Source organism: Neovison vison, chromosome 1 (assembly GCF_020171115.1).
Source record: "Neovison vison isolate M4711 chromosome 1, ASM_NN_V1, whole genome shotgun sequence".
NCBI classification, from domain to species: Eukaryota; Metazoa; Chordata; class Mammalia; order Carnivora; family Mustelidae; genus Neogale; species Neogale vison.
In genome coordinates this window covers 228,940,869-229,229,226 of record NC_058091.1, presented here as the reverse complement: position 1 = coordinate 229,229,226, position 288,358 = coordinate 228,940,869, and positions in this window count along the sequence as shown.

The following is a 288,358-nucleotide window of genomic DNA, read 5'->3' as shown; positions in this document are numbered from 1 at the left end:
AAGTTGGGTATTCATCCTTTCTGATGGAGGCATAATACTCCATAGTGTATATGGACCATATCTTCTTTATCCATTCATCTGTTGAAGATCATCTTGGCTCTTTCCACAGTTTGGTGACTGTGGCCATTGCTGCTATGAACATTGGGGTAGAGATGGCCCTTCTGTTCACTACATCTGTATCTTTGCGGTAAATACCCAGTAGTACAATTGCAGGGTCATAGGATAGCTCTATTTTTAATTTCTTAAGGAATCACCACACTGTTTTCCAAAGTGGCTGCAGCAAATTGCAACTGATTTCTATGCATTGATTTTATACCCTGCCACTTTCCTGAATTCCTGTATGAGTTCTAGCAGCTTTGGAGTGGAGTCTTTTGGGTTTTCCATATAAAGTATGATAGCATCTGCAAAGAGTGAGAGTTTGACTTCTTGCCAATTAGAACACCTTTTTTTTTTCCAATTTATTTATTTTCAGAAAAACAGTATTCATTATTTTTTCACCACACCCAGTGCTCCATGCAAGCCGTGCCCTCTATAATACCCACCACCTGGTACCCCAACCTCCCACCCCTCCGCCACTTCAAACTAGAATACCTTTTATTTCTTTTTGTTGTCTGATTGCTGAGGCTAGGACTTCTAATACTATGTTGAATAGCAGTGATGATAGTGGACAGTCCTGCCATGTTTCTGACCTTAGCAGAAAAGCTCTCAGTTTTTCCCCATTGAGAATGATATTCGCTGTGGGTTTTTCATAGATGGCTTTGATGATATTGAGGTATGTACCCTCTGTCTCTACACTGAAGAGTTTTGAACAAGAAAGAATGCTGTACTTTGTCAAATGCTTTTTCTGCATCTATTGAGATGATCATATGGGTCTTGTTCTTTCTTTTATTAATGTTTTGTAGCACATGGATTGATTTGAAGATGTTGAACCAACCTTGCAGCCCAGGAATAAATCCCACTTGGTCTTGGTGAATAATCCTTTTAATGTCCTGTTGGATCCTATTGGCTAGTATTTTGGTGAGAATTTTTGTATCTGTGTTCTTCAGGAATATTGGTCTGTAATTCTCCTTTTTGATGGGGTCTTTGTCTGGTTTTGGGATTAAGGTAATGCTGGCCTCATAAAATGCGTTTGGAAGTGTTCCTTCCCTTTCTATTTTTTGAAACAGTTTCAGGAGGATAGGTATTAATTCTTCCTTAAATGTTTGGTAGCATTCCCCTGGGAAGGTGTCAGGCCCTGGGCTCTTGTTTTTGGGGAGCTTTTTGGTGACTGCTTCAATCTCCTTACTGGTTATGTGTCTGTTCAGATTTTCTGTCTTCCTGGTTCAGTCATGGTAGTTTGTATGTCTTTAGGAATGCATCCACTTCTCCCAGATTGTCAAATTTGCTGGTGTAGAGTTGCTCATAATATGTTCTTACATTTGTTTGTATTTCTTTGGTGTTGGTTGTGATCTCTCCTCTTTCATTCATGATTTTATTTATTTGAGTCCTTTCTTTTTTCTTTTGGATAAGTCGGGCCAGGCGTCTATCAATCTTATTAATTCTTTAAAGAACGAGCTCCTAGTTTTGTTGATCTCTTCTACTGTTCTTTTAGTTTCTATTTCATTGGTTTATGGTCAGATCTTTGTGATTTCTCTTCTCCTTCTGGTTTTAGGCTTTCTTTGTTGTTCTTTCTCCAGCTCCTTTAGGGGCAGGGTTAAGCTGTGTACTTGAGACCGTTCTTGTTTCTTGAGAAAGGCTTGTGTCACTATATACTTTGCTCTCAGGACTGCCTTAGCTGCATCCCAAAGATTATGAACAGTTGTGTTTTCATTTTCATTTGTTTCCATGAATTTTTTCAATCCTTCTTTAATTTCCTGGTTGACCCATTCATTCTTTTCTAGGATGCTCTTTAGCCTCCACGTATTTGTGTTTTTTCCAACTTTCCTCTTGTGGTTGAGTTCTAGCTTCAGAGTATTGTGATCTGAAAATACACAAGGAATGATCCCAGGCTCTTGATACTAGTCAAGACCTGATTTGTGACCCAGGATGTGATCTATTCTGGAGAATGTTCTATGTGCACTAGAGAAGAATGTATATTCTGTTGCTTTGAAATGGAATGTTCTGTCATTTAATGCCTTTATTTTCAGGTTGTTCTTTTGCTTAAATGATCTGTCCATTTCAGTGAGGGTAGTGTTAAAGTCACCTACTGTTATTGTATTATTGTTCATGTGTTTCTTTGATTTTATTATTAATTGGTTTATATAATTGACTGTTCCCATGTTAGGGACATTGATATTTAAAATTGTTAGATCTCGGGACGCCTGGGTGGCTCAGTTGGTTAAGCAGCTGCCTTCGGCTCAGGTCATGATCCCAGGGTCCTGGGATCGAGTCCCACATCGGGCTCCTTGCTCGGCGGGGAGCCTGCTTCTCCCTCTGCCTCTGCCTGTCTCTCTGTCTGCCTGTGCTCGCTCACTCTCTATCCCTCTGTCCCTGACAAATAAATAAAAATTAAAAAATAAAATAAAATAAAATAAAATTGTTAGATCTCTTGTGGGACAGATCCTTTAAGTATGATATAGCGTCCTTCCTTATATCTTATTATAGTCTTTGGCTTAATATCTAATTTGTCTAATATAAGGATTGCCATCCCAGCTTTCTTTTCATTTCCATTAGCATGATAAATGGTTTTGCACCCCTCACTTTAAATCTGGAGGTGTCTTTGGGTCTAAAATGAGTTTCTGGTAGATAGCATATCGATGGGTCTTGTTTTTTTAATCCATTCTGATACCCTGTGTCATTTGATTGGGGAATTTAGCCCCTTTACAGTCAGGGTAACTGCTGAAAGATATGAATTTAGTGCCATTGTATTGCCTGTAAGGTGACTGAAGTTTTCCAGTTTTCATTGATTGGTGAACTTGGTCTTGGCTGAATGTTCTTGCTGGTCTTCTGGGAGAGGGGCCTGTTGCCATGATTTCCAAATGTCTTTGCCTGAGGCAGAATTGCACCACCCTTGCCAGGGACCAGGCTAAGTAATCTGCTTGGGTTCACTCTCAGGAGCTTTTGTTCCCTGAATGCTTTCTGTAATGCTTTGGAGGAGAGGAATGAAGATGGTGGCCTCCCAACCTCTGGCCCAGAGGAGCTGAGAGCTCGGGGCCCTACTCCTCGGTGCACCCTCAGAGATAAGTAGTCAATCCCTCCCACCTCCCTGGCCTCTGGCCGCACTCCGAGCTCACCCAACCTCTCACCAAGCGTTTCCATCTCTGGTGCATGGCCCCATTTGGAGTCCCCAAACCCAGCAGATTCCTGGTTTGGGCTCCCACACCTCCCAGAGGAGGAAAGAGGGGGTCTCCCTGGATCTGCCATTTGTGGGGTCCCAGCTGGAAGAGCAGTGGTTCGACTGTGCCTTGGATCAAGGTTTAAGGTCACCCCGAGGTGAGAGTCCCCTCCTCAGCTCTGTCTGTAGCCAGCTTCCCAGCTCCGATACCTGGGAGCTCTGCTACACTCAGACACACCCAGTCTTTCTTTGACCCCATGGGACCTGAGACTACACTTTCCCAGTGAGGGTTCTACCCCCCACGTAGCCTCTGGAATGACATCCCTCAGTGGAGCAGACTTCTAAAAGTTCCAATTTTATGCTGCACTGCTCTACTGCTTGCCGGGAGCCAGGGCCTCCCACGACGTTCTATCTTCCCATGTATTGGGTCAGATTCATTTATCTGTATGTCCTACCTTCCAGAAAGTGGTGCTTTTCTATTCCTAGAATTGCTGCTCTTTTTCTCTTCAATCTCCTATTGAGTTTGTAGGTGTTCAGAACGGTTTGATAACTATCTAGCTGAACTCCTGGGAATGATTATTTTTAGGTCTCTACTCCTCAGCCATCTTGTTCAAAGCTTGCAACATTATCTTTTTTAAATGACTTTTTCCTTCTGGTCTGGTGGTGGAGGTGGGTGGTGAGGGAAAGGAAGGAGGGAGATGATAGATACACTGGGGATAACCCAGTCAGTTAGATGTTGATATGACCAAAGGAGGAAAAAAGGAAAAAATGATCAAGTTGTTATAGGGAAAGTCTAGAGGAAAGGATCAGTAAGACTCTTCCACTCATCTCTGCCTTTACCCCCAACCCCACAAGGAAGGATGAGAACTGAGACAGTAGTTGATGGCTTCTCCTTCCGGTTGTCAGCTAAGTCTTTTGGACTGGTGCTTTTCCAGATGGTAGAAAGTGACATTTTCTTCTTGTTAATAATCTTAGTTGCAAGATCAAATTTTTACTGTGTTAAAAATCAAAGCACACATAGCTGTATATATCCTCTAAAAAGTCCCTAAATGACAACTTTGGGCTTTAATAAACATTTATTTTTCCAGCCATTGCTTAATCAAAACAATGACACCTTGAATGTGGCTCATTTGGGTGCTAATTTCTAGCCTTCTATCAATAGTGAAGCTAGGAGTAGTTAATTATATCAACAGAATCTTCTTTCAATGGCCAGAAATCAACTAATATGACTTGGTCCCAGCTATATTAATGGAAAAATCTGAGGCAGAATCTTCTTGCTTTTGTTACTGTTTTTTAAAATTCAGTGTAGCTTAATTATGTTCAACAAAATAAAAACATTTTTTGATACTTGAATCCTGTTGATATAGCCTAACAAATTAAGGCGACGAGTTAATAATGTTGATAGTTGCTTATCTACTTGCAAATAGACTCCTATTTTCCCAGTATTTCTACTTCTGTGTGGTATGCTGTTAGCTCCTTTTCAACTTAGTTGGTCCAAAGTAAGCAAATTGAATGTGACCACCACTGCAGGTGACCACATTAAAAACCCGAGAGACACCTTTGGTTCTTTCTTTGTTTTATCCCTCACATCCAATTAATCACCAACTCTAATGATGCCAATTAGTTTTCACTGTAGTTTTATTCTGTGCTTGAAACAGGACATCTTAAGATTTATTGATTTTTTTTTTCAAACATTTCTTTCTGAGGGTAATGCTATTTTCTTGATTTTTAATTTTTACCCCCCTCTATGTATTTGAACAACCATTCTATTTTTAATCATGCAGTTTCTCAAAGTTGAGGCATGAACATGTTTGGCACATTAGAGAAGTTATAAGCCAGCCAAAATCTCAACATTGGCAGTTGACAAGCTCAGGGAGAAAGCCAAGTTTTTGATAATGTGAGGCATTGTAGACTGTGGTAAGAATCATATTCTGTTTTTGTTTTCCCTAAGAATGATGGGAAAGTATAAGAGTTTAATTTGGAACATATAAGTGAAATGGCCAGAATTGAATTTTCAAGGATCACTTGGTGTGTGAAGAATAAACCACGAGGGCAAGAGGATGGAAGATGGGGAAGATCAAATGGTTCCATGCCAAGGGATAGATGACAGGGACAGAGCCTATGTTGGTGATGGTGAGATTTGATACCATTTGTGAAGTGCTTGACACTCCTTGAAGCACATCTAACTTTACATTCAGATGCTGCCATGTCAGATGATGCCTGTAACTGGGTCAGGTTAGCCATGCAGAGGGGAAGCTGGAGCAGAACACTAGACTGTCACTTAGGATACCTAGGTTCTGGTATGCCCTCTTTCCAGTTATGAGCTGTGGGCCAAGAGCAAATCCTTCTACCTCTCAAGGCCTCTTTTTCCTTACAAGTAAAATGAGGGAGCTGGTGGGGTGCCTGGGTGGCTCAGTGGGCTATAGCCTCTGCCTCTGGCTCAGATCATAATCCCAGGATCCTGAGATTGAGCTCCTGTATCAGGCTCTCTGTTAAACTTGGAGCCTGCTTCCTCCCCACCCCAACATCCGCCACTCTCTCTGCCTGCCTCTCTGCCTACTTATGATCTCTGTCAAATAAATAAATAAAATCTTTGGGAAAAAAAAAGAGGGAACTGGGAAAGACTTTACTTAAGCACATTTGTACTTAGTCAAGAAGCAGGTGTTTTGCATTTTAAAAGAGAAGCTTGGAGAAAAAAGTTCACTTAATGATACACAATAGAGAGATGCATTTGAGAAGGAACCACTTCGGTGCCCTGAACTATATGGGGAGAGCCCCTTCTCCTCTGCTCATTGGATCAAATTTGTGATGCACCAGAAATCTGCACCCTAGCTTCCCTTCCCTCTCTTCTTCTCTATGTTAGCCAGCCCTCCAACCTCTTCATCTTGTGGGTATGTAGATCACATCTAAAGAACTAAGCATTGGAAGTTTGGCTGCAGTAGAAACACCATTGTGAGTACTGGCAACTGGAAAAGGATTTTTGTGCTTGACAGGACACATGAATGCTTCCCAGATTACTTTTCTGGGCTTGCATATAATTACCATAATAAGGAAAGAAACATGAGATAATTACCCCATTCTTCTTGCTGTGCCATGGAGCAGGAAATTAACAAAATCCAGAAACTTAGTTTATAAGTTACATTGAATCAGTGTAATTTTTTTTTCCTGGGGCTTTAAGGAGACCTAACTTGATGGTTTAGTTATTAATTTCTATTAAACTAAAAGGAAAATAAATGTGTTGCCTATGGTAAGACCATAGGAGGCTGGGCTTTTTAAGTGAGCTATTGTTTCCTGACTTCCCTTCCTCCCCTTCTTGAGCTGCTGGCATTCATCTCTCCTTCCTCACTTTCCTTCCTAGGAAAGGAAAAGCCCAGTGTGAAGGGAACTCATTTGATTCTCCACCTTCTGTGTGCTGGTTCCTGTGTTAGATGCTTTAAGCCCGTGAGCTCACTTGACTCTGATAACTTTCTGAGGTCTTATTCCCATTGTACAGATGAGGAACAGAGAGAGAGGCACCTTAGCTCTACCTTCTTGGAGGCTGTGTTGCTAAAGGCAGTTGAACTTCATCTCATTTTGACCTATCATCTACTTCACAACTAATTCAAGGATGTTTCTTTCAGGAACGTTGGACCTGTCCTCTCTGAGGCGTTTACCACATCCCACTGAAAGTGCTAAAAACCCCTTTGTTTATTCATCTGTGCATCTATTCCTCCCTTCATTCAGTGAGTACTTGCTAGCACCATAATGCTGGATTTCCTCTCTCCTATGATTACAGATGTCTTTGTTGAACTTTTTTGTTATTCCACTACAATCTCAAGGAAAGAATATTAACTTTCCCAACTCTTCTTGTCAAAATGTAGTTGAATAATTCTGCAAATGGGAGAAAGGCATAAATGCATTTGTTTTTAAAAAGGGAAACAGGTTAACTTATGGAAGGATAATGTATGGCTTCTCCACTAAAAAAAAAAAAAAAAAAAAAAGAGGGCATCTTTGAATATAAACCACTGGCTTCGCCCTCCTTAAGTCTTCAGTAAAATATGTTTTTTTAAGATTGGTGACTTAAGAATAATGAACATTTTCGTGGAATTGTAAAAAATACCATACTGCATATTCCAAAATAGACCAAATGGCTACTTGGATGAGTGATCTTAAAAACAATACATAATGCATGAATACTAGTAGAATATATCTTGGGCATTTCAATTTATTCTTGTCAAGCTGGGAACAGTGATAGAATTGTTCTCTGTTATGTCACCAAGAGTTTGCTGGCTTCCTGAGCTTTAGATTGTAGGAATCAAGCCCACTGTAGTGAATGTTGTCTTGAGTACATTCTGCTGCTTAGGGTGCTTGAGTACATTCTGTTTGGGGTGCAGTAACTGTTCAAAAAATCTTGGTGAACTGCTGTGTCCATTGAAATTCATAGTGTACTTCACTCCAGGAAAATAAGTGTGAGCCAGAAGAATGTAAATGATGGCCTTTGAAGGTGCTCACTTGGGGAAGTGGGCGTGGTGGTGTGGGCTGCCAACTGCAGATAGGAAATGGAGGTGTGGACTGTTGGGTCCATGATCCCAAAATCATTTAGCATGATAATAGTGCAGAATAACCAAATGTTCCCACTGGGCACTGCATTTTGACCTTGGGGTCCACACTGGGACATTTCTTTATTTAAAGCAGATATGTATTAGCTGTTTTCATTGAACCAAAAAGCAAAACCAAGCATGATCAGAATATTTTAGGAGTGTTCCAAGATGAGTTGACTTTGGATGAGGCAAGAGGTGACAGTTCAAGGCATGACTTGGTTCGCTCTGAATCATTTTCTTCATAAGGAGAGAGAGAGGGAGACCAATGAGACCGAAGCAAAAAAAAAAAAAAGCATTTCTGTTCCTGAAAGAGGAGTTACATTCCATCCTTCAGGTGGAAGGTACACCAAGACCTACATGAAAGTTCTTAAGACCTTTCCCCAAAATTGAGATTGTTCTTTAGTACACTAAAAAAAGCAGGCCCATCAAAGCAAGAAGCCAACTTCCTTGTTCCCATGTACAAATACAGTTGCTTCAAGGACTTGATTTCTCACAAAGTTGTGCTAATGGGGAATGGCAGTCACTATTCTCACAGGCATCTTTTTGAGAGTTTTTATTTTAAGACACCTTGGTTGTAAAACTTTATTATCTTGTAGCTGTTACTGGGGAATAATGCATTCTTTGGATTGTAAAATCTAACTTGGTGTTTCCTAAGCTTTTTATGCTGTTTACGTGACTTCCAAGGTTGGGAATTCAATTGTCCTTTCATTTTTGACTGGCTAAAGAAACTCTTTCCTAGCTTATCCATTAGTAAAAGGGAGATGTCTTGTGGTGAGAAAATACTAAAGAAAGGGATCACAGGAAACTGGGTTGGCCTTTGGGTTTGTTTTCCCAGAAAACTGAACTGTATTTGGCAAATCTAAACCCTCTTGACTTAAATCTCTCTCCCATAACCAACGAGAGGCAGCACAGCCCAGTGGTTACATGCATGGAGCTTTGAGCCAGACTGCTGGGCTTTTAATCCTAGCTCCACTGTCAGTTGGCTCTGTCACCTTGGACATATTATTGAACCTCTCTGTGCTTCAATTCATTCATCTGTTGGAAAAAAAGAGAGAGAGAGAGAGAGAGAGGGGTTAATAATAACTTGATATGATTGTTGTTAATATAAGTTGATGTATATGAAGCACATGGAGTAGCACCTGGCACTGAGTGCGGGCTCCTACATGTAGGAGTAGGATGTCGTCATCGCCTCCTGATCTCTATTTGTGTCCAGTCCTCTCTCCCAGCCATCTACCAGCTGTGTCATTAACACCACTCCTCACGTGGCTTGACTCTGCTATATCTTTATTATTACCCTCTGTCTTCCTTACAGCTTCACTCTGAGTTCACATCCACTTAGGTTTTTTTTATGTATAAATATAAAGTTTATTTAGCATAGTGTTTAGAAAAATAAGTTCACATCATTTCAGAAAATAAATAAAACACTTAATTGTCCAGGCATAAACCCCTATTACAGTACAACATACATACTTTAGATCTCTTTGGTTGGGTAATTAAGCACAGAAATGTTCTGGGACATGCTCTGTGTGCCATCACCTAACAGTGCAGTAGAGACTCTGTTACCCCACCCCGTGATATACATTCTGAATAGATTTTCTCTTTGTGTAAGGCACAGTAAAACCATATTGAGTATATAACCGGTCTCCTCTAAACATACAGCACATGCAACAAAAGAACAAAAATTGAGAACCCTGAAAGCCAAAAGAGTCACATGCTACATAATTTTGATTAATAAAAAACACATCCACTTAGTTTTAAGAGATGAATGTCATTTGTCTGTCCATTCCATTCTTCATACTTCTCATGAGCCTCTAATTTGTAAGCAGTAAGTTAATTTAAAAGATTATTAGGAAATAGGAGAATGTGTATACCTAATGTAAATCCATTGGTGTCTCAGGTGGAAAAGACTCAAAGATAAAGTAATGGGCTTAAGAAATTAGTAAAGTGATAGATTTCATGTTTGCCTTCGGTTTTCCAGTCCTAGAGATGATCCCTCCTTGGTCAGAATCAGGAACAAAGAGTACCCCTCTGGGTTTGGTTTTTTGTTTTGTTTTGTTTTTGAGTTTTATGTTTTGTTTTGTTTTGTTTTGAATTTTTGTGGTGGTTGTTCTGTTAGAGTTTTTCTATCCATTTTAAATATTGAATGCACTGAGGAGAAGTAGCCTTTAGACTTTTTGCAAGGTTAAGGCTGATTTATTTCTGAACTGGTTTGGGAAGTCCTTTTCTAAAACAGCTCTGAGGTCTATTTGAGTTTTCAGACTTTCTCTTAGAAAGATGCCACTGTGCAATAAAATCACAGGGTTCATTGAAACCTGTCCATGTTAAAAATTAATAAATATTGCAGTGTAACTGTTGGGCTGGAAAATAAGACCTCTTGAGGTCTTTAACTGCAAGACTGGGAGGACACATTGGGCCAACTCTGAATATCTACTTGAGGCTTTGAGTTTGCATTTCAAATTAAGCTAACAGCTTTGGAGATCTGGTTTGTTTTTATTCTTGGTAAAGTATTCTAGCCTTATTCAAAGGGAAAAAAAGAAGAGTTAATGTCTTCCATAAAAGCCAAAGCTTCTGGAACTTCTAATAGCGCATATTAAACATCACAAAAACAAAATGTAAATGAATAAGAAACAGATGTATTTCCCTGCTCTTGAAATGTCTGTGAATTTTAAAATTAGAGAAGTTGGAAGAAAAAAGATCTGGTGAGAGATAATAAATTGATTATGACTGTACTACATTGTCTTATAATCAAAACATTCTTCTCTAGTTGAACATAAAGGATCAATGTCTAATGAATTCTGAAGTTTGAGTTTGTTCCAGGATCCCTAATTTTAAAACACCATTATAAAACAAAACAAAACACTTCTGTGATGTTTTCTAAGACAATATATATTCCTAGAGCAATTAACTTCTTTTTTGTTCTAGTTGAAAATACATTCAACATTGACTACACAGTCTCCTTTACTACACCTAAGTGTTGATATACCTAAACTATACAAGGACAAAAGCTACATGGGACTAGGCATGCATAATTTTCTGCGATTGGATCCATAAGATAAGAAGAGGGTACCATACTTAAATAGGCGGAAGAAGCAGGGAAAAATGAATTTATAATGCTGTGAATATTTTATGGAAAACTGAGCTCGGAATCTAGTCAATTTTCCAGCATCGTAGATGAAAAGAGGCAACACTTGGCGACCGTCCCATTGCTAATTGAGAAATTGGGGACAAGAAGAGTTGATCTAGATGTCGGGTCCACCGCGCTTGCTCAAATCCAGACGAAAATAGAAAACAGAAACTCCGCTATTTGCAGTTTCTGTGCTCTTGTTCTGGATGAGATGAACTGCTACTTTGTCACAAACATGGGCGTCAACTGCAAATAGCAAGTCAGAGTGTGGACCCCCTGGTGGTATAAGAACCAAGGGTGGTTAGCTGGATCAGGAAGGAATTTGTTTCTCATTGGACTCTTCAGTCTGGTTTCCTGGTCTTTTGCCTCAGGTAACCTCTCAAAGTTCCCTGAAATTCAGGCTTGGTGGGACTGACACATGCGCAGAGGAACACACGCTATCTGAATCCCTCGTGACAAAAGTAGAACATGACCGAATATGCCATCCCCAAAAAGGCCACTTTGACATATGAATTATTTGGTGCTGTAGGCACTTGAAAAACAGCAAATGCAGGCACAAGCTTTTTCTCAACTCTGTCAACTGCCTGAAGACAGATCCTCCAAAAAGAAATCATCCCTCAGAGTTTCATCAACAAGGGAAGAGAAACTCTAGTCACAGGAGAGAAGTCAAGTCCACATCACATCAAGGCAGACTATCATACCTACGATCTGTTCTTCTAAGGAGCCATTCATCTTTCCTATAAATCATTTACTGTCCTCTAAGAAGCCCCTAAGCTCCGCACCCCTCCCTATTCCCTATTAAGATGATACTTAGGTCTGAATTCTAAGGCACCTCAGGGATCCTTCATTCTCACTCAGCACCCCCACCCCGCCCCGTATATCCATGAGAAACTTTTTCTCCATCCATGAGAAACTCTTTCTCCATCTGTGAGAAAATCTTTCAGATTAATGAAATTCTCTTTCATTAATCTGTCTTAATTACAGGGGTCTCAGCTATGAATTCAGAGGACTAGAGGGAAAATTATTCAAATGTGCAAGTAATCATGCCTCAAGGAGGACCCCAGGGCTTCACCCTACATTACTGAGGACCACACTAGAGAATAATTCTTAATGCTCCCCAGTGATCATACTGGTTACAGTATCCATTCAAAAGCATTTTCCTTTGTTCTGCCCTTCCCTCCACTTCGCTTTCTTTGGATAAATACTTGGCCTGCTACTGAAAAAGTTAAATGCAGGTATTTTAATTCCTAATCTAGTTATCACACTTGATCAAATGCTCCCTACTTAGTGTGTCTGTCACTTAAAGTCTCTTTGCCATCTCTGCCACACCTAACCAAGTTTTAACTTTCTCATCTTTTCATAGGTAGGGGTTACATGGGCTTTAGAATCACATTATTTAGTAATATTTGGCATGTATAATTTTATATTGGTCAAGTTATAGGGGAGAGGAATGGAGTTTTCTGTCGTGTTGACATGTGTGATTCCTCTTATTATTTTTTATTTATTTTTTTATTTTGGTGTGTTAGATGGGGCACGTATACTCACTAGGTAGGAATTGTGAATGGTCACAGAGCCCTCCAAGCATTCCCAGTCCAGTTAGATTCTCAAGAATTTCTCCCTTACCCTTTGCTTTGTGTGTGTATGTGTGGCGGGGCGGGGTGGGGGAGGTTCAGGATTCTCAATTCCTGCTTGTTAATCAATGTTTGTATGTACAGCAGAGTTTTTGAGGGTGTTTTTTTAATTATAATATTCACCTGGTGGCAAGATTACAACAGGATCTATCAAAGCCTTAGCATCCAGACACCGGAGCCTTCTAATGTCTGCCCAAAGGAACTAGCTTGTCTTAGGTCTGTTGGCAACGTATTATCGTCCCTCTCTGCCACCACCTTAATTAATAGTTTAATTGTCCAACACATATATGTAAATAGTCAAGTTTTTTATTTTTTTAATATTTTATTTATTTGACAGAGAGAGGGAGAATACAAGTAGGCAGAGTAGCTGGCAGAGGGAGAGAGAGAAGCAGCCTCCCCACTGATCAGGGACCCTGATGTGGGGCTTGATCCAGGGCCCTGGTAACACAACCTGAGCCAAAGGCAGAGGCTTAACTGACTGAGCTACCCAGGTGCCCTGATAGGTCTTTGAAAAAATGTGAAGAAACCCATGAGACACTCTAAAAAAATAATAATTACAGGTATACATGGAGATACTAAATTTCCTTAATAAAAGTAAGAATGTTTTGAGAGACATGGGTACCATTGTCATTACCTCCAGCAACACAGGAACCCAGAAGAAGAAATGATGACATGGGATGAGGGTGGAGAGTTGTATGGTATGAACTTGAGCTAGAAATTCTCATTCTGCCCTTTTATTCCATTCCCTTGAGGGTCAGTTATACTCCCAGTCAAAGCTCCGGATGGTATTTGGTTTCTGGGGAAAGTCTGAAAGATGTACTTGGCATTTGCAGAGCACAAACAGCATATCAGCCTCTGCTGGGCAGATCCAGAGATCCATAAGCATGTGAGAAATATGAATGCATTTCTGTAGAGGGTACAACTGTGGGCCTGGAAAGTGTCCAGTGTCAACAATAAGAAAGCAAAAGAAAGTGGTTAAAGAAGGATGAGTCTGGCTTGATCTTCACCCATGTTTTTCAAATAGATCCCTTTAACGTTCCAGAAAGTTCTAGTCTGTAATTCCTTATCTGTGGATCATTCCTTTTTTGGGAGCTGAAGTGGTATATAATAATTCTTTTCTAGGAAATCCCCCAGAGATGTCCTGAGTATACTTTTTAATTCTCTTAAAGAAATGTCTGTACAAATAGAAGTGGTCTCTTGGTTTACTTTCTGGAAGGATCAGCTGTTGTAGGATAAAAACATATTTTTACATTGATTTATTCACTCAATAACCAAACTGATGGCTTAGTATAGGAAAGGCCGTGAAGAATACAACATAGCCCCACTGTACGGGGGCTTGAAGTTTGGTGAAATAGAAGCCTATCACCTCTTCTCCCAGAAACTTTGAAATTGGTTGCTTATTCCACCAAGATAGCTCATATGAAACCCAGTAGCCCAATCATCTCATAACCATTATTAATAAATTGTTACAAGCCACCATAATATATACCTCTTTTTTCCTTAAGGTTTTATTTATTTACTTTAGAGACAGAGTGTGTGAGTGGGGGAGAGAGAGAATTTTCAAGGAGACACCCTGTTGAGTGTGGAGCCCAATGCAGGGTTTGATCTCATGACCTGAGTTCATGACTTGAGACAAAACCAGGAGTGGGGCACTCAACTGACTGTACCACCCAGGTGCTGTAACCATAAAACATACTTCTACTTAGAGTGTTTTGTGTGATATCTGAAACATCCATTTCTTTAGAAAGTTCTAAGAGTTTTGACAATGTAAGAAGTGTTTGTAAATTAAACTTCAACTTTGAGACTTAAGTAACCCTGAACGGAATGTATAAATAATGTAGGAATGCATAGAGATACCTGTTCCTTTGAAACATATGTGAAAGGATTGACTACCGTCTACATAAACACAAATCTCTCCCATTCTGAGCAGGCTGACACTTTTTCACTAACCACTGTTTGGGCAGGAGGCTGACATGGAAGAAAGTCCTCCCATTCCTTTGGAAACCAGACACTTTTCATCTGCTGGCTGATGAGTAGATGAAGTAAGAATGAGAGAAACACACACATATATATACACACTTGCACTCAGAGAATAATGAAAATTGTAAGGTAACATAGTAAAGTTGACTGGGTATAAAAAAAAAGGGGAGGGGTTAATGTAAAAGTCAAAAGCCTCTCTTACTGTAATTTTCCAGGTAAATAAAGTCAATATTCAGAGTTAACAAAAAGTTAGTGAATGTTTTTCTCAGTTTAAAGATTTATTTATTGAGCACCTGGGTGGCTCAGTCAGTTAGGTGTCTGCCTTCAGCTCAGGTTGGGATCCCAGGGTCCTGGCATTGAGGCCCACATCGGGCTCCCTGCTCAGAGGGAAGTATGCTTTTCCCTCTGCCCCTTCCCCCACTTGTGGGCTGTCTCTCCCTCTCTCTCTCTCTCTCTCTAATATAAATAAATAAAATATATTTTGAAAAAATAAAGATTAATTTTACATTTATATATTTTTAAAGATTTCTTATAAATACCAAAAGGATAACATGTCAAGGTCACATTTTCAATATAATAAAGTTATTAATAAGCTTGATGACCTTTACAGGGTCACTTATAAAACCTTTGGCTTGTGTTTGGGACTTCATCTTCCAGCACAATGGAGTAACCCTCCTTTTGCCTTTATGTACTGTTAAAATCTTTGAACATTCAAAAAACAAACTGGTGATATTGTACTGTATTTTACAAGGCTGAACACTGGACAAACTTTGTAAAGCATATATAGGATCTCTCTGAGTGATTTCTTACAAGTGTTTGTGAATCCACAGTTTCCTTTAAATAAAAAACTTAACTAAGAAACATGGAACTTGCAGGTCTACAGACAGAAACAGTATAGGGTGTTTCCTTTATGAATTTGGATCTATAAAAATTTGCTTAAAATATAACTATTGATAAATGCACAATCCCTATATTTGACACTCTATAATTATTAGTCTTTAATTTGCAAATACCAATCACAGGAACTAGTCATTCCATACCAAAGCTGATTAGGAAGGATTTTACCCTTCTTCCCACACTAACCTGAAAATTTCCTTTTCTTGTGGGAAATTAATGGCTCCAAGATCACTGACAGTGAGTGAGGCTTAGTCCTCAAGGCCTCTTCTTACACTTTGCAATGTTGCCTTTCTGTTCATGAAAAGGATGCCCTCTCCAGACAGAAAAATTGCCATAAAGTATCTTTCTGTGAAAACCACTTTGACAAAAGCTTTGCTTCCTTCAGAATGAATGCGGTCCTGAGCCAAGACACTAGGTTTGGCAAGCAGAGCCGAGGCCAGTTTTCAGCCCCCATTTCTCTCCCTTGGCTTTTGTCCTCATGTGGGTTAGTCTGCACAATCCTGTGAAGCAACACTTGGTCCTTCCTGCAGACCCAGGGCCACATTTTTCTGCTATTGGCAGAGGGAAGAACACTCGGGCCCTCAAAGGGAAACACGGATCTTAGGACCTCTTTACTGTAGTGGTGTTTCACATCTGGTGTCAACCTTCTCCATTTTGGGGGTTTCTACAATCGAAGTTCAGAAAGGAGTGAGAGAGGGAAACTAGTATGTACTGAGCACCTTCTATCTATGTACCTGTAACTTTTCACAGTGTTTTAGGATCCTTCCTTAGCAGACAAGACCACTGAGGCTCAGAGAAGGGAAAGTGATTTGTTAAGACTACCCAGTAAGGAGAAACGGTTGGATTAAAGTCTAGGACCACCTGAGTCCAAATAAAAAAAAAATGGCTTCACTGTGTCAATAGAGGTCCATCCTGGATTCTTGGTCAGCTACAATGAGAGAAACTCAGCCAGTTAGGCAGTTATCCACCTTGACCTTGATGGGGTGAGTGCCAAAGAGTTTAAGAATACAATTATCAACTGGAAGGCCCTCCTGAGGAGGAAACTTGGACTTGGCAAGAGAGGGGTTCTTTGGAGTCCTTACTCTACATGGCTATATGGACTTAAACTGAGGCCAACACATTCTGAGAACTTGAAAACAAAACAGAGCAAAAACCTGAAAGTTCAAAGTCCCAAAAATAACCAAAAAACCAAAAAAAGCAGTTAGGCTTTTTTCCAAGGAAATTTTGGTTTAGCAATTGAATAAATTGTGTTTCTAAATGTAAACATTTTAAAATACAGTAGATGAAACCCCTTTAGGAATTCAAAAAACTATATAGCTGATGGACAAGAAATTGATTTGTAATTGAGACACTTTTATCCAAATAAAACTTCTGAGTTAGAGGCAAAAATGAGGCACAATAAAAACAAAGCATCTCAGCCTCTACAGCCCTTCAAAATGGCCTGAGTTCTAAACAAAATCTCCCCTGTACCTTATTTATAACCACAACTCAACCAGTGTGTTAGTAATTTTTTTAAAATTTAGAATACCAGTGTTTTTTTAATCTACATTTAAAGAGCATTAATTTCCCTCATTCACACTTAGTTACATCATGAGTTAAAGGAGGTTTGGTGGACTACTTGGGACTCCAGCCAGCATTTGTGAGATTGTTTCTAAGATTACATACATTCTCAGTTCCCAATACCCTACTTACAATAAAACACTGCACACAATAAGTATTGTCAAGTCAACTATTCAATGAACAATAGGAGAAAATACTAATTCAGTCTGTTCTTCACGTCTTGTTTTTCCTTTCCCAAATTATAATTTCTCTCTTGTCAACTTGATCTATACTCCTTTGGCTGAGCTTTGTGTTCTAGTGCATAGAAAAACGATAAACTAGGAATATGCAAACTTTGGTTCAAATGGTGGGTCAAAACTTTTAGTGGCAAATGTGCCTTTTACTCAGTTGAATTTGGGAAGGTTTTTTGCCTTCAGTGAAGTAGTCTGTCTGCACATATATTTGCAGAAACATACCCATAGCCTGTAGGAGCTAATCCATGTTTTGGAGTGACTCACTCCTCTGTGATGAACCATTAGAGACATTTTCAAAATTTGCATTTGGATAACTGCTTGGAATGAGTTGAAAGGTATGGGTTAACTGAAAATTTTAGCTGTCACTCACTTGATGACAGAGCTCGGCACACTCTGACATGTAAGTCTTTTTCTCTGAGTCTACTTTGACAGGCAGGCACATCCAACCCCTGGAACAGGAACAGCTCCCACCTCAGAATCAGCCCAGGAGCAGGCATCGAAATGCAATTTCTAATGTGAAATCAACCCACAAGTGGGTGACGTTGCTTTTGTTGATAATTTATGTTCAAGAGCCAATGGAGTCAGACTGTGAAAGCTGTGAAGAAAAGGTATTATTATAGATAAAAAGTAAAGGAACAATAGAATTTACGCTGGCCAAAATAGAGCTTAAACATTTAAGAAACGCACGTGTAGGACACACTATCATTACAGTAATGACTCAGTACATCACATATGAATAGCACTTTACAGTTTGTAATGTCTTTCAAACATAGGTAGGGAATCTCATCACAAACCTAGAACAACTCCATTAGGTATACTTACCAGTAATGAAATTTGTACAAAGGATTTTTATGGCTGGTTAAAGCGTTTGTATGACTGATAAAATTTTTCAGTGTTATCTTAAAGTGGAGCTCTTTTCCTCTCATAGAAAGACTGTATCATAATCCCCAAATAGTACTGGTCCAAAGTAAAAACTTAAAAGCATTCTTGAAAGAAAACTCATCGTGTCCGGTGACTTGACGCAAATTAAAGTACAAATCTAAGACCTGAGTTCCCAGTTCAAAACCCATAACTCTAAACTAGATAGCCTTGCAGAAGTCACTAACTTGTCATTGCCTCAATTTTTTCATCTATAAAATGATAATTATGAAAACAAATCCCATATAGCTGTACAAGATACTGGTTACTCCGGTTTTGTTCAAAAGATATGTCTGGAATACCTACCATGTTCCAGGCACTATTTTATGCACTGAAGATTCTGTAATACAAAATGCCAAAGACCCTGCCCTGTGGCTTAAATTCTGGAGAAAGAGAATCAATTAATAGATGACTATGTTTGTAAGTGGTGTTAAAGAAATACGGAGAAAAGTAAAGTAGGGAAAGAAGGCAAGAGGCAGTGTGGAATAGGTGTATATAAATAATAGGGTGGTCAGGAAGCCTTCACTGATGAAGCCATATGTTAGCTGAATCCTGATGATATGGAAGCAAGCCAAGTGTCAGTTTAGGGCATAGCATACCATATAGAGGAAATGACAAGTGTAAAGGCCCTGAGGCCAGTGTGGTGAAAATGAGCAAGGGAGACAATAGTAGGAGATAGTGGTAGTACAGAATGTTAAGGTCTTTCTTACAGACCACTCTAAAGGTTTTGAACTTCATTCTGAGTGAGTAGAGAAGCCATTAGAAAGTTTTAAATAGAAGAGTTATAGTTCAGTGTTTTAAAGATTATTCTAGCTCACTGCTATGCTTTCATGTCAGTTACCTATGCAACTTGAGATTCTCTATTAGTCATACTAAAAGTAAAAATTGTAGATGAACTTTATTATTATATTTTAGACCAATATATCAAAATATTATATTTTCAATGTGTAAAAAACATAAACTATCACTGATGGCATAATTTACATGTTTTTTCATACTAAGTCTTGGAAATTTGTCCTGTGTTTTACACTCAAAGCATGTCTCAGTTAAGGCTGCACATATTTCAAGTAGTCAGTGCCATATGTGGGTAATGGCTCCCTTGCTGGGTACCACAGCTCTAGTTGCTGTTTTCAGAATTTATAGTGGCCCCGTACCCTGCTGGTGGGAACATAAAATGGTATATCAACTTGGAAAATTGTTTGACAGATCCTTAAAAAAAGTTAAATTTAGAGTTAACATAGGACTCAGAAATTCTCCTAGGAATATACCCAAAAGAAGTGAAAATGTATTTCTTGCAAAAAATTCATTGCGAACATAAACATCAGCACTGGTCACTATGGTGAAATGACAGAAACAACCCAAAAGCCCATCAGCCAATGAACAGATAAACAGAAGGCGGTATATCTATACAATGAAATGTTAGAAGAAGGAATGAACTAGTGATTTTTGATACAATGTGAAAAATGTTGAAACTATTAAAAGTAAAAAACCAGACACAAAAGGCAAATATAATATGAATGCATTCATATAAAATCAACAGAGTAGGCAAAATGATAGAGAAAGAAAGTGGATTCTGGATGGCTGGGGCCAGGGATTGGGGGTGTATGAGCAGTGACTTGTAGTGGGCGGGGGTTTCTTACTAGAATGATGAACATGTTCTGGAACTGGATCATGTTGATGGTCACAGAACTTTATGAGTATGCTTAAAACCACTGAACTGTACACTTTAGAAGGGTGAATATAGAATATAAATTCTAAATTGAAAAAAGAAGATTTAAAGTCTGTGGGCATTGCTGGGGGGCATGGATGAAGCAAGAAGGTCAGTTAGGAAGTTATTGCAATAGCGCTGGAAAGAAATAAAAATGATCTGGACTAAAGTAGTAGCAACAGAGCAGGTTGTGAGACACAGCAGGTTTCCAGGCATAGTTTGAAAAGTAGAGCCACATACGTTGCCGGTGGCTTTTTGTCTGGGTGTCTGGAAAGATGGAATTTCATTGCCAATGTGGAGTATGATGTGGAGGAAAAAATTAGTGATAATTACAAACAAAACTTCGGCTTTGGATACAAGGTTGAAGTGCCCATTAGGCATCTACACAGAGATGTCCAGGAAGTAGGTGGATATGCAAATGTGGAATGAGGGTAAATTCAAGCTGGAAAAAGAAATGTGGGCATCCACACTATATAGGTGGTATTTAAAGCCATGAGATTAGATGGAATCACTGAGGAGGTGATTTTAGATACCGCAAAGAAGAGCTGTAAAGCCTGTGTCCTGTTTTACTCCCACGTTTGGGGTCAGGGAAATACGCAGTTAGCAAAAGTGACAAAGAAGTAGTGCCAGTTTGATGGAAGAATCAAGAGTGAATGATGTTCTGGAAAACTACATGAAAGAAGGGTTAAGTGGTGCCTGGGTGGCTCAGTGGGTTAAACCTCTGTCTTCGGCTCAGGTCATGGTCTCAGGATCCTGGGATCAAGTCCCACATTGGGCTCTCTGCTCAGCGGGGAGCCTCTGCCCCCCCACCCCCACCTCTGCCTGCCTCTCTGACTACTTGTGATCTCTCTCTCTGTGTCAAATAAATAAAATCTTTTAAAAAAAAAAAAGTGTTAAAAGGGTCTAGTGATCCATAACCTCAAATGCTGCTGATAGGCCAGGTAGCATGAGAAGAACAATTATTGGATCCAGTAGTACAGAGGTCATTCATGACCTCGTCATTCATGACCTCGCCGCTGTCAGCCTGAAAGGAGTCTATATTGGGTCAGAAAAGAAGGGAAACATTATTATAAATGGGAGCAGAAAAATAGGCCCATAGACTAAAGGGAGATAGGATCACTTTTACTTTTAAGGTAAAAGTAATAACCATCAGGGCACCTGGGTGGCTCACTCATTACGAGGCTGCCTTTAGCTTGGGTCATGATCCTGGGGTCCAGAGATCAGGCCCCGCATTGGGCTCCTTGCTTGGCAGAGAAGCCTGTTTCTCCCTCTGCCACTGCCCCTCCTCTTGCTGTGTCTCTCTCTGTCCAATAAATAAAATCTTTTTAAAAATAAAATAAAAAATTAAAAGTAATAAGCATCTATTCATATGCTACTGTAGATAATCCAGTAAAGAGAAAAGAGTTAAGATTCAAGAGAGGGAAAATTGTTGCAGTGCCATTTAAACAATGAGTGTAAAAATACTTTAAAGGCTTAGAAAAGTAAGTAAAAGCAAATGTATGTTATGGCCTTCTGAAGGCTTTCTTCTTGATTCTGTTTTAGAGGAGTGAGTGGTAGAGTTAGCCACCTCACTTAGGTCACTCATTTACCTTTTCTCCCCCGTTCCAGGCTCCAAAATATGCTCAAAATGGGACACAGTTTGACCCACTGAGAAAGCAAGATGGCAGCCCTTACATGAGGTTGAGACAAGAAACAAAGTGGTGGTAGAGGCCCTAGACAGAAAAGAGAAGCAATGCAGAATGTCTCAAGTATGCTGCTTGTCAGTATAGAGATCAGAAGACATTGTGTCAGTGAGCTCAGCCACAGTCATGGCACAGCTAAGGTCTAATGAGACGTTTTTCTAAAAACTGAAGTATGAGGCTATCCCTGAGGATACTAGAAACTGCTCATCAGACATTTCCTTAATGATTGCAAAATGGCAAGCCCTTTCCAAGACTCACAATAAATCAGTGGTTTAAGTCAGGAAATAGTTGTAAATTCTCCTGGGTCATCTATTGCCATTTTTTCTCCCTTTACCCATGAAGCTGGATCGAGCCTGTCTTTGATTTCAGCTGAAGGAATTACATTGCTGAACTCAAATAACAGCCAGCTAGTTCCCACAAAAGCCCTGGAAATGGTCAAGGTTCTTCTCAGACTTTACAGGGATGGATTCCAGTGTGTCTGCCACATTCCCCAAAGGACTTGAATCCTGTAAGCTCAATAGTAACCTTCTGTAATGAAACACAATTGAGGTGCTCTGAAAGGAAAGTCTTCCTGACCTGATTTCTGTCTCTTATGATCCATATTACCCTTAGAGCGGATACTTTGAGGGAGAGGGGTCATTGATCCTTGCTTAGCAAACTATCCTAGATAGCATTTTTCTTAATATTCCTTAGTATAGTTGCAACAAGGTTGAATGTTCAAACCAGACTCTACTAATAGCAGGATATAACCAAAAGGAAATAGACTTAAATAAAACAAAGAGAAGTAACCCAGGCACTCTGAATTAAAAGACTAGTTTTTTGAATTTTCAACTTCAGGTCTGTGGAGTGATTAGTGCCTCCCTGCCTAACCTCCAGGCTGCTCACAAGTTTAAAAAAAAAAAAAAAAGATGTCTTTAATATCTTGTTCTTTGAAACACATATAAGAATTTTGAAGTCTATTCCTATGGATTTTACTGATTGGATTCTACCTATGTCACCACTAGCATTGGGTTATGCTAATTTTGTCTACATCTGGGGAAAGAAAGGACTTTGTAAAAGAAGAAGATAAACCCGGAAGTATCTATCCCAAATTCTTATGCCAGCTCTGTAAAATGAAGACTTTATTCTCCATTTACTGCCTGCTACCCAGTCCCTAAAATAAACAAAATAATAAAATTAGAATAAGTGAGACAAAGAAAGGTCTCAGTGACTGAACACTGTCTAGTTTATCTACTCCTTGACTGGCTTGTGGATTCTTCTTTATCCATCAGCCATGGCCTGGTAAGTATCTCATTCTAGATATTCTGAAAAGGAGTAGGTCTTCCCATATGCCCTGCTGAGTGATTTCTTTTCTTCCCCTGAGCAGCTGAATGGGAGTTTTAGTTCATGGCCATAAAGGTTAATAGGGAATTTAGCTTGAAAATGGGTCTATAGCTTGGGTCTTCACACACTAGGAAAGAATAATGACACTATTATGCAGCACTAAGTTGATTTTTCTCTGACCCTGGAAAAAGTTTTAAGACTTTCTTGAGTATACATTATCATGCCATGAAGACTTGGGCACTGCAAGTTGTTGGGAAACAGATGAAAACAGTGGCCTGGTAGTGTTCTTTGTGTTCCAGAAGATGTAGCAGTACCTGGAAGGGACTCATTATATCCAGAAGACATGGTGCTATTAGGATCAGTTAGGTAGAGCAGAAGAAAAGCATGGTTCTTTCTACACACAGTAGTACCCACAGACTGATTGGTCTTATTCATTAGCCCATGTGGAACATCCCTGGAACTCCCAGAACCAATCTGAGGAGACATTTGTAGGAAGCTAGCATTTAAATACCATGTGAAGAGAGAAACCAGAAAAATACAAGTCATGCTCAGAAATACCTTTGTCTACAATGGATTTGAGGAAGCAGAGGGACCCATTAGGAGGTTGATGTAGTAATGAACATGAAAGAGATGCCAGCCTCAATTAGGGCAATGACAAAGGGGTTGAGCTAATAGGATATTTTAAGTGCTACTCTTGAATTAGAATAGACAAAAGTTGGTGATTGATTCGGTGTGGGGTGTAACTGATCAGATATGCTGAAGGAGAAGGCCACCTCCAGGATGATTCCCACGGTCCCAGCTGGGATGTCATAGAGGCAAAGTGCCTTCCTCCCCTGTTGAGCCCCTTGTCAGCCATGTGCATTCTCACCGGACTGGGAAACAGCAGTCTCTGTATCCTTAAACTCCTAGAGGTGGTGCAGCTTTTCTTCCACAAGAAGATGAGCTCTGCCGTAAGGATGACATGGATTTTGTTTCTAGGGCAGAATGTAAGAAGTTTCCAGAGCCAGCTTTATGGCTAGTTTAACCTGAACTTCATGTATCCATTCCTTTTCATGGCTTTTGTCTTTTCTCTCAAACATCAGCAACTAGATCCCTGACTTAAACTAAATTCCATAATACCTGGTGAATCAGGGCCAAGTAATCCTCTGTGCCTATTCTGGAGTCCTGCTCTGGTTCCCTAACTCTAATCTCCCTAAGTCCACCATCTGCATTCCTGGATGTTTATCTATTTTCTACTAATAGAGTCCCCACCTTGATCATCCACTCTGCTTCTGGGAGGCCTCCTGTAGCTTATTGTTGACTCTTGCTGTTGGTAATCAGCTGTATAATAGTGTTTAATTTTGTCATCGTCTCCTGATGACATGCCATCTGCCTTTCTCTTTTCAAGCCAGTGACTCAGTATTGGTGTGTCTTCAAGTATCTTCCCACCAGAAGGCTTTCTGATGTCTGAGTGGGTCTTTTATCCCCCAATTTGATGTGATTAACCATCACTGATGCCTCAGGAGGTCCTCAGGAACTTCCTCAAAAAAATTTGCCATCCAAGCTTCTTCAATTTCAATTTGAGACATGCCTTCCTTAATTGGTATTTTCAGGGACTGAGATTTCTTTAAAAAAATATATAGGCTAAACTGAATAAATAAACCCGAGATTTTGAAATTATATTACATATTGATCCAGGAAAAATCATCCACTTTTATTTGTGTCAAGATTTAGTAAACTAGAGGTGCCTGGGTGGCTCAGTGAGTTGAGCCTCTGCCTTCAGCTCCAGTCATGATCTCAGGGTCCTGGGATAGAGCCCTGGGGCGGGGCGGGCTCTCTGCTCAGTAGGGAGCCTGCTTCCCCCTCTCCCTCTGCCTGCCTCTCTGCCTGCCTCTCTGCCTACTGGTGATCTCTCTCTCTCTCTCTCTCTCTGTCAAATACCAAAAAAAAAAAAAAAATCTTAAAAAAAAAAAGATTTAGTAGGGGTACCTGGGTGGCTCAGTGGGTTAAGCCTCTGCCTTCGGCTCGGGTCATGATCTCAGGGTCCTGGGATCGAGCCCCACATTGGGCTCCCCGCTCAGTGGAGAGCCCGCTATCCCCCCCACCCTCTGCTTGCCTCTCTGCCTATTTGTGATCCCTCTCTCTGTCAAATAAATAAATATATAAAAAAAAAAGATTTAGTAAACTACTTTTAAGACATCTGGGAAAAAAATTATTTAAGTCTCAAAATGTTACAAACTTTGATTAGATGTCATCTCTCAACCCTTGAAGGAACTGAATTTAAATACATTAGAATTACAACAGAGGTTCTGAACTTTGGCTGCAAGGTGGAGTTTTCTGGGGAGCTTTTAAAAATAATACTGATGCCTGGCGTCTACTATCAAAGATTCTAATTAATTATTCCAAGGTACCTCCCAGATATTGCTTTTTTTTTTTTTTTTTTTTTAGTTTTTAAAGATTTTTATTTATTTATTCGACAGACAGAGGTCACAAGTAGGCAGATCACGAGAGGCAGGCAGAGAGAGAGAGGAGGAAGCAGGCCCCCTGCTGAGCAAAAAGCCTGATGCAAGGCTTGATCTCAGGACCCTGAGACCATGACCTGAGCCAAAGCCAGAGGCTTAACCCACTAAGCCCCCCAGGCACCCTATGTTCAGCATAACAATTTTTAAAAGCTCCCAGAAGATTCTAGTTTGTAGCCAAATTTAGGGATCACTGACTCAGATTAATGACATTTAATGCTGATGTTGAAACACCAATTAATTAATACAATTAAGTATTAATTGTATATGTGAGTTTGAAAAATACAGAAAAACAGAAGAAATTTTCGTATACCACTCAGATATCACCACTTTTAGTCTTCTTGGTTTATGTCTTACACAGACACACAGACACACACACACAGGCACAAAATATATGCATATATGGTATTAGTTGTTTGTAATCTCAAACAATATTAAATTACATAAAAGTAATAAAGAGGGAGGTCACCTAGTTGTTGAGCAGGGGGATTTCGAGGAAAAATTTTAATGAAAATTAAAACCTACGATGTAAAAGAATTTTATGTGCTTATTTGATTATTTCTCCCACCTTTTGCATGAAGTGCAATGTCTGTTTACTAAAGAGACCCTGGCTTCAAAGTGGCTGCAACACTTCTGCATGGTGGTGGGTCTGTCATCCAGACAGACAGTCACTTCCCACACACCTCACTTCCGCAGGTCAGTGTAGGAAGGAAGTACATGGATGGGATCATCCTGGTGTGTCGCTTAATGGTCTACTTTTGAAGGTCCAAAATGTGATTGCTACGTACTCAGTGCTGATCAGATTCAGAGGGACCCCCCTGTGCTAACCATATTCACAAGACAGCAGTGTGTAAAAATGTCCATGCATTATTTAAAAACTGAAATAGACCAGGGTGTTTGTGTTGGCTTTTCTCCCTTGTAGAGAGTCAGAACACATTGCCAAATTATGATCAGAAGTTTGCTTCATAAACTCAATAACTGAGTGGTGACTGTCCTTGAACCCCAGAGAACCTGACGCACCCATCTCCGCGGTGGGGAAACAACTGCCACAAAGTCAGCGTCGCCCGTGTCGCACGTCCACAGTCTCTCTCTCAACACCGGGCGGTCACAGATTCCTGGGATTTTATTTTCCCCTCGTGTGGGCTCCACGCACAGCCCGTGCCGTAGACCCTCCCACTTTTCTTCTCAGTTATGTTAATGTCATTGTTTAGGCTGTGCTTCCTTTCCCTTCTGTCAGCTCCGGGGTTAGATTTCTGGGAGCTCCCTCCTCCGGCTTTGTCTAACAGGACATCCCGTTCCTTGATCTGGTGTTGCTCACATCGCGTCACGTGCACTAGCAGCAGCGCCACAGTTACTTGCGGGGCTTGTTAAAACCTGGACATTGGGGAGGGTATGTGCTTTGGGGAGTGCTGTGAAGTGTGTAAACCTGGCGATTCACAGACCTGTACCCCTGGGGATAAAAATATATGTGTATAAAAAATTAAAAAAATTAATTAAAAAACAAAAACAAAAACAAAAACTATAGAATCAGGGGGCCCACTCCAGAAATGAGAAGACAGAATCTCCGCTTTGGAGCCTGAGCACCTCCATTTTAAGGAAATAGAGTTGATATGCTTGTAAATCCTAAGGTGACTTCTGTGGAGGGCTCATCTCAACAGTCATGTGTTAGCTCTATTGATTTCGTTCTGTAGAATTCCTCTTATTTTCAAAAGTTGGGGTCATTTCTAAAGTGTCATTAAATACTGAGTATAGTTAGAATTTAGCTCTGGTTAAAAATGATAAGAATTTTATTGATTTATTTACTTAAGATTTTATTTATTTGACAGAGAACACAAATAAGGGTGGGGTGGAACAGCAGAGGGAGAGGCAGGCCTCCCACTGAGCAGGGAGCCCAAGGCAGGGCTCAATCCCAGGACCCTGAGATCATGATCTGAGCTAAAGGCAGACACCTAACTGACTGAGCCACCCAGGACCCCAAAATGTTAGGAATTATAAAATGTGGCAACTGGTAAGTGAAGCAATGGATAAAATTAATCCTTATTGATGTAATTTCAAAAAATCATGTTATAACAAAATCAAATAGAATATTATAATCCTTTATTGAGTTTTGAAAATAAAGGCCCAAAAGAAATATAAAAATGGGACGCCTGGGTGGCGCAGTTGGTTGGACGACTGCCTTCGGCTCAGGGCGTGATCCTGGAGTCCCGGGATCGAGTCCCACATCAGGCTCCCAGCTCCATGGGGAGTCTGCTTCGCTCTCTGACCTTCTCCTCGCTCATGCTCTGTCTCACTGTCTCTCTCTCTCTCAAATAAATTAAAAAAAAAAAAAAAAAATCTTTAAAAAAAAAAAAAAAAAAAGAAATATAAAAATGAGTTTTGGGTTCTATCTTTAACACCTAAAATAGAAGATTAAAAAAAAAATCATCTAGAAGTTTGAGTGGGCTTAACATCTGGCTTATGTTATAGCGTGGTCAATTTGATTATCTCTGATATTTAATAGGGCTGCAAAAACACAAAGGATAGAAAAATTATCATCTCTGAGGCCCCACAAAAATGAGGAGAGAGACCACTTTATCGCAGGAAAGGGAATTAAGTAAGGGAAGAAAGAGACCGACTCCCTCATGGTTTGTCTTGGGTCATCTAGATGGCCTGAGACAAATGGTAAAATGACTCAGTGACTTTTCTAAGTCAAAGGCTTTAATTGATTTCTCCCTAAAATCCTGTCATGGAAGATGATAGTGGGACTGCAAGATGACCGTCTTGAGAAACCAGCAAATAGTGTGGATAAGAAAGAGTTGCACTTTTCATTAACCTGAGGCTGGAATTACCTGAAAGTTGTCTGCACACAGGCTCATGCGGATAGCTCTTTTCCATTCCCCTGGAGAGCAGTCCAGAAAGAAGGCTTTACGTTACAGCAGGGCCTTGCTCTGTCCCAGCCAGAAAGGGTATTGAGAGGTTGTTAATAAGGAAAATTTCTCTGTGTCTTTCTAGAGATCTTTAGAAATAGATCTGAAACCACATAAGAATGAACAAGTTACAGTTGACTTCCATGTGGGCCTCTCCTTCTGCCTCAGTCCCAGGTAACAGAGGTGGCAAATGTCCTAAATCTCCTGGATTCCAGTTGCTTTTTTCTTTCTTCTTTTCAATCTTCCAGACTGCTATGACATTCCTCTTGGAGCATGTCACTGTACTGCCACCAAAACCAGTCCACACCCAGTGTGGTTCTACCAATTATGATCAGTTAGTTATTTTATCATAAATTAGCAGAGAGTAATAGACCCAAGTCTACTGGAAAGTAGGAAATTTTAATTTTTTTATTCTTTCTTTTTCCTCCTAATTCTAATTATAGTGAATTGAAAGTAAAACAGCAAGTTCAGGTTCAGGGCTTGAATTCTAACATTTCAAGTATTTAGAGGGCTCTGAATTATTGTAATAAGCTAAAATGTGGTAAACTCTGGTGAGAAATAGATCAAGATGGTTAAGATTTTTTTTCTTTTCTTCTTTTTTTTTTTAGTAAAACATAGCAGAATGAAGGCTGAGTGACTCCCTGTGTTTGTTCTTGTCTATCAATTTCTCAATCTTATATTACAACATAAATTATTTGGATTTCAGAGTGTCTGAGCAGATACTCAAGGATACTCATAGGGAATATTTCTGCTACAGTCCCATGAACAAATAGGGACAGGGATGGGGGAACTTTTTGTGGTAAGACAGGATGTTGAGGTGTAGACTAATTTCTTAACCTCCACACGGGCAAAAGCATCTTCGGTCTTGGTTATGGCTCCTCTTTCCAGATGGACAAATGAGCCACCAATCTGTCAGTTGGGTGCTGCTCTGTTGCCCTCTCTGCTTTCTGTCCAGGTGACTGCAAGTGTTCAAGTGGGAGATGGCTCCATCAGTATTCTGAAATGCAAAGTGAAACCTCCTGAAGTTTACCAAAGAGTTTTGACATTGTCACTGTCACTGCTACATGAGAGCCTCTCCAGAATTTTTAAATAAATTCTACCTATTTTGTATCATTTTAAAACTGAGCGTTGTTAATTCCTTGATTTATAGGAATATATTAGGCTGCACCAGACCTAAAACCAGGTGCCTGAGTACTCAAATAGAACAGTCAGTTGTACTCTATTTAAAATAAAATTCAGTATGCCAGGTGACATTAGCCCTCTTCATCCAAATGTATCTCGAACTTTCCTGGCTTACATAAGTGCCTCCAGATGAAAAACCCCAAGGCTGTTCCAAATTTCAGGATGTGTTTATGACTAAGGAACGCTACCAAAAGCCAAATGGTAGCACAGTTCTTTTTTTTTTTTTAAGATTTTATTTATGTGACAGACAGAGATCACAAGTACACAGAGAGAGAGGAGGAAGCAGGCTTCCCGCTGAGCAGAGAGCCGGATGAGGGGCTCCATCCCAGGACCCCGGGACCACGACCTGAGCCGAAGGCAAAGGCTTTAATCCACTGAGCCACCCAGGTGCCCGGTAGCCCAGTTCTTACAGATGATATAAAGTTGGGAGCTCTTTAGCTTAGCTTTGGAAGTATACACCAAGCCCAAAGGAAGTTTGGGTTGACTATGTTAAAAACAAACAAAAACCTTAGCAATTTTGTGTTGGGACAAGAAGCTCTTTCTTTGGTCCATTTTTATTCCTGACCTGTAAATTTAATCCAATAATAGTTTCATTTAGTCAGACAATCAGTTGATAGTTATTTAAATGGATTGGCAGGTGGTTTTGAGGTCTTCAGCATATTATCTGAGGGTATTTACCCTGCATGTGTGTATGTTTGAGTCTATGCGCTATACCGATGAATGTGGCCCAGAGGAGAAACACAGCGTTAACTCTAAGAGAAAGAATATGGCTTTGTGTAAATATAGGTAGGCCCAGTGCAAATACAGCAGGTCAAATAATCCTATATGACCTAACTGTTCTATTTTTTTTTTCAAGTTTAAAAGTCAGTAGAATTGTTTTCAAATGAAAGGACTGATTTTTATTTAAATAACCAGATAGATATTTTCATTTCCTTCCCATATTCCTAAGAGCATCTGTTTGTAACCGTATTAAAAGCATTTCTTTGAATTACATCATGTTCTCAAATGTTTCTTAGGTTGGGCAGGTGAGAATATATTCAACTGTATCTGTGACTAAGACACAGTCACAACCTTACCTTCATCAGAAACCATGTTAAAAAAAAAAATCGTCAACATTTAGTACCATCAAGGACATTACTGTGCTTATTTGGTGGTTTGACTTTAAATACAATTCAAAGTAGTGCATCGTGGATATCTCTGTAAAGAGGGAGGGAATTGCAGTCAGAGACAGGGACAGAGGGAAGCCGTAATGATGGTCATGTTTTATTCCTTATCTAAACATAGGATACACAGTAGTTCATTATATTACCTGACATTACATTGTATATCTAGCATGGTTAATGATAATTGTTTCGGTGCTTCAGTGCCTGCTAAGAGACCTCATGCCCTTATGTATATTGAGAAACAAGCCCAAGAGAAACTGTATTTGAGCTCATTTTAAAAGTGATTATTTATCAAATCCTGTTTCCCCCACCTATCTGCTCTTTCTCAAAGGGAGACCTATCCAGAAGTTTGCAGGTTGCTCTAAATTGCTGAGCCCTGGAGAAAAGGAGTGAAGTAATTCATTTTCCATGGAAATAAATGAAAATTCTAGAAGTATTTATTTTTTAAAAATTGTGGCTATACAAATTGTAGCAGGTCATTCAGAATAAGAAAATCCATTGAAAAAAATGTTTGCATGTGACCGTGAAGACAGCTAGACTCTGACTTGCTGCTACATACTACCTCTATCTACACGGCAACATAATGTAATCATGTTAACAGATGAGCAAAGTCCTAATGCTCTTCTTGTTTTCCTCCATGGTACTTCCGGAGACCTCCTCATCCAACTGCCAGGCATTAAACACTTTCTTACACCTTCGCTCCATTTCTACCAATTCTATTCCTCTTAGTGATTAATGACTGGTCCCCACTACATTTCGTGCATTCACTCTCCCTGAAATCTGTTAGGATTAAGCCTGAGGAATGTCAAGAAAGTAAGAGGAAAAAGTAGTCAGATAATACTTCTTATTTGCATTCCTTTCCAACAGATGAGAGTTTACAAATTTATCTCGTTCCAGATACCAGTTTGCTATTTCTGTAGGAATCCTGGGAGCAAGATGGTATTGACTTAGAGGTTGGTCCTATCATTTCAGGAGTATCCACCACTTCTGAAAAAGGCCCTACGAACAATGATCAAGGTCACCCTTTACAGCCTAGCTGTGCTTTTGTTTGAGAAGAGATAGCCCTTCAATGCTGAGAAACCCAGCTTCCAGGAACTCCAGACCTCAGCTCAGCCACTGTCTTTCACGTAGCCCTGCAGAGAACAATTGTGTGAAGCACAGTGACCTCAGAAGCCCAAAGCCTTGCAGGCTATTTATGAATGCAGTGTGCTCAGAAAATGGGCTCAGGATGAGGAAACCCTATCAGAGCCCAATTTAGCTCCCACTCTGCCTCTGTGACCATCTTAGGAGAAAACAAGTATAAATATAGCAATAACCAGTTCAAAGGTAGAAGGCCAGTTGCATGTTGTGTTTCTGAGAGCAAAAATGAGATCGCTAGAGATGTTTTAGCTAGAGAAGTGGATTTCTGGGGGGATTTGTGGGTGAAGTAGAAAAATCAACATTTGTTGTTGTTGTTGTTTCATTTGTTTGTTTTTAATGGCTCTTGTATGCCCAAGGTGAAATTTTGGCCAATGAATTCTCAGCGTATGGAAGAAAACATCTCATGTTCAAAACAAGAGTAAATAGCATTGTTCATCTTCAGAATATGATGGCTTCATTGTTCTTTCCAGAGCATTCTAAATAGATAAAATAATCTCTTTTTTGGCAGTTCATCCATTTTGGGTTAATGCAACTCCACATCTTATTTGTGGGAATTAAGCCTGGCCTGAACATGCCCGCAGTAGACTTCAGTATAATTTACGTGATGTGACATATCCATGTGAGTAATAATGATGGAAGGTGATCCCTTCCCCTTTCAGGTGTCAGTCACCTAATGAAAAGTGAACAAGGAACCCTCCTACAAAACAGCTGCTAATGCAGCATGGTCCAAGACCCCAGCCTCACTGGTTTGAAACTTTCTGCAGTGATTTTTCTTTCTTCATGGACTATATATTTCTCTTTTTAAAATATTCTATGCTGCTTAAGATCCTGTGTCCTTTTGGGGTGCCAGGGTGCTGCAGTTGATTGGGTGACTGGCTCTTGGTTTCACTGGGGTCATGATCTCAGGGCCTCATGAGATCAAGCCCTGTGTTGGGCTCCACGCTCAGCCTAGGGTCTGCCTGGGATTTTCTCTCTCACTCTCTTTCTGCCCCTTACCCTCACACATAGATGTATGCATACTCTCTCGCTTGCTCTCTAATCTTTGTGTGTGTGTGTGTGTGTGTGTGTGTGTGTATAGAAAGAGAGAGAGTTCTTTTCATGAAACATTACATGCTTAGGTTGAGGCAGATACTGATTTAATGAAAGTTCCAGAAATACATGTATTATGCTCAATGACTGGCCCTTCGCAGGGAAGACAGTGGTGTTGAGTAGAGCTGGAAGGTTATGTTAACAGCCAGGATGAAGGTGGGGAGGTTGCTGGGAATGTAAAAAGCTACAAATGTGTCGAAAAGCAACATGACGCAGGGGGCCCAGAGAAGTCCAGTGTCAATACTTCTTCAGGAGCTTTTCCTAAAAAAATAATCAATAACTCCCCCCTCAAGCTAAATATAAAATTGTTCATTGCAATATAATCTGTAATAACCTATACTGAAATCCCCAAAGAATAGAAAACAAAAAACAAAATCCCTATGATATATTGGGTATCTCAGTCTGGCCATTGGTATAATGATTCAAATGCTTTGAATTTTAAAGAAAAATTGTATATATTATATAATCAGTTTGAAGCTCACTATACTATATATATGTATATATAATATAGTCAGTTTGAAACAGGGTGTCAAGTCCTAGCTTGTTGAAAGGTATTTGCCAAGATAGTACAAATAATTTTGTTGTGACTTTGTAGAAATTTTTTCTTTGAACTTTTCTATATCAAAACAAAACTTGACCCCATCTTTATATCCTCTGAAAGGATATGGGGTAAACTTTACAGATTTTTTCTGTTGAAAAAAAATACATTTTTCATGTGTACTAGTTAGAGAATCAGTTTCTTATCATTTGTAACTAAGAACTGGTGACCCTTTCTCTCTAGAGTCCCAGGTGCATACAAGGAAAGTAAATGACAGAACATAGTTTCTCCTGTCTCTACTGCAGATAAAGAGTCCATGCCCAAGACTGTGGGGAGTGCTGTCTGTGAAATAATAGAATTCTTAATAAAACAATGGCCTCTTAAAAACAAAGCTTTGTAAATGGTGTGGAGGAAATGACATCATTTTTAGACCTCATGAGAGTCTTAATGTTTCATAGATCCTAAGAACACAAGTCATCCAGCTTGACAGAATGTGTCCATTCATAAAGGAATCTTCAGAATAAGGTAGAATTAGGTTTTTAAAGTCAGAGAGGAAGACAAAAAAAAATCTTTAAATCTTTTTATTCTGCATAATTATTTTGATGGTATTAAAAGTGAGTAATGACAATGGCCCACTGCCTATCTGAGAATCTGTGACTTTAAAGAACTAGAAATGCACGAGTTTTTAATTTTTTTTAAGTCAAGGAGAGAATTCAGAACTGTTAAACAGAAAATAGAAAGCAATTTTACAAAATTATTTTTTACCTAAGGGAATGATTTTAAGTTATACTCAAGATTCTAACTGACGGATTGACAGATGTGTCTGAACTTCACAAAGGAGCATGAATTCAAGGGGAAAATGGTGTTTTGGGAAGGAAAGAGCTTTATTTAAAAGGCACTGAAATAGATGTGCAAAAAACTGTCTGCTTTGGGGGAATAGGAAAGGACAAATTATCTAACTAGGGCTAAGGATGCCCTGACTGAGGACTGTAGATATGAAACCTACGTGTACAGACAGAGAAGTGCAAACACGGGGGTTGACGGATGTGTATGTCAGGACAGTCTTTACCCACAAACTGAAGAAGTCTAACTGGTCACCTTCTAGGGTCTGATACGTAAGAATAGTGTTCTGTTCTGCAGCAGTCTCAGTGAAAACTCAGGAATTTTGATACCGCAGCTCGTGTCTGCAAACAAAAATAGAACGTCAGACTGACCAGTCTAAGTTCCAACAAGAGTTGCATTATAGGGGCGCCTGGATGGCTCAGTGGGTTAAGTCTCTGCCTTCAGCTCGGGTCATGATCCCAGGGTCTTGGGATCGAGCCCCACATCGGGTTCTCTGCCCAGCAGGGAGCCTGCTTCCTCCTCTCTCTATCTGTCTGCCTCTCTGCCTACTTCTGCCTACTTGTGATTTCTCTCTCTGTCAAATGAATAAATAAATAATCTTAAAAAAAAAAAAAAAAAAAGAGTTGCATTATAGAGTCCCCAAATCCAGCAGCTTAATTAGGAGCTCGGTCTTGACAGCAATGTCAGGATATGTCAATATTGGATGAATCTGGTATGTGATATCAGAGCAGAGCTCAGAAATTCTAATACATCAAACTTGATCACCAGACCCTGTGACTCTGAAGGCAGTTGTGACATAAAGCTTATTTCAAAGCAACAAATAGGGTTGTAGACTGAAGTATAATCAAGACCCTACATAAATCTTTCATCATTGTTTATGTTCAGCTGCCTGAAACATTTCAAAAAGAGAGCTTTGTTTATTTCCTTGATTTCAGATTACAGTTCAGATGGTTTAGAGTAGATGTATTATGGACACATCGGTCCATGTACATAGACAGACGGTCATGGTTAAAGAGGTATAGCTTCGTTCATCTTTGGCTTCCTCTTACTACTCTTAGCACAATGACTTGCTCACAATAAATATTTATAAAATAAAATACAAATGCTTCCCTTACATATTACTCCATTAACATCATTAAAAATGTTCTTCCTTTTACTGTGGGAGAGCTTTCTATATCTTTCCAGTTACAGTTTTGCATAGCACATAGTGGAAAGCAGTGAACTGAGATGCAGGTATAGCTAGGTTCTGCTTCTGCTTTTCATTAGCCAGGCAATCTCCAGGGAGGTCAAGCCAATTTTAGAGACTCCCCTTCCTCCACTGGAAGACAGGGAAGGAAAACTTACCTGGCTCATTTCATAAGACGGTGGTGAGGACTGACTGAGATATGTGAATGCTTGGTATAAAATGTACCACTCATACCAGGGTGCATTTCCAGATACCAGTTTGCTATTTATGTAGGAATCCTGAGAGCAAGAGGTATTGGCTGACGTAATTGTTAAATTTCCATGCTGTCTATCCTTACTACTTTCTTTTGCATTTATATCTTCAAGACGTTTTCCTTTTTCAGTCAGAGATAAACACTAGGATTTGTTAGGGCAAAGACTATTCAACAGGGCTTTCACAGAATGAATATTACAGCTTATGGAAGCCATTATTCATTATATTGAAAGGTTTAATTTTGAAGAGAAACTCATGTTTTGCCAACCAAGGAAACATGCAGTCTATTATGTGCAAACAATATAAAAATTATTGTTTGCAAGTCTTTTTGTATCTAATTCTAGGATTGCCAAGGAACTGGAAAGAAGAAAACGAGATCTATGTAAGAGCTCCAAGCTTATGCTTTACCTCAACCCACCCACTCTGCAAGAACCGAAGTTTGAAGTTGGTTTCTAAATTAAGAACACAGTTTCCTAGAGGTTCTATATTTGGGAGAAGGAGATTTCCCTTGTCTAGAAATACACCCTTTCCGGTGTGGTCTGCAGAGAGCCAGATGGGAGTTTTCCTAAAACCAAGTAAACAACCTCAACTCCTTTGCTGTTATCTTAAATTTGAATTGAGATCACTAGCTTTGGGAAAATATTTGGTAATTTGACATAAGTGGGAATTCTTCTAGTGCTGTGCTTGGAGTAGAAGGACCTGCCTCTTTTCCGCTTTCATCGCCTTGTTGTTTCTTTCATGATGGCACATACTGTGTTACCAATGGTGTTTTTTCTTCCGGAGGGAAAGTCACTGAGAAGAGAGACTTGATGTTTCATCTTGAGGTCTCTTGAGCTTAGCTTGGGAGTTTGACATGACGTATCTCTCCAGTGAGAAACTGTTAATGGGGTGAATAAATAATTTGGATAAGTGTATGTATATTTTTGAGTTTATATTCAAAGATGGCATGAAATGAAATCATCAGTAGATTGAAACACACATTTATCCAAGGTATTGAATAACTGCAGTCCAGTGGTGGCAATGTGGTACAGTGTTAAAGAGCACAGACTCGGAATAAAGTAGATAGAAATGGGTTCAAAACCACCTGTTGCCCCCTCCCCTAGCTGTGTGACTTAGGCAAGTTATTAACCTTGCCATAATGATAACAGTAAGTACATCTCTTGGATCCTCATTGCCCTTATCTGTAAATTATGGGATGGGGATAAGGATCAAAGGAAGTAAAGCATGCAAAATATCTAGCAGTAGTCTAGAAATGAAGAAGTCCTCAATAAATGGTAGTTCTCATCACTAAGTGGTAGTTTGGGTAGAGAAATAAAGAATGGTTTAATTATTAAAAAAGACTTTATCATTAGAAAAACTCTACTTTTTTTCTTTAAGGTAACATCTTTATACAACTTTTTGTTCAATCTTATTAATGTTGTTTTCTTTCTGGAAAACTGTTCCATTTCCAATTTTCCCTAAAGCATGAATTCTTTTTTTTCTCTCTCTCTTTATGATAAATGCAATAGGGGAAGCTGATAGGCATAGATCACTCTAACTTCCTTTGGAAATTACTTCATTGATTTCTGAAATGATAAAGGACCTGTAATGTACCTATAAATACACTCATTAAGTCACAAAATGCTCATGGCAGCACAGGAAATCTCAACATACTGTCCAGGCATCTTCCTCCTCCAAACACACATTTTCCCAAGGGTGCCCAGCCCCGATCCATTATCATAAGTACTGCTGCAGCTAGAGTCATGAATCAGAGAACAACTTTCCAGTTCCTCATCCTCTTGGAGTTCCTTTGGTGGGCAGGTTTTCAGGCTGATGTGATAGCTCAGAACCAAGGAATTTACATAGAAGGTGGTTGATTTCTGCCACTAGGCTTTTCTGTTACAGAGTTTGGACACTGAAAGAAGTATCCCTTGAGGGGTGCCTGGGGGACTCAGTGGGTTAAAGTATCTGCCTTCAGCTCAGGTCATGATCCCAGGGTCCTGGGATCCAGCCTGGCATCAGGCTCTCTGCTCAGCAGGGAGTGTGCTTCCGCCCCTCTCTCTCTGCCTGCCTCTCTGTCTACTTGTGATCTCTGTCTGTCAAATAAATAAATAAAATCTTAAAAACAAACGAACAAACAAAAAACCCCAGAAGTATCCCTTGAACAACAGAGGGTTCTGGTGAGAGGGTGGTACAGCTCCAGACACTTCCTTTGAAGGCATCTCCCTGTGGCTTTTGTATTGTGCTATTATTGGGGGTCTGCCCCTAATGTCTTCCCACTCAAAGAAAACAATGAGGATATTGGAATGCCTGTGGTGGCTTTTCTGTATGTAAGTAGCTCCTGGATGTCTGCCCAACAGCACAGGTTAAGTTTTTGCCATCCCTATCTTGAGTGTGGGCAATCTTCAGATCATTTTACCAAAAATCTGGTGGATAGACCCTTTGTGAATCATGCCCAGCAGTGAAAACTCAGGGTGAATTAAGTTTTGAATTGAGGGGTGGAATAAGGGGCGTCATAGCAAAATTATTTTTTTAGCCATTTCATATTGTCCTTATTTCCCTCTTACTCCATACTGAGTCTATTTCCCTTTTGAGTTTTATTACTCTTCCTAAGACTGTTTTCCTTTGTTTTCCCCCACATCAGCCAGGATCTCCAGTCTCACAGTTAAGGTGTTTAAATCATATATTTCAGTGTTATCTGGAAGAACACACAAACCCAGGAGCTTACCAGCATCAGAGTAGGCACTAGCCTCCATAGCTTAAAAAATCAAACAAACCAACAACAACAACAATAAAAATCCCTATTAATGCCCTCCTGTTCCTTGTGGAAACTTCGAGCACACCTCACTAATGAAAGGTTAGTTGGCAGCTACAGCTCACTGCTTTAACAAAAATGGTTTTCACGAGAAAACACAGTTCATGTGCCAAAGGGAAGTCATTCGATCCAAGTACAGAATAATCTTCTGATACTTCATATTTATTTTTTATGTGGCCTGTTTGAACTTTTAATCATTTCCACTGAAGCAGAATTACTACCCACCATCATTCTCCGTTTTGCACTTTGGAATGTTACCAGCACTCAAGAATTACCCGAGGGGTACATATTAAATTCCTGTTCTCACTTTCTTAATGGGTCCCATCATCTTGCCATTGTTCTTGGCTTTTTGAAAGGAAAAGAGGCAAGGTGGGCTTGAACCTGTTCAGACCAGCAGCTTACAGTGAGGAAAGAGAAAATCTCCTGAGTAGGGTTTATTCAAGTGCCTTTAATGGCATATTAATTATATATGACCCTGAAGGCAGCTTTAGTGTCACTTTCTTTAGATAAATGATCAAGTATTTAACTCTGGGGTTTATGTTGTTTCTCTTGGAGAGAATCCACCAGGTGTCTGAAATGACTGTAAGGGTATTCCTCTTGAACCTATGCTCAACGGAGCCAGAATCTGTCATTGACAGAAACTTAGAAGGAAGGGTTTTCATCTCCATTGCTGTTTTTCTCCCTGAAGTTCTGTGTTCTTCTTTTTGATGCCTAGATCTTCCTCATGCATTAGGATTAGTCTAAAGCTCTTCCATTAATTACTGTGAAATTTCCTTTATGGTAGACCATACACACACACACACACACACACACACACATACACTTTTTAAAAAGAAAAATTTGGTGAAGATTTAACCTACTTTTTCCTAAAGCATGAAAATTGATCTCTCCTAGTTCTGCATTCTCCTGTTAGGAAGCTTGCATAGGTCTCAGTAGCTTCCTATATCTTCCCTGCTGCAATTTAACTGAGGCTAGAGTTTATAGGGAAACTGCTTAATTGTTGAGTATTCTTTGTGAGCTCTTTATAATGAGGGACAATATACACTTACATATTTCAAAAGGGAGCTATTGAAGAAAGTAGTAATTCTCTTGAAAACTGAACAACTAAATATTTTATATTGGCAAATTTTAGACAGAAAGTTTCTAAGGTAGATTGTGTACTTCTTAAGCTATGCATATTTCATCTTATTATTGACTTAAGCAATCATCATAGATGTTGATTATATTCCTATGACATAGACATAAGACGTATGGCCTTGGGAGTTAATGAGCTGTTTATGGCTATTTGCTCTTATATCACTGGTCCCATACTGCTAGACTTTTCCAGTGTTTTGTCTGTCTTTTGTAAACTTTCGTCGTTGCTTTTAGTGGTTGCTTTCATCTCTTGATGTGTTCTGGGTATCCCTAACGGCCCCCAACTAATAAAATACATGAATTCTAGTCATGGAGGTGGAGACCCATGTTTTCACTATTCTCTCCCTCAAACACTGGATTTAGTTGAGTTCCTGTCCCACATACAGCTATGATTTCTGTTACTCTGACATTGAAAGAAATCTTTCAGATGAAGAGGTCAAATGGTGGGACATGAATATTTGTATATTATGTGACTTTAAATGAGTACAGTGCAGAAATAAAATGCAGAAAAGCAAACAATGGGTATTTCCTGTAATAATAAATTCATATGGGCAAGGATTGAAATTTTATCTTTTTCTTAATTTTTAAAAAAATTTTTAAGTAGGTGAGGAGCCCAGTGCTGGGCTTGAGCTGACGACCTTGAAATCAATACCTGAGCTGGTATCAAGAGTTGGAGGCCTAACCGACTGAGCCATCTAGGCACCTCTGAAATTTTATCTCTTTAAAAACTTATATGAGAACTAAGGTCAGGGTTCTTTTATTAAAAAAGGAGTTTCCTGGGATTGCCTGGTTGGCTCAGTTGGTTAAGCATCTGCCTTCAGCTCAGGTCATGATTCCAGGGTTCTGGGAATGGGTCCCACATCAGGCTACCTGCTCAGTGAGGAGCCTGCTTCTCCCTCTGCCTGCTGCTCCTCCCTGCTTATGCACACACACACACACACACACTCTCTCTCTCTCTCTCTCTCTGTCCCTCTCTCTCTAATAAATAAGTAAAAAATAAAATCTTTTAAGAAGTGGAGATTCCTGGACACACTCGAAGCCTTCTAGGTCAGAATTTCCAGAGGTAGAGTTCTGGATTTTTAAACAAGGTGATTCTGAGGCACACACACACACACACACACACACACACACACACACATGAGATTTGGGACTGTAATGTGCAAAATGTTGAGTATGGGTTATCATAGTAATAAAGTGTTGTTGAAGACTAGCAATGCTGGTTATCAGAAAATTTCAAACGATAAACAGAATTTCTTGATAGTTCTTTCATCATCCTGAATCTCACATTCAGCAGAGTTCTGTAAGACAGAAAATTTATCTCAGGGTTGAAAAATTGTTTAGTCACATGTTTTTACTCTCAAGATACTAAACAGGCTATAGAGTATCTATGAAATTCTTAAAAGTAGAAGCAAGAAATTTTTTTGTATATTTTTTTTCAGAAAGAGAATTGATAACAGAATTTTTGTCCCCCTTTTCGAGGTAAAGAGATGCTCAGAGAGGTAAAGGAACTCACCCTTAGTAGTTAAGAAATAAATCATTCTTGCCCTGAATACTTAAGGAATTTCTTAGATGGATAGAACTAGAATCCCAAAGATAGGTATGTCTGATTCCAAACACATGCTGTTTTTCACTCAAGCTCGGGGTGTCTTAAATTACTTTAAATTCTTCCTTTTGTTATTCTTGGAGGACTGGCTTGATTCGACCACAAAGCCATCCTTCCCACGGTCTGGATCATTCTTACCAGCTTTGTTCACCACCTAACTGGTCAACCTTATCTTAATAGTCTAATCACAATGTCATCAAGTGCTTTTCTTGCCCAAGTTCTCTACTCTATTTGATCTCATTTTGTTTCCAGTTGTTCCTCATTAAGTTTCTCGGAGACAGTTTCTGTGAGATGATCAGATAATAACCACAGCCCACTTCTCCATTGCCCCCATCTTCTTTCTTTTCAGCTTGCTTGGAATAGCACTGAAGCAGTTAGGAAATTTAAACTGCCATCTCAGGAAAGTCTAGGAAGAGGAAGCAGGATTTCTTGTCTATGCATTGTTTGTCTCACTGAAGTGCCTACTCATTTAAGAGACAACCAGTCTTCTTGGTTGAGTCATTATTTTTTTTAATAATTGTTTTTTATTCATCTAAGTTGGACACTTTTTAACAAGTGGGCTTCCTTCCCACACATGGCCTGGTAATATTCTTAATGTACAGCAGGTGTTGGAACTCTCAGAATCCTGCATGAAGTCCAAGAACAGCCAGGGACAGAGAGGAAAAATGAGAGATATTGCTAGGAGATGGTTTGGTGACAGGGAAGAGATAAACATCTGAAAATTTTGTGAGACTATCATTGCTCCTGCTTTTGTTCAGTGCAATAAACACGTTTGTTGCTATTGTTGTTGTTAAAGATTTATTTATTTATTTGTCAGACAGAGATCACAAGTAGGCAGAGAAGCAGGCAGAAAGAGAGGAGGAAGCGGGCTCCCTGCTGATCAGACAGCCCAAAGTGGGGCTCTATCCCAGGACCCTGAGATCATGATCTGAGCTGAAGGCTGGGGCTTTAACCCACTGAGTCACCCCAGGCACCCCAGTAAGTACTTTTTTTAGGTATCTGCTGCGGGCTGTGTGCATGGCTAGGAGGTAGAGACACAGAGGTGATGAAGAAAAAGTATGTGTCCTCACAAAGCTCAGCATCGAATTAAAGAGACAGGCAGATAGACAAGGAGAAGGCCACAGTTTGTCTATGCATTAGGGAAACTCTCAGGGATGAAGAGTAGAAACAGCTGGTATAATGGAGAATAAAGGAAGCAACTGCTCCTTTGGGCTGACATTGGGTTTTCTTCTCACTCATCACCACCCTGTGCTATATCAGTTTGACAGTGTGCTCAAGGGAAAAAGAAATGCACATGGGATGGTTAAATTTCCAAAGGGCTTGAGGCCTTTAACCATCTAGAGTTGCTCCTCTAAAGATGCTGAGAGGGCATCAATCTGTCATTGCAAGCTGCTGGAGACCTTCTGTCCAGCCCAGAGGAATTAGCAGTTAGTCTCTTCCAAGTCTTATGATCTGAAACTCTGCCCCTGGTTGAAATGAGAACTGACTCCGGAGAGTAATACTCCTGGGAATATACATACACAATAAAAAGAAAGAGAATAGATGAGTAAGTCTGTGGCCAGACTGAAGTTTTGCCCTGAAATATGCTTTTGGATTAGCTGGACTTTGCTGTTCAGATTTTCTTCCTAGAAATACTTTAGAATCATTGCTTCAAAGGTTTTATATTCATACTTGACCAAAATTATTTATTAAGCTAATGAATATTAAACAATTTAAATGTAGTTGGGCACAGAAACAGAATCAGTCTTGTACCGATTAGTTAATATCACACTAAAAATGTAAGGATATGAAATAAAATACAATTTTTTGAATAATGCCTTTGTAAAACCTACTACAAAAAATGTCGCTCAACTTGAAACTCTCCTTTTTTAGAAGATCTCAATACAAAACAGAACATTTAAAACCTACAAATGTATATTTTATGTTATAAATATCAGCCTTTTATTTTGAAATCATATGTAAAACAGCTACCAGGTAATGGGTTCAATTCTGGGTGCTAGACTATAGATGCAAATAGCACAGGCTGCCTTCCTTCTAACAGCTCATTGGTAATAGGGTGGGCAGACCTACAAACACCCACTCACAAAGTTATATAATCATTGCTACACAAGTGGAATGTATGGATTATCTAGGAGTTCAAAATGGGAAATGACTACTCAACAGAAGGAGGTATGGGCGGAGATGGCAGTGGGCTAGCACCTTGAATGGTAAGTAGAATGCAGTTTGATATAATCAGGTTCACATTATCTATCAAGCAAAAGAGAATAAAAAATGTTATAATTTTAATTATTTAAAAATAACTTTTGGTATAGTGATTAGTAGTATGCTGTACTTTATCAGTTTAGAATACATAATAAAGAGACTTTTATTTTATTTTAAAATTTTTTTTCAGTGTTCCAAGATTCATTATTTATGCACCACACCCAGTGCTCCATGCAATATATGCCCTCCTTAATACCTACCACCAGGCTCACCCAACCTCCCACCTACCTCCCCACCAAAACCCTTAGTTTGTTTCTCAGAGTCCACAGTCTCTCATGGTTTGTCTCCCACTCTGACTTACCCCAACTCACTTCTCCTCTCCATCTCCCCATGTCCTCCATGTTATTTCTTATGCTCCATAAAAAAGCCAAACCATATGATAATTGAATCTCTGCTTGACTTATTTCACTCAGCATAATCTCTTCCAGTCCTGTCCATGTTGACACAAAAGTTGGGTATTCATCCTTTCTGATGGAGGCATAATACTCCATTCTATATATGGACTATATCTTCTTTATCCACTCATCTGTTGAAGGGCATCTTGACTCTTTCCACTGTTTAGCAACTGTGGCCATTGGTGCTATGAACATTGGGGTACAGATAGCACTTCTTTTCACTACCTCTGTATCTTTGGGGTAAATACCCAGTAGTGCAATTGCAGGGTCATAGGGAAGCTCTATTTTTAATTTCTTAAGGAATCTCCGCACTGTTTTCCAAAGTGGCTGCACCAACTTGCATTCCCACCAACATGTAAGAGGGTTCCCCTTTCTCCACATCCTCTCCAACACTTATTGTTTACTATCTTGTTAATTTGGCCATTCTAACTGGTGTAAGGTGGTATCTCAACGTGGTTTTGATTTGAATCTCCCTGATGGCTAATGATGAGGAACATTTTTCCATGTGTCTGTTAGGCATTTGTATGTCTTCTTTGGAGAAGTGTATGTTCATGTCTTCTGCCCATTTTTTGATATGATTATCTGTTTTGTGTGTGTTGAGTTTGAGGAGTTCTTTACAAATCTCGGATATCAGCCCTTTGTCTGTACTGTCATTTGCAAATATCTTCTCCCATTCCATGGGTTGCCTCTTTGTTTTGTTGACTGTTTCCTATGCTGTGCAGAAGCTTTTGTTCTTGATGAAATCCCAATAGTTCATTTTTGCTTTTGTTTCCTTTTCCTTTGGAGACATGTATTGAAAGAAGTTGCTATGGTCAATGTCAAAGAGGTTACTGCCTATGTTCTTCTCAAGGATTTTGATAGATTTCTGCCTCTGTTGAGATCTTTTATCCATTTCAAGTTTATCATCCTAAAACAACAGAATACTCATTCTTCTCAAGCACACATGGAACTTTCTCTAGAATAGACCACATACTGGGTCACAAATCATGGCTCTGCTGATACCAAAAGACTGAGATTATTCCCTGCATATTCTCAGGCCAAAGTGTTTTGAAACTGGAACTCAACCACAGGGAAAAGTTTGGAAGCAATTCAAACACTTGGACGCTAAAGACCCTGCTTAAGAATGTTTAGATCAACCAGGAAATCAAAGAAGAGCTTAAACAATTCATGGAAACCAATGAGAATGAAGACAGATTGGTCCAAAACCTATGGGATATGGCAAAGGCAGTCCTAAGAGAAAAATACATAGCCATCCGAGCCTCATTCAAAAAAATTGAAAAATTCAGAATACACCAGGTCTCTTTACATCTTAAAGAACTGGAAAATCAACAACAAATTAAGCCAACCCCATGTACAAGAAGGGAAATAATCAAGATTAGAGCAGAGATCAATGAGAGATAAGCTAGAGATACAGTAGAACATGTCAATGAAACTAGAAGCTGTTTTTCTGAAAGAATCAATGAGATTGATAAGCCACTGGCTAAACTAATCCAACAGAAAAGAGAGAGGGCCTAAATTAATGAAATTTTGAATGAAAAGGGAGAGATCATGACTAACACCAAGGAAATAGAAACAATCATCAGAAATTATTATTAACAGTTATATGCCAATAAGTTAAGCAACCTAGAAGAAATGGATCATTCCTGGAAACCTATAAACTTCCAAAACTGAATCAAGAAGAAACTGACAATCTTAATATACCAATATCTAGTAACAAGATTGAAGAAGTGATCAAAAGCTTCCCAAAAAACAAGAGCCCAGGACCTGACAGATTTCCTGAAGAATTTTACAAAACATTCAAAGAAGAAATAATACCTATTCTACTAAAGCTGTTTCAAAAAATAGAAACAGAAGGAAAACCTCTAGACTTTTTCTATGAAGCCAGCATTACCCAAACCAGCATCAGGGTAATGCTGGCATGGTACAGGCAAAGACCCTATCAAAAAGGAGAATTTCAGACAAATATCTCTGATGAATATGGATGCCAAGATTCTCAACAAGATCCTAACTAATAGGATCCAATGGTACATTAAAAAGATTATCCACCATGACTAGGTGGGATTTATCCCTGGGATGCAAGGGTGGTTCAACATTCGCAAATCGATCAATGTGATAGAACAAATCAATAAGAGAGAAGAACCACATGGTCCTCCTGATTGATGCAGAAAAAGCATTTGACAAGATACCGCATCCATTCCTGATTAAAACACTTCAAAGTATAAGGATAGAGGGAACATTCCTCAACTTCATAAAATCTATCTATGAAAAACCCACAGTGAATATCATTCCCAATGGGGAAAAGCTGACAGCCTTCCCTTTGAGATCAGGAACATGACAAGGATATCGACTCTCGCCACTGCTGTTCAACATAGTACTAGAAGTCCTAGCAACAGCAATCAGACAACACAAAGAAATAAAATGTATTCAAATTGGCAAAGAAGAAGTCAAACTCTCTCTCTTCACAGACGACATAATACTTGATATGGAAAACCCAAAAGACTCCACCCCCAAACTACTTGAACTCATACAGCAATTCAGTAATGTGGCAGGTTACAAAATCAATGTACAGAAATCAGTTGCTTTCTTATACACTAACACTGAAAATACAGAAAGGGAAATTAGAGAATCGATTCCATTTACTATAGCACCAAGAACTATAAGGTACCTGGGAATAAACCTAACCAAAGAGGTAAAAGATCTGTTCTCAAAGAACTAAAGAACACTCATGAAAGAAACTGAAGAAGATACAAAAAGATGGAAAAGCATTCCATGTTCATGGATCAGAAGAAAAAACATTGTTAAAAATGTCTATTCTGCCTAGAACAATTTATACTTTCAATGCCATCCCAATCAAAATTCCTCTGGCATTTTTCAAAGAGCTGGAACAAACAATCCTAAAACTTGTATGGAACCAGAAGAGACCCCAAATTGCTAAGGAAATGTTGAAAAAGCAAAACAAAGCTGGAGGCATCACATTGCCTGATTTCAAGCTTTACTACAAAGCTGTGATCACCAAGACAGCATGGTACTGGCACAAAAACAGACACATAGACCAGTGGAACAGAGTAGAGAGCCCAGATATGGACCTGCAACTCTATGGTCAACCACAGACAAACCATAGACAACCTGAAAAAGCAGGAAAAAATATCCAGTGAAAAAAAGACAGTCTCTTCAATAAATGGTGCTGGGAAAATTAGACAGCTATGTATAGAATGAAATTCAACCATTCTCTTATACCATACACAAGGAGACATTTATTTTAATTATGATTCTGATTCTCCTCCTTTCCCAGGAGGGAAGTTTACGCATGTAAACTCAACTGGAATTTATTGGGCTCTTTCTCACTCCAGGCCAGACACTGGTCAGACACTAGGGATAGAGATAATGCCCTGCTTTTACAGAGTTTGCATACTAGTTGGGAGAAGCAGTGAATAACCTGACAAACCAGCAGGCTGACCAATAAACAAACATCAAATAAATAACAAGAAATGTTTAAGAGTTATGCTGGAATTAAATTTGAGTGATGTGATGAGCAATGACAGGAGGGTCAGGCAGGGCTTTCTGAGAGTAGGGTACTGGAGCTGAGGTCTGAATGACCACTTTCAGAAGGAAAGCCCTCTTGGCTGGAATACGTGAGTGAGGATGAAAGAGACAGGAAGCAGGGACAGTCCTGAAGAGCCTGGTGGCCATTTGGATTTTAGTGTCATTGTGATGGAAAATTGTTAGTATCTTGTAGGTAGGGGAGTGATATAATCTGATCAATAATTTTAAGAGATTCAATCGTATGAAGAACAGATCCAGCTTCAAGACTGGAAGCAGAGTGAATAGCTAGGAGCTTTGATTGTAGTCTAGATGACACTCAAAGAGGACTTGAAAAGTGTTCACCCATGGGTATATATTTGTGAGGTGGCACTGATTAGATCTGGATAAGGTGTGGAAGGGGAATTGGAAATGACTTCTAGGTGGTCCCACCGATACCATATTGCTGTTAAGGTTCTGAAACATTGAGGTCTCAGAGATTTCCAGGTTACCCTATCTGGTCAGGCCAGTGTTATTTCCTGGATGTTTCCTTTCTTGATATCAATTTGCTCCAAGCAAAGATACTATCTTCATCTACAACAATCCAAATGCCCAGCTAAACCACAGGATGCTGTTGAAGACATTGAAAATCCCGAGTTTCAATGTGGTTAACATCTTATCAGACTCAGAGTTTCTGTCTGAAGACCAGATCCTGGGATTAGCCTTCTCTCCTAGACCAAATGGAAATCTTTGTTCTCCGAATTAAGAGTCCAGAGACCCTGCATTACCCCTTCTTGTAGATGGGTAAATGACATTTCATCTCCCCTTGACTCTGGATGATTAACAGGGACAAATTCTTTTCTTGCATGAGAATCTTCTGTGTGTCCATCTACAACATACAGTTAGAATTTCTCCCCCAAGAAATAGTTAAAATGGTAGATCCAAAGCCTTCATGTTTTATCCAAAAAAACTTTTTATAAAGTAGTTAGAGCCCAATTTACATACATATTTGTGGGCAAGTACTATTCAATAATAAATTACATTCTAATTTTCGTTATAAAACCCAATATTTAACACTATTGTGCAGCATATGGGTATCAGCTTATGGCCACTTCGTTAAATTCTCAAGAGTAATGGGTAAGAATTTGCTTTCTTTTACACTTTTTATAACTAAAGCTTTTATTTAATGGTGTTCTCGATTTGATTTGGAACAAAGAGATTCTTCTCTAAAAGTAACAGTTTCTCAATCTTCAGAAGCCAATTCTAACAAGATCTTTATTTGGCAATTTTCCACAAATGAAACAACAAATCAATTTAAAATTACTTTCCTTTGATTGCTCTTCCATTTATAATTGCTATACCACCATCAGAAGAGGAAGACAGTATGTTATCTGAGGGGCTGAGTTTTTAGTGATAAGTGGGGATTATATCTTTCAGATGTGATCCAGAGAAGTGGTTTTATTGAAGATTGGAGGGGATGGGTGATTGCCAGGGAACTAGTGGGTTAAAACCACCTGAGGATATTTTTCTAGTATTTTTCTGGCTCTCTATCTTGCTTGAGAACCACTCATTTATAGTCCAAAATATAATATAAAAGGCACGAGCACTTTTAATTGTGCAAAACCAGCTTTATAAATTCTGATTATGAAATTTCTGATCGTGAAAGAATGAGTCATGGAACCGAGGCACCAATTGGTGTACATGTGACACAATTTCAGAATAACTTACTTTGATAGTGACTTGTATGTGGGCCTTGACTACATTATAAATGGAGTTTCTTAGAAATATAAGTCATCTTTGCACACTTTATGTCTTTTGAATATTGGAGACAACTAAATTATTATTTTTTTTTAAGATTTATTTACTTACTTTAGAAAGAGGGAGGGAGCTCTCCTACACATATGGTGTGGGAGTGGAGGGGGGAATGGGCAGAGGGAAAGTCAATCAGACTCCATGCTGAGCATGGAGTCCAGCGATGGATTCCATCTCACAACCCTGAGATCATGTCCTGAGCCAAAACCAAGAGTAGGATGCTTAAGCAACTGAGCTACCCAGTAGTCCCTAAAATATTCTTAATAATTTCAAACAATGTGCTTCTTTGAAAAATAAGGAATATCCACATACCAGATTTAAAATAAAAGATTCTTGGTTCTTTAATCTTTCATTTTCCTTGGATGTTGGCTGTCACCTACCTTAAAATGGGATCTCAAAAAAAAGGAAAAAAGGAATTCCTCCAGGGAGAGTATTAATGTTGCTGAGGAGAGACAGATGACTCTCAGGTGTGGTATTTCAAACCCACTGGAACATGTTCTGTCTTCTCCTCCCTCCTTCTTTTTCCATTATATTCGGCCTGTCCTCCTTTGTCTCTTCCACTTTCTCACACACAATTACCTTGCACAAACTGAAAAGTTAAAAAATATCACTGGGGTTTGAGGACTTGATACTGAAATAATGCAAATGATCACAGCAAATTCTCTGTGCCATGAGAAAGACCTTTAGAGAGAATAACTTTGTGAAAAATAGAAAGAGAAAATACACTTGAAAAGAACATACCTTTGTTTACTATCATGACTAAAGTACATTGGGTCTTTCATTTTGTAAAATAGTTTTCAAAGGAATTTCATAATTGTATTCATTCAGTAGACAACATTCTTCACACGGACATTCCATTTATCTCTTAGCCCGAGTATGTTTCCATCAAAGGCTCCATGAGCTGCCTTACCACTTACTCTAACTCTATCTAATTTCAGAACTTCATTTCATTTGTAGGGATGCAGATAAGGTAGCCTATGGAGTGTTTCTGGATTTCTCTATCAATCAGTTTTACTTTTTTCTTTCAGTTCCTGATTCTTAGGCACGATTAACACCCTCTGGCTCATTCTTCTACCAGTAGTTGAAGCAAGATGTTGCTTCTCATCTGAGAGGCCACTTGTCCAGGAAGCTAACCTGTTGACTCTTACTTACAGTGATACTTTTTCCAGATTCTGGCTTTTACTCCTGGCCGCCTTAACTCTCTAACCTTGCCTTTTTGTTTCTAGTATATGTGCTCCAATATTCTTGGCATCCTCCCCATTGCAACACCAGGTCCTTAGTTAAACATTTGATTCCTAGCAGAAAATTACTTACTTCCCTTAAAGCTCTGCATTCTGTTTGTACAAGAAAACCTTGATAGAATTGTTTCTCTAGCTACAGAGGTTGGTTTGATTTTCACTGTGGCTCCCAGCTTCCCTAGCAGTTCTTGCTTTGTCTAAATCACATATAAAGGCTCCCAAGGTAGGGACTCTACCCATATTTTTTGAAAAGAAGTTTTGAAAACCTCCCTCATCTTTCAGTGCAGAATACTACATTCTGTGCAGCATACTACATCATTTTGCTCCTTATTTAGAACAGAGATAAAAGATTTCTTCAAACATAATTTGTTCTCTTAAAGTTCTTTTCCTCTGTTCATTTTTGATGGTACATGTTTATTTATAATTCAAAAATGAGAGGAGAGTACATAATACTCTGGGGAAAGTTTAAAACCCCACTGTGTGTTCCCAAGTGCTTTCTAAGCTTTCTCTGTTATTAGTAATACCTCAGGTCTCTAAATTGATGTTACGGACGCCGTATTTCTGTCAGAGCAAACTTACCTGGGGGAAAATCCTTAACATATGACTTCATGGGTCTAACAAAGTGAAGAGCCAGGTGAAAAGCCAAATGAATCACAACATAACACATACCTGTGGTACTGTGTCAACAAAATGTGGTCCATCTGGCTTCTGCTTACACACTCTTTCTCTGGTGCAAATGGACATGATGATGCCATTCTAGGTGCAAGGGCATGTAGTTGTATGATAAAGAACATTTGTGAATCTTTTAATCTCATTAGAGAACAACTCCACATAGCCTCTCCAACATCTGGATTAAAAACAGAAGTTCTGGACTGTTTTTCATTGCCAAGGGAAGATTCTGGGGTCATTCCACTTAAATCATAGAGGTATCTTGAGGTTTGGGATAAAGAGGTGACGAGTCAAACTTCTTCCTAGTTTGCTGAAGTTCTTAATACAGAAAGTGCAGTGATGCCAGTCCATGGGCTCAATATACTGAAGGGATCTGAAGAACTTTAGAATAAGCAGATTATTCTCTAATATTTCATTGCCTTCCTTTTCTCAGGCAAAATAAGATAATGAATGCAAACAAAAGTTTTGTTCATCATTAGGGCCCACATCTTTGTAGAAATTCTATGGTATGCTGGTCCTAAAGGTTTGGGATTCTAAAGGCATTTGGATAACTCTAAAGTTTGGCAGTCTACAGTTAAGTTGAAGTCATATTTAACTACACTAGTACTGTAACTTTAAAAATTTACAGTGATCTCTCTATAGACTTATGTGTAGACATAGGCCTTTAAACTATTTTGCATATTACAAAGGATTTATTACAATTAAATGACATAAAAATATTTGAGTTTTGGTAGATGATATTATATAGTAACCTTGCCTTTATGACAGTTGAGTTTTAATCTGCATCAAAAAAATTAAGGCTACTTGAGACTTTCCAAGTTCCCTGGAACTAGATAAATGGAAATTATATTAACCAGCTATAAATCTGCTTTCCCTTAGAATCCTCCCCCCAACTAAAAAAAAACAAAACAAAACTCAAAAAACAAATTCTGGTGCCAGTAATTTCTAGTTTTATAACACATTTCATAGCATAGCTAAATGAATTTAAGTCTTCACTGAGAGTATTTATCAAATATGACTAGAAGGATAAATGAGATTTCAAAGGAGTGATGTTTTGTTGTGCTTTCTGAAGTTCAGGCCTCTAATTCATGGTATTCTCATTAAGCTACACTGTCAGTGCAGTTCAGGGAAATTTGCCCCAGACTTGATAAGGAAACTGAACTCTGCCTGAGGTCCTCTCCCCCAGAAAAGCTGTTCCATGAAACAAAGGGTCAAGTACTAGCAGAAAGAGGTTAGGTGTAGAAGAAGAGCAGTTAGTGTCCTTTAGAGCCTAGGAGATTCGATCTTCTGTGGCCCTTCAGGTGTGATGACAGGATGGGGCTAGGCCAGGGCTACTGGGGCCTTGCTGAGAAGGAGAATTCAGGATGGTCAGAGATGGGTCATTCTGGGATACGGGTGAGGACAGTGGACAAACATGTAGATTACAACTGCTGTCACCCCAGAATCTCAAAACTGCATCTGTGACAAAGAAGCACACTTTCCTCCAAATCAAAGGAGCATAGAAATGCTAGAGAAAGCGATTATTTGTTAACATGCCTTCTACTAAAGTTCCTCAAAGTCCAAGGAGCTCTATGTGTGTGGCCTCCCAGAAAAAAGCAATGTGGTTGAATCTGAGAGCCAAAAAAGGCTTATGGTGGTCAGATAAACTCTCTGGGGGACAAAAACAACACATAAAAAAGGATGAAATTCAAATAGATCTTGATACTCTCGCCCTAAAAGGTCAATAGTAAAAGGTGAACATGAAAAAAAACAGGAATTTGGATCCATTCAAGTGCATTTAAAGGTGAAATGCCTTAATAGTGCTAACTCTCCAACTTAAAGACAGTTTCTCATAAAACATCAAAAACATTTGCAAAAATAACCTTTTTTCTGAGCTGTACCTCTAACTAATTTGGGCTTGGGTCCAGAAGAGAAGACAAATCCTCTGTCTACCTATTTAGGGTTTTGATCAAGGCCTGTAATTCATCAAAGACCTTTGTTCTCCTTTCTTAGGACCTATTAGCCCAGTGGCGGGTGGCTTGAGCATCAGCCTTCAGCCATTTCTGTCCTTAATGACATCCCAGGCTGGGCTCGGCATGTAGTTATTCAGCTGCTGGGTTTCACTGCAGGAAGGGGGTACATTTTAGGGGAGAGTGAAGTGAGGCTCCTGTCTAATTTGTTGACTAGGTTGTAAACAGTTTTGGATATTTCAGGACGAAAGACTACTTTTAAAGGTAAGATGTTATTATAAAGAGCGGTAATAAGAATAATAACAGTGATTAGTGTTCTAATAAAATACAAACAAAGGAAATGAGTACACATATCTTTAATAGTCTGAGGTTAACAAAACAAACCAAACAAAATAACAAAGTGAAACTGGCTTTTTATTACTTCTTTAGAATTGACCATGCCTTGCCCATTGAAGATACTTGTCTTTGCAAGAGGGTATGTGAAAGCTGCCTTAATGATTAAGGAATCCTCCAAAAAATAGTCAAATGGTACCTGTATTCCTACAATACATTTAAATCTAACTTGAGCATTTAATTAAGGGAAAGAATAGTTTGGCTGGTTATACTGTATAAACCTGCATGCTGTCAACCGCCAAGAAAAAAAAGGAACTTCATTTCTTCTGGTCAGTTCTTCCTCTCCTTGGAGAACAAAAAGGGATGGTTGTACTATTTTAAGAAGGATTCTCTGGGCACATGGATTTTAGCTGGCCCTCTTCTCCTGCAGGTCCTTCTCTTTGATGTGAGATCCGGAAAACTCGGGTTCACTTGGGTGATAGGCAAGGAGCTAGAAAAGAGCATCTAACTCCAGAGGTGGGTTCAGAAGGCAATGGAAGAAACCCAGGTGTTGATATTCCATAAGGCAGAGACTGAACTATGGAAGTGATCTCAGATGATGATGCAGATAAGCTAATAATAACCATGCATGTCTGCCATAAATTAAGGGGCTTTTCCAACTCCCAAGTCTCCTTCCTATGACAGAGAAGTATTTGATCACATGTTTGTGAGTGAGTGTGTGTGTGTGTGTGTGTGTGTGTGTGTGTGTGTGTGGTTTCTTTCAACCACATTACCACATATTCCTACGGACAATACCAACAGGAAATGCAGAGGGTAGGTGTCTGGAGATGACAGTGGTGTTTGACCCAGCAAAGCTCCCGGAAACAGGAAGCTCTTCCAGGAAGGAGGGGGCTGGGAAACACCCCGCTGCTGTATTACTCTGTTTGTAAAGGGCTGTCCTTGAAACCTGTAAGGGTTTTGGTTTTCTCCTGGGAGAAAGAACTAGTATTTAGACAAAGCAATTCTTGATTCCTCATTTAATATTGCAGCAGAAAGGAATTAGAAATTATTTTCTTCTCAAGGCACTTGGGTGGCTCAGTCAGTTAAGTGTCAGACTCTTGGTTTCTGCTCAGGTCCTGATCTCAGGGTTGTGAGATCATTCTCTGTTGAGCTCCACACTCAGTGCCAAGTCTGCTTGTCCCTTTCCCTCCCTCTCTGCCCCTCCCCTGGCATGGATGTTCTCTCTCTCTTTCTCTCTGTCTCTCTCAAATAAATAACTCTTTTTTTAAAATTTTTTTCTTCTCATAGATGTATGGTTTGGCTCACAACTAAATGTATATATAAGGTGAAAAGGTGGATTTGCTATGTTTATTGTAATGGGAGTTTTCCCTCTGCCTTAGCTAGGTGCTTCTATGTGATAGAGACTTAAGAGTTGAAGAGAATTGTCTATCAAAAGAATAAAGATAGGCATATCTATTATGCTTACAGATTCATGTATTGATGCAGCAGACACTTAACTGAGTGCTTAATCATAGTTAAAATCAAATAAGTCTGCTTAGAACTCTGCTAAGATTATGTTACCAATCGCTAGGACATATGAAGTTAAATTCTAGGGACAAGGTAGAAAATTTGTGGCCAGTATTTTTGAGTGACCTCTCTTTTACCATCATTGTTCTGTCCCTTGACGTGTATCATCTCATCTGTCCTCATCTAATAGTAGTGCCCATCAGTACCCCTGTTGTAGAGATGAAGGACTTGGGCTTAGAGAGGTTGTATCTGTTGCTTAGGCTGCCTTAAGTAAGTACCGCAGATGAGTGGCTTAAACAACAGTTGGTTAGTTTCTCAAGTTCTGGAAGCTGGAAGTCTGAGTACAAGGTGTCAGCGGGGCTGGCGTATTCTGAGGAATTTCTCCTTGGTTTATAGGTGGTCATCTTCTCCCTGCGTTGTCACATCGTCTTCCTTTTGTATGTGCTCATGTCCAAATTTCCTTTTCTTTTTTTTTTTTTTTTCAAATTTCCTTTTCTTAATAGGATTCTATTCTCAGTGGATTAGGGTCTGCCCTAATGACCTAATTTTTGCCTTTTCCTCTTTAAAGACCCTATCTCCAAGTGTAGTCCTATTCTGAGGTACTGTTGGTTCAGGCTTCAACATCTGAATTTGGGTAGTTGGTAGAGGGTACATAATTTAGCCCTTAAAAGAGGTTAAAATAACTTTCTCAACATCACATAGAAAGCATGTGGTTCAGCCAAGATGTGAATTTCCTCATGTATTCCTTGTTAGCCTTAGGATAGTCATCCTTCATATAGTAGTGCTTCTCCTATTGCCCTAGTTCATGTCTTTACTGAACACCTACTATGTACTAGACTGTGCTGAGGGTGCTGAGGGCAGAGCCATGAGCAAAATTCTCAGATTCCCTCTCATTCATTCATTTATTCATTCATTTGTCAGAGTAAGTAAGAAAACACAAGGGGGGTGGGGAGGTTGGGTGACAGACAGAGGGAGAAGCAGACTTCCCACTCAGCAAGGGGTCCAATGTGGGACTCAATCCTAGGACCCTGAGATCATGACCTGAGCCAAAGGCAGATGCTTAACTGACTCAGGCACCCAGGTGTCCCACCAGATGCCCTCTCTTGCTGAAGCCTGCTGTGGTCAAGGAAGAGGCAGGTAACAAATGAAACATCAAACACATAGGGTAATTACACAAATGTAGTAACTATCATAAAGGAAATAAACAGGACAATGGGATAAAACCAAACTGGGTGGGGTGGGGGAGTGGGAGAATGCTTTTCAGAGGAGGATCCCAGGGTGTTATCTAAGAAGCTAATCTTCAGAATGAGACCAGAAGCAGAGGGTAGAGGTCTTTTTCTTGTAAGCTGCTACCCAGAACTGCTCAACATAGGTTCTTAGGACAGAGATGTGTCTCTGAAGCAGAGAAGGCATGAGCATTGGAGTGGAAAACCCTGGGAGTCGCCATGTGAAGGAGTGGGAGGCAGACACCACGGGCCCTCATCTGAGCCCCCACACTTCCTGGCTGTCCATCCTGGAAGACCACTCTTCAGCTGAGCCTTACCTTCTTTCTATGGGGAGCAGAGAATATCGGTACTTATCCCAGTGCCCAAGAGAGGTAATACCCATGACAGCATTTTTGAGACTGAAGAATTCTATGTGAATGAATGCAGTGTCACAGAGAAGTCGCAGCCATTGTCCTAACATGTAGGTCTACCTGCATATTTTTTTATTTCAATTCATACTTAAATGTAATCCCCACTCAAAGCCTACTACTTACTGTAAGTATTTGCCACAGCAAAATATCCAAGACCGTAAGTAGGGCATTGCCCTTCATTCATTACACAGTCCGAGTGAATTAGTTATTTTTTGTTTACAGAGAGACTTGCAGAGTTTAATGCATTCCCTCTGAGAACTGACCAGGCATGACCAGGCATACCCTGATGGACCAGCACAGGATCTGGCCAGGGCTGGACTTACAGGAAGGTCCACAGAGCTATGTGGGAAAAGTGGGAGGGGATAAGTCTCTGTCACTTGCTGCTTGTCATAGCTAAGACTCACCCAATCCTCCCAACCCCCTAAGGAACATGGGGACAGCTCTTATCCCTTGATAGCCAGGACACTTTACCATAATGGGGAAACTCCAGAATTTGGGAAAGTAAGTTTCTCTTTTTTTGTTTTTGTTTGTTTGTTTGTTTTTTAAGATTTTGTTTATTTATTTGACTGAGAGAGAGATCACAAGTAGGCAGAGAGACAGATTGAGAGAGATGAGGCGAAGCAGGCTCCCTGCTGAGCAGAGAGCCTGTTGCGGGACTCGATCCCAGGCCCCTGGGATCATGACCTGAGCAGAAGGCAGAGGCTTAACCCACTGAGCCACCCAGGCGCCCCAGTTTCTGTTTTTTAAACCACGCTTTTTTTTGTTATCTGTTACAGGGGCCCGAGCAAACTGATGCAGTCTCCCTAAGCCTTATTTCTTCATCTATAAAACAGGGATAATAACAGGCACCACTATTAGATGAGGAATGATGAGATTATATATATACATATACATACACACACACACATATATATACACACACACATATATATATACACACACATATACATACAGACAGACATTAATAGGGGAATTGTAAGAGAGAAATTGCTAAAAAAATACTGGCTATAATCTTCCTAGAATGTAACTCCTTCATATGTCATAATTGTCGGTATGATAATCTTTGTGGAGACAGGAAATGGTTTGGAATCACACACACCTATATAATTGTGAAGTAACATCACGACCACCTTTCTTAAGCATTCAGTAAATGTCTTCTTAAGGAGAGAAAGCAGTAGGTGCACAACCATTGTGCTCCATCTAGCCTCCATGCCTCTGTGCACACTGTTCCTTTTGCTTGGAATGCTCTTTTCAATGGTCTTTGCAGGACTGGTTACTTCCTACCACTCCCTTCCCACCTCAAACAAGGATCATCAGAAAAGGTTTCTCTGACCACCTGGCTTACCTCCTTGAGCCAAATCACCTTCTTCCAGCTTGCCTTCTTCTGTTGTCTTCACAGCCCGTAGCACTCTAAATGTATCTCAAATATTATTCCTTTACTGTTTAGTATCTGTTTTATCCCATGACACACCAAACTCTATGAGAGCGGGGACCCTAATGGATTTATCACTCTCTCCCAGTGCTTGGATCAAAATAGTTGGTCAATAAATAGTCACTGAATCAAGGAAGGGATGATGGAATGGGGGAAACTATTTCAGCCAAAGCTGAGTCCTATGGCTAGGGATTGATTCTGTGAACAGCAGAACATTACCTAAATTATATTCTGTCCTTAGGCTCCACAGGACATGGTTCCCTCAAGAGGAGAGATAATGAGGTATAGAAAAGATAGTAGATAACAGGAAGTCAGGTAGGCATGGGTTCACGACCCAGATTTGACCCTATTTGGGTATACTCCATTGAGGATGTCACTCAACCCTTACAAGCCTCACTCTCCCATAAAAGCCTGGAAATACTACTTCAGTGCAGAACAGTTGAAAAGATTAAAGGAAGCAATGTTTCCAAAGCACGTTGCCACCAGATCAATAAATGGCATCAATTATTTTTAATAAAGAAACAAAAAGGGCAATCCACTTGTCTTTGGACCTAGTAAAAGGAGTTGAAGGGAAGTATGAAAAACTAAAATCCACATTGACAGTTGAATGCAAAGGGCTAGTGGATCCTACTCCACCTGGGAAATGTAGATTGGATTTCTAATTGCTGGGCCATGAGGATCTTCATGGGTTCTACTGGCCTCCCTCAGACCACAGTGCAACCTACACCTGAGGGCCACAATAATTCTTTGATCAGCAGAAGCATTTTCACACTAATGAAAAATTCCCAATTTTAAAAAGAAAGTTATTGAAAGATTTTAATATTTAATTCCCTAATATTACCATCAGGAGAAAAGAGCTTTAAAAGAGCCCAAAGGTGTATGTCAGCAGCATCCGTCCCCTTCAGAGCCAAGCTGCCTTGACATCCTTCATCCGTAACTTAAGGGAGGGAGAGGACTTTGTGCACCTGCGTTGATTGATGCTGATTTCAGCTGGCTCCCCTGGGGGGTAGCACCCGCATGAAGGATGTGTGCAGGGAGTGTGCAGGTGTTCCTCATGCTCTATTCTTATGACATGTTTGCTGAGTGGTGACAAGTCATCATTTTCCCATGAGTGGCCACCTAGTCCTTACTCAGACTTCTGAATCATGAAAGACTTGGGGCTGTTTTCCCAGCAGGAAGAGTCACCCAGGAAAGACAAAGTGCCTGAGCATCCTCTCCTCATGGCCTTATCCTTTCTGAAACAGGCCCAAGGGGAAATGCCAGGAGCAGGTTGACAAGTGGAAATGGTGAAGATAGCAGTATAGGCGTTAGAATGGAGTGCACACTAGGAGAATGATTAATATAGTTGTTTAATTTTATTCCAGAACTATCTCAGTCTTTGGCCTGCTTTGTCTAAAGAGAGAAGTCTGATTGTTCTCTGAAAAGAGATGACTGGACTTTTCTGAAGAGCTCTGGGTTCCCCATCTTGAGGAACCTTCCACTCTCTTACACTTTACCCTCCTTCCCCCACGTAAGGATCCTGTGGAGTCTCACAAATGATGTTTTTCTTTTTCTATAGAGCACTTGAGTAAAAACGGAAAAAAGAAGTTGATTTTCCATCTTCCTCTGAAAGTTAATAGATCAGAGACAAAAATATCTGGACCCTACATCCAACATCTCAAGTCCTCCATCCTTCTGCCCAAGGCTTACTTCCAGCTGAAAGCATTACTTATCTTCCAACTTGGATCCAGTCTTTTGAGAGCAAATTTTAAAATACCACTTGCTTCCCTTAAACTGCTCACTCCCTACCCATTGTCCTTCAAATGAAGGTCAAACATCAAACATCAGTCTCCTTCTAATCCAGGCCCGTGCACTTACACCCCATCTGCACAAGTGGCCGTGCTTTCTGTGTTGGGTCCATGCAAGTGCTGCTAACACTTAACACGCTGATTCTGAATTATGGAAAGTCTTCTGAGATACCGTGTCCTAGGCAGACTACTTGGGAAATTTGGGCTTTGCAGCGTGAAAGCTTTCTAGGTGACTTTAAAGTGTAACCAGTATTCACAGCCTCCAGCCCTGATTCTCAGATTTAGCTGTACATTAAAATTCCTCAGGGGAACTTTAAACTCCCAGTGCCTAGCCTTATATCAGAATTTGCATTCATGGGCCTCAGGAACCAGTTACCTTTTTTTTTTTTTTTTTAAAGCTCCCCAGGCCTGTGCAACTCTGAGAAGCACTAGCCTTGATGGTTGTTTGCTATAGTTTTGGGAGAACTTCCACCTGTTCTCTAGGTCTCAGCCTAGATGGAACTTTCTGGTTCCCTTAAGAGGAGAGATAATGAGGTATAGAAAAGATAGTAGATAACAGGAAGTCAGGTAGGCATGGGTTCACGACCCAGATTTGACCCTATTTGGGTATACTCCATTGAGGATGTCACTCAACCCTTACAAGCCTCACTCTCCCATAAAAGCCTGGAAATACTACCTCAGTGCAGAACAGTTGAAAAGATTAAAGGAAGCAATGTTTCCAAAGGCTTTCTGAGAAGCCTTCCCTGAATCAGAAGCTCCTCCCAAGTGTTCACATAATGAGCGCTCTTTTGCAGTGACAACTTGGCAGGGCTCCCTGTGGATTCATCTGTGTCACCATCATTCAGTGAGCCCCTCGAGTGTGAAGACCATGTAGATCCCTCAGCGTCCTGGGCAGGGCTTGGCACAGTAAGTGTGCAGCCCTGAGCTGGGTTCCCCATCTTGTGTCCTCTGTGCTGGAGTACCAAAGGGTTTGTGTCCTCACAGAGTTTCCAGTGCATTCTCAAAATACCCCATTTTCTCATCCTTTCTAAAGACAAAATGTGGCAACAATCTTCCAACTTAGCTCTCTGCCCCAGAAGCCTGGTACAGATGTCCAGGAGATAGAACATAGGCCTGCCTAGCTCCTAGTGTTTCAGGGAAAGCCTCCAACAGAAGGATCTCTTATGAGAAATATTATTAATCCTAAGAACACTGTTCTCATCCCATTAAATCTCCAAATAAAATATCAAAAAGTGGGAACACCGGGTAGGAATAATACATAAAGGTTAATTTTTAGAACAGATTCTGAACATACCCATTCTAATGTAAATCATCAGTATGAACAGAAGCAGGCTTCATCTGGAAGGTTCTAAATGCAATCTATAAACAGCTGAATTAAGGAGACACTGTTGGAGTCACTGATGTCACCATATGTGAAAATGGAAAAATCGCCATAGCAAGAAGATACTGAGTTTGAGTCTAATAGGAATTGTCCATATGTTCTTAGTTTTAATCCCTGCAACAAAATGCTTATTTTCAGTCATTACAGGACCAAACAGTGGGTCTTGATTCAAGTCCTAGTTTTGCCACCAGCTTTGTGATCTTGGGAAAGTTAATAATCTTCTTTGGACCTCAGTCTCCTCTTCTGTTAAATGTGAGCAACCAGGTTATCCATCTCTCTGGATTGCTGTGATGATGAAACGAGATTGTGCAAATGAAGTATGGAACACAGTGTCTAGCCTGTAGTGATTTAACGGAAAATATCTGCTATTGTTACTCAATTCCCTAGCCAAAAATGGGACACCTAGGATAACCTGCTTCTAGCACTAACTAAGCTAAGATACAGAGCAGGGATTTCATGGCAGACCACACCCTCACATCCACAGTGATGCATGTTCAGATGGAGGGATACAGAACCACAAGATTTACAAGTTTTACTGCCATTCCTCACTGTTATTCAGTCCTTGATTTTTACCCTCACCCCTTTAAAGGACTTTCCACGAATACCCAGCCACACTTTTCATTTCCTGCTTGCTTCATTGTTTTCCTTTTCCTTTCCTGCTTGTATCTGAACACGTATGAAGAACAAAACTCTGGAGATCTCTTGTCATTCTCAGACATTAGATCCAAGGACTTTCAGGTTCCAGCAGTTTGTTTCTTCCTTTCTCCCTTCCTCCCTTCCTCCTTTCCCTCCTTCCAATTCAATTAATTAACACACAATGTATTATTCGTTTCAGAGATCAAGGTCAGTGATTCATCGGTTTTATATGATATCCAATGCTTATTTCATCACATGCCCTCCTTAATGTCTATCACCTAGTCCCCCCATCGTCCTACCCCACCTCCCTTCCAGCAACCCACAGTTTGTTTCCTATGACTAAGAGTCCCTTATGGTTTTTCTCCCTCTCTGGTTTCATCTTGTTTTATTTTTTAATAGATCACTATCCTGGTACCATCAGTATAGCTGAATTTCTCTCAGATTTGTATTTATGGAACTCCTTTTTAAGTAAATGGAAATGGATGACTAATCAAGGAATTATTATGAGTCGAATGAAGCTCTTCAGAGTAGAAAATATTAGGGTCTGTTAGGATTTTTAAAATTAACTTCAGCTTCATAAATAGGACATAATTTTCTATCATTGTAAATGGGCTCCTATTTAAGTTGAAAGTATTTGGTGAAAGGTTGTTTTGGAGCACAAATTGGGTGGAATGTGTGTTAGGAGGAAAGAGGACAAAGTCTTTTGGAGGAGACCAGCAGTGTGTCTGTGTCAGGAGAGCAACTGCTAACTTTCTGTGTCAGGAAATCCATATGAAAATGTATGAGATAGTGGGGAATTATTATATCACTAATTTACTCAGGCCAAAACCTGTGGGTGGTAATAATAACTCAGGCCCAATAAACTCATAATTCTCCCAAAGGATCAGAAAACTAGACATCTATGATGTCATCTTTAATTTCTTCTTATGACTTCTTAAAGCTATGTTGGTGAGCTATTTCTGCTACAAGTCATCTTGCCACTGTAAACAAAATCATCTCTCCAAATATTCACCAAATGAGTAGTTCTCTACCCAGGCTGGCCTAGCTGGTACTCTCACAGTCCCTGCTGAGAATTCTGCTGCCTGAAATACAACATCCAGCCCATAGCCCAAGTTCCCAGGAGCAAGATAGTGGAGAAGAGGACCACTTTTTCAACAGCTTTCTCATGGAGCCTGCTGCTTGCATCAGTGTTTGTAGATCTGGAACCAAGTGTGATGATTTTTATCCCGGTACCCATCAACCAACTTCTTTCACCCTGGCCAGTCATCCCCACTAGGGTTGTGTGTGCACTGGATCATCGAAAAGGCAAGCACTGGCCTGGTTCCAGAAAGCCATGTTGACCACCACACAGATCTTAAGACTTCTTTGTTCACCATAGCTTGGGTAGAGGGGCCTGTTCTGGTGTTCTGTCCATGCCAATGGAATATATATTAATGATGATGAGAAGCTGAAGTTGTTTTCTTCATTGCTAAAGCAAGAACACTCAGGTTTCCATGTTGTAGTCAAGCAATCTAACTCCACCATCATTGCCAACACAACCACCACCCTGGAGCATTCTGATGGAGTGCTGACTACTGCTCTATGATAGTAGTCAATGAGGCCCTCCACAGTGTCACAAAAATCTCATTCTTGAGATTCCCTTCCACACAAATCCTCACTGGGTTAGCCAGATTGTGTTCCCTTTCATTGCAACTCTTGGACTTAATAGGGCCCATAATAATGACCCAACTCAATTAGTTCAACCATACCCAGATCCACGGCTCACATGAATACGTGCCACCTCTTCTTAGAAAGCCTATCATGAGCAGGTAGGGAGCTTGGGAAAATGTCATCCTTGTCAGTAAATTTATGGCTCAGCCCTTTGTCATATGATTCTGTTTTTAGATTTTTTAACTAATGCCACTGTAAACTCAGCCAAGAGTTGGCAGACTTGTGTTCCACTGATTGCAGTTCAGATACCAATACTAGATTCTTCGTTGGAAACCTTGCTGAGCTTTAATGAAGTGCAAGCCTAGTTAGGTACCCTGCTGTTTCAGTCGAGGTATAATCTCTTTCAGATCTCAAATGTAACTTAATATACTCAGGGGAACTTTGTTCATTAATAAGTGGAAGAAGGGTTAAAGGAAGGCAGAGTTTCTAAGGTATGTGAGAACATAGCTATCCTAATGCTTTAGACTCAATGATGTGCCACCAAAATCCACATGTTAGAGTCCTTACATCCCATGCTCCTCAGAATGTGTCTTTATTTGGACATAGGTTTTCAAAGTAATTAGGCTTAAATGAAGTCACATGGGTGGGCACTAATTCAGTATGACTGATATTCTTAGAAAAAGAGAGACAGGGACACCAGGGATGCCCACAGAAAAAAGGCCATGAGAAGACACAGTCAGAAGGTGGCCATATGCAAGCTAGTGAGAGAGACCCCAGAAGAAAACAAACCTGCTGATACCTTGATCTTGGATTTCTAGTCTCTAAAATTGTAAGAAAATAAATTTCTGCTGTTTAAGCCACCCAGTCTATGGTATTTTGTTATGGCAGCCCCGGCAAATTAATATATCTTAAGAAAAATTGTGGTGAAGCTAAAACATGTTGCTGAAAGAGAAAAAGAAAGTGAAGTATCACTTTATTTTTTTAGTTTTCCTTATTTCTGTTCTATGAAATTATTGTAACCCTTAACTGTTCAATAAAGTAAATTTTTTTTCACAGCATTTACCTTGCATTTTACTTTTTTATATTTATTTTTTATCAAAATTTTAAAAAACCTTTTAAATTTTAATTCCAATATAGTTAATATACAGTGTTATGTTAGTTTCAGGTGTACAATATGATGATAACCATCAGTTCTCTATTGTTAAGAGTCTCTGTTCTGTGGTTTCTTTCTCTCTCTTTTTTTTATCTTGCTCATTTGTTTCTTAAATACCACATGTGAATGAAATTATATGGTGTTTGACTGACTTGTACTTAGAATGATACTCTCCAGCTCCATCCATGTTGTTATTTTTTTTTAATATTTTATTTATTTATTTGACAGAGAGAGATCACAAGTAGGCAGAGAGGCAGGCAGAGAGAGAGAGAGGAGGAAGCAGGCTCCCTGCTGAGCAGAGAGCCTGATGTGGGACTTGATCCCAGGACCCTGAGATCATGACCTGAGCCAAAGGCAGCGGCTTAACCCACTGAGCCACCCAGGCGCCCCCATGCATGTTGTTATAAATGGTAAGATTTCATTCTCTTTTGTGGTTGAATAGTATTTCCTTGTAGGTATTTACCACATCTTCTTTATCCATTCATCGATCAATGGACACTTAGGCTGTTTCCATCTCTTGGCTGTTGTAAGTAATGCTCTATAAACATAGGAATGCACATATTCCTTTGAATTTGTGTTTTGTATTCATGTCTTCTGCCCATTTTTTATTTGGATTATTTGATTCTTGGGTGTTGTTTTATCAGTTTTTTAAATATTTTGGATATTAATCCTTTATCAGGTATGTCATTTGCAAATATATTCTCCCATTCTGCAGGTTGCCTTTTCATTTTATTGATTGTCTACTTTGCTGTGCAGCAGCTTTTTATTCTGACGTAGTCCCGATAGTTGACTTTTACTTTTGTTTCCCTTGCTCCAGGAGCCATATCTAGAAAAATGTTGCTATTGCTGGTATCGAAGAAATTATTGCCTGTGCTCTCTCCTAGGATTTGTATGATTTCAGGCCTCACATTTAGGTCTTCAATCCACTTTGAGTTTATTTTTGTGTATAGTGAAATAAAGTGGTCCATTTTCATTCCTTCATACGTAGATGTCCAGTTTTCTGAACACCATTTTTTAAAGAAACTGTCTTTTTCCCGGATATTCATTCCTCCTGTATAGAAGATTAATTGACCATATAACTGTGGTTTTATTTCTGGATTTTTTATTCCATTCCATTGATCTATGTGTCCATTTTTGTGCCAGTACCATACTGTTTTGATTACTATAGTTTCATAATATAATTCAAACTCTGGAATGGTGATACTTCCACTTTTGTTTTTCTTTGTTAAGACTGCTTTGGCTATTTGGGGTCTTTTATATTCCCACATGCATTTTAGGATTGTTTGTTCTAGTTCTGTGAAAAATGCAATTGCTATTTTGATAGGGATTGCATTAAATTTTTAGGTTGCTTTGGGTAGCATAGATGTTATAACAATATTTGTTCTTTCAACCCATGAGCATGGAATGTCTTCTCATTTGTTTGTGTTGTCTTCAGTTTCTTTCATCAGTGTTTTATAGTCTTCAGAATACAGATCTTTGACTTGTTTTGTTAAGTTTATTCCTAGATATTTTATTATCTTTAGTGTAGTTGTAATTTGGATTGTTTCCTTAAAATTATATGTTTTTTTGTTTTTTTATTTTCTTTTAAGGAGTCTCCACTTGTCAAGGCCTTGTCTTTTATAGGAGCCTTTTCATTGTTTGTTTTTCATACATTTCAGGAGCATAAGAAAGTGGATTCTAATCAGATCAACCTAGGTTCTGATCTCCAACATTTACTAGATCTTTGCCCCTGACCTCTATGGCCTCTGTGACTGTTGACAGTCTTTCCATGGTTCCATCTAAGTCCCTGTAGAAGAGATTAGGATGGAATCTTCAATTTGTTCCTCTCCCTGCTTTTCCAGATACAATATTTTGTCAAGACTAAATCTCCATTTAGGAGTACTGTCAAAATATTGTTTATAAACATGAATAATTGCATGTGAAAATTATAAAAGTAGAGGGTTATGAGTCAGAACATGTGGATCCATTTGTATATGTTCATTTCTACAAACTGTGGAAGATGGTGGTTTCACAAACGTAAGCTGGGGACTGAGGTTTTGTTTAGAGAAAAGGTTCACCTGTAATAATCAATAAAAACCATCTGTTAAGGCATCAGGACTCAATCATGAAAGAATAAAAGCCTCCAATGAACCACTTAAGAAAGGAAAGGCCTCAAGGACTACTTCTCCTATGGGATACCATCTGGTATACTCCTCTGCCTCCAGTCTATCTGACTCCATGACCTTTGACACTACTCACGACAGGGGCTCTGCCCAAATATCAAAAGGGCCCATGCTCTCTTCTTCATTTTTATTTATAGTTTTTTTTTCCCTTTTGCATAATGGGGAAAGCAGAGAGGCTAGGAGAAATACACAATATTTTTTAAAGTTTACTATTTAAAATTATTTAAAAATATTTATACAAAATATCTTTTAAAAATTTCTCTTCCCTTCTTACTTATTCTCAGTCCATTATTGATCTTCATCTCACTAGGACAGGGGTCAATTACTAAGACAATCATAAGAACCTTCATTTGACCATTTGTATTATAATCCAAGGATGTGTTGCCCTTTTAAAGATTGAGTTTTCTAATCTATAAAATGAGAATAGTAACAGTTGGGTAACATGGGGATTCCCTGTGACAGGGCACGTTCCCTAGCCCAGGGCCTGGCATATGCTCATTGCTCACGGATGTTAGCTGTGACCCTGGCTGCCATTAGACCCATTCCCCCAGCTCTTCATATATTTGTTCACAATGTGTTAGAATCCGAGTGGTGAATCCACTAAGGGACTTTTCCTCCTTCTTCTCTCAGAACTTCGATTTATGTACTTCAGATTCACAGAAAAACCTCACTCTTGATTCCATAGTCTTTCTAGCCTTCCTTGAATTGTACAATCCATTTAGGAAAGTCTGTGTGCTGTGATAACATCTATTTCACCTTGATGTAGTTCTCCATGACACCAGCTGAGTCACTCTATGTATATAGTTAGCCATGTTAGTCACCAAGGAGTGAGTTATCTGTTTGACATCAGAGCTCGAAGGACCACTCCTAGAATGAGTTTCAGATGCAGCCGACATCCTTTCATCCCCGGCCTTGGTCCTCACAGCTCAAGGGTTACCCACCTTACTAATCTTAAATTCCCTTCTTCACTGTCTTTACTCCAGACCATTTTAAAAAAAAATTTTTTTATAGAGTGGGCCTTCTCTCAGCAGCTTTTTTTCTTATTCTAGCTTCTCTCTTACATTCTTCCCACAACCTTAACTTCTGCAGTTACACCCTTTTGTCCACATCATCCACTGTAGTCAAGCATGTGCAAACAATAAAACTTTCTGTGAAGGTGAAAATACACACATGTGTACATATATCTGTGTGTGCATGCAGGTGTACTTTCCAATATGACAGTCACTAACCACATGTGGCTATTGATTTTTTAAAACATAGCTAGTGAAACCAAAGGGGTGTATTTTTAATTGTAGTCAATTCCAGTTTAATAACCATATGTGGCTAGTGGCTACTATATTGGTCAAGACAGCTCTGCTACATAAGCAATTACTACGGGATATGATTAGATCCAACAAGGAACTCCCATAAGTCTACATAACCCAGGTGCCTTTGGTCAGACAGAGAACTGCCCTATAATTTTGTTCCTTGGTGGAGAGAGTTAAAAGGGAGCAAACTTTTCCTCTTGGGTCTGTCTTATTTCCTCATTAGGCCAATTAACAGCTGTTAATTAGAGTGCTCTTCTTGGAACCTAGATGCATGCAAGATCTGAAATATTTGCAGCAGTCTCAAAAGAGAGTTACCATCCACATTTTATAGATGAGGTCAGAAGAATGCAGTAACGTGCTTAACATTGCAAAGTTAATAAGTCACGGGCTTGGGACTTAAATTAACATGTGCTGTAAAGAAAGCCTTTCTTGGGGCGCCTGGGTGGCTCAGTGGGTTAAAACCTCTGCTTTCAGCTCAGGTCATGATCCCAAGGTCCTAGGATCAAGCCCCACATTGGGCTCTCTGCTCAGCAGGGAGCCTGCTTCCTCCTCTCTGCCTGCCTCTCTGCCTACTTGTGATCTCTGTCTGTCAAATAAATAAATAAAATCTTTAAAAAAAAAAAAAAAAGAAAGAAAGCCTTTCTTTCTTCTCACTGTCTCAATTTTCCAACCTGTGACAGTCATTTCTCTGCAAGATTATTTGTCCTCACTGCGTATCAGAAACACTGCCTGCTACTCAACAGTCCTGCTTCTTGGTGTGACTATATAGGCTTCCTTTCACAGCTTTTCCTCCGCTACATTTTTTTCTTTTCTAGATGTGTTCCCCCTCTTATATTTTTCCCATAAAAGGCTACTTCCCATTCCATTCTCCTGGTTTTATTGCTCCCATACCCCTGTCCTGCTTGCATTGTATGTGTTAAACTATTGTGAGTCATACTGCATTTCCTTTCCCCGTTTCCTATGTGATTAAGCAGTGCACACCTGAGCTTTCAATGCAGCCCCAGAGAGTCCTGTCTCAGTTTCCCGAGTCCTCATTCATTCTTGAACACAGACAAATCCAATTTCTTTAATAGGCCCTTCCTGAAACCACTACCTCCTTAAGGAGTTAAGTCAAAAGGCCCAGCTTCCCCCCACCCCTTTTGCCATCTATTTGCAAGAAGCTCCTAAAAAATCCAGTGGAAACACACACTCAGCTCATCCTCCCAATTCACCAATGCATTACTCTCTCCCATTACGCTAGCGAAGAAACCCACGCCCACAATGATTTATTTCATTTGCAGAAAACATTATCAGGACATCAGAAAGGAGTCCAAAGATAGAAGCTCGTGCAATGTGCAGCCTAAAATTAGGGAGCAGATCCCAAAGGTAGTAGTAAAGGGTCACCCTTTTGTAACAAAATCAAAGGTATTTATTTCCAAGCAGTTCTAGGAAAAATAAAAACAGGCAGAACTACAAATACTATTTCAGGCCACACACCCAGGCTGCTTCTCCCACTGACCTGGCATTCAAAATTTCTCATCTCCTTCAGCACACAGTCCACTAAGGGCAGTGAGGAAGGGTTAGCAAGAGCAGTGGGACTCCTTTTTCTTAAGTGCGGCTGGATTTCTGAAAATACCCTGCCAGCAGCATAAAAACAGTATCTTTATGCAGTGGTCAGTCTGGCGTTCTAGCAACATGAGCAGTACATAACGGTAACTGTGGGTAAAGGGGTCTTGTAAAGGTTTGATTTCAGTCACGTACTGCTGGGAAGTGTCTGTCAGTGGTTATTTTCAGACACCTGGGTCTTGGTAAGACCTGAGTTATCTTCCAGAGTCAAAGAGTACGATAGTGTACAGGAAGTCAACACCTTTATTTTCTAAGCTCTCTTCGTTGTTTGTGCAAAATGAACTTCTGTTATGCTACGCATTTTAAATGGAACTTCCTCTTAAATCTTCACTGGATTTAAATGACGTGGATTCCTTATTCTCTTTCATGATCAACAGTAGCTATCACGGCATGGGAAAACATGGTCCATTGTCTAAAAGCGAAAAAAGCAGTGTTGATGTCAATGTAGATTCAAGAATTTTTCCCAGCATAATGCATCACTACTCATGAAGAAAACTTAGAAGGACTCAAAATGACATTGGTTTGTCCAGCACTAATAGCCAGGTCAGGGATGGGAACAGCATGTGAAGGCTTTTTAAAACAATGTGAAGGAAAATTCGAACAAAGAGAGGTGCCTGGCTGAATCAGTTGGTTGAGCATGCAACTCTTGATCCCAAGATTATAAATTCAAACTCTGTGTTGGGTATAGAGCTTACTTTAAAAAAAAAAAAAAAGATATGAATAAAGATATTAGTTTCCCAGGGCTGCCAGGCAAACTGCTACAAACTGAGTTTCCTAAAATAACAGAAATGTATTCCATCACAGTTCTGGAGCTCAGAAGTCTGAAATCAAGGTGTGGGTGCTTCTAGGGGGTGGGGGGAGTCTGTTGTCTGCCTCTGCCTAGCTTCTGGTGGTTACCAGCCATCCTTGGTGTTCTTGGCATGCAAGTGGCTCACAGTGATCTCTCTATCTCACTATAATCTCAACTGTCATGCCAGTTCACAGTGACAGTCTTTCCACAGCCTTTTAAGAACACATTATTTGGATGTATTCTAATATACTAGAGCCTCATCATAGTCGAACTAATTACATCTGAAGAGACCCTTTTTCCAAAGAAGTTCCTATTCTGAAGTTGCAGATACACATGAATTTTTGAGCATGCTGTTAGATCAGCACAAGCCCTTTAAGAATAATCACTATTCCCTTATCTTAGCTCTATGTTAGAGATGCAAGGCACAATGAAGGGTAGTTGGATCCGGAATCTGGAGGCTGGGCCGGTGCTGCAAGCTTGCTCTGACCTTGGACTTGACTGCAATTCAGGCAAGATTTGGAGCTTTATAGCAGTATCCGCGTTTCCCTCAGAGTCTGAAATGTCCCTTGACTGATGTTTTAGTATCTCTCTAATAGGTAACAATTTTTTAGGTATTAAAATAATTCCCTTTGATGGCCACACTTATCAGATCATAGGCTTTACTTCATTTTAAAACAACACTCTCCCTCTGTCTTTTATAGGGGCCCTTTTTGTATATTTACACTCTAACAAAGCAGACTCTTGAGAAACCATAAATAGTTCAGTTCATCTGTTCTCTTATTTTCCCCTCCCCCGCTTCTTTTTCCCTTCTCTTTTTCACCCGCCTGATTTTTATTTCTTCATCTCTTTGGAGCTTTCCCACAAAAGGATGAGCAAAAGAAGGAAAAGTGGATTCTAGTCTTCACTATTGCGCTATTTTTTTCTATTATTTGACAAAGGTATGGTCCTGAGGAATGATTTTAGCTCTATATGTTTTCTCTTGTCCCATTGCCACAGAAAATCAAATTAGTCTTTTAAATTGACATGACACAGAATGGAAAATTCAACTTTGTGAAAGCTGAGTTTAGAATAGTAAAAATAAAAAATCATTTTCTTTTCATGATAGTTTGGTTTTTCCATATTCCCATAAGCCTAATACCCATTTCTGTGAATAGACTGGAAAAGGTGAAAATACACCAAGTAATAATATAAATTTTTATTAGTTTTTCTAATTTAGTCTAGTCAAGTTCCAGAGGCTCATATGTGCTTGACCCACGAGTCACTTTCTCTCAGGTGTTCTTACATTGACACTACTGAGTGCTCCTTAGAGAGGAATACTCTCCCTGTCTCAGAAAATGGTATTTGGAAGTGGTTTTTAAGTTTCTTTCCAAGAGTGGACTATCTGCACATCCTCATTTAAAACAAAACAAAACAAAACCATGGTATAGTCTGAGAATGTTGCATTCATAATTATTCTTTCAAAGTCAGTGAAAAGAATGGAAACCAGTAAGCAAGACTTGGAATGGAGTTTTCCATTATATTGGCCAGGAAAGGAATCCTAGGCAAGCAAGACTTGAATTTCAAGAAAACAGGCTTAATGTTTTTTTGAGCTTGAAATAAAAGGTGATGGGTAGTAAGGGGAAAACGGAGGGGAAACTTGTCCTTAAAGAGTTGCTGACCATAGAGAAGGCACAGAAAGACTACCACAAGTCCACATAGTCACTGTCAGCCTTTTTTTTTTTTTTAAGATTTTATTTATTTATTTGACAGAGATCACAAGTAGGCAGAGAGGTAAGCAAAGAGAGAGGAGGAAGCAGGCTCCCCCCTGAGCAGAGAGCCTGATGTGGGCTCAATCCCAGAACACTGGGATCATGACCTGAGCAGAAGGCAGAGGCTTCAACCCACTGAGCCACCCAGGTGCCCCTCACTGTCAGTCTTGACCTTCCTTTTCAAGAGTTAGAGCATGTTGATGTCAGTTGAAAGCTCAAAATAAAATTGACTTAGCCCTTAGGATTTGCCATTTGATCTTAGGATCAGCCTTTCCTTTCTAGATAGCTGAAAAACAGTCAGCCAACAAATTTGCTTTGTATTTTTATATATACATATAAATTTATATATACATATAAATTTATATACATATATATTTGCTTTGTATTTTATATTTTATATGTATATATATTTTATGTATACATATTTTATATGTATATATAAAAATACACACACACACAACACACACACACACACAATTATCCTTACATTTATATTTACATTTACCTTTATATTCTTTTTTTCCCCTAAGTCAGGGAATAGAGACACTACCTGATAAGAGCTTTCTGAGAGAGAATCTTAACCAAGTAAATTAAGGTTTTAATAATTTTAGGTTCACAGTTTTCAGTAGATTTTAATATTTGTAATACTGCATTCAAGTAAGGGCAGGTTGATTGAAGTCATTTATAATTAAGTCTTACCTTATGTTACATGTTTAGAAGTTCTGCTTTCTTTTTTCCTTTTCCCTGCTTCTAAAATATTACAGTTCAGGGACCATTACAGCACTGACAGAACCAAGACTAAGGATTTACATCTTACATAGTTAATTTCATGGGTCTTTACTAATTCAACAGTGTCTCTGAGAATAACAAGTTCTAATTTTCCTCTTGTGCTTTTTCTTTCCTTGTTCCAAATACCTTCATAAGAGATGGAGCCCATTATGCAAAATACACAATAACATCATCCAAAGGCACAGAGAGGGTGGATAGGACTTTTCTACCAACTTGCATGTGAAAGTGGCAGTTCTGTTTAAGTATTAAAATTCAAAAGTTGTCACAAACCACAAGGAAGGGGAATTGGTCAAAGTAAATTTCAGCTAAGTTCATATCAGAAAGTATTTCCTTCAGTGGAAAATTTCCCCTAAGGAGCTAAAAGGAAGGAAGGAAGGAAGGAAGGAAGGAAAAAGTAAAGAAAAAAGGAAAGGAAAGAAGAAGGAGGAGGGGGAGACGGAGGGAATGAGGGAGGAAAGGAGGGAAGAAGGGACAGAGGGGCCAAAATATATAAAAGAAGCCTATCTTATCCTCACAAGAGAATTGGCAATATAGATACCTTTAATAACCCTAGCTTATATATGGAAGATTAAAAAAAAGAAGAAGAAGAAGCAAAGCTGATGAAATATTTAGTTATTCTAAATGGCCTTTTGTGGTGTTTAAAATAGAATTAACATAAAAAAAATACTTTCTCCTCTTTGTGCTGCAGAATTACAGATCTTCTTTCCTCCCACACATGTTGATGTTCTGGCACCTTCTCCTTGGATCTAAGGAATCTTAAACAATAAATTGGTTTAGTCACTGTGAGTGAAACTTCTTCTGTTTGTTCCTCTTAAAATTATACTACCCTGAGAATGGACTTGGACATTAGCTATCAAGTTCCCTTCAAGATAACGTGGCAGTTAGTAAATAATGGCTTTAATTCTCAACATTGAGTGACATAAAGCCACGATAAAACTCTTCCTAGTATATGTAACTGTTTGCATTAATCAGAGTTTATCTAGAGAGCCAGAGAATTGTGCAGAATTCTGAAGCTCACTAAAATTTAAAATAGTGAGTTAAAAATGTTGTGAAATTAAATATATATATATATTGTGAAATACTCAAAATCACTATTTTTAAACCTTAGCCTTTAGAAATGTTGGATTTTGTAATTCTTTGTTGGGGAAGGGCCCTGGCCTGTGCCTTGTAGAATGTTGAGTGGCATCCCTAACCTTTACTAACTAGATGCCATGACACTTCCCCTGCCCCAAGTTGGGACCCCCAAAAATGTCTCCACACATTGCCAGATGTCCCCTCAGGGACAAAAATCACTTTCCATTCAGAATCATTGCTTTAAATCATGGCAGAAGGATAAAATAATTCACCCTGACATCCCATTTTTCTTTTCCTTTTTAGTTTATTCACAGTAGCTTGTGAACACTGTGTTTTTTCCCTTTGATCTGTGAAAATGTGACAAAACTTTGATAATTGTGTTTCACTGTCTTTATTTGGGGGATGAATCTGGTAGATTCCCTCCCTACCTGGTCCACTGCCCATCTCAAGCTTTCTGTTCTACTCTATTTCTAGGGGAAGAAAAAGCCTTCTTCCAATCAGGGAGCCCTTCATTCTGTACTCTCCACCTTCTTGGTGTTGTGACCCATGAGCTACTGCCTTTGGGCCTGGAGGTCGTCCTAAGAATGTGGACTTGAAACATTCCAATACCTGGGACTCTCCCTAGAACAATAAATTCAAAATATCTACGGGTGAATTTGGGGCATTGATGTTTTTAAAAGCTCCAAGATAATTCTGATTTGCAGCCAAAATAGAAAACCACCATTAACAATGGTTTAAGCTAAGAAAAAACAAAAACAAAAACAAAAACAAAAACATGGACTCGACTCAAAGCTAGGATTTTTGTGTCCTGCAGCATCACAGCTGGAAGGGCTTCAATGACTACTTCGCAGGGGATATTCCAGAAGTATCTAAGACTAAACTTGGGGGCACTGGGCAGTTGCTGGGAAAGATTCAGACTCCCACTAGATGGGCCACCTAAACTCAAACAAGACAAAAGGATTCACTGTTTACTGACTAAAGAAACATTTTTTATTCTTTTCCAGACATAAACTCAGATTCTAGTTCTTAGCATCCCATAAATTAGGAAGCCAACTCTAATAAAATATATTTCAAAAACAAATTTAAAGTCTTTTTTTTTTTTTTCATGATTAGTCTTTTCATCATTTCCCAACTTACCAGAAGCCTGCTGGGAATGTTTTTCAATGGCTTTGAATAGATAATAGGTAAAGAAAAGTAAACTAGGTCTCCTCCCTCTTGTTCATCTTGCCATTTCTCTCCCATGTTTACATCTGAAGCCTCAAGGTACAAAGACTAAATCATTATTTGCATTATTAAACATGAGTAAAGTGCTTGCAGTCTTCTTTACTGAGCTATTGCAGCTTTGACCCGTAGACCACATCTAATGCTAGAACATGGATTATGACAAAACACCACAAAATGGTAACAGCTTATAATAATAATAACATAGCATTTATTGTATATTTACTTTGTGCTTAAGGCATTTATTTTATTGTTTTTCCTTTCATTACATAGAGTCCTCATAGCAACCCTGTAAATTAGGTCCTGTCATTCTACTTCTGCAGTAAGAAAACAGGCTTAGGAAGGACAAGGTCACATTTTTTTAGGTGACAGAGTAAGAATTCAGACTCAATTGTTACTAACCTCAAAGCCTTTGTTCATAGTTAAACAGACAGAAAGGCAGACTAACCATGGTGCTATAGGATGCCACTCTCCTTTCCAGGAATTCCCTGAAGATAATGCCTTGACATGAAAATAGGCTCTCAAAGACAGGACCCTCTTTATTTATTTAAGGAGGTATTTATCATAGTATGATGGAATGAATATTTGCTGAATTTCTTGCTCTGTTGAAGAAGCAGACTCATGAGTCCTATTCCAGTCCTAATGATTCAGTTTTGGAAAGGTTGGTAAGCAGGCCCAGATATTTTTTTAAAAACTCAGATTATTTGTATGCACAGAGAAGTTTTTGAACCAATGACCTATGTTATCAGCAGAAAATTTCTCACTCATTTGGCTCTCTGGTTTTTTCCCTGCAAACCCTCCCTGCCCTGGGAGGGAGAATGCCTATGTTCCTACAGTAGCCTTCCTTGCCCTCTGGTTTCCAGGGGCCTTCATATATGGGAGTGGTGGTAAAGGTATTAACAAGAGACAAGGGGAGGGACAAAAGTTAGGAAAAGGTCTTCAGTCCTCAGATTTTCCTCCTCTTCAGTCATCGCGGCTTGACTACTTTGAGCTCCGAAAGGCCACAGCACCTGTGAGGCAGCCCTCTTCCCAGAAGGACATCTCCATGCCAAGAACCACACTTTCCTCTCATTTCGTTAGGTGACAAATGCTCTGGGTATAAATGTTCCATCCTGTTGCTAGCTCTGTTGGTTTCTTGGGGGTCTCTCCATATCTCTGTGAATATTCCCTTTCTTAAATTCTCTGCATTGTCTCCATTTGAGGGTATCTTCTGGTTCCTGGAAGAACCCTGATTGACACCCTGGCAAACATGATTCAAAGAGCTGTAATTTGTCTATTTTTTCTGTGTTATTTTTTCTTCATGACACTTGTTAGAGAGCTGATACCCCCAAGTTGCCTCATCTGTTATGGGAATAGTATTCCTACATTTCCAGTTGTTTTAAGGATTAAATGAGATAAATATGTGTAAGGTGTTGATTGTGTGTCTACTATAGATTTTGAGTTACTATTAACTCCTGAACGTTGTTTATAGCAAACTGCCTCTATGTTATTGTTAGCATGACTTGATTGGCCTTCAAGGCACAGCTTACTCTTCTTCAGACCCTCCTTGATCCTTGGCCCCCTCCCATCTCCAGCTATCTACCATATCTTCTCATCAGAGAAGATCCTTTGTTCATTCTGTCTTTCCTGGTTTGCTCAATCTTACTGGTACCTACAGTATTCTCAGCAAGCGCTACCTGTCAACTTCCATGGTGCCCAAGTCACACCTTTTCTGGCTCTGTGAGCCCCAGACTTTCCCATTAACTGCAGATTGACCTTTCTTTTCTCTACTGTCCAATTTTCAGGCATCTCCAGATTTATCCCTCAGAGCGTAACTAAGCTAACCTTTGGTTTCGTGGGAGACTGCTGTTTTTCAGCTTCTATAGATAATCCAGTCCCTTCTCTAACTGTTATCATGCTTCAAAACAATAATCCCTGACCATCTAGAGGTTGAAATGCCCATCCTAGAGTAGCACTCTGCATCAACCCTCAGGTCATTGCACCTGGTTGTGTATTCATGTGCAGCTAATAGATGGGCTCTTCTCAGCCTGGCAACAGCATAAAATTCATTCTTGAATTTAGAAAAAAGTGGTCCAGGAGGATTGAACAGATCTGTTCCCTTGAGCACCAAACACATGCCAGGCACTCTCCTAGGCACTGAAGATTATTGTTACTGCCCACGCTATGTGCAAGAATATAGGCAAAGGATAAGTCAGTCTCCTTAATCCTCTTTCATAATCCTTAAGAATTAATCTCTGAATTCTTGAGGAAAGCACTTGGACTTGTGGAGAATGGGTGAACCCAGTTCTTCCAATGGAATCACTACACAGGTTACTCTATATGCTTACAGACAATGAACTATAAAGTTTTACATTAGGTTATGATACTAATAAAGTACAGTTGATATCTGTCTGACCCGTTCTAGTCTAACTGAAGACCCATGTTCTAGTTGGAATATGGGATCTGCACTGGAATACCTGCTTCCTGCCTCAGGGTTCTCATTTCCTCAGTCTCCCACTTGGATTATGCCTTTGTCTAAATGTAGTCTTGAAGTGTCTGAGTATTGGCCAGTTGGTAGTGCCATAAGTCTTCCTACAGGGTTTTCAGGAAATTATGAATCTAGATTTTTTGGACTTGTCCAGTAGGTGCTCCGAGGCTTTAATATTGTTCTCTAATATTGTTCTCTATGTATTTTCTTTGGAAAATGAGTGTTATCCCATAGTCACTGCATCATTTGCTTTTTAGTCTGTGCCTTGTGCCTCTATAGAGTTTATAATTTAGGGTATAAACTGAGTCCCCATTTGTGAGATTTGAGCATCATCCTAGAATATACCAAGCACCAATAACTTCAGATGCAAGCATTTAATCCTTTAACAGCTTCTACACTGGGGATAATCCATGCATGCTTTTTATACATCAAAAAGACTAGCTTGTCCAAAATGTCCCAAATTAGACCTGTGTTGAGAGTTCCTAGAACTGTATATTTTGTGTATGATTTTTCATATGAAGAAACTGAGGTCTGAAAGCTTAAGAGATTCTCCCAAGGCTCTAATAATACAAACACTTTTAATATTTTTTCCTTTGGAAAGTGTTTTATAGCTTTTTTGGGGATGTGGTAAAATAGCTATTCATCTTTTAACTGTCTTTATTTAGCCTATTTTTCAAAATATATCCCCCAGACGCACATGAAGGGATGGGATGGGTACAAACCAAAACTGCTCTGAGTCAATGAGGAAAACAAACCTAGAATTAAAAAATATATTAGTAATCCACATCCTACAATCCACAAATAAGATAAACCATGTGTGAAAAACTCACTACTGGAATTACTCAGCAAGGTAAGAGGGTTAAAGAAACAATACATCTAGCTGAGAAACACAGATCTAGGAATCTAGATCTATAGAGTTTTAATAAACTCCAGTCTGATTAAACTTATCTGCATAAATTCTGCATATCTGTATAGACATTAACAAGATGTAGTAAAATACTAGCAGTTAATGAGTAAATTTATTCCCCAGTAGCTGTTCTAAGCTGTTGGTTTTAGTTATATTTTTAGGAAGGCAGAATACTCCCTTATTCTCTGGGAGAAGCAGAGAGATAAGACTGATTACTTTTTCAAACCATGGAATAAAAACTTCATGCACACCATCTATATCCATGTTCCCAAAAGATGTTATCTTTCACTTTAGATGGAGACCTGAACACTATCACCAAGGCATCTTCAAATATTTGAAGGCAGTCTGTGCCTGTCTTTTCTGATTGCATCTGACGCCAAACCCAGGTTAAACTATAACCATAAAGAGCTTGGACAATGTGCTCCAAACTGAATTTATTGTCTGTACTCCCTACTGAAAACCTACTTAGTTGTCTTCTTAAATTGCAATAATGTTCCTTCCTCTTACTTGTCTGTGTCTTACTGTTGGGCTGCAGAATTAGAAGCCTAGTCACCATCTCCTCTACCACATGACCATGCTTCCTGACCCCAAGTGACTGACCCAGACTGGGCAAGGCAGTCGTCTAAATTAATTAGGAATTCATATCCAGACAAGTATCTCTCTGCATATATCTGTAATCTATCAACTTGGTGACCATGCTTTCTGCCAACTCTACTAGAGAATCAAAGTATCAGTAATATAGTAATGAACGAAGAGTCTTCCAGAAAGCATGGTTACAGTGTGGTGCCATCTGCCACACTGCTCACCTCCTACCCAAACATGGTATCTGCCCATAAAAACAAATAGAATCATGTCACTCTACTGCTGAAAATCTTGAATAGACATTATACAGTCTGGTTTACATGTCTTCATAATCTCATTTCCACGTGTCTTTTGAGCCCCATATCTCACCAATCTTCTTTCTCCTATAGAGTCTCTCTATGACCCAGAGACACAATTTCACAGTCCAGTCATGCTGAATATCTTCTGTTCTCCAGCTCACTGAGTGGTTCCTAACAATTTGAATTGTTTTACTTTCTTTTACCTCTGCCTAAAATATCCTTTCCCCTGTTGACATTTTGACAAATTGTTATTCATCCTTCAAGTCCCAGCTCAAATAACATCTCTCCCTGGAGCCTTCTATGTCTTTGGTTCACTTCTCAATAGTGATTCAACTCCTGTGGAAAACCCCTGCCAAATCCTGATAAATAAGCTAATGGTTCATCTTTCTTTCTGTAACTGTACTTTGTTTACACCTGTTTTTTATAGCATTAATACTATCTAAATAGTTTCCTAGGTCCATGCCTGTCTTCCCTTTGATACTGACAGTTCTGGAAGACTGTGACTATATCTTACATCACAAAACAAGTATAGAGCCTAGTGCCTCTTACTTGGTGGGCACTCATTAAATGTATGCTGAACATGTGTATGAATATCTTATGTATCTCCACAGTATAAACAGAGCAAGAGGTAAAATAACATGGAAGTGATTTTCAAAAGATTACTATAAAGGGAAAATTAAGAGAGAAAATTTTTGTATTTGTCAGCAAAAGGGAGTCAACCCACAAACAGGAGTTGTGTTGGTTAACCTGTGAGCTCCTTGAGGTCAAGGACTGTGTCCATTTACCTTTGTATTTCCACAACAATGACCACTTTAGCACATATATCTGGGTACTTAAAAAGATATTCATAGGGTGAGTCAATGCTCTTGCAGCCATGATATTTAATGACTTTAGTTATCCTAATCATGAGTATGTGAAAAAAATTTACGACTCAAATTAGAGTGTTTATTTCTACACATTAAAATGGCTCTTGGAAAACACCCTTGGATTCAGAAATGACTCTTTTCCCTTAATATTAACTGTGTTTTCAAACTTTATTTGATCACAGTTTTATGCACAAACTGACCATTTAAAACTTTTTCATCTTATTTAGACTTTTCTTCCTTTTTAACTAGCTTTTGATTGACCTCACTAAAATAGACGCATGTATAAGGAAAGGATGAAGTATCAAGAAAGAGGACTTACGTGTTAATGTAAGGAGGACTTTCTGGTTAATAGAGATAGTCAAAGTGTATTAGAAGTGTGAGAGTCTTATGAAGGATGAACTTCCATGCAAATGCAACTGGCAGGCTTGAGAAGTCAGGCCAGCTCCAGAAATGGTGTGTCCAGGAACACCTGGGTGGCTCAGTCGGTTAAGCCGCTGCCTTCGGCTCAGGTCATGATCCCAGGGTCCTGAGATCGAGTCCCGCATTGGGCTCCTTGCTCAGTAGGGAGCCTGCTTCTCTCTCCGCCTCTGCCTGCCACTCTGCCTGCTTGTCCTCTCTGTTTCTCTCTCTCTGACAAATAAATAAATAAAATCTTAAAAAAAAGGGACACCTGGGTGGCTCAGTGGGTTAAGCCGCTGCCCTTGGCTCGGGTCATGATCTCAGGGTTCTGGGATCGAGTCGCGCATCAGGCTCTCTGCTCGGCAGGGAGTCTGCCTCTCTCTCTCTCTCTGCCTGCCTCTCCATCTACTTGTGATCTCTCTCTGTCAAATAAATAAATAAAATCTTTAAAAAAAATCTTAAAAAATAAAAAAGAAATGGTGTGTCTAGACAGTGCTAGATGAAAGCAATAGTGAATTTGTGGAAAAAGACAATTTGTTGGTGTAGTTTCACACAGCCATAATATCATCTCCAAGTGAATGTTGACTATTCGGTGTTCCATTGTTTATAGAAACTGTGTCCTGTTTAGAAAAGGCAGGTGGCACAGAATTAAGGATTGTTAGCTAGTCCTATCTTTGTCATTGTCAATAGCTCGATACTGTAGAAGTCATCTCAGTGTTTATCCTTGCAATTTTTGACTTCCTGGCTATCACCTAATTTCTCTAACTGGCTATTTTATTGAAAAATTACAATCAGGAACTAAGGAATTCTATATTAGTGACATTGATTCTTCAGGAGGCCTCTACCTAGCACTTGATAAAACAAATGCTTGAATTAAAATAACTGTTGCTCATGTCTTTTTAGTATTTAAGAAGTGTATGAGAATAGGACCAGCTATTTCTCTTGAGTAGCAATGATTAAAACAAGCAGAAATATGAAAAAAAGAAAATACTTTGCTGCAGGCTTCAGAAAGGTCCACTTTAAATATAGGTAGTCACACAACGCACTGATGTTTGTTTGACTGGTTAAGAAAATTCCTAAGAAAGTGGAGATGCAACATGGGGGGCTTGGAGGGTAGGAAAAGAATAAATGAAACAAGATGGGATCAGGAGGGAGACAAACCATAAGAGACTCTTAATGTCACAAAACAAACTGAGGGTGGCCGGGGTCGGGGGGTCGGAAGAGGGCGGTAGGGTGATGGACATTGGGGAGGGTATGTGCTATGGTGAGTGCTGTGAAGTGTGTAAACCTGGCGATTCACAGACCTGTACCCCGGGGCTAATAATACATTATATGTTTATTAAAAAAATTAAAAAATTAAAAAAATTCCTAAGAAAGTGGGAATAAAATGGAATAAAGTCCATTACAAACAATTTGGAAATAGATTTGCTTTGTAATTTTTTAGTTCAGATGGGTCTGAATTCATCTTACCTTGAGTTGGAATTTGAGCAGCATCTTTGAACCAAACACCTTGCAGAAGACTTTATGAAAAAAATGTAAAATACCTCTCTTTTTCCTTTTACCCTCAAATACAGATAAATCCCTAGCAGGTGCATCTGCACACTTCTATTCACACGGGATGTATTCGTTAAATACAATTAACATTTCTTTAGCATACTTTGCTTAGTGATCCATTGAATTAATGAAGACTCACTTGGGACTTTTTCCTCCAAAATGTCCTTCTCTTGGGTCATTAGAGCCACTTCTCTATCACTTCAGCAGTCCTAAGTTAAAATACAAAAGTCTGAAGTGGTACTCTTTGTACTCAGGAGCTATGTGACTACGTGCCGTTCGCCTTGGACTATAAGAAAGTACAGTTGACCTTTCAGCAATGCAGGGGTTAGGGGTGCTGACCCACGTGTAGTCAAAAATCCTTGTGTAACTTTTGACTTCCTGAAAGCTTACCTACTAATAGCCTACCTTTGACCAGAAGCCTTAGTGATAAGATAGTTGATCAACATATTTTCTATGTTTTATGTATTATATACTGTATTCTTATAATAAGCTTAAGAGTAAAAAGGTTAAGAAAATCATCCAGAAATATAAAACACATTTATAGTACTATACTGTATTTATCAAACAAACAAAAAACTTCATGTATAAGGGAACGTATGAATTTCAAGCCCTTGTTGTTCAAGAGTCAACTGTAAAATATATGGAAATTGCATAACCTGTCTGAAGTATGAAACTCAAGGTAAAAAATAGGTCAAACATTCTTCATTGTTAAAAGAGTTGTATTTTTATAACCTCTTTACTAGGCCTTACTATAAAATTCCACTTAAAGCTTTCAGTAAAATATAGCACTTCAAGGATATTTTCATTTAAATATTGATCGAAAAGCATAAAGGAGATACTTTCTTAAAAGAAATATATGCCATTCATTTCTAGCTGCTTCAGGAATAACCCTCAAGTTTGGTGTCTGAGCTTCCAGGAATCTGGACTGATTTCACCCATTAATTAACCTCATGCACTTCTGGGAATCTAACCAAGTTGACCAGCAGGTTAAACCTAAGTGCTTCTTCCCTCAGACTTCCCAGATCACAGGTGATCAAGTCGCTCATTAACAGAAAACCAACTTTAAATACCCATGCATCACATAAACCCCCGAACGAGGAAGAGCCACTCATGCCCAATAAATAAGTCATTAATAGTGAATCTAAATAGCCCATCCCTCTGCTATGGGATTATAAACTCTATCAGCTCTTAGGAATATTGAAGTGTTTTCCTGCATGCTTGCTACACTTTATAATTAAAATCTCATGCTCATGAATTTAAGTCTTAGGCTTTTGGATGAATTATGCCACATTAGTGATCTATTGTTGTGTAACAGATTACTCCAAAATGCAGTGGCTTAAAAACAACAAGAAACCTCACAGTTTCTGTTGGTCAGGAATTAGGAAGCAGCTTAGTCAGGTGATTCTGGCCTGGAACTTGTCGTGAGTTTACAGTCAGCATGTCAGTAAGAACTTTAGTTACCTGAAGACTTGCCTGGGACTGCAAAATCAGCTTCCAAGGTGATTCTGGCCTGGAACTTGTCGTGAGTTTACAGTCAGCATGTCAGTAAGAACTTTAGTTACCTGAAGACTTGCCTGGGACTGCAAAATCAGCTTCCAAGATGGCTGACTATGATACGGCTGTTGACCGGAGGCCTCAGTTTCTAGCCTCACAGATCTCTAAACAGAGCATAGCCATTGGGCTGTGGAGTGTTCTCATGGCAAAACTGCTGCCTTCTCCCAAAGTAAGAGTTTCATAGGAAAGAGCAAGGGGAAACTACAACGTCCTTTGTGACCTAGTCTAGGAAGCTATATGCCATCACATCCACCACATTTTAGAGTCATTACATACAACCTGCACTCAAGGGGAGGTGAATTAGGCACCACATTTTTAAGGGAGGAGTGGCAAAGAATCTGTGGGTAGTTGTTAAAACCACCACACAGGCAAATTCACTTTCCACAAATAAATATTAGGTACACGTGGTGGCCAACAGCAGACCTGTTAAAAGAAATGGATAATGAATGAGGCTGCTGAATTTTTTTTTAGCATAAACAAACAAACAAACAAACAGGGAAAATACTTGGTTGAGAAGAGAAAGAATTAAAGTCTTTGGAGCCTGTTATGTACTCAGTTTTTTCCCCAGGACAGTTCATTTAAGGCTCATAAAAAAAACACTGGCATGTGAGTGACATTGGCTAGCATCTCTGTCAGCATCTCTTTCCCATTCCATATTCAATGATACCATGGTGGAAACTTGAAATCAGCCATGGTGGGAGCATTTACACCACGGAAATTGATAAATTCTCTGAATTAGTCATTCTTACCCTAGAAAGCTGGCTGGTAAATATTGATGAGCACATCACTGGGTAAGAATGGGCCTAATTTACAGATAAGCAAAATTAAGGAAGAGAAGTTTTATTTTTGTTTTTAATATTTTGCTATTTTTGTTTTCTCCAAGGGCAATAAGGGTAATAAATGGGAACCTGAGAGTTTGCAACCAGTGTTGAATGAATCTACATTTAGTTTGGTTTCTAGTATGTCTGCTACCTCCCTAAGAGGATTAACTGCCATACATGGCTCAAACTGTTTTCTTTGAGTTCATCATGATATTGGTGTATCTCTAATGATGAGACAGACTGTGACAGATTAGCTGATCATTTGTGACTGGAAAATAATTCTACTTCAGGGACTAAAAAGAAAAAAAAAGCAGTGCAAATCGAAGATAAAATGATCTAATGGCAGTTCAGTTCTAAGTAGGAAACAGCAGGGAGAGGAAAGGTAACAAATGGGGAGGAACCCTATATTTTATTAAATCAGAGCCTGCTAGAAATCAGATATATGAGGCATTTCTGCATCATCTAACCAAACTGTGAGAATATTTTCTCAGTACAGAAAACATTGGGCCTCATTTCTCTAAACCGACGTTTATCCCTTAAGTCAATATATATTACCTTAAGCCTCAGATAAACACTCTTGAAAATCCACTCCTGAGTTATACAATTTTGTCCTATTTTGCATAGTGAAAACATCCATATTCCATACACAAGTGCAAAGTTATGCAGAATTTTCCCAATGCAGACAACCGTACAAACACTAATGCACACATACCCCCAAATGGAAGTTTGTGATATGTAGTACATGGAGAGGAAGGATGAAATGTACTTCAGTGGAGCAACTATTTTTTTTTACCAGTAGTGCTAATAGCTCAAGAGTGATCACATTCGTAGTTATGCAGTTAAACACTGTGACAGAGCCTATGGACATGTGCATTAAGGAACACACATATGACATCTCCCTACCATGCTAGAGACGGAAAAAAATGACAGGTCCGTTACCATGGAGACAGAAGCAGAGACACCAGCTACTAACGCCGAATACCAATTAACAGCTAGCACTTCTTTATGTTACCAAAATTGGTTGCCAGGGCAACTCACAGGATTGGCCCAGGTTATCAAATGAATTACAAGCTGAATCCAAAAAGTCAAATTCTTGAGAATTTTATAGATCTTAATTTAAGGAAATGATTTATGGAGTTCATTCTGTAATCAAGATAGTATCTGTTTTCTCTGATTCTCCCTTTGTCATTCTCCCTTCCTCCTCTTTTTTTTCTTTTAAAAATATTCCTTAGACAGAGACCGGGACATACACCTTAAAATTCTCATTTATGTTTTCAACAACAACAACAACAAAACCCAAAAAACAAAACAACCGAAGTTAAATAAAACCATCATCTAACAAGTTCTTTTCAGAGATGCAAAACATAAACAACCTTGATTATATCACACAAAATGGTTGATCCTCGGTTAGCTACATTTTGTCAAGTGTCTACTATCTGACTATATGAGAGATGCTGAATTCTGGACATAGAGATATTGACCCCCTGTCATTGAGAACCGAGTGTTAAAAAAAAACTCTTGGCCACAGGAAGGATTCACCCTGAAGCCTTGTAGTCTTCTAGGGTCTGTGGTGTAATCAACAGCAGAGCCCAGTGGATAAGTGTCAGCTCATCTTACCTAAACCCAGTGCCAGCCACATGATGACTAGGTAACCTTGAACGAGATCTCTGATTTCTCTAGCTCGATGTCTTCATCTCTTAAGAGTTTTCCTGAGATCTGAGCAGGGCTCACCACCTGTACGGCAACCTTGCTGCTGCAGACCACCAGCCCCTTCACCCTGGATCCTTACAACAGCTGCCATCCTGTCACCAGTACTCAGTGTGATCCTCATAAGACATGTCCGTTCATGTTACCTCCCCTAGAACTCCAACCTCTTAGGACTGTGGTGAGATTAAATGAGACATTCCCTGTAAGGGGCTTGGCACATTTCCAAACATGGAGAAGGCATTTGTTCATTGGACAGATGGTTATTGAGTGCCTCCTCTGTGCCTACTGTTGGGGAGAGAGCAGTAAACAATACTGAGAAATACTGACCCTTTGGAGGGTCCCTGAAAATACAAAGCATATTATTAGAGCATGGTAAGTATTAAGAGAAAAACTTAAAGCATGGAAGGTAAATGGGAAGTGGGAGTCTTTAGGGTTCTATGGGATGACTGGAAAAAGCTTTCCTGAAAAGGTGACATTTGAGTAAAGCCCTGTGATGACAGTGAGTCATGTAAATTTGTGGGGAAAGGGTACCTCAGTAGTTAGCTCAGCAAAGGCCGTGTTCCACCTCAGGCCATGTGTCTGGAATCTGTGAGGATGGAGTATTGGAGGAGTGGCATCTCTGCGCACCGCAGAGGGAGGTGCGCATCATACCCTATGTCCCATGGGACATAGCAAGGGCTTTGTCCTTTATTTCAGGGAGCTGAGGAGTCCCTGGAAATTACCATGAGCTGACTGTGTCTTATTAGGATAGCTCTGGCTGCTAGTGATGTGTTAGGAAGCAATTGTAATAATCCATGGCAGATGGGCTGGTGGTTTGGTGGCGGCAAGGAGAGGTGTTGGTAAAAGAGAAGGGTTCTCAGTAAATAACAGCTATTAAGACACCCTCTGACATTGCCTCTTAAAGCTTAATTTATCACTCAGTTTAGACAAACTCGCAATTGGTTCCCTGCTTATGATCAGTCAGTTCATGCTAAGGGCTCAATCATATTTGTATGGTCGTCTTAGCTATAATATTCTGACTTATAATAATGTTATGGTTATTACTTTTTTCAATACTTTGCCACTGTTTACTACAGTGCTGTAAAACATTACATAAGTACTGTGAAAACTATATGGTGGTTGCCAAAGGCAGAGGATGGGGGCGGGGGAAATGGGTTAAGGTGGTCAAAAGTACAAACTTCTGGGTATAGTAAGATAAATTCTGAAGCTGTAACATGTAGCATGTTTACTATAACAATATTGAAAAAAAATTGTATCACATGTTTGAATGTTGCTAGGAGAGTGGATCTTGAAATTTCTCATTACAATAAAAAAAAAAAGTATAACTCGGAGAGGTGATGGATGTTAAGGGAACCTGCTGTGGTAATCATTCTATATACATAGATCATTATGCTTTAGACCTTAAGCTAACACAATGTTATATGTCAATTATAGTTTTAAAAAAACCTGGGTGGGAAAATGAGCAGGCAAAGTTAAAAAAGAAAAAAAAGCAAATAGAACTTTCAGAATAGAAAAAAATATAATTAAAAAAAAAAACCCCAAACTCAATAAGGGGTGCCTTGGTGGCTCAGTCAGTTAAGAGTCTGCCTTGGGCTCAGGTCATGATCCCAGGATCCTGGGATGGAAACCCACCTCATGTTCCCTGCTTAGCAGGGGAGTCTGTTCCTCCCTTTCCCTCTACTGTTCCCCCTGCTTGTGCTCTCTCATGCTTTTTCTCTCTCAGATAAATAAAACCTTTGAAAACAAACCATAAAAAAACTACAAAAAATACCCTCAACAAAATATTATAAAACAAATCAAAACCCAAATGAAGGAATGCCTAGGTGGCTCAGTGGGTTAAGGCCTTTACCTTCGACTCAGGTCATGGTCCTGGGGTCCCGGGACTGAGCCCCACGTTGGGCTCTCTGCTCAGCGAGGAGCCTGCTTCCCTTCCTCTCTCTCTGCCTGCCTCTCTGCCTACTTGTGATCTCTCTCTCTGTCAAATAAATAAATAAAATCTTTAAAAACAAAACAAAACAAAAAACCCAAATGAATAAAATTCATTCTAATGAAAAAAAAATCTCTATATATCTGATTGAATGCCATAAAGTACAATCATTCTTCTAATGGAGGATTGTGTTTCTTACAATGCTTCATGCCTAAAAACAAAAAAAAACAAACAAAATAGTAAATAGCTGAGATTTTTATTGAGGCCAGTCCATTAAGTAATATGGAATATATTATTTGTGGCTAGTCTTTTAATAAGAGGCATTGTGTTTATGCCAGTCAGTGGAATGTTGGATTCTTGGTTTTGGTTTAGGTAGTGATCTCAAGGTTGTAATATTGAGCCCCTGGTCAGGCTCTGCGCTCAGAGTGGAACCAACTTAAAGTTTCTCTGTCCCTCTCCCTCTGCCCCTCCCCTCTGCTCACTTGCATAAACTCTCTCTCTCAAATTAATAAATCTTTAAGGAAATGTAAAATAATCCTTTCCTACAGCCTACAAAACAGTTCATTACCCTTCTTAGAACCTACCAATATAATACAGAAGATGACAAATTAGATGACACCAGTCTTTACCCTGCTTTTGTATGGCTAACACATACCTCATTCTATGTACAAGTAGACTTGGGCCGGAGGTGATTTCTTTTTTTTTTTTTTTTTTAAAGATTTTATTTATTTATTTGAGAGAGAGAGACAGTGAGAGAGAGCACGAGTGAGGAGAAGGTCAGAGAGCGAAGCAGACTCCCCATGGAGCTGGGAGCCTGATGCGGGACTCGATCCCGGGACTCCAGGATCACGCCCTGAGCCGAAGGCAGTCGTCCAACCAACTGAGCCACCCAGGCGTCCCCCCGGAGGTGATTTCTAAGTAAATCTTATGGTTGAACTAGACTACTAACAGAAATAACCAAATAATATGAAAGCTTTTATTTTTGTCTCAAACAGTGGTTTTTTTCCTGTATCATAAAAATCATCTGAATGAATTTTGCTTTAGGGGCATATTCCACATAGAGTATCATATCATCTGCGAAGAGTGATAATTTGACTTCTTCTTTGCCGATTTGGATGCCTTTAATTTCCTTTTGTTGTCTGATTGCTGAGGCTAGGACTTCTAGTACTACTCTGTTCTGAAGTTGGCAGAGGAAAAAAAGAAAAAAAGGAAGTACAAACATAGCAGACAAAAATCCTTAAGTATTTCAAAATCATAAATTGATATTCTACAGGTTTTTAGGCACCCAAGTTGCTAGAAGCTAAAAACCAACATGTCCTCTTAATAGGAAAGAAATGAATAGATAAAATATTCTTGCTTTGATGAGAAGACTCCAGAAGTATGGTAATGGTTAAATTAAGCAGTTTGAAAGTAAACTGAGGCAGGCAGGTTTCCCTCTCAATGGGCATCAACTCCGATGTATTTCTTGTGAGGTTAAAAATCATCATCTGAAAAATGTCTCCCCACCTACTGAACACTCATCATATGGGCAGGATCTAGCATGCTGGAAAGGGTAAGAAATCCTGCTTCATAAAATATTTCAACAAGTTAATTCTATTATGCTCTCTGTTGATTATCTTGTTGAATATGAATATGACATTAAATATGCAGTATCCTGTTGATTCAAATGGAATGATTTTGTGTTGGGTTCATCACAGTGAGCACCTAGCCCAATGATAACAAAGCATGGAGATAACAAGGGATATCCAAAACATGGATAACAAAGCATGTGAGGAGTATTAGTCCTGGAGAAGAGAGAATTTATGGGGCATTGCTTTATCCTAGCTCCTGAACAATCTGACTTCTTGACTGGCAGGAAGGCATAGTGGTCAAGGGCGCAGACTCTGAACCCAGACATTCAAGATTCCTATCTCTGTTGGAACACTTATTCATTCCATGAGTCCAGGCAAATTACTCAACACTCTGTGCCTCACTCTCCTCAACAGAACAAATGGTCTATTACTAGTTCTTATCTCACAGGGTTGCATGAGAATTAAATGAATTACACATTGTTTAGGAACTAATATATATCAAATGATACACAAGCATTAACTATGATTATTGGCCATGGGAGAAATGAACAATGTAGTCTAGACTCTCCTTTTTTTTTAAAACCACATCATAATCATCTTTGTTAAAATTTGAAAAATACACATATGCAGCTAATTGAGTTCTCAATATGTACCAGACCCTGTTATAAGCAGTACATATATTTTAAATCATTTAATATAGGAAGATTTCTAATAAAATATTTTATTAGAATTTAAATGGAAATGAAAGATATTTCTCCATTAAATTTTTTTAATTTAAAAAAATTCTTATTTTTAGCACTTACAGAGATGGCTCCTGAGAAATGTGTAAAGTTCCCACTCATCAATATATGGGTAAAAATAACCTTAATGAAGCACAGAGATGATATATTGAATTAACTATGCTGTATACAGGTTGAAATTCTTAATGTTGAAGACCAAAGCTAGCAACCATCTCCTTGACTACCCAGAGGGCTATTTTAACTGCAGACTAGTTAACTAAAAGGCCAGACTGTGTCCAAACTAATTTAGGGTCAAAGCAAGCTAATTTAAACACATACACTTCAAGTTCAAAAGGCATACCTGTTGCCCTTTGCTCCCTCCCATCTAAGAATATCTCAATCTGTCCTTCTATCAGCATAATTAGCAACTTATGTCACCCTGACTCTGAGATAAATACTAATTAAAGAACACTTTTATGCCAGTAAACACTTGCCTCCCAAACTAGCACTTTGAAATGTGTTATCACCTGATTCTGTAAAAAGCATGCTGGGTTGGGTAGCTCCTGGGATTTGCTGGGGTAAATATTTGCCAGTGCTCTAGCTTAGATGCTTCTTTTACATACAAACCCCTTTGTAAATACAGTGCACTTTGTCAATAGAAAGCGCAGGGAAATGAGTTTGCTCTGTGGAGAAAACAGCACTGTTTGCTTATTCCCACAGATCCGGCAATTCTGTGTCCCCCACTCTTTGGCACACAGGGACAGCTGGCCACTTCGGGGTGGACGCAAACATTTCCCTCTGGCACGTTGTCTTCCCTGGCCTATGTGAACAGAAGCCAAGTTCATTTACAGCTATTTCAAGGACAGACTTCAGATTATTTCAAGGGCTCTAACAATATTTGCTTTTCTAAGGAGGCACGGCATGATACCCAATCATGGCTGGCACAAAAACTTAAACCTACCACATCCCTACAAGCTGGACAAACTCACACTCCTAAAACACACACTCTTGCCATCCAGAAGCCTTAACAAAACAACTCAAAAACAATGTACATTTTCTCCATTTCCTTCAGTGTAAACTTCCTCAGAGGGCTCTCGGGTTTCTTGATAGCAGAAGAAGGTTAAATAAATGTTGAAAACAAACCGGGAGACTTGCTGGGCTGGATTTTTGATCGGCCCCCAAATTCCAGCATGGCTGCTTCTTCCTGATGTGCCCTTTTTAATCTGAGGATAATAAAGAAGTTGGTAAAGATTAACAAACTTAGAAATTGTTCTGGGTGGTAGCTATCTGAGCTCACAAGCAGGGGAGTGCTTATAGACAGGCCTTCGCTCTGGAAACCATGACTGAGACCTGCCATATTCCATTCAGATAAAGCAGGTGCATTTCCACTCCTCCCTCGCGGGGGCTGGGGGAGAACACCCTCCACTCTAATGCAACAGCTCAAGGTCCCAGCTCAGGGCCTGCTCCTCCGTCTGTGCCCAATGTACCTTTGTTGAACGACTATAACTCTGCATGTTCTGAAAGGATCTTTTAATCTCTTATTATTTCAGGCATGTCATTTAAAGTCTAAATCGGGAACAGAAGGGTCCAATTTACTTAGGGGAAAAAAAATCCAATTTTTACATTCTTCTGAAAATGAAGTACCTGCATGCATGTTATAGGAATTCAAATCTTTTGTCTCTGAAGCCATTTAAACAATTCCCCCGCCCCCAGGATTTATTGAGGTATAATTGACAAATTGATATTTGAGGTGTGCAGTGTGATAATTCGAGGATGTACATGTGCATTGTAAAAGGATTCCCCCTATCGAGTTAATGAGCAGATCCATCACCTGATATACTTACCCTTTTTTTTTCTGAGAACCTACTCTCTACTCTCTTAGCTTATTTCAGTTGTACAATACAGTGTTATCAACAATAGTTTCCATGCTTTTTGTTAGTTCCTCGGGCTCTGTTAATCTTAAAACGCAAAGTTTATAGCCTCTTACCAACCTTTCCTTATTTCCGCCCCACCCCCCCCCCAGCCCCTGACAACCACTTCCATTTTTCTACTCTGTTTCTGTGAGGTGAGATATTTTTGGATCTGGCTTATCTCACTCATCTAGCCCTCGGAATGAACATGGTTCTTCAATGTTGGAAATGAAAGGAATTCCTTCTTTTTTAAGGTTGAATAATATTCCATTATATATGTAGGCCACATCTTCTTTATCCACGCATGCTCAGTGATGGACATTTAGGTTGTTTCCCTGTCTTGACAGTCACGAATAATGCTGCAGTGGATTTAGGGGTACAGATATCTCAGTCAGACAGTTTCTATTTATTCCCTAAATGTTCTCTTATTATAATAATTTCCCAGCCTTTTCTTGGGGATTATAGACACTGGATATAAAACTGAGAGTTCAAAACGTGTCCTTTAAAAAGAGTGTGAAGCATTTTTTAATCTTTCAAACATTTCAGTTACCATGAAATTAATTAATTAATTTGAAAGAACCAAACTGGTCACTATGGTTTTTAAATTATTCCTTCCATTTGTCTCGCATTTGTTTGAACCTCCTAGAATTCAACAAAAGTATTTTGTTGCTCTATTTACAGTTTTAAGGTAAAGCTGGTAAGAAAGAGTTGTGGAATTTTGTGGAAACGGAGTATTTCATACCCCAGTTTTTAGGAAGGTTTCCTTAAATAAGGATTTGACAAACATCTTTTGTGAAGGGCCAAATAGTAAACATTTAAGGATTTATGCATCATGTGGTCTCTGCCATATTGTGCAACTGCCATTATAGCACAAAAGTAGCCATAGACAATACTGAATAAACGGGCATGGCTGTGTTCCAATAAAACTTTATTTACAAAAATAGGTCACAGGTCAGATTCGGTCTCCTTGGCCGTTGTTTGCCAACTCATTTTGATATCACGCTTTTTGGATTTTGTGATACTACTAGGATATAACCCATCAGGAAAACTTAAAGTTAAATCTTTAGCCTTGTAACACAAGGATCTTCCAGTACTGAAAGAAATGATCAACTGTAAATTGTGAGCCTGCATATGTTACTTGATTGCTTTGTAAATAATGTGCATCATAGCTTCTCTTTCTGGAAATGTATTTTTTAAAATGTTGACCACCTACACGAACTTAACCTTACAAATTATGCAGAAACTATGCGCACAGTAAAAACGCTTTCAGTCCTTCCAAATCTTCATTCTGGTGGAAAAATCTCAGGTGATTTGGTGCTTGGTATCCCCTCTAGTTCCTGATGACAGTTGTCAAGGCTCAGCTTCCCGCTACCTTCCTGTCTTGCTCCTTCATCCCCACCAGCTTCATGATGAAGGGCTTTGGCTCCTTAAAAGAGCCAGAAGGGAAGATCATGGGCCAAAGCCTGGCCTGCCTACATGTGGAACTGACAAATGACTTCCCAGCAGGTGCATCAGAAGAAAAATCTGCCTGTGCACACTGCTTACTCTGAGTCTTTGTAGTTGAAGCCACCTGTTGAAAATGATATGTCACTGGTTTCTTCTTTACTTTTCAAACATTTTCCTTATTTCGAGGATATGGTGGTTTCCATCCTTAAAAATACTTAACATGGTTTTGAGATTTTTTTCTTCATTGTTGCCAACACCAAACACCTATGTGACTTCACCAAGCAACAAAGGTCCACATCCTCTCTCTCATAACTGCTATTCATAACTATAGTTTCTAATACTTACCCTTTTGACCTAACTTTAAATGAAAATTTAATATTATTAAAACTTCCACAAAGCTCAGGTTGGTGGGATTTCATCTTTTAGTATCAGGACAGATATTCTTATATCATTAATGTAAATTTTTTTTTGTAATGTATGAGGTATTGGTGAGATAGCCAATGATCAATAACTTAATAATAGAGAAAATAATGATAGAAAAAATATTATCATTTCAGACCTAAACTGCCAAAATACACATACTTTGTGTGCTTGACCATATATGACAATTCACTAAGAATTTGGCTATAACTGTATGTCTCCCCATCCAGGATTCCTTTCTCCTTACCAAATTCTAAGCCCAACAGTTGCTGGGAAATTGGAAAGAAGTCTTGTGTCCTCTGAGAGCAGAGGTGCACATCACCAGGAGAAGGCTGTGCTGAGACACCCATTCAGGATGGCGTTTGCTTTCTTGGAAGCACTGAGGTCCAGTGCATGGCCCTCTAGCTTGCAGGCTGATCTTTTCACACACACACACTGTGTGGACACTGGAGATTCACAACAATCACACTCCTAGAGATTGCTGTATTAAGATTCGATGAAAGGGCTAAAATGTCCAGAGGGACAAGTCAGTATGTTCTTTCTTAGACAACAAGCTACATTTTCAGAAGGCTTGGTGAATTAGGAGCAGAAAAAAAGAAATACATAAGAGAATAAGTGTTTAGTTGCATCAGGGTATCGTAATTTTTTATCTCATAAATGATCCCATCTATTGGAAGGGTAGAATTCTCGCTGGCTAGAAAGGGCCCTAGTCATGTAAATACTACTTGAATGGGCATGCATTTTTCTGCAGTCTGTGGGTTCGTGGATTCCATACCTGAATGAGCAAACGAATTTTTTTTTTCATGAAAAGGGTGGAATTTAATCTTTATTTATAGGATACTTCAAGATCTGAGATTTTCCCCACTCCCTTCGATAGCTCAACTGGTAGAGCAGAAGACTGTAGAAGATATGAGATTCCAAACAGAAATAAGAAGCCCACTGAGAGGAGAAGATTCATAGAGTTTGTATAGTTTGGAACTGTTCGAGTATAGTTTCCTTTGTAAAAAGTTCTACAATAACAGAACACATTTAAAAAATTTCGTAGTAGAGAAACAGTGAGACAAACTTACACCAAACATAGCACACAACAAACAACTTTATGCCTCAGTGGTGCATTCTAAAAGGTAAAGGTCCCAGGTGTGCCATCCTGAACTTGGAATATATGGCCTTCAGAGGAAGTTTCTGGAACATTTTGATCTTCCTCTTCCTCCACAGAGTAACAGTTCTCATTCAGATTGAATGAAGCTTTGCACACAGACTCATTTTCATGGTTTTATAGAGTTTCAGTTTTGTCTAAGCCTCCACATTCTTCGATCATTAGGGTGTTTCTCTGTTCCACAAGTTCTTACTGAACTTGAAAAAGGCAAAAATTTCTTCATCTTTCATGCCCTCTGCACCATAAGGTCAATTGAATTATAATGGGGGGTGACTCTGAAATTTTGTTTAGGGGATTCTGATACTCTGAACTCTTGTTCTTTGAAAGCAGACAGACCTGAATAAATATTCTGGCTTTGCCACTTACAAAAATTAACCCAGTGGAGTTTTTAAAGCCTCTGTTTCTTCATCAGCAAGATGGGTATGATAAGCCCTACCTATCACAGATGCCTGGAATATTAAATGAGATCTCAACTCACTGCCAACTAAGCATTCAGTAAACTCGATAGCCATTCCCTGTATATTCCCACATACAGTGTGATATAATTGTTTAGGTCATTGCTTACTGAACCACATTCCTTTTAGAACCCTGGGTCCCAGAGAAATTTCCTCACCATTCTAATTAGATGTAGAGATACCTGATTACAGACAAGTTCTTGGTTGAGTCTCATCAATGATTGACCGTATAGAATGGGTGGGCTTTACTAGTTTAATATCTCAAAGGCAGCCTTGGTCCCCTACTCCCAATTCTTGGGAATGGGTATCTGCTTATTGTCCCCCCCAAAAAACTGATAAAAATCTCTTTTTTTTGTCTATAGTTTTATCACAAAAAAATCTCAAAGCTCCTCTTAGCAGGTTGAGAATTTTTCACCTGAAAGCGAGTCTCATCAGAGTTGTATTCTGAGAACATTTTAATGTGAAACTTGTGGTTGAAAGACGTATCAGTGATTGTTAGAAACTTGAGTTTCACATAATGGGTAGGAGTGTCTGAGGTCATTTTGTGTTGCTCTTTAGACACATAGGACAATAGAAGTTGGTGTGAGAAAACAGAATAAATGAAATGGGAAAGAAACCTATGGGACAATGTCCTTCCTTATGCTAAATAATTCCCACTAAAGAGCCTAAAGTGTAAAAAGTAATTCCTACAAGTGCCTCATTTACCAAAGGAGGGTCATAGGGATCCTGAAAGAATCCACATTTCTGCATGACAGGATGGGTATAATCCATGCTTCTTCAGCTTCCACAAGCATGGAGGTTAGAAATGCTCTGACACTAACAAATAAACCTTCCCATTCATTCCCATGTGATTTCGACCTGCCTCAAAGTGTTCAGATATCTGGATGTTTCTGGGAAGGCACTCACATGGCTGACAACCAGGCCTGTTAGTGGCTGTGTAGCCTGGACCCTCTTGTCAGTCCCTCATTGCTTTGGGCCCCTTCAGTGCCATCCCACTCTGCGCTGGTCATCATGTTCACCACCTCTGGCTCTCTACACCACAAGCTTTGGCTGCTGCTGATCCTGTGAAACCCTTTGGTTGCAATCCAGGCTAAGAACATGGATGTTCTCAAGGGGCTAAATCCAGCCTGTGTTTCATGCAGAAACAAAGAGGGTCTCTTGTTCAGCTCTGGTACTAAGGTTTGGAACAGGGGTGCAAAACATTGCTACAGATGCCTCAAGGGTCTTCCACTTCCTTCTCTGTAGCTACGCATGCAGGCGCACGCACACACACACACGCCCACACACACGCACACACATGCATGCACACACACATGCATAAACCGTACTCTGGTCTTCGTTATCAGGCCCACATTACTACTGTCCTCAATCCATTTTACCATAGGATCACCTCACTCCTGGAGAGCACTTTGTTCCAAGGTGAATAGTTTCCACTGGTCAGTTTCACAAGTTTATTAATGAAAGATCTGAACCCCAGCAACCAACAGTTTACACTCTAAATTGGGGCCTGATAAATGAGAGAGATGGCAATGAAAATCCCAAGTAAGAAAACTAATAGGAAACTGGTTGTTTTATTCTTTCTTTCATTTTAAAAAATAGCCAGGGACTTTATCCTCCAAAGACTATTCTTTCCAGGTTGTTGTTTCTACTTTCACACGTGTGCACTGACACATGTGAACCGATGATTTCAGGTTAACACTGCTAATAGCGTGTGTTGACCCTCCCCAGATATGCCTGGAAAGAACGCATATGACCTGTTCTCTGTTCACAGGAGGTACATGTATCACCCTATGGCGTACCAGTCCTGGGAGAGTCAAAGGAGAAACCAGGAATGAGAAGTTTGAAAATAAACCTTCCCTGCCTAAAGCGGAGCCAAGGACCAAGGCAGGGAGGCAGCTGACAGCTACCTGACATTCACAACCACCCTGATCTGCTTCCACAGTTTCAGGAAGCCCCAAACATGCACTTTATTTCACTCTACATCTCATATCATCATAAGTGGTTTTCACTCAGTCACCCATTGTCATTCAATGATTGCTTGACATTTTTGCTATCTCTCAATACAACATGTATGTCTTTTCTCAGCCTTGAGTGGATTTTTTTTTTTTTTTTTGGCGAGGTCACTCATGAGCTTGGCCAGGGAGTGAAAATCTTAAACATCATTGCACATCAAATACAACACATCAAATTAGTGGAAATGTAAAGAGTTGCATGGCTCCCTATTAACAACAAAGAATGTTTAAACTATAGCATCAAGAAGAGTGCTGCAAGAATTAGCATAAAGCATTTGGGTGCAAATATTCCATCACCATTACTTCAAATAATTGCCACTTTTGAAAATTTCAAAGCAACTTTGAATAGCATGTGTTTTGACACATTTGTGATAAATTGAAATCTGGGGAACACGCCAAAGTTACACTTGCAACTCAGTATATATAAAGTAGCTTTGTGACGCTGCTTCAAAGTCAGTGCCTAGATCATGTATAAGCTCTGTTCTCTTTCTGGATAGCTTTAGATTTGTGGTCTATTTGTATAGTGCTTTTGATATTTATGCAACACTAATTGTTTTGTAATTCAAGAAAAACTGCCTTAAAAAGGAGGCTTTTTTTAAGAGAGTGAAATATTGTGTTCTGTGGTGAATACTGAAGGCGGAAGTCATTCAGTCTGGACTATGAACCTTACATGGTCTAATTGTTTCACATTTTGAAGATAACAGGAATGGCAATTTTAAACATGTGAACAGTGATGCATCTAGCCTTTTCAGTTCTTGGGCAACCTGGTGGACCAGTAGATACCAGAGGTCCCAAGCCAAATTTGGCAAAAAACACACTTTTTGACAGTCATCTTCTCATTAAGATATGTACCTGATGTTGTTATCAATGTCATACTTAGCTATATACACCAAAGCACAATTATCTTGTATTTATTACATAGATATGGCTTATTACTTTCATATATGTCCCATCATTTATGCAAGACAAGTAGTAGTATTTGATTGAGGAAATCAAATAAAGTGAGAGTATTTTGTATTAGGACATGATGTTACAGCAGCGAACAGACAGGGAAATCATGAATTCTTGCTCCTCAAGGCATGCCTGTCACCTGGCACCACTAGGGCTTGAAGGAGTAGTCCCTTTTTACAAGGAAGGGAGGGTGTCTCTCCTCTTCTTGCCTCAAGACACAAACATTATAGTAATGCAATCCCAGAGAGTAAATGTTTGAAGTAAATTCTTATTTATATCCCCTGAAATATTAAAAAAAAAAAAAAAACATGTTGGCCTATTTTCTTAAACCACCAGTGCTCACGAGCTTAAACCATATAAATATTTGATACCAAATGGTCTTATATACACAAAGATCTTTGTATTCTGCATACCTCTTGGTTGGGAGTTGAGAAGGAGTTGTGGGCCTGGCCCTCCATAAACCCCTACAAGGGCATCCTGGATCTGTTAAATAGGTACAATCCCCCAGGAAAGCGATACACCAGGGAGAGAGCAGAGTTTTCTCCATAGCCCTCCACACACCTGCAGTCAGGAACTGCAGCTTAGAGGGGACCCCTGAGCAAACAGATACAGTGACAGCCTGGCTGACAGCGACGCAAGAGGCTGCACTTAGCTTACCCACTTCTCAGGAGTTCTGGAGGCACAGCTTCCATTCCTGAATGAACCTGATGCCATGATATGATTACAGATTTAAACAATCATCCAAGCCATTAGACTAGATAGACTAGACTGTCTATCTCCATCTCAGTAAAAAGTCCCTCTTAACTTTTATAAAGGCACTCTTAGTATTCATAAAATGTTGTTTTTGTCTAAATTCTTTAAAGTGACTAAAGCAAAAGTAAGTGATATGTGCTAAACCCCTGTCTGTGCAGCATTATACAAAGTTTATTTTTTTATTGACTCAACTCCTTTAAAAACAAAACAAAATATAGACCAGTGGTTTCACAAGGGCACAAACGCATGAGACCATGCTTTCTCATCATGTGAGATATGTGGAAGGGAGAGAAGGGGACAGAAACCAAAGGGACAGAAAGATAACAATAAGGCAACAAGAAGCATGAGTAACCTTCTGATGAGGGCACAAAAGTGAGGTCACAACCTACCCTGCATTTAGGCCTCAAAGCTTTTATTAAGTTATCCAGTAATTAGTGAGCCCATCCCTAAATTGGAAGATCATCTATACTAAATGGTGAAAAAAAATCTGTCATACTGAAAATTATTCTCTGGGCTGTAAAAGCTTAGAGGGTACCCCATGTTTAGAAGGACTCACACTTGGTTTATTTATGTATTTATTTATTTATTTATTTGGACCTGCACTTGGTTTAATGCTTTACTGTCTTGATATATCCATTCTTAAGTATTTCTAAGCAAGGGGCCTTGTGTTTCTCTTTCTTTCTTTTTAAGATTTGTTTTTTTATTTTAAAGAGCAAGCATGGAGGACAAGAGGGACATAGGGAGAGAGAGAATCTCAAGTAGACTCCCCACTGGGGGTGGAGCCCAATGCAGGGCTCTGTCTCATGACCCTGAGATCATCACCTGAGCCAAAACCAAGAGTCAGATGCTTAACTGATTGAGCCAACCAGGCACCCCAAGGGGGTCTATATTTTCATTTTGCAATGTACCCCAGAAATCAGCTGGTTCCAGACATCATGTTGAGCTCCAGGCTACAGCTTTGCTAGCCTCCATTGAAAAAATAAGTGTGTGCATGTTCATGTGTGTGCACATGCGTGTGCAAACACAATACTTAGAAGCAGTGTTAGAGTATTTTCCAGAAGGAAGTGTTCTTATATTTAGAAATAATAACCTTCTCTAACTTTGATATATTTTACATTATTCTTTTAAAAAGTTATTATTGAAGCATAGTTGACATACAGCATGGTATTAGTGTATGACATAGTGATTTGACAATTCCATACATTACAAAATGATCACTGTGATAAGTATAGTTATCATGTCACCAAAGTCATTACAATATTATTGACTATATTTCTTGTATTGAGCTTTTCATCTCCATGACTTACTTATTTTATAATGGGAATTAAGTACCTATTAATTCCCTTCAAGAATTTTGCCTAGGCCCTGACCTCCCTCTCTCTTTGGCAACCACCTGTTTGTTCTCTTTATTTTTCTGTATCTCTTTTTTTGTTTGTTTGTTTGTTTGTTTGTTTGCTTTTTTTAAAAAATTCCACATGTAAGTAACATTCTATGCTATTTTTGTGATTTTCTGCCTTATGTTTTCACTTAGCATTATACTCAAGTTCCATTCATGTTGTTGCAAATGGCAAGAGGTCATTGTTTTTGTGGCTGAATAATATCCCATGGTATATATATGGAAAATTATACACACACACACACACATATATATATAAAACACATCTTTATCCATTTGTCTTTCATGTGACACTTAGGTTGCCTCTGTATCTTGGCTGTTGTAAACAATGTTGCAGTAAACATAGGGGTGCACGTATCTTTTTGAACAAGTGTTTTGTTATCAGAATTCAGCTCTGAGTGACTTTGGAAATTCAATAAATGAGAGAGGTTTTACTGGGGTCATTTGCAATAGATCAATCTTCAGTCTTCATCCAAACACCAATCCCTCCCACTAAGAATCAAATACAGCATGTGTGCTTGCCATGTGCCCAGATCTAGCTTCTTATCACTCTGCTGAGTTCCTGTCTGTGTCTCTACTTGAAGTCAGTGGTCTCACTTAACTCTTCAACTTGACTTCCCTCTCCTTCAGGCTCCTGAAGAGCATGTGGAAAAGCTGTGGTCAAGGGCTGTCTCTCCCCGGCCAGCGCAGGGCTGCAGTAGCCTAGGGCGGCCCGTCGCTGCAGGTCGTATGCATGTGTGACTTTCATGAACTGAACTGAACTATTCAGAAAGAAAAGAAAAGTTGGAGAGCTGGTGCTGCGGTGCCCCAGATCCCTTGAAGAGGACCGCAAAGTAATGCCCCCGCAGGTGGTTTATTCTCACTGCGGCAACTACCAGACGATACTTAGCTGACTATCTCAAAGTGTACCAAGATGGCGGGAACACCTCTGCTGTATGGAGTAAGCCTCACCACTTGTGGCTGGCTTTTATTTACTAAATCAAAGATGCTCGAAAGATAAAGGAACCTGAAGGATCTGTTTGCCTATCTTTTTGTCTTAAGCAGAGGTCTCTCTCAAAATAATTCTGCAACCTCCCCTTTTACCTATGGCAGTATTTATTACAAGGTTTATTGTCATTTTTCATTAAGAAATATCAGGTACTGACTTCAAATATCAATAGAGTGAAGGTATTTTTCTTCTACCCCCCCTTTTTTCTTTTTCTTTCTTCTTCTTCTTCTTTTTTTTTTTTTTTTTTTTTTTGTATTTGCCTTATACTTGCATTTGCCTTCTACCCCAACTGGAAAAGGACCAGAAGCTCGGAGTGTCTGGCTCTTTCATTCCTGAGAGCTCAGTGAAAGACAATAGTGTCTAATAATTGTCCTTGAGCAGAAATTTAATATGGCATTTACAACTGATCCCAGTTGGAAAATAACTTTGGGGAAAAGTATGAAGTGGGGGGCACACTAGGTTTCTTCTTTATTGATCAAATAATTCCTACCCTTCCTTTTGTAAAAGAGGAACATTTGCAGTGGTTCTATACTATGTCAGACTCCTCCCACTTTAAAAATGTTAAGGTTACTGATGTCTATCCCTGGCAGACATCATTTGTGTTAAACTAATGGGCATTGTTCACTTGGGGACTCCTTGTAAAATTAATTCCTCCTTCATATCTATTTCATGAAACACAGATCTAAAGAGGGTTTTCCTTCTTTGGCCATTAGGCAGGCCACCAGGTTTCATGTCTTACTGAACTGAATGTATTGGTTCTGACAACAGATGTGAAGCTCATTAAGCTGTGCTTGACGTGGTCCTTGTCTCTTTGTCAGCACCATGAAAAGACCAGCCTACAGACTGTCTCCATCTATGAAATCTGAAAAGGATCAAAGCAGAGACACAATTTCCTCTGAACTTGAAATGGAAATGAGTGTTTCTGGTATCTATTAATCTGCCTAAAACCTAGTAAATTATTTCAGAAGAAGCTTTCAGCACTCTATCAAAGTGATAGGGCTGGTGAGGTGGCAAAGTAGAAACACATTTACAGCTTTATTTCTCCTGACTCGATAAATGAACTTCATCACTCACCGTGTTGAAACCAACCCCAAAAAGATGTAAAAATGCCCACATATCATTCCATAAGTAGGACATGAATCTCACCAGAGGAATAGAATAAACAAAATTGGGAGGATGACATCACAGTGTTGCTTGGTCATGATCTTCCCCACTGTCAGTTCATTCCCTCACAGATGTGTTTGACTTATTTGGTGTGTGTCTGTATAGTTTAAATGTACCTTTTGGGTGAATACACTACACAGTTACAACGTATGAACCAAGAAATACTCTGGGTATTTTACAAACATAATCTTCAATTGACCCAGCAATATTGTCATGTAGTTTTTAATCAGCATTGTTTTAAGGATGAAAAAACTGAGGATTAGTAGAGTTGAAGAATAATTTTCCCAACTTTCCAGAAATAGTAAGTAGTGATTTGAAGATTCAAATCCTCACTTGTCTAACCCAAAGCCCATGTTCTAAGTGTTTTGCAACATGGACAGTAAGATTCTTTTGGAGGATTCTTTTTTAGGTTTTTGTTTTTTGTTTGTTTGTTTGTTTGTTTGTTTTGAAAGAGAGAGAGAGAGAGTGGGAGTAGTGGAGGAGGAAGAGAGAGGCAGAGGGAGATAAGACCTTAAGCAGACTCCAGACCCAGCATGAAGCCTGATGTTGGGGCTGGATCTCAAGACCCTGAGATCATGACCCGAGCCGAAATCAAAAGTCAGTTGCTCAACTGACTGAGCCACCTTGGATAAGATGAGAACACAGAGTATGTTTTAGATTGTGTATTTTGAATTTTCTGACACAATATGGTTATGACTTCCTCCATTTTACAGAAAAGAAGAAAGCATTGGACTAATTATACTTAGGAATCAGGTAATTAGCATATTGTGATATAAAATGTATAATAAACTATGAACAAGTCATGGTAGATATCCCAACCTAATCAGAAAACAATTTCCTTCTTTCTCTTACTAGTCAGTCTCTATGAATGTGGATTTAGACCACTGAACCACTTAGACCATTTAGACCATTTAGACCACTGAAGCTTTGACTGTGTTTTACTAAGGTATAAGGAAAAGAAAGAATCCCTGTTTTTGATGTAGCAGCTTGGACAAAAGAGGCTAATGAGAGGTTCTAATGTAAGTGTTCTCAAACTTTTTTTTGCCATGAATCCATTGTAGTCTGAGGAACCTCTGGACCTCCTCTCAAAGTAATGTTCTTAAATACATAATATACACAGGATTAGAAAAGAAGCCAATTATACAGAACTTTAGTTATAGAGAATTTCTAAATAAGATACAGTAATACATGGACTTCTTTTCTACACATTAAGTAACAAGATCTAGGGGCACCTGGGTTTCTCATTGGGTTAAGCCTCTGCCTTCGGCTCAGGTCACGGTCTCAGGGTCCTGGGATTGAGCCCCTCATCGAGCTCACTGTGGGGGGTTCTCTGCTCAACGGAGAGACTTCTTCCCCCTCTCCTTCTGCCTTCCTCTCTGCCTACCTGTGATCTCTCTCTCTCTGTCAAATAAATAAATAAAATCTTTTTAAAAAAGAAAAGTAACAAGATCTATTGGTAGGTCTAATAGCTACCACACATTTGAAGCAGGGGTGAATGCCAGAAAAAAATTGAAAGATCTATTTTTTCTTATTATGTTACAGTTGTAGGTGATTTTTATTGGTGAAAATTTGCAGGTACTAACAGTAACTATGTTATATTCATACTACATTCATATCTAAAGGTAATGTTAATCTTCTCTTAGACTTTAATGAAAATAAAGATACACATTTTTCCTATCCACAGTTGCCCAGGGGTTTTAGGGATATCAGATTAGAATGACTGATCTGATGAATGAGAGTTGGAGGTGAAAGGTGGTGAGGAGGAAGAGGCACCAACAGAAACTGGGGTGTGTAGGGCTACTGTGGCCCATACTTTGCTGGTGCAAATGATGCTTTGAAACTGAACTCAATCCTGATGACTACTTCTGTGAAAACAAGGCAGGAAATAAGCAAATAAATAAATAAATAAATAAATAAAGGCTCATCCTAGTCAAGGAATTCCCCAAAGAGAAGTCACATCTTTGCTAGCCACACCTACTATAGATGAGTAACAAGATTTTGGAAGTTATCCTATCTAGGGAGAAAAGAATGGGAAATGTTTGGGAGGAGATGCATGGTGCCACTTGTGTCTTTTAATATGTTCCCTCTAACATAAAAATGAATGGGGTATCCCCCTTAATGTGTGTGGCATACACATTGCCCAAACTGGATGGTGGCTGAAGAGATTCATGGGAGGTTTTCTGTCCACTAATGAATAAATAATGATAATAATATAATATAACTCATTGAATAAAATAAGAATCAGTGAGCAAAACTAAAGATGATGAAATTAGTACATGCATGGAAGAGAAGGGAAAGCTCTACATTACAGAGACTGACAACTAATAATGGAGAAAAAGTGATTTAATTATCAAATTACCACTTTGCAAATGAATAGTAATAATTGGTTCAGGCAAGGACTGCCCAAGGATGAGTAATAAATAAAAGCTTAATAATCAGTAGTATTAAAAAAATAATAATCAGTAGTATATTTATATAGTAACTAAGTATTATTCCTTAATTATTTATTTACTCCAAAGAGAAAAATTAGTAATTTATAGTGTAAAAAGTTCGAGATTGCTACTTCAGCCAATGTCACCAATAATGGAAAAAAATTAATCTTACCTATTTCCTAATATAAGTGAGACTCAGTATCACTTGAAAATATTTTTTAAACGTATAACCTGTATTAATTATGATAAAAAAATAGACAACACAAATTGAGGGACATTCTGTACAAAAAACTGGTCTCTACAATAGTCCCCCCTTTATCTGCAGGGAAAAGTTCCAAGACCCCCCCCCCAGAGAATGCCTAAAACCATGGAGAATACCAAACCAATATATTTTTTACTATATATACATACCTATGATAAAATTTAATTTATACATGAGCACAATATCTAAGTAAGAGATTAATAATTAATAAAATGAACAATTATCACAATATACCATAATAAAAGTTAAATGAATATGGTCTTCCTCTCTCTCAAAATATCTTGTTAGATTTTATTCACCCTTCTTGTAATGATGTGAGATGATAAAATGCCTACATGATAAGATGCCATGAGATGAATGACATGGCTATTGTGACAGAGAGAGGCTGCCATTGACCTCCTGGTGATCTGTTAGAAGGAGGATCATCTGCTTCCTGACTAAGGTTGACGAATTGGGTGTAATTGAAACTGTGGAAAAGTGGGACTGTAGATAAGAGGGTCCTATTATATTTCCCTACTCCCCCCCCCTTTGATCTTTTTTTGTTCTTCTCTTCCTTTTGCCTTTATTGTTTTGATCATGTTTTGTTATTGGCGGTGGTTTTTAATTCCTTTTCTCTCCTCTACTGCTTTGGGACAGAGACATTCATTTTTATTTCTTTAAATATTATATTCACATTTTAATACATGTATGTGACTTAAAGTCTCAAATTATTCAACATTTCTACCCTCCTTCCAAACAATGGATTGGGTTTTAGAAAGCTTTAAATCTACCATTCATCTTCTAAATTGCACAAAATTGCCATCCACCTTTGTTTGTTACTTTATTGTTATACCTTCCACATTAATTGTAGCTGCTTTTGGAGTTTTACAGTTAATGATTATTTTGATTTATTCACATGCTTACCATTTTTAAAAAACTTACCATTATTGTTTTGGTTTAGAGGTTCAATTTCCTTCTTTCAAAAGTATACTAATTAGTAATTCTCATAGAATTTTAGAGGGTCTGTGAATAGTATTTGCCAGAATTTACCAGTATTTGCCAGAAATGTGTTTGCATCACCCTCAATGTTGAAAGGCTTTTTAGCTGCATGGAAAATTCTAGATGGTAATTTTCTTTATAGATAATTGAAGACAGTATTGCCTTTTCCCTGGCTGTTGTTATATCAATAAAGCAAGAATAAGATAGTGTAAAACATAAAACTTCTTAGTATGAGAGAGAGCTCTTGGCAGTTTAAAACATGATGAAGGTTTGGACTATCTGCATCAGTAAACTTCCAGATGTGATCGTTTTCTATCCCTGCTATAACAAATTATCAAACCTCAAATGGCTTTTAAAACAACAAAAACCCAAATCTATTATTTTACAGTTCTGAAGGTTATTTGTCCAATAGGATCTCAGAAGGCTAACATCAAGACATTGTCAGCCTTCTGAAGACTCAAAGAATCCATTTTCTTCTCTTTTCTAGCTTCTAGAAGCCATTCACACTACTTGACTCATGGCTCCCTTCCTCCATCTTTGAAGTCAGCCATGGTGGGCTGAGTCCTTCTCACAATATGTCACATCACTCTGACTTTCTCTTCAGCCTCCTTCTGCCATATTTAAGAACACTTGTAATTACACTGGATTTGCCCATATAATCTTCCCCATTATAATAATCCTCCTATTTTAAAGTAACCAATTCATCTGTAACTTTGGATTTTAAAAAGCATACAGTTTGCAAAATCTGAGGGTGTTGCCTCTTGAAATTAATAGAACCAAACAACTAAGAGAGGTCACTAGGAAATTAAGCATGCATACCTCTTCAGTGGCAGATTCATGCAAGCTCCTTGGGTTGCTTTAATCACACAATAAAGTACGATACTGCAGTTGGATGGCATGCTTCAACATGGCATTCTGACTGCTTAGATGTCTACTAGCAATTGTCATTTTCCACAGCTGGAATGTCAACTCTTTCCACCTTCTCCATCTGAATTTCCCATATGCTTCCAGACTCAAGTTTGATCCTTCTTTACCATAAAACCTTTTTGATTATTTCAACCCTAATGGGTCCTCTCTTTTCCAAACTCCCATCAGACTTACAGTCCACATTTTGTAATTTTTGTTTTAATTAGATATGTAGTCTGTTTTTTACTATAGTTCCATCATTGTCACCATCTTTGCTTCCATTTAATGAATCCTCACTGTGAAGTCAGGTCTGTACTAAATGCCTTACTAGCATAACCATGCTTAATTCTCATACCTACCTCTCAGAGTATTTTTCATTATCCTTAATTTGCAGCAGAAAAATGGGAAACTTGGGGGTTACATTTGGGACCCAGGTTCAGGCATCCCAAAAGTGGGCAAACAGGAATTTGAGCCCAAATCTGACATGAGTTTGGTGATTCTGACCCATTTTCTCTACCACTCCAGACAGTACTTGTTTTGTTCTTCGGCCATAAGGTTTTCCATGGTACGGACTCTCACAATTTTTCTTTAACTCCCGCAGTACTAGCACAGACTTAAGCATATAGCAGGAGCTTGGTACAAGCAGTGAATGGGCACACTTGGCACAAATATGAACTTGAAGCAGAATGGTGTCCTAAGTAATGTAAATAGCCCTGGGTTGGGTTTATTAACATGAGTGAAGTGGTTAAACAGTGAATTGAAGTTCTATTTCAAAAGTTGTGGGGTTTTTTTGTTTGTTTGTTTTGTTTTTTGTGCCTTTAAGGGATGTTGAGTATGTTAGGAAATTTGGGGGAATTCCCTCCACTGGTTTTGGAAAGATGACTATGGAAACCTCCATCAACAAGGCACCTAGCTGAAATAATGTAGCCAAGAGAATACCAAGGCCTGTAACCACAGAATTTACATAGTTTCCACATCAGTTGTCCCTAAAGTAATTCCAAATAATGCTACTCAAGGGAGTGGTCTAAGGTTACATCCAAACTTCTGTGAGCCTGCTCCCTAATGCCCTCACCCAGCCTTCTGGGGGAAACTGAAGTACTAGATGCCCCGCCCCAGTATGAAATTCCAGAGCACTTACACTTGGTTTAATGATAATAATAATTAAGGATTAAAAAGCGCTCTTCAGCGCACACAGATGATACTTTTTATTAGCCATGTAGCAAGCATCATTTCTTGGAGCAGAACATTTTCTAGCATCCGGTATCCTAAGTCTGTGCCTTGCTCAGAGGAGTACAGATGTGTTCATACTTATTTCTCAGATATTCATGCATGTTGTGCTCCTGTGTGGGGCTGTCCCTTGGATACTACTGCTTTAGGTGAATTGGCTAAGCTTATGGTTGGACAAGGGGGTCATGGGAAGGAAAGAGAGAAAGCACCATTACTGAAAAGCAAGCCTTTGGGCCAACGTAAGGCTTGTAGAAAACCCCAGGCAATGAAGAGGCACGTGGGAATATTTCCTGGCTCTGTGTGTATATCCTCCTTTGTTTCTGAATATGGTGCTTGGCGCGGGGTAGGTGTTGTGGTTTGGAGGAAGTTGTTTTTCAGCTCACTGGCACAGGGTCCTTGTAGAAAATGGGCTTATAGCTGGGGCCAGAAATAAGCAGATTTATAAAGTTGGCAAAACCTTTAGAGTTATTCTTAACAAACACTAGTCTTTGCCCAGCCCACTCATTCTTTCATTCTTTCCACCCAGCTCTCTGGGTCTGGATACAGGATCTTTGAGGAAGTAGATTCACCACTTGGGCCTCCCAACTGTGGTATCCTAGAGTCGTGTCAGGGTGAAACATTTCATGTTTCCCCGTGTCCCATCCCTTCTGCATCGTCTTCTGGCTCCACTGCCTGTCAGACAACAGAGCTGCCCAACTTAGACACCTCTGCCCACCCCACAGAGGAGTGAAGTCTTGCAGATGGACAGGGCCTTGGGTATGGGAGCCACGCCCCACACCTTCACCCCATACAGTTTCTAGTTAAAAGAAACTTCCTCTGTTGGCCCCAGCAAGTCATATAACAAGTGCCATTTTCTGTGAGTGCCATGAGAGAGAAGATTGAGAAGCCATTGCTGCCCACATGATCAATGGATGTAAATACCTACTTGCAGCATTTTTTAGTCTATGAGGTACATCAAATTTATGGACTGGGCTTCTTTAAAATGTGTCGCCTATATCCTAGCCCTGAAATTCTAATTCAGTCAGTTTGGGGCTTGAGAATATTTATTTTATTAAAATCTGTGCTATATTTATGAGTCCTGTACTTGTCAAGATAGACAAGGTATTCATAGCAAATAATCCCCACACCTGGAATGTTTCCAGGACAGCTGGACGTGTGTTCAGGATAGGGAGGGATCACAAATGGGGAAACTGAGGCCCAGTGAGGTGACCTGACTTTCTCAAAATCACAGCAGAAGTTAAAAGAACAGAATCCCCATTCTTCCTCTATAACTTTTCCCACTCTTCCACACTATATTCCTTCTTGAAGTTGGTAGAAAAGCTCATGTTAAGAGAGAATTGTTCCCTGTAGGAACCCTGATATGTTAGGAAAATAGGTCTTAGGGGGGAGGGGGAGTCAGGACTATGATGGGAGTCAGAGGAGAGGCAGTCAGTACCACTGAAAAGTGACCTTTTACAAGTGTATCAAAGAGTTTTTAATGTGGGAATTAAGAATCTAAACATTCTAAAATCATAACATTCGATTAGGGGAGAGATATTTTAAGTTATTGAATCTTATTCCCAGATAAGGAGAATGATGAGTCCTCTAAATCATGACAAAGCTATGACTAAAACCCAACTTAATTGAGGTCATTGGTATTTCTGCTTCTTTGCCTTCCTGTGTCCTTGGTATTTTTTCCTGGTATGCAGTAAGGATCCCAGGAAAGGAAACTCAACATCTTTCACTTTTGAGAAAACAGTACTTTTCTGTGTAGCAAACTCATCCCCTTGGCTATTACTTCTCTCTTAGGCCTCACCAGTGCTTCTAGTAGTTGCAGAGATTGTGATAAGGGGCAGGAGACTCTTGGCATTTGTTACACACCAATAACTAACATGGCCATGGTTGGTTCTCCACGTTCACAGTGGGTTGAGTAAATGGAGACTCTGCATTTCAATGAGCTCCATGGACTCTTCTATTGCATATTGCCTTAGCCAGGATAAGTTAGTCTTAGGTGACAAAAACAAGTTTTGATTCCTATTTTCTATACCAGCAGGAACATTATTGAGGGTTGTTTTGTTGTTGTTGTTGTTGTTGTTGTTGTTGTTTAATCTTGGACAACTCTCTGAAGTTTAATATGCTACAACCTCTTTCAGAACCTAAACTTTACTTTTTAGCTCTTCAGACCTGGATCAGAGTCTGATGAATAAATGACTGTCTCCCCCTCTCCAGCTTCCGTACTAGTCCTTTTCCTTTCTTCTCCATGCCCTGGCAGGGGCTCTAGTAGCTTGCCAGAAATCCCGTGAGGGTCACGGAGCTGAGCAGTATTTGTCCACAGGTATGAGGGTCACTCCTCCACATGAGAATCTTGACATGGAATATATGTCAGAGAAGCTAGCTCTGAAGATGCATTCCACAACAGGGTTCTTGGAATTCTGTTCTTTCCAGGGGTGATGTCGTCCCCACCAAGCTTTGCTGTGCTTCTCGGATCCTACGTCCCATCCCCTTTCTCTTGTCCTTCTTCCAGCTCAAGCTTCCTCCTCCTCTTCCTTTGTCACTCCTGGTGTATACATGCGTCATTAGCAACCTCTCACTGTGGCAGGAACCGCTTTCATCTATGAATAGATTTTAACAGCCTCCTTCAAGCTTCCTCTCAGGGCTGCACTGACTCAGCTACCCTGGGAACGGGGAGTGCTTTGACTGACAGCAAGCTTTGCCATTCTGAAGTGTGATGATGGGAGGGTGAGAGGTGCAAGAAGACGGGTCTCAGGGAAGCCTTCCTGAGATCATAAATGCACCCCAGCCATGTAAGAGGCAGAGTTGAAAGGCAATGAGCAGCTGAAGAGCTATTGTGGGTCACTGTAGATGAAGTGAGAGTTGGGGATATGAAATTACTGATTTTTTTTTAAGGCATCTTTCAGGTTTGGGCTTTGATCTAAGGATTAAAAAGAAAGTGCCTCCCCTGAGAAAGGATATTTAGGGAGCCAATTTGCAAGTAGCTAAACTGGGGAGAAAAGAAGATTTCCATAAGGCAAATCCAGGTCATCTGCTCACAAGTAATGGGTGCTATGGCTTTCACACTGATTTCACAGCTACTGCCTTTAATTAGTGATAGGACACTGTCACCACAGTGGCCAGCTGCAAAGCCCACCTATGTGGGCTTTCACAGATGGAAAGGACCATTTGTGGCTCAGGCACCCAGGGTGTGTGGGAATAAACGTAGCTTGAGCCTTGTGTAGGATGAAACCAGCCAAAGAGGTTTTTCCAGAAAGAGGTAACCTCAAGGCTGTTTATTAATAGGACAATGGATTCACCTTATAGAAATGTTTGGTGGTGTCTGCTTAATTATTCTCAGGCACTTATTATTGCAATTAGGAACCTGCTACATTGCAAAACCTCGTCTAGACTAGAATTAAAAAGAACCTGTTCGTGATTGTTTTTTTGTTGGAGAGAGCAGGTAAACAGTTCAACCTAGAGTCTCATTCAAGAGTTTATTCAGTCTCTCTTGGACTTGGACGACAGCCTCTCTTGGCTTTTAATTAATGAAGGGAAGGGGCACACCAAAACACAAGTGCATGCAAGACTCCCTTCACGCCTCCTTCCCTTAGCTGTGGTATTGTAACACTCTTATTAGTGAATATGTTTGGTGTTCCTATAAACAATGACTATTAAGGTTTTGATTTTTAATTTCCTTATCTGGAGACTTTGTCCAGAAACAAACCAGAATGAGAGAAGGAGCTTCAGAGAGAGTCAGGTAGGGCTCAGAAATGCAGTGATGGGAAGACATCCATGTCCCAAAATACCACTTCCCACTGGCACCTTTAAAATTTCCTCTTGAAATCTGCTCTGCCTCAGATTCTAGGACTCTCCATTTCTTGAGGTTTCTCCTACCTCCTACAGCGATCATCCTTTGTTCCTTGATCTTCACCACAACCAGACTTATTATGAGTTCTCCTGTTTTTCTAAAGTCAATGCTAAGTGAGGATTTAAATTCACCTTCTTAAACATATGTTGATTTTTTTTTTTTCTTCTCTGAAAGTTCACAGCATTTTAGGTCTATTCCATTCATCTGTGCAACTATGTGAATCCTTGGATTGTTACTTAACAGTTTGATGGATGCACATGATCTTCCCAATCTCATCTGAAGTACTTGGCAACAGTGAAATAATCAGGAGTCTGCGATTAACAACAGTTTCTAGGGGCGCCTGGGTGGCTCAGTGGGTTTAGCATCAGCCTTCGGCTCTGGCCATCATCTCAGGGTCCTGGGATCGAGCCCCATGTCAGGCTCCCTGCTCAGCGTGGGGCCTGTGTCTCTCTTTGCCCCTCCCCCCACTCGTGCTCACTCCCCTTCTCTCAAATAAATAAAATCTTTAAAAACCAAACGATTTCTAACACACAAGAACCCTTTAAGAATTATTTTGTAGCTTGAAGATGCTTTTTTTATAAAGTTTACGACAAATTTCAGTGGAGAGTGCATAGTTTCCATATACCACCCCATATATCACCCCAGCTCTGCTGCTACAACAGTCTATCCTCCCAGTTTCCCCTCTGATTTTACATTTTACACCCATGGGGTACATTTGTTTCAATTGATGAACCGATACTGTTACAATATTATTAACTTAAGTCCATATTTTACATTAGGATTCACTCTTCTGGCCGTCCATTTATTGAAATTGACGCTATATAATATCATGAATTTACCATTGCAGGAGCATACTGAATAACTTCAATGACCTAGAAAGCTCCAGTATTCCACCAGTTCATCCCTCCCATGCCACACCCCGCCACATGCCAACCCTGGGCAGCCACTGATCCTCTCACTGGCTGGCTCCCAGAATGTCATAGAGTCGGAATTGTACAGTACATACCCTCTCTGGCTGTCATCTTTCCCTTAGAAATCAGCACTTAGGTTCCTTCATATCTTTTCATTGCTTGAGATCTTGTTTATTTTTATTATTGAATCACACATCATTATTTGGATGTACCATGTTTTACTTCATCGCCTGCTGAAGGACACCTTGGTTGTTTTCCACATTTTGGCAAGTGAGAATAAAGCTGCTATAAACGTTCATGTGCAGCTTCTTGCGTGGACCTAAATTTTCAAATTATTTGTGTACAGAGCAAAAAGTGCAACTGCGGGATCATATGGTAGGATTATGTTCCATTTTGTAAGAAACTGCCAATTTGTCTTCAACATGGCAGTACCATTTTACATTCCTGCCAGCAATGAATGAAAATTCTGGTTGCTTACATGATCTTTTGCAACTGGCTTTTGGTAGGCTTTAGGTAGAAAATATGAAGGAGGCACCTTTGTGGGATGGAATTAATCCAGAGTCACCTATCCTTACCTTTAGGTTGTCCTGCAGTAAACAGTGAGGAGTCATGGATAGTGACTGGATGTAGAAACAAGCAGACCTGGATGCTATCTTCATCCTCCTACTTACCAGCTATGTGGTCAAAACAAATGACTTAACCTGAGCTTCACTTCTTCAAGACTGAGACAATAGTACCATTTTCCTCAGTCTCTAGTGACTTTATTAAATAAGATAAAGTGTCTGAAGACACACATAATGGGCACTCAAAAGATGGTTTCCATCCCAGCTATAGGGACTAAACTAATTTAATTTCCACCCCAACTATAGGGACTCTACACATTTTTACTGGAATTTTTCTAAGATGTGATGATCAATAGCCACTCCCTGTATTCCAAATTCCTTTAAGATCATTGCACAGTCCAGTGTTAAAACAAGAAAGGAAGTCAGTATTCTTAATGGGAGTGGAATATTCCATTTGCTATTTTCACCTGGGAAAAAAGTCAAGAGACTAGAAAAGTCCTTCCAAGTCCTTGACTTACGGAGACCTCACACTTGAACCCAGGGCCACATTCTGAGTGCTTGCCTCATCTTGGCCACATCTCAGCAAGTGAGGTCACCATGACAAGGGGCAGGACAGGTGGCTCCACTTGATTCTCTCTCATGAGAGCCTCACTGACCATGAGTTTTTCCTCTGAGAAACACTGTGGCCTGTGGAGAGGTCAAAAACTGCAGTCACCTTAGAATATTTTCACTCATCTTCCTGTACTTACCACAGGGAATATCACTGACCAGTGAGGCCTTCATGAAATGCTCATGTAGTGGATCAGATTTCCATGATTTCTCTTGCTTTTGCTGTCACAGGTGGCAAAGTACATGCGTGGAGGTGTCTTGCCTACAGCCCAATTTCTTTTAACTCTTGAATATCATTTTCAGACCCTGCTTCTCTGGCCCTAACCTAATAGTTATCTTAGGTTTATCTGCTTAATGTAATTCACAAGGTAAAAACAGCCTTTGGCCTTCAGCCTCTTCTTCCATATGACTGTCTTCATCTGCTGATTTCCAATTAAGGAATAGCTGAGAGAAATGGAATCTAATAAGGGTGTTTTATTGTGCAGGTGGGCCAGATTTCTATTTTGGTGCTTGCTATATATATGTCTAGTCTGTCGATTACTGCTTTGCCACTCCCATATGCATCACATTGTGCTAGGAGGGAAGTGATCAGTGACAGAAATTAAGATTCAAAGACTGGAGAGTCATGATTTCTTTACGTTGGGGGGTTTATTCCTATGAATAAATTATGGTTCAGTGACTAGTGGAGAAACTTACTGATAGATCGCTATTACCAAGTAATTATTGATGTATTCTTAATCCATACATAGATCTAGCATTGTGACTGACAGAGAACCCCAGTATAGGTAACCTGGGGAGAGGTGAAGTTGTTTTAACAATACTGTCATTTGGAGGAGAATGTGAGCTTTTACATTTTAAAAATTCTATATTGGGTCTATAAAGGCCAATATGTAGAAATTGTACTTTAGGCTACATCATATGGAAAGAAGATTGGTCACATTTCAACAGGAATTTGAAAGGACTCAATTACTATATTACTTACTGAAAAAAAAATATTTTGGAGTCAGAGCTCCAGCATAGTTAAAAGACTAAAGAATATTTCTTGATCTGAGAACACATGCTTTTTTGTTTTCTAAAGGTAACAGAACCATGAGGTGGACCATGGTTTAAGTGTTTATATTTCCACTAAGTAATAAGTAAACAAAGGCAACTAAACTATATCATTCTCATTCATGATCCATATTGCCAGTTACAGGCAGATTATAATAACTAGATTCAATATTTCATTTCCTGAAATAATATTAGCTATGTTAATAGTTTCATTTTAACAATACTAAAGGGGTTACTAGTTTTCTCCTAGGCTCTGTGAATGAAGTTTGATAATTGGGGCATCACTGGACCAACTGTTAAGATTTCTCTGGGTGTGACTAATCAAGAAAGTAGGAATAATTGAGGTAATCATTTGATTATCTTTTTACTTTTGAAAACATAACATTGAATGTTATCTCCAGGGCTGATGTTTAACTTAGGCTTACCCATGTATCTGCACTGCTTGTCCAAATACAGAAATATTTCCATTGAAATTGGTAAATAGTTACTACCTCAGGCTCCTCTAATGCTCTTCTAGAACCTTAGCTGAGTCAGGGCCTCTCCTGGATCTTCCCCTAAGGAAGTTCTCATTATAGTAGATGGTTGGCAGAAATGGTCACAATCACTTTCTTCTCTATACTCACTCCCCTTGGCAATATGACTTATTTTTTCACCTCAAGGCATAAAGACTCCTTTTTTAACTCCTTGAATTTGGATGGGTGTTGAGACAGGACTTCACCAATAAAATGCAGTATAAATGATATTATGCAAATTACATACCTAGGCCTCAGCAGGGCTTGTGCACATCTGGTCTCTCTTTCTCAGAAACATGCTCTGAAGTCATAAGAACAAGCCCAAAATACTGAAGAAAGATGAGAAACCAAGTGGAACAGAGATGAACTCTCCTAAGCCAGGCTGTCTCAGGCCGGTCTGAACTGGCAGTTGACCAAAGATGGAGGAGTAAGCCTGGATGAGAGCAGAAGAACTGCCCAGCTGAACCTAGTCCAAATTACTGATCCTTGGGTATATGAGTTAAATAGATAGTCATGGCTATTTTAAGTCAGTACGCTTAAATGTTTCTTATGCAGGAAAATTTATTGCAAGTTTATAAGATTACATATAACTTATAATATTATCTACACATAAATGGCCAAATAATAGACCAGCAAGCAGTCCAGCATCTGGGGGGTAACAACTAGGGTATAGCAGGTCCTCTAGAAATCTCCCATGCCCAGGCCAGTGTCTATTTCTATTCGTTGGTCCCAATGGTGCAGCAACAATTTCATCAGGAGAGTATGAGCTTTTACATTTTTAAAATTCTATACTGAGGCTACAAAAGCCAATAAGTAGCAATTATCCTTTAGGTTATACAATATGAAAAGAAGATTTATCACATTCCACCAGAGTCTGAAAGGATCCTCTTACTATAATACACACCTAGCTGTCATTAATTTCTTAGTTGTAATTAGAAATTGTTTGATACTAGGTATTTATCCCAAAGATACAGATATAGTGATCCAAAGGGGCACCTGCACCCCAATGTTCATAGCAGGAATGTCCACAATAGCCAAACTGTGGAAAGAGCTGAGATGTCCATTGACAGATAAATGGATAAAGAAGATGTGATATGTATATATACAAAAGAATATGACTCAGCCATTAGAAAGGATGAATACTTACCATTTACATTGATGTGAGTGGAACTGGAGGGTATTATGCTGAGTGTGATAAGTCAATCAGAGAAAGACAATTTTCACATGGTTTCACTCATATGTGGAATATAAGAAATAGCACAGAGGGTGATAAGGGAGTGGAGGGAAAACTGGATGGGAAGTCATCAGGGAAGGAGAAAAATCATGAGGGACTATTTACTATAGGAAACAAACTGAGGGTTGCTAGAGGTGAGGTGGATGGAAGAATGGGGTAATTGGGTGATGGGTATTAAGGAGGGCATGGGATGAGCACTGGGTGTTATATGCAACTGATTATTACTGAACACTACATGTGAAAGTAATGATGTACTGTACGTTGGCTAATTGAATGTAAATTAAAAAGAAATTATTTGATACTTCAGAGCATTTTTTAGGTTTAAATTATTCATTAAAGTTTATTTTTAGTAATCATTGTTTTTCTTACCAAGATTAAACAGAAAGAAACACTCGAGTTAAAATTTTTTTTTTTCTTGGTAAAGCTGAGTAAAAAGACAACCCAATTTTTTAAACAGATAAAAACCCAGTGAATTGAGAACTTCTGTGGACACAAAAATTTGGCTGTTTATAGCAACTTCTTTCATAATTATCAAAATGTGGAAGCAACCAAGATGTTCTTCAGTAGGTGAATGGATAAACAAACTGCATTCCATCAATACAGTGGAATATTGTTTAGATATTGTTATAAATATTGTTATATTTTTAAAAAGAAATCAGTTGTCAAGTCCTGAAAAGACATGGAGGAAACTTAAATGTATATTATTAAGTGAAAGAAAACAAGTCTGAAATGGCTATAGACTTCCTGTATGATTGGAACTGTATGGCACGCTGACAAGGGCAAAAATAGGGAGAAAGTAAAACGATGAGTGGTTGTCAGGTGTTTGTGTGGAGAGAAGGTTGAATAGATGGAGCCCTGGTCATTTTTAAGACAGTGGGACTGTTTAGTATGATCATTAAGAGTGAAGCCTAATGAAAACTATGGACTTCAGTAGATAACATCACAATCACAACACAGTATAATATCACAATCCTTCACTGTAACAAGTGTACCACACTGATATGGGATGGTGGTGATGGGAAAGGCTGTGTGTAGGAAGAGGTGGCATATGGGGACTTTCTGTTCTGTTTTGTGGTGAGCCTAAAACCTCCTCTAAAAAATAAAAGCATATATTTTTCAAAAATTGGATAAAAGACTTGAATAGGTACTTTATACTGAATGGTCAATAAACACATGAAAAAAATTCTCAACATTATTAGTCATCAGGGATACAACTTTGAACTACACTGACATATCAGTACCCACCCACTAGAAGGGCTAATATTAAAAAGACCATCAATATCCATGGTTGGCAAGGATGTGGAGCATCTAGAATTTGTACACATTGCTGGCGGAAGTGTAAAATAGTGCAACCACTATTTCTTTTTTTTTTTTAATTAATTTTTAATTTTTTATAAACATATAATATATTTTTATCCCCAGGGGTACAGGTCTGTGAATCGCCAGGTTTACACACTTCACAGCACTCACCAAAGCACATACCCTCCCCAATGTCCATAACCCCACCCCCCTTCTCCCAAACCCCTCCCCCCATCAACCCTCAGTTTGTTTTGTGAGATTAAGAGTCACTTATGTTTTGTCTCCCTCCCAATCCAATCTTGTTTCATTTATTCTTCTCCTACCCTCTTAAGCCCCCATGTTGCATCACCACTTCCTCATATTTCTTACAAAGTTAAAATATGTACTTACTCAGAAATTCTGCTCTTTGGTATTTACCCAGAAGAACTGGAAACAAAATAGAAAGAAATTGATAAAAAGAGGTGTACATAACTGTTTGTTCCAGCTTTATCCATAACAACCCCATGGAAACAACTTAAATGAATACCAACTGGTGTATGATAAATAAATTATGCTGTAGTCTTACGATAAATTCTCTTAAGCTGTAAGATAAAATGAACTGCTAATTCATGTCACAATGTAGATGAATGTTAGTCATTATGCTAAGCAAAAGAAGCCAAACACAAAGCAGTACAGATTGCTGATTGCATTAAATGAAATTCTGAATCAGGCAAAATTAATCCATAGTGATGGAAAAGAGGTCAATGGTCATTTGGGGGTTAGATGAGAAGGAAGGATGAGAGATGGATTGCAAAAGGGTAGATTCAAAAAATATATATCTCTTACCAAAAGATATCACTTCTAGGGATGGTAAACCAGATCTCATGCTCATGGTAAATCCTAGTAATCAAATATGGTACATTTTTCAGCTTTTTAGACATTCAAAGAAAATGCTTCAGGTAGCCACTGTGAGCTATCAAAGTTGGCCCAGTCCTTGAAAACTTTATGCTGTTTTGGACTAAGGCCCTTTCCAGCTCTACCCTCCTGCTCCCCCATATACCTTGCCCCAGAGCAGAAAGTAGGATGGGCTCCAAGGACGTGTGACATGCGCACTCACGCAGAGCGTTCCTGTTTACAATTGCATGGTGCTTGGCAACGTCTTGAAATTCTTAATAGGTTTTTAGTAATGGACCTCTCCTTTTCGTGTTGTACTGGCCCTCCGAATTTCATAGCCAGTACTCGCAGCACGCCTCTCAGTCATGAAGCCCCTGAAGTCGGTTCAACTTAAGTTTTCAGTCTGTAGGTTTTTTTTAAAATAGCATCAATTCTTTCTTAATGCTTTTCTTGCTCAGTATCTGGCTCTCCACTTCAAGGCCGAAGCAAATAGGTTGAAGAGGTGGGGAACAGGTATTAGCTTCGCTTTCCAGTGAGAAAGCCCTAATTAATTCTTTGGATGAATTTGCTTTCGCATGGGGCTTCTTGTAAGGAGGTCATGCCCTTTAACTACCTAGGAGTTTTTAAATATAGAATGGTACATTTCCCTTCATAATCTTCCTTTCAAATCACATCTCTTTCCTATCTTCAGCACTTGCATTAGCATAAAGCAAAATGAAAATCTCTGTCCTGATACTATGGGCTGAACTGGATCCTCCAAAATTATGTCACAATCCTAACTCCCAGTACCTGTGACTGTGACATGATTGGGAGTAGGCTCTGTGAAAACATGGAGAGACATCCTCTACAAGCCAGGGTGCCTGAGGCCCCCAGAAGCTAGGAGAGAGGCCTAACATTCCCCCCACCCCAGTATCCTCAAAAGGAACCAACCCTGCCAACACCTTGATCTCAGAAGTCTAGCCTCCAGAACTGAGGGAGAGTAAATTCCTGTTATTGAAACCACACAACCTGCATTACTTGATATGGTAACCTCAGCAAACTAATACAAAATACAATGTCTGCCTTGACATTGAAGGGCAGAAAAGCATGACAATAGACCTCCCAAATAAATTATATTTTATTTATATTTAATTTCTCATTATTTGCCCTTCTTAAACATAGGTTAGTCTCTGTTTTCCCATCAACATGTTTCGCAGGTTTTCCTTGGGTTATCATGAAGCTAAGTCCTGGCTGGAATCTGATGACTTAACCATCCAAATGTGGTCTGCCTGCTGTCAGTGCTAAAGTCACGCTTGTTTAAAACATAGGTGTAACGTTTGCTTGTTTAAAACATAGGTGTAACGTTTCGCAGGCGAGGTAAACATAACACCAGGCAAGGTGGGTGCAAGGCAAGATTTACTAAAGGCACTCTCCTGCGAAGTTTCAGGGCTCAGGAGAAGGGGAGCCAGGAAAGTCGCACCGGGAGGAGGTGGGCACCCTTGGGGGAGGTTCCTCAACTCTGGATAGGGGAGTGGAGGAAGTCGCAGTGGAAGGGAGTCAGCGGGGGTCTTTTATCGGCCAAGGCAAGGCATGGGCTCACATCCATATTTGGTGATCGGAGGATATGGGGTGAGGGCTCCTGATACTTCTGCTTCCTGCATAGGTATCGGGTTACCTATGGAGACATGACATGGGCGTACACCCTTTTGGTGGGAGAGTCTAGGGTTAAGGAAGGGGGTGTGGAGAGGACTGGAAGATGGTGGTCCCGGTGGTCATTTCTATTGTTCGTCCTGCATTCCCGGAACTGCCTACCCAACAATAGGTTTCTAAGTCCCCGACCAGAATGTCAGAATTAGATTCTTTGGGAAAGGATGGTCTGCAAGTCTTCATCTTCTAAAAACTCTTCAGGTGATTCTGAAATAAACTAAAGTTTGGTTAGTAAACTAAATGGTTACTGGAGGATTCTCTGGCTGGATGGCCAGTCCCCCATGAAGGAATCATTCACACAAAGCAACAGCCTGCCCCTCCCCAGGGTCTGTCTCTTCTAGAAGCTAAGTAAAGGAGACTCCCCCTCCGCCCAGTCATCCCCATCTTCCTGCTCCTGATAAAAGTCCCACTTAGTACAAGTTCCACATAGGGGAGAAATCTCATCCCCCTTTATCAAAAGCAGCAGAGAGATTCCTGAACCAGAATCTTCCTGAGACCATTCATCACCTAAGCATTTCCGGAGGCAAGGAAAGTGTTTGGGTAAATAGTTGAACTCTTAATTACTATAATTTTTACTTTACTCTTTACCACAGAAAACTAGGTTATACACCAAGAGTTTATAGCACACTTTGTTCCTTAAAACTACTTTCGGGCTAAAAACTACTACTACACTTTATCAAAAGTTGACTTCTGGCTGCTTTAAACCCCAGTAAGACCTGTGTCAGATAGGCTAGAAAATCCAAGGCCCCAAACCATTCTTGGTATTTGTTCCCTTCTTGCCAGAGTTCTCTTGTTCACACATGAAGTTCACAAGATAGACAACAAATAATGGTGTCTCCAGAGTGAGGGTTTCAAACCCAAGACAAAGAGATGGATGTGGAAGAGAGCAGGCTATGAAATTACCAATGCTTTGTTTAGGCAGAATTTGGAAACCCTGGAGTTTCCAGAACTTTATACTGGGAAGTGGTCAAAGTGCCTCCTTGCTTTTTATCTTGTGTGTGAGACAAAAGGCGGTGCTAGAATTCCTGCCCAGGGCCATCTCCAGCAGTCCTTTCTGAACAAGTTCTTTGTCTTCCTGTGATCAGCTGCTACCATCTGTGGAGTCTGGTGCATTACAGTGTTTGTTCTCTCTTAAAATCTGTTATTTGCCTGAGGAAGGGGAGTTTTAGGGTCTCTGTCTGAGAGATACTTATTAGCATGTGATGTATATTTGAGTTCAGCAGCCCAAGGAAAAAGAACGTTAGGTTGGAAATACCAAGTCTGTTTCGTTAAACCATTTTTCAATTCAAAGATAACATCTCCTCTGCTTCTTTCCCTATTTTTAGATAAAAGTTAAGTGCAAAATACAGATGCCTCTAAAAATTGGATGCCTCAAATTTTCACCTTACCACAGCACTGACTTTCCTGGCTTGAACAAACTGAACCATTGGGGTACTCTTGACCACTAGTCCTTTACCCCAAATAATAATATGAAGTTTCCCTTACACCTTTCTCCTTTGATTCAAATTCCCCTTTAATTAGCAGAAGGAATTTCTAATCATACCTTCAGTCCATAAGTTCAAGAGGCAGGTGTTGGCAAAATGCAACTTTGTCAGTGTTTCAGAAGCTCCTGGTGGTGCTGCTTCCCTCCTCGATGCTCAGGCCATGTGGTTGCGACTGTGCAGTGTGCACATGCGTCCCTGTGCATGTGTACATGCATGTGCACCAACAAAAGACAAAACTGGAAGGTGCCAAATAAAATAGGTGCCTTTATTGAGGCTCTTAGGGTTGACAATCCTAGAGACACAGGTTCGAGTGAAACTAAAAGCCTTACCCAGAGAAACAAAGGAGTTAGAGTTTTGAAAAAGGAAAGAGGCAATTTACCTAAGTTGTTTGGACAAAAACGTGATTGGTGGTGGTGTAGGTCCAGTAGCACTAATCCTTATGCAGTTCTTTGCTAGGGCTAGTGTCAGGAGGAAAGTCCCTTTATGACCATTTTGGCATATAGCGGATGCCTTGGTAAGTTTAGGTGAGTTCAGCAAACATTCTAAGAATCTGAGACGCAGGAAGTGCATCAGCCCCACTTCCTCCGTGTCCTCCCAGCTCCATTTTGAATAGCACTCTTTGCAGTGCTTTCTCCATTTTAATCTTTCCTTCATCACACATGTGTGTCTGTGAGCATACCTGTGTGTGTGGAGGGGGAGGGGGGCTTAAGGAGTAAGGGCTACTGTTTATTTCCCAGACAGTATCAACTCATAAATAAATGCAAAATATATTTTCCTTTCTCAATTTAGTTTCAACTTAATAATTTGTACTTGTAAAATAATTTTAATTTTTTTTCCAATTTATTTATTTTCAGAAAAACAGTATTCATTATTTTTTCACCACACCCAGTGCTCCATGCAAGCTGTGCCCTCTATAATACCCACCACATGGTACCCCAACCTCCCACCCCCCCCCGCCACTTCAAACCCCTCAGATTGTTTTTCAGAGTCCATAGTCTCTCATGGTTCATCTCCCCTTCCAATTTGCCCAAAAGCACATACCCTCCCCAATGTCCATAACCCTACCCCCCTTCTCCCAACCCCCCTCCCCCCAGCAACCCACAGTTTGTTTCGTGAGATTAAGAGTCACTTATGGTTTGTCTCCCTCCCTATCCCATCTTGTTTCATGGATTCTTCTCCTACCCACTTAAGCCCCCATGTTGCATCACCACTTCCTCATATCAGGGAGATCATATGATATTTGTCTTTCTCCGCTTGACTTATTTCGCTAAGCATGATACGCTCTAGTTCCATCCATGTTGTCGCAAATGGCAAGATTTCGTTTCTTTTGATGTCTGCATAGTATTCCATTGTGTATATATACCACATCTTCTTGATCCATTCATCTGTTGATGGACATCTAGGTTCTTTCCATAGTTTGGCTATTGTGGACATTGCTGCTATAAACATTCGGGTGCACGTGCCCCTTTGGATCACTACGTTTGTATCTTTAGGGTAAATTCCCAGTAGTGCAATTGCTGGGTCATAGGGCAGTTCTATTTTCAACATTTTGAGGAACCTCCATGCTGTTTTCCAGAGTGGTTGCACCAGCTTGCATTCCCACCAACAGTGTAGGAGGGTTCCCCTTTCTCCGCATCCTCGCCAGCATCTGTCATTTCCTGACTTGTTGATTTTAGCCATTCTGACTGGTGTGAGGTGATATCTCATTGTGGTTTTGATTTGTATTTCCCTGATGCCGAGTGATATGGAGCACTTTTTCATGTGTCTGTTGGCCATCTGGATGTCTTCTTTGCAGAAACGTCTGTTCCTGTTTTCTGCCCATTTCTTGATTGGATTATTTGTTCTTTGGGTGTTGAGTTTGTTAAGTTCTTTATAGATTTTGGACACTAGTCCTTTATCTGATATGTCGTTTGCAAATATCTTCTCCCATTCTGTCAGTTGTCTTTTGGTTTTGTTAACTGTTTCCTTTGCTGTGCAAAAGCTTTTGATTTTGATGAAATCCCAAAAGTTCATTTTTGCCTTTGCTTCCCTTGCCTTTGGAATGGAAAAAAGACAGCCTCTTCAATAAATGGTGTTGGGAAAATTGGACAGCCACGTGCAGAAAAATGAAATTGGACCATTTCCTTACACCACACAATAATTTTAATTTTTACTAGAAACACATGACTTATCATTAACCCTTATACACTCTAAAAATAGAGATGATTATACAGGAAAGGAAAAGCTATTTTATTATATAAATAATATATATGAGCTCACATGCAAGATAAATTCATAAAAGGTAAAAATCAAGGTACTCTCCCACCAAAGAGACCAATATTGTCAACCATATCACATTTTATCTGGTTTCTTATTTCATAATATTTATTGCATAAATATGATTTATTAGAAAAAATAATTTATTTAAGATTAGATTTTATTCTTAAATATCATAACCTCTTGCTTTGAAGAAAGTTCCCCAACAGGTATTTTGATAAATTGATGTTTAGTTTTTCCTTCTTTAAAATTCCAGGGTAGGGCGCCTGGGTGGCTCAGTGGGTTGGGCCGCTGCCTTCAGCTCAGGTCATGGTCTCAGGGTCCTGGGATCGAGTCCCGCATTGGGCTCTCTGCTCGGCAGGGAGCCTGCTTCCTCCTCTCTCTCTCTCTGCCTACCTCTCTGCCTACTTGTGATCTCTCTCTGTCAAATAAATAAAATTTAAAAAAAAAATTCCAGGGTATTTGGATTTAAAAAGTGGATACCCCACACCAATTGTAACCTTTTAGCACTATCAAATACAAGGATCATTATTTTACAGTGGAGGAATTCATAGCATTTAGTAGCATTTTACTAGACCATTATTGAACAGACCAAACGGTAGGATTGGTCTTTGTATATAGACTAATTCTGATAAGAAAACCAAATGAAAGGTAGAGAAAAAGAAATGCTAGGTATAAAGCTTAGTTAAATTAAAAAAAAATTATATCAAAACTCACCAAACCTAATACAATTGAAAGTATGAAAGGTGCTGCCCACATGAACTGAAAGTATTGTCTGTCTCAGGAAAATCCCTGATTTGGTGGCTGATTTTACTATGGAAGCAAAAACAGGGGACTTAGTCATCATTCTTTAGGTAAGGAAAGGGGATTACTACTGTATTAAGAAGAAAATTACTAGATTAAATGTGAGCCGGTAGCCCTTAAATGAGTATTAAACTCCCTCTCCCCAAAAGAAATGGCCAGATGTTATGTTCTTGCAAATATTTTTGCCTTTCCAGGAAAAGGCATTCCAACCTTGCCTAAAATAACAAGCAGATAAACATATAAAATAAAACAATAACAAGAAAATCAAAATATAACAATGAAACATTTTGACGATGAATGTAGTTCATCAGAAGTATAGCTAGAAACTAAAAAAAAAAAAAAAAAAAATGGCCTTGGGTACCGCAACCATGTAATGACCTTGGTGCTATGGCCTTTGTGAACAGTCTCTTTGACGCAATGCAAGTTTCTTCTTGGCAGTCACTGAAGTGTAGTGAAGATGTTCTAGGGCTTTCTCACTAAAGCCACAGTCAAGAGTGGCCAGTGCTATTATTCATGTCTGTTGTCTGAATACTACTCTTGGGAATGCATAGACAGTAGACATTTTTCTTACCATACAGATTCCCATTAAAGAATTCTGGTCAGTAGTGACTCAGAATGAATCTTAATTCACCTCCTTGTACGTTGGTGGAATAAAAAATAATTTCAGTAACCCCCCGTTTTGACAAATCCAGGGCATCTTTTATATTATGTAAACCCATTTAATGTGACGGAGATTTAAAACAGAGTAAGTCCATGACATACTTAGTATTTTGTTTTCTAGACTCTAGACTCACAAATCCCTATTTTATTTTATTGTTTTTGCTTTAGTTACTCTTGCAGTTGTCTGCCTTTCTGTTGATATTAACGCTTAGATTTTTAATGAATTTACTAAAGCCAAATCTTTTCTTGCACTTTGGAAATTTTCAAAAGGTTCTCGTTTATGATTCAAAAAGAAACATCTTATGCCTTTAATCTTATTCTTTCTGTAAGATACCCTGGGTCAAATGAGGCTGGCATTTTATAGGTATGGTATTATAGAATTATTATCAGGATAAAATGAAATATTTATATTTTCATTCATAAAATAATCCATATTTTGACTCTAAAATTATATCCAGTATGCTTAATCTAAAGTATATAGTTTCGTACTTCCTTCTCTTATACTGTGTGTTTATGGTATATATTATATTTATATTATACATGAGTATTCAGTTAATAATAAACTCAGAATTAAAATCACGAAGAATACTTTTTTTTAAGATTGACTTTAATTAATTAACTAAGAAAGCAGGGAGACGAGCAGAAGTAGTGGGAGAGAGAGAAAACCTGAAGCAGACTCCACACTGAAGCTGTAGCCCAGTGTGGGGCTTAATCCCATGACCCGGACATCATGACCTGATTTGAAATCAAGAGTCAGATGCTTAACCAACTGAGCCATCCAGGTGCTCCTAAAATCATGGAGAATACTTGATATATAACTCAAAATTGATAATATCATGAAAGAAGTTGTACCTCTAACATAGAACTTCTACTTTTCAAATAAATTGTGTTCTCAAAAAAATTTATTAGGTCATTCTATAACCAATATATCATGAATATATGAGGTTATTGCAAAGAAAAAAGTATATATACATAAATCTTTAAGATGCATTTTAATTATTTCCTAAGAAGTACTGATTATATTGGATTTGCTTAAGTCTTACATTTCATTTTCCATTGTGCAATATACTTTTTATTGAGGTATAGATGATATATATATATATCATTATGTTAGTTTCAGGTATGCAACATACTGATTGAATATTTGAATACATTGTAAAATGAGCGTCACAATAAATAAACCTAGTTAACATCCATCGCCATATAGTTATGAAGAATTTTTTTCTTGTGATGAAGAATTTTAAGATTTACTCTCTTAGGGACGCCTGGGTGGCTCAGTTGGTTAAGCAGCTGCCTTCGGCTCAGGTCATGATCCCAGCATCCTGGGATCGAGTCCCACATCGGGCTCCTTGCTCGGCAGGGAGCCTGCCTCTCCCTCTGCCTCTGCCTGCCTCCCTGTCTGCCTGTGCTCGCTCTCTCTCCCTCTCTCTCTCTGACAAATAAATAAATAAAATCTTAAAAAAAAAAAAAAAAAGATTTACTCTCTTAGCAGCTTTCAGATATGCAAGAGTATTAGTAACTAGAGTAATCACATTTCCATGACTTATTTTATAAATGGAATTTTGTACCTTTTGACATCTTTCACCCATTTTACCCCCTCCTACTCCCTCCTTTTCTGACAACGACCAATCTGATCTCTGTATCTATGAGCTTGGGGGGGTGGTTATTTTTTATTTTTTATTTTTTTTAGATTTCACATATAAGTGAGATCATATGGTATTTGTCTTTTTTCTGACTTCTTTCACTCAGCATAATGCCCTCAATTTCCATTCATGTTGTCACAAATAGCAAGATTTCATTATTTTTTATGGCTGAAGAGTATACCAATTTTAACATGTTTATATGTAAATTAATTTTGGATAGGGTGGTATATTTTCAAATTTCCAAGCCTTATAAAAGCATATGTTTTGTATGTAAGTCACAAAATATTCCATTTAAGTTGTAATCTATATTTTTCTAGAAATAGTCTGTATTTAATTTAAAATTATATTATCTATTTTTCTAGAAACACTCTGAATATTTTGGTCAGTAATTGCATTGAAAGAAGGATCCTTGGAATTATATCATTTTTTATTTGCTTTTCAATTTTGTTTGCCCATCATAAAGTCTGTACCGGCTCTCCTTTTTTGATCTAAAAACCAAATTCTGTACATCTGTGTGGTCTATAAATCATCTGTCTTTGAGTTGTGGTCCATACTCCAGAATCTTCTTATGAAACAAAGCTCTTATGCACCCAGGAGTAAACTCAAGATATGAACTATTTTCTGGAGGGAGAAAGGATCTTTGTTTCCTGACTGGATTAAGTGGTAGGATACCCAAACAATGTTCTTGCTGGGAAAAGAACATACTGAAAAACAATACTATTTTCCTCTACAATCGTCCCTTTCACAAATAAGGACAGCTTAAGTTACATATCAACTTTGTTGATGAGTCATTTACAGTGAACTCCCTCAACCTTGTACAGAAGAGCCAAAGATGTAAGAATTTTATCTGATGTCATAGGAATATGTGAAAAAAAAAAAGATAAAGAAACTCTGCTTTCTTAAGATTTTTTTTTGATAGGCAGAGATCATAAGTTGGCAGAGAGAGAGAGAGAGAAAGGAGAGGAGGAAGCAGGCTCCCTGCTGAGCAGAGAGCCTGATGTGGGGTTTGATCCCAGGACCCTGGGATCATAACCTGAGCCAATGACAGATGCTTTAACCCGCTGAGCCATCCAGGAACACCAAGAAACCCTTCTTGCTTAATCACTATGAGTCTTTACTATATCTTAATGGGCAAGTGGGTCTTTTCAAGGAACTCTTTAGAAGAGAAGCACCAGTCTTCGAAGTCTTAGAATCTGTTTTTAGTCCTATCCCATCTGAAACCTCAGACTCAAAACATCTCATCCTAAACCCTTACTTTCTTCCCTATTTGGACCCTTTTTTTTTTTTTTTTTTTAATGGCCACCCAGCTTCCCAAGCTAGACAGCTGGTTTATCCTTAAATCCTTCCTTCAGATTTAGCATATCTGTGCAGCAACATTCCCTGCTGGTTTTACCTTTTAATTAATTCTCTGGTCCATTTGCTCCTCTCCTTATGAACAGCAGTCAACCTAATTGGGACTCTTATTTCTCCACTAGACTGTTGTAGATATGTCTGAATTTGTTTTCCTCCCTTCAACCCAGCAGTGTTCCCTTGTCAAACTCCACACTCTTTCATATATCTTCAAAGATCTTCATGATATAGCATTTACCTTCTTTTCCAGGCCATAAAACTTCATATATCTTATTAATATCTCTTATCTCTACCCCACTAGTTCTAGTCATGGACCTTTTACATCTAGTTCTTAAGCATGCCCATTAAACCTCAACTCAGGTGTAGCTTTTGGTAGGAACCTCTCTTGCTCTCACTCCTACTTCTAGATTCATGGAAGTATCCTCCTCTGAGTTTTCAAAGTATTCCTTGAATATTGCTCATATCATAGCCACTACTTTCAATTATAATTTCTGTTTATATATTTTTATCTTCCATTAGAAAGAAAGTTAGAGCTGAGACATTAATCCTTGTCCTTACAGAATTCCTGGTGCAAGGTAATTGCTCACTCAATTTTGGTTAAATAAATTTGGTCTTTAACCAGTCATGAAGTTTAACAAGAAAAACAAAAGACCTTAGGATACATTATTCTGGGAAACCATGGAATTACTATTCATCACGAAACCAGGTGAAAATAGTTTCGAAATTTCAGAGCTGCTGTGAAGATTAAATAAAGTAGAAGATGAAGTGTAACTTTTGTTTTTGAGATTTATCCCTTCTGCAGTGCCTTTCAACTCAGTAAATGAGTCCTCCATATATCCTTCTACTAAAATTTTGGTATCATCATTTATGTCTTCCTCTTGCTCACTCCCATGCACTGAAATTCATGGTGATTCTATCTCAGAAATGTATCTGGAATCCTTCCATTTCTTTATATTACTACCACCACCATGCTTGTCCTAGACTTCATCTTTGTTTGGACAACTTGGTAGCATCCTAACTTGCTACTCCTGCTTCTCGTCCCTTTTCAAACTTTTCTTATTTTAACACTCAGAACATCTTTTATAAATAAATAAATAAATAAATATCGTACACAAACTTCTCATTGGTTTAAACCTTATAAAGATTTTTCATTTCCTGGAATGACACCCTTTACCTGACTGACTCCTAGCGAATTTTTTCAAGTTCATTGTCACAACCTCAAGAACATTACACATGACCCATAAATCCAATTATGTTCCTGTTATATCATATCATAGCACACTAAATATTTTTTCTTATTATTTATCACAACTGAGATGATATATTTATTTTTGTATCTGCAAAAATTCGTGGTTTGATTCCTTCGTTAGACCATATGTTTCATGAAAACACATAGTATCTGTCCTGTTTCTGGCTCTATCCCCAGTGCCTAGTGTGTGTGTATATATACACACATATACATATACACATATATACATACCTGGGAGGTACTGGCCACTCAGTCTATATCTGTAAAAAAAAAATGTTACAGGTAAACAGCATTTTCAACTTATGGATTTGAGTGAATTGGTGTATACATGTGGGATAAAAGAGAAATTCTTCCCATGTCTTTTCTGTTTCTAGGATCCCATGATTTATTGAAAGTTTACTAATGTTATAAGACAAGAAATTCTTTCACTAAATGGGATATAACAAAAAACATAACTATTATTCACTAACCATCCAATTAAGACGTTTCAAGTCCATGTGTATCAGCTTGCTAAGGATGCCATAACAAAGTACTACAAACCAGGTGCCTTAACCAAAGGAAAAGATCTGCCTCAGCGGTTGAGGCTCTATCTTAGGACCCATGAGATCATGACCTGAGCAGAAACCAAGAGTCAGGCACTCAACCAACTGAGCTATGCAGGTACCCCAAAGACCAATTTTCTTGTGTTACTTCTGGATTAGTTCTCTTCATAACAATAATAATATATTATGTTACTGAATATAGGTATAACTGTAAGTTTTAACCTAAAGGATTTCTTTTTAGTAATAATTTTTAAAAGTAAAGTGTTAGCTTCAAGAAATGATTGAATAGTTCTAGGATCCAGTGATGAGAGGAAACCCTTACCCAGGAAAGAAAGCTAAAAAAAATAAATAAATACTTTGTTTAGTAGACCAGGAGTCTGTTACTCAAATAGGCAATATAGGCAAAGTTTGTATGGACTATTGTTTCAGGAGTTTAAGAGAAATAGAGTTTAAGTATAATTTAGCTATAGGAACTTCTGAAGAGAGTATAAACAAAAAGATGAGAGAACACAGCTAAGGAACCAAGAGGTCAAGACACGTGGAATAGGAAAAAGCTGACTTAGAGTAACTGAATGAAAGTATCTAGAATTTCTAGAACTCAGTAATGTTGGATTTTGGCATGCGAGTGGATGTATCTTCATCTGTCTCCCCCAAATTCTGAATCATATTAAGAGAGAAGGTCAGATAGGTTTTTTTTTTTTAATCACTTCTACTATTAATACTATTTATTGCTGAATAAGAACAAAGTATGGGATCGTTGGTCAAACTGACTTGCTAATTCTTTCCCCCAAACATTCAAAGCTGCCCACTGTGTGTACAGGAGGCAATTAAGAGCATGGTAGGGAAAGGCCACTTTTTTTTTTTTCAAAGATTTTATCCATTCATTTGACAGACAGAGATCACAAGTAGGCAGAGAGACAGGCAGAGAGAGAGGGGGAAGCAGGCTCCCTGCCGAGCAGAGAGCCCAACTTGGGGCAATCCCAGGAGGCCATGAGGGAAAGGTCACTTTTAAATGGACTCCAGAAGGGGCTTAGCCACATATACTAAGTATATAGTATATAGTATATACTAAGTATATAGTATATACTAAGTATATATATAGGATTTTTTAACTCCTATATAATCCAAGTACCTGTTATTTCCCTGTCAGTATTCATTCTGCCCCCATAGGTCATTACCTACAGTGGAGTAGCCATTATTTCACTAAGGAAGGAAACTTCCTCACCTAGTGGTCATCAGAACCATCATAATTTTAATAAATTGTTTTAAGATGTACATTAAATTGATGCAGGAATTTCTTTCACTCAAAGCCATAATCTCAGAGTTGTCATGTTCCAGGTATCAAATTTGGGTAATTCTATTAATGTCTTATGAAGAAGTTCTTCTACACTGTATCAACTTCAATTTGTACTGATAAAACTATAGTTTATGTGTATTTAACAAGGGAATTTTTCTTTAGGTATGTATACCTAAGGTGTATATTCATTATAATATGTAATGCCCTTACATATGGTATAATTTATCATCACGGGATAGTTTTTCAATGTAAGTGTTATATTAACTTAAAAGAGTGGCCTCTCCTGATACCTTCTGCTTCTTCCTAAAATTTGATTGGTACTGTTGCAGTGTTTTGTACTTCAACTGTATATGATGCCAACTGAAGAAGTCAGCAAAAACTAAGCAGTCCCATTGTTAGTATCTTGCAGAACAAGAACAAGAAGGTTGCTGGAGACTATAGTTCTTCTTGTCAGCTGGTTCTGATCATGTCATATGGTTTTATTCCATTGTCTTCTTTCGTTTATAATGTTTACCTATCAAAAAACTTCTTGTTCTTTTTGTGGAACAAGAAGTTCATTTTTAAAGAATATTAAGCAAAGGAATTAAGCAGTCTTCCTTGTCCCAGAATGTGCCTTGCTGTTACACAAACTTTAGTGATGATATTAGCCAATAAAACTTTTGCAGACTTCTGTCCCCCAAATGAACTGATTTTCTTGATTTGTAAAAGGTTAAATTAGTAGTTCTTAAGCCATATGTGACCTTTTAGATGAAAATTTACAAGTTGGCCTGAATTAGGAACAAGATATTTAATTTCCAATATTCATTAGAAGTTGTCTGCTTGCCCACCATTCTTAAGATCCAGGGGAAAAAAAAGTGAAACATAAATGCAAATATCAAAGAAAGAGCTCATATTTAAATGAAATGCTGATCCATCATTTTCTATGGTAGACGTCTGTATAATCAGTTAGTCCAAATGCTCTTATTCAAGTCCTATTGAGCCAAGGCAGTCGAGTAGCCAATGATCAGCTTCATTCATAGAGACCATCCTGAAGATTCATTTGGTAGCTGATAACCAAGTCTAGTAAATTTGATATTTAAATTTTCTGAGTTGGTTAGCTCTAAGTCAATTCAGTGCCGTCAGGTTCTCCCTAAACAAATGAATGAACTTAGAATCTATCAAAAATTAAAAAAAAAAAAGTTCCAACACAAAACTGCCCACATGCCTCAAAGACTGCAAACTAATATTTTGAGAATTAGGTAAATGTGCTCTCATTGTTTCACACCCACATCCTAAAAAAATATTTCCCTCAGAAAGAAATTATAGCAACTTAATTTACAAAACTAAAAATGTAATGGTATTGGTGTATAAGTAGGGGGTTTGGAACGTGCATGTTCCTAAGACTCTCTTGAGTCGTCATAAAAAATGCAGATCCCTGGCCTCATCCCAGAAACTCTGATTCAGGAAAAGGTATTTTTAAAACCTTTCTCAAGTGGTTCTGATGCAGGTGGTTCAGGAATACTTCTTCAACAACACGGTTATAGACAATTAATAAAAAAGATCGCAGCTCTTCCTATGTCCGTGCCTAGTAATGATCCTAGGTGTGCTTTGGCCTCTCAGCATTGGAATTCCTATGTGCCATATCCTAATGGGTGGCTGTGTGGCCCTCTTCTTCTACTTCATTGGGTCTAAAGAAAGAAAAGTGAACTATGGAGCTAGTATCACAGTTTTGTTTTGCTTTATACTTGACAACCTAGAGAGCCATGCCCTATTCTTTTGTAACTTGAGAAAAGGGGTCATTTTCTCCCTGATCTACCTCAGGAAGCCAGGGTCTGGTGTAAAGTCACCTGGCCAGGCATCACCGTTCTCTCCCCTTTGAGGATGGGCTGATGGGCTTGTGGTGGGAGAGAGTGCTCTTCCAGAACTTGACCAGAAAAGTCCTTAACACTTAAACTTGTTAAAGGACAAATATCTTCTGACTCCCAGAAATACTCATCATCTAAAAAGACCTAACTTTTCAGTAAACATGAGGCAGAAATAGGAAAATTTAAAAACAGCCAAAGAGATTTCCTCCTGGCTCTACGATGACAGCTGTTGTTTTCCACTAAATGATAATGAGCGATCAGCAAGTAGCTCACCTACCAAATGCTGAAACCATTTTCCAGGGAAGCCTAAGTTTCCGTTTTAGAGAAATGTAACTGTTTGCATTTCTTTATCTGTAATCTCTTACCGAACTTCCTAGGGAGCCATATCTCTTATTTATACCAAGGAGAGAAGTTTTCCTTGTAGTTACAGGAATGAGGAGGGGAGGTGAAGACAAACAAGTAAACCAGAAACAGCACTTGCCTCAGAAGGAGAAGCCATTTATTTTGAGAAGTAAAGACTCACAGAATATTCTCAGATATCAAATCGAGAACTTTGCTGTTTTTTCCTCATGTTGTCGAGAAAATAATTAGCTTAATCTTTGATGCATGCTTCACGCTCTTAATCCTTGGAGACACAAGAGTAGGAAATGTAAAATTAGCCTTGCCTTGCTCAAGTTGGGAGGGAAATGTGAGTCTTCTATAAGTTGAAAAGTTAAGAGGGAATAAATCACACCATTTGCTTCATTCTTCATCTGGAAAATGTTCACAAGTCCCCAGATCGTCTGCATTCCAAATATCTGATCATTAAGGCCACAGATTCTTAGATGAGAATACAGATCCAGCATCTCAGGGACACATTCAAATACCACCTAATGACTCACAGTTGATCAAGCACTTGTGTGTGTTCAACTGCTGACTTCCTCCATCACGTAACCCTGTGCTGCTCGCGAGTTCCAGCACGTGATTGCCCTTAGCACAAAGGACTGGCCCCTCCCCTCTTCCCCTTTGGTGTCCAGACTCCAGCTAAGTTGCACTTTCTGTATATTTGTTTTGGATCTGCCTAGATCTGTGTGTGGTTGTGAAGACTTGTCAAAGGCAGCTTGGATAAGTGCTCTCCATGTGACCGTGGTCATGCCTTCAGTGGGGACAGCAAACTGCGCTCTTCAATTAACTACATCGGCCAGCTATTAGCCTCCAGGTGGAGCTGAGACCACTGAAGCCAACAGTTTAAATTACATGTCCCTATCTAAGTCATTCAAAAAAACCTAACACTACTAAAGTGTTATCCAACTTTAAGTGCATGAAAACTAGAACATAATTTCTATTATTATAACCTGTGAAAAATAATGCAATCTTTTCTTGAATGGAAAAAGCTCTATGGTAGCATGGACCATGTATGGGTTGTTTCCACACTTGATGTGTGTCTACTTCCTTGTGTATAACAATACAGCTGTGAAACCAGGTTGATCTGAAGACAATTTAAGCTACAGGGTAAGAACCTAGCAGGGAAGCTGCCCAGAACTGATGCTGAGTGCTGTGTCTGTCCACCCTGCCCCCTCACTGTGAATGCTACTTGGAACTGAAGATGAATATATATTGGCTATTTTAGGCTTTGGTTGTGAGGAATTCCAGAGAGAACATTTTATAGTTTGCTTGGATACTTTTCAGATATGCTGTTGGGCAACTTCAGCTCTGCACTTTGAGTATTTGTTAATTCATAATCGATTAAAAGCCTGCTATGTGCCAAGTCTGTAATAGACAGTGAAAATAGAGAGTCACAGAGGAAGACCCTACCTGCCTTTGGGGATCTTATAGTTCAATGGGAGGTTCAGAGAGGAACACTGATCATGTCATTACTGGATTTGCAAGTTAACTGAGAGGTAAGAGCTGGGACTGCTCAAACCCGTGGAAAGTTTGAGGAGGCCACCAGGGAAGCCCTTTGCTATGTTGGTAACTGTGAAGTGAGAATTTGTCTGATAGGGGCGCCTGGGTGGCTCAGTGGGTTAGGCCGCTGCCTTCGGCTCAGGTCATGATCTCGGGTCCTGGGATCGAGTCCCGTATCTGGCTCTCTGCTCAGCAAGGAGCCTGCTTCCTCCTCTCTCTCTGCCTGCCTCTCTGCCTACTTGTAGTCTCTCTCTGTCGAATAGATAAATAAAATCTTTAAAAAAAAAAAAAAGAATTTGTCTGATAATAATGTGGAGAAAGGGGAGGATAATTTTGGCTCATGAGGAACATGGCTGAGGCACTGAGGAGAGGAACAGGAAAGGAATTGCAAATACTGTAGTTAGACTAAGTAAGGGAGTAAGTAATACAAGCTGAGGCTGGGGGAAATCAGTAGGGACCTGGTAAGGCTAAGGAGTTTGGATTTTATCCTAAGGGTAATGGGCAGCCATTGAAAGATTCTAATGGGAAATGACATGATCAGATTGGCAGTTTGGAAAATTAATCCCCACAGCCTTAGGGAGGATAAATTAGGAGAGATTATCTTGGAGGCAGGACGAAGTAGTTAGGAGGTAATTACGGTAGAGAAAAAACATGTGAAAGAACTGAATAAGTTTGGGTTAGCTGAGCACCATCAGCACAGACATGACACGGCCTCAGGGTATGAACAATGTATGTGCATACTGGGCAGCCAGAGCTTGCACAGATGATCTTACTACACTCTTTGAGGAGATGTGTCTGCACTAATAGACATGATGGATTCATTTCCATGCGTCTTTTCCCATGCATACTCCTCAGCACAGGTGTTAGTGAACAGAGCTTGATAATTAATTGCTGTTTCATAGTTTTCCATAAAACTGGGCTTGGGGAATAGAGATGAATGAGGGTCTTCCTCCCCCTTCTTGTCTACTCAGCACCTGGTTTATGAGATTGGTAGATAGATAAACAGAGATGAGGAAACCCCAAGTTAATGCTAACTCTCCTATTCAGATTTAATTTTTACCATCTTTGCTTGAAATCATGCCAACCAAGCAATTAAATTCTATCAAAATGGTGGTGTCAAGATTTGGTCTTAATTGGACTTGTCGATGATTTACAGAATCTTGATGCGACTGTAAGAGTATTTTAGATATGGCAGGACTTGGGGAGGATTTCCTTTCTTGTTAATGACTTGGTAAGCCTAGTAAGTCAGTAGTGGAGAACAAGAAGATAAATGCAAATATTGACTAAAATATTTGAATCACCAGATTCCAGAATAAGAAATATACTTCTGCACAAAACCAAGTCAACTATATTGCACACTTAGTAATGGTTAACTAGACAAAATAACTTGAGCACTTTCTCTGCACCAAGAACTATGCAGTGTCTATCTGCATGCATATAAATGTCTTATTTTCTCATTTAAGAACTTGTTTGCCTCAAGTTAAAGCAACCTCTAAAAGTTAGGGTTTATCCCCAGATGTTCTGACATCAAATGTTAAGCCCTTCCTCTATCCTGTTTATTTCCCATGCCTGCTGTGTCTGAAATAGGCATGCATTTCCTTCTTTGGGGAGCAGGGAGTATTTCCATGCCACGTGAGCCTTTCAGGTACTCAACCACTATTGTGTTTCACTGCTGAAGGAAGTTTTTATCCTAACTGGTCTGAGAATTTCAGGTGGTTTTGGTTGTCAGTCACAGTCATATGGAGGACAGCAAAGTTTTCATTTCCTCAGTTATGTGGAGGTAACACCTCTAAGCATATTTTAAGCTATCTCTTCATATAGGCAGATTTTGTGCTAAGCATGTTTGATTAGTTCGTCTAAGCTTCACCCTAATGTGTATGAGACACATCTCTCCCAGTTTCACAGGTACAGAAATTGGATTGCAAACCTTGAGCAGTTCACACAGGGTCCTTGGATACTGAGTTGAGAGGCCAGGATTCAAATTGCGGTTTGCCTGCCTCCAGAACCCAAGAGTTTAAGCTTCATACTAGAGTGTCTTGTACTTAAAAATCGACTGCTAGAGCACTACCACTCAAAGTAGCCAGTCCATAAACAATCACTGGTCCCTAAGGGCACAAGAGAATTTGCCCCACAATGTAAACTGACGTACCTCTTCCTTTATGAGGGAAGCTGTACCATTTTAAGAAAAAGTGCCAGCTTCCTGGTCCAGTTGGCTTACATCCTGGCCAAACTTCTGCTTATCTTCTTGCAGCTCAGTAACAAGGAATCCCAAACAGACTGGTTCAGAGACCACATTTGAAACTTGCAATAAACCAGGTGGTTGGGGGTCTGCCAAATTCATGTGATGATAAAAACCTACCGGTTTTTAAATGTAACAACACATTTCCTGCACCCATAAGTGCCTCATAGTTAGCAGGAAAAAAAGAAGCTTTCATAGACGTATCTGAAAATTTCTAATGAGATGCATAAATCTTCTTTTTAAAAAATGGTCCATCAGAGGTTGTATTCCAAAATGAAGCTAACTTTCTGTTTAGAGATCTGAAGTACATATAGTTCTGTGACTATTCTGATTTTAAATACTATACTTGTAGGAGTTACAGTAACTACATTGTTCAGTGATTTGGCCACAGGGTATGTTTAGTTCATGTTTACATTTTTCTTTCATACAGTCCTTAAAATTATGAGTAAAGTGCTTCCTGGAAATTCTATAGAAATAGACATGAATCAGATGAAAATAATAAGGAGATAGAGAATCGAAAGAACAATTACCTAATTTTTTCAAGATCGACGTCTTTAATATGGTTTCCATAGGATGTTAGACAGGTTTTGAGAAGCATGAATCCCAAGTGTCATATGGTTCTGAGGTTAGCAGAGGTTTTGTCAGACTCTTTCCTTCATACAAGGCCATTTGCCATTTATGCCTGGGGCATAAAAATTTCTTTATGACATCCCTAGATGATTGCTTTCTCTTTGTTTCTTCCTCCCTTTTTTCTTCCAGTCTCTCTCTCATTTTCTCTCTCCCTCTCTTATTAAGAAAACTTATCTGTTCAAAATAAAGTTCAGTGCCTCTATAAATTCCAAGAAGGCAAGGGAACCATGACTTTAGTTAATCTTCATTGTTGAGGTAGGACCAATTTCAAACTCTGTAGGGTTCTGTGTATTCACTTCACAGTATATTGAGATTTCTTATAAAAGTTTAGAAACTGTGGTATGCTGATGCCCATTAGTCTTAGAACACAAACTTTTGCAATTTTGAATGATGCAAAGGTTTACTGTTGTTGTATTTTTGCCTGTCCTCTATCAGGTGCTTCATCAGGAATGCAACATGAATTTTTCTAACAAAGCAGGAATTATTTATACAAGGTAAAACCTTTAAATCAAGAAATGTTTACTGAGCATCAATTTTGCACAAGTAATTAGGAAAAGGCTTGGCCCTTGCTCTCAGAGGTGCTGTTGAACAATGTCATTTTTCCATCTAAGCTGTAATTCTGTTTAGGAATTAAAGAGCAAAGGTTCTGAATGGCACTATTTTTCTCTCCCTTCCTAAGAATCAATAGGCAATTACACTGACCTGGAAAGCAAAATAAACTCACCCCAATATATCAGTTTACCATTTAGAGGACAGCATACACTTTTTTTTTTAATTTGTTTATTTGACAGAGAGAGAGAGGGAGAGAGATCACAAGTAGGCAGAGAGGCAGGGAGAAGCAGGCTACCCTGCTGAACAGAGAGCACGATGCAGGCCTCTATCCAAAGACCCTGAGATCATGACCCGAGCTGAAGGCAGAGGCTTAACCCATTGAGCAACTCAGGTGCCCCAACAGCACACACTTTTACATGCTGACTGAAACATGTGCTTCTATAGTCATTTTTTAACTCATGTGAGAAGAACTTCTTTATATACCATGAAAGGTATTATCCTTAACTGACAAAGTAAAAGATTTTAAATAATCAAATAATTCTTTCAAAATATGATAACTTGTCCCCCCCTCCGTTTTTTTTTTTTTTTTAACAGCATACATATTGAGGTTTGCTAAAATGTGTTGTCCTTGGCCTCTGGACCTAGAATAATCTTCTATCACATCTTTGATGATGCAACTTTGGCCATCCTCTTTCACACTACAGAGTAAATCTTTGGCCAAGCAGCTTAATGACAACCATACTTGACCTTGCTATAGCCTCTGCCGGTTCCAGCGTGGGGCTATTTATTCTCATTTTACCTTTGAGAAAACTGAAGCTAGGAGGGCTGAGAGTCTGTGAAGCCCAGACTTATAGTTGTCTCTCTGGGTTCAGATCTGTGGCTTGTCCAATATGTGATCTGGGGCAAGTCACTTAAATTTTTTTGCATCAGTTTCTCCATGAGTAAGGTGGGGTAATGACAGCACCTGCCTTCCTGGGTTTTGTGACAACTTGAGCTAATTAATGTATGCTAGATACTTAGACCAGTGCCTGGCACATAGTAAAACTACACGTAGGTCAACATTTGGACCTAGATTTCTGACTGCATCTAGTGTTCCTTTCATTACACTAGTGTTTCAGTTATGCCTCATCTCACCACTTCCTGTGGTGGTTGATGGAGTATTGGACCACAGGGAATAGCAGCGCCTTCTTCTGCTGTAATTTCTACAGCTTCTTGAATTCAACACAATCTAGGCAATAACACTGTTAATGAAAACAATTCATTTAGAAAGGCATCCAGTGGGCCAGAATCAGTATCCAATGCTTTACATGTGTTTCTCTACTCAATTCTCATAGCAGATATACTTGTTCTCGTTTTACAAATGGAGAAATGGAAGCACCGAGAGATTTCTACATCTAATCAGAGGACAGTGGTATGTATCAGAAGGGAGTTTCACATCTGACTTAATAATACCATCCTTGGAGTAAAACAGGAATGTGCTTAACCATATTAACCAATCTGATCGCCAGAGCTCATCTTCATCTATTACCCCTTTTCTGTGCTCTGAAGCTCATGGACTTTTTCAAGAAGTAGTGGTGGGTAGCCTGGGGGGAATGGATGGGTCAGGGGTAGGTCATGACAGTAATAAGCCGACTGTGTGCAGCATGATGGCACAGGAGGAAGCAGGAGAAATTTAAGAAATTTACCTAATAACTTAAAAACACTACATTCTGGTTTATTTCAGAGAAGGGGAGGTGACCTACACACCTCAGTAACCCCTCAAACATTGGTGTCTACCAGTGCTGGAGTCATGAGTATTCCTAACAGTGGCAGAACTTCATCCAGAAAATGTAAGATTCTGCTTTGTGTCCTCTTTCTAGTGCACATTTTGGAGAATTTTTACTCTCAAATAGTAAATAACCATTTGGGTATTAAAGGGGTAAGCTCCAATTATTTGGACTGTTTCCATACTTTTAACCACACTCCTTAAATCTAACCTTTGGAGCAGTATGGATGCCTGAATTAAGAACTTGGGGGAACCTGAGAGTTTTCTGTGACTAATGATTTGGATTAAATAATAGAATTCTTTAAATATTCTGAGTATTTTTTTTGTCTCAATGACATCACTATATTGATCATATTTCTGTTCAGTGTCCTTCTTTGAAAATCATCGATCACTTCTCAGGTCATCATCATTAATTACATTTGCAATTTGTTTGTGAAATGTTACAGGCTTTTCCCTTCTTTGCCCAATTGAGTTATTTCAATGTGATTACAGCCACTGATCCATTCCAGGCTGGCATAATCAGGTTCTTTGCCACCAGGGTCAAGTTGGGTTTTGTTATGTTAGTAAGTGACTGAAGGCTGTTCATAGAGCAGGGTGGAAGCAGGGTTACCTCAGTTTTCCTCCTGCTTAAATATTAGTGCTTGCTGTCTTCATTACATCATCAGATGGCACACCAACAATAAGAAGAACCTGTGTATTCTATTCCTAAAGTTGATAGAGTTTGAAGAAGTCACAGTCTCTGCGTTGTGACTGCATCCAAGGGAAACCTTCTTGCATTGTTGGTGGGAATGCAAGCTGTGCAGCCACTGTGGAAAACAGTATGGAGGTTCATGAGAAAGTTGAAATTAGAACTTCCCTGTGACCCAGCAATTGAACTACTAGGTATTTACCCAAAAGATCAAAAAAAAATATTTGAAGGGCTACATGCATCCCAAAATTTATAGTAGCATTATCAGCAATAGCCAAACTATGAAAAGAGTCCAAATGTCTATTGACTGATGAATGGATAAAGAAGAGGTGGGATATATCTGTATCTCTATCTATCTATATCTATGTAGATGTATCTATATACTGGAATATTATCTGGCCATTAAAAAGAATGAAATCTTGACATTTGCAACAACATAGATGGAACTAGAGGATATTATGCTAAGTGAAATAAGTCAGTCAAAAAAAGGCAAATACATGATTTCACTCAGAAAATGGATGAACATATGGGAAGGGGGGAAAAGAGAAAAGAAAACAAACTATAAGAGACTCAAGGATAGAGAACAGAGGGTTGATGAAGGGAGTTGGGTGGGGAATGTGCTAGATGGGTGATGGGGATTACGGAGGGCACTTGTGGAGAGCACTTGTTGGGATGAGTGATGTAAGTGATGAACCACTGAATTCTACTCCTGAAACCAGTATTGCATTGTTTGTTAAATGCCTGGAATTTAAATAAAAATTTGAAAAGAAAAAATATTTTAATTGAAAAAAAAAAAAAGTAGAACTGTATTATTGCAGTTCCCTTCCAGTCACTAGGGATGCAGGAAAGATAAAATGAGGTAATCTGTGCAGAATGCATGGAAGCCCTCAAAACATGTATCAGCTGGTGGCAATTCTTTTCTTGTTGTGATTGTTGTCTCCCAAGCCCTTCTCCACTAGCAGTCATTACTGTGCTCCAATGGACTGGTGCAGCAGTGAAGCTGAAGTCAGTGGGGTTTACACAGAAAGTCAAAAAATAGCAGGATTAGATTTACCAATTCAGCATTTAGAAATCAGATATGGAGGGACTTCTTTCTGAGGTAGGACATCAACCAATTATGAGCAAGCATTACAGTACAATATTAAAGCCATATTTAACATTGTTTTCCCCTTATCTGCCTCCACCAGGTTACTTCCCTTCCTTTCCACCTTTAATGTCAGGGGACAGTCATGATGAGCTATGGATAAATTCAGTGGCAGGGAGGTTTAAAGAGTTTGAGATTCTGGGGCATCTGGGTGGCTCAGTGGGTTAAGCCTCTGCCTTCAGCTCGGGCCATGATCTCAGGGTCCTGGGATTGAACCCCACATTGGGCTCCTTGCTCAGCGGGGAGTCTACTTCTCCTTCTCCCCCTGCTCATGCTCTCTCAGTCTCTAACACTTGCTTACTCTCTTTCTCTAAAATAAATAAAACCTTAAAACAAAAAAAGAAGACTTTAAGATTCTACCCACATTTTGAGGGCACACTATTTTAGTCAGCACTAACCCACCTCTGGGTGGAGTCAGCATCTTCCCAAGCTAGGATAAGATGTGAAGAGGCATACAGGTTCTCTCCACCACAATCAACCCCATTAATACAGAAGTATATTTTACAGTCACTCTTAGACATGAAGCCTATTTCTAGAAAATCTAAGAATATCTAAACTCATCAGATTAAAGGACATAAGTGGATACCTGATTGCTTCCTAGCACATGGCTGATGACCATGAACCCTTCCTTGTCCTCCTTCATTAGCAATAATTACTGTGCCTGATAGACTGGCGTTATTAGCACCTGGTGACAAGAACACAGAGTGGATGGGGGTAGAAAGTAGAGAGAGTCAGGTAGTGCAAAAGTCATGAACAAGACCCCCCAGAGGAAGTGGGAAACCCTAGGGTTTCAGGGAATTTTCATGAGAACTTCAGGGAAAACAGAGCTTAGAGCCCTGAGAACTCTAACGTGGACAGTCCTCAGATGTTGTGATCATGTTGTACTTCTAGAGAAGGATCAGTGCTTTCCAGTGATCTAGTTCCCCTTTGAGGTCAGGGGAAGATAAAAAGAGAATTGATGAGTTCAAACGCCAATGTTTTGATACATTGAATCAGTTAGGGTACAGTTGCCTGTAGGGGGCCCAGAGAATAACACTGTCTCAGATTTTTGTGTCTAGGGAGAGCAGAGTGGGAGACTTCATGGTAAAATCATATACACAAACTCTTATTCCACAAAAGAATTTGCAAATAACTTCTCATAATCTCTGTCAAAGGTAGCTCTTAGCATTTCTATTTAGACTGGAAATATACCAGTGTCTTGGCACTGCTTGCTCTGAAATTCATATTTTCTTCTGCCACATTTGCTCCTAGCAGAATATGCATACACATGCATGTGACCTCTAGAACAGAGATCCAGTCATCACAGAGAAAGCATCTACTTTGAGTTTAACATGTTTCTTGCATTATCTATGGTATCTTGTTAACTCCCACAACTACCCTGTGGAGTATGGATTATTATCATCCATTCACTGATGAGGAAACTGAAGGCCAAAGAATTTCAATGACATATTTAACATCCTACAGGTAAACGTGGCAAAGACCATATCTAGGAACCCAGGTCTTTCATCGCAAGTTCATTTTCTGCATAGGAGCTATTTCCATTGAATGTTCTGTGAGGGAGGTCATTGGGATTAAGAGTAAAGGAAGGCAGCCAAAGCTGGAATGACGATCTTCTACGACCCTCTATTTTATAGTCTTTTTTTTTTTTAGTAGAGTTGGAAGGAAAAGTAAACCTTCTCTCTTTTTTAGGTAAAAATGATCAGAACTATACAAGGGAAGAAATGATGGCAGGGTGGTTAAAGCTTAGCTAAGGTGACACAGTAAAATGGTTATAATACTTTTTTTTTTAAAAGATTTTATTTATTTATTTGACAGAGAGAGATTACAAGTAGGCAGAGAGAGAGAGGAGGAAGCAGGCTCCCTGCTGAGGGGAGAGCCCGATGCGGGACTCGATCCCAGGACCCTGAGATCATGACCTGAGCCGAAGGCAGCGGCTTAACCCACTGAGCCACCCAGGCGCCCTATAATACTTTTAAAATACAATATTTAGGGACACCTGTGTGGCTCAGTTGGTTAAGTTTCTGCCTTCGGCTCGGGTCGTGAAACCATGGTCTTGGGATCCAGCCCTACATGGGGCTCCCTGCTCCCATGTGGGGAGCCTGCTTCTCCCTCTGCCTGCTGTTCCCCAGCTTGTGCTCTCTCTCTGACAAATAAATAAATAAAATCTTATACAATATTTATACGCCACCAATAAAAATGTATATCCTTCCCTCTACCTTTAAGAGTTTAGAGTATAGAATCTGGGGCACCTGGGTGGCTCAGTGGGTTAAGCCTCTGCCTTTGGCTTGGGTCATGATTCAGGGTCCTGGGATCGAGCCCTACATCCGGCTCTCTGCTCAGCAGGGAGTCTGTTTCCCCCTCTCTCTCTGCCTGCTGCTCTACCTATTTGTGATCTCTCTCTGTCAAAAAAATAAATAAAATCTTGGGGAAAAAAAGAGTTTAGAATCCATAGTAATTTCAACTCCAGCTAAATCGGTTACTGCTACTTTTTTTTTTTTTTTATCCATCTCCAATTTAGCAATTTTAAATTATAGAAGTCATAAACTCCGGGATATCTATTTTTTTCAGCAAGGAAACTGGGTGCAGATATGTTATGATTGACCGAGAAGTGGAGTTATGAATGTCTTAGAGTTAAGCTGAAAATCCTAGTCAGTTCTTTCCTAGACTTCTCATCTCTTCCCTGCCAGTCTACTTTATTACTTCCTTTGAATTTGGATTCAGTCTGTTTAAGGAAGTCTTTCCTAGTTAATTCTTATCCTTGACCACTGTCTTACTCAACATTGCTTTGAAGATTTAGGTATTATGGTTATATTATAAATTCTAAAAACAGATGTCAAATCTATTTCATTAGATAGCTCCGCTTTTTAGAGGCATTTTAGTGTTGTTCCCCCAACTAAACACCAAGTCTCTTTTATTACAAATACTTTGTAATAATAGTTCCATTTTACTTGGCAAAAGGGCATGCTAACAGAGTTCTATACAGTAAATGGGAAAATGGAAATTTGCCATTGGAAAATTTTTTCCAGATTTAGGATGTGAATACCAAGGCATTTTCCCCTATGATTTAGTGTGACTGATAACACTGTTGAGAGTAGGATTTCACTCCAAAATCAGTCGTTCACACGGTAAGCTTGTTTCTGCAGGTATTTCTGTTGGAGTAAATAGGAGTTTGCATCTTAACTGGAAAAATATTTCATAGTAAAATAAGAGAATTCAAAGCATTAACCCAATGGCAAAATTAGGCAGAAATAGCCTCCATTTAGTATAAAGATCAGTCAAAATACCTGACAATTTGATGAGAATGGTTATTCTATTTCTTTGTTATGGTGAAGAATGGCAAGATAGGTTAACTAAGGCCAGATTCTCTTTTGCTTTAAGTGCAGTAGGTGCAAGCTGAGCTGAGGGTGATAAAAGATTTAATGGGGTTGGACGGGAAATATCCTCATGCTACCTAGTACTTTCTATGTGCCAAGGAACAGACTCTAAGTGCAACTAGTGGGTAAGAGCACAGCAGGCCAAGAAAACATCATACGTATGCTACTGTGACATTCAAGGAAGGATAAAAATGTCATTCTCTAGCAAGTACGGAAGGATGCAATATTTTGCAGAATATGTTGAAGACAAGCATAGGCTCCATAAAGACTACAAAAAGTACTTTGGGTGTGTGCTGAACTAAAAAGTAAAAGCTATCTGCGAGTAGTGAGGGGGACTTAAAATGAGCCAGATACATTCCATCATAGAACCACATCAGACAAGGAACTTCCCATGGCTCACCCAAAAGAAGGTTAACAGAATTGGATAAGACACCAGATTCAATTAGGGAAAATTACCGGATCCTTACTGAAAGTTTATCTTGTTATCTCCAATATTTAAAAATATAAATGTAGAAGTTAATGCACTGAAAATGATTCCTGCCAGAAATCCACAGATTAGCACCGACAAGATAGGGATTTAAATATATGATAGTGCTTCTCTCCTACCTCCTCTGTGCAGGGGGTTTTAGAATAATGAGGTACATGCTGTCTGTAAGAGAGAGAAATCTTGATCTTTTTCTTAAGCCAATAACCAGTCTCTACAATCTTGAATCCTATAGTTTTACCCTAAAAGAAGAGGGCATTATGTTATAGTTTGAATGTTTTTGTCCCTTCAGAAATCATATGTTAAATCCTAAATCCCAGTGTGATGATGTTGGAAGGTAGGATCTTTAGGAGGAGATTAGGTGATGAGGATGGAGCCCTCATAAATGGGAGTCATGCTCTTTTAAAAGAAATCCCAGGGAACTTCCTTTCCTTTTCTGTCTTATGAAGACACTGCCAGAGAAAGCTCTCTGTGAACCCAGAAGTGAGGTCTCACCAGACATTGACTATACTAGTACTTTGATCTTGGACTTCCCAGCTTTCAAAATAATAAGAAATAAATTTGTTGTTTATCGCTTCTCGGCCTTTTGGCTAAGATCAAGTGTATAAACCAACCAGACTATAGTGTTCTGTTATAATTCTGTAATGCCCAAATGGACTGTTATGTTATATAACCTTATATGTAGGATTTGGGGATCCCTGGATTTCCTAGCAAAATCTCTCAGTTTCCAAGGGCTTCCTTAACAAAGTACCAAAAACAGGGTGACTTAGAACAACAGAAATGTATTCTTTCACATTCTGGAGGCTAAGTGTCCAAAATCAAGAGTTGGCAAGGGCCAGGTTCTCTCCAAAGGCCTTCCTCGTCTCTTCTAGCTTCCTGTGGTTGTAGGCAATCCTTGTCATGTTACCTTCTACTAATCGTAACCTGAACTGGCTAACTATACTAGATTGCTTCCTCCCACTTCTGTGGTGAGGCGGCCTTACATTTTCTTCTCTAAAATTTTGGTTTTACATCGCCCTGGGTTTTATCTTGAGGCTGATAAATTTTGAGACTAAATCTGTAAGACACAAAGGCAGAACATACGAGAGTGTGAACATATTCCTTCCAGCAATAATTTACCCAGCAGCTGGTCAATGGGAAAATTCGCCCAACTAAACAATTTCTGTTGTCTGACACAAAGAATTTCTACCCCTTCCCTGTCTCTCTCTTCTCTGCTTTCTGATACACATTTTGACCCTGGGAGTAGCATTAGTCCTGTTCTTACTGTTTTCCAGTAGTGTGCCTTGTGCTTTACAGAGAGAGGTAAGCATTAACTCCATTTTATATGAAGAAACACATCATCAGAACAGTTAGTGGTGTGTCTCACATTAGATAGGAAAATTCAGTATGGCTGATTCCCAAATCCCTCTCATTCTGTTTCACCATTCTGTGAAATGTCTTCCTTAAAAAAATATTTTGTTGAGTGGGGGGTGTATTCATTTCAAACTTCTTCATGCTGAAGCAAAGAAGTTGAACAAACTAAAATCCCCAATCTCCTTGGCACCTTCTTTCCACTCCTCCTGTCCTTATTTATCAACACAGGGATACATAGAGCTTCTCAGTATGAACAATTTAGGGTTTATCCTGCTGTATTTTTCCCCATGCTTTTAAATATGTAGACAAATATATTTTTTCTCACATCTGAGTTACTGCTTTTTCCTACCTAAAAAATTGATCATGTTATATATTTTACCACCCATTTGATCTATTCATTTAGTTTATATAATCATCTTTCCAGGTAATGCTTGCAAAAGTAATTTGCTTTTTTAATGTTTACCTGATTTTCCATAGAAAAAAATGAATTAGAAAATTTTCAGTCATTCATTCATTGATGAGAAACTGCATTTTCCTATGCTTTTCTTGGTTCATTTGCTTGATTTGGGCGAAATTATAAAGCATGCGAAAATAAATGTGTTTTGTATGAATCCTAGGATTTTAATTTCTGTAAGTAGACTTCCCAAAGAAAATTAAACTAGTTTATTTACTTAATAGAAACTTCCAGTTAACCTTCCAGAAGTTTTGTAGCACTTCATTTCAGCATCAGCAATGCCTCAGAGGACCCATTTCCCTATACCATTCTCAATACTGGATATTATCAATTTTTATTTTTTTTTTTGCAAAGCTAAGGGTGAAAATGGCCTCCATTCATTTTTACAAGACTGTTTTAGGTTTTAGCACAAGAATGACATCCACAGCAAATCTTTGTTTTGCAGTCAGGGGAAAAAAATGTACATGTCTCTGTGTGTGTAAAGGCAAAATAAATTACATTGCTGGAAGGCGGAGGAGACAAATGGCTACTTAAACCAAGGAAAGCAACATATGTGATGGCTGAGGTGGAGGTTGACACCAGGTCCTTGTCTCTGAAATCAGGAAAATAACACCTGATTCTTAGCTACTAAAAGAACAGTAGGAAAATCAGTGAATTCATATCTTCAGCACATTTGAACATCCTTGGGAAAAATGCACCGGACATGCAAGATGTTTAAATTTTGTTACACAAATTACATAATGCAATTCCAAAGTATGTACTACCTACCTTTTAAGGAACTCCAAAAATTTCAAGTTGCACATAAAAAGAATCTCATTAAAAAATCCATTGTCCTGGGCGCCTGGGTGGCTCAGTGGGTTAAGCCGCTGCCTTCGGCTCAGGTCATGATATCAGGGTCCTGGGATCGAGTCCCGCATCGGGCTCTCCCCTCAGCAGGGAGCCTGCTTCCTCCTCTCTCTCTCTCTGCCTGCCTCTCTGCCTACTTGTGATCTCTCTCTGTCAAATAAATAAATAAAATCTTAAAAAAAAAAACTTTTAAAAAAAATCCATTGTCCTTATTATATAAGTTACATATCATTATTGGATGCTTGTTAACTTTATTCTCATTGCAAGGGGCTATCGACACCTTCAATCTGATTGTTATAGTCTAATTTCTAATTCTGATGTCCTTTAGGAGATACTGCATTCTAGTCATTGGGGTGGGGGGAGGAAGAGAGATAGTTAAAAGGACAAAGATATTCAGAAAGTGGGCTTTCTATGGGGAGGTGCAAGCAGGGTATTTCCAATTGTCCTGAATAGTGTGTATCCTTTGAGCAATTTTTAGCAAGCAAGGTGAAATGTTGCCAGTTTCAGGTAAAAGTCACCAGAATTGGTTTCTACATAAAAAATAAAGATTGATACACTGTGAGCAATTATGAAATATGTCACTTCAAATGTTCAGCCTGGACTGGGATGCTCACAAGAGGACTGGCCTGAGAGCAAATTAGTTTAACTTGTCTCTGCTTTGTCTTCCAACTGGTGAAGAGAAAATGACTCTCTTTTAAGTTGTTTGGATTTTAGAGACTTTCTAAGTCCTGCTTACCACTTAACATTTAATGAGTGTTCTAGGAATAAACACCCAACAAGTCATACCACAAATGCAGTGTGAGTGTGGGTGGTACCCCTCAGGGTCTGTTTTCCAATATGTCACCTTGTCTTTATAAATATTCAGATAGAGCAAAGAAAATGTAAATATGAGTATAGTTTGCAGCCAGACAATTATCTCACCAAATTGCATCTGGTTGATGGTTATAAGAGAAAGGAATAGTCTCTAGAAGATTGAAAGTGGCATCATTTTTAGAATATTATAGCCAGAACCAACGAGAAGAGGATGGGTTTTAAAGGTAGAAAAATTTGAATTAGAACCTGAGGTCACTGCCTATTCCCTGGGCCTGGAATTCTCTGTCTCCCAACTATTCATATAGCTGATTGCTTCACTTCAATCTAGAGTTTGAACAAATGTCACCTCAATAAAACCTACCCCATCTACCTAATTTTAATTGGAACCTATATCCTACCTGGAACTCTGGATTTCCCTGTTCTTTTTATTTTTATGTATTATGTAGCACCTCTTAAGATACTTATTTTACTATACAGACATTTATTTTACTATAATATTTATCATCTTTTTTTCTCTCCAGTATATCATGTCCACAATGGCAGGGTATTAGGATGTGTTTCATTCACTGATATATCTTAATACCTAGAACTCTTCCTGCAAAATAGGAGGGTTCAAACATATATTTGGTGAATGAATAAATAGCTAAATCTAAATAACAGATTCTTGTTCAAGCCTTTCTCACTATTATGATGATTTCATGTGTATCAAGTTATTGGATTTGTTGCCACTGAGTCTTGAATGCTTCTGCTGTTTTTTTTAAAATATTTTATTTATTTATTTGACAGAGAGATAGAGAGAGAGAGATCACAAGTAGGCAGAGAGAGAGGCAGAGAGAGAGGAAGGGAAGCAGGCTCCCTGCCTAGCAGAGAGCCCGATGTGGGGCTCCATCCGAGGACCCTGGGATCATGACCTGAGCCGAAGGCAGAGGCTTTAACCCACTGAGTCACCCAGGTGCCCCTGCTTCTGCTATTTTTAAAAGCTACAGTCATGTTGGCTAACTGAATTTAAATTAAAAAAAAAAGATATACAGTCATCTATAAAACTTTTAAAGAAAATAAAAATAATATCTGTAGTAAGGATTTTGAAAATGACATGAGCTTCAGTGGAATAGATAATCTGTCCTTTTAAAAACTTGCCTAGAGAAGGAATTTCCATGATTCCCCTCAAGGATTTCTTCAGTGTCTAATCAATCCTTCATTTCTTTCAGGCATCCAAGTTTTTTTCTTATCTCATTTCCATTGACTGTATTTTTGTCCAGTTGATTCATGATGACGTGCTTGGGGGAGTGGTTTCTCTTGTCTAGCCCTAGTAGGGAAAGGATCTTTTCAGTCCAGCTTTCCTGTTGACTTTTTTATGGTAGATTTTTCTTTGGTTTCAGTCCAGAGGTTAATACTTTCCAAAGCTCTCTTTAGAATTAGGGATGAAGTTAAGAAAGCAAAAGGTTTACTGGGGAGTAACATCTGAGAAAGGAAAGGGTTGGAAGGAGCTGTCAGTCTAGAATGAACCTAAGAAAGCCTCTACCGTGAGGGCTTGTGGAGAAGAGATTACTCACCAGCTAAGTCCTAGTTTGGGCAGAATGGACAGGCCCTTGAACCACCACCTCGATCAATCATGAGGTGGAGTTGCCACAAAAAGAGTGCTTTCTCACCTCGAAACTCAAAGGGGGTCCAGAAGCCACTAAGCACAGGAGTCCTTCAGCTCACCATTCCTGAAGGAAGCAGCAATCCTATTCTGAAGGAGACTTGAGCAGCTCATCTCTCTTTGCTGTCATAGCCCTACCTGTGTCTCCTCAGCACTCACCCTTCTCATGCATGTTGATGACTCCTTTGCATAGGCACTTGTGACCGGTCACTGCCAGATTTCTCTGATGTGCTTGGCTGGTATGCACAGCAAGTCACAGGTGCTAGGGAGTTGCTGTCTCAAGAACACTGCTCAGCCAATGAAGGAAGGGAATAGGAGGAAAAAATGACCCATTTTCCTCTCTGCTTAGATGGGATAGCTCTGACATAAATCCTATACAGTCTTCCAGAGATTCCCTCAAGGGCTTGAACTGAGCTGTCTGCAGTGTTAACCTGCTAGACAATGCACCCTATATCTTGCCCTTCCCTCATTTCTCATTGCTCTATCCCCCTATCTGTGCTTTTTGGAATCACCTCCTAAATAAACTACTTAGACTAAGGTCCTGCTGTAGCATCTCCTTTCTCAGGGAACCCAGCCTGAGATGGGTACTGAGCTCTTATGGTTGATAGCATTCTGCCCACTGACCACGGGTGAGGCTGGGAGTTAGGAAACCTCGAGGCTATAGAATAATCAGTCCTTATAATCCCAGGAATGTCAAATAACTTGGAAAATTTTATGCAGTATATTAATGGGAAGGTTAGAAGCAGAACCAGTGGTCTAGCAGTTGATTTTGTTGTAGCTGAATTCTGATCTTATAATATGGGGCTGATGAGCATTTAAAAATAGACAAGGTACATGCACTCCAGTGTTTATACCGTATTATGGAAACAACTCAAATGTGCATTCACTGTTGAATGGATAAAGAAGATGTGGTATATACATACAGTGGAATATTACTCAGCCATCAGAAAGAACGAAATCTCGCCCCTTGCAACAATGTGGATGGAGTATTATGCTAAGCAAAATAAGTCAGAGAAAGACAAATACCATATAATTTCACTCATATGTGGAATTCAAGAAAGAAATGAGCAAAGGGGGAAAAAAGAGAGACAAACCAAGAAACTGACTCTTAGCTATAGAGAACACACGGATGGTTACCGGAGGGAAGGTGGGTGGGAAGATAGAATGATGAGGGTGATGGGGATTAGGGAGTGCACTTGTGATGAGAAATGGGTGTTGCATGTAAGTATTCAATCACTCAGTACATTGTACACCTGCCACTAATATTACGTATTTTAATTAACTGGAATTTTTTTTTAAATCTTCAAAAAATCAAATAAATAAAAAGAGACGAGGGATGTTGATTCTTCACCTCTCTGTCTTTCCTGTTTCTTCTGAATACAATACATCACTTTCTGCTGTGGTACTACAGCTATGCTGCTCAACTTTCTTATGCCTTTGGGTTTTAATAATGCATTCTTTTATTTTATCCCATCTTTTTTTCCCCCACAATAATCTGGTCCCATGGCTAGAGTTGAGGCTCCATTTTACTATGAGCAAAATTTGGTTTAGAGAATTTAAATGTCTTCTTTTGCCTATGATTAAAGTGTTAGTAATTGGAAGAGGTGAGCCTCGGCCCCAGATTTTCTTGCTCTAAATATAGTCACCTCGTCATGTCTCTTGCTGGTTTATCTCATATCCACATGCAGGCACAAGTCTTCTTTCCCCTTTCTTCCAATTAAGCATCATCAAAATTTTTTTCTGTGTATGTACCTTTTTATACTGCCATACTGACATTCCACTGATCTCTAGGTGGAACTAATACTTTCTATTTATCAACTAATACGTTGATAAATAGAAAGAAGAAATCTCCCAAGTAATACAAGATCTGAATTGTTATTAGCTTTGCTGTTACCTATGAAAACTTTATGCAGTGCTGCTGGCAGAAAAATGAATGAATCCTTTGCTACTTGATTACTTTCACCTTATTTTAAAAAAAAAAATCCAATAGGAAGAGTATAGAAAAGCCACTTGAATAATCTATACACTGGAAAAGAAATCCTTGAAAAATCTTTCTACTTCAGATCTATATAGAGAAAAGCTATAATTATTCACTGTGTACAGTCAGCCCTAATAGGAATTTTGAAGAGTTTTCTCAACTGGCAATCTTTTCACCTCATCTCCAACTCCAATTATTTAGTCATATAGAATTTACTGTCTGTGGTGTATGCAAGCAGTGTGGAAAAGTGGCAGAAGCAAAGAATTTTAAATTATTTTTTTGATAGGGAAAATACTTAATTTCTAGTTTTTGTGGTGGAAATTAATGAGAATTTTTTTCAGCTCAAACTGAAATATGAGCAACAGTGAGTGGGGGCAGATATGAATAGAAAGTGAGGGATACTGATGAGGGAAGTCAGTCACTTGCAACTTTATTAATAATTGGGACAATTACACCTGGCTGTGGAAGTGTTTGTTTAGGATCCTTATGCTCTGGACTTGAGCCAGAGCTGTGGAGTTAGGAACCTGGGATTGGAGATTGAGACCACAGCTGAGGAGAAGTCTCCTTTGACCTCTCATACTTCTTACCCTGGGAGTTAGCAACCCTAAAATCCAAGGCTAAAGTCCTTCCAGAGAATATAATCTTCCTCTTAGAGACCAAGGAAACCTGTGGGAATGGGACTACTCCATTCCTCTTAGAAAACTCAGATCTGCATTAACTGCTCTCCATCTTTTAAGACCAGCAGCAGAGGAAATCAGAGAAATAACTAAAAGAACACATCTAAGTGGATCAAGATAGAAAGGACCAGAGCTTCCTTAGAGCATTTCTTAAGTCCTGGCTGGCCCTGATGAAAACCCTCCTGAGGTCCTGCCTGAATTAAAAACTGCTGATTTTCAATCCCTGACCTATAGCCATGTCTCTGTAATAAATCCCAAGTAGAGCAGGTCATATCAAACTCCTCCCATATAGTATCTGCTTACCATCACCTTTGTTACCTAATGACCTAGGCAGTCTTTCTATACTCATTTGGGAATTTCAGGACCTTACACAAAAAGGTATCATGCTCAGAATCCCAAACAGAGGCTCACTCACCTTACTAGAATAGAGAAGTTTCCTATGTCTCTTCATACGATGTCCTCATACTTGAGCACATCGTAAAGTGTTACGGGAGGCCATAGGCACTTTCCCTTGAGTGTGTCTGGCCAGAGAAGATGTCAAGATTTTTTGGTGTAAGAAATATTAGGCCAACACATGCTTCTCCTTGGTAAGTGATACTTCATGGAACATAGACTTTTTTATGAAAAAGTGAGTGTATCTGCCAAAGGTTGAGTTAATGTCCAGAGCTGTCTCTAATCCAAGTGTGGCAGTCCAAAAAAGAGAAAGAGAAATTCTAAAACTTGACCATAATCTTCAGCAAAAACAGGACTTATCTGCCTAAGTATCCAGAAAACAATAATCTGGAATCTGGCCTTTGCAAGTATATCGCTATAGATCCTATCACTTGTGGGGGAGGGGTGGGTAGCTATCGCCCAAGCCAGTCTTCTCTTTCAACATAGCTTTACTTTTGTTTTTTCTTAACTGAAGTATAGTTGACCCACAATGTTAACATTAGTTTCAAGTGTACAACACAGGGCTTTGACAACTCTTTATATTATGCTGTTTTCACCACAAGTGTACTAACATACATCACTATTAAAATACCACTGACAATATTCCCTATACTGTATCTTTCATCCCTGTGACTTACTCATTTCATCACTGGAAGCCCATATCTTTGACTTCTCTATACCCATTTTGCCAGCCCCCCACCTCCCTCTCTTCTGGCAACCACCAGTTTGTTCTCTGTATTTATGAGTCTTTTATTGCTTTCTCTTTGCTTTGTTTTGTTTTTCTGACTCCACATATGAGTGAAATTGTACAGTATTTGTCTTTCTCTGTCTTATTTCACTCAGCATAATACCCTCTAGGTTCATCCATGTTGTTGCATATGGCAAGACCTCATTCTTTTTGATGGCTAAATAATACTCCATTGTTTCTCCATTCATCCATTGATAGACATTTAGTTTGCTCCCATATCTTGGCTGTTGTAAATAATATTGCAATAAGCAGAGGGGTACATATACCTTTTTAAATTAGTGTTTTCATTTTCTTTAGTTAAATATCCAGTAGTGGAGTTACTGAATCACATGATATTTCTACTTTTAACTTTTGGGGGAGCATCCATACCATTTTCCGCGGTGACTGTACCAGTTTGCATGTATGAGGATTTCCTTTTTCTCCACATCCTCTCCAACACTTGTTATTTCTTGTCTTTTTGATACCAGCTATTCTGACAGGTGTAAGGGGATATCTCACTGTGGTTTTGATTTGAATTTCCCTGATGATTTGTGATATTGAGGATCTTTTCACGTGTCCACTGCCCACCCACATGTTTTCTTTGGAAAAATGTCTATTCAGTTCCTCTGCCCATTTTTATGGAATTATTTGCTCTTCTGGTGTTGAGTTGTATGGGTTCTTTATATGTTTTGGTTATTCACCTCTTGAATCATCAGATATATCTTTGCAAAGATCTTCTCTCATTCCATATGTAGATTGATTGTTCATTTTGCTGACGGTTTCCTTCAACACACAAAAGCTTTTCATTTTGAAATAGTCCCAGTAGTTTATTTTTAGCATAAGTTTACTTTTAAATGTTAATTCATGAGAGTTCTCCAGGTGCTCTTACATACCTTACCTTCATTTCACCTCTACTTTATTAGGTAGACATGCCAGGGACAATTTTAACCATTTTTTTTTCAATTTTCACCATTTCAAAGACACAGAATGTAAGGATCATATTAGTTAAATAGCTTGCCCCCAAATCACAGCTAATGAGATAGCAATGCAAGAATTTAAACCAACATTTGAACTAAGTCCAAAATTCACTTACTAGAAATCTGAGGTCCACATTTCTAACATTAATTCTCTGCAGAGCTCAGTCTAGAAACTGAGATTTCCAGTCTTTAAGGATTATTTGTGTTTCACATCAGACTTTCAATGTATTTCTGTATTTTTAAATTTGGAGACGTACAAAGTTTTGGGTTCTTATAAATGATAGTCATCAATGTAGTATTCAAAGAATTCACTCAATTAAATCACTGAAGACAGATAAAATAGGTGCTGTAATTGTACGATTTCAATGTGATAACCATTGAGTGATGCCTTTGACTCAGAGCAAAAGAACTTACTAGTGTGCCACAGCTTGATGAAAATATCCTCAAAGGCAATCAATGTTTCTTACTATGAGGTTTGCTGCTCACAAAGCAACCTCCTTTTACCAGTTTTTCCAGGACTTTGGTATAGAGAAGGAGATCTTAAAGGATTACTAAAACTTCTTCCCTTTTCTCTGCCTCTTTTCTTCTGTGCTTACAATTTTCTATAATGCTTCCTTTACATGAAGCAAATCTTACAACTGAGACATAACCCCCACATGGGAACTCAGCCACACAAAAAAAATTCCCATGATGGTATGGTAGTTCTGACAGAACCTCAACCTGTGAAATAGTATGTTTTTTTGTTGTTGTTGTTTTGTTTTGTTTTTTTTATCCTGTCTTCCCGCAAATAAACACTGTCTGGTAAATTCTGCTCAGATCCTATCCTAGATAGGAGTTATCATAGATTTTCTAAAGAAGACCAACCCCTCCCTTTCTTCTAGTGAGAATGAGCTAGTTCTTATTTTCAGTTGCAAAGCAATGTTTCCTAGTGTTTTTAGACATACAAGGGTTAAGAGTGCTGTTGTTGTTTTGCATGAGACTCCATTAACTGTCAACTTCATTTGCCAGTGAAAATGTTCCAGGAGACCAAAACAATTTATGATAAATTTTCTTTTATAGCACAGTAAATGTTGGAAACTCAGCTGCCAGCCTATAAGAGGAAAGAGTTTTAACCATTTAGCTCTGGTTCTAACGTGTTATAGGAAACATTGAAGAATCAGCAGAAGCTTTATTTAGCCTAACAGGAAAAAACACTAATATTTGGACTTCTTGTCATATTTAATTTTAGTTTCCTAACACGTGGACAACTTTGCTTTATTTCTCAACTCTCAGCAAAGAGACGAGCAGTTACCTTAGTCAAAAGTTGTTTTTGTGCAAGGTTGTTTTGATGGTCCTGGTGAAACCATTAAAAATAGTCTTTAGTCTTGCTTTCAGAAGTGGGAAAGGAAAACAGCCTTATCAAACTTAGAAAACAGTTGCATTGCTAAATCAGAATTTCAGTACAGTGTTAGATCTTTAGAAATTCTAGATAAAAATTCTGCTTGAAATAGAAAAGGCAAGCAGAGAATAGCCCCAAATGGCCAATAAACATATACTCTTCCTGAAGTTAAAGAAAAAATAATACCAGTTAAGCAAACATTTTTATTAAACGTTCCTGTTTAAAATGCCCACGAATTTAAGAGATCTTTTTTATGTTGTTAGACTCTCTACTGGGTTGTTGCTAATACAGCTGAAATCCACTTGCTGACTTAGTTCACTTCTCTGACTCCTGAGCCTTCTATTCCTCCAACTGAAGTATGTAAGTCGCAAAAAAGCAATGTAATGGAAATGAAGCAAAAAGTTTTATCTCAAGGAAAATGAAAACTGACATTCACACACACACTTGTGCACAAATGTTTCTAACGGCTCTCTCCACAAATATCCTGGGACAGCTGAGTGAATAAACAAACTGTGGTAAATGGAACACTCAGCAATGAAAAGGAACAAAATGCTGCTGCCTGCAACATCACAGATGAATCTCAGAGTCATTATGCTGAAGGAAAGTTGCTCATCTCAAAACATGTCAATAGGACTCCATTTACACGACTTTCTCAAGTGAAATCTACGGTGATAGAAAGCTTAGAAGCGGTGGTCAGCAGTTAGGGTTGGAGGTTTGTTGCAAAGGAGCACCATGGGGAGAAATTTGGGTGGTGATAGAACAGTCCTCTCTTGTGACTGTGGTGGTGGTCCCATAAATCTGTACGTGTATTAACATTCATAAAATCCACAGCAAAAGAATAAAAGTCGATCTTATTCTGGTGATTTAAAAAAATACAATTTATTATAAAAAGCCGTGAACAAGATTTAAAAAAAAAAAAAATGATTTCATTACCTTTCCTTCTTCAGAAATCCCACAGGAAGAATTTTACTATTGGAACCTGACAAAAATTATTTTTCCTTTCAATATCTTGGGCCTCTCCCAGTTAAAACCGGCTTATTCTTCTTCGGATCAAATCTGGTGATGGTGATGACGCCATCACCGGCCATTCAGTCTGTGCCCTGCACTTTACGTGCATCTCTACACTACATATTTATTGCAACCCTGAGAAGTTGGTCTTATTGGGATCTCCATTATACAGGAGAGAAAACTGAAGCATGGAAATGTTAAATAATTTCCCCAAGATCCCTCAGCTAGTGTATGGCTGACTTCGTATTCAAATTGAGGCACTCTGACTGCAGAGCCTGCGCCGTCCACCATGAGAGTTCTTTCTCAATTCTCCTAAGCAAACCTGACAAATGCAGTCTCTATTCAAACCACTTGGTTTGACTTCCTATCTCCAGACTTTTGCGAAGTAAGAGACACACATCCATCAAGTGTTTTCTTCCTCCCTTTAGCCCTACTTTCTCTTCCTTCTTTTCCTGAAAGTGTGTATTAGTAGAGCTCAACCATTTTAAAAGTTTGTAGTTAACTCTCTGAGGATGGTGTCTAGACCTAAAAAAGAGACCATCTGCTGTCTTCCTATTGCTAATGTAGGTTAGATCTTCAAACACCTGGTCCCAGAGACACAGACATATTGCTTTTCGTGTCATTTTTTGGTGAGGAAACATTATGTATCATTGGGAGAGGTTTGTATAAATGGAACTTTTCTAAGCTGGCAGCATTAACTAAGATTTTCTCCTTGTCATTTGGATAGACACAAGACAACTCACTTTTGGATCTGTTCAAATTCCATCAGACTATTATCATCATTGCGTATCTAACTGAAGTAGGATGCTTAATATCTAAAGAGAAAACAATGAATTGTAGAAAAAGTATAGTTTATTTTAGATCTTAAAATTCCTTACCCCAATTTTTTTATTGGTCCTTAAATCATTTTCATTTTATCTTTATTCAGCTGGTCAAACACAACTTCTCTCACCTTGCCTCTCACTCCAAAAATAATAAAGAAGAGTACAAAGGGTAAAATCATTACCAAGAATAAATCTGTCATTTGGTCCCTAAGAGAAAAAATTTATGGTTGCCCATTTCCACCATAATGACGTATAGCTCGTGTCTCAGAGTGGGTCCAAAAAAAAAAAAAAATGGAGCCAAGCAACTCATCTGAAATAATATAGAAAGGCTCAAGAAATGATAGGAATTTGTGCTTCAGGATGTGGTAGTAAACCATGAAGGCAGGAAGAAATAAAAGGAACGAACGTCATAGAAGTGAACAATAGGAAAAGGCAGGAGGGCAGATAGTGGCCGCTGAATGACAAACTGGCAGAGCCTGACTGCGACACCTCAGAAAAGGTCTATAATTGGAGGGTCTATTTGGTGGATATGACTTTTGTAAATGGAGATGTAACGCAAAGACTATAACCCATTTGATCAATTTGGGCCACTATATGTATACTTTCTTAGTATCAAGTAAGCTCCCACGGGAAGTTCTGAGAGTTTGACTGCCTCATGCATACTGGGTTGATAAGGGTGGGAGACACTCGGTATTTCTACAAGCCCTGAAGAAAGAGACAGTACAGACATACTTGAGGAAATGCATGACGTCACTCCCCTGCCTACAACCTTCTGATCGCTTCTCATCACCCTTAGAATAAGACCCAAATATAACAGGTCATTCTAGCTGGCCAAGGTCAGAAATGAGATATCCTATTATATAAAGGGATTTCTAGAAAGGCAAGAAAGAGAATGTGGAAACAGTGTCTTTTGACAAGCTTACTTCTAACCGATTTCCAGCCCAGCAACGTGGTATTATAGAAAAGTTCAAGCCATGGTGCTTACTCTACTAAACTAGAATATTAAAATGACTAACCCACTATTCGATTTGATGCTTAGTCATCAGGATTCTCAAAGAATGAAAAACTTTCAAGTAAATGCTTCTACTAACAGCTCCCAGATTTTGTCCTTCTATCAGAAATGTATTCTTGCCAACCAAGTAATCCATTTCCATTTCTTTTTTTAATTAAGCCTTTTGAATTTATACATATTTTTTTCAAAGAGTATTGACAAGGAATGTCAACAAAATAAAGAATCCATTTCCTGTTTATTTATTTCCCCATTCTGTAGAATATCAGAGTGCTTCTCTCCGTTCCTTAAACCATAAGGCAGAGGAAGAGATTCTCTGTCCTCCTGGTCCTCTCATACAGCTTTTGAGTGTTGAAACCCACTTTGCAGGCGGGGATAATTTTTTCATGCTGAGTTTCACAAACACCATGGGACTCCTCTCCTTCCTCTTGGATCCACATCAAACCCTAGCCGAAGCCTTTTCCATGCTGTAAACATTGGCCATGTGGCATTTGCTTGCCACTCCTGGCCTGGAATCCTGCCTGCTCCCCGCAGAGGCAGAGGCAGGAAGGAAGAAGGTTCACATTTGTGATTCACAGAGGGCCACAGAATAGTCTCAACTTCCCTGAGACTCTTTTTCCTTTTTCAAATCTACCCTAACTCTGTAGACTTTATATTCTGTCATGAGCCAACAGAAATAAATGCATGACATGATGAAGGCTGAATTGAAAAGGAAGCCTCCCACACTTGTTCATGATTGGTGGGAGAATAAACTGATATATCCTTTCTTGAGGGCAATTTCGTAGCATGCATCCAAAGCCCTTAAATATAGCGTATTTTAACCAGAGAGTCTCACTTCCAGGAAGTATCCAAAGGAGATAATCAGACAGGTGAAAAGATGGACCTTTCAGGACCTTCATTCCAAGGTTATTTATAACAAAATAGAAATAATCAACTGAATGCCCAACAATAAAACTTCTTAAATCAATGCCTGGAAAGGATAGTTTGTAGCCAAGTAAATGCTCAATGCATATCTGTTTATCTTGACATATAAAGATGTTCATAATATACCATCAAATGTTAGAAATTATTAAACAGAAATAAGTCTGTTGCCATTAGAGATTTTAAATTATATAAATGTGATGTAATTGCATAGAAAAGGATTTAAAATGCTATATATAACAAAATGTTATATGTGCAAGAACATGGCTGTTATTAGGTACTGGGATTATGAATTTTTATTTTTTCTTGACTTTTATAACAGAAATACATTCTGTGATGAGAAAGGTGATAGCTATTTCTGATTGGAAGAAAAATAACTGGGAGAAAAATAGGAGTGATGCCTTTTTCTTATTCCCAATGACAACAGTCCCTTTCCTAGCACCTGAGACAGACACAGATCATCAGGTTCTGCTACTTCCTGTCCATAAGATGGCTCTGGGAAGCCTTCGTAATGGTCAGACCACAAACAAAAAGCCCCAAGGGATATGGAGGTGGAAAAACCCTTAGGGGTTGGTGCACTTGTGTCTGTTCCAAAAGCTATTGCTTAGAGCCAGATGTCCCTGTCCCAGGGTGGTATGGGGGCGGCAAGCTTTCTGAATGAATGAATGGCATCTTAGAGGGCTTCTGAGAAAGGATGGGCACCAATGAGCCATCAGGCCCTTAGGAGCATGTGCTTTTCCTTACAGATTCTTAAGTTCCTTCCCATGGGTCTTCACAGTACACATGCTCACAAGTGCACTTGCAGAATTTCATACGCACACAAGTGCAGTCACACAGTGTCAGCTGTGGCTGGTACTAAACGGAGGTGATAATGACTCTTTTCCTGTGTCTGTGTTAGATATGGGATTATAAAACAGGCTAATTATTTTTCTTGCATAAAATCCTTTGCATGCATAACAGATCAGTGATTATTTTAAAGCCACTTAATCAAAAATAAGTACATGTTGATATATTTTATCCTTACATTGCTTCAGACACATTGACACATTAACTTCAGGTAGGAAAATTAGTAATATTCCTATAAAAGCAATTAATTACCTTTCAAGACATTTGAAGAGACATGCCATAAAGTACATTTTAGTCATTTTATAAGAGTCAAAATCGATCTAGAAATATCTAATTCAATTTTTCTTTTCTGAAGGTAAATTCATGAAAAAATAAGTCTGTTCCCAAAAAATTAACCTGGCAGCTTTTCTTGTCTTCAGAGATATAACACTTAATGTTCTTAGATACAGCAAGTGTTTGTATAGCACCATATCATTTAGGATTAAATAATACTTTTCATTCTTTATTTACCACATACCCCCAAACCAATGGAGGATTAAAACACGAAAATCTCAATGTTTGGGTAAAACAACTGGCAAAATCATAACTTTCTGGGAGAATAAGTCAGTGTTTGTGTTAGAAGGGTCTTTGAAGGGGCATATAACCTAGCCAGAATTACTTTTGTTTACAATAACACACTTTACACTGTATCCATAACCTGTCTTTTTAACCACTTCTAAGCCCCCAGAGAATCCAGTCTGTTTTATAACCTCAATCTCAATTGTGAGTATTTGGGAGGAGGGGGCAAGAGTAGGGACATAGTTGGTCCTATAATTGAGATTACTTTTGTATCATCTAGAAAGCAGAGTGACACCTCCTGTTACAGGAAAGAGATTTGAATGTGATTTTACATCAACAATTGGCATTTCAAAACAACATCCATTTTGCTCACAAGAGTAAACAGAACCATGCCTTGGGAAGCGTGACTTAAGGCAAATTGCAGTGAGGCTTTCGCAAGCCCTTCCTCGCATGGGCAGGAACAATACCCTCCTCCCACCTTTTCCCGGACACACACATACCCACCTGTCACAGAGCAGTAGATCAGGCCTTCTCCCCATCCATCAATTCGGGCTCTGAATAGGAAGAAGTAATTGGGTTGTATTGGCAGTCTGCTCATCCACAGACATTCTTTACAGTAAAGCTTTTTTCTACTCTGTGTATTCTGTGCTGGAACTGTAGACTTGATACTGTATCTGTAACTCACTGTACTGTCCCTCTCTGTAATGAGATTTCACAGTGGCTCGCAGATAACTGATTGTATTAAGTTGTGTGAAAAAATGTCACTGGATCCAAGACACTGGACAGGAGACCAGCTTTCAATTTCAAGTCCCTAGATCTTCTCTTTCAGTTGTTTATTGGTTTTGGTTTTTACAAAGCACTTGACATTATGCCAATATCAGGTTTTTCTTGGAGTCCAGGAAAGAACCTGGTTCAAAGTGACTTCGGTTCTCAAGCACTTGGGGTCCACTCTTGACAAGGAAGCATTGGCTCCAGCTTCTGTTTCTCTGGAGAAATGACGGAGAAACCCCTGGTTGCTTGGCTCATCTTCTGCTTGGTACAGAGGGAAGGTGCTCAGACCTCAGGTCCTTCAGAGTGGCCGCAACCCCCAAATGTGCTAGGGTACAGGTGCCAGACCTCTCACCATGACCAGGAGGAAATCTGCCGGTGAGGGTTGGGGATCCTGTGAAGTTTGCTGTGGCCACCCTGGGCAGCAGATACCATGGGGACTGGCCCTCAGAACCTTACACGGCTGCCCCTCCCAGACTGATAAGAGGACTTCTGCCACATGGGTAAAAGAAAAAACATCAGAGGTTGCCAAATCACTTTGTCATTTTACAAGTCTCAAAATTTCACCAGCCTTGCCTAATTGTTTATGGAAATTGGGGAGAAAAGATAACAGTCACAAAATATTGCTCAAAAACTGCTTTTTTAAGAGGGGCTTGAGTGGCTCAGCTGGTTAAGTGTCTGACTCTTGATTTCTGGTAAGGTTGAGCCCCACCGTCAGGCTCTGTGCTTGGAGGGGATACTGCTGGAGTTTCTCTCTCTCTGTCCCTCCCCATGTTCTCTCTCACTCTGTCTCTAAAATAAATAAATAAATCTCTTAAAAAAACGCTTCATAATATCTGCTCATATATTTGCTGTTGCTCAAAATCCTGCATGAGTTTCCCAGCACACTCTAACGGCTTACTGTGACCAAGCTTGTTCCTCGTCTGGGTGGCGGCTTTTGCTGTGGGTCCCTGTGCTTTCAGCTTTCGTAGGCCCCCCTTTCACAAGCACTGATTGCTTCCCGAGTCAAACCATGTTGGTTTGAGTGTCTCCTCCTCACAAAGTCCTTCCATGACTACCTGATCTAAAAGGGCTTAGGTTCCAAAGTACTTTTCACCACCTGGAAGAGATCAGAATCTGTTCAGTTTGAGAGTAACCATGGTTTGGTTCCACTACTGGAAGAGTAATTCATTGAAAATTTCAAGGGAACATTCTAATTGAATAGAAATCTTTTTAATTTCTTAGTGATCAAAATCATTCTCGTCTATTGCATATTTGAAAGATTAATGATTTGGGAACCTAAAGCGGTGGGCTGTGATCTGGTCCAAGTGAACTTAAGCAATGAACCAAACGGCTGCGTGTTTCATTCTTCTGTCTGTCAACTAGGAGATGGAACTAAATGATCTCTAAGACACTGCTGGTGTATGCGGAACTCAGTAGAAAATATCCTCATTCTTGGACAATGCAGGGTATGGCTAGGACTTCAGAGGCACTCATATGAATATTCATTGTTACAATCTAATTCAAGAAATTGGGCTGAACATAATGCCTATGACAGGAAATAACCCATAGGACTTTTTTACTTTGCTTTAGTGAAGCTCTGATAGTTATTTTTAATTTTATGTCTCTCTCTATAAATTTCTATTAATATGATCACTATAATGATATGATCTGGAGGCTATTTCAGCTCCCAGGGAACATTTGACAATACCTGGGGACCTTTTTTTAAAGATTTATTTATTTATTTATTTATGAGAAAGATGGAGAGAGAGAGAGAGAGAGAGAGTGCAAATGTGGTGAGGAGGGGCAGAGGGAGAAGGAGAGAGAAAACCTTAAGCTGATTCCCTGCTAAGTGGGGAGCCCATTTCAGGGTTCAATCTCATGACCTGAGCCACAATCAATAGTCCAACACCTAACTGACTAAGCCACCGAGGCTCCCCACCTTGGGACATTTTTGATCTTCACAACTTGCGGAGGTGAACAGGTTGCTCCTGGCATGTAGTTGGTGGAAGCCAGAGATGCTATTAAGCATCCTACAGTAAATGGCACAGCCTCCCATCACAGCATGTTATCCAACCCCAGACATCAGTAGTTTGACAAGGTAGACAAGATGAACTAAATAAAAACACTGTAATATTTGTGTTCTTGTCATTTATACTTTTCCTATATGTAGAGGGTCAAATAAAATTTCCAGTATATAAGGTATCCCTTTAAATGAAACTAAAAAATAATCTTGCAGGATTAAATAATCAATGAGTACCAAACAGCAAACAAGTAAAGAAACAAAAGAAAAAACTGTCAAATGTGGATAAACTCTGTCAAGCTATTGGAACATGTGTACAGCTATTGTACAATGATACAGATAAAATTCCTCTGCTTTCCCAGCTGGCTTCTTACTTCTCTAAAATGTCCCTTGACCATGTCTGTGTTACATCCTGAAAACGACCCTAAATTTGCTCCTGGCATTCATTAGTCAATACATAGTAAAGAAGTACAAACACTTGAGTTGTGAAAAACAGCAACCTTTCAATACACGACTCCAGTGGAAACAATTGAAGGACTAATTTTTATTGCTAATTTTTAAAATGATTTCCTGTATATCGTCAGCTGTGTTACCGGGAATAAAAGAAACGTTCACAGCCCAGGCTGCACGTGCCCATCTCCGCTAGGCTGAGCCCTGGGACTTCTCGGCAGTCCTTTCCTAACCATTCTGTTTGTAGGCATGCGTTTCCTCGAACTTCCTCGTGCTTGTCCTCTCTCTTGTGACATAAATTCATCTTTGTCAGTCTCAGCTGAAATATGCAAACCTCTTGCTGATGTCATCTGGGAAGTAGATGACCTTGTGGCTAAAAATATATTGCATGGCTTTGCAAACTGTCAGTCTTCAGATTTAGGACTTAGTCTTCGGCATGTTAGGCTTGTCAGTTTCACAAGTTAAAAAGGAAGTGTTTCCAGGACAACAACACTGCCTTCTGATGACCACATGATTTTTTTTTTCCGTTTTAGTGAAGACTTGACTTCATTTTATACATTTGAAAATTCACAAGTTACAAAGCACAAAAATCTGCCACTTACACAAAATTGTGTAAGTCAAAAGAGAATACATTTCCTCATCATGTAGGAATACTTTCTAAGTTGGAATGAAGTTCCTGTTTTTTTTTCTCTTTGTACTTTTGCCTTGATTTTCCTCTTAACATTTTCTACCTTAGTTCTACCTATACTTTCTAAGCTCTTAATTTTTTTTATTTTTTATTTTTTATTTTTTTACTTCAGGGAACATGACAATATAGGCTCTCCAAAAATATCACAGACATTGTCCTATTTGGTATTAAAATGTAGTGATGATGGTCAAAACTGAACCTTGTTAATTTAAAGAGCAAATTTACTGGTAGAATGAAGATTGAAGAAATAGATTGAGCATATTAGAATTTACTGACAATCAAGAATTAGCACAATACTGAGGAGGGCATATGTTTTTAAAAGAAGCCATTGAGACAACTTGATATTGATATATAAAATATGTTAGAGGTTAAAAGAAGTTAGCTTATCCTGGCATGCTCCCCTGGAAATGTTTTTTTGTTTTTGTTTTTGTTTTTTAATCAAGGAATTCCTACTGAGTATCCATGCTGGGCTTAATAGTATGCTACTCACTAGAGATAGAAGAAGGAATCAGGCATCTCCCTACTTTCTGAGCTTCTCAGGATAGACATTCAACATGCAGATTCCTTAGGACTAGAGGTAATAAGACGGAAGCATGTATTGAGTTCACTATGATCAGAGAAGCAGTCAGTTCTTCTCCTGGGCTGTGAAATGCTAGAAAAGTATGACTAGGAAGTAATATGGAAATATATAGAAAGTCATATTATATATAAAAAGTTAAAAATATATTATATATGTAATAATTATAGCTATGAAAAATATTTTCCAGCCTATGCACAGAGCACTGAGATTTAGTGGAATATTTTATCCCTGTAAAGTTGCCTGCATTTATAAGTTTTTAATTACCAGTGACAAAGGAAGCCACTTATATTCCCTTCAATCATTTTTTCAGTCCTTAAAATAGTCCTTTCTTACCTAAACTCTAAGGTGGAGAGAAAATAGAACTTTTTGAGAAGCGCTTTGCTCTGAGTTTTATTTATGTCAAAGCCTTCAATTCTTGTTTTTTAAATTTAATTTAATTTAGTTTGTGTGTGTGTTCCAAAATTCATTGTTTATGCACCACACCCAGTGCTCCATGCAATACGTGCCACCCACCAGGCTCACCTAACCCCTCATGCCCCTCCCCTCCAAAACCCTCAGTTTGTTTCTCAGTCCACAGTCTCTCATGGTTTGACTTCAATTCTTCCTTCAATTCTATCATTTAAAAAAATACTTGCAGAAATAAGGAAACTGAGGCATGGAAGGATCACATAATATATGCAAGAAAGAAGAGTCCGGTGGACTCTGAAGGACTCTGAAGTATAGTATATATACTACATATAGAATACATATACATATACTATATGTAGTATATATATGTTTGATATTATAAATCTGACTCATTTAAAATACGGATTAGCTCTCCCAAGATGAAAACTTCATTAACAATAATTTTTAAGGATTCAGAAGCTAGTTTTCTGCGTATATTGTTATAAGTCATGTTTACTTCAACAGGATTTACTGAGAACTTTTTATGAGCTCTGTGCATGTGATCCTCCCATTACCTGCCCTAAGTCCATAGGGACAAACAGCCTATCCTGTAATTCATTTAACATTTTTAGTTAATGCTGACTTGGAGTTGAACATAATTTTTTTTTTAAAGAAAACTTGACAAATATGGATTCCTTGCCATAGTAACAAACTAAAAGCAGCAGTAAAATACATCACTTAATGATGATTGATTGATTGATTTTAGTATCTGTTGCTGGGCTACCTAAAGCTGTATCAGATTCCACTGACTGCAACATTTGCAGGCTAGAATTCTGGAAACAAGTTCCTCTCAACACGGGTAATCAAATTAGTTCTTAGCACAGAGCCTCAGCAACTTATGCTTACTATGTACTTTACAAATAGTTATTTGTTTTTGGACTGTAAAACAGATTATTTCTCAGAACATATAAATTGGATATAATTTTACACATGTTATGGAAATTTTATTTATTTGGTTTATTTAGAGTTCTGGTAAATAAATCAAAAGATAAATCCAGAAAGGCATCCACTAAGAATTGGTCTTGAGCTAGGTTATAAAGCTAGCAACTTGTCTTTGTGAATCCCCCACACCATGCACCTGTTTTTTGTCATCACTCTAATTCTCAACTCGGGCCATGTTTTCCCTATACACATGTCCTACCTGCTCTCTTGATCTCCTAGGGCTCCTTTTTGCTTTTCATAGCCTTTAGGAAAGAATTTAAAACTCATTCACACTAAGCTGATAAAAGCTTAAAGGTTTGTATCTCCCAGGGATTCAAGAAGGAGAAAAGTCAGAGCTCCTGGGTGGCCCAGTCAGTTAAGCATCTGCCTTCAGCTCAGGTCATGATCTCAGGGTCCTGGGATCAAGCCCGACATCCAGCTCCCTGCTCAGTGGGGAGCCTGCTACTCCCTATCCTTCTGCCACTCCCCCTGCTTGGGCTCTCTAGATCTTTCTCAAATAAATAAATAAAGTCTTAAAAAAAGAAAGAAAGAAAGAAAGAAAAGAAGGAGGAGGAAAGTCAGCAGTTGAAAATCAGGTGCAGTATGCTTGTCTTTGAGTCCTGCCTCTCCCACAATCCACCTTCCATATCATCAGCCCAAGACACTTGACAGCTATGTGATAACTGAGCAAGTTCTATCGCTTCTCTAAACTTCTTTCCTTCTTGGTGAAGAAGAAATGATATTTCCTTCCTCATAGATTTGTTATGAGACATTAATGAGGTAAGATAAAGTGCTTAACATCATGGCTGGCTCAAAGTGTGAACTTCATAAACAATAACTGACGTTATTCTTATACTACCGTTTCCACCAAAGAGGAAATGTAGGCCCTACCCCTAAGTAAAATTCAGAACATTCTGTAAACTACAGGTGGAGCCTGATAGCATTATGCTATTTAGTGAGTGTTTGTTTACAACTAGCTTTGTAGTTTGTCATATTACTTTATTTCCTGAAAAAAAGGGACACGATTATCAGAAGTGACTCAGTGGGGTTGCAGGAGCACTAATCAGAAGGGAAACACTTTGCATCTCCTTTACTCAAACATCGGAGACACAAAAAACAAGTTTAAAAACAAAGTCATTCTTCCCCCCACCTCTAACCATCTCTGCCCAACATCGGTCTTCAAGTTTGGCTACAGAAAAATGCCTTGCTCTCTGCTTTCTCTTCTGCTGTCCTACAAGGGCTGAGCACACCTTTCCAAGTATTTCCTATAGTACATGTAATTGTAAAGGTTATTGTGACAGATGTGGCTGAGCTAAAGCTTTGCTCCTTCTCTGCTTCAGTTATAGGAGTAAAACCCGAGAATCTGGAAAATTTGCAGAAGGTTATCTTTGTTCTTGAAGAGGAATGGAGAAAAAGGCTGTGCTCTGCATGTGACGTGCATTGTTTCCTGAATGGGAAGGCGTTTATCCCGATTCCTTCCATGAGTTTCTGTTCCAGGGTTATCAACCGAGAAAATCATCTCCAACCGTTGTTGCTCTTGTTTGGAGGGATTGCCCTCCCCCTCTCCGGGGTGAACTCTTTTGAAAGCACCTGCTGGGTGACATGGGAGAGAAGGTCATGAGAAAGTCAACAATGTGACAGCCATTTCCGAGCCATCCTGATCTTATCCTAGAAGATGGATCACATTCTCTAGCTGAACTTGTTATAAATAGCAGTTAGCAGGAGCTGATAGTACTAAGAAGACATTTCAGACTTAGCATAAGATTGACAGTTTGGATCTGCCCCATGGACTCTGTCTAAAACTGGTTCCAATCTTGGACATGAGCGGATTTAAATACTATCTTGTACCCCGTCACCTCCATCTCTAGACTATCCTTTGCTTCCTCAACCAGCCAAGATTCTTATAAGCCTGACTTTTCTGTAGTTTGTATTGCAGAAAACAATAGATCGAAGAGGTGTTCTATTTTATTTAACACAGTTTTTCAAATTATACTCAACCTTGCTCGACACAGCCCCCAAGTAGTGTGTATCCTTCATTGACTGGCCCTACCTGTTAGAGATTCACTGGTTCAGAGGCTTTAGACTGGCTTCAGGGATATAATTCTTTCAATCTCTAGAAGGTCAAGAGGCCAAGTTTGTTTAAGAGAATAGTTTCCATCTCAGTTTCAGCATAAAAGGATCTGAATATTCAGGATAAAGAGCAAAGCCATGTGCAGTTTTTTTTTTTTTTCTGGTCATCCTAATATTTCCTGTCAGTGCAGAGGACTACCAGTCATCTCATATGCCTGACCAAGCACCCAAGAGTCAGCATAGACCAGAAGTTTCTATCTGGAAAATCCACTAAGGTATTAGCTTCCAGAAAATGTTAAAAGATTGTTTTCAAGTAGTATTTGATAATGTAGACATGATTTTTTATTTCCTTCAGTTTTGTGCCTCAAAAACATCTCTAATATTTAGATAATAGACATATTAGAATTGTATAGGAATTGGAGAAGTTGTGGCTAGATCTCATTTAACAAGAATTTTTGAACACGTACCATGTGCTATGTTTTGCTCAGAAGATAAAATGTTTTGCTTCCTTTGAGCTTCAGCACAGTGGAGAACTTCTTAACTGAGGAAAATGATAATGGACCAAGAAGAACCCTGAGATCCTGGCCGATAATATTTTATAAAGTGTAATCATTGCTGTTTGGTTATAGGAATCTTTTATTTTATCGGAAGTAGATATAAAGTTACTGGAATGATCTTCATTTATATTAAAATCCTATTAGAGCTTTAGTACCTGGAAAATATTTCTGGGCCTTAGTTTCACTCATCTAAAAATGGATAAACTCTGAGCTTCCTTCTAGGTCTATTACTCTAGAACCATTAATATGTATTTCTAAAATTTGTAGGCTGAAGTGGATTTGACTAGAAAATGCCCGTTATTCCTCTAAAGGTTACACATGCATACATATTGTGGTGATATATTTTAGTCAGGGGACTCCTAGTTGGAAGAGTACATCTTGTTCTTATTCTGAGGTCATAGGAATTCTTATGTCATAGGATGCTGAGGTAAGTCAGGGCAGTTGTCAACAACAAACATACGAGGAGCCCCCACCACCTCTATGGCATTTGAATAACTGCAGGTTCAGATTACTGTATTAAGGAGGGCAAAGGTTTGCCTGTGTCTGAGCCCTTCCACCACAGCTGCTCTTTCTTAGAAGAGCCGGGCTCACCCCCAGCCCTGCCGGTGCAGGATGGTGAGGGAGACCCCACCCTCTGACCTTATCAGCTGCCTGCAACCTGGGAGAATGGTTATTCCCAGTCCCATTGTTCCACACTTCCTGATCCTACTTGCTCCCTCTGACTCACCAAACATGAAATCATAGCTAAGGAAGCTTCAAAGGGACCATGGAAAGCCCTAGACACACACAGTTTAAATGATACAATAAGGTGAACCATGAGACTGTAAACAAGATCATGCAATCCTCATGACAGCTGTCCTGTAGGACAGCTACCTACCCTCCAAATTAAAGCTGGGATTCCTTAGGCTGCTTCCTAAAGCCTTCTCAATCTAGACCCACCAACTTCTTCCCTCTGCACAAATGCCTTGCTCCAACAATTCTGCCTTCCTTATAGTTCTCCGCATGCCACAAGCTTGTTTCCAACTTTTTCCTTTCAAATTATCCTATTATGTACCTAGCATGCCCTCTTCATCTCCCCCTCCACCTGACAAAGCCTTCTCATCAAGTGAAACCAGCTGAAATGCCGCATGTTCCATGAAGCTTTTTCTGATAACCCTGGAAAATGTTAGTTATGCCCTCAAACAGAGACATCTTCAGTAGGAGTGTGCATAATTGTGTGAAGGAGGGTGGGTACTGAGCTGGAGCAGTCACTTCGAGCCCAACTGGAGAATTTTAGGGAGCCCCCACCTGCATCCAATCAGTGAGATGCCAAGAAGCAGATCCCACTTCATCGCTCTTTCCATTAATGGTGCTCATAAAAATTAAACAATATAGGAGTGGAAGTTAATATTTTCACACCATTTGTTTCATTTCTCTGATACATGTTGGAGGGAGAACTGGGGTGGTGGAATCATCAGGTAAGTTGAGGGGTCTCCCAGGCCCAGACTTTTAATCTTCTAAGAAGCCACAACTGACATTATAAATTAAAACAGAAAGCAAAACAAAAACCAAGGTCTTCTTCATGGACTTAGTCCAGTTCCAGAGTCAGACAAGAATGCATGGGAGAACAATTAGAATAATTCCTGTCTAATGATCCCCAGGTACCTTTTCAGACTTGGCAGAATGTCAATGGAAGAAGTAAGGAGGAGGAAGTTTGAAGGTATATTTTTTAAAGTAATGAATACTGTTTGCTGTAGCACGCACCCCCTAAACCTCAACAGCATAACATAGATTGCTGTTTCCTCTCACATCAAGGAGGGAGAAGTGGGAGATCTACTCCAAGTGAATGTCCAGCTAGTAGCACGTGACTTATGAGGGGAAAGGTTTTAGACGATGGGCCTGGAAGTGTTGCCTGTGGGTTTCATCACATTCACAGAAAGCAATACAGGGCCCCCCGCCATCAGCAATGGGAGGTGGTTTAGCTATTTCTAAAAAGAGGAAAACCTAGAATTCTCTCACAGAGACAAGTACAAAGTCAGGGAGAAGAAGGGAAGGGAAAAATCGAAAATCAAAATAAATGCCAACGTTGGCAAAGCACTCAGGGAGAAGTTTGCCCTCTCTGGGTCTCTCTTACACAAAGCATCCTTTATCTTAGATGATCACCCAGCTGAAGAGTGGAATCCAGATAAATACGGAGCATATAGATAAAGGTGTTCTGTTTCACATGTGTGTGGGAATGTGTGTGGTGTGTTGTGTGGGTACACATGCGGCATCGTTAGGGTCCAGAGTGTGAAAAATGACAAGAAATAGGGAAAAGCATTTACTAAAATACACTTACATCAGCTGTATACGTTTAGCAAACCCTCATTTCTTGTTATAATCAAGTTATTTGGGCCTTTTACTGTAAACACTTCCCATACAAGGCCTTTTCTTTCATAGCCTTTTAGTTTCAGACACACACTATTTTTTCTGTCGCTTCCAGTCAGAAAAAGTAGTGATTAATTCTCACCTGTTTTCGCCCACCTCTCCAGCTTCTTCCCCTTCTCTTTCAGCCAGCTGCTACTATTTTTTAAAGATCTAAGCAACTTGTACTTATTTCTGCTCTAGCCCTTACTGAATGATAATTGTTTTGCTTGTTTACCTTGCTGAACTGTGAGTTTCCTGAAAACCAGCTCTCCTAGCATGCACAGTGCCTCACAGAGCTCCAGCCTTATAAGTTAATGTGACCATATGCATTACGGACCACAGAAAAATTTCTGAGCAGAAGGATGAGATACAAAAAGTTATGTGAGACAGCAGGAGTAAAAGCAGGCTGTCCTTGGAAAATAGGGACCATCAAAGCTCTATAAGTAAGTGTCGACTGAAGATACAAGCTCTTCTCTGACTTTTTGTCTTGCAATGTTATGTCTTTCATCTCCATGACTTAGAGCCATGCCTGGTGGGTCGTCCAAGTGTGATAAGGATTTATTGAATAGTTGAAGGACTGGGAAAGGACAAAATCCGTGGCAATTCTATACGCTGCTGGTCTTGCTCAAGGAGAGAGACTGGCCTAGAGCACTTTGAGCTGTTGTCTGCTCACTTTTCCATCTAATATGTTCCTTCAGCAGCTTGCTGTAACATGGCAGACCTCCCAGAGCATCTTTCCATAACTCTGCTAGGACCTGAAGTTTCCCTCATGGTGCAACATGACACAAATCCATGATCCTTAAAAAGGGAAACTAACCTGCTGCAGAGACCAAACTATTTTGATTCAGGGGTTTTACCAGTGATTCATAAACATTGTGGTAGATCTGCGTCCTCCACCCAAGAGCCTTCTTGAAACTGTCCTAGGCTTAGGCATGGTGAAGTAGCAAGAGGAGTGGGAGGCAGAATGCTTCTTCCCATCCTATGTTGACTGCTGTCACCAGAAGCAGCTGCTGCTAGGGAGGAATGAGGAGGTGAAGGATGTTTGAGGCCATTACAATCAGAGGAAGTGAGGGGGACGATGGAGCTAGGAAGGACCCCGTTGAATTCTCTGAGTCATCACCTGAAAGAATTGAACGTCAGAAGAGAGAGATTGTGCGTTTGGAGAACAGGTGATGATGACGGTGAAGGGACACTATCTTAGAATCTTTTGGAAGTATCGTGGAGGAATTTGGGGAAGCTGTTCTGGAACTGTAGATGGGATTGTGTCTGAAGTCAAGGTCAGTAAGATCCCGGAAGCCGAGGCTCCGGGCCCCAGCAGGAAACCCCTCCTGAGAAACGTACATCCTCCTCTTTCTGGGCAGGTTGTGAGACGGAAGCCCCATCTTCCATGCCCTAATTAGCGCTCTTGGTGGGACAAGGGTGGCTCCCATTCTGAAGTTTCCTTTCTGTGTTGTTTTACAGAAGATTTCACGGCAAAGGACCACAAACTCAGTTCCTCTCGATTTTGTTGAAGAATGTCAGCAAATTACAATTGTTCAAAATCAAAATTTCATAAGCTTGGCTGTAGAATATTTATGATGCAAAAACAATCACAGCGGGCTTTGCTGGACTGCTTTATTGACACAGCCTTCCTGTCCCCACATCTTGCTTCCTCTCAGGAAAGTGGGACGTGTTGGATGATTTCCCAGCTTCTATTTGGAGAGGAAGTCTACAGGTTTTCCACCATCCAGCCCCCTCCAATCTGCACTCGCTGAGCAACACCTGCAACCGAAGGCTAGGCCCGTTCTCCTTTGTGCATTTGCAGCTATCAAAATAAATGAGCCATCTTGGATGGGAAAATTGTATCTCTTTTCAGAGTAACCTCACTCTCCACATGTGCACAAGGGTGCATACGCCCTAATGTTATGAACACTGCCTCTGACTAGAATTTCAATCAGGCATTTTGCATTTAAAACCAATGTCAATAATTGTCTCAAAAGAAAGAGCTTTTAAAAGACCTCATGTCCTGGCAACTTTGCCCTGATACTGCCCATTTAGTTTGCACAGAATAAAGTCTGAAACCCACATAATAATGGACAATAAGGGGACTGCCTGCCTCCTCTGCCCAGATGTCTCACTGTTGCAATATTAGTAATTTTTGTAGGATATAAGTCTCCTCTCCCGCCTCCTTGTTCACTCCCATCCGAAGCATCTGTCTCAGAAGCCATCATTCTACAGAGAAACCACAAGTGCTCAGCAACTCACCCAACTTCCTGTCCTTCCAGACTATCACATTGCCTCAGACACTCTGGGAGCTTATGACAGCTTTACACTTGGCCTGAGGCTTGACACAGGGGTAGAGGGTGTACTGTTTGCTCAGATGGATTTTCTTCTCTTGGTCATTATTTGTAACTGTGGCTTTAAAAATGGAAATAGTCATTTGAAATTCCTCTGATAGAAAAATAACAAAACCCCACACATCCATGGGCAAAAAACCTGACCACTGATTCGAGGAGCCCTGATAGTTCATGAGCACCCTAATATGTCTTATGAGTATTCATATCTGTGTGGATGATTGTGGCAGGAGGGCACAGTGTGACATACAAAGGACTGTGTACATGCCGCTAGATTGCTTGGTGGTACAGAACCCAGCTCCATTCAGGAATTTGCTCAGTCAATGTGGCTGGGTTGGTGAGAAGCAGGAATGCAATCCTTTTCCAGACTTTCTGACACAAAGGGACCTCAAGCCCAAGTGACCATATCCTGTTTCATCAGTCACTCTCCAGGGATTGGTCACTTCCTTTAAAGTGACTGAGGACTAGATCAAAACCTTCAGATAACACCATTTTTGAGGGCCCCTTTCTGATCAGACTGTCTTCATGGAAATATTCATCCCAACATCTATCTCCTCTGAATCGCTCTGAGATGTTCTGTCTTCTTGCAGAATTCTCTAGTTTCGTGCCTTCACTATTGCTTTCACTTAATCCAGTAACATCCTACTCAGAATATGCTACATCTCCCTCTTACCTTGTTTTTTGTTGTTTGTCCCAAGCTCACCTCTTTTCTGCTCACCTGAAGACTACCAGTTTTTTTCAACCGAAGTCTCAAGAAGGAAGTCCACACTGATTTTTCTCACCACAGAATCCCAGAAGTCCTTATTGCCTGCTAGACTCACTTGACAGCGGTCATGTTCTGCCTTCTGTTGCCAGTCACGTGGCAGATATTGGCACCAACTAGATTGGAAGTTTCCTTAAGAGTCAGCAATTACCTTGGCAACAGCTGGCATTTCCAATGGTGTCTAACACATGTTAAGTTCTCTGTTAGGGTTTCTTAAATGCTAGAGCAATGGGAATATCCATGGCCAGCCAGTAAAGTTATATTCTAAATCATTTCAAAGGAATTGTAGCCATTAGATATGAACTCCTTCAACTTTGTTTCCCTTCTCTCATACCTATAAACATCAATGACTACTCCCTTCTTTTTTTCTGTCCTTAATCGTAAGACTATGAAGAATCTCTTGTGCAAAGCTGATCCCTCTCCACGTTTTACTAATTCTGTTTCTCTCACCCTCCTGCCACTGATCATTTACTCTCCCACGATTCCTATTTCTCTTCAATCTCTAAAATTGTCCTCCCCTGACCCCAAATCCTGCTTATTCAGTTACTCTGCCTCCCACCCCTTTTAGCTTCTCAGAAGATTAATCTGTTTTGCTACTTTAGTTTTTTAATCCTTTTATTCTCAACTATCTGCCACCTAGTTTCAGCCCTGCCACTCCATCAAACTTGCGTTAAGTCTATTGAGTATCTCCTATTTGTACAATACAATCAGCTTTTTTGTCTTGCTACCTTACTGGCCTCTGTGCTATCTTGGATATTGTCGATTGCTTTCTTCTTAGAGCTTTCTACTTACTTAGGTTCTTTTTACTGAACCTCCTTTGGCTTTTCTTCTATTTCTCTAATATTTCTTAGCATCAAATCTTTCCTGGGCTCTTCTTCCTTGAAACAACTTAAATGTTGACTTTTCCTGGAATTTTATTCTCAAACAACTTCTCTTTGGTTCCTGGGTAACCAACCAGTTCACTCTGGATGAGTAATAATAAGCATTACCAATATTTACAGAGCACTTTACACCAGGTATTATTCTAAGTACTTGTACGTATATTAATTCAATCCTCATACACAGTGTATTTTATAACAGACATTTTATAAATGGAAAAAAAAAATCCCCAAAAGCTTAAATACCTTGCCTATAGTCAAAATGAGTAGACTCGGGATTAGCTCCTAAACATAAAGACTTCATCTTGTTTTTCTTTGGATTTCCAATGCCTTATATAATGACCAATACAAAATGGGCACTTTATAAGTGTTTTTAGTAAATAAATTAATGAACAAATTAACAAATGAATATAAATCACTGTTTTCCTTTTACCATGAGTTATTTTTCAATATAGCACGTGCGCACGTGCACACACACACACACACACACAGACTTAAATAAGAGAATGTTCCTGTTTATAATGCTGGATGTTTTATAACCCTAACTATTAATTACAACATGTTTATTTTCCTTAAAGCAAGACAAACATTATAGAAAAACACTATTAAACTCCATAGCACTACCCCCTTGTTTTCCTGTCTTTCCTCACCAAAATTTCCATTTATATTTTCCTAATGCAAAATGTAAAATGTCTATTCCATCACTATACGTGCTCATTAGTAGTGGTATGATTTACGTTAGGATTAACTGCATACTATAGAGAAACCCAAAATAATAGGGGTTTAAGAACAATAGAATTTTTTTATTTGAATCTCATGTTCAAGAATTCCTAGGGAGGTAGTCCAAGGCTGACAGGAAGTTCCAAGGTCATCTAGAATTCAGGTTCCTCCTATTTTGTTGCTTCTTGATGCATTGCCTCATAATCCAAGATGGCTTTTGGAAATTTAGCTATCTTATCCGCATTTCAGATGGCAGGAAGAAGGAAGACAAGAAAATGTGTTTGCTCCTCCCTTTTAGAAATGCTTCTTGGCAATCCCATAGGACTTGTCCACTTACATTCAACACTAGTGGTCAGGACAATGGCAGATTATAGATGTTGTTTGTTTGTTTGTTTGTGGCACTTTCTTAGCTGGTGGTGGTATGAGCAGCAAAAATTGTTCTTTAGGGAGAAGGAGGAGTAAATGTTGATACAGGCATTCAGTAGTCTCTATTACAGTTTAGTCTGAATATAAAGAAAATTTGGAAATCTCAGAAATATTATACTGGAGAGAAGCGTAAGATCAGCTGAAAGTGGACCTGGAGGTGATTATTATCTACCTGATGAGCCTGCAAATAGAACCAAGACAGAGCGAAGCTGTGCACATGGCCTTAGAGAACTGAAGATGGAGGGTTATGGTTTCCCCTAACTGAATCAAGAAAATGCACTGTGGTCTCTCTGCCATTATTTAAGTCCACTGTTACAAACACCAATGAAGCAGATGATATGCATGTTCTGATTTTATTTACTCCTGTGTAATGTTGGTATTATAACCAGATTCATTTACATGGCCCATTACCTTAGACCAGTGCTTCCTTAACTTAACAGTGCCTAGGAATTACCTGACACCTTCAGTGGGACTCAGGTGAAGTCAAAGTTCTGTTGTACTTTGGGTAGCAAAGCTTTTGGAGTCTCAGCACATGTCAATGCATGTGTTAGTTTAGATTTCCAGTGATATGAACACCAAGTTGATAGAGATATGCATGAGATTTTTGGAAAAGCCTGTGGAAAATAGAAAGGAGAGAGAGAGAAAAAGGGACGGCCTGCAGACTGCCATGATGGCTTACCTGGGTAGGAGAAAGGAAGGGGAGGAAGAGTATGTTAGAAGGGTATCATTCTATAGAAAGACCAGTACGGAAACCTGAGCCAAAGATGCCAGTCAGAGTCCTACACTCCATAGGAATGGGCCTGCACTGATACTCTTGCCTTGCTTAGTCATTGGCTGGGAGCAGCTCACAGAAAGCACGGCTTTCGCACAGACAAGGTGGGGGATCCAGAGTGGCAGCAGCTAGGGCCATTAGAAAAGTACACTTCATGCAGCAGGAGATCTGAGTGGTGCATTCTAATAGTTGCTACAATTCATATCCTTGCTTTTCTAAATGCAGTACATTGAATATAATTCAACCTTTATTTGAAGTCCTTGCAGGGTCTGTGCGTGTTTATTACAAATATTAATTTTTCAACAAGGATTTATAGTACATGGCCTGGAGTGCCTTCAACAAATATTTGTTATTGAATAAACAAAATTGAAAATGAAGGAATTACAGCAATAAAGAATGAGTTGGTATGGGGCCCAAGACACACCATGGAATTTGCTTGGGCAGGGAGGATAAATTATTTCTAACCTATGGTCTTAGTATTTGCTTCTTTCTCATAAAAGCTGATTGCAGCAAATATTATTCAATTTTAGGTTCCAGTTAGTTGATGTTTGATTGTAATTAGTTTAACAGTTTGAATTCATTTCCTCTAAGGAGACCATGGAAAAAATAATTTAATGGAAACAAATTAACCATCATGGAATTTATATAACTCACCCATATGCATTTTGAACAGTGAATATAATTACATAATAATTTTGACTCAAAATTAAATCATTTGGCATACTTTTGTTGGATGAAATTAGCAAAGTCCAATTTAATTTGTGTTTGGTATCAACATTACTCACTTTTGGAAATAAAAGGCCTTGGGAGATAAAAATTCAATTGTAACTATCATATTTTCTTTCAGATTCATTTTCAATATGTTACAGTTCATAAAATTATAAGTAAAAATGATTATTTCTGAATTTACAAAATGTACAAACCTTGACAAAAAAAGACATTATGTCCTTTTATGAGTTTGGGGTTCAAATTTTCTTTAGTTTTTTTTTTTCTTCTTCTTCTTCTTATCAGAATCTTAAGCCAAAAGACTTATGTCTTTATTATCATATAAATGGTGATATAACTCATTACTTCTTATCTGCAAACAAGTGCCAAAACTCAGAAAAATCTACTAGGTGTTGCAGAGGTAGATATTACACTGATAAAATTTGGGGTGGGGGATTTCTCTGCACACCGAAAGAGAATCAACTGTCTATTGATCATGTCATTTTTATCATCTTGACTCTACGTCTACAAGCATCATTCGCTGGTTCATTCAATGAATCCTTATGGAATAGGCTAAGGACAAATCACTGTGGCAAGTTCTATTGGGAATTCAATAATGAATTAGGCCTACAATATACCCTCAAAATACTTTGGAATATTTAAAGGTAGGAGTGATACTCTGTGTCACTTTCTTTGTGACTCCTTGACACAAGCTTATTCAGCAAATGTAAAGGCAGATGCATGAAAGTTCTCTGGGGATAAGATCTTTGTTTTGCCCATGATATTTTGAGTTCAGGAAAATGGTGGTTTTCTTACCAGGATAGTCAAGCTTCTGAAAGAGGTTACATTTGTCTTTGGAATGGAAGGGTAGTTAATATTTCAGTGAATGAACGTGATGGAATTGGCATGCAAAACTAAGGGAATGAGATCAGAGACCCAAAGAAGAAAGAAAGAAAGAAAAAAAGCCTATCTTTCAGAAATAATTTATATTCTGGATGGTTTAGAATGTGGGGAAGTAGTAGATAGAAGGAATAAAAGATTTGAATCAAACTTAAGAGAGCTTGGAATAACATGCTGAGGAATATAAACAGAAATCTCATAGGCAATGAGGAAACGTTTCAGGTTTTTAAAGAAGGTGTTTATATTACTCTTTAGGTATATTGATATGGTAGTAGTATGTGGTACTGGGGTGACTGGTTGGCTCAGTCAGTTAAGTATCTCAGTCTTCATTTCGGCCCAGGTTATGATCTCAGTGTCGTGAGATAGAGCCGTGTCAGGCTCTGCTGGTGGAGAAACCTGCTTGAGATTCTTTCTCTCCCTCTCTCTACCTGTCTCCCCACACCCCCCATATATGCATTCTCTCTCTGTCTCTCAAAAAAAAAAAAAGTATTTAGTATTTATTACATGGGGTGAAAAGTGTGGATTTGTTGCTTTTTAGAAAAGAAAGCTTTTCAGTGGCTTTATTTAGAAAAAAAAAAATTTCTTTTTTTTTCTGGAGAGTCAGTGAGCTAACCCACCGGTGACAAGAAAGATTTCTAGGTAGTAGAGAGGGAAATGGTTAATTACTAAATAAGCAGTGGACTAGGTCTGCATGTTTTGCATGTTTCTCAATAAAACTGGAAATGGAAATTGAAAAGCAAGCTCAATTGATCACCTCTCTGTCTTCTCTCTTTCAGTTCTTATCTCTCTTTTCCTAAATCTACTGACATGCTGGATAGTTCACCCAGGGGTTGGGAGCAAGAATTGTAGAATCACTTTTATCTGGATGTGAGTTGCAGCTCTGTCAGTCACTAGCTATGTTAATCTTGGGCAAATGACTTGTTTTTGCTGATCCTTAGTTGCATGATAAGTAATGTGGAGGCAACAAAAATAATCTCCCTCATAGAATTATGAGACTTAAGTGAGTAAATGCACATAACACACTTACAAGACTGTCAGACTGTCTGCTATGTCCTAAGTTTATCATCACTGTTACTGTTATTGTTCTCGGGTAAACCACGCTTCAGTCTCTTGTCACCCATCCCTTCCCACAGTCAAAATCTTGAAAATTGTCTTTTTTTTTTTATAAATTAATTTATTTATTTTCAGAAAAACAGTATTCATTATTTTTTTCACCACACCCAGTGCTCCACGCAATCCGTGCCCTCCATAATACCCACCACCCGGTACCCCAACCTCCCACCCTCCGCCACTTCAAACCCCTCAGATTGTTTTTTGGAGTCCATAGTCTCTCATGGTTCACCTCCCCTTCCAATTTCTCCCAACTCCATTAAAAATTGTCTTATTTAATCCCTCCTCCGATTGGCATTCATCAAAATGCAGCTTTATCTCAAAACTGACTGGAATTACTGTTTCAGAGGTCATCAGTAAGCACAGAGTAAGCTGAGGCAGTGACCTCTGTTCCACCCACAGCCTCTTCCATGACTCTCTTTCTCTGTTAAGCTCCTTCTATCAGAACTCCCCTCTCCTTGACTACTCTGTATAATCTACTCTTATCTCCCTGGCTGCCTTCTACCTAACTTCTCTCCGGCTTTCTTTCAGGTCAGTAAGTGTAGGTGTTTTCCTTGGCCCTCGGTTCCTCTTATTTCTCCATGATCACCTCTTCTCCCAAGGCTGATGCAATCCTTTCTGGCTGATACTTCCAAAATCTGCCCCTCTAGTCTCATTTCACAACCTCAGTTTCAGTACTGCATTTCAACACCCCCATCTAGATCTCTTGAGTCACTATGGACTCAACAAGTTCAAATCCAAATCCAATTTGTTATCTAAACACAAGCTTTCACCTTTCTCGTTGCTGTTAGGGACACTGTTCTTCAACTAGACAGCCAAAGGAAAGACCTCAGAGTAATCTCATAAACTCCATCAGCCTTCCCCCTTCGCTCCAATTTAGGCAATTCCCAAATCGTATGAGCTGCGCTACTTCATTGTCTCTCACAGCTGTGTGCAAGAGTTACCCCACTATTTCAGGACTTGTTACCTCCTTGCCTAAACTACTCTTTGGTAAAAGCCAAAGTGTGCTTTCTACCCCTATTCTTTGGGCCTTCCGTAACTTTCTAACAGTTGTTGCCACATTACTCTCCCAATGTAATTGGGAGACTTCTCTTCTCCAGCATTGTTGACTTCTGTAGGGTGAAGCTATACTTCATTAGTAACTTTTTCATTAATAGTATACACTGACATAATGATTATATATATAATACATACAGATAGATAGACCACACACACACACACACACACACACACATATGATCTTGTTTTTCAACTAAACTAAACTTATTAAAGTCAAATACCATGTTATTGAGTTACTATAGAGTTACGGCCACACACATTGGGGACATTGTCTTCAACATAGCAGGTACATAGTAAGTGCTTACTGAATTAGTTTTGTACTGCATAATGGCATTCTCCTTCTCAAAAATCACATTTCTTATCAAGTGAGATAAAGATTTTTTAGCCTTAGCTTTAATACTTTTCGTAGTTTAACCCCAAACTACCTCTCATACTTTCCCAATTTATTTTCTTTTTGTTCCATGGTACTATGGCCTCAATTGTGCCCCCCCAACCCCACCCAAAACTTGTGTGTTGAAGCTGTAACTACTAGTGTGGTGGTATTTGGAGAAGAAGCCTTTGGGTGGTCATTAGGGTTAGAGGAGTTCATGAGGGTGAGGCCCTTTTGATGGGACCAGTGACTTCCTAAAAAGAAAGAGAGCACTCCCTCTCCCGGCACTGTGAAGACATGAGAAGGCATTCCTCCACAAGTCAGAAAGAGAAATCTCATCAGGAACTGAATCAACTGGTACCTTGATCTTGAACTTCCCAGCTTCCAGAACTATGGGAAAATAAATTTCTGGCTTTTAAGCCACCCATTTTTTGATAATTAGTTGTGGTAACCCAAGCTGATTAATACACATGGATTCCAGCAAAACTAAAATAATGGTTTCCTGCACATTTCTGCCTTTCCAATTTTCCCCATGATACTTTCTCAGTTTGGGTTATCATTTTCCCTCTCTTTCCATGATGATATCCTACCTAACTCAAAAACCTTCTTCTCACTTGAGCCTTCCTTGATGTTTTCTTGAAAGTAATTTCTTTACCTTTTGATATTCCTCACCACTTACTCCTATCTTCTGGCACTTGACATAACTCTGTGAACAGGATAGTTCCATGTACACTTATCTTCTTGAATGTAAACTTGCTAAATTCAAGGACTTTATTAGGTTCATATTATATCCCATAGTACTGACCACAGAGCTGAACCACTGAAGGAATGAATGTAATTCATATCATGTTTTTCCAGTTGACTAGAAATCCAAGTATGATCAGAGGTTTTGAATGGGCAAGAGGAAGTACCTAAAAGACTAGAATCTGTACTGGTAAGAATGGGGAGTAAAGAGGTAATGAATGAGAAATGTTTTGAAAGGAATAAAGAGGGAAATCAGTGAAGTTAATCAAAAAATCAGAAGAAATGTCACCATGTGGCTTGGATGGAACAGATAAGCGGGATTTCTCAACTGAAGTCCTAGAGGAAGTTGGAGGCAAATCCTGTAGACATATATACAACCGAAGAGGCTTTTGGAAATGATGAGTAATACAGCTATAAATAGGGCTTATGGATCTCAAATGAAGAGCTTGTAGGTGATACTTGTACTTCAGTGGTCTGAAAGACAATGAGGGGTGAGAAGCAGATGAACCCATGTTCTAACTTTGTTACAGAAAGTGAGAAGAACTATAGAACATAAATGATAAGATGCTATTAAGACAGGGCGCCTGGGTGGCTCAGTGGGTTAAAGCCTCTGCATTCGGCTCAGATCATAATCCCAGGACCCTGGGATCGAGTCCTGTGTCGGGCTCTCTGCTCAACAGGGAGCCTGCTTTCCTTCCTCTCTCTCTGCCTGCCTCTCTGCCTGCTTGTGATCTCTGTCTGTCAAATAAATAAATAAAATATTTAAAAGAAAAAAAAAGGATGCTATGAAGACATCCAGCTAAGAAAAATAAAGCCCATAATTAGACAGTCATTATGTAAAGAAGAATAGAACAACAAAAGATTAGACATGACAGAGTAGGGTACCCGGTGGATGGGGAGAGGGAAAGTTGGAATTAGATTGAAATCTAAAAGCCAGAGGAACCATAGGTTTGTGGGGAGAATAGCAGAAGCTGAGAATCAAGATACAATAAGTAAGAGATTGCCGGAAAATATAGAGACTCCTGGAATGTAGCTCTGACTCAGTACCAGCCTGCACCTGGATGTGAGGAAAAGCAGGCCAGCAGGGTACTGCAGGGAGAGGGAGGCCCAGCTCTAGTGCTGCCTTACCCATCCTTCCTTCGCACCGTGCTAAGCCTGGATCTCTGACTCCCTCTGAGCTCCAGTCCCAGCCTTCTAGCTACCTGTGGCTTCCTCCATGTGCGTATTCTGCTAACACTTCAGACTCAGTACTCGCTAAACCAGACGCCTCCATTTCTGTCTCTCATCCACTCACCGGTCTGGCCTCATTTTTTTTCCTCCTGTTAATACCACAATTCTCCTAATCACATGGCTTCAAAAACTCTGACGCTTCTCCCCAGTATGGCAGGCTGCACGTTGGCTCCCAGCTCCACTCTGACTTCAGCTTAGTTATACTGGCTTCCAGTCTCTGAACTCCAGAACTGAGAATACATTTCTGTTGTTTGAAGACATTATGCCTGTGGCAATTTGCCGCAGTGACAATTGGAAACTCATACAAACAGATTCCCTCCTCTCAGCCTCCCTCCTCACACACGGTTACCAAATTCTACCTACCAGGAAGCCATGTGAGGTGACAGTTAGTCACTCTGGCTCTACCACTATCAGCCACGGACTTGAGCAGGTTAATAGACCTTTTAGAACTTCAGTTCCCCATCTGTAACAACACGAGATTTGGGAGACTATATTGGGAACCGAGATAATCCACACAACGCACTTCCTGGCAGTGTGTGTCACACGAAATGATCAGTGTGTATGTCATCATTATTGTCTATCAAAGGGTCTTTGTCCTTTTAGTCCCTCACCCTTTGAGTCCATTTTTCCCCACATTCCATATTATTCACCCCAGAGTAGTTATGACCTTGAAATCCTTTCCTCAGCCTCCTTTTTAATAGCCCACAAGTACTCAGTGAGGAAAACTCCTCTAACTTCTCAGAAGGGCAGTGGAGTTCCTCCAGCATGGACATCACTGAGGAGCGCCCTCCTCCCCCAACCCTGATATCCTGTCTGAGGCTGCCTACACTTCCTTGGCTGTGGAGAGTGTCACCTACTGACCATTGCCCACTATTACCTTCTCTGGATGAAAACAAGGTTGCAGGGGGACAAAAGTTGCTGCCATTTGCTTCAAGGCAGGACCAGATTTGTGGTTCTACTCAGGACATGTTCTCACTGTGCTCTCTGTGGCATGCACCCTTAGCCAGATTCCAGCCAAATCCACTTTCATGCTAAGTGCCTTCCCTTGCTGAGTCCTACTGACCTTGCTCCCTTTCTCCAGACAGCACGCCTGTAGTAATAAACACAGAGACCCAAATCCCTGCTTCAGACTTGACTTGCAAAAACCTGACCTATGTCCTCCTCCTAATATGTCCCCAAATTTTCTTATCACATTTATCTTTTATTTCTTCTGTGCAAAGGCAAACGCCTGGTCACCAGAGCTGGAATCTTCTTTCTGATCTCTATAACTCCTCTTATGAAACTTCCTTTCCTTGCCCTCTGCTAGTCCAAATCATACACATATTTCAAGCTCTGCCATAAGACTATCCTGGGCAACTCTTCTCCAGTGATTTTTCCTTCCTTCTGAACTTCTGTAATATGGGTGTTCTTTTTTTCTGTAACATTTATATGGCAATAATTTAAATACTTAGATTCTTCTATCAAAAAGGTGGGGAGTGCCTGGGTGCTCAATCAGTTAAATGTCCAACCAACTCTTGATTACTGCTCAGGTCATGATCTCAGGGTCATTAGATGGAGTCTTCTGTCAGGTTCTATGCTGAGCATGCAGCTGGTGTGAGAGCCCTCTCCCCCTCTCTCTCCACCCCTCTCCGCTGTTCATGCATGTTCTTTTGCTCTCCCTCTCTCTCTTTCTCTCTCTCAAAATACATACATACGAAATACATATATACAAAAAAGAGAGAGATAATATCTATTCTGCAGGTTTGTTGTGAGAATTTAAAGGAGATTCATGTAAAACTAAGCACAATGATTGACTCAGAGAAGGTTCATGATAAGTAACGCTTACGTTATTTGGTGTTATTTGGTGTTTGGTTTGGTGACATTCTGTGTCTCTCCCTCCTGCTTCTTTGTTCCTTCTCAAGAGCAGACCAGAAACTGGAGTACTAATTTGGATCTATTTGCCTCCAGGAGAATTATTAGCCACTGTCCTTTATTTCTCTTCTTTTCCGCTCCTGACCCACAGCAATTCATCCACAATATGGGTATCTAGCTGAACTGACAATTTGAGTAGGGGGTGGACAAGGAGGGATAAAGTTCTTTGAAGTCCAGCTTATGAAGACTTCTCTGTTGAAGCATGGAGGTATTTCAACTATCAGAAAAAAACACAGGGCGGGATATACCATTTGTTGATCATCCAGCATCCAAGGAAGCCAATAGGTATGGCTGAGGAAAAGGTGCTAATGAGCCTAAAACATGCACATTAAATTTCTATTGAGATGTACTTCATTCGAAAAATAAAGGGGAATACATTTTTGGCTAAATGCCCAGTCCAAGATTTTTGTAAAATATAATGAAATGTTTAAGCAAGTTCCAGAAGAGCATCAACTTATGTCTGATTTAGAATGGAAAGTCCCACAATTCATTTCCTGCCAGTCACCTTTTAAAAATTATCCTTAAATTTTGAGTTTCACTTCTATGAAAAGAAAACTTTCAAAGTCCTATCAACTACTTGAGTTCTGTGAAAATGAGGTAAATAGAAAGGACAGACAAAAGATAGGGGTGGGGGAAGAATCCTTTTATTAACACATTGATTTGTTTTATATTTTTAGTCAGCTGTTTTAAAGGAGATGGTTGTTTAATATGTTTGAATTTTTTTCAGTGCCCCTGATACAATAATTTTGCACTAAGCATGATATATTATGTAGGATAGAACTGAGAAAGATATAGGAAAAAGTTTTAAGATTTTGTTTCTTTATATCTTTTTTAAGATTTTATTTATTTATTTGACAGACAGAGGTTACAAGTAGGCAGAGAGGCAGGAAGAGAGAGATGGAGGAGGAAGCAGGCTCCCTGCTGAGCAAAGAACCTGACATGGGGCTCGATCCCAGGACCATAAGACCATGACTTGAGCCAAAGGCAGAGGCTTTAACCTACTGAGCCACCCAGGCGCCCCAAGATTTTGTTTCTTTAGAGAGAGAAAAAGAACACGAGCGAGAATGTGTACAAAACGTGTATGAGTGAGAACAAAATTTTAAGATTCTGTTTATTTAAAGAGAGAAAAAAAAATATGAGGAGGTACAGAGGGATAGAGAAGAATCTCAAGTAGACCCTGCACTGAGAAAGGAGCCCAAAGCCCTAGGTGGGGCTTAATCCCAGGACCCTGAGATCGCAACGAGAGCTGGAATCAGGAGTCAGAAGCTTAACCAATGGAGCCTCCCATGGGCCTCAAGAAAGGTATAAAAATTTTAAACATCATCGTAAGCAAACAAACCAACACATACACATCATTTTATAGTGTCCTTTATGATTGAACTCAAAGTGAATTAAAACAAACATACTCTCTTTTCTAAGAAACTGTTAATCCATGCAATACTTCATAGTCTTTGCCTATGGCATTCTTCTGCCAGGAATATCTTTTTCCCCCTCCTCACAAGAAAGAGTTTCCCCTCCTTCACAGACTGATTCACACATCACTTACTTTTTTGAGTCTTTCCTGATTCTCCCCCCTAAATGGTCTCCTTCCTCTCAGCCTTCAGTAGGCCTTCACTGATTCCTAATCAGAGGCGCCTTCTGGGATCTGCTGAATGACTTTTGTGGGCTCTCAGGATTTTGCCTTGTGAGCTTCTTTCTCCATAATAAAATTTTCAAAATTATATGTTATAACTGGTTTGTTGTAAAGAAAAGTGTAATCCAGGCTGGACTCATTGTTCTATATCAACTATAATAATGATATTTAATTTCAGATCTGATTTTTTAAAATTAAGATAAACATTTTCTCCAGTCTCTAAATGTATTGTGTCCCCATACCTCCTGTGAGTAATGGGTTGCTTGGACCCAACCTTGCCACTTTGACTTGTGTTTGATTATTTTTGTCTATGCTATCTTCTGTCCCAGAGAAGAAGTTTGAGGTGAGAAGCTTGAGAACCCCTTTAGAGCAGGTATCTGAAAACACTGAGTTTTCTAGGGTCTCTGGACAAAGAACACTTAGGAATCTATTCAGTCCTGTATTTACTGAGGCAGGGTGGCTACCCCCTTTTGGTGTGACTAATTATGATTCTTACTTTTTTCCAGTGATAAAGCTACATTATTATTGTTAGACCTTAATGTTCCTATTTTTAATGAAGTATTAAGGGAACAAAGTTAAAACAAACTAGTAATGGAGAACCCTGGAGACTTGTTTCCATTTTCAAAGCTTCCTTTGTTGATTAGCACTTTGTTTTTAGAAAAGGGTGTGTGTTTGTGTGTATGTGTGTGTGTGTGTGCACGCGTGCATTCATGCACGTGTATGTGCTCACACATGTACAAAAGCAATCTGAAAGGAATTTGGAAAATAAGGCTTTCCTTTACTTTGATCTAGTACATTAGATTAAGCGATTTAAAACTAAGCTAAAACCACCTAAATTACATAAATCCACGGCTATAGCTGGTCGTAAGCCCACTATGTTGTGCACGTTAGTGAAACCTGGATTTTCACTATTTAAGTCACCCTATGGCTCTGCCCTTAAAATCCTAAGTCTGAGTGACCTGAAAAGGAAAACTGCAAAACTTAAACATTAACAATGTTCTTGACCTACATAGGTTCTGATCTGAGCCATTGTATAGACAAAGTTGTTCTTCCTATAGCTACTCTCACTATCAAGGTTGCAACCAGCGTACATCACTCAGACTTCTGTTCTTGATAGGGGAGGCACATACCCTGCTTACTTATGAAATGTGTTTTTCCTGCCATGGCAGATGTCTGGCAGAAAGCACTTAGTTCTGAGGGCATTGTTACAGCGTTCAGCAAATAAAATTCCCTTAGAAACTTCCCAGAGTTCTGACACAAGTGATTTTTATGGCTGTGTCGTATAAAGTCCCTTCCAGGCAAGGTCCTCCCTTTTGAACTTTCCTGATGGTATTTGCAGCAAATATTTGGGGAAGTGGTGTTGTGAGGCAGAGTCAGGAGATTTGGAATGCCGTTGTGAGGGAGGGCTGCTGAACGTATTATTGTCACTTGATTTCCTCCCTCTGGGGGCATCCAGGGTTGGCTCTGGGGAAAGGGTGGAAGCCTTTCATCCTTATGCTCTGTCCGGACCTCTCTCAGTGTTGCCTCAAGGTTAAAAACATAATAAAATTTTTCATGGGGATAATTGTCATTTTCTTACACTGACAGTATGTATAAAAGAATTTTTAGGAGTGCTATTTTTATTGCTCTGTATCAGTTGAACTAAATAAAAACAGTATCCTAGCCTTTCATAATCAGCCCCCAAATCTGGCCTCCCAGGCACCACGAGTCCCACAGATGGCTCCCTGAACAGAAGTCCCTCCATGCCAACAGAGACAGGAGGTAACCTCTCTGTTTCCCATGGTTTTCCCACAAAACCAACAGTTAAACCGGGCTCTCCTTTGGAGAGTCAAATCGAACACGACTAAAACAAAACTCACACACTCAAAAAGACCAACCTTGTAATGTGACTGGTACTTTCATCCAGGGAGGGAAAATAAACAGCAAACAGGATCACAGGCTTCAGGGGGAAAAAATGTGCTTGTAAATAATTCAGATAAGGTAACAGATAAGGTAACAGCTAGTTTACCCACCCTGTGTTTGATTTTAAAGTGTCAGATTCCTTCAGAGGGACTTTCCCAAGTTCACAGGGAAATCATACTGAGCTGTAGTAATTCCTTAGGCATGTAACACGTTTTGGTGACCCAGGTAGCTGTGCTGGCTACTTTCCAAGGGCATTTTGAACTCTCCTCTCTGAGACTGATGAAATACATTCTTGTCTACTTTGGCCCTGTGATCAGAATAATGGAGTGCAACCCCAGCGTGAGTCAGCAATATTGGCTGTTCAAAAAGAAACTAACCTGATTGGGGGGTAAGAAGTATGAAGAAGTAGGAAGGTAAGAACAACAAGCTAATCCCCAGTGCACCCAGCCTGGCTCACACTCTTGCTGGGTGACTTGCCCAATCCTGGATTCCAAGTAAATTCTAAGTGGCCTTGCCAAATAAAACACAGAACACCCAGTTGCATTTGACTTTCAGACAAACTGGAAGAATAATCGGTAGGGTGTTATCCCTTCTTTTCGGAAGCATCCCAGAATCCCTCCCCCACCCCAGCCACCCACCGTGGTGTAAGAATCAATAATTGCAGCAACACACAGCACTTAAGAGCTTCTCACTTCCCAAAGCACTTTTCGCATTCATTAGCTTACTTTTAGTTTATCTTCACTACATTCCTAAATGTTTATTTTAATACAGCCTATTGATTTGATAAAACTTGAGGCTGATCCGAGATTAAGTTAATTACTCATTCAAGTGGATATGGAGGTTAGAATTTAAAGCCTTAACATCAACTCCACCAAGTCCCCAGAGCACTCTGTATCTGCCTTTTTTATAAGAGTTTATTAAGTTCTCCCAGATATCTCTACTTAATTACCTGGTTTTTACCTAGATTTTGAGTTTTGTGAGAACAGGAGATCAGTTCCAATATAATCTTTAACCTCACAGAGCCCTAATGTCTATGAATTTGAATTGGGTCACAAACACCATTTTTTTTTCTTTTTTCAATTTAGCCAAGATTACCTTGAGACCACCTTTTTCCCCACATTTCTTCAAAGTAGAAGACAACTGCAATTAAGTTCTACATATTTGCTCAAGGGAACACAGTGAATTATTGCAAACAATGAAAATGGAATTCAGGACTCCTTTTTCTCTGTTCATCATGATGGTCCATCATCTTCAAATACCTTCTGTGATTTTTTTAAATCATTGCCTATTAGGAGGTCTGAGGGCTCTCCATCTTCTAGAAATAGCACGTGTTAATGAGGCAACATGTGTGCGAGTCCACGAAAGGATGTCTGAAAGAAAGGTGCTTTCAAAGCATGAATATTAATCTTTCAGCCTTGGCTTCCTGAAGCTGGTGATGTGGGCACGTTCTAAGTCCCCTTAAAGGCATGTGAAAAAAAACGCAATAAATATGAATGAAATTGTCCTTGATGCCTTGATATTACTGTTTCTTAGAGCCCAGTAGTTAAACACCACATCTCCATCAGAATAGGCAGAAATTATCAGATGTGCCTTTTACAGATGGTGGACTAGCTGGCTTTCCCTGGCAGGCACTAATATAATTTGCTTAGAAAGTGACTGCTTTCTGGCTTAACAGGGTGGTCAAAGGAAGCAGGCTTTAACCAGCTGGAAATGTATCCTGGGCAAGTTCAGTACCTGCCCATTCTTGGCTCTTTATCCTGCCTTAGCTCTATGCTCTCCATTCACTGAGGCTGGGATTTCTTGCTGCACTGAACCATATTGCCAAAATTCTGTCAGGGTGCTTTTCTTCCTCTGTCATTATGTAACGACAGGTTCAGAGAGAGAGGAGCTCTTATAAGATTGTTGCAGATTTTATATTACCTTCTTTTGACAAAAGCTCAATTTACTAAGTAGTGTAGCAGAATTATTAAATAAATGCAGGAGTTTGGGAGGGGGGCTAAACTAGGTTCACACCCCATTTTGACCCTGTTGAGACCTGGGACAAGTTACTTAACTCCCAAGATCTTCACTCTTCTCTTCTGTAAAGTAGATCTGATGATCCTGAACTCATAGGATTTGAGGGGAGATTAAATAAAAAGCCATTAGTCCATGAGGCATAATGGCTAATATACAGAAAATCCTAGATAAGTGTCGATGTGGCCATTGTTCTTAAACACTGGAAGCATTAAAACATTACTAAACATTACTAAAGTGTGTGCCTCAGTTTATGTATACATCCAATATCTAGAGTTGGGATGTAGGCATTAGTCATCTCTGAAAGCTCCTAGGTGATTCCAGTATGAACACTGTGTTGAGAACAACAGCTCTGGGACAGAAGTGATAGTAAAAATACTTCAGTGCCCTTCAGGCACCCACCAATCAGAAAGGAGACTTGGTTAGTCAGGAAGAATCCTGATAGTAGACAACCATCACAACTGTCAGCCACACTCTGGCAAGAAACTCTGTCCCTTGGTCTGATACGCTTAGGAAATGTTTCTTGTGAGAGATTCCACATGATTATTCAGGGCGCTGAGAGATCATGTAACTAAAGACAAACTACCAGCTTACAGATTTTCCAAACGAATGGGTGCATGTAATATTCTTGTTAACATCAAGTTAACAACCCAGTTTGGAAAGGTTTGATGTGTTTATTTATTTATTTCTGTCTATAGCCTAAGCAATTCTGACTCTTACTGGAAATTATACAGTCTGAGGTAGAATTCTAAGATGGTGCCCAAGAGTCCCACCCCTGGTGTACATGCTTTGTATAGTTATCTTGAGTATGGGCATGCCTTACAAATATAATGAGGCATCACTCCCATGATTGTTATGTTATATGACAAAAGAGAAAATATCTAAGGTGGGCCTGACCTAATCACTCGAACTCTTACAAAAAGAGCATTTCTCTGGCTGGATGCAGAAGTCAAAGGATGTGCTTCTGGTGGCTTCAAGTTCCCAAAAAGCTATGCCGTAAGCTGCCTGAGGACAGAGAAGTGGTCCCTAAGAGCTGGAAGCAGTCCCTAGGAAACAGCTAGAAAGACAGCAAGGACCAAGTTCTGTGACATGAGGAACTGAATTCTGCTAGTAATTTGAAGAAACATGGAAAAGAACTCCAAGCCCCAGAGCGTACACAGCCTTTGTTTTGCAGCCTCTTATGGTTCCATCCAAAAATCCATCAGTGGACTGGATACAGAACAAAGAACACTGGTTTGCGGTATCAGAACTATTTCTACTGTAAAGGTTTCATATTGTAGGGGAAGGGGATGTCATGTAGGGTTGCAACAAAGAAGAAAATGTATCATTAGATCTTATGGAGATAAGGTGGCATTAAAAAAGAACAATCCGCAACATTCGGTAAAGTTATTAACTCCGTAAATGCATGGTTACTGTTTATATTTGACAGCAAAATGTACTGTGAGCAAAATATTAAAGAAGTAGGAACAAAACAAAACAATGAGGGGCAGCTTATTATAGCGAGGAGAGCACTAGAATGAAAAGACTTTTTAGGTCCTCTTTCCAGCTTTGCTGCGAAATAGTCGTACAACATAGCTGCTCAGTGATTCAACTAATGAAGTTGTTTGATCTTTCATGTATAATTTATTGAGCACATTTTGGACATCAGCACTCTTCTGCAGTTAGTGATACAGTGATCAACAGGTTAGGCAGAGTCACTGCCCTCAAGGAGTTTACATTACAGTGTGGTGATCCTGATTCAGCCAATCAATACCCAGCACCAATTTCAGATGGTGAAGAGCTCCACAGAGAAAAACAAGAGCTAATGAAGACATGGATTGGCTTGGGGGTTGGGAATCAGGGATGGTGTCTTTAAAGGTGGCATCCATGTCTGGAGCTGAGACAGGAATTTAGACCAGCTGATGGATTTGATGTCAGACTTAGAGGGAAAAACAAGAGTCATGAATGGCCTCAGGATTTTTGGCCTGAGCAATTGAGTATATGTTCATGACATTTATTTGATTGGAAACAGTGTGGGAGGAGCAGGTTTGGGGGGAATATAAGAGTTCATTCTGGGACATAAGACGTTTGACTTGCCTGTGATCAAAGAGGAAATGCGGAGGAGGCTGTTACATTTGAGGCTGGAGCTCGTTGTCTCCTCTGTAAAATGCATGTGTTGAATTGGATCCTTTATGAGAACCTTCCAGTTCCAATATTCTGTAAGTCTGTGAACTAGAAATCAAAGCAAATGAAAGGAATCATAGATTAAAGTAAAAAGAAAAAAAAAAAAAGAACCAGAAAACCAAACGAAATTTTCATGGAAATGAACAACGTTCATTTAGAAAGGTAGCCAAGTCATTGGACAAGATTGGAGGAGAAACTAATTAAAATGGAATAAGAATAGAATAGTTCCTATCTTATATGTACACCTTTTGTTTCCATGAAAGATAAAACATTTTCTTAAAGTGATTGGTAGAAAATTTCTTTTTATCAAATGCCATTAAAGATAATGATCTCCTGCACATGAATGTTTTTCAGAGTGCTTTAATTTACATAGAGAGTTTATTGAATGAAATATTCCCAAGTCAGCTCTGTATCCCAGGAGCAAATGTTTCAACAAATGCATACCTATTGGATATGGTTTGTGCAGTTTTTCAATATTTTCATGAATATCACCACCTGAATTTATCTCTGAATATGACACTTTCTCCTTAGGAACCCCAAGGCAACATGGGACATTAATAATTCATAAAACACCACTATTTTCCATTTTAAAAAATGAAGCAGGAAGTTGATAAAAATAAAAAATAATCACAATTTCCACTTTAAATTTCTAATAAAGTATATTTCAGCATATCAGTAACCAAAAAACTGACAGGTATGGCTGATGAGAAAGATGCCCCCAGGTGAATAGACTTATATTTCTGCCTTCTATAGTTTCCATGGCTACAAGCCCATCTGAATTGCATTAGTCACACAGCACCAAGAAAGAACAAAAGGGAATGGAAGAATAAATGACATTAGAATGTCATATAAAGGGAAAAGTGATCACAGAATTTTTTTTTTTAAAGGAACATAATTTCTCATATCTAGAACTCTGTGCTTTAGAGTCCACCTACTTCAGCAAGAGATGTTTCTATTCAGGTCTGGAAATGTTTGATAAGAAGCTCAAGGTCTCAAAACTGAAACTGGGGAGAGTTGTCTAATGATACAACCCAATCAATGTATGGGTTGCTATGTGGTAATTAGGGCATTCAGAATATTCTGACATATTCACAGAATTGCAGACTTTGACTGTCCCAAGGGGAAAAAATTCATGCCCCAAGTTCAACTGATTTAGGTAGTTTTATTCAAGTTGTTTAACGGTATCAGAATTATTGATATAGGCGGGCTACTGTCTCCTATTCAAAACGTATCAATAAATGGCATTATTTTAAGTACCAAGAGAGGTTCTTCTGTCTATTTACAAATAAGTCAATTTCTGAAAAATGGAAATGAAATAGTTCTTAAGCAAAACTTGCCATCTTCTGATAAAGTGCAGGCATAGAAATATAAGAATCACCCATGCTCCAAATAGGGGCCAAGATTCTTCAGTAGATGCTTCTCAAGTTAGTGATGATTTGATTAAACGCAGTGTCTACTACACACTTCAGACTTCATGCAGTCTGCCTAGATTGGCCCCTTACTGAGTTTTCAAAGTTTTATACAGTGAATTAAGATACTCGATGAATGACTAAATGAGTAAATGAATGAATGAAGGTAAATGAAAGCTTAGCAATCCCATAAGTTCTCTCATCCTTCATTTTATTTATTGAAGTCACTAAAATAAACGTAACTAATAAAAAACAACCCATGATCTGAGGTTCTCAAGTGAAATAAACCCTCATCAATGACAATTAGTGTTACATGCTTTTTAAATGCAAAGATTAAAGCATGGAACTTGTAGTATTGGTGTCTGGCCAAGATTTGGCAAAGATGTGTGTCATTTGAATTAAACCATGCTAACCACAGTGACTGTTTGGTTGAGCATATTGATCAGTGTTGTGTTCAGGGAAGATGTTTTCCCTTGACAATGTCTCTGGCCTTCCATGAGAGTTTGAAATCCACACATATCCCAGGACCCTGAGATCATGACCAGAGCCAAAGGCAGATGCTTAACCACCTGAGCCACCAAGGTGCCCTCCAAGACTTTTAACTTTAAAGGAATCTTGAAATCACAATATTCTTAATAACAAAGTCATCTATTTCACATTTTACAGATGCCCAGGGAAGTCAAAATGCCACTTCTATCTCAGACAGCATCCCATTAAATTGTTCTTGACATGGATTTTCTTACTAACTTGGACTGTCACACTTGGTCTTCTTTACATCTCTGCAGCTACCCTTCCTGTCCATTTTTTACTCACACCCCCCGCCCTCCCCTCCCCACTCCTTTCTCTCCATTTCCTCTCAATTCTAGGTTCTCCCAGTCCAAAGAAAGCAAATCTGGTGAGTCACACACAGATAAATATTGCATGTCCCCTTAAAATTCTAAGCAATGGAATTGAAAAATATCAGTTTTGGGGGCAGCCTGATAGTGAAATCTGTTCATTTGCAAAGTATTTGCATGTCCAAAATCACACCTCATAGCTGAAAATGCCAGTCATTAGAAAAAACAGAAGTTTTGTTGGCTTAACTTCAAACTCTCCTGGACCAGCACTCTACTACCCTTAGCCTGTTAGGGTGGGTGGCAATTCTGTTCATTAAGGGCAGTTCCAATCTGGAAAGTAGAAGCTCATTAACCTTATGAGGGCCTCTCAAGGTCATTAGAACTCTCTCTTGATGGTGTTGGCTATTAATTCTGCAGCTCTGTGTCAAGTGAGGGAGTTTAGCAGCTCCACCAGGCTTCCCCTGCGTCACTCCTGCAACCTGTTTCCTGCTCACCTTGGCCTCTGAGGGAACCCAGTTAAGCTTTTGGCAACTCTCCATTCTTGTGGATGCGGATGTCTCATAACAACTTCCACCCTCCTGTCTCTACCCACCCACACAGTGATCAAAGGTGCAATGATGACCTCTGATTTTCCCATAGGCATTTAGATCCATATCGATGGAATCTCACAGAAGCTTTAATTCATTTTCCGTGAATACTACAGGTCTAAAATAAGAAGCAAAAGGACGCTTCTCTGACCTTTGTTTAACAATTACATGTGTTGGAAAGAATAAAAAGTAATTAACTGTGTCTCTCCATCCATTGCTTTGCACAGTTCCAAACACTTGGAAGCCACTTAATACTTATCTGTTGAGTGAATGAATCTCTAAAACTGAGATTATGGGATTTGAAGAGTGTGGGATGACAGGAAAGAGAGAGAAAAGGGAATAATAGAAAATGGAATCCCGATAATGCAGAAGTTATCTAAAAGACAAAATGTATTTCCTTCTTTTTTTTTTTTTTTAAGATTTTATTTATTTATTTATTTACTTGAGAGAGAGAGAGAGAGAGTGAGAGAGAGCGAGCATGAGAGTGGAGAGGTCAGAGGGAGAAGCAGACTCCCCAACGAGCAGGGAGACCACAGAACTCGATCCCAGGACCCTGGGAGAATGACCCAAGCCAAAGGCAGTTGCCTAACCAACTGAGCCACCCAGATGCCCCTATTTCCTTATTTAATAGTAGATCTTTTGAATGCCACCAAATATTTGAGGGTTAATCTGACCATAAAACAGCATTTTGGGGGCAGAAACTACCTACTGAGGGCCCAACATTAGGTGATACAGAAAGATAGGACACAGACTTTTCTTAAAAGGAATTTATAATCTAGATGAAAAAAGAAAATTAACCACATGAAACAATTAGAGGTAAGCTACAATCTAGAATGCATGAGCATCAGAGCTGGAGGAGTTGAGAAACAGTGCTGAAAGATATGCTGATATACTTAAAAAGAAACTATGCAAACATTTCATTTACACAAACTCAGGTATACATGCTGTGAGAAAATCATTTTTGAAATAAATAACATTAATATTGTGAGGCATTCAGTTGGCCATTCTAAGCCCTGAACACATGAAGAATAGCAATCTTCTCCTCTTGTTCCCTCTTGCTTCATACTTTTAAGCACCTTTCTTCATTTAATGTGATTTTAATAATTATAACTTCTCTATGATTAATTTATGGCAATTTCCAAAGGTAGCTTAACTATATGTAATTATCACCTTAAAACATATTTCATACATTTTCCATCCTTTATTATACTAATTTCTCATCATATAAACACTGCATTTTCTCCTTTTTAATCAAGTAACTGGCCAAAGAAACAAAAAGAAAGTGATTAGTGTAGCCATGGTTGATTGTTATTTGATTGGTTGATTCTTTCATTGATTCATATTCAAGTAAAGATCAAGATCAACCTAGAGTCAAGACCTGGGGAAAACACAGATAGAGACCATTTCTTACTGAAAGTCTGGGCTTTATTACTCACTAAGGTTTGGAAGATGTTTTATTTAGATTCACAGTATATGGTGCACAATAATCCAGATGCACAGAAGAGAAAATCTTCTTTGCTCTGAAGCATATGACTGCGGTGTCAAGGTTTATAAGCCATAGAAGATTCACCACACATAGAAGATTCACCACACATCTTACACACACATTGTGTTACCTCTCATTACTCCTCCAATGGGAAATCAGCAGACATTGTTGCTGGATCATGGGTGGAAGCAACACATGGAAAATCTGAGAGAGAGACAGCCCATTTCCATTTCTGAAACTATCATACCCTCACGTCTCTCTTAAGAACATTAGAAAACAACATGCTTCTACCTTTGATGAAGTCCAATGCCTCAAAATGCTACATAATGTTAAGGCCAGAATGCTGTCAAGTTGGGTGGACTTTTTTGTTTTTGTTTTTGCTTTTTTTTTTTTTCTTTAAATAAATTATATTTTGTAGTTATTACATTTTTTTCCAATTTATTTATTTTCAGAAAAACAGTATTCATTATTTTTTCACCACACCCAGTGCTCCATGCAAGCCATGCCCTCTATAATACCCAGCACCTGGTACCCCAACCTCCCACCCCCCCCCCCGCCACTTCAAACCCCTCAGACTGTTTTTCAGAGTCCATAGTCTCTCATGGTTCACCTCCCCTTCCAATTTACCCAAATTCCCTACTCCTCTCTAACGCCCCTTGTCCTCCATGCTATTTGTTATGCTCCACAAATAAGTGAAACCATATGATAATTGACTCTCTCTGCTTGACTTATTTCACTCAGCATAATCTCTTCCAGTCCCGTCCATGTTGCTACAAAAGTTGGGTATTCATCCTTTCTGATGGAGGCATAATACTCCATAGTGTATATGGACCACATCTTCCTTATCCATTCATCCGTTGAAGGGCATCTTGGTTCTTTCCATAGTTTGGCGACTGTGGCCATTGCTGCTATAAACATTGGTGTACAGATGGCCCTTCTTTTCACGACATCTGTATCTCTGGGGTAAATACCCAGGAGTGCAATTGCAGGGTCGGAGGGAAGCTCTATTTTTAATTTCTTGAGGAATCTCCACACTGTTCTCCAAAGAGGCTGCACCAACTTGCATTCCCACCAACAGTGTAAGAGGGTTCCCCTTTCTCCACATCCTCTCCAACACATGTTGTTTCCTGTTTTGTTAATTTTGGCCATTCTAACTGGTGTAAGGTGATATCTCAATGTGGTTTTAATTTGAATCTCCCTGAGGGCTAATGATGATGAGTGTCTGATAGCCATTTGTATTTCTTGATTGGAGAAGTGTCTGTTCATATCTTCTGCCCATTTTTTGATGTGTTTGTCTGTTTCGTGTGGGTTGAGTTTGAGGAGTTCATTATAGATCCTGGATATCAACCTTTTGTCTGTACTGTCATTTGTAAATATCTTCTCCCTTTCCGTGGGTTGCCTCTTTCTTTTTTTGACTGTTTCCTTTGCTGTGCAGAAGCTTTTGATTTTGATGAAGTCCCAGAAGTTTATTTTCGCTTTTGTTTCCTTTGCCTTTGGAGACGTATCTTGAAAGAAGTTGCTGTGGCTGATATCGAAGAGATTACTGCCTATGTTCTCCTCTAAGATTCTGATGGATTCCTGTCTCACGTTGAGGTCTTTTATCCATTTTGAGTTGATCTTTGTGTACGGTGTAAGAGAATGGTCGAGTTTCATTCTTCTACATATAGCTGTCCAGTTTTCCCAGCACCATTTATTGAAGAGACTGTCTTTTTTAATAAATAATCTTTTTCACATATTGTCCTAAAGACAACTCCTACTTTTCCTTCTTCAAGAATCCTGAAACTTTAACTTAATTTCACAGGATGGACAGAAATACAGCTGAAGCATATTTGCCAAAATGAGTATAAATGTGTTCACAATATAGTGAGAGTTGCAAAAAAAAAAAAAAAAAAAAAAGGCTATGAAAAAGAAGTTAGTGATGCATTAGAATCCTGTGCTGAGCTCTTCTGTAAAACTACTGTTATTCTACCGAGAATACCATCATTTTCCTCGTGGCTCAAAAGGGAAGCAAAACATTTTCTTGCAACTTTTTATAGTAGGATATAAACTGACAGTCTAAATTTTCAAACAATGAGGTGATTTAACAATAGAAAAACAAAATGCATATTTGTTTTAGTAAACTGCACTGTAATTTCAAGATCCTTGCTCCACCCCTGTGTAGAAAAGGAGGTATATGTTTACTGGAGCTGTAGATATATAGATTAAATCCTTCCATAGATCAAAAATACATGCAACAGAAAATGAATTGTAATGATTTTTTCCATAAAGTCATAAAAACCAAAGTGTGTAGTCTGCATAAAGTTACCTATTCTTAAAGCAAAGTAACTTCAATTCCAGGATTGTGGAGGCAGGGAGATGGTTTATTAGAAAAATACATCTTTCAAAAAGAAGGACTCATCACAGAGTGAAACCCACACCCACACCAGCATATTGTTAATTTTAAGATCTACAGGTATATAATATAAAACCAAAATCAACCATGAGGAGGCCAACCATAAAGAACTTTTATTATAAGGAATTTTCATGTCTGTTAGATCAGGACTAAATATCTAGTCATAGTATGGAAATCTGAAGGAATCTTGTGGCATCCCTTACCTTTCAGAGTTTTGATTAGATTTCTAAAATTCACTGTGGTTGTGAAGATATTATAGTAGATTTAAAATAGACTCAGTTCACCTAAATGAAAACTTCAGGCATAATAAAAACAAGGTGGTTTATGTTTCTCTTCACTAAGTGATAGGGTGGGAGGAAGAGGAGTCGAGAGAAGTTGGGAGTCGGGGTGTTGTTCCTTTTCTTCTTAAACAGGATCTGCGTTTTGAAAATAAGGCAGAAAGAAATGCAAGCCTGATTTCTGGCAACCAGACAGTGTTGATAATCTTCTTCCACAGATTTCTGCTAGGAACATCTGCCCTGAACTAGTGTTAGGCCAAGACTGATTGTCACTCTTCCGAAAGGAATTCCTGTTTCCCTTCCTCACACACACATACACCCACACTCACACACACTCGCAGTTTATCTGGCAATCTTGAGAGAACCCAGAGAAATCTGGGCAGCTGAAGAGTGAAATCCCAACCTACCCTTGTCACTCAACATCTTCCTTATCAGAAAGGAAATGTATTTTAGGTTTCATTGAAATTATAAACAATACCATGCCTGCAGCTGTGTTTCAAAAGTCTGATGTCAGTAGTGCTAAATACATGTTTTCATCTTAGGCAAAACTTATCGAAAACATACAGAACGAGATTGTAAGATTTTATTGAAAACAGCCCACTAAAAAAATCTATGTTCCCTTTGTTGCTATGTTGCATGTGTTTCTCATTATTTATTGCCAATATATTTACTTATTAGTAATTAACCCTCTCTGTGGGCCTAGCAAAATAAGATCTCAGAAGCCACAACTAGAAATCTGGACATAATTTCATACTTTTAGTTGATCTTCAGTATTGTGTGTTACTGCCACTCCCCCAACTAAATAGAGAAAATAAAGTTTTGTGAAGTCTGTACTCTGCTGAGAAACACACATTGAAATACCAACAAGAAAAATAGGAAGACTTATAAAGCCACATATTCATATAACATTTACTGTGGTTGAAATGGGATCTTTTTCTCCCTAAATAAGTGTTTTTATTCTTTCTGCAAGCTAGGTATGGAAAGCTCTTGCCTCTACTTGGGGATGAACCAGCCCATTCATGGGACATATCAAGACCAAAAAGAATAATTCATCTACAGTAAGGAGGTATGTTTGTGACGTTTTGGTCCTGTGTCTCATCTGTCTAGCGTGTCATGGGAGCTACCCTAATAGCAACATGCTATGCTACAAGGTAAACCTTTCTCAGTAGCAATTTAGCAATGTATCAACAGTCTTTAAATGATTCATATGCTTTGCTTCACTGATTTCTTGTTCGGCAAATTTTAAGAATGGGCAAAGCTATCCATCACAGTGTGACTTCAAAGAGTCGCAAATTGAAGACATAAATGTCCAACAATAAGAAAATGACCAAATAAGGGGCACCTGGGTGGCTCAGTGGGTTAAGCCTCTGCCTTCAGCTCAGGTCGTGATCTCAGGGTCCTGGGACTGAGCCTCACATCAGGCTCTCTGCTCAGCAGGGAGCCTGCTTCCTCCTCTATGTCTCTGTCTGCCTCTCTGCATACTTGTGATCTCTATCTGTCAAAAAAAAAAATGACCAAATAAATTGTGAAATAATGATAGTCCAGAATTCATTACAACCCCTGAAATCCTGCTTTAATAAAATTTAATAATATGAATGCCAAAAGTATAGGTTAAGTGCAAAAATTTCAGAAATATATATGCAATCCTAGTAGTATAGATGGAAAGGTATATATGTATATTTACATATATTCATATGACCATAATAGTATTAAAGGATATATAGGAATATACATATATTTTTTTCATATATAACATAAATATTAGAAAGAAAACAAGCATGAACTATGGTTATTTTTATTTTTGAGTGACAAAACTAGAGATTTTATATTATTCTTTAAACCTGCCTTCTTCTTCCAAAACGTCCCACAAAAATTTTTTTTATAATTATATATAAAGATATTTTGATTTTTTAAAAACAAACTCCACTGATCTCATGTGAAGGATTGTTCCTTATTAAATTACTGGAAAATAATGGAAGCCTCAAAACCTAAAACAATATTATTTCTGTGAAAGAAGTTCAGGAAAATTGATACTGTTAAATAATAAAATAATTCTAATTTTTTTAAATTTTTATTTATTTTTATAATTTTTTTCAGTGTTCCAGAATTCATTGTTTATGCACCATACCCAGTGCTCCTTGCAATATGTGCCCTCCATAATACCCACCACCAGGCTCACCCAACCTCCCACCCCCTGCCCCTCCAAAACCCTCACATTTTTCTTCAGAGTCCACAGTTTCTCGTGGTTCATCTTCCCTTCCAATTTCCCCCAACTTCCTTCTCCTCTCCATCTCCCCATGTCCTCCGTGTTATTTCTTATGCTCCACAAAAGAGCCAGACCATATGATCATTGACTCTGTCTGCCTGACTTATTTCACTCAGCATAATCTCTTCCAGTCCCATCCATGTTGACACAAAAGTTGGGTATTCATCCTTTCTGATGGAGGCATAATACTCCGTTGTATATATGGACCACATCTTCCTTATCCATTCATCTGTTGAAAGGCATCTTGGTTCTTTCCACAGTTTGGTGACTGTGGCCATTGGTGCTATGAACATTGGGGTACAGATGGCCCTTCTTTTCACTACATCTGTATCTTTGGGGTAAATACCCAATAGTGCAATTGCAAGGTCATAGGGAAGCTCTATTTTTAATTTCTTAAGGAATCTCCACACTATTCTCCAAAGTGGCTGCACCAACTTACGTTCCCACCAACAGTGTAAGAGGATTCCCCTTTCTCCACATCCTCTCCAATATACGTTGTTTCTTGTCTTTTTAATTTTGGCCATTCTAACTGGTGTTAAGTGGTATCTCAGTGGTTTTGATATGAATCTCCCTGATGGCTAGTGATGATGAACATTTTTTCATGTATCTGTTAGCCAATATGTATGTCTTCATTGGAGAAGTGTCTGTTCATGTCTTCTGCCCATTTTTTGACATGTTCATCTGTTTTATTTGTGTTGAGTTTGAGGAGTTCTTTATAGATCCTGGATATCAGCCCTTTGTCTGTATTGTCATTTGCAAATATCTTCTTCCATTCCATGGGTTGTCTCGTGTGTTTTGTTGACCGTTCTCCTTTGCTGTGCAGAAACTTTTGATCTTGATGAAGTCCCCAAAATTCATTTTTGCTTTTGTTTCCTTTGCCTTTGGAGACATAACTCAAAAGAAGTTGCTGTGGCCGATGTTGAAGAGGCTACTGTCTGTTCTCCTCTAGGATTCTGATGGATTCCCACCTTACGTTGCAGTCTTTTATCCATTTCGAGTTTATCTTTGTGGATGGTGTAAGAGAATGGTTGAGTTTCATTCTTCTACACATAGCTGTCCAATTTTCCCAGCACCATTTATTGAAGACACTGTCTTTTTTCTATTGTATATTTTTTCCTGCTTTGTCAAAGATTATTTCACCATAGAGTTGAGGGTCCATATCTGGGCTCTCTACTCTGTTCCACTGGCCTATGTGTCCGTTTTTAATGCCAGGACTGTGCTGTCTTGAAGATCACAACTTTGTAGTAAAGCTTCAAATTGGGCAATGTGATATCCCCAGTTTTGTTTTTCTTTTTCAACATTTCCTTAGCAACTCCAGTTCTCTTTTGATTCCATACAAATTTTAGGATTGTTTGCTCCAGCTCTCTGAAAGATGCCGGTGGAATTTTGATCAGAATGGCATTGAAAGTACAGATTACTCTAGGCAGTATAGACATTTAATTCTATATTGATGAAAAACCCAAGAGTGGAAAACAAGAAATCTTATGACATTTGAAAATTTGGAAGTTTAGTTATGTATATTGTATTTGTGGGTTTGGATAATTCCTGCTTACTCTTAATATAGTAACCTTACTGAAAAATAGTTGTTAAAGGTGTGGTGCCTGGGTGGCTCAATCAGTTAAGCATCTGCCTTTGGCAGAGGTCATGATCTCAGGGTCCTGTGATCAAGCCCCACATCAGGCTCCCTACCCTGAGTAGGGAGTCTTCACTTTCTGCTCACCTCCCCCACCTCTCCCATCTCCCCCACCTACCCCATCTCTCTCACCTCCCCCATCTCCCCACCACTCACACCACTTCCCATCTCCATGCACACGTTCTGTCTCTCTCAAATAAATCTTTTAAGAAATAGTTTTTAAAGAGAGCTTAACATCCAATCAAAATTTTTTTTCACATTTTTTTTCAATTTATTTATTTTCAGAAAAACAGTATTCATTATTTTTTCACCACACCCAGTGCTCCATGCAAGCCGTGCCCTCTATAATACCCACCACCTGGTACCCCAACCTCCCACCCCCCGCCACTTCAAACCCCTCAGATTGTTTTTCAGAGAGACTATGGACTCTGAAAAAACCAATCAAAACTTTTGCCCAAATTTAGTAAGAGGCTCAAAAAAGGGGGAGAACTAAAAAAAAATAAAATAAAATAAAATAAATTTTTTAAAAGGGGGAGAACTATAAAAGAGAGAATAAAACCTGATTCACATAATTCTGTTAGAAATTAAATTTTCAGAATATATTATTTAGTCATCTGCATAATATATAACTTTAAGAGAAAGTGGTCTGTATTTTAAAAAATAATTTATAAAATAATTTTATTATTTCCAGGTATACAACAAGAATTAGAATTCATTAAGTGGTTTTCTTGAAGTTTTAAAATATATTTAAAATGCAATTAAAATTGGAAGTGTCACCCTTAAGCAACTAATAAGCAAAATAGCCTTAAAACATAATTTTCTTCACAAAATTAAACATGCTTTGCTATAGTTTTATGTGCAGTATTATTTTACTTAACTAATTCTTTCAGGTAAAATAGAAAATGTTCAGAATTACAATATCTTGTTATATTACACTTGTAATCACTGTACTCAAAACAGATAGAGGTCACTCAATAATCCGTAACTCTTGTCTTTTATTTTTTTTAAAGATTTTATTTATTTATTTGACAGACGGAGATCACAAGTAGGCAGAGAAACAGGCAGAGAGAGAGGAGGAAGCAGGCTCCCTGCGGAAAAGAGAGCATGATGCGGGGCTCAATCCCAGGACTCTGGGATCATGACCTGAGCCAAAGGCAGAGGCTTTAACCCACTGAGCCACCCAGGCGCCCCCATAACTCTTGTCTTTTATACAATTTTATAAAGCTTTTTTAAAAAAAAAAAAGTTTCAGTAAAACTTTCTTGCTTTAGACTATCAAATGAAATGTTTACTGAACTAGGTACCACTGGATTTTTTGAAATTTTAGAGAACACATTTTTTTTTTTTTTTAGGTTTGTCTCAATTCTGTGGGATTGGCTGGAACACAGGTATTATGAGCAAATGAACATCACTTTTCTATCTGTGTGTGTGACCCAACAAGCCTGATTGATGTTCAATGGCTTCTGAGAAAGGAGAGACTACAGAAGCAATAGGTGGTACTCTGAGGAACAATATAAATTAAAATCATTTAAATTTTTTCCACAATTAAGAGGATTATTAGGCAAGATGAATGAAAGTATAAGAGAGCTGATCGGCCTCTGTACAACTCTTCCCTTGTTCTTATGATGATTTTTAAAATTACTAGTTTATATTATTTGTTTTTAAATAGGAAAAGTTCATTTGAGAAATGGAAACAAAATAAATATAAACATGCTGGGTTTTTTTTAGTTAGAAGACAATAAATTAGGTGGGATTGCTGATAATACCTTGAGGCTCCGAATGTTGACATTGGAGCCAGTCATTTGACCTTTCTGAGTCCACAGTAGGGATGGGGTTGATCAAATACTTTCTAGGACCCTTTCAAGTTTGTAAAGAAAAATAATAATATAATAATACAAACAAATTAAAATATTATATATAATAATATAAAACAAAGGACAAAGCACATATAACATAATCAAAACAATTTTGAAAATAACCAGTTGAATGTTTTCTGATTCTCAAACAGTTATTTAAAAACATAATATTTGACCAATCCCAAATGTTTATTGTTACAAGGAATTAATGTTTTGTCATTAGGCATTAAGGTGGATATTTATACTATATCATTGAAATTAATTTTCAGCTTCCTGGTATCAAGTAGGTACGTGGTCTACTACTAGTCTGTACAATTACTCTTTCACTCCATTAAGATAATTATCATAGAAAGCTCTTATTTTTTTAATTTTTAAAGGTATATTTATTTATCTGAGGGAGAGAGAGAGTGCACATGTAAGTGGTGGGGAGGGGCAGAGGGAGAGAATCTTCAAGCAGACACCCCACTAAGCACGGAGCCATGATCATGACCTGAGCAGAAACCCAGAGTTGGACCCTTAACTGACTGACCCACCCAGGTGCCCCCACATAAAACTTTTAAATATCATAATCATTATAGTGTATTCTTGAGATAAAGGAGGAAAAAAGAAGGTCATTATCGATGGATATTCATCCCTCTGAATGGCACTTTCTATTTCCTTTGGCCAGTCCTTCCCTCATTCTTTATCTTAAGAAAAAGGTCCAGATGGCTTCAAGGTAAAGGAGATGCCCAGTATGAACTTAGCCATTATTTTGTTGTATCATTGCTGGAGCAGAGGTATTGTAAACAGGTAAACAGGTATTACATAATTGTATCTCTGAAAGGGCCTTAGTTGTAAAAAACAGAAACCAGCTCTAAAAATGACATTTATGAAAGAGTGTTAGGTTACATAAGGATTTCTTAGAGAGTCTAGGGAGAACACAGTTAGAAGCTACACACTCAGAAACCATGACCAAAATACATTACAGAACCTCCCAGCAGAGGCTCCCAGTTTATTCCCCTGATAAAATTGCCCTCAGTTGTTGGATATATTCTTTATGTCCCTGGCACTGTTATCTCTGAGTCCTGGAGATTTCTGCTACCAGGTATGCTACCCATTCCACAAGGCTTCTGATTCCTTGTGCCTCTAACTTCCTCTTCAGAGATTGGCTTGGATTTGTTTGCTTATGGGACTCTAGTGTTTGCCTGCTTCCTCGTCTCAAGAAAAGGGGGTCATTGTGTTCAATGGCTTCTGTTGTGAAGGGTAAGGGCTCACAGAAAGGGAGACTCCCCGAGACAGTTCTGCTTTCAGTATCATGAGTGAACAGGTGTTCAAGGGACGCTGAGTAGGATAGACTTCCAGCAGTCATTGCCGTCTCACAATATAAGAAAGGTCTCGCCTGGGTGGCTCAGTTGGTTAAGCAGCTGCCTTCGGCTCAGGTCATGATCCCAGCGTCCTGGGATCGAGTCCCACATTGGGCTCCTTGCTCCACAGGGAGCCTGCTTCTCCCTCTGACTCTGTCTGCCACTCTGCCTGTGCTCGCTCTGGCTCTCTCTCTCTCTGACAAATAAATAAATAAAATCTTTAAAAAAAAAAAAAAAAAAGAAAGGTCTCCAGGAAACCCTCCTCTGCCTGGAATGAACAAACTACTGTGAGTGGGGTCCAGAGTACTTAATGCCTGCTCCTGGGTGCTAGGAACCAAGACTTTGGAAGAAGTTAACCTGAAATAGAGCATCTAAAAGCCAAAGATAGGAGACCCAAAGCTAAATAGTGAGCACAGGATGCTAAAGTCACAGCAAGGGGAAGCTGGAACAGCTGGAAGCCATGGTAATGGGAGCACCAGGAATCTCAGAGGTCTGGTGTTGCCCTGGGGTGGACCACTATCACAACACTACTCTCTGATTATGAACCCTGGAAGAGCTAGGAGTTGGAGAATTAGAATCTAGCACTCCTGATCTAAACTGGAATTTACTAGAGGGGTACATACTAGCTACCTGCAAAGAAGGAAACAACCCCCAAGTATTCTTAAGAACTACCTCAGAATAAGATCAATAGGTTGACCAAGACTATCAGAAACACAGGAAGGCAAGCCCCTAGGAGGGAGAGTCAGCAGAAGGAAGAAACAGCTTCTATGTCCAGCCTGCAAGGACTGCAAATACTGCAATTGTCAGACACAGCATATAGAATGGCTATATATCCTACAGTAAAAGAAATAAAAGATACAGTTACAAAAATGAGCAAATAACGGGAAACCTTCCAAGTAAACACACACAAAACACACTCATATGGACTTTTAGAAATGAAAATAGAAAGGCTGGAATTTTTTAAATGGAGAGGTAAAGTGAGAATTATCAACATTTGAAGAAATTTTTTAAGTAAAATATGAAACTGAAGTATCTAATTTTAAAAATGAATGCTTCAAAGGAGATAGGAACCTAAGAAAAGCAAAATAAACAAAAATTGAAATGTAAGATGGCATTAAAAAATCCAGGTTTTCCAATAATTGCAATAAGTATAAATAAAAAATGACCAATGATATAACCATCTCTAGAAATACAATATATAAAACATAACATATATAAAACATAAACTCACCAAGCAAAAGATTATCAAATAGGGTTATTTTTAATCCAGTTAGGTGTTATTTATAGGAAATGTTCCTAAAGAGTAAGGAAACTACCAGGACAAAGTGTAAAGATAAGAAAGATACATTAAGGGGCGCCTGGGTGGCTCAGTGGATTAAAGCCTCTGCCTTCAGCTCAGGTCATCATCCTGGGGTCCTGGGATGGAGTCCTGCATAGGCCTCTCTGCTTGGCAGGGAGCTTGCATCCACCCCACCCTACCCCAACCCCCCCACCTGCCTCTCTGCCTACTTGTGATCTCTCTCTCTGTCAAAAAAAAAAGAAAGAAAGATACATTAAGCCAATAATAAACAAAAGTAAGCTGGAGTAGGTATATTACTCATAGACCAAATATTTTTTAAGAATGAAGAGAATCACTGGGATCTAGTGAATGACTATCCATGATAAAAGGCTTAATTCACTGGGAAAATATGACCAGTCTAAATAAGAGAGCTCTCACAAAATAGCCTTAAATTGTAGACAGTAAAAACTGTTCAACCCACTTAAATTTTGGCAACTCAATCAACATAATGAGAAATTACAAAACAGCTCTCTCAATTATTATTGGTAGCAAGCAGGAAAAAAAAATCAATAAAAATAAAAGATAGAACACATCTGACAAGCTTGATCTAGTAACTCTGTACAGAACAGCATCCAGGAGTTAGAAAATACTTGTCCTGCTCAAGGACATACAGAATATTTTTTTGTACTGTGAACAAGGCCATAAAGCAAGTCTTAACACATTTCAAAGAATAGGTATCCCACAGAACAGCTCTCTGATGAAGGGCAATTAAGAAGTAATAACAGAAAGGCAAATGAAGAATATTGAGAAGTTAGAAAACACATTTCTATTTAACGCACAGGTCAAAGAAGGAATGTTAGTGGGTGTTAACAAAAACACAAAAACCTAAAACTGAAGGGCAACCCAAAGTCTACTTGTTAAGACTTGTAGGTAACCAAAAAAGCAGCATTTTAAGATCTCTTTAGCTTTGAATGATTTTATTACAAAAGAAAAAAGATTGAAAAGTCATGAGTTTTTTCCAACATTAAAATTTATAATAGGAAGAGCAGAATATACTCAAGGACTGCAAGAAGAAAGATATAATATAGATATGAGCAGGTATCATTGAAATAGAATATAAAGGTACAATATGAAGCAACAAGAAAGCTAAGTTTTATTCTAAGTAAACTTTCTGTGAGATTGATCAGAAAGGAGGAAGGGATAGAAATAAAGTCATAAATAAATAACATACTGGATAGTAAAGGAGATGTGACAAAAGATGGGGCAAGATTTAAAATATACAAGATCATCAACAATTCCATGCCAGTAAGTTATAAAATTTAACCAAGACAAAAAAATCTTGAAAAATTACAACTTGTCAAGAGAATTTCAAGAAGAAATAACTGGACCATTTCCTTACACCACACACAAAAATAGACTCAAGACAGATGAAAGACCTCAATGTGAGACAGGAATCCATCAAAATCCTTGAGGAGAACACAGGCAGCAACCTCTTCAACCTCAGCTGCAGCAACTTCTTCCTAAAACATTGTCAAAGGCAAGGGAAACAAGGGCAAAAATGAACTATTGGGACTTCATCAAGATTAAAAGCTTTTGCACAGCAAAGGAAACCATCAACAAAATCAAAAGACAACTGACAGAATGAGAGAAGATATTCTCAAATGACATAACAGGTAGAGGGCTAGTATCCAAAATCTATAAAGAACTTACCAAACTCAGCAACCAAAGAACAAGTAATCAAATCAATAAATGGGCAAAAGAAATATATAGACATTTCTTCAAAGAAGACATCCAAATGGCTAAAATTAACAAGTTAGGAAACGACAGATGTTGGCAAGGATGAAGAGAAAGGGGAACCCTCCTACACTGTTGGTGGGAATACAAGCTGGTGCAGACATTCTGGAAAACAGCATGGAGGTTCCTCAAAAAGTTGAAAATAGAGTTACTCTTCAACCCAGCGATCGCACTACTGGGTGTTTGCCCCAAAGATAAAATGTTATGACCCAAAGGAATCCTGTACTCCAATATTTATAGCAGCAGTGCCTACAATAGCCAAACTATGGAAAGATATATATATATATATATATATATATATATATATATATATATATATATAAAAGAATACTATGCATCCATCAAAAAAATGAAATTTTGCCATTTACAACAATGTGGAAGGAACTAGAGGGATTATGCTAAACAAAATAAGTCAGTCAGAGAAAGACAATTATCATATGATCTCCCTGATCTGTGGAATTTAAGAAAAGAAAAAAAAAAATGACTGAGGGCTATAGGGAAAGAGAGGAAAAAGTAAGACGAAACCAGAGAGGGTGACAAACTGTAAGAGACTCTTAATCATAGGAAACATACTGAAGGTTGCGGAGGCAAGAGGGGTGGGACGATGAGGTAACTGGGTGATGGACATTAAGGCAGGCACGTGATGTACTGAACACTGTGTGTTATATAAAACTGATAAGTCACTGACCTCTACCTCTGAAACCAATAATACATTATATGTTAATTAATTGAATTTAAATTTTTAAATAATGAAAAAAACAAAAAAGGGGGGAAAAGAAGAAATAAAAATGTAAATATTCCTACATCTATTAAAAAGTTGAACCAGTAATGAAACATACTTACAGATAGAAAATTAAGGCTCCAAAAGTTTTATAGGTAAGTTCTACCAAATGTTTAAAGAACATACTCTATGTTTGAGTAAATTTTCTGGAGAACAAAGAATGAGAAAAGAATCCCTGGCTGATTGCACAAGGTCAGTTTAACCTTGGTACAAAAAGTTAAGTTTTCTTGAGAAAGAAAATTATAGTACCTAGTTTCTCATTCATAGAGGTGCAAAAATCCTAAACAAAATATTTACAGATAGAATTCAACAGCACATAAAAGGAAAATACATGATACCTAGGTTGAAATTACTTTATGCATAAAAAGGTGGTTTTTAGAAAATCTATAAATATTATTCAAGCTATTAAAAAAGTAAAGGAAAAAATACGTTCCTTTAAATAAATGGAGCAAAAAGATGTTTAAAAAATACAATACCTATTCTTAATTCAAAAAGAAGTTAGTAAGCTAAGAGAATTTTGTTAACCTGATAGTATGTATCTGCAGAAAACTTAGAATAAACCTAATTCTACATAAGAAAATATCAGAAGCACTTCCTTTATAATCAGTAATAAAAAAGAGAACGGCAATTATTACCAGTTACAGTCAACATCTCACAGAAAGTTCTAACCAATCCAATAAGGCCAGAGAAGTAAATGCTATAATTTTCTGTGTGTAAAGCCATAGATAAACTAATAGAACAATATGAATACTATAAATAATGAGAATTTAGTAAGAAAGGAGGCATAGAATGAGTTTTTGAAACCTCAGGTCAGTTGCATTTCTGGATACCAGTAACAACATGCAATTTTATTTAAAAGCATGATTCATAAAACAAATATCACTATCTAAAATTATAAATACTTAATGTTGAACAGAAGATATGAAATACCTATATGCAGAAAATTATAATTCTTTTCCTGAACATTATTAAAAAGATCTAAACAAGTGAAGTAGTAGCTCCCATTCATGTATTAAAAAAAAACTCGTGAATCAAGATTTTAAAGATCTCCAAATTGACATGAGAATCAATGTGATCTAGTAAAAAAAAAAAATCACTTTTTGTGGGGGAATGGAACTTGAAAAACTGATTCATCTGTACTGAAACACAAAAGGCTCAAATTAGCTTAGACACTCTTTTTTTTTTTAATATTTTATTTATTTGACACAGAGAGAGAAATCACAAGTAGGCAGAGAGGCAGGCAGAGAGAGGGGAGAAAGCAGGTTCCCTGCGGAGCAGAGAGCCCGATGTGGGGCTCGATCCCAGGACCCCAGGATCATGACCTGAGCTGAAGGCAGAGGCTTTAACCCACTGAGCCACCCAGGTGCCCCTAGCTTAGACACTCTTAAAGGAGAAAATGGAGGAGGAGGAACAAATTTCTATTTCAGTTTTATTAAAACTTATTATGAAACTGTAGTGATTAGACTTTGTGACTCGTACGGGTATAGACAAACTGAACAGTGCAATAGGACAGATACCCAAAGAGCTGTACATATATATAACTCAGAAATGAAAAATATGACATACTATATTAGTAGGGAAAGGAGAAATTATGCAATCAGTGAAGCTGAGGGGCAGCTGGATGGCTCAGTCAGTTGAGTTTTGGACTCTTGGTTTCAGCTTAGGTTGTGATCTCAGGATCATGTGATCAAGCCCTGCAAAGTGCTCCCTGCTCAGCGGGGAATCTGCTTCTCTCTCTCTCTCTCTCTCTCTCTCAAATGGATAAATAAATCTTTAAAAAAATAAAGTATAAAACAAATGAAGCTGAAAAATATTTTTTTACTTTGATACATTTATATATTTGTAGCATAATTGCTGATGTAGCAGTGTTCATCACATTGCATAATTTTGCTACAATATTATTGTCTATATTCATTTTACTGTGCATTAGTTCTCCATGACTTATTTACTAGTTGTTTCAAGTTTGTATGCTTAGAAATCATCACTCATGCCCTTATCCCCATCCCCCAGTAACCACCATTTTATCTCTCTTTTTTTTTTATTGGTTTAACTTTTTTGGATTCCACATGTAAGTAATATCATATAGTACTTGTCTTTTCTCTGACAGTTTATCTCACTTAGCATAATGTGCTCACACTTCATCCATGTTTTCTCAAAAAGGAGGTTATCTTCCTTTCTTTGGGATGAATAATATTCCTTTGTGTATATATACCCCTCTTTTTATCCACTCATCCACTGGTAGACACTTGGGTTGTTTCCATATCTTAGCTGTTGTGAATAATGCTTTGAGGAACATGGAAGTGTATACATCTCATTGGAATCCTGTTTTCATTTCCTTTGAGTCTATACACAGAAGTAGAATTGTTGGATCATATGGTAGATCTATTTTTAATTCTTTGAGGAACTCCGATACTATTTCCCATAGTAGTTAGACCAATTTACATTGCCGTCAGCAGTGTGTTGATTACATTCCTATCAACTCTTTACAACTCATCCTTGCCAGAACTTAGTGTCTCCCATGTTATCTTTATTTTTATAGTGTAATCCATAAAAGTGATTTCCTGATGCATTATGAATTTCAAATGCAGAACATTAATTTTTTAGGTGAAAATTGATGTCTGTGGAGAAGGAAATGATTTTTGTTAAATAAATAAAAAATAATAACCATAGAAAGAAATGTTGATAGGTGTAATTTTATTAAAGTTAATTCTTCATTAAAAAATAAAATTAATGTTAAATGCAAGAATACATATATACACACATACCTTTTGTAAGGCAACACCACATACAAAATTCAGGGCAGTGGCTATGTGTAATGGAAACACAAGAGGATGAAATAAAGAAGAACATAGGTAAAGTATATTGTTGACAATATTTTCATTTTTGGGTTAAGTGGTGGCTTGGTGGCTATTAATTATTTTATTAGATAATTAGCAAACTAAATGAGTAAAATCAAAGAAAGTCAGTCTGAACAAATAATGATAGCACTTTATGAACGAAGGCCTCTGATTAACCTAATTCGGTACATCTTGCTTTTAAAAAGTCAAAGACGTGGTCACACACACCAAAAACAAGTAGATAAAAGAATAGAGATGTAGCAGAAGACGTAAACAGAAGGCAGTAATTTGGCTAGTGCTATAATTATAATGGTTAACTGAATCCAAAGAAGATTAACTGAATAAAATCTTTGCCACTGGAATTTCTGAGATATTTTATGCACTTCCAGTTTTTTTTCCCTATGATTGTTTTCCATTGTGCTGTAAAAATAAATGCATAACACTGGTATTGAGAGGGGAAAGATGCATTTGTTAGGCAGGGTGACCTGAATAATAAGACAGGCCTATTCAGAGTGTTTGATGACAGTAGGCAGATTCAGAGAGGTGTGAAGGCTAGATCAGCTATAAAACACCATATTTTAACAATAAAAATAATAAAATAGCTGAATTATCAAATAGTTGCAAATTATTTACTTCCCATACAATAATTCTACTCTTTCTTGCATTTTAAAATGAGTTTGTGAATAAGAAACAAGTAGATGGCATTCCAGAGAAGGGGCAAGACATGGCACGTAAGTCCCAGCCTGGTTTATCTTCATTTCCCAAAAGCCCGTTTGCTACATGTCAGCATGGGCCATAGAAAGCCTTCGGAGGGAGATTTGGAAGGTCAGGGGAAGGAGCAGCAAGGTGGGTTTATCCTTAAGAAGTCTGTGAAAAACATTCTAGTGTTGCTTCTTGCTGGATTTTCTGGTTAGGAGACACAACAGCTGGGTTCACAGCTCCTACAGCTCCTGCCAAATTTCCTGCTTTCCAGTCAGGTATACAGAGCTCTGTGATAAAGGGCAGCCAGCTTTGGAAGCACACCCCCATCATCACGTTAAAATCACGTTTGGAAGTGAAGCTGGTCTAACAAAGGTTCCAGACCATCCTTGTGCATTGGAGCTCAGCCTTCCAGGTTCCATCTTGACCTTGCTTCCCCACCTCCAAGACCATCTGCCCTCCTCTGCTGCTGGTCTTCAGGCTTTAGCAGCAGACACGGCTTCACATAGCCTGGGAAATCAGCTCCTTCAGCTGCACAACCTCAAATCCCATAATAAACCCCTTGTGATACATACCTCCTAGTTCTTCTGCTTCTTTGGACACACCTGGGATAGAATCACACCCAGAGGATAATCAAGAACAAAATGCTTTCCCCATGAGTTCACCAGTCTCGGGTTTTGTTTGGAGGCAGTCTGGTGCAGCAGGCTCTCTAGTAAATTTGATCAAGGATTTCCAGGCCCCCTTCTTAGAGTTGGACTTGTCCCTTCATTTCCCTGAATATCGGTATCTCTGTGTGTAAAATTCTGGTGATAGTCTGCTTTCTAATGTTCATGGGATCATCAATTTAATCCTATATTTCAAGCCCCAAAGCCCAGGGGTGACTCTTGGTAAATGTTCCTGCCCTTTGTTTCCATCCAGGGCTTTGCAGGCCTTAGAAAACTGTGGGATGCCTGGATTCACACGGCAGTTGCTTCATGGGGTCTCCTACATAATTAATTGGCTGTTTCAACCTAGGAGTGAGTCTTGTATAGTTTTCAATGACTACAGGGAAGAGATTTGTTGATTTTTAAACATATTAGAATATATTTCAGGTCTCCAACTCCAGGGACATCAAACTTGCTCTCCATGATGATTTCTAAATTAAGGTAGAAGTTCAAAAAGGTTCCTTTTATTCACAGAAATATGAATAAGCTAAATTCTAAGACTACATAAGATACAAAATAAAGAAAATGTGGCAAACCAGGCAAAACTCAAAATGCATTTTATGCTTTCCAGGGATGGGACCTAAAGGATTCTATGTGTGTGTGTGTGTTTAGTTATTCTACTGAAAATCTTTTGGGGATGCATGATGTTTATATGCAAAAATTCTTTCTGCTTCAGATTGAAGCGGCCATTTGGTTAAGTTAGTTGCTGAAAAGACAAAGAAACTCTTTCCAGGTTTTAGGAGGTTCTGCTGTGCCCTCCTAGAATGATATATCCTGTCACACAGACTTAAAGCTACCTCGCATATATTGTTTCAGAATGGGACAGTACTGTAAGAGGCACAAATGGTATAGAAAATCCACCACCATCACCCAGCCCTGTTTCTTATTGGTCAGGGAATACCATTCCTTAGGTAACAGGAGAGAAGTTTTCACAGAATGTCAGTTTTACGGAGAAGGTGAAATAAGTCTTAGAAAAAGATCAGTGACATCAAGGACTATTTGACCCTGATTTTGGTTGAACTTCGGATACTAGTGAAATATTAGGGTAAAGTTTGGTGTGTCATCAGAGTTAGTCTCCATAAATAGCACTGAGCTCTGTCTCCTTCTCTTCCCCTCCCTCCGCAGTCCTCCTCCAATCAGAGAGGGCTTCTTGAGGGAGCTTTGAAGGTTCCCCAGAGGGCTCTAGGATATTCCTCCCAGCCCCCCTCCAGGGCTCTAGGCCATGACATTTGAAAAGCTGCCTTTTAAAGATGAAGGCAGTGTGGTCGTTGCTGGGTTGAAGAGATGAGAGACCTGGGTTTTTGTTTGGATTCTGCCTACCACTTACTGAACAACCCTAGGCACACCACTTCCAGTGCCTGGCATTCTTTCCTCAGGGTTAATAGCATTTGCCCTCTCAAGGTTATCTTGTTGATCAAATTAGGAAATGCATGAGGAAACACTTCTAAAGCTTAAAATGGAAAGCTCTTTGCACCAGCTCCTTCTCAAGTCCTCAAATGATAAGATTTCTCCAAGATTTTTTTCTTTTTACCCCTACCCTTACCTTGTTTCTTTTCCTACATCATGCCCTGTTCTGTGGTGATTTCAATAGCACTTAGAGCTTAAAGTGTCACCTCGAGGCATATGATTCTCAGGTTGACATCTCTACCTCCAAACCCCTTTCAAATTCCTCAGCTGGATTTCCAGCTGTTTTATATTCAACATGTGTTGCCCCCTCTCCTATTCAGCTACTTGAAACATCTTTACCAGCGCCCCAATCTCCCCACCTCCTTGTCAGAATTTCCCTTTTCTTCAGTGTCCATCATCCTAACATTAGAAACTAAAAGATCCTAGAAATATTTTGGCCTCTTTCTCTCCGCAGTCCCAAGTCCCCACATGTGGCTTCAGATTTGGTTAATTCTGCTCCGAGATGATCCTCCCTTCATGTCTGTGCTGCTGTTTCTGTCCACACTGCCTCATCCCAGCACTCATGACCTCATGCCTGGATCCCTGCAGCCATTCCCTACTCCATCTCCACATCCAGAATGCCTGCAATTCCTCAAATCCTCCTTGCCATGCCAAGTAATTTTTAATAAAATACAGCATAGGTCATATTGCTCCCTTGCTCCAAGACGGTTATGGCTTTCTGTTGCCCGAAGAATACAGTATCGATTTTCTTAGAGTTGCTGGTTGCTGTCTCTTTGAGGCACCTATGCGTGCACTCTAAAGAAAGAAGTAGTAACTGTTACACACCCATTACTCATGTCTCTGTTAGAGGTGGCTGCTTCTGCATTTGCAAACTGTAGAGAACAACAGTCAAGTCTGTCCATAAGTATTCCTAGTTAATCTCATTAGCTTTAAATTCACCTCTTTTCCCTCAAATATCTTATGTCCTCTTTGTCTATATTATAGTTCCTTAAAAAACATTTTTTCCCCTCAACTATCTATTTGGGTTGTTCCTGTTCCTCTTTGTAGCTGAAATGCTCATACTTGCTAATTTCCTGGGCAGATGTTCACCCTGAGTTTGGAATAGAATATGCCCCCAAATCCACACCTGGAGCTAAAGCATACATTTGCATACGGATTAACTAATGTAGCTCAAGATCTCATTTATACTTAGAAAGGAATCAAACATCCATAAAGATTACATTATTCCATGTGTTTTAAGTGCATATTAAATAGACTAATAATAATTATTGGCCTGATGTATTTTAGAATTTACATGACAAAGAGCTCACTCCTAAATTCCATAGCAGAAAAAAAATTCTTTATTAGTATATAAAAATAATTGTTTGAAGATGCTAAAACAATACACTGACATAATATTATAAGCATAGGCATATCTGATGTCACAAAAGCTATTTAGGAGAGACAGACCAGATATTTCCCTGAACCAAGACCTAGTTAACATATGCCTGCATAATGGCATTAAATGGATCTTTGCAGTTTCTTTCCTGTTTGGTGATGGCCAAATCACAAGAAACAAGTGTCATGGAAAATATAACTGAGCTAAAGCATCCATTTAACCATCTTTCTCCACTTATCCCACCCAGACACCCTCCAAGGCACTTCCAAATTCTTTGTGTGGTTCCATTTTAAAAGAAGCCATTTCCAGGGACTCTGGAGGCAAAGTGCTCCAAGCTATTGTCGTTGCTGCCACTCACTCGCTTAGACAATGTTAGGAAGGGGAAATGTGCTCAGCATCTCCTCCTCCTCATGCCCATAAGAATGCAAAACTAGAACTTGGAATAAAGGGCAATGTTTGTTGTTCATCAGTCTCAGAAGGAAACTGACAGCACACTCTAAAACATTTATCCAAACATATCAGTGAAGGGAACATATACAGAGCTGTGAGTATGGTTAGGGAGCTAGTGACACATGAAGAATATCCCAGTAACTAGCACGAACAGGAAGCCCTAGATCTAAAGCAAGAAGAGGAGGGAAAGGTTACCAAATGCTGTAGGAGATGGGATGGGAGAGGGGAAGATGGTGGAGCTGCATGGGAAGAGCTCTGGCTCTAGGAAACATTCTCATTTCCCGCTGACACATCCCCCTGGCCAAACCCAAAGAGCAGCAGAGGGCACGGGAACCAGGGAGATCCAGTCCATAGTGATTAGCCTCCAGAGCAGGGCAGAGAACTGAAGAATGGATAGATGGGGCTCAGGCAGGGACCAAAGAGAGAAAAACTAGTACTCTCATCTTCTATCAGGACCTCAGCAACTGTATTAAATGATAGAAAATATTAAGAAGGAGCGTATCTGTCATAGCAACCAATAAATAGTAAGTCTTATTGGGTATTAATAAATGTAATTGATAATATAATACACTGACTTATAACAAAACCAGTAGACCTGGCTGCCTAGAGATTTCTGTGGATCCAATGATACATATAGAATATCTGTTCAGCACTTGGAGTGGCTAAATAATTTTGAGAAAGTCAATACATGGAGTGGAGGGTCATGAACAAATCCCCAGACACCATGAATTTAGTCTGTGTGCTTAAGCACAGTGCTCTAGTGAACTGTTCAGACTTAGGCATCATGAAACACTGAAAGTTAGAATAAGATGGAAACCCCTGGGAAAGCTTTCCACTCCACCACATTGTGGATGGGAAATAGTTAATTATTTTCCTAGTTCTGAAGATAACTAACCACACTCCTTCTGTAAACCTGAGTATAACTGTCACTATGAAGGATAGAAATAAAATTAAGCACCAAATGATTGTTTAAAACCACCTTTAAATTATATGTGCATATTTTAATATAAAAAATTCTCTTTTACTCTTTATTAGTCTATGTAAACCAGATGAAAAAATTAGAGTACATAGAAGTCAAAAGACATGCCAGGAATCACGCATCCAAGTAATGGAACCAAAATTAAAACTGGTTGATAACCACCGGAATCACTTACTGATGTCTTTAAAATTGAAGCTCCTGAGTCCCATCCTGCATCTACTGAAGTAACATCAGGATTGGATTGGGAGTGACTTGTGGTGACATAGCAATTATTCTCTGTACTTTTAAAGGCTCCACACCAAGGCTGATGTACTGACAGGTTCATAATTGCTAAAGATATAAACTGGCCAAATGCTGAACAGCAGATTCTAAGGAGCAACTCCATTCAGTTCTTGATTGATTCTCTGTCTCCAAGTGGGTCATCAGTTACAAACAGGAATCTTCTTGTCAGGTCAGAATTTTGATGGAAGCTATATTTGGAGTCATGCTATTTGCCCTATTATTGTCAGGTCATGAAATGCAGCTTAACAAAATGCTTTTTCTAAGACCTGATGTGAAAGTTTAAAAGCTTCCCTCCTTCACCTTTTGTGCATTACAGTTTGCATGGAGAATAGGCACATAGCTAAAAGAAAAACACTTACTTCAAGTTCTGGAAATAGCAACTGAGCACCACTCATTCTCCTTCTGACACTGGGGTTATCCTAGGAATACAGCTGTAAGTGAAGTCAAACATAAATTCACAAATAAATACTTGAAGAGGGAGACAAAATCCAGTCACCATGGGTTACCGTTCCCCACTCCACCAAAATAAACAAAATCATTTGTTTCAAAAGAAGGCTTCTTGAAAGGAAGGAAGGTATAACCAAAATAATCAGAAGAACGTATAATGCACAGTAGGATCTGACAAACTGGGAAATTTTTAAGTTTGATGCAAGGTAAATAACAGGGAAGCTACCCTATTCCTCACATTCCTCCATGACACAATGATGTGTCACGGCACCCCTTGAAGATTGGAAGGTCTTCTGCATCTTGATTTTTGGACTCAGACCAACCCTACATTAATATTCTTCTTCTTCTGTCCTTTATCTCTTTCTAACAACTTGTTGGAGTGGTTTGCTGATAATATAATACATTTAAGGGAGGGAGTTTTTAAAAACAATTAATCCTCCTTTGTATTGCTCTTTAAACTAGCCAACATTTTCCGCTGGATTCTTGGTAACCTCTCTGCACAATAGAATAAGATCTGAAATCTGCTTACTCTTATGAAAAATTAGTCATCACTAATGCAGAGTACTTTGGGTTGCATGTAAGAGTCAGTATGCCATTGGTACTCAAGTTAAAGAAAAAAAAGAAATCCAACAATAATCAAATTTTCCTTGTATTGGTTGGATAGCAGTCTTCTGGAAGATTAGTGGCATTAATTCAAAAATTACTTCTTGGTTGGATAAACGAGCATTATGGTGACTCAGGTGGAATACTACCTCAAGTAGAAACTATAACTTGGGCAATACAACTGCCCACACACAACAGATGTGTTAGTGAGCAGAGCAGAACTTCCTGAGGGGCTGAGTGCATACAGATGTGGCCATTCAGGGCCTGTGCTGACTCAAAAGCCTGTCCTGGTGCCTGGCAGTCTTTCTGAACATAATCCTCCCATTTCTCCATTCCTTTCTAAACAGAAGCTGGAGGAGGAATGGTCAGCCAAACCAGGTAGAGCTCTACCTTCTGGCTATGCACTGCCTCCTTCTATGCTTCCCCCGGAGATTGGAGGACAGTTTTTTTCCTTCAGACATGGCCTCCTCACTTGAAGAAGCTCTTGGGCTCAGTCCAGTTCTACGAGTCACAGAGGTGGCTGAGAAGACATTTATCTAAAAGAATTTGAGAATAATATAGATAATACGGAGTATATTATCATGTCAATAATGTTTATAAATGGAGGAAGCGTGATTGAGTGTGAAGAGAAAATCAAGATAACTTTGCAGTATTTCAGGAAGTACTATACGTCTTTAGCCAGCAAAACAGTTTTATACGAAAAGGAAAAAACCCTCGTTCCATACTTCCTTGAATATGTTTAATGAAATTGATTCTGAAATTTCTTCAATTTAAAGTTTATCTCAAAACAGCTTTTAGGGGTGCCTGGGTGGCTCAGTGGGTTAAGCCTCTGCCTTTGGCTCAGGTCATGATCCCAGGGTCCTGGAATCAAGCCCCACATCAGGCTCTCTGCTTAGCAGGGAGCCTGCTTCCCCCTCTTTCTCTCTGCCTGCCTTTCTCCCTGCTTGTGATCTCTGTCAAATAAATAAATAAAATTTTTTAAAAAAAAAACTTAAAAAAAAACAGTTTTTAAAGATTTCTGTCAGACTTGGGCAACTTAACTTAAATGCAATTTTTCTTTGACAATTAAAAAAAGTCAGATACTTTTGAGAAATGAATCCCAATTCCTAAAACTTATATTTGTAGCTCTTTTGTTTTTCTTTTCTGACATAAAGAAGTATAGCCAATGTCTTTTCCATTTTGCTTATTTGAAAATAACTAACCTCAAGTATTTAAGCAAAATACATTTTGACTTGAAACTATATATTTCCATGGATTTCGTAAATCAGTGCACATGCTCCTCAAGGCCCTGCTTTATTTGTGTGTCCTCAGAAGGATCTTGGGCTTACGGCGCAGAGTGTGCCAGGGGCTGGCAGCAAAGGAGGGGTGGACCCATTGTTGCAGACACCCACAGCGATAACATCAAGCTCCAGGCAAATTGTAATTAGGCAAAGAATGTTCTCTTCTATATTCTTTTAAAAACACCATGGAGAGCAGCTGTAAAATTCAGAGTTATCTTAAGACTTCTTGTCATATACTATTTATTGAATCACCTGGAATGTTTTTGGTTGGATGTCTCATTGTACAACCAATACATTCATCTCTGTCCCCTGACTTGTGTGGCTAAAAAGGATGATATGGGAGAAATACAACTTAGAACCACGAGTCTAAGGATTTCAGTCCCTTCAGCAGGCATTAAGGCTTATTTCAAGTGGCTGTGTTTCCTAGGGGCCAGAGTGTCTCACAAAGTCCCCTGGGGGCCTTGCGTTTCTTTCCACTGTGCTTTGTGTAGAAGGAAACATAAGAAACAGCAGAACTCATCCTGGTGAAAATACCTCCTCGGTGTCTGAGCAGACAAATCCTAGGGAAGAGCATGTTAACCATTAGAGAAAGTAGGGAAACTGAAGTGGGATTAAAGGAACATACGCATTAAAGGGATATAAAGGTATTTCTTAAAGGAACATGACATAAGTACATGCAGGTTGAAAAAATCAGATGATTGACTCTTTTAATCTTAGTCAATAATTTTTAAAAGCTACAAGGAAGGGGCGCCTAGGAGGCTCAGTCAGTAAAATATCCGACTCTTGATTTTGGCTCAGGTCATGGTCCTAGGGTCATGGGATTGACTCCACTTGGCTCTTCACTGGGCATGGAACCTGCTTGGGATTCTCTGTCTCCCTCTGCTTCTCTTCCCTACCCCCCCCCCCCGACTCGGATGCACACACTCTCTTTCTCTCACTCAAAAATGAAATAATAAATAAATCTATAGGGATAGCAACTCCCACACAGCTAATGAGAAGAAAGAGTCTGAGGAGTGACCATCCAGGAGGCAGAGTAGAGCGAGGGTGCAAAACACCTTCTAGAACTGCAAGGATTATCCAAGAGAAAAGGAAGGGGTAAAGGAGAGTCTCTACTTACTCCATGTTTACATGTACCAGGTACAGCTCTGTGTATTTCCCATGAGTTATTCTAACTCCAAAAAAGGCAAATAATATATGATTTCCTGATTCACCTGATGGGCAAATGGATGTTTAGAGAAATTAAGTACTTTCCTAACATCACACAAGTGCTAAATAGAAAGTGTGTGTTCAAAACTAAGGTCGCCTACCTAACTAATTTCAAAGCCTGTTTTCTCTCTGTAACAAAACCAGCTCCAAATGGGAAGCCAGTTGTTTATATCACCAGACAACTTTCACTGAAAAGGGAAAATGAAGTCTCAGACATTAGGAAGCTTGGCAGTTTCCAAGGATTTTCCAGTAATTGGTGCTATTTCCCCTCATAACCATATGCTCCTACTCCCAGATTTCTACAGTCTTATGAAAATAGTGGAAAATTACATTTTGCCCCTAGGCATTCAGGAGGTGAGAAGTCAAAATCAAAACTAAGAGTTGCAAAGTTTCATGAAATGATAAAAATGAAAGAAGACTGATATTTTTGAGACTTTGTAATTTCAAAATAAAAATAGTTTTCAAATTTGTGAAAGCTTTAATAATAGTAGAATTAGGGCTTTCAAAGTCAGAAATACAATTTCTGTGTAATCAAACACAAGAATATCTATAAGTTCAGTATTCCACTAGACATTTTCATGTATACATTTATAAATAATCACTGGAGAAATATTAGATATTAACCAAAATATCCCCAAAAAAGGAACAAAACCAACATAGGAAGATCTCTGGTTCAAGTGTTTGTTTTTAAGAATAACATACCAGGGGCGCCTGCGTGGCTCAGTGGGTTAAGCCTCTGCCTTCATCTCTGGTCATGACCTCAGGGTCCTGGGATCGAGCCCCGCATCAGACTCTCTGCACAGTGGGGAACCTGCTTCCCACCCCCTCTCTCTCTGCCAGCCTCTCTGCCTACTTGTGATCTCTGTCTTTTGAATAAATAAAGAAAAATCTTTAAAAAAAAAAAAAATATATATATATATATATATATATACCAAAGCTAAAATTAGCTGGTCAAACACTAAAATAATAAATTTTTAAATGTATTTTCACATTAGCCCATGAATATAATGTATATTGTTTGGGTGTGTATTATGTATTGATTCAGTTAAAGTCATAACCTGACCACAAGTTCTCAAATATATTTTCCAAATGTGAGATTCCTTTGTTTGTCAACTGCCTAAAATTTAGGGTGGAGTTTTTTTGTTTGTTTGTTTCATTTAGAAACATCTGAAAAAATAGAACTTAACTTCTGAAGTATAGAGATGAAACAGTTTGAGCATATATTGTTATCCTTTATTTCCAGATGAAGAAATCTTTGTCCAAAGTCAAGCAGCTGGTAAATTTTAAAACCCAAATTCCATGTCATCAAAACCAGTGGTTGTCAGCTGGTAGCAATGTGTGGTATTAGGTATATGTATCTCAGTGTGGCTCTAATACACATTCCCAAATAATTAATGTTGTTGAATCTTTTTTATTCAACCTATTGTTTTTGTATTATAGATTGTAGATATCTGCCCACACTCAATAACTTGTGTTTTTACTTTCTTAGTGCTGTATTTTGACAAATGTCAAATATCTATATAGGGTTTACAATTCTCTTTTTAAAACATCTTTGCCTAGTATAAGGATAAGGGTGGGTAGTCTATATTTTACTATATAGAGACTTTCTTGTTTCGTCTTTCACATTTAGATCTACAACTAGCCTAGAGTTAATTTTTCATATGGTGTAAGATAGGGGTCAAGGGATATGTATTTTCACGTAGTAATTCAGTTGGTCCAGTATGCATCTCACTACTACATTCTTACTTTGCAGTTCTACCTTTGCCATGAATCAAGTCTCCATTTAGATATTGGTCTGTTTTGGGCCTCTGTTTTATCCCATTCGTTTATTTGTCCATCTTCTTCCAATTCCATATTGTAACAGTTACTGTAGCTTTATAATAAGTTTTGACATCTGGTAGTGTATTTCTTAAAGGAACATGACATAAGAACTTTGTTCTTTTCCTTCAAGACAGTCTTGGCTTTTTTGGTCTTTTGCTTTTCTATATAAGTTTTAGAATCAACTACCAAATTTTATGCCCCCCAAAAAGTCTGCTGACTTTGTATTTATGAGTGCATGCATTTTTTTTAATTTTTAAATTTCTTTGTGAGTGCATTTATTCAATAGATCAATTTAGGAAAAACCAACATGCTAATAATAAAAACTTTTCTAATCCATAAACATGACAATCCATTCCTTTATTTAGTTCTTCTTTAATTTCTCTTAATAAGGTTTTATAGTTTTGTGTGTCCGTGTTAAGTTCTTTTGAAGTTATAATAAAGTTTTGTTTTTAATTTTCTACTTCTTACTGGAATATTGAAACTTAGTTGATACTCGTACACTAATTTTGTATCCAAAAAATTGCTTAATTCATTTATTTTAATTGTTTAATAGAGTCTCTAAAAGAACTGTGGAGAACGACTAGCAGCAGTTTTTATTTTTGTCCTTCTTCATGTGTCTACTTTTTATTTATTTTTTTTAACTTTATTATACTAGCTAGGACAGCTAACACAGTGCTGAATAGAAGTAATAATAATCTGTACCTTGTCTTGTCCCCTGTCATAAGGTGAAAGTCTTTAATACTTTAATAATTCAACACCAAGTATGCTCTTGCTGAAAGATTTCTGATTTTTTTTTTTTTAAACCAGGCTAAGGAAGTTTTGTTCTATTTCAAGTGTGGTTAAGAGTTTTGCTTTCTTTTATTTTTAACATAGATGGCTGTTGAATTTTATCACTTTTTTTTTTGGCATATATTCAGATGATCATGTGACTTTTGTCCTTGTTTTGTTGACATGGTAAATTATATTAATTGGTTTTTGAACTTTAAAATAAATTTTCTTATATCAAGAAGAACCCAACTTGGTCATGCATACATTATTATATTTGAGTCACTATAATTTTGTTAGGAATTCTTCATTTCTGTTATAAAACAAGTTGAAGAGTTTCCTTCTTTATGTTCTCAGAAAGAGTTTGCATAAGATATTCCTTCTTCCTTAAATGTTGAAAAGAATTCATTGGCAAAGCCATTCAAGTCTGGAGTTTTCTTTCAGAGAGCATTTAAAGTATAGATTAATATATTTAATAAATATAAGACTATTTCAATCTTCTCTTTTTCAGCCTTGTAATATGTTTATGAAGGAATATGTCAATTTCACCTAATTTTCAAGTTTTTGTTAAAGCCATTCATAGCATCCTTTATTAACATTTTATGTCTGTGCTACATTCCCTGTGATATTTTTCTATCTTTCCTTTTTATTTACTTAATAATCTTTCCAGTTTAAGATTTTATCTTTTCAAAGAACCAACTTTTGTATTTAATTGGTTTTCTCTATTTTTTTATATTGTTTTCTGTTCTTTTTTGCTTTTCTGTTTATTATTTAATTCCTTCTACTTTCTCCGGGTTTCAGTTGATGGTATTTTTTCTATCCACTTGAGTTGTAGATTTAGATTATTTGAGTGTTTTAACTTTTATTTTTCAATGTGTACATTTAAGGCTATGTATTTTCCTCTAGGAGCACTATTTAGCATTATCTTAGAATTTTTGATATTCCATTTTCACTGTCATTCAGCTCAAAATATTTACCCATTTTCCCTGTGGATTTTGTTCTTTGACCAAGGATTTTTTTAGTAGTATACTGCTTACTTTCCTCCAAACTGGGAGATAGTCTAGTTATTGTGTGACTTATTTCTAGCTTTATTATACCTTAGAGCCTACTCTGTATGACTTCAATCCTTTGTAATTTACTGAGACTTGATTTCTAGCCCAACATGTTTTCAGTTTGGTAGATGCTTCATGTATTCTTGAATAGAATGTGTGTCCTGCAGATGCTGCGTGCTGTGTTCTGTCTAAGTCCACTGACCCACCTGCTATCATATTTTTCACATATTCTAGGTGCTCACTGATGTTCCCACTGCTTGCTCTGCCACTCACTGAGAGGCACTTTTTAAAAATCTCACTATATTTGTAGACTTGCTTACTTTTGCACTTAGTTCCAGCATTTTCTGCTTTATATATCTTGAGACTATTTTATTAGAAGTATATACAGTTTAAATTATATACTGTATCATCCTGGTGGATTGATCCTTCATGAACTCTCCTTTACATCTACAACTGCTTTTATTTTGTCTAATATTAATGTAACTATACCATCTCTCTTTTGGTTTCTGTTTTCATTACTTTAATGCTGCTTTTTCTATTAACTTTCTTATATCTTTATGTTTAAAGTGTTTCTCTTTAAAAATGTATATGATGGGGCACCTGGGTGGCTCACTGGGTTAAAGCCTCTGCCTTCGGCTCAGATCATGATCTCAGGGTCCTGGGATCGAGCCTCACATCAGGCTCTCTGCTCAGCGGGGAGCCTGCTTCCCTCTCTCTCTCTGCCTGCCTCTCTGCCTACTTGTGACCACTCTCTCTGTCAAATAAATAAATAAAATATTTTTTAAAATGTATATGATTTTTTTTTTTGGAAGTTTAAACTGGGGTGCCTGGGTGGCTCAGTCGTGAAGTGTCTGCCTTTGGCTCAGGTCATGATCCCAGGGTCCTGGGATCAAGTCCCACATCAGGCTCCCTGCTTGGTGGGAAGCCTGCTTCTCCCTCTCCCACTTCCCTTGCTTGTGTCCCCTCTTTTTCTGTGTATCTCTCTGTCAAATAAATAAATAATCTTTTTTTTTTAAGTGATGATAATTTTAACCAGTGTATTTGTCTATTATATTCAATGTAATTAATGATATATTTAGATCCTATTACTTGTTTGGTATTTGTAGTTTGTATTCTTTTTTAAATTTATTTTGACTTCTTTTGTATTGTCAAGTATATTGGATTATCAAGCATATGTATTATATGATACATACTAAGATGTATTAAATTAATATATTTATATATTATACTATATCATCAATCATTTTAGATTATAAAGTAAATATTTTATTTCCATCCTTTATCAATGAATCACTAAAAGAATGTTTAACTAATTTATTAATAGAAGAAAATGAAATACCTATATTTACATACTTCATAATTCCTGTGAAAGTAATATATCATTTATCTGTGGTTCCTTTTAGGAGTTGTTTTTATTTTTGTTTTTCATTACTGTGGTCAAAATGTGTGTAGGTATTTTATTATATTTTATTTTTTCCCTGTTTGGGTCTTATAAAACTTCTTGAATTCTGGATTTGTCTTTCACTAGTTTTTAAAAACTCTCAGCCTTAGGGTACCTGGGTGGCTTAGTGGGTTAATCCTCTGCCTTCAGCTCAGGTCATGATCTTGGGGTCCTGGGATTGAGCCCTGCATCAGGCTCTCTGCTCAAGGGACCCTGCTTCCCCCTCTCTGTCTGCCTGCCTTTCTGCCTATTTGTAATCTCTCTCTCTGTCAAATAAATAAAATAAAATCTTAAAAAAAATAAAAATAAAAACTCTCAGCCATTATCTCTTTAAATATTGTTTCTGCTTAATTTTTTCTCTTTTTCTTTTCCTGGGAGTTACATATACATATAGGTAATATTTACAGTGTTCCCTATGTCTTTTAAGCTCTTTTTTATACCTTATTTTTGTTGATGTTTCTCTCCAGATATTTTCTACTGACCAATATTCTAGCTAAAAAATCTTCCCTTCACCTGTGCCTAATCAATGCTAAACCACTGATTAATATCTGGGTGATACCATAACAAGATACCACAACCTGATGGCTTCAAACAACAACATTTTTTCTGGGAGCAGTCTGAAATTAAGGTGTTGGCAGAGCTGTTCCTTCCTCAGAAGACTCTATGAAAAAGTTCTCCCTTGCCTCTTCCATTTTCTCATGGTCCCAGCTGTCCCTTGGTGTTAGGCTGCTTCAGTCCAATATCTGCCTCCCCTTCACATGGCCTTCTCTTCTCTTGTGTGTCTCTCCTCTATGTGCCTAAGGGACACTGGTCATTGGATTTAGAGCCCACTCAAATAATTCAGGATGATCTCCTCTAGACATCCGTAACTTACTTATGTCTGCAAATACCATCTTCCCAAGTAAGGTAACATTCACAGTTTCTGGAGGTTAGATTATGGACCTATCTTTTTTGAGGACCACCATTCAATTCACCACAATTATCTAATGAGTTCTTAATATCAATTATTATTTATAGCTCTATAATTTTCTTTTGATTCCTTTTTCATACTCCAGTTCTCTGTATGATTTCTTTAGGCTTATATTTAGTTTTTGAACTTAAGAATTATAGTTATTTTAATATTGACATCTGATAAAACCCAATAGCCACATTTTCTGCACACTGTTTGTTACCCGTTTTTCAATCTTAGTTTTTAGTTATAGGTCTTGTCTCTTGGATAAATTACTTTTTAGAAACAAAAGGCATATTAAAGGTCCCCACAATAAGCGGAAAGAATTACAAAATTTCTTGAGCATTTTTATTATGATGAGAAAATATCTTAATCACAAGGAGAAATAGTACTTCTTTTCATTTTTGTCTTCTTTTTATGATTGGAAAATGATCCATACAAATTCTTTTTTATCTTGCATATGCCTATATGCAAAAATGGTACCACATAAATAAATTCTAGATAGTGATTGTGCCTTATTGAAAAATACCTACTATTTTTGAGATATTGAGCATTGTGAAAATCCACAAAAAAGATACAGAAAAAAAAGATGTATAAAGCATTTTGGTTCTTTTGCACAGTTGTAAAATCACAAAGAAGTCAGTATATTTGAGTTAAAAAGAAAAAACAGCTTTGTTTTCTTTCTCCTTCAGACTTTGATGTGTGAAGAGAAGCAAACAGTTAAAACCATCATTCAATAATTTAAACCTTAAAATCCTACCAATGAAGACTTGGACTATCCAAAAGTTGAGTCAGAAACAATCTAAATAACAAGCACAATAACCAAATCGCTATTTGTCATTGATGTTGAAAACACATTTAGCATGTTGCTTCTGAGGTGTGATTTTTGCAATCCTGTTCAACACCTCTTGTTAAACACCCTGAAATCTTCCTCGGATTTTTGCTCAAATGTTTTTCTTCCTCCATGTGTCCAATGCAGAAAATGCAGGTGGAGGGAGCCAAGTCCAATCCTAGGGGATTTCTGTAGAAGGTTCAGCTGACTGCAGGGTTGTGGTATAACCATTTGGAAAACACTTCATGATCGTATCTTTGTTTAAACCATTGGCTTTATGGGTGTAGTTCAGGACCCATTGTTTCAACCTGACCTTTGTCAGAATGACACAAAAAGTCCCATGATGCAGGAAGAGTATACTTACTCACTGGTTCGGTTAAGATGTGTTAAGATGGGTCTGAGAAGGCAAGGGAAAAGTGAGTAAACCTATTTTGGTAAGTTAATAGAATAAAGTAAACATGGATCACATTTCCAAATTCCATTTATTTCTTTATGCCAAAACTAAAACCCTGTAATAATGATTGGTTTTATATGGAGTTTAAGATTCTCTGTTAACAGCTATAACAAATTAACTGCTATATGATTAATAGAGGAAGTTGCTAACATTTCTTACTAGGGATGGTGGGTTGATTTTTCTCCTTTATTTCTAAGAGAGCATGAATAAGGTGGAGTCTTATCAGAATCTAACCAGTTTATAGAGAATTATTTCCCATTGAGACAGAGACAGCCTGAAACTAAGATTGATAGCACATTCCCAACTACATAATAATTGATCAGTGGGTCATTTTGACATACTTTGAATCCTTTACCACAGAATTCCAGCAGATTCCACAACACCTTCTTTTTTCAAATATTAAATTGACAATGTTTTAGGTACATCAGTTTAAAGATTATATTATGACAGTTATTTTCAACTGTTTCTTCATAGTTTTTAAATTGGACTACAAGATACTTCAGAATTATTTATGCAGCGTTGTATGCAGTCTCTTGACTGCATACAGCTGTTATATTAGTCCAGAATTTGCCAGTTTTGTATTCCATGGTGTATCAGGTGTGTGTGTGTGTGTGTGTGTGTGTGTGTGTTTAAAGATTAATTTATTTGGGTTGGTGGGGGAGGGCCAGAGGGAGAGAGAGAGAGTCCCTAACAGATTCTGCACTGAGCATGGAGCCCAACTTGGGGCTTGATCCCAGGACCCTGAGATAATGACCTGAGGCCAAACCAAGAGTTAGATGCTTTACGCCACCGAGTTATACCACAAAGCTGTCCCGGTATCTCAGTTCTGTAGAATTTATGGATGTCACCTTAAAAAATTATTTTCATTATTATATAGCAAAGTCAAGTAGGTTTCTTTATTACTGAATTTAAAAGGATTTAAAATATCCTAATATGCATTATTGTCCAACTGTGGTGTATGGTACATAGAATTTTCTATACTTGTTTGATCACAGATTTGTTTTATTTTCTCACGAAGAGCTTGTCTTGGTCAATAGTGTATGTAACAGAGGGCAAAAGCTACTAAAAATCATTAATAACTATATTAGCAGCAACTTACATTTTGTAGCCTTTATGGTTTGTATAGAACTCATATATTAAGTTACATTGGTTACTCACTTAAAACACTACATAAAGATGTCTAGTTTTGTTTACTTCTAACACAGAGTTATGAACTGGTACCAAGTTTGTGTCTCTCTCTGGCAATGCAGATCCTAGAAGAATCTATCAGTGGAGTAATCACTCTATGATTGCATAATAAAGTAAATCCTCATAATCAAAGCAAATACCATCTCTGTTCAATACCATTGTTTATTTATAAAAACAGAAATCTAAATCTATGAAAACTGTACTCTTTTTTGAGAAACACCAGTCAGGAATGTGTGTATATACACAAAACTAGGCAACTTATGTGCCAGACATGTATTGGGTGCTTACAACTGGGAAGACATTGTCACGTATTCTGGGAAATACAAACCTGGAAAATAGACCTCATAATGCCTGGAACATGGATTCTCAATGGATGTCTTTAGATGAATGTCTACAGAAAACAGAAATCCCATTCAATGAACATTCTTTCTAGAAGGATAATACAAACAGTAGCTATAATACAAAAAAAAGTAAATAAATGCTGAGTAGAGTCAAAAAGTATCACAGAGAAAAAGGATATTAGTAAGAGCTAACATGGCTAATACTTAAGGAATTTTTGTCATTGTTCTAAGACTACACTGTTCAGTATCCTAACAACAGGTGACTACTGACCACTAGAAATGTCATCCATTCAAACTGAAAGGTACTATAAATGTAAAATGCCCACCAGATTTCAAAGGCTGAGTATGAAAAAAAAAGAATATAAAATATTTCATTAATAAATTTTATATTGATCAAATATTAAATTGACAATGTTTTAGGTACATCAGTTTAAAGATTATATTATGACAGTTATTTTCAACTGTTTCTTCATAGTTTTTAAATTGGACTACAAGAAACTTCAGAATTATTTATGCAGCGTACACTAGTGACAAGCATTACTTTTTTCTTGGACAGCACTCCAAATCTAAGAGTTTTAGCACTTCCTAAGCCATTTAATTTTCCAAACCATCCTAACAAGTCAGTACTGTATTTGGGCACAAGCATATTTTAAATAAGCTGGAATTATGCCAGTGAGTAAGGGGCCCACTCTACAGCCAATGCTTGTGGGTAAACTGAGGAAGGCTGTGTGATGGATGATGACGATGACTCAGGAACTAGGTAACATCAGTGAAGTATCTTCCCTCAGTTAAAACAGTGCATGCACATGAAGGTGTCCGTTCTAATCGCAGTCATTTTGCAAATTGAGATGCTGAGGTTTTCTAAGTAGAAGAGTAAAGGGATGTGACTGGGTGTCACTTGAGAAGTCCAGCTGTATCTTCTCACATGCATGTATTGCCACTTCCATCAGAGTCTCTTGAAAACTGCGTTCCTGTTTCCCCAAAACTTCTTATAGGAAGACAGCATGATTGAGCATGGCTCAATATTCTCTTTCATTATGGATGAGAACAAACAGGGTGCTTCTCAGGCTTTCACTTTCTGGAAGAAACCAAACTCAAGCCAATTTGGATTTCCAATGAAAAAGAAGTCTTATTATAAGTTTCATCATAATTCTATCTCCAGGTGATAAATAAAGATCATGAAATGCCCATAACTGCAACTAACAGAGCTTTGATGTGAAGCCACTCACACTTTTGGCCTGCTGCTGTCTTAATTATGTGATACCCATACTTTAGGAAATGTTAAGAAGGTCTGAACTCCCAGTATCTACCTCAATTGAAGGGTTATAAATCAAAGGTTAGGGGTGAATAAAAAGACTTAAGCATGGTTGGTACAAAAACTTGACCTATTTCCATTCCCTGTGCATGAAAAGAAAGAAATAATATTTAGTCTGGATTAATACAATACCAGTTAAATAAGATCATTCATGTGAAATGTTGCCAGTACTGCGGTATTGCTGATAGTCAGCACTGTGTAAATTTATCCGAGTAGCGCAAGTCCGAGCCGTACCTTAACGGTCTGGGCTGTCTTCTGGAAACAATGGGGAAGATTTTCTGCAGCACTTTCAAAAGCCCCAATTGATGGGGCCATTCGTTCATCTCAGGCAAAAAGAAAAACAAGGAATGAAAATTTCTCCTGCTAATGGCTTCAGTGGATAAGGAGGACAGATTTAAGATTACTTAAAAAATTTATGTGACTAGGTTATCTGAGGCAGTGTTAGAACTGATTTGTACAAAATGTGATCTATAGATCTCAGATACTTTGTATTTCAGAGTCCAAAACGTCTTCCAAGTGATCTCTAGAAGGGTCCATTTGAAGATGAATAGTTTACATAGCGTGCTCCATTTAAAGGAAATCCTTTACATAAAATTCTCAATTCTTAAACTTCAGCCTTTCAAAATTTAAAGGAAAGTACGTGTCACTCTTGACATTTCCATATAGATTCACCTTAGGTTTCTTTTGAATGGCAAGCTTTCTCAGAATATTTAAAATTTAATTCTGCAGGTATTTGGAGTGTAAATAATAGCCAAAGTAAGGTGAACCTGATGGGAAGAAAAACGATAAAGAACATGTATTCTGGGTATTAACAACAACAACAACAACAACAAAATGTATTCAAGAATATTCTTTCATGGTGTAACTAAAGCAGTCTAGTCCATCTTGTGATTGTGACCCAAAAATGTAACATCTGGAAATGCATCCTATAGATATTACGTATGTGTGAAATACTGTATGTTTAAGGATATTTACTGCAGTAATGTATGTAGTAGCAAAAGTTGGGGAAATATTCTAAATCACTATCATAAATGCCTGATAAAAATAAATCATTATATAACTATAAAATAGAATATTATGCAATCACATGAAAAAAGAGAAAGCTCCATATGTACAAAAGGAGATTATATACCTCATAAATATTATTTTTTAAATAAAGCAAATAGAAGAACAGTGTTTAAAGTCTACCACCTTTTGGGGCACCTGGGTAGCTCAGTTGCTGAAGCGTCTGACTCTTAATTTCAGCTCAGGTTGTAATCCCAGGGATATGAGATCAAGCCCCAAGATGGGCTGATGCTGGATGTGAAGACTGCTTAAGGTTCTTTCTCTCCCTCTCCCTCTGCCCCTACCCCCACCTCCATTTGCACACATGCACACATACTCTCTCTCTCTCTCTTAAAAAAAAATAATAAAGTCCACAACCTTTTCCAATTAATATATATACTTGTGTAAGTGTACCTCATCCACAAAGAAATTCTCATACTAACAGTGTTTGCCAGGTGAGTTGCATAGTGGCTGGAAAGAAGGGTGGGGTACTTACTTTCTGTTCAAATCATCTGTACCTTTTGCATTTTATAATGTACATTTGCCTTACATATTCCAAAATGTAAATAATTTTTTTAATTGGGAGGAGGGATTATAGACTGGTGCTTTTTTTTTTTTTAAGATTTTATTTATTTATTTGACACAGAGAGATCACAGTAGACAGAGAGGCAGGCAGAGAGAGAGAGAGGGAAGCAGCCTCCCCACCGAGCAGAGCACCTGATGCAGGACTTGATCCCAGGACCCTGAGATCATGACCGGAGCCAAAAGCAGCAACTTAACCCACTGAGCCACCCAAGCGCCCCAGAGACTGGTGCTTTAAAGAGAGAGATGGTAGGAGAAAGAAACAAAGGAAATGTCTTTTAAAAAATGAACTGACGGGGCACCTGGGTGGCTCAGTTGTTAGGCATCTGCTTTCCATTTGGCTCAGGTCATGATCTCAGGGTCCTGAGATCAAGCCCTGCATGGGGATCCCTGCTCAGCCAGGAGCCTGCTTCTCCCTCCCCTCTGCCCCTCCCCCTGCTTGTACTCCCCCCCCCCCGCCCTCAATTAAAAAAATAAATAAATAAAATCTTTTAAAAAATGAGCTGACAAAGTACTCTTTTGTAAGCATAAGATTCAAGAAAGCCTATCTTACTTTGACCAGTGCAGTTACTGACAAAGTGTGTTGAGCATGTTAAGAAACACAGCTTGGTGATAAATGTTTAGTTGAAGGTTCGGTGGGGGGAAAAAGATAATATGTCCAGTTGAACAGATTCTCTCTCTTTTGTCTGCATTGCATCACATATTCTGGGCAGAACTGTCTACAAGGAAATCCCTCTCATGGAGCAAACATACTCTGGGAACACATGCAGGAAATGGGTGTGATAAATCAGTAAGGCAAAAGGAACATAATGGGTGCTGGAAGCAGCTAGAGGAAGGCAGGAGGATATCAAAGTGTTCAGAGAAGAACCAGAAAAACAAGACCGTTGAGGTGACATCACTGAGAAGAAAATAAAACTTGGGACACACCAGCAGAAGCACAGAGATGATCTGACAGCTCCTTAGTCTCCAGGAACAGGAGAGCAAACTCTCCATCTTTTTTGCTGGAAGATCTGCTATGATGGCCCACAGGGAGACATTGTGGTCAAGAGCCAATGCTTTCTTCCATACAAACTTTAGCTTTTAATCTCTGCGTTGAAAAGTATGTACTGAGCCCCTGCTTTGCAAGGTGCTGGGGACAATTCAGAGGTACCAAAGATAAAGCCCTGCCATCTAGCAGAAGATCTACTCTCAAATGGAAAATTTTCAGATGAAAACCTAAATTCAAAAATATTTTTTTAAATACTAAGAACATCTCTCTCAAATGCTTCTCTGAGAGTCTACATCTACAAACAAAAATTTCTACCTGACGATGCTTTGTGTTCCTTCAATGATTCGCTCCTCTGAGATGTAACAAGTAAATTATCTGTGCCAACAGTCTAAGTTTTCATAAAGGTTCAGTCTAGTTTTCTTCATTGTTCAAAAGTCTTGGTCTTTATACCTAAGGTATACCTTGGTCTTTATACCTAATATAATTGTTTCACTGAGACAAGTTAGAGTTTATAGTCAATTATATCTGAGAGGATCTTGGAGCTTGAATAAGTTATATTGAGAAAAAATGTCTATTTTAAGGTATCCAAAATTGAGTATGTGCTGAGTCAAAATGGCTTTCCTTAAACCAAAGCAAAATTCTTCCTGCTAGAATTCTGACTCATTTCTGTGGCCTCCACATAATTTAGCTGACGCTTTCATCAAAAATCTTAACACAAATAGAATCAAACTCTTCATCTAAACAAAACAAAGAGCATCAATTCCCCAAACATTTACCTATCATATGTGTAATTTGAGTAGGGTTGCAAGATTAAATACAGGACATCCGGTTAAATTAGAATTTCAGAGAAACAACAACAAAAAAATTATATTTTTTAAGTATAAGTTTGTCCTGAACACTACATTGGAATTTATACTAAAAAAGTTTTTATTGTTTCACTGGAATTCAGATTTAACTGAGTAATCCTCTATTTTTGTTTGCTTAATCTAACAACTTGAAACTTGAGCAATTATGTTAAAAAGAAGTATTGTTTATAAAATGGAACTAACACCTGAGTGTCACTTAATGGTTAGCACATTTCAGGTTTTAAAAAATGGTATTTAGCAGTTTACCAAGTCAAAGATGATGATGACAATTTCTAGAATGTATGGAGCCTTTTCACTTATTTAGCTATCTAGACTCAAGGGCCAGTTTACACCTGGGTGGAAAATCAGTGTAGGTCATTGACTGAACTGTAAGAGACTTTCAAAACAATAAACACCTTTATTTTCTTTTATTAGCACATAGGGTGGTGGGTGATTTCCCTCCCCTGAGCTGATAGCAGAGAGGATTGTTCCATGTGTTACTGATGCTTAACTTAGAAGGAAACTTTTACCAGATATTTAGTGACTCATTTTGACCTGAGAGATGGTCCCAATACACTTGTATGTGTACTAGTCCAGGCAGCCAGAAGACTTTTTTCTAGAGGTATGTGAGATGAACAGGGGGAAACAATCTTTTTTTTTTTTTTTTAATTTATTTTGGAGAAAGACAGAGACAGAAAGAGAGAGTACACAAATGGGGGAAGGGACAGAGGGAGAAAGAAAATCCCAAACAGACACCCCGCTGAGCCCTGGGCCAAAGGTGGAGCTCAATCTCAGGACCCTGAGATCATGACCTGATCCAAAATCAAGAGTCAGATACTTAACCAACTGTGCCACCCATGTGCCACTAGTTACCTCAGTTTTTGTTCGTCAGAGAGTCTGTATTTCTCCTTCACTTCTGAATAATAATTCCACAGTGTACAGAATCCCACATTGGTGTTCCTTTTTGCTTCTCAATACCTTCAATTTTTCATTCTACTTCTTTCTTGCTTGCATGGTTTCTGAGGATAAGTCAAATTTAATTTTTATCTTTGCTTCACTGTAAGTAAGTAATGGGGTTCTACTGTAGTTCTTAACTCTCAGAATTGTCCACACGGAGCTTTCATCTATAAATCAACTTAAGTTTGGTTTTTTCTATCCTGGTATTGGTTTCCAGTGGAGGCATCTGCTCATAGGTTTCTGCTCCAGTAAGTTGTAATTATCTGTACTCATCTGACTATCCAATTTTGTGGGCAGCTGTTTCTCCTGTAACCTTCCTTCTCTGACAGGTGTAAAAAGAGTAGTTGATTTTTCAGTTTGTTCAGACTTTTATTTGCTTGAAGAGAACAATGACTTCCATGTTCCTTACATTCCAGAATGGAAAACAATGATTTCTTTTATTGTTTATAAGTTTTCCAAACAGACTGTGATCTCTGGGTCATGAGATTGAGCCCAGTACTGGTCTCTGTGCTCAGCGGTGAGTCTGTCTGAGATTCTCTCTCCCCCCAAACCTCCCACTCACATGCATACTCTCTCTCTAATAAACAAAGAAAACTTTATTAAGAAGTTGAGATAATTAGTTCTAGTAGAACTGCCTTGCAATAAATAATAAAAGAAGTTCTTCAGAGAAAAGGAAAATGAGCTGGGTCAGAAACTCAGAACTTGTATGTGTACTAGAACTTGTATGTGTACATGAAGAAAAGAAGAGCATCAGAGAAAGAATAAGTGAAACTGAAACAAAAAGTTTTATTTTTCTTACTATTTATTACATTTTTTAATTTTTCTTACTCTTAATTGACTTAATCATTTTTTAATAATAAGAGTACCACTATATTCAATTAAGTATGCCTCCTTGTATATATAATGTGTTTATTTATGTATAAGTGAAATGAATGACAGCAATGATACAAGGGAGGAGAAGGAGGAAATAGGATTATTTTGTTATTGTAACATAGTTGCATTATCCATGAAGTTGTTTGAAAGTGGACTTGAATTAGATGTGAATATGTACTGAAACTCTAGGTCACTAAGCAAAAGTAAAAGAAAGAAATATAATTGTTTCACTGAGACAAGAAAATGGAATAATAAAATAATCAAAATCACAAAAGGCAGAAGAGTAGAAAACAAAAATAGGAAAAAAGAATAAGAGCATCAAATAGAAAAGAGTAATAAATATGCTGTTTATACAACTATATCAATAATCACTTCAAACATCTAAGTACACTAATTAAAAGATAGATATTGTAAGAATGGATCAAAATGCCATACCCACCTATATGTTGACTGTAAAAAGCCCACTTTAAATATTAGGTTAAAGGTAAATGGATGGAGATAGACATATCATGGTAACACTAATCAGAATAAACCAGGAGTAGCTATGTTAATTTCCTTTTCTCTGAAGTCTGCTCTGCATGAAATTATCAGGGATAAAGAGAGTATGCGTGATGATTGTCTTAATTCCCTAAGAAGACATAATGATTCTTGATGTGTCTATACTGAAAAACAGACTTATCAGCAAGCTCAAAATATGTTGGGCAAAAACTAATAGAAGTAGAAAATAAAATAAATGAATCCATTTCCACAACCGGATACATTAAGACCCCTCTATCAACAATGCACAGATCTAGGAGACAGAATTATCAATGAAGACACAGTTGAACTCAACACCACCAACTATAGACTAGATATAATTGACATCTATTGATTATTTCATATACAACAGCAGAACACATATTCTTCTCATGCTCACAGGAAACTTTGGCCAAGATAGACCACAATTTGGGTCATAAAATATACCTTAACAAATCTGAAAGATTGGAAATTATATAATGTCTGCTTTCAGACTCTATTAGAATTAAACTAGATCAATAACAGAAAGACAGCTGGAAGAATATCAAAATACTTGGAAATTAAACAACACACTTGTAAATAACACACAGGTCAAAGGAGAAATTGCAAGAGAAATTTTTAAGATATTTTTTGCTAAATTAAAATGAACATAACACATCAAAATTTGTGTGACAGCAAAAACAGTGCATGGAGGGAAATTCATAGCAATGTACAGAATACATATTACAAAAGAAGAAAGATCTAAAACCAATAAACCAGGTTTCCATCCTTGGAAACTAGAAAGGGAAGAGCAAATTAATCCCAAAGTAGCAAAAGAAAAGAATAAGAAAAATTAGAGCAGACATCTCTAATTAAATTTAAAGCAGGAAATCAATTGAGAAAAATCAAAACCAGAAGTTGGTTCCTTGAGAAGACCGGTACAACTGGTAAGCTGCTAGTCAAGCTAAGAAAAAAAAAAAAAAGAGGACACACATTGCTAATGGAAGAAATGAAAGAGGGGCCATCGCTATGGATTCCATGGACAGTAAAAGGATTAAAAGGAATATTATGAACAACTCTATGCCCACAAATCTGAAAAGCTAGATGAGATGGACCAATTCCTTAGAAGACACAATCTACCCAAACTCACAGAAGAAGAAATAGACAATTTGAATAGACCTATGTCCATTAAAGAAACTGAGTCAATAATTAATGACCTTCAAAGAATAGAAAGTACCAGCCCAAACTGGTTCACTGGTGAATTATATCAAACATTCAAGGAAGAAATTATACCAGTTCTTTACAATGTTTCCAAAAGATAGAAGTAGAGGGAATATTTTTAATTCTAAGGCCAATTACCCTAATACCTAAACCAGACAAAGACATCACAAAAAGGGAAACCACACAATATTTTTCATGAACATAAGTGCAAAAATCCTCAACAATGCATACTAGGAAGTCAAATCTAACAATGTATAAAAAGAATTATGTGCCACAACCATGTGGGGTTTATTCCAGGTATGCAAGCCTGATTCAACATGCCTAGAGGGCCACTGTTAAAGCTTTGTGTGTGTGTGTGTGTGTGTGTGTGTGTGTGCACACGCATGTGTCTTAGAGGTTCATGCATTCTACTTGATTGAAGACTGCAATCCATGGGACAGGAATGAGGATAAGGGAGCAAAGCTGGAAAGGAGAGATTTCTAACCCAAGGGTATTATCTAGCTGAGGGCAGCTACATGTTGCTGACTGCTGGATCTCTCAGGATCACCCTATAAGAAGCCTTATAAACTGCTTCTGAGGATCTCCCTCCAGCAGTTCCTAGAGCAAGAGATGGGGTGAAGCCAAGAGGATGTGAAGGGAGACATGTGTGGTGAAGAATCCTAGGCACAGTTTATAGTTTTTCAAACATATATACTGCCTTAAAGATATAAACGAACATTATGCATACTGTTGTGCAACTTTTTTCACTTACTATTGATATTAGAGAGCCCTTTTTTGCACATTTCATTCCTCTACAGACTACAGAGTAAAAGGAGAAGTTATTTTATTTTAGAGGATAATACATTTTGGGGGTTATATGGTATTTTAACTTTCCCCTTGTTTGTTTTGACAAATAATGACACATTTTATTATGTACACTAGTCTCTAACTTCATTTAAGTCTAGGGTAGCTTGGTGTCACATCACTGAACTTTTAATGTTTACTCCACAGGTTTGCATTTAATAATTTAAAAGATGACCAGCTGTATTGACATATGTTTCTGATTTGCCAGTATTTTATTTGCTGTATTTCTGGGGAAAGAAAACAATCTAGTTATTTCAACTCAGAAGACCATTGCTATGATTGTGCTTATGAAGTTAAAATGCTAAAAGATTAACCAAAACTCCTAAAAGATAACGTCAAAGCTCTATTATAAAATGAATGTCTAGTATTTTATTGATCTTGTCTTCTTGACTTTATATTGACCAGTTTCTCTCCTTAGTCATATTCTGCCCTGCTTCTGATAGTGACTTGAAGGAAGGAAGGGCGAGAAGGTGAAAGGTGGTTCCTTTGACCAATACCAGATTAATCAATTTAGTTTTACAAATGGCTTGACTTCCTTGTGAGTTCAGCTCCTTTTTTGAATGGGATATCCAAACTACCCCTGTGTTCCCACCTAGAGAGTCAGTCTAACTCATACTGGGGGAGCAATCTAGACTTGCCAGCTACTGAGTTAGCAATCTTCCCTGTGTTCTGCTCTGGACACAGCTCCACCACAAGGAGAACTGGACCTGCTTCAAATCTTTTTGAACTGAGGAAAGACCCGTGGTTACTTGACAGAGTTGAAGTTTCAGCAAAGGGAAAGTGGTTTTGCAGGCAGATAAAAGATGGCCAAGAAATCGGACTTTCCTCTGTTCTCTCACTAAAGGACACTGACCTAAGGGGAGGCGGTAAACAGGGAGTTAGTAGAGCTTTCCTTTGCCGAACATTCCTAGGCAGAAAAACAAATCACGAATCATGGCACATCATTTTTTCCCTTCATCCTCACCAAAAGTAGAAAGAGCTTCTCAGCAAAAATGTTAGCATTTGGCCCTCAGGCAAGCAGTGTGAACTTCCATGGGCTTCTTTTCAGTCGACCAGTCATTTCTGCAAGCCCAATTGCTGTTGCAGTTCAAGTTTAAGGCCAATGTGAAGCAAGGGGGTTGAAGGAAAATCTAAGACAAAGACTGAAGACAAAAATCTGGCGATACAGAAAAAATGAAACGAGATGGGATCAGGAGGGAGACAAGCCATAAGAGACTCTTAATCTCACAAAACAAACTGAGGGTTGGGCAGGGGGAGTAGGGAGAGGGAGGTGGGGTTATGAACACTGGGGAAGGTATGTGCTATGGTGAGTGCTGTGAAGTGTGTAAAACCTGGCAATTCACAGACCTGTATCCCTGGGGCTAATAATACATTATATGTTAACAAAAAAATTTTTTTAAATGGCGATAGAGTGAAAGGGGGGAAATTGCCTTGACTAGAAACAGCCTTTTCCTTCAGAAAATATTTAAGGGGGAGAAAGGGGGTTATCTATACCTTTGTGTTCTTAGTCCTTTTATACAAGTTCATTCCATTTCACAGTAAACCTCTAGAAACAAAATGTTCCTTATTACTTGACTGGAGTGCATTCAGATCTGTATGTTGGATTTGGCCACGGCTGCTCCCTTAGGACAAATAGTTCTAAGTGAAGAGCAATGTATTCAATGTCATGGGTGTCAGGTACTTGCAGGGTATAAAAGATGAAAAATGTTTGCTTTTATTATTCTGAATTGTAGAGAGAGGATCATTTAAATCAGAGTAGCCTCACTGAGAACTGAATTTTGATAAAACTATCGTAAAGACAACTCTGTTCTTTATTTTGTTCCTCAAAAATATTTAAAAATGTATTTGATTTCCATAGCTTGGGTATGATAAACAGTGTGTCAGAATTTTGGTTATAAGATATTAAGATAAAAAGCAGAGAAATGTTCATTTTTGTGACTCCTAAAAGCCCCTACCTCAGAAATTAATGAAACTATATCATAGGAAAAAGATACAAAAACAGAATTACCAAGTTTGTCAGTTATAGAGGGAAACATTACATTTGTCCAATTATTTGGGTGTCTTTAGGTTTCTTTTGTGTTCTGCCACTGAATAAATACACACTACATATATACACTATAAATATATATATATATATATATATATGCACACATATGTATACACATACACACCGGGGTGTATTTATGTGACAATGAAGAGGATTAATATTAGAAGACCTTGCTTTAAATTCCAGCTAACCTACTTAGGAGCTTTGTTTTGTTTTGTTTTGTTTTTTAAAGATTTTTTAAACTTATTTGAGAGAGACAGAGAGAGCATGAGCAGGGGGAGGGGCAGTGGCAGAGGGACAAGCAGACTCCCTGCTGACCATGGAGCCCTACTTTGGGCTCAATCTTGGGACCCTGAGATCATGACCTGAGCCAAAGTCAGAGACCTGACAGACTGAGGCACACGGGCTCCCCCTGCTTAGGAGTTTCATAACAATATTCCAGGCCCACTTCCTCTCTAAGCCTCAGTTTCCTTCCCCATAGAATGATAAGCATAGGCTTTTAGCCTTTTGCCTTTATCTTAGAGGACTATTATAAGGATTACGTAGATAATATGTAGTGCGCTAGTGAGAAGGTTGGTCTCTAAAGTTTGGGTCTAATTCCAGTTTCTTTATTTACTACTGTGTAACTTTGACAAGTTACAGAACCTTTCTGTGCTTCAATTTCCTCATCAGTAAGATGGAATAATGATGGCCGCCCTTCCTAAGATTTAATTTATTTAATATTTGCATGTGTTTATGGCCTAGGACCTAGGGAAGTTTAATACCTGCTAGTTGTATCTATCTTCACTTGCATGGTCACCACCATCAATATAAAAAGCACTCAGCAATGTGCTTGGAATGGATTAGGTATGCATTGTGTATTTGCTGAATAACTCAGACAATTCTTACATTTGAATTTTTTTAAGTGAGATATACCTTTCTTATTCTTTGTCCTGAATTGATTAGATATTTGGGCGAGCCATAGACATATTAGTTTGCCCTCCAGTGAAATATCTCCATGATCCTTATGTCTGGCTCTCTTGGCCATATATTCCCAATAGAGTGCAAACCAAGACAACCTTTTGAAATGATATAAATTCAGTTAACTAGAAAACCACATCACCCTATTCAGTGGAGGTTAATGAAATTAATCTTTTCAATATTGCCTTCTCCCTAATGTAAAGTATTATTGGCTTCTCGTTTTCTTAACCGAGATCTGAATATAAATTGTTACAAAAAGGTTTTTAAGCTCTTGAATCGTTCAGATAGGACACTTTCCTTGCATCAGATTCTATAGAATCTTTCTGATGGTTACGTTTTTCTTGCCTCTAGGGAGTCAGCTTTTGTTTTTACAAGTTTACCACATTTGTGCTGAAAGGGATTATAAAAAGCAGGAAAAATAATTCATGGTAAAAGCTCTCTACAAAAGGTGAACCCATTTATCTTCCAAGTCATAATGAGCTAGTTTAAGAAAGGCCTTTGAACTTGCTTCTGGCAAGTGGAAACATTAACTAGCCCAATTTGAGAAGCGCTTTTGAACTTCTGGCAAGTGGAAACATCAGTGCCAACAAATCATCAGAGAAACTCAGGTCAAAAGTGCAGATGTCAGAAAGTATTTCCATCCATGTTTCAGAAAGATCAACGTATCTGCATGAGCTATCATGTTTATGCATATTTTAGCCAATTTTCAAGGAGGTTTCATATTAAGGAATGGATAAAGATGATTCTAGTATTGCCCAAAGCAATATTTTTTCAAATTGCAGCTTGCAACCCATTAGTAGGTCATAAAAGCAATTTAGTGGGTCCTACCAGCATTTCAAAACAATGACATAGACTATAATAAACAGAAAATATTAGAGGGCATCCAGTAGCAAGAAGAAGTATTATTTGGGAAACTTGTACTTCAGGTGTGTTTGCAGGATCCCAGTGTAAAATGTCCCTTTTACTGTGAGTTATAGTCAGAAAAGCAGAAAAGCATTGGTCTGGGGGCTTGTGGGTTCCATCTGGGTTTGGATAAAGATGAAGAGACAGGGGGCTTTGCATCTGAAGTCTGAGCCAGAGAAACTCTGCAGAATTAAATTGTTTCTAGCCCATCCTCCCCAAATCAGGATAACACAGTATAGGGACAAGAAGGCGATTGGATCAGTTATCTTGTGTCATTTGCCTTGGGTAGATCAATTCTAGTAGTTATAAAATCCTTTATTCAATTTCTGTCTTTAGCACCAGCTAGTGTGTTCTCTAACAGGCCAAGGGGGATTTGAAAATCACATTAAGACTGGTGTGAGTCTACCCGCCACATTTTTCTTTTGCTTTCGAAACTGCTGCAAGAAATTCATTGTTTTGGTGGATACAGAGGCTTGCATTGTCTTGCAGCTTATATATTTACTTAAGCTTTCCGGTAAATCCTATAAATGTTATCTACACTTGCCTTTGCCCTAATTACTCTTCATTTATTCATGAAATGAGAATCACTTGACATTAATGCTAGCCAATCATTTCAAACAATTGAAGTTTGAAATATCAGCTTAACGAAAACCAATTTAAGGTAACTCCACACCCAACTCATTTAGTGCACATTAGCTAACTTGTAAACTTCTCTAAAGGAAGTAAATGTTGGCTGGCTGATAACCACTACTCCTTCTTGCATTTTATAAAGAGCTATAAAATATACGTGTGTTGATTTGTATGCGTTTGGCATGTGGCAGTTTCAGTTTTTGTTCTAACATGAACTCAAATTCCTCAAAAGATACTATATTATTCAAAAGTGGTGCTGCCCCAAAGAACTCTCTGTGATAATGGAAAAGTTCTACATCTCGATTGTCCATATGGTAGCCGCTAGCTGCACATGACTTGTATTTGAGATGTGGCCACTGTGACAAAGAAAATGAATTTTTAAATTTTTTATTTTGATTACTTTAACTAGAAATTTAAATAGCTCCATCTGTCAAGGGGCTAAGATAGTGGACAGCACAGTTCTAGGGTCTTTAATTTTCATGTTAATTCAAAACAAATGAAAATCTCTTCTTGGTCAACACCCTAAAATAAAATTACTCAGTGATGGTAGGGTAACTTTTTGTCCCATCTTGTCACTCTTTTCAAGTCCTTTCTCTTGTGTGCACCTCATAATGCTGTTTTACACAGAGTAGATACTAAGTAAATATTGGCCTTTATTGTTCTTATTATTGTTCTTATTATTATACATTTACCACTTATCTTTGACCCTGAATTCATCTTTACTAAAACTGAAGTTTATCAGAGTGTTTTAAGGATCCCTTGCAAAGAATTCAAATACAAGACGTCATTACGGGCAGTGTTTTTTAAAAAACTGCAGATCAAAATATATCAGTCATTCATGAAGCAGTTTAGTGACATAGAAACATTGTTATATGAATTCTGTTTGAGTCACTAAGAATTACAACTGAAGTCTGCTTTACGAAATATTTCTAAAGTAACATATGGTTGGTGCCTGGTGGATAAATTGTTTTTAATTTACATGGGCAACACTTTTCACTCCTCTGGGCTTAAGTGTATTGATTTACTGAACAGGGATTGGATTAAACCAGTTATCACAGACAGAATGCCTACAGGATCCTGATGGTGTCTCAACAAATGAAATCTGCTAGTTACAGACAGTAAGGTAGAGAGGAAACTGTCAAAGTGCAGAATTTATGACCCATCTGAAGAAAACAACGTGCTCCACTCCAACCAATTTTATCCTTATGAATATTTGGATCCTGTGTTCCTAAGTGCTTTAGTTTTCCTAGATAAAGCAAAATTTTTGATTTTTATACATGTCAAAACTAAATCCATTGAAAAAATAACGTGTCAAGTGGATTTTAAGGTATATGAATTATATTTTGGTAAAACTGGTAAGCAAACTGATGTGTGGGCCTAAGGGTCCTATTTTGCAATTTCTGGATGATTTGATCTTTAAGACTCTTTCTCGTGTTGCTACTCTGGCCTTTCTACCCCCTCTGCAGATGTCTTTCTTGAAAATTTTGGCAGAGTTTGTATCTGAAGTATGCTTCAAAGAGGGACTTTTCCAAAAGAAGATAGCTAATGCAGCAATGATTCTTTGCATTCAGGCCCATGCAATAAAAATTTAGATAATCCAGTCAACAAAGAAATAAGAAATATAAACCCAGTAAAGGAAAAAAACTAAAGTAAGAAGCCAATAAAAATTTTTTTCATATAAAACAGTAAGGTGAGGAAAAAAAAATCCAGATGAACAAGTAGCATAAAGAAAAGAAGAAAAAAAGATAAAATACTCTAATTACTATGTACCCCTTCAGCGTTTTTTGAGGATTCACCCATTTCAAAAATCTTACTCTTTTTATGAAGACCAAAATTAATATGAATTTATATTTGTTTGGAAACAGATGGTATTCTACATATATTAAATCATGAATAATAGGTAATGTCAAACCAGAGCTTCAATAACCAATTTCTAAGAAGGTGAGGACAAAAATCAGCTAAGATGGGGCTTTTAACCCAATCCTGGAACACCGTTTACTTTAGACTTCATCTGAGTGCTCCAAACACATGTATGGCAATCACATCTGGAAAAGAATAAAACGGCACCTTTGGACTCTAATCAAAACCAGAAATGGGAGCACGGAACCAAAGCCAAATTTGGGCGTCAAAAGAGATTCTGCCTGCTGTCTGTTTCATTTCAGCTGGATGTTTTTCACTCCCTTTCATATCAGTTCTAGCCCAGCCAACGTACCAAAAAACATTTTATTCACAGAACAGATGAAACTTAAGTCATTTCTTTAAATGATCAGAAAACATTATTAAGTAGCGAGTAAAGCAGAGCTATGAATTCAAGTTCTGACCAGTACCTGTAGAGCTGTTCTTTTGTGGAATATCACCGTGTTCATCTGATTGAAATCTAAGCTCAAGTCTGTTAATTTTTTCAGTCCTTTTCCCAGCTATCCTTCATCTTTATGAGCATAAATGGACTATGTTATCTTTTGAAAAGTCTTGAGATAAAGTTGTCATTATTTGCCACAGTCTGTAAAGAGTTAAAAGAGAGAAAAAGAAGAAGGTATCTTAAAAGTATAAAGATGGAGAACATCTTCAGTGTCAGAATCAGAAATTCTTAAATCTAGGGGTGCCTGGGTGGCTCAGTGGGTTAAGCTTCTGCCTTCAGCTCAGGTTGCTATCCTGGGGTCCTGGGATCTAGCCCTGAATCGGGCTCTCATCTCAGCAGGGAGCCTGCTTCCTCCTCTCTCTCTGCCTGCCTCTCTGCCTACTTGTGATCTGTCTGTCAAATAAGTAAATAAATCTTAAAAAAAAAAGAAAAAAGAAAAAAAGAAACTCTTAAATCTAAATAATAAGCTAGGATTAAAACTATTAGGAACAGCAAAAGATGGCCATATTTTCCGCGTAGGTCTTTAAGTTTTTCAACTCAATTATATATATTATGTTCAGTTAGATGCCTGGCATGCTTGTCCGTGTTAATGAACATACTGTGGACAAACACATGATCCTCATTCTTGCATGTGTTATCTTTTTAACTCACTTAAAATTCACATTTTGTATACAAGCAAACATTAAAAAAAAAAAAAAAAAAAAAGATGAGAATGGGCCATAGGGTCTTTAGAAGGCCAGAAAAAAGAAATATCCTGGGGACTTAACCTGAAAGGAATTCATGTGGTCCAGGCTCTTGGAAGGACAAGGAAGCTGAGCGCAGGCAGGTAGAGGTATTTGCATAAAGATCCTGGGCCTGTAATTGAAACAGTTTCAACACTCCCCATCTGATACTCTGTTTAAGTTATATGCTGAACCTATAAAAATCATATCTTTAAACTTTTTTTTATTTATATGAGAGAGAGAGAGAAAGAAAGCATGGGTGGTAGGGAGGGCAAAGAAGACGACAAGGAGACTCCATGCTGAGCTCAGAGCCTGATTGCAGGTCTTGATCCCAGGACCCTGGGATCATGATCTGAGCAGAAGGTAGATGCTTAACCGATTGAGCCACCCTGACACCCCTGTATAAATCTCATTTTATTTATTGTTTCTCCTGATTCCAGTTTATATTTCACACCTACAAATTATCATCCTCACCTGGTTCACAGGACTTTGTGATTCAGAACAATAAATCTCAAGAATGTTTACCATCTTTGTTTCAAAGGAAGAAAAAGTGTTAAGAAGTGTAAATCCCTCTCCCTCCTAGAAATAGGCTTGTGTGTTTGCTGAGGCTGCCCTGGGTTCTAAGGATAGATCCAGGTGCTAGGTCCGGCCCCTGTCCCTGTTCCCTGTTGACCTTACAAAGGAAAGAAATGCCATGTGTCCCAGAATGCATGAAGTCATGGGGGTTGGAAGACACAACATTAATTTAAATATCACTGAAAAAGAAAAACGACTTCCAGCTAATGTGCTGGTGTTGCATTAAGAGCAGACGTGTTGCCTACATGAATCCCTCATACAGTTTGTTCTTTTTCTTTTTGGTATGCTGGGGCCTCGGCTCCTATCCTTGCCTTCAGCCACAGCCCTTGGCTTGTGAAAGAGAGAATTCTCTTTTGCACATTACCGTGACAAAAATGTCACAAAGCTCCAACTGCTTGCAAGCATCATCCTTTCTTAGGTCCCATAAAGGGATGCTTTTCAAACTTTAAGGAGCCCATGAAGTCAGATCTCTTTCAAATGAAGATTCTGATTTAATAGGTCAGGCATGGAGCCCGAGAGTGTGCATTTCTAACAAGGGCCCCGGTGATGACCATGCTGCTGTGGGTGGACCAACCATGGGAGGAGTGAGACCATAAAAGGAGGGCTTTGCAAGAACATAGAGAATTGTGGGTTTTCCTCAAATAATGAATAAATGCTTCCCTAAAATCAGGTTATATTCCACTGCTCAGCATAAATAACTGTTTCAATGACAGTCGTGTCCTCAGATCAACAATAATGATAGGACATCATTGATTATAAGACATGTTGGTGGTATAAAAATGTACATATCAGAACAAATGAAATATAGTAACTGAAAGATCAATCACTGACTTGTACTAAGTGCCAGGCATATGCGGAGGCAGGTTAGCAGACAATTCCAGCCCAGACCTGCACAGGTCAGGTGGAACACATGTGGAAGGGAGACCCAACCCCATCTTTGAGGTGGCAGGTTGGCAGCAGGAGGTGGAGAAAAATGGCTTTGCTGGGGGAAAAAACATAATACACATTGTTCATAGACTTAGCACCTGGAGACTATTTTTCCCCCTTTCTGTATTTACTAGTTGGCCTAAATGAAGATCTGGAAGGGTATTTTTCAACAGGTGTCCTTATTTTTCCACAGAGGCAACGCTGACATATTGCAGAGGGCTACAAATAGCTCTAGACATAACAAATCATGGTCCTGGTCCTGGAAACTAGGACAAGCCAAGACTTAATTTCTTAAAAAATATACAGGAGTTTAAAATTTTCCTCCCTGGGACGAAAATTGGGCATGACAAAACATGCAATTAGTGACCAGAGTTACTGATGTTCTGCTTGAGGTGTTAATGAAGCAATTGCTTAGTGGCCTCCAGAAATATCCTGCTCTCTGCAGTGTTCCAACTTTTCCAAGGAAGCTGAATTTCTATTTTCCATTTGAGATCAACCTGTGAGTGATGGATTTTAAAATTTTAAAAACAAAGTACAATTGCATAACAAAATGAGAGATTAAAAAAAGCCTCATTGGCTTTGAACCTATGTGAATTTAAGAAAAACATAGTCACAGAGATAAAGGCAACCTATTTTTAAAACAAATTTTCTTTTCTAAATGTGTTAAGTATATAAATGTGTATGTATGTATAATGGTTATACATACATATGTATCACCTTGAGTAACTCTGTATTTAAGACTTTTAGGATAGTCTTATAAATATTACATCTTTAGTTACCTTAAATATATTTTGGTGAAAATCAATGACTATAATTTTATGAAAATTATCCTAATTCACCTTATCTTTCTAAGAATGTTTGCATAATTATTTCCATCCCTTAAATAACTGTCTGACACATTAAACTTGTAGCATATGTATTGGTAGTCAAACTGGATTCTGAAAGGTAAATCACGGGGCACGTGGGTGGCTCAGTTGGTTAAGTGAAAGATTGGTTTCAGCTCAGGTTGCAATCTCGTGGTTGTGGGATCGAGTCCCACGTCAGGCTCTCTCTCAGTGTGGAGTCTGCTTCAGATTCTCTCCCCCTCTTCCTCTCACCCATGTTCTCTCTCTCTCAAATAAAATCTTTAAATAAAATCTTTAAAATTAAAAAGAAAAGGTAAATCACTACAGAGCCAAAAACAAAAAAAAGATTGGTTGCCATTTTTTTTAAAATAGGAAGAATGTCCAGATTTTAGTTAAAGTATGCTTTCAAAGAGTTCATAGGAGAACTTAAAATACCATTCTTATGGGTTGCCTTATGCATGTTCATTGAAAGCAAATGCTATAACCATATATGTTTTCTTAATAAAAGACAGAAATAATAGGTGACGTAGTTACCACTGTCACTTTCTGGTAAGAGGCGTTGGCTACCTGCTTGACATCCCTAGGTAAGAATTACTCATTTCCTCTGACATCTTCCAATGCTCTTCTGAACTTCAAGTGACGTAATCTGTTGCTGCAGTAACTTCTCCAAGTGTGTCAAAAGACTACAAATCAAAGAAATTCAGCTCTGACTTTGATTTGCCATGACCTAGAGCTCATTCTCCATGCCTGCCAATGCTCTAGTTTTGAAAGCATCTATGTGAGGTTGCCAACCAGAGAGCCATTAAAATATATTAAGTAATCATTCATCTCCCTCAATATCCAAGCCGCACGTATTTGCTTTATGCTGAGATCAAAAGGTATTCTAACTGGAAAAACTGCAAATTATTTCAGATAGCAGAGGGTTTGTTTTTTGTTTTGTTGTTGTTGTTGTTGTTTACTAAATGTCCTATCTTTCCTTAACAAGTTAAGTGGGCAATAATTAGACATCTAGAAAACAGCAAATAATAGAAAAGCCAAATTGTCTTTTAAAAAATTGAGGTATAATTGACACGCAGCATTATATTAGTTTCAGGTGTGAAACAATGATTCAATATTTGTATATACTGTGAAATGATCACAATAGGTCTAGTTAACATTTGTCACCATATGTATTTACAGATATTTTTTCCTGTGATGAGAACTCTTAAGACCCCACTCTCTTAGCAACTCTCAGATACACAATATGGTATTGTTAACCATAGTCACCATGCTGTATATTATATTTCAATTCCTTTTTTATAACTGGAAGTTTGTACCCATTGACCCCCTCCATCCATTTCTGTAGAAGAGATGGCTAGAGTTGCAGTACTGTGACTATGAAGGGCAGACCAAGAGCATCAATCTTGGTCCTGACATTCTTGGACTACTGGGCCAGCCCTGGGTTACCTATCTCCATAATATTCCATGTGGGGAGGAGGGAAGAAAACTATCCTGTTTAAGCTGCTTTATTTAGATTTTCTGTTACGTGCAGTGAAACTTCATTAACCAATAAAATAGTCTATCCAAAGTCAAAGTCCATCTCAAATCCCAACTCTTTTATGATGTTCTCTTTCCAACTAATTTTTCAGTTGGGTCAGAAATGATCTCTCCTTCCTTTGAATTCTTATATAACTCTTTTGATACTTAATTCTGATTTGCAAATTTAACATTGCTTGTCCCTTCTTAGACCCTCAACTCATTTCTGAAACAGGATTGTAAACTATGTGAAGGCAGGAACAATGTCCTATGTTTACCAGTGAGGTTGATATTATGATGTGCTTAGAGATATTTGTTGACTGTGCTACAGATATTTGTTGATGTAAAACACATATTTAAAAAAAAGATTATTTCCCTTATCAAGATTTTTTATGGTCTGAAAAATGGATAGGTGAATTAAATTACATTTATGTATGGTAACAAACGTGAAGGACAGAACATTCCAAGAGTTTTGAGTTAGAAAGCTCTTTTTTGTTGTTGTGTATTTTTTTGAAAGACCATATACATGGATATTTCATCATTTACATGCTAAGAATAAATAATGGCTGAACCTGCCTTCTGCTTCCCACAGCAGAGCATGCTAATTTATTTTACTCTATAGTTACATCAAATAAAGATGAAGTATCCTTTGGGTACAGGTAGATTGAATATATCTTTCCTATGTCGTTCAGCCATAGAAATTTTATCAAAGCTAGGTTGAAAATATATTTGAGGGATATATGTGGGTGTTTTTATCTCCTGTCTTTTATTTTTATGAAGTCAGCCTCACAAGAGCTCTGTTGGCATGGAGTCTAGAACTTCATTCAATAGGATAATAAATGCTCAATTATTCCAGAGAGTCTGATGCCATATTTCTCAGATGCTATGACAATGCATCACTTTACAAACAAAGATGAATTATTTTCCTGTAAGTAACACTGGTAGATAGAGATAGAATAATGGAGCTGTACAGGAGATCAAGAAATCATTAGAGTCAGTCACCAGCAGCCTGCCAAATGATGTTTAGAGCCCTTGGAAAATGGAGAGTCTACAGCTTGCTTTCTGGCCATTGTTTGAAACTTGGCATCTCTAATTTCTAATTCCAAGTGTTTTTTAATGCAAGGGCATTCCTTTTCTCCATGTTTGATGTGTTTTCCATCCTCATAGCTCCTAATACCTTCATACACATGGATTCTAATAAGGTAGATTAGGTTACAATAATGAATAGATCCACACATGTATATTGGTTCAAACACAATAAGTTTGTTTCTCATTTATGAAATAGTCTAAAGCTGGTGTTTCTTACAATGCAGTGACTCCGTTCCACATGGTGACTTGGATACCCAGGCTCATTTTTATATTGTGGTCCCATCATCTTCATCATGTGGGAAGGAGAGTAGTGGAGTAAGTCAGGGGTCACCACCCAAATCATTCAAAAGGAGAAAATATTTGGAAGAGAGTGCAAGTGGGAGGCCTGAATAGATTATGCCTGGAAACAACCTGTATCACTTGCGTTCTTTCACATGGCCGCATCTATATGGGAGCCTTAGAAATAAAGTTGGGCATCTCCAGGATAAAATCAAAATGGATTTTGGTAAAAACTAAGTTTTTTTCACATTAATTCTGTTTTCTCATGTCATTGAGGAACCATTCATTAATTCAATAAATGTTAAAGAGTCCCTACCCTTTATTGCTTATAATCTAATTGGGGAGAAATGTGTTAATTACATAGTCACAACAAGATATGATTATAAACTGAGACAAGCACATGAAGGTAAACTGAACTGAGAGTTTACTCTCAGAAGGTTTTCTGAGAGTGTATAACAGGATATCTGACCTAGGGGTGGGGGCCAATGACACGTTTCGAAGGGGACACCTGATCTGTCATCTGAAGAATAAATGAGCTTTAAGTATTTTTTCCTTTTATTTGTTCTGAAATAGCATTCTTTCTTTTTTGGGAAGAGTTATTTCTGATTTGTAATAATGGAGAGGTGATATAGACAATGTTACTTATTGACAATAGGTACTTATTTATATCTACTATTACATGGGTCCCATTGCACAATTTCACAATAGGTAACCAGTATGTATACATACCTGGTACCCTGCCTCATGTTTCAACCAACTGCCATTACCAAAGATCCAACAGATGAGTCTTAAACCCATGTGGAAAAAGAACTGGGGTCAGCTTACCTCAAGCGATGAACGTTACTAGAAAGATTCAGAAGAAAGTAAGGAAGTATTGGACAGTCTTATAATCAGTATAGCTATGTTTTATAGTAAATGGGAAAATCATTTAGAACACAGTACTCTAGTCTGCCTTCCCCATGACTCTTCTCTCATTTGTTTTCTGTCTCTCTTTCTACTTAGGCTCCCCCACCAACTCCTTTCTCCCATCTTCCCCGCAGCTTCTCCTAAACAGGGTTTCTGGCTGCCACTTTCTTTGCGCCTCTTGACTTTTAGGTTCTTGCAGCACCTGTGTCTGCCGATCCCTCTGCTAGCTCTGTCATTTGGGATGTTTCATCATCATTGTCCTCTCCTGGGGACAAAGAATTTGGAAACATTAGTCACTGTTCCCTGGCCAGCCCATAGGTGGCTACCTTAGGCTCGGGGACAACCTCACATGGAATCAGTTCTGTGTGGCCCTGGTGAAGCATGTTTATGGCTCATAATACAGAGTATGAGGATTCATTTAAGGTATGGCCGAGATGGACCAGATTTACTCTCCCACCTGAAAAAAAATTTTTTTAAATAAGCACAATATATGAAATAACAATTTTTAGACACTAATCATCTGTGGGTAAAGGACAGTGAATCCTGATGGAGGCAAACCCTACAACTGACACATTTAACCCTCTGGAGAGAATAAGACAGCTGAGGGAAAGTGGACCCCAGGCAGAGCCCGGTGGTCGCCCTCAGGTGGGGCCATGGAACTGGGAATCTACACTCAAGAGCTGATCATTTTATAGGCTTCATGCTTATCTATAAAGCGAATGAGATCATTATCAGAGGCACAAACAGAGGAAATACGATTATTACCAGGAATCCAAGCAACATTACCAACCAAGCCCCACCAAAGGTGAGCTCCATTGCACACCTTTTCTCCTGTCTGCCTACCCTTCCCTCCCACTCCCACGAGTCCTCAGTCCATCATTTTACCTCACAGGTAACCTGTTTTATTTTCTAACTTTTCCCAGGTCCCCCTTCTCTAGTAGTGCCCTGATTAACACGGAGTTTTCTGCATATTTTAGGTCAACCACCCTCCACTCTTCATGTTCTGTTTTTTCAATCACATGTCATTATTTTACATTTTATTTAAACATTTTTAAAATTTTTATTTGCGTCTTTTTTTTTTAATTTTCCCTTAAGTGAGGACCCCTTTCTGCTCTTTTCAACTGTTTCACTGGAACTTAAACAATGTGAATATAAAAAAACAAAATATAATAAAATTGTGGATGAAGGGAAGAAAAGAAGGAAGGTGCTTGCAATATGGCATAATTTGCCACTGGCAGTTTAAACCCCCTGGGTGTGTTTGAATTTTAAAATAAAAAGTTACATTTTAAAAATGAGGTTCTTATAGGAATTTGTGAGGGAAGTGAGGGACTGGTCCCATAGGCTCTCTGCTCAGAACCATAAAAAGAAGTGCCAATGACTAGTGATGGCCAATTTCTGTGAGAAGTTACCTCTTCCTAATAGTTCTCATTTTTCTAATATTTAAAGTCTCTCAGACTGAGGAAATAGGTGTCTTTAGTACACGAAAGTTAGCTTGTATTTATTTTACTACTAAAATCATTGAAACAAAGAGAAGCTGGAATCCATTGGCAGAGATCCATGAAACACTGGAGATCTTGGGGCTTTACCAAAGTTGGAACAAGATGTAGGGGCAGGAAGAAAGGGAAACTTGGGGATTTCTAGTCTCAGGAATAAGAATTAAAGTTTAAAACCCTAAGTTTCTTCCATTCCTTTATATGAGAAGCAGACTTCAAGCCACAACTAGAAAGACTTTGATAAAATTCAGGATGTTTTTTATTTCCCTACATTTATGTCCGGTTTGTTATTCATAAGGATTTTCAATAAAAGTTGCGTAATAGAAAGATTATGTCGGCTTGTCTTGATGGTGCAAGGAAGGAGGATCTGGAGAGTCTGCCTTACTCTACATGGAGTGTTAGGCATAGGTAAAGAGACAGAGGTGAAAACTTGGAAGGACCCAAAGGGTAAACATACCTCCCAAGAGAAAAAGAGAGGTCAAAGAGAACCACTCTGGAGGCTGTTTGGACTGAACTTCAGGAAGACTCAAGAAGGACTACATGCTTGCAGTCATTCCCACCACTACCCTTAACCTAGAGTGGGGGAGAATGGGGCATCTAGTTTGATCACTGGTGAGTCAGTTGTTGGCCTAAATGCAGATCCCCTGGCCTATACCAAACACAATAAATCACACCCTGGAGGCATGTGTAGGAATGCAAATTTTCCTTTGGGGAGATGTTGTTAGAAGGCTACAGGCTTAATTATAAGATAAATACGTTCCAGGGATCTAAGGTATAGCATAGTTGCTATGCTTAACAATATTGTGTACCTGAAAGTTGCTAAGAGAGTAAAGCTTCAATGTTTTCACCACACACATACACACACACACACACACACACACACACACACAAGGTAGCTATGTGAGGTGATGGATGTGTTAACCAAGCTTACTGTGGTAATCATTTCATAATGCATATGTATATCAAATCATCACAGTGTATACCTTACCCTTACACAATGGTCTATGTCAATTACATCTCAATAAAGCCTGGAGGGGGGCATAAATAAATCAGTCAGTCCACTAATGATTCTAATGCTCATCAAAGTTTGTATCCAGGTCCTAGAGAACAAATAAAAGTAATTAACCAGTTATCCATGAAACTACTTCACTGGTACTCAGCCTCTGGCATTGATAGCACTCACGACTTCAGTGTGTGCATAGGAATGATAGTCTAATTTGAAGTGGCAGGGATCTCCGTAACACACTTGGTCGTGGTGGTGGACAAGTGAGATGATTTTCTCTGCAGGGTCATCCAGAGGTTTTTCTGGAACTGAAGTCCCATCCTGAATAAATCTCACAAAAGACATGACAAAAACCACGACAAGGAATGGGTCTGCCAATCTGGTCCCCTTGACAACAGGAAAGAATAAACAAGAAGCCACTCTTCTGAGATAAAATGTGAAAATTGTAGCAGGATCTTTTGATGCTATGTAAGGCTATGTATGTCAAATCTTAAAACTGGCTCTGAACCTGGCCCTGGGCATTTACACTGGCTCCAAGAACAATAATTATTTCCTGCCAACTATAGTTCTTGGGGCCTCAGACAGTTTGTTGTGTTTTTTTTTTTCTTTTTCTTTTTCTAATTAAAGGACTAGAAAGACCACAAATGAGATTTATTTCCTTTATAACTCACATAATGTATTCCAATTCCAAATGCCACTCTCCAACTGTGGCAGGAACCGGCTTGTCAGTCCTGAGATTTTTCTGTGAACATCTCTTTGTTTCTGACTAGCAGAGTGGAGACCTAGGGACAGAGTAAGGAAAATAACTGCTAAGAGATCAACTAATCTGTTGACGCATGTGTCCACCTTCCAGGTTTTTCTCTGACCTTTCACAGCGTTCCTTAGGGAAGCTCTTCAAGTTATAATTATTGCACTGTGCTTATGCCTCCATTTTAAACCAGTTTAAAAAAAGCTTCATTTTGACAAGGCAGAATACGTTATTTTCAGATTTTCTAAAACATATGGCAATTTTGTTCAGACCAGTGATATGAAATTATGTCTTGTTTCACTTAAAGAGAGAGGTGGTAGGGCGGGGGATCCATCAAACATTGGCAAGGATATGGAGCGAGTTATTTCTTTTAAGTTCTATCTCAGTTGTTCCTCTTGCTTCAGAGAAAAACAATCAAACCTTTATGGTATGCTAACATCTCCCATAGCAAAAGGGCTTAAAGCAAAAGAAAAGAAAATTAACCTATGATCTCTCTGTAGCTCTTTTCCATAAGAACCAAAACAGCGTTGGCCAGACTGTGTAAGCTAATGGATTGTAGACTGCTCACTGGAAGAAGCTTTAAAGATTGTAGCGACTTCTCTTCAGATTACTAAAGTGATCACTGAGAACCAAAAAACAAGTTGCTTCCCCATGTTTGCACCATTATTTAATGGCTGAGTGAGGACCAGACAGATTCTCTGAAGATTTATCCTGTACTTCAGCTATCTCCTCAAAATTAAAATGTAAATAAAAAGCTCTCTTTCTGGGATGCAACGCTGTGCCAAACAAAGAAGGAACACTTGGGAGTCTGCTGGGTCTGAGTGTAGATTCTGACTTCGTTAGTAGCTGCAAAAGAAAGTTATGTAAGCTCTCTGAGTCCCAGTCTCCTTCCCTGAAAATGAGGATGTAACTTAGTGCCCACAGTGGCTTATTCAACAAACACGTGAGTAGCTACTTGGAGCCAATCACTGTTCTAAAGCACTGGAAATGCAGCAGTGAAAAAGATGAGAACTCCCTCGCGCTCTCATGGATTTTGTATTTCAGTGGGCACATGGGGACAATAAATGAATCCACATGTCAAAAATATAGCACATCAGATAGTGATAGGAACTCTGGAGAGAAATAGAGAATGGGAATAGAGATTACCAGATCAGAGGGGGTAGAGGCATGTGAGTACGTGGTATTGTAAATAAGGTAGTCTGGAAAGGCTTTACTGATAGAAGGACAGTCCAGGAAACGTGTGAAAAGGGGGAGGAATAATGACGTTGAAGAAAAACAGCAAGCCAAACGCCCTGGAGACAAACTGAACTCAGGCTATTGGAGTGACCATGCAGAGGTTCTGTGGCCAGAGAGAAGGGAATGTAATGCAAGTGGGTGAGATGGGGCCTGGGGCCTGGGGCCTGAAAGACATCCTCTATGGGCTATAGCCACTGTATGCAGTTTGGCTTCCATTTTAAATAAGATGGAAAGCAACCACAGTGCTCTGAGCAGGAGAGTGACAGAACTGGACTTCTGTTTTAGAAGGACACCCCTGGTTCCTGTGTTGGAATAAACTGTAAAGGCAGCAATGGTAGAAGCCAGGGGACCAGATAAGATAATACCCCCCAGAAAGAGATGATAAACAAAAAAGATCAGATTTTAGGGGCACCTGGGTAGTTCAGTGGGTCAAGCCGCTGCCTTCAGCTCAGGTCATAATCTCAGGTCCTAGGATTGAGCCCTGCATCGGGCTCTTTGCTCAGCGGGAAGCCTGCTTCTCTCTCTCTCTCTCTCTCTCTGCCTGACTCTCTGCCTGACTCTCTGCCTACTTGTGATCTTTCTCTGTCAAATAAATAAATAAAATCTTTTTAAAAAATCAGATTTGGGATAGAATTTGAAGAAAGACTCAACAGATTAGACTGTGAGAGAAAGAGGTGAGTCATACATGAATCTAAGACGCTTTGACCCCACTATTACAAGGATGTAACAGAACGTGGGAGACACAGGTGTAAGGGGGAGTATGGATTCTAGACAAGTTAATTTTGAGATGGCTACTGGCCATCAAGAAGGAGACAGCGGGCACCGAGACACCTGGAGGTAGAGTTCAGGGCAGAAGGTCTGCATAGGAGTGTCATCAGCCTCCATGAGACTGGCAGAACTCTTTGTGGGGGGAGGTGGGAGTGCGTGGTTGTGTAATAACTGGACTGAGTCCCAGGATACAACATTTAGAGGTTGGGGATATGTGTAAGACAGGAGAAAGGAAGCTGACTAGTAGGGAGCAGAGAGATGGCAGGTTGAACAGGAGTGTATACTAAGCCAGAAATCAAGAGAAGAATGCCTTTCTAGTAAGAGAGAGAGTGTCTGGTGTCACTGATGGGTCAAATAAGAACAAGGCCTAGGAAATAACCATTGATTTTAGCTAAACGAAGACGATGGGTGGAATGATGGAAGCAAAAGCCTAAATGGAGTGTGTCCAAAGCTAATGGTAAGCTTGGGGAAAAAAATTAACAAGTTAATAGCAAAATGAACAAAATTGAACATTAGAGAACTCACAGAAAAAGAAAAACATGTATCCAACAAAACACAAAACATACAAAACACAAAACATGCTCAACTTCACTTATAATAAGGCAAATGTAAAATTACTATCTAATGTGAAATTATATTCCAATTCAACCAGCACATTTTAGCACTCTAGAAAATAATCTTCAATTAATATGGGAAAGTAAACATGCATGAATATGATTAAAAAAAAAAAAGCTGACTTTTGTGAGACTTTCCATCTAGAGAACTTATTATATTCCAGTGAGGGGAGTGGCCTTTGGAACTGCCGCGGTTTGAATCCCGGATCTTCTACTTGTTGCTGGGTCTCTGTGGCTTTAGCTACCTCACTGTAAATGGGTCTTTGATTTGTACCATCCATTAGGGTTGCAAAGACCTTAGAATAATGCCTGCCTCATAGCAACAACGATAGACAACATTTACTGGGTGTTTAATATGCACCAGGCATTGTTCTAAGTACTTCACATTTCTTTCCTTTTCTTCATAGCAACACTGAAAGTAGGCCAAGACACCAAGACATTAAGGAGCTTGCCTACATAACACAGTTTATCAGTAAAGGAATCATGATACACAGAGACTGAGCTCTTAGCTACTACACTATGCTGTATCAAATAATGAGAAAAAAACTCATCTTGCCAAATATCATATATTGCAAGGTAACAGCAAAACAGTATAGCATTGCTACCATATTTGATCTGTAGGACAATACAGAAAATCTAGAAATATACTTAGTCCTATAGAATGATTATGTAATAATTTCACGTTAAATAAAGCAAGATCCTCAAAACAATAGGAAAGGCTTATACTGATCTGATTGATAGCCATGATCTGTATTTAACACGGTTCTCAAATAAAAGTCAAATAGCCATGAACACGTGAATTTATCAGAATCAGTGAGTTATTTATCTAGGTTCATTGCATTCAGCAGAATGGCACTTTGCCAATTCACTTATTTCCCAAACTAGTCATGATCTAGATATCCTAGGTTAAAGAGGATGAATTTTGGGCGCCTGGGTGGCTCAGTGGGTTAAGCCGCTTCCTTCAGCTCAGGTCATGATCTTGGGGTGCTGGGATCGAGTCCCACATCGGGCTCTCTGCTCAGCAGGGAGCCTGCTTCCCTCTCTCTCTCTGCCTGCCTCTCTGCCTACTTGTGATCTCTCTCTGTCAAATAAATAAATAAAATCTTTAAAAAAAAAAAAAGGCTGAATTTAGTTTACACAAGGGTTGGTCTATATTTTAGAAGTTTCAGTATACATATAAGGTATCAGCTTGCTAGGGCTGCTGTAATAAAATACTACAAACTGAGTGGCTTAATCAACAGAAATTTATTGTCTTAATGGCTCTAAACCAGAAGCTCAAAATCCAGGTGCCCCCAGGGTCGTTTCCTTGTGAGGGCTACGATGGAAGGATGTATTCTAGGCCTCTCTCCTTGGCTTGTAGATGACAATCTTTTCTCTGCCGTTCCACATCATCTCTCTATGTGTGGCTGTGTTCAAATTTCCACCTTTTAGAAGGACATCAGTCACATTATACTAGGGTCTTCCTTAATGACCTTCTTTTAACTTCTTTAATCACCTCCCATAAAAACCTTACCTCCAAATAAGGTCACATTCTGAGGTACTGACTGAGGGTTATAACTCCAACATTTCTTTTTGGACAGGAGTCACCTCATAATACTTAATATTTGAGTGTAAGACATAGTAGCCACAAGACCCCTTCAGAGGCTGTTGGGTTGGCCTCCATGATACTTTCTAAAGCAGGTTCCAGTTAACCATGTATATCTAATCCTTTTGGAGGATTAGTTAAGGTATCTTTAAAACCCCAGCACAACATTCTTCTGGATGACATCAAAGAGTCCCTTGCTCATTTTGCACAAAGGCAAACCCTGTGGAGAAGAACAGAACACATTTCTTGGGCCTGGCCCAATATTTCTACAGTTGTATAAGAACCACCTTAGTGTTTCACAAATTCCATATCATGAAACATGCAAGCAATCGAATATACAACACACTCCTTCACAACAACAAGGAAATCACAACGGGAAACAAGTACCTTACATGCAAGGCAGGAGGAAATGGTTTAGGGAAACAAAGATTGGGTGTGGACAAGAATCAGTGGAAATATGAAATGAGGGTGAAATCTCTGCCCCATAATCCCCAGATGTGTGGTGTCACTGTCCTAGAGCCAGCTTTGCCACACCCCCAAAACTAAACAACCCAACTCCTCACCCTGCCTGGTGGATTATCAAAAGTGGTGGGAAAAGCCTCCCGTGGTGGGCACAGATACTCATCTCTTTATCATCTACTGTAGAATTGGGGGCCATCAGCCTCATCCCTTAGTCCCCCTCCTTTTATTTGATCAGCAGGCATTCACATTATCATTTTCAAAATTGACCGCCCATTTCTCTGCCTCCCCACTGTTGTCACGTTTGTCCAAGACATCATTATCTCTTGCCTCTGCCAATACATATGCTTGAGCCTTGAACAACAGGGCTCTGAACTCTGGGCCCAACTAAACATGGATGTTTTTCTCTGCAAACGCTTTATGGATTCCGTTTGGCCTACGGCTTGGTCTGTAGTGTTCAGGGTGGCTGAACAGAGGCCCGGTGGCTGCAGGAAGAGGCTCGGGCAGAAGCCCTGACTTCAGGCCAGCGCCACGGGGCCCCTCAGAGCAATAGTCCCGGTGATACCCGAAGGGGAGCTGCATGAGGAGAGGCCCACCGGCCCAGCCTGGGGGCCGCCCGCGGTGTCTGACAGGCGGCGGCCATCTTCTCAACCTGCGACACCGGCGCCACGAAACCGAGCTCTGGCGGGCGGCCCGCTGAGCCTGGGCAGCACCTGCGCGCTGCGTCGACGTCCAGGGTTCAACCGCTCGCGTCGGCGCGGCCTCCGCACGCACGTCCCGGAAGGGGCGCCGCCAGCTGCCTGGTTGGCGTCTTCAGCCGACGCGGAGGACCGGGATCTGCTCCTCCGCCCGCTGGCGGGAGTGGCGCCGACGGAGCCACGTGCTCCCCGCCGAGCCGCCGCCCTGAGAGAGGTCAGTGCAGGGGGCGCAGAGGGCCGGGCGTCCACGCGGCCTCCCCCTGGGTGGGATCAGGCGACGGTGGGAGCTCCTGCTGGGGCGCCGGGGGGCACTGCAGGGGCTACGTTCGCCCTGCGTTATTGGCTATCGCGGGAGGCAGACCGTGGTTCCGAAGGCTGCGACCGGAAAAGAGGTTGCCGGGTGTGGGAGGCCGGAGGAAGGGGCGTCCCGGCGTCTGTTCCTTCTACAGTATCGAAGCAAGAGACAGACCTGCACCGCTGCCGCCCGCTGCGCTGACTATACCCAGATTCTTTACAGTATAATATTGTAAACGTATTTTCTCTTATCTTTGATTTTCCTAATAACATTTTGTTTTCTCTACACTGTCATGATAATACAGTGTATAATACATATACCATACAAAACGTTTTAATCAAGTGTTTATTTTATTGGTAAAGCTTCCAGTGAACACTAGGCTGTTAGTGTAAGTTTGGGGGGGAGTCAGAATTTACAGACAGATTTTTGACTGCATGGGTTTTGGTGTTTCAGGGGCACCAAACTCCCATGCTGCTCAGGGGTAAACTGTACACCCTTGTGTTGGCTTCACGGTACCCCCAGGCTAATCCGTTCTCCACTGAGCAGTTTCTCACCTATTTGAAATGCTTCAGTGAGCTTTTAAATAAAACCTGCTGTACTTAACCGTACCCGCACTACATGACCCTTTATCCTGCTCTCCCTCTTGCTGGCTGTTTCCGGCTTCTCTGTTCTCCTTTTACTTGAAGATTCCAAATACTTTCTGGCCTCAGGGTTTTCACCTGTGCTCTGCCCCCTTTCTGGAACTTCAGCTAATATTCAGCCAGCATGCTCCCATTCAGTTACACAGTTTGTGAAAACAGTGAAATAACATCTCCACCTCATTGCTAAGCACTGCTACCATGTCCCATCACACTCTTGCATACACCTGTCCACCTTGTCCCTTTCCTGGAATCCCCTGGACTTCCAGGCTGCCCAGAAACTAAAGGAGTCATGCCTGGCTGGCCCTCTCTGAGGTCTGCAAGACCTGGCATGAGATAGGACTCAGCTGGAGAAACAAAGCCAAGAAGAGATAGATGTTAAGAGATTTATTGCCAAGAATTGGATTAGATAGTGTTGGGGGATGGCAAGGCAAGTCAGAAATCCATGGAGCAGGAGGGGCAGACTGGAAATTTCAGGTACCAGCTGCCACAGCACTTTGTTAGAGAATTTTTCTTCTGGGAAGCCTCAGTTCTGTTCTTAAGGCCTTCCACTTGACTGAATCAGGCCCACCAAGATGATGTGGGATAATCTCCTTTACCTAAAGTCAAGTAATTGTGAACAGTAATTGCATCTACAAAATACCTTCACAGTATTACTGATGTTAGTGTTTGAATGACTAGGGATTGGTGACACATAAAACTGGCCATCAAAGATGTTGTTCCAGCAGCTTGTCTCCCTTACTGGTAGTTTAATATATTTAATTTTATCCGTCCCTAAACTGTCCCTTCCTCTCCACCCTAGCTCTTTAGATGGTGAATACCTTTTCTTTTTTCCCTCCTTCAGGACCCCACTTTAAATACCATCTTCTCACCAACCATCTCCTCACCTCCTTATTATCCTCTGTGTAGGTACCTGCCCAACCCCAGAAGGACCTGTACTCTATTGTTTCTCTTTGCTGCACTTACCACAAATTAACTATGTGTTCTGTTTGTTAACTGATTTTTGCCTCTCATTCCCACAAAACCTTGTGTCCCATGAGTGCTGAGACTTCCGTTTGTACCACATTGTTTGCCACAAGTTAAAACTGTCCTGACAGACCCATAGCAGGAGCTCCGTTAATATTTGTTAAATGAGTAAATGTCATCAGAGAGGGCTGTGATTTGAGACACAAGGACCCAGCTTGGTATCCATTTTTACATAGCCTTTTTGCCTTGCCCTGAAGCTAGCTTCTCTGTTCAAAGTCTCACTCAGTCCAAAGTCATTGTTTTGGCTCAAGCAGAGGCTCAGGGCACATACATGGGTGAATCATTGCTTTTAGAGAAAACCATGGAGAGCTAGCTGACAGAAATTTAAAAAGCCATGATGTGGGTTCCTTCAACAATCGTTTTTATTCACGTATATGGCCCTCAGTCTTCCCTCTGATGTCTGACCCAACTCAGCTCCCACTAGAATAGAGGGTAATTGGTTGGAATTGCTGCTTTGGTAGTAATTAACTGCCAAGCAGAGTAGAGAGGACTCAAGAACTGATGTTAAGGAGATGGCCCTCCTTTTTTAGCAGGCCCTGAAGTAGGACATGATCAAATCGAAAGCTCAGATGTAGAACCTCAGTAACCGAAGTGGGCTCTCTTAACTACATCTCATCAGGAATCACAGAAGCATCTTCCAAATTGCTCAGAACTTCATCCGTTCTCTACTGTCCATCTTTTAAATCTTTTTCTTCTCTTCTGATCCAATGGCATATCTAATAGATATCAACCCTTAGCTTCCTTATTCTGTGTATGGGATATCGGACGGGAATGTGTGCTCTATCAGTGGACTTCCTCCTATGTGGAATAAAGGCTTTATGGCTTTTCTTGGTGAAGAGGATATTCCTCCCCCCACCACTTACTTGCTAACACATATAGGGATTCTGAGTCACCAGTGAAAAACCTTTAGGATATTTGTGCATTTGATGGCCTTTGCATCATTCTCATTTCATACGATAAAAAGAGGCAAATAGATGTTGTCTTAGAAGAGCTTTATATGTTGGAGCAAAAACAGACAATTTTAGAAAATGGTACAACTATTTCTGTCCACAGTAAAATTGCATGGTTTTGTTTAAGTCGTCATGATGACTCTAGATCAAGGAGAGTGGAGTATGATTCAGAGTGTTTCTGTGATACACTGTCCTATAGAAGATCTAAAACAAGCCATTAAGCAAAAATATCCATACAAAATTCCCTCCATATTCTTAATTTTGTTCAGTTGCCCTTCTCAATCTGTTCACCTGCCATGAGAATATGAATAATATAATGTGATATGGCTAAGGTCAGTCAGGAGAATATGACATCTACTTGCAGGACATAGATACCTGCCCAAGACCAAACTGGGAAGTAGTTGAAGTTTAGAGTTGAGGCCTCCAGTCCAAATATAGACTGTTTTTTCACTTTAAGATTTTTTTGGTTTTTCTCCTCAGGAACCAAAAGTTCCTTGCTCTTTCTCTTTAAGACAAAACTCAGATCCTTTATAATACTGCCCATAATCACATTGCCTGTCTCTAAATTCCTGTAACACAGTTGGCTACTCTTATGCCAACTTGTCCTGTTATTTTTCATTATAGATTAATTTCCTTGTTGCCAACTTAAATTATGAATTCCTGAAGGGCATGGCTCTATTTTCTCTGTCTTTGTTTCCAGGCACCCCATGGCATAGATATTTTGCCAGTTCTTTCTGGGCGAAAAATGAGGTTGTGGCAGAGAATACTTGGTTGTTCATCAAAATTTGCTTTTGCTTCTATCTAGATGCACAGCTAGACTGCATTTCCCAGCCTCCTCTGCAGGGAAGCTGAGCACTGTGGTGGTCTGTGCCACTTCTAGGCTTATTTCTAGAATTTATGTTTCCCTTCCCTGTGCTACTTTTTTTCTTCTTCTGGTAAAAAATAAGTTCTTAGGGATTGGCAAAACCACCAGATGGAAGAAGCTTAGGTCCTATAGTGATCTTGTTGAGTAAGCTGCCCATAGACCAGAAACATCTGCTTTGGACTCTTGGTGCCCATGAAATGAGCTGCGGTTTTGTGTGAGCTGTCATGTTTGTGGGTTTATTTTTTATAGTGGCTACCAGTCATTCTCCTGTACCTAGTAATTTTAGTAGAAAAAGCTGGAACTGGGGCTTAATACTTAGCTCTGCCACAATGACCAAATTATGTGATTTAAGGTAAGTTAATTAATTTCTCTGAGCCTCAACTTCATCACCTGTAAAATGTATGTGATTAAGCAACTGCCTCAATCAGTATGTTGTGAGAATTAGATATGTGAATGCAATCTCTTACAACAGTGCCTGGTACCTCATGGGCACTCAGCGAATATTAGTTCAGTACTACTCTGATGTGTGCTTAGGATTAGAACTCTTATATGTTCACCCCTAGCACAGATCTAAGATTTTAAGTTAAGAGTATGCAAGGACTTCACATTAGGCCAGACTGTGTCTAAACAGATAATTAGGGATAATTATGCTGCTATTTAGGTCAAAGGCACTCTTCTTTCTAGGCTGAGCTATTCAGTACCTAAGGAGTAAGTCTGATCGTCCATTAGGTATTAATTAGGTATTAATGATTAAATGACATGTTATTCACCTAATCATTGACTGCAGGAGAGCTGGGGGAGGTAGATATTTGGTTTATTTGGTCAAGTTAAATTTAGAGGTCTGAAATAGTTACTGTTTCTGCTGTTGGGTCCCCTGGACTCTTAAGGGTTCTCAAACACAGCAGTCTTGCATGCAGGATACAATAAGCAAGACTGAATACAGCAAAATTGAATTAGGCATATATTTGCAGGTTGAATAAATCTTTGATATCTGCTTTTAGACAGTTTTAGGCCTCTTTCATTAATGTGTTTATTCCTCTCTAGTTACCATCTGTCTTCATGTTCAAGGTTTGGACATATAATTTATTATCATCTCCAAAATCTATTCCTTTTATTTTCAGGAGATTTAACATTTTTTTGAAGATGGGATGTGGAGAGTAGGAGTCTCTAGTAATTTTTCCTAACACAAAAGTTGTATCTCCAAATAAAACTTTAAGATTTGAAGTCATGCTCTTCTTTGCTACAATTTTCTCCTAAGAAAGTCACAGAGATTTGGCATTCTTTAATTTTTTATGTGAAGAAAAAAAAATGAAAGGTTTTTTAAAGGCCAGTTTCTTAAGTCTATCACCCAAATCTGGAAACCAGGCCAGAAAAGATTTTTAAAACTGACCACATATAGGTAGATGTTTACTGTAGCATGACCTGTAGTTTAAAAAGCAGACAACCTCCCCTCCACAATAAACCCATCTAGTGTCCGTGAAGAGGGAAATGGTTGGTTAAATTACACACATGCACACATGCACCCACATGTAGTATAATTCCACATTTATAAAAACAAACAAAATCAAAATTCAAACCAAAAAAACTCCCTATATTTGTGATTATACACTTAATATAATCAGTAATATAATATATCTTTAGGGAAAACTATTAAAAAAACATAAAATTATTCCTGTTGATTATTCAGGGCCATGGATAGTTAGGGCTTGTGACTGGAATGTGTTAACTTTTTTGTGGATTCCTACATTGTTTGACAGATACAATAGGAAGGTATTACTATTGCAATTTTAAATAATTTAGAACTCTTAAGAGGTCTTTAAATGTGAAAGGCGTTCCTGAAATGTGGGAAGATATGAGTACCCACAGAAACTGCTATTTTAACACTTCTTAGGATTTTACAAAGCTTTAGTGTACTTAAAAAGCTTTTGTGTACCAACTCATCCTGGAATCTACAGATTTTCACGTAACTGACCTTGTATCAGAAGTAGGCAATGCTAAGGATAGTCATGAAAGCAACAGTCATGTTCATTTAAAAAGCAATATGAAACAGGCAGAGTATGTTACAACTTTGAATATAAAAATATCTTACAATGCGTTGATCTGAAATCAATTAAAATAAATCTTTGAGTTATTAGTAAGAAAAAGTATTCCACATTCCATTAATTGGAAGAAAGGAAAGGAGAGAAGAAGGAAAGGAGAAACAAAGAAGGAAAGAAAAGGAAGGAAGGAAGAGGACAACTAATTTGGTAGCTTGACTGCCATTTCTGCTGCTGGTGATTATAGGAGGTCTCAGGCATTGGGGTCAGAAGTAGAAGAGAAACAGATGTGATGGCAGCAACCCAATGTTTCAGAGCATCTCATGAGGTACAATGTAGAGCTGAGTTATCAGACTAAGTGGGATTTGAGGACTTGGCTATCCCCTCTTCCCTCATCAAATCATGATAAATTTAATTGGGACTAGGGCTCTCGAATTGCTTTAGCCTTTCAGTTGGGTTGGTCCACTTCCATGACCATTACAGATGAGCCACAACCCACGGGTATTGTGCATGCAATATACTGCCAGCTGAAGTGGAAAATTACACCCTGCCACAGAGGGGCCCAGGTGTCTTGTGAGTTCATGGAGTGACTTACTATAGATGTCTCACAGATGACATTCATCATCACTCCAAATTTATGAGCAGCTACCAATTAGAAGTAGGTACACAACACAGAATCCCTCCCCAGCATTGTGATGAGGAATGGAATATAACCTGGATTGGGAAGCACAGAAGTTTAACATATACCAGGAATGGAAGGGCTAGAGAGGATAACAGGAGTGGATCCCAAAGAGAAGGGACAGTTGTTCTGCCTATTCAAAATGGGCTGGAGAGTAGAAGAGAATATAAAATATGAATGATACCAATTAGGAGAATGGTCTTAAGGAAACCATAGAGAAAGCAACATGATTAGAAGTGAGGATTATGATTCCGTCCCTTAACTTTGGATTGTTTAAGAGAGAAGTACATTTTAAGAATAGGCCATGGAAGGGACTCTTTGTCCAAACAGATAATATCAAGAATTTGCATCGACTTTATTATCTTGGTGAGGGACAGATGACTTTGTAAACCTAAAGAAAGTTAGGGCTTTTCAGGGCAGGCTGGCCAGAAATCCTGCCCCTCGGCAAGTTTAGATTTCCTCTCCAAATCTCACTTCTTTGCTTAGGGCCAGATCCAACCTTTTGTTCTCAAACAATGTTGCATTCTAAAGTTCTTCTGAGGAGAATCCTGCCTCCTGGACGGGCCTGACATCTCAAAAAGCAAGTCAAAAAGACTTCCAAGGAGTCACATAGAGTGAGAATCTGGCCCATCAATTTTCTGGGTTGGTTGTTTTTTTTTTTTTTTTTTTTAAAAAAAAGCACAGCTTGTAAAGGAAGCCAGAGGCTGTGTAGCTCAGCCCAGCGTGCAGGACAGCTGGCTTCGAGCAAAGTCGCAGCCAGACTCAGGTGACCCTGTGCTCTTCCTGCAGCTTGCTGAAGTGAAGCCTTCCACGAAGGGCTCAAAGAGAGGGTACACCATTTTGATTTGGGCATTTGTTTAATGTTTCCTAATCACACATATATCTTTTAGCTGTCCACTTCAGACTTTTGTCTGAATTGCTTATTCTTACAGAGTATAAAATACAGTTCTTTAACTTGTCTATTTAGAACCAGTGAAAATGCGGACCTAATATAAAAAATGGTGTGTGTGCATATATGTACATCTTCATACATAAAATGACTGTAGTGTTACATGTTAACTAGATTTTTTATCTAAATGATAATAGATTGGAGAATAAAAATTCATCCAAGGGATCACTCTGAAGTGGGAGAACCTGTAGGCAAACTAATATGGAGCAGAGACGGGCAACTGGGTGCCTTAGTCAGTTAAGCATCCGGCTCTTGATTTCAGCTTAGGTCCTGATCTCAGGGTCATGAGATTGAGCCTGTGTCAGGTTCTGAGTGTGGAGCCTGCTTAGGATTCTCTCTGTCCCTCTGTCCCTCCCCACTCGAACCACACACACACTTTTCTCTCTTTAAAAAAAAAAAAAAAATTGGAAATGCAAGAAAAAAATTAATAGGTGTAACTCTTACATTCTTTGCAATAAGTGCCTTCTCCACTTCCTCCTTCTTGGATTTCCCATCTCGAGTTCTTATAAATTTCTCCTAACAAAACTGTTTTGAGTTGATGTCCTTAATTACACAAAATAGGAAGGCAAAGAAAGTTGAATAACTACTTTAAGCTAAATTACTTTAAATTAAAATATTATGAATGAGTATGAAAATATTTAAAACATCTAATGGTTTGAAACAAAGATTATACATAGTTTTAGCACAATTAAAACTCAAAGAATTCCTCTAATTATTTTCCCATGTTAATGTAGGTGACCGGTCCAAGGTCTCTTATCTAGTTAGTTTGAACAGATTGGAAGTAAAGGATCTCCCAGTTTTTAAGCTAATATTCTTTCTACTTAGCTCTGTGGTCTTGGGAATAGTTAATGAATCTTTTCATGCTTCAGTTTCCTCAACGGTGAAATGGGCATCATGATGATACATAATTCATAGAACTCTTTTGAGAATTAAGTAACATATATAAAGTTCAGAGAAGAGCACCTAATATATGATAGGCCCTCTATAAATATTAGCTATATTGCTTACCACCTTGCCTTTTTATTAGTTTACTACAAAAAACAGTGTTTGAAATTAATCCTTTTGAGTGTTTAGCTACTGGAAATATAGAATCAGTGATGACAGTGTATCTTGGATGGGAATCAGAGATTTTTTTGTTTCTTTTCTTTCCTATTCCCAAAAATGATTTTTGTAGAGCATCTTCTTTATTCAAGCCTGATTACTTCTTAGATAATCAATAAAAATTGTCATGATTAAATAGACAAAATGCATGGGAGAAAGAATATGTTTTTTGTCTCCTCTCCCAAAGTAGACATTGAGTCCAGGGTGTGCCATTCACTGCCATCATAATTATCATGAAAGGTGATTTGGAATAAGTTGAGCTGACAAACCGAAATAGGGAAAAACACAGATCCATTATTCATGAATCACTCAAAATGCCACCTCCTCAGTGAAATCCTCTCCAATCCCACCATCAGAACGAATTGCTCCCTGGTCAGGGTTCCAGGCCATCTGTGTTTATACTTCACTTCTGGGACTCATCAGTTTTCCCTGTGCCTTGTTCTTCCATTGCACTGAAGTTTAGACTCGCAAAAGCAGACTCTGTGCCATATCCATCTTTGTTTCCAGAATCAAGACTACCTCACAGTGCTTACAAGTATGCAGTCATATCTATTGAATCAAATTCTTAGACCTTATTTTGAAATAAGTGAGCATATAAGCTTTTTTTATTTTTTTAAGATTTATTTATTTATTAGAGAGAGCACGAGTTGGGGGGGATAGAATGAGAAGGAGAGAATCTCCAGCAGACTCTGTGCTGAGCACAGAACCCTGGCTCTGAGATCATGACCTGAGCCGAAACCAAAAGTCTGACACTTAACCGACTGCACCACCCAGATACTCTGAGAATATAAGCTTCTTTTAAAACTACTATTATTTATTGAGCATGTATCATGGCTTCAAAACTGCTAAATTCATAATGACTGTGTTAAACATCATTATTTTCATTTAATAGATGAGAATAACTAAGGCTCAGGAAGGGTAAGGGCTTTGTTCAAGGTTATACTATAGTGGCAGAAAAAGAATGTAAACGACAATTTTGTCTGATACCGCTCCTTGGCAAGAAGAAAATAAGGATTAGACACTCCTTATTTTTAATACTTGATCCCTTATAATCCATCCTGAAGCAGGTTCCCACTATAGGAATGCTTTCTCTTTAGGACGGTCATTTTGCAATATTTTACCTCCATGTAACACCACATGTTTTATACGAGCAGCACTAACATCAAGAAGACTGCCAGCCCCCTCCCCACTGGGCAATGCAGAACATCCAGGCATATGAGCCCTGTGAAAAGTTCTTGTGGACCGACATGATCTTTTGGATTGGTCTGACTTTGTTTTGTTGCTGTCAGTGACTTGCTCCTTCCTCTGTTTTGATACACCTTATGTAGGCTATCACAACAATGCCCATACCGGTAGAACTTGTCTGCATCTGCTCATGGGATTGGCTTCCAACGACTTCACCTCAGAGCTGCAACATAAACCAACTCTTTTCCAGCTGGAAACCTAACCAGCCCTGCACAAGTGTACTACACACATACCTGAGACAAGTCTGTTCAACTCCACTTGACATTTCAAAGGCTATACTTTGAAAAGTGTACTGAGCCCTTTAAATATGCTGCTTCCCTCAGTTTCTTCAATTACACAATTTTTAAGTTCTTCTTTTTAATCTTTTTCTTAAATTTTTATTTATTTACTTGAGAGAGACAGCAGAGAGAGAGAGAGAGAGACAGAACATGAACACAAGCTGAGGGCAGGAGCAGAGGGAGAGGGAGAAGCAGGTTCTCCACCAAGCAGGGAGCCCAAAGTGGGGCTCAATCCCAGGACCTCAGGATCATGACATGAGCCAAAGGCAGATAGCTAACCAACTGAGCCACCCAGGTGTCCCTTCTTTTTAATCTCTTAGCCATTTTATAACCTTGTGTTGGATTATCCTTTGCAAGAGCATTTGCATTTAATTTTCTCACACTAATCAGAACGGTGTGCATTTTAGTCATGTGTGTGTCGGGAGTTAGGAAAGCCAGTAAATTAACCACATATTAATAAGTAAATCAAAATAGAAAATATAGTAATGGAATATATGTCTTAAGATGATTTAGCCCCCTAATTCAATGCTACTCACTAGGCCCATCCAACTATAGCTTTCTTTTTTCTCTAAGTGCTGTGGCCACCCATGGGAAAACAAATAAATGTTGAGAATTAAAAAGACACTTTTTCTTCCAACAAATAAAGACCAGAGCATCTCCTATTTTCAGTGTAGAATCAGTGTGAAATTAAGACGCTCACACTAACAGAGCAATAGAAGCTACCCTGGGGGAAATGAAAGATGACAGCCATCGAAAGCAACAGAGGGAATAGAAGTCCTTCATGGTAGAACCCAGCACGCAGCCCTTCCCTCCAAAGGCAAGCTCTGAGTGCAGGAGCCTGGAGCAGGGGGTCGAGTGTCCGAATGCCCTGCCCTTGCGCCTGGGGAAGCCAGGGTCGGGTCTGCAGTTATCACCGCTCACAGCAGACAGGCAGCTTCCCTGCCAGGCCCACTCTTCATTGTCAGTGGGCTTGTTCAGCTCCATTTCCTGGAGAGAGCATCTCCTCACAGTAACTTCTATCACATGCTGTGAGCTTGCCTACATTTGGGGCATGACATATTGATTTGCGGCACAATTATGTGGCCTGTCAAGGGACGACCAGAGAATCCCGCAGATGCTTCCCTGCAGATCACCCTTTCCAAACTCACTGTTTCATAGACCGGCAAATCCCAGTGGAGTAAAGAGTTTAACACCAATGTGAATTTTCAAAGGAAAAGCATCAAAGGTGTTTCCTCTTCCTCATCTTCTTGTTCTCCTAAGTGTCTAAGTATAAGACAAGAACAAAGTGAGGAAGAGAGGAAACAGAAGAATAGGGACAGGACCTAAACTACAGACGCAGCCTCGCACAGGTAGCAGCAAGAAAGCCATGGTTCTGTGACCTCATAGAACACACCTGGCCTTGGTCATTCTCAGTCTGCCATAAATCTCAACAAATAAACTAGAAAGTTCTTCTTTCCTCAGGGTCCTATAGACTTAAAAAATATCACAGTTTGCTGAATCCTGGAAACACTGGTACTGCGAATGGCACAGCCCAACACAGTTGACAGGGCCAAAAGAAAGCAAGTAGGTCTTGGTTTCTAATTATCCTTCTCTCCTTAATTTTTAATTGGCAGATCACTGTACAGGAGTAATTCTCTTCATCTGTAAGAATGGACATGGCAAGTGCATTCCATCGGTATGGAGAGAGTGTGTGGGGGCATAAATTTGAGTTGTGTGAAGAATACATTCCACTGGGTGCATATCCGGACCATGAAGGATAGCTCTGGTGAGTCCTATGAAAATGTGGTGGTTGATTTTCTTACTGTGAAGACTTTCAGTGTATAAAATTTAAAAGGGGTGATAAACTAGACTGCTTGCTGCTGGGATATGTGCATGCATGTTTTTATTACTCCGTGTAATTCTGAGAGCCTCATAAGGTTTTGTACAGACAGAGTTTAAATTATACCATTATGGTCTCTCTTCACCTTGACCTTAAATCTCCTTCATTCCCTCATGAGGCTGGTGTTTGCCTTGTCCCCATCCAGTCTGTCATGCAGCATAGCACTCTCTCTCTGTCTAGTGCACCTTGATCTCACAGTGTGAGGCCCCTTCATTCCACGTTTTCATTTAATTTTTATTTCATTTTTAGTTAAAGATAGAGTTGCATTCATTTAATCCTGTTTAGGTTTGCCCAGTCTTCAACTTCAACCTCCCCCCTCATCTGCAGACTGCATGCTGTCTCCCAGCTGCCTTCCGCTGACATGGGCATGATATTAGGAGGCAGGTCAGAACACTACAGTTGTCACAGGGCATCTTTACTCAAAGGTGTCTGCTCTTGGCTATTTGGACCTGATATATTTCAGTGTATTCTTGGTATGTGGGAGCATTTAAGTTCCAGAGTGATCGATGTCATATGATTACATAAAGAGATAATTGGTTTTTAAATAAGTTGCTACATTTTTCTTTCTTTTCCTTCTCTTCCCTTCCCTTCCCTCCCCTCCCCTCCCCTTTCTTTTCCTTTCCTTTCCCTTCCCTTCCTTTCCCATCCTATCCTATCCTATCCTATCCTATCCTATCCTCTTTCTCTCTCTCTCATTTATCAGTACTGAGTTGGCTCCTCTTCAGACATCCATGTCATACTTGGTGAGCACGACAAGGGGCAGAGAACTCTGCTCTGGTAGACTCTGTTGCATGAGAAAGACTCATTAGAAATAGAAATGTGGGGGAGTGCCTCCTTGTCCTCACTGTCCCTGAGCTGTCCTGCCTAGCAGGTGCCACCTCCTACTCTATTGCAAACAAGAAGCTCACAATAGTTCTCCAGCAGCAACTCTGTTGTCATTATCACCAAGTGAGGTTTGGAGCCAGGCAGCCCAAATGCCATTCTAAGTTTGTAAAACATGCAAGGATACGTAAGACAGGGGTGAGTCTGCAGAACTCAGCACACGTGCTCTGAAAACAGGGAGGAAGCCCAAGGCAGAACTCATGAAAATGGACTGTGCAGGAAGTCCCTGAAAAATAATGAGAACCAGATGGATCTAATCATTTGGGAGAGGGAAGGGTGATGATCTTGAGCAGATTTATCCTCTTGATTCATCAGGTCACAAGGCCCGGCCACATTCTTTACAATATCTGTTGACCCATGCACCATCCCTTTTTGCAGTTCATATGCTGTTAGCTTTTTTTTTTTTTAACATACTGTTTTAAGACTCACTTGGCCACCTTGGAGAGACAAACACCATGAACCATTTCACAGCTCAGCTTTCCAAAAATAAGCGCATGCAACTATGTGAAATTATTCTGAGTTTCTAAAAAGCAGATGAAAAGTACAAAAAGTATGAGGAGTGAAGGGTTGTTCTATTACCTTATGTACACTGTCACAGTGAAAATTCTTGCCATTTCACCATTTCGGTGGCTTTTGTTCTATTTGCAAAACTAACCAGCCCCATATATATAGTCTCTTGATTTATGGATGTATTTTGTCAACACTTTCATATTTTTGAAATCAGGTATACATTGCATAATTAAATGAAAAGCAACCTGCCAGCTCCCAGAAATATAAGTTGTCCTTTGTGGTAATTGCCTGAACATGTATCAGTGTAAGCATGTATAAAGGTAGCTGTCTGGATATTGCTGCCTCCAATAAGATGCTTGCTATTATTGTGCCACCTGTGGTTGAAGTTCATTGAGAATTGTCATTCATTAATTGCCATATGAAATACCTTAAAAAAATTACTACAATCTAGCAGCGAAATGAGAAGTTATTAAATGCAGAAGGTTGTCATCTGCCAGATGGTTTAGAAACAGGCAGTAGGAACCACCAATCACTCAAAATAAAGCACAGATTTTCCAAAGCTTGGTTTGGAATGACATGACTCATTCAAGTGCTAGTTAGGATTATCACCAGGGGATTGATTGAGGCCAACAGCTTCTGACTAAAGTTAGAACGAAATTGGTGGATTCCTAAAATGTTGAAGACAATTAAGCAATACCAACTAACACCTAGCAAGTTTAACAAGATAGGGGAAGCAGGTAAAATCACATGGATCTTCAGGTACTCCGAGTAAGTCCACAAGATGCCAAGAATTTCAGCGTTGTGATTGCAGGTTATAATAGATCTAGAGTAAGTTTTATAGGTGTTTTAGATCAATGATACATCTTCAAGTCCTGTGGAAACAACAGAATTGAATGAGAGAATTCATTGATAATACCATGGTTGATGGTGGGAAAAAACGACAAGATTATAATCTCACTTTTACTTTGGCACTGAACATGAGTTGGCAATGTTTTCTTTGGGCTATGACTGAGAATATATTTCTTTCATTATGTCTTTACATTCATCTCAGTAGAGCTAACTGAACTTGAATACCTCTAAAGACCTGTCTTACTCTTGCAGTGATGTCTCATGCTTTGGTAAATAAGCACAAATACTACAGGTTCCATTTATTTGTTGGCCTCACTCTTTCTTAGGCCAAGCAGCCAGAACAATTCATAGGCGTAGATTTCATTAAAAACAAAACAAAAACAAAAACAAAACTTGGTGCCATTGTTGAGGAGAAGATGCAATCTTTGGCCACACCTCTCATTTAAAATACATGTCTGGAGTACTGTGCCATGGCTCCCAGCCCATTTGCCCTTATGTAGGATGACCTACAGTTTCAATTTGCCTGGGGCAGTCTCAGTGTGTGTCTATGGTCCAAGTGTCCCTTCTACTTGAACCTTTTTCCAGACAAAAGCATCCCTTATTCGATAGTAAATAATACAATCACTCTACTCATGCATAACATGCCAAGGAGACTAAAGAAAAAAAAAATTCTCAAGAAAACAGATGTCAGTCCACTCAAACTCCTCACATGTGTGGAGTCTGCCAACTACCCAGAGAAAAATCAATACCAGTCTTGCACATCATTCTGTCAAAGCAAAAAGCATCAATATAAAACCCGGCAGTATCCCCAGGACATGGCTTTCAGTATATACTGATCAAACATCTGGTGACAGAACATGTACCTTGTTGTATGCTATGTGGAATTCAGGTTAGTGGACAAGGAAAATTACCATGTGTCATTATGCAGGTACTCCTTTCTCACAAAGCTCAAAGGTGCAACCTCAGCCTGACTGTGTGCATATAGGCCTGAGAACATACAGCCATCCAGGAGGCTGGACGTGGTGTAATCACGACTCACTCCCTCCTTCAGATGACACATGTTGAAAAAAGGCAGCAACAGAGTGCAAATCTGGCATATTCCTGCCTAAGGACGCTAAGTGTGCAGAAATGCAAGGCCCACATACCTCTAACAGGTATTCTTGGAAAAGATGACATGCTTTGTTCTACTTAGAAGTATTAAAACACTCTGCTGTTAACAGTAATATCAGCAAGGTATCTTGTACAGTAGTTCATTTCTAAATGGAAACTCTTATCTAGAGTAGCTAGAAAACTCAAGTACAGAAAACTAATCCAGGCTTCTCTGATGGAAAGAGAGGAAAAGAATAGTGCAGAGCCTTCACATTGCTTCAGGAGTTTCACTTCTCTCAGGGATCATATCACTTGACTGCGTTGTCCTTTCTTTTAATGCAAAAATAAATTTAGGTACCACATTTCTGGTTTTTTGTTCCTAAGGTAATTTCATTTGTATACATTTACTTTCTTTTCTAGAGGTTTGTTGTAACATTAATTAGATTGCACAATTGTTTTCAAGTTTTTCTTTCACCTTTACCCTGTTACCAGTTATGATAATTGGAACTTGAAATTTTTATGCTCCTGGCAAATTTTAGATGTACCAGTTTAGTTTAACTGGGTAGCTGATGTTTGAAGAAGGCAAAAAGATTGACTGCCTCCTCTTCCCTCTGGAGAAAAATCTGGATTGCGAATGGGGCTGAGCATCCCAGCCTCCCATATACCCTTAGATCATGATTTTTATGAATTGCCCAGATCGAGATATATCTCTTTATGAGGAGAACTGGAAAGAAACAGACAGGACAGATGGGCAGTTTTGTCAGTCTAAGACACCTCAGGTTTTTGGGTCTCTCCCTCCCCTCCCAATCCCAGATAACCCCACCCTCCACATCCACCCCAGCTTGGCATTTTTAATGTCTGTGGGATTTTCCATTTCCTGTGTGGCTGGTGCAGAGCTATGAGGTATCCAGTGGTGTCCTCATGACCTGAAAGGACTTAAGCATGAAATCCAGGAAGGGACTAGAGAGACAGTTCCTCTCTCTTATGTACTGAGAAGCCATTTTACAGCAGATAAAATTAGATTCCCTCAAAGGACTTTTTAAAACCCAGAATTCTAGTTGGCAAGATTGTTGTAAATTTTCCATTTTCCTCTTCGATTCTCAAATAAGCATGCAAGATAGGGAGGCCTGTATAATCCCTTAAGATCATTCCAATTTGAAGATATATTGACACTCATAAATTTTCTACTTGGTGACTTTTCATTCAGTTGAGCATCTGATTATGCTAGATAGTTTTGATAATGCTGTGCTTTCCATATAAACCTGGGATCCATTTTTTAAAAAGTAATTTCAGACTTGCAAACCAGAACCAGCATATGCAGAACTAAACAAATTCCTTTTGTCTGGTTAGCTGGAGTCCATGCTGAGTATGTTCTCTGCACATGTTAACAAAGAACGCAGTAGGTTTTGAGCTGCTGTTATCTGCTAGTAGGCTCTGCCATGTATTGCTGCTAAACAGGAGACTGGAGGGCTGTTTTCCAAGAGAGAGGAGACAAGAACAGAGAGAGAATGGCAAAGGAATTCTTCCTCAGAGGGTCATTATTCCAGATGTACCACATTCCTTAGCGTAGACTTGCTTCTTTCCTCAATCATTAACTCATCTTGTTTGATGTAGCAGACATTCCAAGTTAGGATTTCTCAACATCAGCACTATCAAGTTTTTATTATTATTATTATTATTATTGGACTTGCACCTTGTAGACTGTTTAGTAGCACACACACCCCACCGCTACCCATGCCAATGGCCTCCCCATCCAGCTGTGACTATCAGAAATGACTCCAAGTATCACCAGGGTATGTATAGTAACTGTGGACTGTATAGAGCATCCTGAGAGCACAGAAGACAGATGAGGCCAAACTAGGGGAACAGGATGACCTGGGCCATAAAGGCAAGAAAGTGTGATATGAGAAAAGTGTTGGTGTGGCTGGCATCTATAAGTCAGGGCTACCTGTGGTGAGGGAGAAAGGTGAAAGAGAGGCAGGCACCAGACATGGAAGGCCAGTTTCTTCTGTTTGCTCCTTGAGAACTAAATTTAGCTCATATCCACACCTTAGTCATGCCATTTAAAAAACCTCACATAAAAGATTATTTTAAATCTTGGCAGCAGAATCATAGCAGCATTTTTGTAGAAGATGAATTAAGTCGTATTTATGGATCAAGTTTATTCTGTTAGGGCCAAATACATATAGTTGAATTATTTTTTCCTAATATTGGTAGTGCATTCTTTGAAAACTACTTGGAATATGTTCATATCCTCACTCTATCATAAATCCTTGCTCCAAATATTTTTTTTCTCAACAGGTGCATTGGCATCCATGTTGATTTCTAGCTGTGCTTGGTCTTACATCAAAATGCTGGCTTTGTCTGAGCAAGTCTGAGAGAAGAGATTTATCCATCTGCATTCTATTTCAGGCAGAGCCATTGACTCAGGGAGTGAGACACTTGACCTACTTGTGGCTCACTTAAGCCCAGCAGGAGAGCTGCAAAAGTGGGGCCTCTGATTCTAATAGCATCAGCACTGACATTTCCTGGCAAAAGGAGATTTAAATTTAAATAGAATGGAACTCTAGCATCATCATTTTGTTACCTTCTCTTGGGTGAGTTAGTCCTGTGAAAGTTTTGTTAAAGCAAATGAAGTTTTAAAACCCATGATAAATTAGAGTCTAATGAGATTCTGAAACAATTTTCCTTTTCTTTCCACAAAAACCAAATGTCTGCTGGGAATGTGGTGTCTCCCTTTGGTCTCCTTCTTTCTTGAAGCATTTGGGAAAATTCCAGTTCACTTCCACATACACTTATGGCATCCCCTCTGAGCTAACCATTGGATCATGAATACAGCCTAATGAACACAAGGTGAATGAAGACCTGATACACTGAAGGAAGAAACAGATCATTTTGAGTCAGTGTAGTAAATGCATGTCTGAGGGAAAAACAGAAAGAAATAACTATTAGTGGGAGTGGTTTGCAGTAGAGAATCTGTAGGAGGGAGAGGCAAGGCATCCTAGAAGAAATACTCTGGGAGCTGCCTGTGCAAAGTTGACAGGTAGCTGCCAGGTAACGAAGAGGGGCAGTTGTTCCTGCAGAGAGAAGAGCAAGAACTAGCAGATAGCAATGAGTGCAGAGGATGGAAGCAAGAAGTGAGGAAGGCATGAGGGGCTGGGAATGAGGCCAGCAGCCCCCTCAAAACAAATGTGGACTGTATCCCATATGTGCTGGATCATAATATGATAAAATCAGAGTGTTTTTTTTTGTTTTTTGTTTTTTTTTTAAGATTTTATTTATTTTTTTTCCCAATTTATTTATTTTCAGAAAAACAGTATTCATTATTTTTTCACCACACCCAGTGCTCCATGCAAGCTGTGCCCTCTATAATACCCACCACCTGGTACCCCAACCTCCCACCCCCCCGCCACTTCAAACCCCTCAGACTGTTTTTCAGAGTCCATAGTCTCTCATGGTTCACTAAGATTTTATTTTTAAGTGATTTCTACACCCAATGTGGGGCCCGAACTCACAACTCCAAGATCAAGAGTCACATGCTCTTCCAACTGAACCAGCCAGGCGCCCCTGGGTATTTTAGAGAAATCACTAGTAGCTAGGTGGAAAATAGGTTTGAAAGTGATAAAACCAAACGTAAGGAAACTAGTTAATGGTTTGTCATAGTTGCTGAGGTCACGTAAGTCTGTACTTATAAAGTGGCAGTGGGTTTAGATGGAATAGCTTCGAGAAACACTTAGGCAGGTTGGCTTGGTGACTAAATGAGCTTTAAGATCTTAGAAACTATTATTAAGAGGAAAGATGGAAAGTGTGTATTTTAAGGACACATTGAAGTTATTATAATTTCTCCACCTGCAAATAACCATCCATGATTTTTGATGAACACTCAGTCAAATAACTAGGAGTTAAAATAAAGTAACTTGAGATGGGGATGGGGAAGGTGGGCAAAGTTGGGAAAGAAAGGATAAGAAAGCATAAAAATAGGAGTAGAAGGCGAACTTAAAGTAACTTCCTACTGGTGCTATAAATATGATTTTTACTAGAATTGCCAAAGAAAGAAGCATAGAGCACATGTGTAAAGTTTGCTCCTTCTTTAAGTGAAATAGTCTTATGTCTGCTGAAGAACTGTGGGCATGGTAGTGCTTGATACATGATCATTGATTATAGACCTAATGGAAGGAAGGAGAGTGGGGAAAGGAGAGCAGAGTAAGATGAAATTATGCCCACAGGGAAACAGGCTCAGTAATAACAGGAATGCTTGAAGAAAGATTTAAAGAAACACTTCTCAAATAATGATGATCAGACCCTGAAAAATCACAGTAGCCTCAGTGAAGTGGTCAAGAGCTGAGATCCTAGAGCCCTACTGCCTTTGTTGGAATCCTGAGTCTACAAGTTAATAGCTCTATGAACTTGAGCAACTCCCTTACCTACTCAGAGGCTCAGTGTCCCCGTATATAAAATAGAGGGACAGTTGGAAGAGTACCTGTATTATTAGGCTTCGTAAGGATGAAGTGTTTGCACATATGATGTGCTTAGAACAGCAGCTGGCACAAAGAACAGATATGGCGCAAAGCAAGATCTATTTAATATGGACTGTTTTATTAATAATATTCTTAGAGTTGAAATTGGTTGAATATGGCAGTACTTCTAGTTTTTTGATTGTTTGGGAGTTAGGGGAGGTGCAGATTCCAGTTCTCTGAGACCACGCCAGTGGTTTTGAGGTTCTTATCATTCTAAGGAATTGTTTTATAAGCAAAGTCACCTGACAGTCTTGCCCATGACCTCCAGTCACAAGGTACATATATTTTGAAGTGACAGGCAATCCACCAAGAATGTAGCTTGCTCACAGTAGGGTTCATGATGCAATGGAGGCTGCCTGTTCTTCTGTAGGAAATCTACTTCCTTTCCAGTCATTTGGCAATTGCAGGACAGGGAAGGGTTGGGACGCATTATCTATAAGTGCCTGAGGTTTCCGAAAAGATGGTGTGTTACTCCTCTAAACAGTCATTCAGAATACAATTACCATATATTTGTTGAATTGGACTTAGCCCAATTTAGCTCAGTTTCAAGAAAAGGAGATCATTTTTGGCAGCTGCAGACAGAGTACGAAATATTAGGACATACAAGACTAATTTCAATTCCATGGCATGGAATCTGCAAATTATCATTTGCTTTTGAAATGAGCTACTGGCTGAGTCCTGGAAATGGCTGCCAGACACATGCAAAATGACCCAATTCAAAGGGAATATTTTTGTACTGAAAGATTGAGGACATAAGTGTTTGCTTTACTGAGTATAATTGTCTTAAAGGAAGCAATGATGGGGAAGGAAAGCAGCCATTTTGCAGCATTTACAATCTACAACACAAGGGAAATTATGCTTTCCATCTAATGCTCCCTTTTAAACATAGGAAAAACAGGAGAATACACCTTTCCAACAGCAAATTGCCTTAGCTGTTGCATGCCCTGATTAATACAACTAGAAGAACACTTTCCAATAATGAGATTTTCACAAAGAACCAACTGCTTGTTTTGGCACACGTGTAAGTAAAGGCGTTGATCGAAGATGTCATTTTTGCCTGTTGACTGCACTCCCACCTTCTCCCAAGTACTTGCCAACTGTGATGCCTTTAACTCCTAAAAGCCAGTGAGTTCCAGTTAACTGTAAAATGTCACATCCTTCTGCATTTCACTGAAGCTTTAGGGTATGTGTGCATGTGTGGTTTGATTTGTATTTGGTTTAAAGTAGCATCAAGTAGAATACCTTCTTTTAATGTGACTGTTATCTTTTAGATAGGGGGACTATTGCAGGGCAGAAAAGGGAAGACTCAAATGTGTGTGTGTGTGTGTGTATTGTCTGTGCAGCATATGTTAGGCACTCCCACAGACTATCACAACAAAGGCATCGTGTACAATTAAACTACCTCCCAGCACTTATATTAGACTGCTGTTTTTGCAATAACTAATCCTTATTCTAAAGCATGCAACTACGGTTTTCCCCTCT